At 38.2% G+C, this 254,549-nt stretch overlaps 1 protein-coding gene across 2 annotated transcripts; it reads right to left on the minus strand.

Moving 5' to 3' along the window:
- Nucleotides 1-92,717: 92,717 nt before the first annotated feature.
- Nucleotides 92,718-199,641, minus strand: SLC6A11 (solute carrier family 6 member 11). Of its 2 annotated transcripts, none has more exons than XM_052778498.1 (15): nt 199,560-199,641; nt 198,336-198,566; nt 194,219-194,353; nt 193,910-194,050; nt 192,360-192,450; nt 169,447-169,579; nt 147,370-147,504; nt 112,155-112,258; nt 106,083-106,207; nt 103,830-103,942; nt 102,349-102,486; nt 97,599-97,701; nt 96,617-96,717; nt 95,090-95,260; nt 92,718-93,279 (listed from the first exon to the last, which is right to left on the minus strand). In XM_052778498.1, the coding sequence occupies exons 2-15, from the start codon at nt 198,553-198,555 to the stop codon at nt 93,127-93,129; spliced, it is 1,863 nt and encodes a 620-aa protein (XP_052634458.1). In that variant the 5' UTR covers nt 198,556-198,566; nt 199,560-199,641; the 3' UTR covers nt 92,718-93,126. The 2 variants fall into 2 exon arrangements, with proteins under 2 accessions (XP_052634458.1, XP_052634457.1); XM_052778497.1 differs by lacking the exon at nt 199,560-199,641 and adding an exon at nt 199,027-199,336.
- Nucleotides 199,642-254,549: the final 54,908 nt, after the last annotated feature.

Below are 254,549 nucleotides of genomic sequence, written 5' to 3' on the forward strand. Positions count from 1 at the left end.
GCTGTTATTAACACTCTTACATTCATTTGATAATCCCCAAACTATGTTCCTACAATACCAAGGAAAATGCCTAAATATTTATTAATTACCACACTGCAGGCTGGCCAGCTTTCCTGGTCCTGTGAGCTATCCAGCACAGTCTTTACATGGACAGCAGCCAGAGGTTACATACCAGATATCTTGAGTCATATGGAAGGAGAATCCAGGAGGTTGTCACAGGTGAGGAGTGGCATTGCTGTCCAGCAGTCTCAGCTATCCACTGCCACATGACTCTGGCTGGGTCTCAGGCAATCTAGTTAATACCTTGTTAGCTGACTTCTCCAACAGCCAGATCAGCTAGCAGCCCTGCTGCAGATCCTGCAGAAGTCCCTGTGGCATGGAGGACACTGGGACTGCTCAATCTTGCTTGGCAGCTTGGCCACTTGGTTACATTGCATGTAATGTAATTTCACCTTAAAACTCTATACTTACTCCTCTTTATAAACCACTAACCAATTTCACACAGTAATGGGCATTTCTAATTCTTGCCAGAGAAGCATCATTGGGACACTAGCTGTAATACAAATAGGGTTTATTAGTGAGATATAAAACAAGCTAATATTGTTAAAAGAGATTTGTGATTTCAAGTGTCTATTCTCAACAAAAAGGATTGCTTTCTAGGAAATGCTGAGCAGCAGTGCTCTGAAACCCTATTTAGTCTCTCAAGTTGAGCGCCCAAAATTACTGTGTTCTTTTGAAAGATTTCCTATGTTGTTTTAGAAGAGCAAAAAAGGCTTGCAGTCTGTGTGACACATGGCTGTAGGGTATCCATTTATGTCTGTCTTAAAGAAGGACATTTGTTTGATGACTTTCAAAAGTTCAGACTCGAGGTAGTTATTAGGAATTGTTTGAAGAAGTCAGAGTGCAACTTATTGAAAGTTATTTATAGTAGGAAAATAGAAGTGTTTTCACCATACTGAAGAGATTGCCAATGTAAAGATCTTTTCTGGTTTGCTCCGATAAGAACATTTAAAATAAATGTCCTGTAGGTAAGAGATAAATTGAAACCTAAGCTGATAACATTAATTAGCTATTCATGTAAAGAAAAAGAACACATAACTTGAACATAAAATATGTTTGAGATTCCAAACTCTTTTCAAGTTTTGATGGGATGGCATAAAATTCTCATGAGATTGGTTTGTTTGAAGTCTGATAACTAAGATAAAAATGAACGATGTGATTCTGGTTTTGAAAGTCAAATAGTTTGGGATTGATCCTATCCCTCAGATATATAAACATGGTATATCTTATACTGCAATTGTACCCTTACCTGTGAGCAGGAATACACAAAAGTCTCGTAAACCCAAACTTGTAACTCCAAAAGATCTTGTAACTGCAGTTATTTCCGTGGAAGGATGAGTGAAGGGAATGAAGGCAGCACAGCTGTTCCTGCTAATGCCTTCTTGCTTCATGTGGCAGCATAGAACAGATTCAAAGTGAACATAAATTGTATTACATGTAATGTGTCTAGCTTCTGCTATCCAGCGACATTTGGAGTTCAGAATAATTTTGGATCTTTTTAAATCTTGTTTTGATGTTATCTTAATTTCTATTGACTTTCCTCCATTCTCCTGCTTGTTTCCATCTTTATCAGTAATAAAAGTAAGACTTGGCAAATGCATGTTCTCTCTGATAAGATTAAATAATGTTAAGCACCTGCTCCTCTTGGTTATTGTCTACAGGAGTTTATTGCCACTTTCTAAAAAGACTGTTCAGTGTGTTTCTGATGGATGATGTCTAATGCCAGCTGTCAAGAAGTTTAGTCCCATAACATAATAATGAGAACTAATATTCACCCTCCTCTAAAATTAAATAAATGAACCAGCCTTCCCTTTTCCTGAGGCTAACCTGGGAACCTAACTTTACTTTTGGTAGGAGGTAGGATCAGAAGAAGACTAAAGAAGTACTGTACTTCTCCTTTATGCTTTGGACAAGGATTTTTCACAGAGCACAAGTACTAACTAAATTTCCATTTTAGTGTTCATAAGACTTTAGTGTTCATTGACTTCAGAGGTGGCAGCATTAGACAAAGAATACCATTCAGAGTGCATTAGTGTCTATAGTATTCCTGCCCTGTTGGGAATGCATGTTCTGCACAGAGACACAATTCACAGTCCTGAGGTGGGTTTGCCACTTTTATGAACTGTAGCTAGCAGCTGTCTTAATTTTACTTCTGGGCTTAGACTTACTAAGACGTCATTTAAGATAACATACCAGCTTTTGTACAGAAGGGCACACTTTCCTACCTGCCAGCATTATTCTGTAGAAAATGCCTGTCAAGACATAGGTGATGGCAGTTTCTTAAACAGATGTAGTAGCAAGTCATCATCTCATTTGTAGGAGGTGTCAGTGAGGGAGCTCTTCAATTCTTAGTTTTTTTAACATTACTAACTGCGAGCTCTGGACCTGAAGGTGAGGAAGGTGAGAGACATAGGTGCCCTGGAAACCTTTGCAAATATCAGCAGTTACTGGGAGGCAGTCAATATTTCTGCTCATTGTTTAGGCTTTTTCTTGTGTACTAGACTATTTCAAGTGTCAGATAGGATTCATGATAGGAAAATCAAAGTACTATTTTCATTTATTTTCATATATAATTTTTTTTGTAGCAAATATCCTGAGTTCACCCCAGATTAAGGACTGAAACCCCAAGTTTCATTAAAGAAACTATTTGGTGAAAGAAATGACCCACTTTTCGCTAAGGCTGCTGAATGCCCCTCCCTAGAGAAAACTGTCCTGAGGCTGGGTCGATCCGAGACCTCTGTCTGTGATAAGGAATGGCAGTCCCCACTAAGTCAGTTGGTGAATTCACATTGTTCTGCTGCTTCCGTTACCACTAAGCAGTGCAGCTGCAATGTTGATACGCTGCTTTGTCTTCCTTTATTTTGCCATCATATAGATTGGCTGTCTTTAGTTAAGGAATTTGGAACTGGAGATATTTAGTTGTTAAAAAAATTTCTATTTCCCCTTCTCTGACCTCAGCAGCTGCACACACAGATGCACTTATACATGCATGTATGATGGAAAAACAAATGTGAGAAGGTGGTAGTCTTAAAAAAACATTGTCAAGGTTGATAGTATTTTTACTGGTTGTTGGAAGTTTGTGAATTCCTTTCCAGGTGTCTTGGCACTTGGAGGCATGATATAAATAAGCTGGCAGGTAAGAAATGTTTTAAACAAAATAAATGGCTGGAACAGCAGACTGCAAGAACAGTACCAGTAAAAAACAAGTAAGAAATGCTTATCTGAGGGCTGTAAGCAAAAGCACAGGAACATTAAAATACTTAGTATTACTGTAGTAAGAAAATATGTGGAGGAGGAGAAGCAAAATCACAAGACATAATAATAAAGAGCAATTATACAGTCCTGACAGGAACTGTCATTTGAGACAATAGCAATCATAAGCTTTACAGCTGAAGATGTTTTAATAATGTAAAGGTCATGTTGGTATTTGTGGTACATTGTATATCGCATTTGTAAAGATGTCTTGGCATGGAAGCTCTCCTGACCGTGGCACTTTGACAATATTCCTGAAGCAAAGAAGTGCCCAAGAGCATGTAAGTGCTTACCTGTTCAGGAGGATGGTATCCTTCTGATTACACTGAGTATTGGAAATGATGCTTCTTGTTCAGATGCTTCAGCATTGCATGGCTTCACTGGAGAGATCATTCCCTAGTTAGCGTCTCCTGGGAAAATGTAGAGCAATGCAATTAGATAACACAAACAGGCTAGAGAAATACAGTTTCTAAGGGCATCTTGCAGAAGTGGTGAAGACATTCTGAGTTAGGTTTGGTGAGATACATGAAATAATTTTCCACTAAAATAAATTCTAAATGCTGAAATCAAAATTGGAATTTTTCAAAGCTATCTTAGAAGGCCAGATAGCCATCTACTATTCAAATTAATGGAATTATTTAAAACAGATTATGTAGCTTTCTCTCTTGGAAGTTTTCACTAGAGTAGATCACACAGATAAGAAAGTTAGCAGTGTTTCACCCTTCTCTTTGAACATACAATCAAGTGTCTAATAGTCAGTCTGTCATTTCAAATCCATTACAAAATCCCACTTTAAATCTAAATAGTGAGCTGTTCCTCAATAATGTGGGCTGAATCCCTTTGAAAAAAGAGAATATCTATGCTGTATTTCAAGCAAGGCAAGTTTGGGAATATTTGTCTTTCAAAAGGACACATTCCCTAAGCACACTGTTTTCGAGCTGTCAGTCTAAATGACTTTGTTTCTTTCCAGTCTCAAGAGATCCATGCAAGCAGAATGTGGATTTTGTACACACCAGTGAGGTGTCAAGGCTCATCGTGGGTATTGAGGGTACTGAGTGTGAATCTATACAGGGCTTAGGCCAAGCTGTAAGGTACAGAATGAGTAACAGCAGGTAGTATAATACAGAACTAGTAAAAATCCCACCTGCATCACCATTGTTTTTGATTTTAAAAGAAAGAAAAGTTTAGTGAATAATTTCTCTCAAGGTTATTACTGACGAAAGGGTACCTTTCACTCTAGGTACTGTCCGGAGCCCTTTAATGTAAGACTTACAGTAAGAGGATTGGTTTTCTATACATTGCTAGGAATAGAAATGCAGTTCTAAGCTCTAGGGAATGTGATATTAGAAATCCTATTAGACATCCTATGGTTAAACATTAAACAGAAACCCCATGGTACCATTAAACAGACAGCTAATACAAAGTCACTATGAAAACTTCAGTGGTAAACCCATCTCCAAGCTCACTGGCAACTGAAACAATCAAGAACAAATTTGGGAGCTAAAACAATTTAAGCTTTGCACTCTGAAAGGAAAAGCAGGTGGAGTTCCTCACAGCATATCAGACACAGGGTGATGGATGTTCGCCAGAGAGAGAAGAAAAAGCTACTTTAATGTTATCCTTGTGAATCACTTCATATGATTGGTTACAGTCGGCGAAAGGAGAACCAAGGTCCTCTGCCAGTGGAAATGGATGCAGAAATTTGGCAGAATTTCACTTAGAGATGGAACTAATTTTCCCACAGAAAGGTTGGTTCTGAGTCTGTGTCCTTCTAACATAAATAACAGCATTTTCTTTAATCAGATAGACAAGATTTCTCCCCTCCTGCCCCCCTATTTTCCAACATCAAAGCAGCCAAACATACTCATAGAAGATACTGTTTTACTATGGAATGTTTTGGGACATAGACATGGTTTTAGTATCTACTATCATCAGGTGAACAATATCTAGTCTTAATTTTCTGCTGGCCTTTGTATGAGAGAAAACTCTGCTATTAGTAGATCGGTAATGCTTTTTCAACAGAACCAATAACCCTCTTCAGAGCTCATTTTCTTTTCCAAATCTAGCCTCTTGTTGTCAGTATTGTCCTGTGGTTCTTTAGGAAAATATACACTTATATTTTTATATGGAAAAAACTGATTATCTTGCGATTAGACTGCGAGCATTCACCGATAATAACTTGCTGCCTACATAAGGTTAACCTTAGAATTATTTGATGCTGTATGGAATGAACAGGAGGAGGTGACTGAACTAGAGTTATTGATCTGTTGATTTTGTCTCTGATGACTTCTTTGGAATATCTAAGACATCCTAACTGAGGGTCCATAGAGGGAAATAGACCAAAACTTATGACCAAAAACTTCAGGGAGAGTATAGGCTTGGCTGTGAGATCCCTTCTTTCAGCTGTCAAGGCTGTTTTGCGTTTAATATTTCCACACAATCTCTGGCTGTTTGGGTAAGTAACGTCCTGGCTCTGGCTCTCCTTCCACCTAGTGTTATTATGGAGAGTTGAGTGGGATAATAGCAAGAGGCAGTTGGATTATAGCTCTCCCTGCTCATCCAGACCAGCTGGCTTGGAAAGAAGATAATATAGGAAGGGATATGATGATTTATTCTGTGCAACAGGTATCTACTCTTAGCTGGGAGTCTCTTTTGCTACTTCTGGGCAGGTCTGCTTCTCACAACAGGCTCTAGCTACCAGGATGATTAAGTACAGCAGCTCCTTGGAATTTGGTTATAGGCAGTATTAAAATTTAACAGAATAGTTAGCTTTGATACAGTCCTGCAACGTTACATGTAGAAGACTCAATTTCACCAAAGAGGCTTGTCTCTGGCTAGGGTGGAGAGCAGCAGTGTGGAAGGGTTTGATGTCTGGGTATGAGAGGTGACTGCTGCTAGTGCAGGAGCAAAAAACAAAGTCAGGAAGAACAAACAAATCTTAACAGAGATCCCTGCTGTGTCTATCTAGAAGCCCAGGAAAAATGAATGTAGGCCTTTTTAAATTATAGAGGGCCCCAACAGGAACTGGGAAGTGCCCTATGTATTTGGGGTTTTTAACGTTTAGTCATAAAATCTTAAATACTAGAAGAACTGTCCAAAAAGGATGCCCTTCACCTTTAGGAGCAGGCAAATGACAGGTGAGGAAAGCCAATGTCTATTTGCACGTAGTACGTAGCCACATATCCCAATAAAATAGGCCTGTGCTAGAAGTACCCAGTCACTCATGCAGGATACTTCTAAGGAAAACTGAAAAGATCTCCCTGTGATATACTGCAGCACAATCATTCTCTGATCACAGCTGGTGACTCGATTGTGCTCAAAGATATGTGACTCTCTTAATTCAGCTATAGGTGGTTCCATTGTTGACAAATTAAAAATTGCCAGTTGACTCATATAATAGTATTTGTCTCAGCCATGTCCTGCAGCTGTGACTGCCATAGGATCTTAGGCTCTATGCAATGCCTCTGCTGTATCTGTTTTTATTCTTCTTTCTGATCCCTTTCCAGCCTGTTTAAGCTTTTCCCAAATGAAAGCTATCATCACATTTTACCAATGTTTATGTATTATTTTGGAACACTGATAATTTTTGCTAAATTGAATTGTTACATAGAATATGAAAGTCTGTGCCTGCTGAAAAAGATACTTTGACAAAACCAGCCCACTTTTCTTGAATGATATTTTGATGAAAGAAGTACTAACACTGTTGAAATGTCATTTTCTTACAGAAATATCCTATTATTACTATTTATTGTAGCAGAAGAGGCCTAAACATATGAATAAGGCAAGGCATGCTGGGAGACTTAATATCTTTTATTAGACCAGATGATGCATCTGGAAAGGAGTCAAAGACTCTTTCTGTTTCAGACCTGAAGCAGGAGCTGCATGCCCCAAAACCTGACTTGTTTACCAATAATAGCAGCTGGTATAATAAAATTTATTGCCGTTTCCTCCAAAGCTTGCCTAGATTTTTATTTCAGAGTTTGCAATGACTTGCTGCTTTGAATTTTTACTATTTTTTAGTTGAATTAGAAGAGAATAGGCATTTTTAAAAAGCTAAATTCAGAATATGATTTTCAAAATTTGAGGATTTTGTTCTATTTAGAAATATAGCTGAAGTTTTAAAGTCTCATCCTTCAGAGCAAAGAATCTAAGTCCTGCTCCTTTCACCTCATTACCTGATTTCTTAGTGGGAGAATCTCTAAGACTGTCTTTGATGTATCTTTACCGGAAACTAGGTCGACAATTAGCTCTGTTAAAAGAGCTGAGTCCAACAGCATGGAAATGGGATGACCCTCATTCTCCTGGAAGGAATGTTCTTACACAGGGTGATCAGAGTGGCACCAGATGAGCGCTAGGAAAAGCAAAGCGGACAGTTAGGCCATACAGTCTGTTTTCTCCAAAGGCACCAGGTAAGACCTTTGAACATAGTGACCCAAGTTCATCCATAATGTTGTTCCCCTATCAGTGCTGTTATACAAAGTCAGTCTGACCCTTTGATGGAAAGTATGAAGATGAAGGATAGTTGGAGAAGCTTTAAAAAAAAGAACACGTAGCAGGCCTGTTTGTTTAGTTCAGTAATGCTTTCTTAAACTTGTCACTTAATGAAAGAGTTTGCTGACATGTTGTTGTGTAATGGAGTTGTAATGCAGTAGAGGGATGCTGTGTTTGAAACAGCGAGCTGCTGCATGGTAATGAAAGGATGCTTTTGCCATGGTAGGGGACTGTTTATGTCATGGTGGGATGAGAAAGACCCTATTTGCTTAATGGTAGGGTGCTGCTTGTGCAGTGATACAACTGCTTTGGCAATGGAGGAGATCGCAGAGTGCCGGCAAGATTTGAGAAACCCCAACTGCCAAGTGACTTTGTTTTTCTTTTCATTCTTTTCACTGAGGCATGGAGAGAGACAGCCTAACCTTTTGTTCCAGTTGCATTTTTTACATTTTATGTTGTTTTGTATTATGTTTAACAAACTACTGACATCTGGAGTCACAGCAGTCCTTGGCCATGAAACACTGTTTCCATTACAACTTAGACCCCCCTCTTTGCCTTTTTATTTGCACAATAATACAACACCCTGTGTGCATCCCTCTGTGCAATAGCTTAGTCTCGTGAAACCACAATAACTTTATGTTCTACCCAGTCCTCCGGTCCTTTCATTTATTTTGCCATTTGCATAATGGATAGACAATGCCTAACTGTTATCAACTAGTTTTTGTCTTTTCAAGAACTTAATTTAGAAATTACTGCAATGTATATGACTAGATAGATGAAAACCCCAAGGAAGACATTTCTATTTTGCCTGTGTCGGCACAGTCGCATCCCATTCCGTAGGCTTGATCCAGCTAAATTTTGTAACCCTGTGTTGTACAGATTGGGAAACTGAGGCACTGAGGAATTAAAAAGACATGGCAAAGTCTACAGCAGAGTCCCTAAAGACATGGCAAAGTCTGCAGCAGAGTCCCTGTCTCTTCGTTCTTGTTCAGATTCTCATCCTTACAGCCAGGATCTGTAAGGCACATTTCTCCTTTCCCAGGGACATTGGGTCACATTTGAGTTCTGCTTTGATAGAAATAGCAGAATCAGCATATCCTTACGTGAGTTCCCCAGCAAATGTTATATCAACCTTTTCTTGTTATGTTTTTTATTATTTTTAAATAATATAAAATGCGAAGAATTTTTACCTACTGTTTTGAAATAACCTCTTCATTTTAGATCTATGTCTTAGGATTTTTAAATCTATGTCTTAGGATTTTTAAGTACCACAAAAATGAGGCTTAGGGAGTCAGAAACCTATGAATTCGCACAGGCTAAACTAATTAAGTCATTGCAAACCTAAAGACCAGGATCCTGGAAAGAAATTTGCTGAGGAGGAGTTGGACTTGTAGAAGTTTAAGCATCTTCATGGGGAGAGGCTGTGTTCTGGGCACAGCTGGGAAGGCAGGAGAAGGAACTGTCTGTCTGTCACCAGGCATAAGGCCCTGCTATGTAGCATATTCTATACAGTGTCAGCTCTACATTAACCTGTGCTGGCTGCCAAACTGTGAGGGAAGTGACAACAGCCAGTGGCTGCTACGATATGGGTACAGTGCAGGGATTACTGTGTGCACACACCAGAGAGTTCCTTACCCAGGAAGGCCAGATCCCCTGGGCGTACTTGTGCTCTGCTCTAACATGTAGCCCCATGCATATCTGTGGATCTGAGATCCAAAGATCCGGGAAAAGACTGCTTTTCATGCATGAAACTGAAGTCTTCCTTCATTTCCTTTTGAACCCTCACAGAGTCAAAATAGATGATTCAAAGAGGAGGAAGGAAAGTGAGTAAAGCAGTTCTGTTAAATGAGAAGGTGTGAAATTCTGATTCTTGGGGTTATGTTCTCCCCTCCCTGAAACAGTGTGATACAGAGGATTTGGCCATTAGTATGAAGAGACTGAATTAGTCCTACCCATTAATTCTTCTGGAAGCAATATGTCTCTGTACCTTTGACACTGGCATAGACTGATGCATGACATCTTCATCCCTTGCAGAAAGTGTTAGAGTCAGATTTTAATAATAAATCCAGCATTTGGACTTCCCTCAATTTTAACAGCAGGAGCTTTGTGGGACTGGTGAATACGCAAAGGCTTTACAACCCAAGGTAAACTACATCTATTCTAAATACAGGTCAGAAATACAGAGGTTAGACAATATAATTCTCCCAGATTGGAACTGGAGACAGAGTCAGCCAGAGTAAGCTAGGGCAGATGAGAGCTAAGATCAAATATACCTCAAAGTAATGCACTCAGCACGTAGCTCTCATATCCAGCTAGTAGCACTAAAGATACAGATCTCTTCAAAAGATAAACTACATATGTTCTCCCACAAATACAACTAATGAAATCTCACTGTTTCTTTTTCTGCTGCTTTTTTGCCCTACAGCTGCATTTTTTGAATAGTTCTGAGTTTGTTTTTTGCCACTTGCAGTATGTTCTCCCAATTAGAATCATAGAATAATTTAGGTTGGAAAAGACCCTTAAGATCATTGAGTCCAACTGTAAACCTAACACTGCCAAGTCCACCACTAAACCATGGCCCTAAGCACCACGTCTACACGTCTTTTCAATACCTCCAGGGATGGCAACTCAACCACTTCCCTGGGCAGCCTGTTCCAATGCTTGACAACCCTTTGGTGAAGAAATTTTTCCTAGTACCCAATCTAAACCTCCCCTGGTGCAACTTGAGGCCATTTCCTCTCATCCTATCTCCGGCCACCTGACAGAAGAGACCAGCACCCACCTCACTACAACCTCCTTCCAGGTAGTTGTAGAGAGCAATAAGGTCTCCCCTCAGCCTCCTTTTCTCCAGGCTAAACAACCGCTGTTCCCTCAGCAGCTCCTCACAGGACTTGTGCTCTAGACCCTTCACCAGCTTCATTGCCCTTCTCTGAACACGCTCCAGCACCTCAATGTCTGTCTTGTAGTGAGGGGCCCAAAACTGAACACAGGACTCGAGGTGCGGCCTCACCAGTGCCCAGTACAGGGGAACAATCACCTCCCTGCTCCTGCTGGCCACACTATTTCTGATACAGGCCAGGATGCCGTTTGCCTTCTTGGCCACCTGGGCACACTGCTGGCTCATATTCAGCCGGCTGTTGGCCAACACCCCCAGATCTTTCTCTGCCGGGCAGCTTTCCAGCCACTCTTCCCCAAGCCTGTAGCGCTGCATGGGGCTGTTGTGACCCAAGTGCAGGACCCAGCACTGAGCCTTGTTGAACCTCATACAATTGGCCTCAGCCCATCGATCCAGCCTGTCCAGATCCCTCTGGAGAGCCTCCCTACCCTCAAGCAGATCAACACTCCCACCCAACTTGGTGTCATCTGCAGACTTACTGAGGCTGCACTCGATCCCCTCGTCCAGATCATTGATAAAGATATTAAACAGAACTGGCCCCAATATGGTGCACTGGGGAACACCACTTGTGACCAGCCTCCAACTGTCTTTACCTCCATTCACCACAACTCTTTGGGCCTGGCCAGCCAGCCAGTTTTTTACCCAGCAAAGAGTACACCCATCCAAGCCATGAGCAGCCAGTTTCTTCAGGAGAATGCTGTGGGAAATAGTATCAAAGGCTTTACTAAAGCACATGCACTTCCAAAACCTCTCATAGCTTTCTAGAGGCAGCTTTGTTTTATGGTAAATTCATCCTCTCCTCTACTGCTATCAAATATTACTCCTGGTACTGATATTTACTCACTGTGAACAGGCACTAGCAACCATAAAAAACCAAAAAATATGCCAAAACATTTTCATGTGTTGTGTCAGGAAGCACAAGTGTTACCATGTGACTGCAACAGTGATGCTGGCAGTTTGACCATGGCTTATTTAAGAAGAAATTTTTTTTAGTCTAGCAGACCTGGAAATATTAAGAATCAGCTCATGAAATCTAAAATTGCATATGAGATTATCATAATAGTCCCCCTGGTCCTATAAATTTAATAGAATTTTTTGAACAATGACAAGAACATAATTCAATGCAGCAGGATTCTCACATTTGATTGGTGGAACAAAAGATGTAAAAAGACATACTGACTTCAGTGTCTAAGAAACTGTGTTCTTCCATGCCTATTCCATAGGAAAACTAAAAGAATGCTTATTTTATTTAACTAAATTTACAAAATAGGTAATAACTTTTGAGGTTTACCATATTTCATTTTTGTTAGTAGAGAAATTCCTATAAATAGAAACAATATCATGTTTCATTGCATTTCTTTTATATGGGCTCTTGGGCTTTTGCCATTCTTTTTCTATTTGGAAAAGTCACCATATTTTCCCTCCTTAATGAAATTCAGGTGAGCAAAGAGCAGTTCATTATTCTTTGGCACATAAATAGCTGCCCTTTTTTTCAAATATGCTAAAGTTTTATGTAGAGAATTTCATTCCCAAATTGGTAGTGACAGGAATCAAACCATAAATGCAGTTGAAAACACTTTTTGCCAATGGAGTGAGTATATTGTAGTCTCGGTCCATTTTTGTGCCTATTGGTTATGATCTGTTCAGATGTACAGATTTGCCAGACAGATGTACCCACTCTCACATCTAATCAGTTGTGTGTGCAGAAACAAACAAAAAACCCCTAACAAAACAAGAAAATCAAGGCTGGAGTAGTGGTTCTGACTTTACTAACTAAAAACAACAACTGCAAAGCAAAATTTTCCATGATCATGTCATTATAATTTGTAATTATTCTGAAATTGGATCTTAGAGCGATCATCTTTGGTTTGAGGTAGCAATCTTTTCTGGTTTTGTAGGCTGATGAGTTACAAGCATTTTTTTCTGAAATAATGACAGATGGTAAACAAATGAGGGATAAACTAACCTGCTAAATAATATGACATGAAATTTAGCATTTAAATTCCCATCTGGAATGCCTTTACACTCAAATAGTCTTCCGGGGTTTGGGTGTGGATTTACTCAAAGTGCTGCACATTTCTGAGTCTGTAATGTAATTTTGAGTCCCTGGCAATAGGCTGAGGCACACACATGACTGCTCAACTGATATCAAAACCTCAGGGACCACAGAAGGTAGCAATTACATACCCACACAGGGTGCTCATTGCTTGGGGGGTTTAGACATTATTATTGCAGAAATCTGAAAAGCACACTGCTTAACAGCCATTTCCTGAAAGCTATCAGCCCTGATATTGTTATCATATTCCGATTTCAGCACTCCCTGAAATTTCATGACTTACTATTCCCTTTTCCTTTACTGTAAGTGATTTAGATACACTTCAAAATAACATAAGTCCTGGTTACTTTTCTCATAAATCCATTATCCTCTATGCTAATCCAATCAACATGTATATTGACATATGTACTTTACTCCAAACGGCTTCATGGAAATCATAAATAAATAGTCAACACGTCAACTGAGTGATTCTGGAATATACCAATGGTAACATGAAAAAAAAAAAAAAAGTCCCACTTTTTAAGGGAAATGCAAAGTATTTATAAATACAGTGATTCTAGGTATTATCATCTGACAACCTCTTATTATCACTACTAATATCCAGGGCTTTGTTTCTGTAGATTTCAAACTTTTAAATACTGTTTTATATATCAAAATTATGTTTTTTATGTGCATTACTTTCCTTTTGGTAATGCAGTATGTTCAGACTTCTTCCTCCAATTTTTTGCATAACACCGGTAGCATTCCCTAAGCTATATGCTGGCATCAGGACTGACTATTTGGAAAAAAATCCCAATATACTGGATTTAACATGCACACATGCAGCAGGGACACTCACATGCACGGACTACATCTCACTAATGCCCAGCTTAGCCAGATGTTTCTATATTGAAATAACAAACAGTAAGCATATTGGACTAAAATCCATTTAGCATTATCCACTAGCAAAACTCCAAAATCCAGTAGCACTTAGCTTAAAAAAGTGTTTTAATACCTGATTTGTTTTAGTTAAGTTGGACTTGGCATTGTGTTTACGTTTCAGATTTACTGTGGGAGATATTTGCACAGTGTCCAAGGGGTTGCTTTTTATATTGTCATAATTTGTACAGAAAAGTAAAAATTATTAAATATCAGCTCAAACATGTCTGTTAGGAATATTGTATCTACATTAAATTATAAACCCACAAAGTTCTTCAGGGTCAATTCTTTTAGCTTTTGAAATCTAATTTAGTAATTGGCTTAATATCTAAGGTTTTACCATTAGTATCACATGATCAGTCAGCATTATATATAGAGATATAAAAATGATACTCTTAATGGCAAGGTTTTGACATAGCTGTACCTTCATTTAGGTATTTTGCATACATGTTTTCATCATACTTGGAAATTTTTGAAGGTCTGTGTGACTGCAACAGTTACCGATGAGAATATTTTCACTGCAGTCAGTGATTTGCCAAGGAAAGATAAGAGCACACATCTGAGAGCCTGAGACCAGACATCCTGTCTCATACATGATTGTCCCTAAAAAGAGACAACAGTTTACCTGCATCCCTTGCTTAATTCCAGGACTAGTGAAGGGTGTCAGACTTCCAGCTCCTGATTCTGATGTCTGTTTTTCACTAGTTTAAGGCTGTCTCAAATTATTCTGTTTATATTTTTTCTTATTTTGCCTTCCCCCACCCTGCCCCCAGCTCCTCTCCCCCAGATGCTGTTTCCCACACAGCAGCTGGTGAAGGACGCAGCTGTATTGTCTTTATGAGGACAGAGAATTCCCTACGGCCAAATCTTTCCCACATTGACTATTAAGGCAAAGTCTTATCTTTAGGCTTCCTATAATATGTCTCATTTGTAGTTAAATAAATGAATAGAATATACTCTTTCTGGCTGCAGAAGAATGTTTTCATAAAGAATAAATAAAATTGGGATAATAGAGACGGCATGCTTGGGTACTAATGGAAGACTCATTTCCGCTATGGAGCCCAAACAAGTGAGGAATACGGTTCCTACAGTGTGAGGAATCATGGCCATGTGTTGCATGTGGGATGAGTGGTCAGCAACCGCTCTCAGTTCTGCAGAGGTTCTGCCATTAGTAAACTGAGAGGCTTCGACAAACCAGTCAGTATGGTTGTGACCCAATTTTTAGAGCTGTGAAATGGAGATTTACTATTTGTTCACCTGCCTCACAGGGAAGTTAGAGGATTCTTCAGTTTCCAGGAGTGCTTTAAGATGTAAGGCGTGCGACAAAGTATTAATTCTTGTAAGTGGGAATTAATACAACAATCACTTTCTAGAGTCAGCTCCCCTAACAGTATCAAGTTACTATGCTGGTGCAAAACAACCTGCTAAACAGCCTGCCACGGTTATCTCTGGGACAAACCTCTGCTGTAATTTTTTTCTAGAGCTCCTATGAAGAATGACTCAGAGTCAGTTCATTGCTAGGTTCAACAGTGTGCTTCAAACCACTCTAACATACTGTATAATGCCTGCTGAGTTTTGAGAACCCTTGTTTATTCTCATGAGGGATAACTGTGATTTTTATATCCATTTCAAGAGCATAATTTGTGAATATCAAAGCAGTGCTAACTACTGTGATTTAGACTCTCCCCTAGTTAAATCTACTGACTTCAAGGAAAGTGTGTCAAGTTACAGCAGATGAGCTCTCTGCTCGGTTTAATCAGAAACTTTCTGAGAAATTGTTACTTAAAGGTGAACATCTCCATATGCAGAGAGACAGTAAAAAGCCTATTCACAACTTTACTTAGACACTGGATGTCCAGGCACTGAATTCTTCCCTCGTACCTAGGACCTGAATTGCTTGTCCGGCTCACTCTCCCTGTTCACAGGGGAAGACTTTTCCTCCTAAAAAATGAACCAAAGGGTGCAAGCAGGGCACTGACATTGACCTGTCACTTCGGTATTCGGCAAGTCCCCTCATCTATCTGCTTTGTTTCCTTTCCATTATTATAACAGGAGATGATGCGAAACTGTTAGTTAATCCACAGAGACTGTCTAGAGATTTGGAAGAATATTGCAGGAAGACAGGAAGAATATTGCAAACAGCTACTTAAAGCATATTGTGCTTAACTCCAAACAATGTTGATTAACTGTTGCTGTACTATGAACTGTAGATGTAATGCTAGCTATTTACATAATGCTATGTTCAGGTCTTTCAGTGGATTTCAGAAGGACCTAAATGTTAAATAAGACATATTTTTCTTTAAATCACAAATTTATCCAAGTCCACCATAGGAATAAAACTTATATGAATTTAAAATCGGAGACTTGATGGTTGGTTTCTTTATAGATGCAACTGAAGCTTCATTTACTGTGTACATGGTAAGACTGCAAGCCAATGTGACCTCCAAAGTATGAAAATGAAAATGGAAAGTTAACACTTTCACAGAATAGTAATGTTTCCACCCATTGAGTCTCAACAGGGTACAGTGCTTTTTCTACCCCTAAACAGCTGTGCCTGAAATGGGGTGGAGGACAAACGGAACAGGACAGGTTTGGCAGTTAGCTTAATAGGACCAAGATGCTAGCACCTAGCCTAGAGGCAAGAGTTGCCCAGCCAGCCAAGGGAAGTAGTGCTTCCTGTGAGACATGGTCACTTCAGGCCTTGCTTTCCTACCCCAGCTCTAATTACTCTCTAGGAACAGAGAAGGAAGTAGGAGTCCTCCTGTTTTTAAAGCTATCTATATTTTTTTGAACTTGCACTAGCAAGGCATTTCAAAGTCTAATTGTGGACTGTAACAAAAAGGTATTCTTTTTGGTAGCTTTAAAATCTCCTTTCTGCTATTTTCCTTGGTTGCCTCTTGCTTACATTATGGGAATGCTTATTTGTTGTCACAGTTGATCTCCACACCATCTGTGATTTTTTTGATATATCATACTTGTCTTTTGTCCTTTTTCAAAGACTTTCCAAGTCCTAATCTATGACTTGTTCTTGCATGGAAGCCAAGCCATATTTTTCACCATCATTGTCACCCTTCTTGTTAGTTGTCGTTGGCTATGTTAATAGCATGAGTTTCATCATGATTTCCATGGGCAAACTAACTTCATTTTTAAGTCACTTCTTAGCTCGAGCTAGAGATGTGCATATGGTGAGAATTAGATTAAGCCACAAAACCTAAGTAGACCTTGAACAATGAGAGCAAGAGTGTAAGAACTTGAAGAGCTGCTTGCTAACAGTGTCCCTCATGTTTCCATTAGATGCCAACCAAGATTAATCTAGCCTGAGTTTGAGTGAGCCAGAACATTGCATGAGGAAGCAGTCTCAAATGATGCATCGTTGGTACATTTGTGCTGCTGCTAGCAAAGAGCTCAGGGCAATCCCACCAGGTAATTCCACAGGCCATTCCACAATGATTATTGGACTGAAGTGTTTCTTTCTACAGTTTCAGTCTTGATAACAAACATGGCAACATATGTTATGGCGACAAAAATGACAAATGCTACATTAAAGACCTTTCATGTCCTCATATTTCTTTTTTAACAACATCTAGAAGCAATAACTTTAAAATAAGCCATATCAGTGTCTCAGCTCACTAACTGTTTAAGGACTGAAATGAATTAAGCCTGGAAATTAAAAAACTCAAGGCAGTAGGATCTATGAATTAACCACCTTGCAAGCAAAATGGGCCTGGGTCACCAGATCTTTCAGACCCCACGTCTCTGAAAACAAAGCCTCACCACTGTCCTTACAAGTGCTAGCTGCTCAGCTCCTGGTAATCCAGTCTTCAGCAAATCACTTCTTGGTGGAAGCTTTTATGTCTCTCCCTTACTCTCACCCTTGAGAAATCTGGTGAGTGTTTTAAACCCTAAAATCTGTCCAGAAAGCCTGCTTCCTTGCAGCCCAATGCTTCACTGAGTAGTAGCTTTGTGCATCTGCATTTCTGTTTATACCTTTGCCTTTTCTTGCTGACACAGAATAATTCCCTTAATCTGTATATATATCACCTTGTTACAGGGCAATTAGTAGAAGTGGATGTTAGTGTGCAGAATAAGATCAGAACCCAGGCAATGATTTCTGGAAAATGTTGCTCTTAGGAGATGTCAGAGATCTCAGCAATGAACTGCTGCATGATCTGCACTGGGCTTTTGCTGGATGCCTTGAGCAATAGTAGCACTATTTTCTGCTTTCCTGCTTTTGCTTTCAGTACTACAGCAGAATAAACCTTTTCCTGCCTTTTCTACATGGGGTGGAAATGATAAGCCAGGCAGTCTTCCCTAAAGCTCCACTGACTGCAAGAAGGTTTCAGTCCTGTTGCAACAGCATTTGATACATTAAAAAGATAATGTGGCCATTTCTTTAAAACAGCAGTAGTGTTCGAGGCACGCACAGAATGTAAAACGTTGAAGAGTAAATGATCATAATTAAAGGATTCTTTTTGAAGTTGTTTACAGATTTACAGCATAAGTATAGTTATGCAGATTAATTAAACTCAGGTTGCTTTGTGTCAGTGACTGCAAGAAACACGTGTTATCTGAAGTACATATGGTATCCACATGAAATCATACAGCACAAAATACTTTTGCTGTCCCTTGATAAGTTTCTTACCGAAGGCTTGAGACATGTTGGTCCATTTTCCTTTGTTTCATTCTCCTCATATATACAACTAAGACCTACAGCAGCACACTTTTTAAAAAGCATGTGCAGTGAAGATTTTAAAAAGCACTGAAATATGTAATAGTCTACAAGTGGCTAATTTACAATGACATCATGGCTCAAGAATGGAAAAGCTGTTAAAGCAGCTGAGTCTGTGCTCCTAAAGCACTTCTGACTACCTGTCTCATAGAGCACCACAAGAGCCACATAAATGCTCACATTGGCATAGGGGGAAGTGTGTCACTCACTGCCTGGCGTGAGCTGCAAAACCAGCTAAGACACAGATGAAAAAGGAAGAAAGTCTTCTATGAACAAGAGAGCACAGCAGAGAGCTGTCCTAAGGCTGCTCCACTGCAGCACAGACAGCTCATTCCTGCCCTGCTCCTTCCCTGCACCAGTACTCGCTGCTCAGGGGAGCCACGCAGCGTTGAGTTCTGTCACACTCAGAGCAGACGTATCCCCTTCATCCCCTATAATTTTATTCAGGCAGTTTCAGTCCCTTTTTGTGCAGTATTGTTCTCCCCTGCCTAGCTCACCTGGGGGGCACTATTAATAAAACACCTTACAAACTGAACCAGACTACAGGGAAACAAGCCAGGCTAGCCATGCTTTGCATTAAGTCTCTTGTAGCTGGGATCTGAGTTAAGGACTTAGGGAAGAAAGACTTCTGTAATTTTTTTTCCCAAGCAAAGTGCATTCTTCATCAGGGTTAAATATTTTTTCTCCTTTTTTCTTCCCTGCCCCCAAATTGGCTCATCCATCACTAGAATCAATATGAATGCAAAGATTTTGGTGGATTTGTTACCATGGAAACCACTTCTCCTCTCTGATATCCCTTACAGGCTTTCCAGACCTTTTCTTGCCTTTAAATTACCATTCTGTCCTACATTCTGAAGACACTGTATTTTAATTCCACGTTGTGAACTTCATTTGAAAACAAACTGCACAATCACAGCAAAACCAACAACCAAAAGATAAAACATTCCCTACTAGAAGACTGAAGTAGCTGTCTGAGTGAATACCAACTATGGTCCCAAAATGGCTGCTTAGGAAAGTAAGGCTAAAAGCTCACTCCCTTGGAGGGCTGTCAGTATGCAAGTTAAGACTTTTGTGAGATAGGCTTTATGTTTCTCTTTTTTCTCTGGAGCTGCTTTGTGGCCCAGAGAAAGGCTCATTTTGTGATTAAGGCAGTAAGGCATGAAATTAGGATCCAGACCAGTTAGAGTTACTCACATAAATAAAGTTTCCAGGATTTAATCTTCCAAGTCCCTTATGCTATTTCCAGTTGTCACAAGTTGCTAGTCAAGTCACTTAGCTTTTTGCTAGTTTGGCTGGGGTTAACCCACAACAAACATGAAGGTAATCCATACATAGCTACTTCTCAAATATACTGAGGATCGAGATACTGCAGAAGACACTAAGATCAGATAGAAAGCTTTATATAAATATAAACCTGTCATTACTTGTAGTGCATTCATAACCAGCTGTCATGTTCAAGTTCCAAGCTAACTGCACATTTCATTAGGAGATAATACAAAACTCTTACATTTTTGTGCCAGTTTAGAAGTTATATTGTAGGAAGTTTTCCTAGAAAGTCCAAGAAGTTTAGGGACATGAGGTTCCTATTTAAAGCAAATGCAATCTGTGCTCTTAACTTCATGGATATTTACAAAACCAGCTACTCAATAAGGAACCACCATCTAAAGCAATGTAATACAAGAGAGAAGGAAGAAATGGAATACAAAAAAAGTGCAGTTTATAGTAGTAAGGAGAGTTCAGGAGCTGGCAGGAAGATACAGTGTGACAGGAGCTGGGGAGGGAATTTGATTTTCAGTTTCCCTTTGCTTTGTTATCCCCCTCTCCCCCCCTGCTAGACAGTTGCTTTCACTCAGCATACTTTGCTATCGGTTGCTATTCATTTACATCACCAATGCTTTTAGTAAAAAGGATTTAGTGTCTTCCAAAATGGTACTATATAAAGGTGCTGTATAAAGCAGGTGCTGTATAAAGCATTATGAGTGTGAAGAGGTTTTATCTGCTTACAGAGTCTGCAAGTCATTTCTGAGCCACATACCTGCACTACTCAGCAAAGGAAGTCTGTTCTGGGTCAAACTATTTTTTATTTAGATCTCGGCAGGTCATTTTGTTTGCTTTTTAAGCACCCTTTGCAAATCTAACTAAAGCTTCTAATTGAAACCTTTTGAAAAGGAAAGGTCAAAATCAATCATTATGAATTTGCCAGAATTCAATTCCTCTAACCTGTGGAAGAAAAAATAATCTACCTGCCAAATTTTATACAAAATTTACAAGTAGCTTTAGAATGAACAAAACACTAACAAGCAGATCATCTATTTAAAACATCTTGCCTCTCAATAGTTCTTGTACTCTGCCAGATGTGGTAAGGTCACAGCTAGAGCAGAACTGCTCCTAGGGATGATGAGGAACTCAGGCAGAGGCAAGTATATCTATTCCAGACAACACCATCTGCCTAAAAGCTACATCTGTAACAGCTAGTTCAGTGGGCGGCTCAGTCAGTGATTGAATTCCCTCCACTGTTCTGCTAGGAGCTATCTCGAGTGCTGACCTGAACTTGGCCCCTTTCTCAACTGCCACATGACACCATCCCAGACTTACTTTGTACTTTAGTCTGTAAAGTTCTCTTCCTTGTCTAGAATGTTCATGATTACAAATTAAATGATGCTACTTGATTGGCAGCTGGCTAAGACCTGATGTGTTCTGCCCAGGGTTGTGGCTGAAAGACCCTGTTTGCATTCTTGTTAATAGGGTCCTAAGATAGTTGCAATTTCCCTGCAAATAAACTCCAACCTGTGGCCTGTAGGCGGCTTACTGGCAATGTGACTTTGGAGGATGCTTTAGCACTAGATCATTATCTTTTAAATAGTTGAAACCACAAGTCTAACTAGCTTGTTAATCCTCTGAATTAATACTTTGGGAGAAAGAAACAAGCTGCAATTAGCCAGTCAGCAAGCTGCAGACATCTCTTTTCTATGTATAAAAACATGAGTTAAAAACATCTAAAGTCAAGAATTCCTTTTTTTAAAAAAATTAAAGTAATGAGACATTAGCTTCAAATTCTGCCCTTTCTTTTGGAAGCATTACACTTTTCTTGTCCTCCTGTTGAGTATTTGTTGACTCTTGTTCAGTGCTTCTAAACTTATTTATTGGGTCAGTGGTATTTGGTGCTGAAAGAAAGTGACTTTGGTTCTTTCATTCTATAGTGCGTGCACTTCTCAGAAATTTATAGAGGATTTTTGCCGTATTTGCCTATTGATTGACCTGTGAAAGCATTGACCATCCTGAAGTACTGATAAGAAAATAAATAAATAAATAAAATCCTAGGAAGGAGCTGGGGCGGGGAGGGGGGGGAAGATAGCAGCAAATGCAAAAAGATAATTCTCCAAATAGAAGACAAAGTCTGTTCCAGTTATTTTTGTAAGGGGTTGATTGCAATTTGCATCCTGCTCAACCAGCATCTGCCATCAGCAGTGCTCAGTAGTCTTTTTTTTTTACTTTGTATTTTGCCTGTGAATATTGCTTGATGACATTTCCTTCCCAAATCCTTGCACAGTGATCATCTGCCCTTCTCCTTAAACCTGAACATACCTTGCTACAAGGTACAGGTGATTTGCAGTTTGTATTCCAACCATCATACAGTTACGGCCTCAGGTTGTCTTACCAGGGGTGTCATGTTGACCCCTCAGAGTGTGCTTGCATAGAATATTATTGGTAAATTGTATTCCCCAGGGAATACATTTAGAATGTGGGAGTACTGTGATGCAGAATAGCATCTTGTGTTATCCTCTGTACTGAAAGAAACACAACAGATGGGAATTAAGAGGGAAAAATGAATTCCTCCGAATCACACACTTTCCTTCTCCACATTGCATACCAAGTTTACAGAGACACATCTGGAGTTAGCAGAGAACAAAGCACTGCTGTAGAAAAACCTGCCAAAAATACCCTCAAATCCTTCATGATGAAGGAGACATTGTTACATGGAAACTGCAGTAAGTCACCCATACAAACAAACAAAAATACAGTTTGACTGCAAGTGATGTTTGCATTTTCCATTCACTGTTGATAAGCAGTATCAATCCCACAGTGACTTAAATTGCCAGGAAACTGACTTTTTGCAGGGCAAACAGGGACAGAAAAGCATCATCCTGCCAACAGATCTGCTGTTCCTGTGCAGTTTGCTTTTTGTTTTGTTAACTCCTCTTGTTTTCATAAAGTAATTAGATACAGATGTTGGTTTTGTTTATCCATTTACCTTTTAGTCTTGCTTAATGTATTTTGATGACCGACAAAGGGAAGTTCATATTTTATCAGCCATTAACCAAAGTGAACCTGTAATTTCTTTCCCCACAACCCCCAAAATGAGTCATAACGTACAGAGACCTCCTTTGTCCACCTTCACTTGCTCAAAGGCCAGAGAATTCTAGTTATTGAACAACACTGAGAACCTCCACAGATTTATCTTGAGAATCATATTACTGGAAATTTATACTGCCTTGAAGTTGCTGGCAAGAAAAGAAAACCGCACAGTTGGTTTAAGTCAGCAGGTGCTAGATCAGTGCCTGATCTGTAAAATAGAAGGGTATCGTCAAGCCACTTCAAACACTGGCTGCTATATTAGAGAAATGGAGTTGGATTTAGGCAAATACTGCTCACAAGTGGTTATCCAAAGAGCTTAGCTGTGGAGAGACTGCTGCACTCAATTAAAAGGCAATGAGCAAAAGTCCTGATAACCAGAACACAGTGCAGAACTCATTGCAATCATTTACAGTCATGTAATAACTTAACTGTTTGTATTTATTTTAAATGGCAGCTGAAAATGTGAACAAACCTGATATCCTACCCATTTAAATGAAGTCTGCTGGTGGGCAAACGTTGCTTTATTCAGAAGAAAGAGTGGGAGATAAAAATAGCAGGGGGGCAATATGCAGTATTAGAAAGAATGACTGGTGGTATAATAGCAGGGATTTTCCTAATGTAAGCAGCATATTATGTCAAAAGAAGATAGCAGAATTCTGTGTGCAAGCCTGCAGTTCAGCTAACTACAAGCATATGTAGTTGCAAGTTCAATTTCACTATGGCGAGTAAGCTACTAAGCTTCATGTAACTGGGTTTTGGAATGCTAAACAGTAAAGCCAAGAGTTTATGGACAGGAAGACTCAAAAGGACAGAACAAATTGCAGCTTGATGGGAAAGGACACAAAGGTGTACGTTTTCCATTAGCATTAATGGGACTCTCATGTCCAATTCTGCACACAGTGAACCAGTACAGTTGAAGAAAGAAATAGTATTGGTAATTAGGTTTTCCCAGTAGGAATAAAAAAACATAAAAATGCTCAAGTAAAACAAAAGCAAAAAAGGGCAAATAGAATGGTTTTAAACTTCCCTCATGACACAGAAGCAATGTTTAACCAAAGGGACATAAGAAAAAGGTACAGGATTCTTGGTTTAAATAAAGAAAATTCATTGTCCCAAACAGTCAGGTCTATGGAAAGTCTACTACACAAAACAACTCTAGAAGCTGTTCCAAGCAGTGTGCTAGAAGAATTTATTTTAAACTACATTTCAGTTCAATTATGTACCAAAAGTATATACCACTTGTCAACTCTTGTATCAACTCAGCTGCAAACAGGAATGGTAAAGAAATAATTGCAGAAGAACCGGCATTCTGCCCTGAGCAATGGCTTGTATCTGCTAGAACACAGCTATGGATGGCAACTGGAATAATCACTATTTAATGCAGCTAAACAGCTCTTCCTAGCTGTTCTGGTCACAGTTAAAGAAAGCACAGAAATGCCATGAGTAAGTCTTGCGGGTTTCTAATTCAAGCCCTAATTCAGACACAGTTGTGTATCAGAGGTAGAGACATGCTTGATTGGCATGTGGCATTTTTATGATCTCCTAGGAATCGTATGTGCATCTGATACCACTATTCACAGCATATCTGATGTTAGTCTGCTTTGCAGAGATGAAAGCCTGAACTTCAGTTTCAATGCATTCCTGAGGGGGCCTCTCCAAGCTAGCCTATGTACCCCTCCATGCTTCATTAGATTGTTCAGGCGCAAGTATTTAAGGAGTGAATAAGGGGTGAATGTGCCAGTTGGTGTTCCCTTTAGTGTCAGTCACTATTATATGTGACTTTAACTAGTGTTAGCAGCTTAATATGGTTTAGGTTAACGAGCCATTCAGTGAGATCCAGCTTTCCAGTTTGTTGGGTTGATGAATTAATCACCACTACTTAAAGCTCCTTGTTTGCATTGGAAGGCTGCCTGCTCCCAGTACAGGATCTGGAGTGCTGTCTACACTGTGTGTCATTGTGGCTTTAAACTGTATCCCACGAATAGGTAGATACATGTGAATTACTGATACTCACCAGCTCATGTCTATCAAACACAACAAAATAATTCTTGCTCATCAAACTAGCTTTCCTTGTAGAAGACTTCTGAAATTGCTTTGCAAGGCTTAGCAGCACAGTTTCAAATTCAGTATAGTACTCTTTCAGGTGGCTCTTTTCCTTTATTTCCCCTGCCCCTCTCTCCTTTATTAACTCCATCTCTTTCTCTTGTATAATTTCTTTTCCCAGTAGAAACAAACAAACCAACCAACCAACCCCCACCCTGAAATACTTCAAGTAGATCTAGTTTTGTTCTCCCTTTTTTTATATATTCTGAGAAACAGGATACTGGAAAACTGTCAGGTATGGCACAACCCAGAAATCCCACAAAGGTTAATATGTCTTGTACATTAAAGGGAGGGAAGGTAAAAAACCATCATAGGAGGTTAAACTTTTCAAAAAGTCTATTAAATTTGCACTAAGCTGAAAGGTGTGAGAAGTTTTCAAGCTGAACAGAGGAATCTGAGGAGTCAGTAGTAGACTTCCAACTGAAATTGAACTTCATCCTTCCCAAAAGGTTTCCTCTCTTCCTCCTTCAAACTCTCACTTTTTTCTACGTGTCAGTAACCTCCTTCACAGTAACCGATGATGATCTTCCAGACAACAAAATGAACTGAGGCTGTGCCAGTCAGCATACATGCACTCCATAGAGTTAAACTGAATGTTTTTGAGATATCAAGGACATCAGCAAACATCCTGCACATCCCTGTGCTGCAGAAAGGCTAGAGAGCTGCCTCCCCTCGAGCAGAGCTGCTGCCTTCCTTCACGCACAGGGATCTCATGCTCAAACACAGAGGAACAGTAAGCTCTAACTGCAGGCAGGTGAATACATCCACCACACTCTTCATTATCACTAAGAGAAACCTTTTCTTTCAGTAAGGCCATATGTTTAAATGTGATCAAACCAATTCAAATACTGAGGTTCCCTGTTTAGATCTGGCCTACAGCAAAGGCACACAGAGCATGGTCACCAGAGGCTTCTTCTCAGTGGTCTTGAGCTGGCCTGGACACACCAGAGGTAATTGCAGTGGCAACATTATTCAGAATAGTTGCTGGAGTTTCTAGCTTATCCTGTTGTGGAACGCATCAATATCTCTAAGAGATAGAACTGAAAAATAGCAGTTTATTCATGTTGCTTCCAATGACATATACATTAAGCTGAAACTACCTAGCCTTCACATAGTTTTACCCAAAAGATTTTTTGTTTGTCTTAGTAAAGCTTCTACTAGAAGGTTTTCCGTATAGGTCTTATCTGTCTCTTTGTGTTGTTATAGAGAGACAACACTCAACATTCAGAGCATCAGTGCACAGCAAGGCCCGGCAGCTCCCAAAGAGCTGGGAGCCCACAGGGGTAACGCAGCCAAGGGCAGGGGCCTCACCAGGTAGGGCCCAGCCCCACAGTACCCGAGCTAGACAAGCAGGACAGACCTGAGGATGGCAGCCAGTCAGCCAAGAAACCAGATAATCAAGTAAGTTCATGGTGATGAGACAGGTCTGAGATCAAGCTGGGAAGTGAGCTTAACGAGTAAAGATCAGCAGGTCCATTGGCTGGCATAGGCAAGGCTGTGACTGAGCTGGGAATTCATACTCCTACAAGCTACAGCTCCTATGCCTAAGATGATCTTAAATAGAATCATAGAATCATTTAGGTTGGAAAAGACCCTTAAGGTCATCGAGTTCAACCATTAACGTAACACTGCCAAGTCCACCACTAAACCATGTCCCTAAATGCCACGTCATGGGGCTTCTGGGCCTGTGGGCAGAGGATGTGGTGGAGGCTCTGGGTGAAGCTGGACAGGGCCATTAAATGTCTTGGCATAGGGAATAGTGTCTCTCTTCTTTCTCTGCATGGCTTAGGAAAAAAGTGCAGTAAATTATTACTTAAGTCAGATGAAAATTTAAATGCTATTTTACATTAATGTACAATAAAGTTCTAAAAAACCCCACCTTTCTAATTTGGAAACATTGTATTTGCTGGCTTGACAATTACTTAGAGATAGGTGAAAAATGGTATTTTCTGTGGGAGATAGGGGAGGATACAGGAAACAGTTCTAATGAAAGTTCCATCTGAGAATCAGCAAAAGAGAAAGGATATTTTAAAAATTTGTGTCTGAAACTGGTGCTTAAATCCTAATGTCTCTTAAGAACTGTAAACCATGAAAGGATAGAAGCTACTTTTTATTTTATAGTATATTGTTCAAGTTGCCACAAGATGAACTTTAATTGAACTGCTAGTGAGTCAGAAGTATTTTAAGTTTTAGAGATACTGTAATATATGCTGAACTTTGTATGGGGTCAGAGATAATAGAATGGATGCTGCCTGGGGCAAGGCTGTTTCTCATGGCATGAAACAACCATTCTTATGGTTCCTATTTTTGAGTACAATTTTCTCCTCTTCCACAAAAGGTTCTCATGAACAAATTCAGACTCTGAACAAACCCATGAAATTCAGAGTTACAGAGGGCAGGATTTTGGATTAAGTGACCTATGTTCTGTGAGAGCAGGCTGTACAGTAACTGGTAGCAGCCATGGCAATTGCATAGGCAGGTATCGTCAGTAAAAATACTAAAGGTATTAAGTTATTACTCTCATGCCTCTGTGACTCAATTGTGCTTTAGTGGGTTTTGTGGGGTTTTTTGTACGTTTGTTAGTTTCATACCATCTGGGAGTCATAAGAACCACATATGAAACAACTAACCCTAGGAGAAACAGTGTATCTGTCATGGAAGCTCAGTTTTTATTTCATCCAGACCAAAGGCATTTCTCATTCATATATGGAGCAAAGAGAATGCAAGATTCTACTTCTGAGACAAATGAGGGCATTGATATGACTAAATGGAGGAATCTCCATATGAAGAATCACCCATGATCCCTTTGTAGTCAGGGGAAAGCTAGTCTAAGTAGTCTAATAGAGTCTAGGAGCCAATTCGTGTCGTGCTGATTCATGTCTAAAATAGGTCCAGTGAAAACTTGCCGGGAAAAAGACCATTTATTCCTTGCAAAGAAAGCCTCATGACTATCTGATATAGAAACATTTATATTGTAAAATTGAGACATATCTTACTCAGTCTGGCTGGGAGAATTTATTAATGAGTTTCTTTCAGTAAATGAAAGAGGTCAATTGTGATTTGACCTAATAGCACAATTGGTGCCAAGTCAAGCTGTGCTGATGGTAGAGAACAGTATGGGCTGCTGAAGCAATAGTTAGACCAGTACCAAAAGAGATAAATCTTTTGCTGCTAAAAAGGGAAGTTGCATCAATTGCATGCGACGAATTTTCAGGTGAAAAAATATAAAATAAAAAAAAAAGGTAAGGGAGCATTTGTCTTACAGCAGTTCTTTCCTGAAATGGAAAAAGCCATGGCTCTATGGTCATAAGCAACTGCAAGACATGCTGCACCTAAACTCTGGAGATTTTTCTGCGGTGCTAAGATATGAGAAATTTTAGTTTTCTTAAATGTGCTATAGAACAAAAGCTCCTGGTCTATTACAATATTTACAAATCTATTTAATAAATATTTAAAAATATTTACACTGTGTAAGACAATACCATCCCTCAGAAATCAAAACTCATTCTGACTTTAACCTTACATAGTAACAAGTGGGGAAGAATGTTTTTAAAATTCTTCAGGACTAATGATGATCTACCTGGGCATTTCATGTTGTCCAGCCAAACAATAAGCCATTAGAGTAGAAAGTACATGTTTGTAGTGAAAGGGCAAATATATGTATCAATGTTACAGTTTTCTTCAGAAAATGCATTTTGAATGAGATTAACACACAGAAACACTTACTAGAAGCATATAAACCCTCAACTGCAATCTTTAAATTTTATTGTTGTTTATCAGAGATTTTATTCTCAAATATTTCCCTCCTATCCTCAGATCATTTGTTTAAGATTTCTGCAAGCAGAGTAATTGTAACTAAAAATGATGATTATGAGATAATACTCACTGCAGTGAACATATTTGATTCTAGAAAAACCCTATTGCTACTCATCTTAACTGGGAAAGGACAGTTTGCTCTGCTCTACTATCCAAAGAGGTGCTTGAACTTAATGTACAGCATCAAGACGTCATTAGGGTGATCAAGTTTACACAGTAGTAGCAATGTAAGGCCCAACCCCCTGTGGCATTAACTATAAACAAAATAATTGAAGACAGTTACAGGCAGAACTGAAGAAAGGGACATGAAGTTGAGGGAGATAATACATTTTGTTCAACAAACCTTCCCTACAGTTGGTAATATTTTTCCTTTGGCATTGCTAAGCCTCAGCACACTGAGAAGTCAATAAACAAAAATGATCCTCCCCCACAGACTCTCCAGCTGCCCACAGAAATCTTCACTCATTCTCAAAAGAAGACTCCACATACCACTCAAGGGATGCTATTGCATGTCAAAATGATGAATCTACAACAAATGTATGGGGAAGTATTCCAACTTGGGTGAGTGCTGTCAAACAGTAGGACAGATAAATCAGCTGCCAAATACAGAAAACATTTCTTGCTGGAGAGCAATCACACACCCTTTCAAGCAATGGAAGTGGCTTCTGAGAGATACCTGCATTGTTCTTTTCACACCATACCAGCAAATATTTCTGCCTGCTCTGTTCCTTGTATCTGCAAGTTCCACAAAATGTGGAATTTTTAAAGCTATATATGCACTTATGTTCATACACACACACGATCTGTGTTTTACACACGTGCCCAGATGCTGTTTCGTACATACATGCATGGGTCTAGCTGGGAGCTGTTCTTTCTGCCTCTATTGCTGTAGCTAGAAGGTCTAAATTAGCGGTGAGCCGGAATGGGCTATTACTGCTTCTGACAGCAATGATGAGACAGATCTTGAAAGCTCAAGGCACAACCACCACTCTTCTTTGATACACTGTATGTCAGTTAGTGCAAAAATCACTGTAAATTATGGGAGAAAAAGAAAGAATCCTCTTGCCTTTTATTTTCTCAGTATTACTTGTGTTCGACACACCAGTTCATGCCATGTAATGATGGGAAGATATGTTCCTTGCTTGTTTTTCTATCTTTTCTCTTTATTTACTAAGCCAAAACCTCAGGACATCATCCTAAGGGCACTTTCTGCATAAAGGCTATTCCCTTGGAATGCCCTACTGAAACACGTGTGCAAGTGAGGCTCTCTGTGTTACCCCGAGTTGCTGCCTGTCTCTGACCATATATGGTACTCTGCACTAATATGACCTATACATACTGGTGTGAGAATGTAAGCATTCAAACAGAGAAAAAACTGCTTTCCCTTTTTCTTTACTTAAAATATTTGAATAAGTCACCATAGTTTTGAAGTGGACATAAACCCCAAATCCTCACTCTATCTTGGACCCGCTTCTTTAAAGGATGCTATGTGAATAAATCCCTTTATCTACATGTAGGCATGGATGCAACCCCACTCTAACTGTAAGGATGTAGTGTCCTGGGCTATTTAACTCAATCCAAGGAGGGATGTTAGTCCATTTCTGCCCTTTAGCCTCTGTCTTCTACTTCCCTTCACGGTGTTGAAACCACCTAAAATCCCACAGCTTCTTTAACATACCAAAGGGAAGCCATAACACCACTGTAATCCCTGGTTGCCTTAGAGAAGGGAATGGACTTCAGCAGGAAGTGAAGTATCCGAAGTGTCCCTTGTCTAAGGCACAGCTTACCTGAGTGAACTAACAACTGCAATACAGGGGCTTTGAGCTACTCACATGAAGGGTGGTGTAGAAATTAGTTATTCTATTCACATCACAAATTAAATCAGAGGTTATTTTAGTTATTTAGAAAATAAACTGACAGAATATGATTGGAATGCAGTTTTGTTAAGTTTTGTTTAAAGGACTGAGAGCTTTTAATATTTTTCCCACGGCTGAGAGACAAACTTATTTATAAAGGAAAATTTTCCAGTCGGAAAACATGTGCATATATACATGCAGATGCACACATGCCTGCACACATTTATATGTATTTATACATACATATGCGTACACATTCATGGAAACATTTGCTAGAAGCATAAAAAATGGATTTGATTATGCAAAATTCTGAATATCCACTAAAATTATTGAGTGTCTGTAACTTCCGTTGCCTTCAAGAGGGGAATAAAGATATTCAGCAGCTGCATGTAGGATGCAGCCCGCTCCCACTACTGCATAAAGCTCTAAGAAATGCGCCAATATACAGATCTCTCAGTTTCCACTTAAAGCGGTGAGAAAATCAATTCTAGACCAAAAGGGCTAAAGGCAAAAGGATAAGATGAAATGTGACTGACAGAGAGACAGCATCCAGTAATGCTCAGTCAAGTGAAAAGGCAAAAGAACACAGGAATAGTAAAACCTATCCATTTGTGTTTTAATTGGGAGGGGACTTCACAGGCAGTTCTGGTGCTCTAGGCAGCCCCTGCTAGGCAAGGCCTATAAATGTTAACTCTGTTCTATTCTGAAGCAAAACATGCAAAACATATATAGCGCTCTTTATATCTAACACTATGCCATAGAAAAATTGGACTGTGATTTCCTGTGACGTTAAGATGAAATGAGGTTGTCAAATCAAGTCAAAATGAGACAGCAGGGAAATACTCTTCTGCTTTCTGGTGCTGAGGTAGTCTTTTAAGTCAATGTCCTGTGCCTTTGCTTCTCACTGCATTTTGTCCTGCATTGCCATTGTTTGTGGTCTTTAGTATTACAAATACAAACTACCGCTAAAAGTGTGAAAGGCAAGGCTTTTTCCCCTCAATCATCTACTTCCTGCTCTGAAAAGGAATTAAAGTGCCAAAAAGGAGCAGGAACCTAAGATACTGGCATTATAATCTCAATTGTATAGCTTGCCTGCCTTCTCCACAGCTTCAGTTTACCCATCCGTGAAACACATTGTCTGTGGCATCCCCTAAGGGGCTATAAGAGATTGGAGGATTTAATGCACACTAATGTATTTGGCTGAAATAACTCCATAATTATAAACTATTGTTACTGCAAGAATCAAAGTTGAAGCATTTGAAAGTCACATGAGATGGAATGGGAAATCCCATTTTTGTAGCTTTTTTCCTTCTCTAGACTTTCAGCAGTTAGAAGTGACTGAGGAAAAGGAGCAAGTGACAAAGACTTAATCAGTATTAGAAAATGTCAAGCTGAAGAAGAAAACAAATATTGACCCACCCTCCATGGTAGAAAATCTTGTCTTCTGGAGGCACTGTATCACAGAAATCCCACATGCCTTGACCCTGACCACTGACAGTTATAGTCAAAGTATTTTGGTTCTTCCTTTTTTTCCTGTTATTTTGGCTTTTTGATCACATTTGTTTGTAGTGATTTCAGAGGTAACAAGTAAGGAAGGCAACCTCTCATTCATGTCTGATAGCAATGAAATTGGCTCCTTAGTAAAGCATGCTCTTTTAAGGGATTGCCTGCTCTTTATGATTCCTGAGGCTTTGAGGCAGCTTGAGTCCCATGCAGATGAGAGTGCTGCAGGGAAGGCCAGAATAACGGAGGAAAGAATTAGTAAAGCTTAAGCATTACAGATGCAAGATGGAGAGAGCTGGAAGCAAAGCCAGAACAGCTTAGAAGGCAGGCAGCAGAAGAGAAAGCTTTGAATGTAAATCCTGTTAACTTTTACAGTAGAAGCAGTGGCCCTATACATGGGAGTTAGCAAAGGAAGTGCTTCCTAGGGGTTGATTTCTACAGAAATCTTCCTGTGTGTAGATTAATTTAATGTTCTGAGGATCACCTGATGAGGCCTTCACACCATGCATGTCTTTCAAACCATAATGTCTAATAGGCAGTCAGTGACTTAGGAATAGGAAACTGAAAAAAAAAAAAAAAAATTTAAAGTTTTGTACAGGGAATTTAATTTCTGTGTAACCATTCGCTTATAATCAGCCAAAGAGCACCAGTCTCCTTGAACGGGTTCCACAGTCTGACCTAGTAGGACAGTCTTGCAGGACATGCATCCTTTGCCCCAGATATGTGTGCATGGCAGCCATGGAAGGATGGGAGAATTTGGCAGTGCCAGGACAAACATTTGCTGTTTATTAATTGTCTGAAACATTAGGGCATTTAAGAAATCCAGTAAATATTTTTTAGATCAATAAGTAAGGACAAGTGAAGTTGAAATGTGGAAGGAAAGGAGTTATTTTAGGTGTAGCAAGATGCCCTTTGAAACCTTATAGTGGCATTTTTTTCCAGTAGGGTAATTGTTAGTGTCAGGCTCTGAGTCAGTCTCTGACCATTCCTGTGTCTTGAATCCTGCCCACCTAATTTTCTTCTGCCACCTCAGCTGGATTGGGTAGATGTTACTGTTTGTTCTGAACAGTTCTCATCTAAGATGTCTGTAGGAGCGGAGTTACGTAAATATAAGTTACTATTCTCCAAACGTTTGTCCTTACAGCAGTAAGAAGAAAGCCACTGTTGGGGTGCAGTTTAATGAGATGTTAATAGAGTAGCAGGTGAATGTAAGTATAAGTGCAGCGGGGGTTGTGCTGAGGAGTTCAGTTGACAGAAGAACTGTAAAAATGTGGAGCTCTCTGAACCAACCCAAAAGTTGAAATAAAAATTTTTGTTCAGTGATGAAGATGTCATTAAATAGCCATGTTTTCAAATATATGCTTGCTGTGGAGACTAGGGTCCTGCTCTCTGCTCTGCAGTGACAGGATTTCATAGTCACAAAGAAGAAGGATGGGGTGAACAAAGTCGTGATGCGGCTATGAAAGACGGACTGGAGTAGGAGAATAAATTAGAATATTATACCACTTTTTAAAGCAGCAGCCTGTCACTTCATTTAATGCAGAATGAACTGAAAAGCACAGCAATCTGAAAGAGTCAGAGAGTTACCTTGTAAAAAAATACAGGACTTGATTGACAAGCTTGCTTCTGTACAACTGCTGTACTGTTTGGACATCAAGCTTTGCAAGCTCCATCAATCCGTGAGCAAATTGGGTAACTGTGCATATACACAGTCATTTTGACACAGTTCACCTACCACTTCCATATCCCTACTCAGTCATAGTGGAAGTTGCAACAGGGAATAGCGACGGGGTGCAAAAAGCAGGACATAGTTTTATCTTTGAGAGCTGTTAGGCACGTACGGGGGACTTTGGTGATGGGGACATAAAGGCACCCTGGGACCAGTGCTGCTTTATCTGCTTCAGTCTGACAGTGTAGCACCGATATTCTCATAGCTTCCAAAGTTCTCAAAACAGCCTGGGCAAGGATCTGTGTTTTGTTTCCTTTTCAGAGGTAGAAAGCTGTTAACGAGTTAAGTGCTCTTCCGAGGCCAGAACCAGACCAGGTCTTTGGGTGTCCAGTCCCATACAGTCCCCTGGAGCTTTTTTAAGCTTTTTTTAAAGGAGATTATGACTGTAACCATGAAACATCATAGTTCTGCAAGAACTATAGAAAAGGATATTGGCCTGAAGAAATGAATGGATGTGGAGTAAGAAACCCAGGCTAGAAAATGAGGCAGTACTTGTACTAAAAAGGGAACTGCTCTAACCTCTTCTTCAAGGTGATAGCATTGCCTTTTGTCATGTGGTACAACTAGCTAGGATGCAGCTCAGGGTCTGGCTTTAATGACACCTGTACTGTCGAATCCTTTGACTGCAGTGAGGTCACAAGTGCCACAGTGTTCCTCCCTCCTACCCCAAGAGACACAGTGCTTGCCTTGTCATCTATTTCCAGGGGCCACCAAATACATTTCCAGAGAGGTCTCACCTGAAGAGAGCGACGTGGAGATGTCAGTGTTCAATTGTGCTTTCTGCAGAGCAAAGCTCAGTGACCTCACGGTGGAGAAGGTGACGGGCGCCATGAGGCGTGGAAGGGCAGAGAGGTTACCCTTCCTGGGTGGCTGACTCCTTTCTCTCCAGGGAGAATGTCTGTAGTGGTGGGTCCACATGGGGCAAACACAGCTGTAGTCTCAGCAAGGACAAATGTCTGAAAGAGAAAACAAACACAGAATAAAGCTGGATAAAAATGCAACTGACTCCACATGAAGCTAGTCACCCTCTGCAGCTGTTCTAGCTTGGAAGGCAACCAAATAAAAGGCTTTTAAGAGGTTTTACTTTTGGCATTTTCCTCCTCTAACGCTAACCTGCTTCTGAAAGGAGGCCCACACTTTCTGTCAATCACAAGGAAAAAGATAGGTCTATGAGTGTATGTGCAAACCAGGTATCTCATTTACATGCAAAATCAATATAATTGCAAATGCAAATTGAATCATTGCTGCTGAAGGTAGCTGAATTTAATCATATGTATGCATACATAAATATGTGTGATTTTGGCAAAATCTGTACAGTGCCCAGTCTGACCTTTTGAATATATCAAGAGACCCCTTGTCCTGACTATCCCTTCACTGTATGAACAGCAACCTGTGGCAGACCTATATACATATACACACCAATACACACCCTAAATATCCTTAAGTGCTTTGCTACCCAGAGTCAGACCAAAGATCCCTCTAATCCAGTGGATATTTAAGACAGATACCTAAAATCAGTTTGGTCTATCTTGAACTGAAGGTTGTATGAACCCAGTCTGTTCAATGGTCAGCAAGTTTTCTCTATGAATTTGGCTAGTCTCTTTGTGGATCCATAAGGAGTCCTGCCCAACTTGCTCAGCCTCCCACAGCAGCAAATACCACTGCAGAGTGATGCATTGTAGGAAATGGTTCTTTGGATTCTCTGAGCAGGGCTCTCGCTTTTTTGTCCCATTTGCCACTTTCCAGGCTTCTGACAGTTACTCGGCAACACCATGCAGTCTGTAAAGCTATCCTATCTATTTAAGCTGAATGTATTTTACTAATGACACTTCCATGAACTCTTCTCCAGTGTGAGATAATTCCTACAAGCCTTGTAAGAAAAGGCTTGAGTCTGGGAACCTCAGGAATTGCCTCTGTAGTGAACAGCAATGAACAACAGGGGTGCTTTAGCTTTTCTGTAATGGCTGCTTTTACACTTGACCATTAGCCATAGTAGGAATTAGTCACTAGTCACAACCAAGTAAGCAAGACTCATGCACCATCAAACAGAGAAAACAACTCTCATGCTCTCTACCAGTCAGTGGAATCAGTTTGGGAATAAGCTGTTTTCTCCCAAGCATCCACATGGACCTCTTTCTCAACTTCAGTACTAGGAAGTGTTCATTCTGTTTCTAAAATGGCTCTTCAAATACATCATTGTGCAAACTGTAGATATAGTCAGCCATAAAACTTCACAGCAACCCTGATTCCACAAGATAAATCTCCTGAAAGAGTAGAGTTCTTGTCAAAGGATCCAACCATAAACCAGAATAGTGCATAGTGGGGATGTCTTTAGACAGGTGTAAGAGACTGTCAGTTGTTTGTCTCAACATTGCTGGAACATTAAACCACCAAATGACACCACTGCCATAGCAACAGAGCAACAGTTGGGACTGCAAGACCAGAGGTTTCCCATCTTCTTAGGAAGATTCTTAGAAGAAGAATGAATATACAACAAGGCAACCCAATAAAAGAGCAGAAACAACCGACATCGGATGGAACATTCTCCCACCAGACTTGAAGACAAATTGGACTGTCGGGACGCCGCAGATCTGTGGTGGTAGCTATTGCAACTAACTCTTTCTTTCTTTTCTTTCTTTCTCTCTCTCTCTTCCCCTTGCATTTGCGAACCTGTTGTCAGGCAAATAAAGCTACTCGGTGCTTGACTCCGTTTTGAGTCTTAATTCTGTTCCCGAGAATACAAGCAAAACCTCATCCCAGTCTTTGACTGGCATGCGACAACAAGGTCACAGAAAAGATTGTTAGTTTATAGGTTTTAAACTACTTTGGGTTTTTTTGTTTTCTCTTTAAAATGGATTGTGCTCAGAAAATTTCTTAGGGTACAAGGAACAGCCCAGGGTTTTTCCTCTACCGCAGCACATTGTCTTCACAGTCAAGATGTTTTGCAGTGCTATTCCTCTTGCTCTCATTTCCCTAAGACTTCTTGATGTCACAGCCCAAAGTCAGAAGTGCCTGTCGTGGTAAAGTGACAAGCTGGTCTGTGCTGGAATTTGCGTGGGACCAGCATGCACATTACTGTGCTTTGCTGAGCTTCCTTGACCCAGTCCTTGCTGCCTGGCCATCCCAGGCAGCACCCACCTGCATGCAGATGCTGTGGCATACCTTGTCCATCTGGCACTGCTCCACCCAGAGAATCTTGGGCAAGGACGGGCCTTTAACATGTGTTGGCAAAGAGGGAAAGAAAGAGTAGAGAGAACATCCTTCACAAAGCACCAATTCCTCATGGGCTCATTATCATATTCCACCCACATAATACAGGCAGTTTTGCACGGTTTTATTACTACGTAGTAGAAAACCTTAGAGAGTCCATGTAACAACTTTCTTCTGGTGCTCATGGACCTATTGTTGTGTAAGAGTATGGCTCAGAGTAAGGCTGGACAGACTAGACACAAGAGAACTACTCATTCATTTTCAGAGTTGAGGCTGTGGGTCTTGACTGAGACACAGTTGCACACTGGGAAGTTAACAGGTGTAAGTACAGGCCCTGCAGGCAGCTCTGGCAGCACTGCCTTAGTTACATTCCCAGCAAATCCACTGGCGCTCTGGAGGATGCAGACACCAGGCTTCACTGGGCAGTTACCAGGATAATACCTAGTAGCATCCATTAGTTCTTTAAAATTCACACAGCCTCCATGGAGGAGAGCTAGGACTTCAGGCTCTTGCATTACCAGTTAAGCACTCCACTCAGTATTTAACACACAAAAATGAGAGAGAAAGAGTCTATTTACTACAAAAAAAGGAGAGAGAGTATTTTTGCTACCATCAAACATACTTATTAACAAATATATAAATTGAAAATCAAAATTTAATTTAGCTAGAGGAGCACAACTGCACATTTTCAATGCATAAGAAATACTAGTATAAATCAAACTTAAAACTGAACCCTGCTATTACTTGAAAATAACTGTCCAATATCTATTTGATCGGCAGTCAAGAAGCAGAGGAAAAGAAATGTGCTTCTCAGAAATAAGGACATTCCTAATTATTTTCTTGTAAAAAGTATAATTCATTGCTGTGCAAGTAACTTGTTGGATAAAACAAAGAAATGCAATAATTCAGAGCTCATTTATTTATTTATTTATGACTTACAAATAGTATTTTGCAAAAATTATGGTAGGCTTTCATTTTTCAGGTTACCTGCATAGTCTCCTGAGTTAAACACTTATTAGTATGAAAAACTGTCCAGAAAACATTAAACAATGCTTCTGAATACAAATAATTTCATGAATATGTAAATCATGCTTCAATGTGACACTTGGCTTGTCTGAGAAACACTGATAGACTAAAAAAAATTAAACTCCATCAAGGATGAGGACAATTTAATTTAATACTTTCCTAGTGTTGAAGACAAAACTGAATTTTAATGGCTGTATAATATGGTTAAATTCACAGTTAAAACAAAATATCCATAACTTGCCATAAACACGGTCAAGGGCAAATAGTTGGGGAAAAAAAAAAATCAAGATCAAGGCGAGGAGCAGATCTAAATGAGGTTGGCACATTCATTTGCAACAGTAAACAAATAAACAAGTTTTGTGTCCCACCATGGTCTTTGGCGCTGAAATATGCCCAGCAGTTGCTGAGGCCTCCAGAACATGCAGTGATTCTACATGAGACTGCCCAAGTCAGAGCTCTGCTCTCCCAAACTGCTTCTCCTGACCTAGTCAGAAACTCTTCTGCTGGTGCACCTACAGTGCCTGTTGAGAGGAGAGAGTCCAATGTGCTGTTCCTGCACACAGAGCCACAGGACATAAGCAGCTTGAATCTAAAAGTTGTGCAATTGCATTAACACAGTGCAGGGCTGGAGCTAATAAGAAGTCCAATGCTTGGCAAGTCTAATGAGTTTGGATCCATGCCATGCTAACAGCAGCAACTCAGATCCCAATTACATCAGAAAATGTTTGCATCTGCCTCAAAGGCCATTTAAACACACCTGTGTTGTCAAGCTCTGCTGTAGGTAGTTCAGGGAAGGCTTGTTCTTCTAACTGCTTTGCGTTCCTAAGTATATTCAATGCCAGAGCTTGTACAAGTTTGTAATCAGCACTCAGTCCACTCGTCCTGTCTTTTCCCGCATACCTCTGCCAATTACATTAAAGCAATTTGCAAAGTATAGGGTAGCAGTAAGGTTGTCATCACACATACACGATAATCAAATGCCACAGTCAGAGGAAGGAGAAAACTATCACACCACGTAAGGGGGCAACCAGTCATCTAGATTAGGAGTATCAGTTTCGTCTATTAGTTTGGAAATAATGAGAACAGATTTGTTTTCCTGAAGCTGGACATGGGCACTGCTTCAGACAGCTGAATGAATGTATTCTCCCAGGACAAACTATTAGGAACACAGAGGTAGTTAGTGGTTAGCCCAATGGATCATCGCCTGACTCTGAGGCAAACTGACTTCAGGAAAAAAAAAAAAAAGTTGAAACACACTTCTAATTATTTTTCAGAAATTAATGGACAAGAACCAAGTGTAGTGGTCAGATCTCCCTAAAGCTCAACTTCTCTCTCACTTATATCCACTTTATTGTCCGATATGCTCCCACAGAAAGCAATTTTCAAAGCTTTCACATCCATGGAATCACTTCGAAAGTATCAAAAATGACATTTTCCTAGTCAAGTCTTGTTGAACTTTGAGCCAGATTCTTAACTTGGTCTTGGTGGATCATTTCTGTGCTTAAAGGTATTTGTATCTTTCTCAATTTACTGCTAGCTGTGTAATTCTCTAATTCTCTTCATTTAATCTTGGGAGTCACTATAGAGACACAGTAAGATGCAGATATATTTGCAAGAATTGACAGGAAGGAAGGCCAGACAGGCAATGAAATGTTCTTCCTAGCTCCAAAAGACAGCTGAAACCTGCTCTGCATAGAACGTTCATACAGAAGGTATGGATTTAAACTAGATTATACTCATGCCTAAAATGAGTTAAAGCAAATTCAGGCTACTTTTACACCCAAATGAGAGTGTCCACAGAAGGTCCTAGCCTTATGTAGTCACTGTGGAGCTCAAATACAGGAGTAGGTACACTGAGCAACATTAAGCAACTAGGTTGAATTTCCTTATCTGTGGCTGCTGTGAAGTAAAACCCGCCACAATCACCACCAGCAAACAGCTTCATGTTCTCTCACTGAGGTTTTATATAGCTGCCTCTGCAAGTTCTGCATGGTTGTGAGAACTGGGGCCTAAATTACTTTATTTCCTATTTCTTGGCATTTTCTGTAGCTATTTGTCTCCAAACGCTGGCATCACATTACCGTCTTGATCTGGACTTGTACCAGTGCCAGTGCCTGCAAAAAGCATAGCACAAAAGAAACAGGCCCAATAAGGTACATACAGCTGGTGTTGGGTTATTACACTAGGCTGATACACAAGTTGCAAACAAACAGTCTCTCCAAAGATGTCCTGAAACATGATAGTGGCTGCTAATGGGAAAGGATGATAGACAATTTTCCTCATCATTAATTTTCCACATTGGTGTTTGGCAAATAGAAAGTGCAAATTCAATATACAAATCAAATCTTTGTGCTGAACATGTCGATTTAAGCTAGAGTAACACTTTCTGTGAATAAAATCGGAGTCCACTGCCTTTTTACACTCAATATTTTGAGTTTGAATTTCAGACCAAGTCAATGATCTTTTCCCTGGTCCTGTGTGAAGGTGGTTTGGTGCTAAACTGAACACAAACAGATATTTGTATTTCTCTATCACCCCTTTGGTTTGTTTGGTGTTACTACAAAGGCTTTTTGGTGTCTGTTACATTGAGTTAACTCATACAAAGGACAAACTTTAGATGCTCTAAGCAAAAGATACGAAAGGTAACAATGCTGGTTACCTTCTCTAAAATACAGGGGCTTGTACACTGATATTTTAGACAGAAATTCAACAGCAAACAGCTGGAACTTGGAACTGAGATTTATAGCAAGGGATTCTTATTCAAGCATAATCAAATAACTCCATGCAATCAGAACATATAAACTTACACCATGTTTGTTTAGATGGGAGTGAATCTGAATGTTTGGGTTGTGAAATAAAGTCAATGTAATATTTGGACCAGATGATTGCTAAAAAGAAATGTGCACAGCCTCCTGACACCTTCCACGAGGGACTGCTGTCTCAACTCTTGCTCTAGTACCTGAGGGAACTTGAGAGGGAATGAGTCCAACCGCAGACAGGTAATTTCCTGGACGTGGGCCACTGTGTAATTACTCAAAGCCATGCCAGATAAGCATATGCCAGTGTGTAATATACAGCAAGATGTCTGAGGTGAAATCCATATATACATGATGAGAGAGAACAGGAGTATATTTCCTCTCTGACCTCAGTATATCTGAATACTTTCCTCACAAAACACCATGAAGTCATTTAACAGTGTCACATCCAGTTATGCATCTTGTTCATTCTGTGAGATATCCAGTGGCATTTCTTTTCCTTTTTTGTCTTGTTTAAAATCTCAGCACAAACAGGACATTGAAAATTAATACAAAAGCAAACATTTTTATTCTCAGCAGGCCTCAGTCATATGGTAATTGTACTTTTAGAAAAAAAAATTACACAAGGGCCTTAAAAGCAAAATGAAATTGGAAATTTTTTCAGTTGATAAGCTAGAGTTTTCCTTTTGCATTTATTTAAATATAAGTGGAAGAAGACTTCATATACATTGTTCTAGGTCTAGGTGATCAGAAAGCTTACAGAGAGAAAACCTTATTGCTTTAAAATTACATTGCAAGTATATCTGATATTAGGGTTTTTTTTTAGTACACTTTCTATTACTTTAGTCAAGTCATTCTGAATCCTGCTTTTCACCCTGTAAATGTTGTGTCTTGAAAAGAAATTCCTCTCTAAATTATATGGGAGCAAAGAGCATTTTTTTTTTAAATTATTTTTTGTCAAGGGCCATATCAGCCTATAAAAATTTTGGCAGGCCATCTGTTAACCATATACCGTGGAGTTACTTATTAATAATATGAATAAGGTTATGTGAATATGAAATAAGTCTCTTCCATCCTATATAGTGACAAAGCCATCCTTATTTGTGGAAGTTACTGCTGAAGCAGCTGAGATGAGAAGTCAATCTTCATAGCTTGTGGCAATGTATAAATAATTAGTACAGCAAAAACTATTTATTTGGAGCTGTGAGCCAAAGGAACATGTGTTGATTTTTTTTTTTTTATTTTTTGTATGGTGAGAGCTGCAAAGTAAAGACACAATGCAGAATAGTTCAAGCAGTTATTGGAATGAAAAACATGATGATTACACTTGTGAGCAAACCTTTCCCTCAAAGCACCAAACTGTAGAGCAGTGCAGGTAGATGAACCAAAGGCAGAAAAAAAAAAAAATTCGGGAAGGACAATTGCTGAAGCATAGTGATAGCCAAAAGAAAGCTCCCTCTGTGCTGAACCTCATGTATTTCAGAACTAGTGAAACTCAGATTTTGCTCCGTTATCTACAGTAGACTGTCATTAGGCAAAACACATGCTAAATCCGCTATCTGGCAGAAGAAAACTAACCCTGCTGTTTGGAAAGACAGACTCCAAGCTTAGGAGAGCTCTTAAGAATTTGAACCAGCCAAGATGCTCATGCAGTAATACCATCTTTTTGACCTAGTATCAAAGACAAAATACATTTCAGGACCAAATTCCAGAAGAGTAGCTTCACCTATTGCCAGATCACATGCAGTTAGAACTATACCAAATTGATTGTCGAGGGATTTGAAGACTAGGGAAGTGTGGGCAACAAAAAGCTACTGCTGGAATGAACCAGGGGGCATTTTGATGCTCATCAAATGCATGCCAGACTTGACTGAAGGACTTTGCTCTGTGTATCTCTTAAGACCACACTTCCAAGTTTTGTCTAGCTTTTCCTTTATAAAATCATCTCTTTAAAATGGTTCAACTGGGCAAGCCTCTGATCTCATGATGGCAGTATAAGTCTAATGCTTTTTCCATTCACTTTGGAAGAGTACCTTGGATTTACAGCAGCGTAGCATCAAAGCAAGGGTACAGCACATGGTATTGCATGTGGTAATATTCTATAATAAACAAACCACTGCAGATATTTATGTAATCCAAAACCTATTCAAGATGTTTTGGTATCGCATTTCACAGTAAACTGGTAGGTAATTTAAAGAATGAAGACTGGCAACTCAAATCATACACTACAACTAAAAAATATCTCTACAAAAGGCACAAAATTTAAACAAATACTAGATGAGAAGTTTGTTTGAACTGAGGAACACCTTTCTCATTTGTCCATGCCTAAGTGTGCTAAGATAAAAAAAGCATGTTACTTACAAAGCATCTACCAGTGTGTTTACATAAATGACTTCATTCTACTGCTCCAGCAATTTATTTCTCACATGTAGTTCCTGTATAACTGTAACTATATAAGGATTATTGAAACATTGATGAGAGAGTGAGAGCTCTAAGGTTTTGGGTTTGTTTTCCTTATAATCATATTGCTGTTTGTTGAAGAATGAATCCTGGTTCAGATCAATCTAGGTGATGGAGAAAAAAAAAGAAAAAAAAAAGAGAGAATGTAATACAGAAATCACTTTGGAGGCATAACCTGAGCAAACAGTCCAAACCCCCTGAGACTGTATTTTTATTCCCTTGCAGTATTGCCATTATAGTGGAGAGTGTATATTTTGTGGATGTATATATACTCAAGGGAGGGCAGGGGAAGGACAGGATACATGCACTTTTTCCACTTTAAAACCTTGAAAAACTGCAAACAGGTTATCTGCACCAGCTGGATAATGCTTAGGAAAACCTTTGACTTTCTCAAGTCTAAAGCGTTAAAGAGACAGTCCATAAAGGTGGCCAAAGATGATAGCTTAGTAGCTTCCTATGGTTATTTTTAGAATGTAAGATTGAGAAATTTTACAGAAAAACTCCGTTGAGTTTAGTTTCATTTGCAGTCATGCTGGGTTGTTATCTAAGGAGAAACAATACCTCATATGTGTAGCTTAGCTCTTCTCCTAATAAAACTGAAAATTAGAGACCTGAAGGCCACCACAGCAGAAAGGTTTTAATTTCATTATTAGATACAAATCCAAGTGCATTAGTAATTTCTTTTGATATGGTTGTTTCAGAATTAAACAAGTGTAAAAAGAGAATGGCCTTGTAAAAGGTTTTAATTAAGAAGGCAAAACATGAAAGAGAAGAATAGAAAGCAAATTTTGCTGAGTTTTCTGAAAAGAAGGGGTAAGATGTACATAACCCTCAACAAAGAGATCAAAGTGAAAAGGATCCACTCTTGTGCTGCAGCTTAAGCTGAAGTTACAAAGTATAAAGCCCTGAAAGAGTATGGGTCACAGGACAATCACGAGAAACGGCATTTTAAGGGACTACCCTAGAGAGCCACTGAACACCTACAACCCCTTAAAGTCTCTGCAAAATTAGGATACACTGCTCACTATCATGATAATAAGAAAATGCTAAATTATCTTCAGAAGATGACATATCAAAAGCAGCAAAGAAAGGATTGTAAAATAGGTAATACTGGATCTGAATATGATACTGTGAAGCCCAGTGTCCGTACCCTTTCTGACTATTAACAGAAAATTTGCCTGCAAAATGCCTCTGGCTCCAGAAAAGTTGTCCTATTTTCTCCTTCCAGAACATAGGCTCAGTTTCTACATATATGTATATATATAAAAGAACTTATATTAACGTTTCAGGAAATTATAGTCTTGGAAAAATAAACAAAACCATTTTAAGAGGTACTTGGTGATTGTACTTCTGGTGCTTATCTTGGATTCAGGGAAATAAATGAAGAACTATTTTTCTTTCAGTTACCAACTATCTGCTCCATACTGCTCTGTATAGCTCCTCCACTCCAAAATACTGAAATACATTCCCTTTTTAATAAGCCTGAGTGTACCCACAGCTCCTTGCAAATCCATTAATGTCAGCTTTAGATGTTGAATTGCCAGTGGTACTGTACCTAGTCTTACTAACATCATGTAGACAATTAACCTCCAGGCTAGGAAAGGGCCTACATATTTTTTCCCCCACACAGGCTGTTTTGAGCATAATTTAACAGGACATACATTTAAACCTGCTGTATATTAACTCCTAAACACCGTACAATCAATTCTGTGAATTCTGCCCATCTTCTGGGGGATGACGTATCCCATTTAGAATACAAAGTGATATTCTTCATTTGCCATGGTTAAAAAGCTTTTGGAATGATGATTAATTAGTACATTGAATATACATCTGGGGATGATCAAGTGAGCTACAAAAATTGCATAAAGAATTTTCTCTGTGCCATTCTTCTCTCAGCTTTTCAAAAAAATCTCACACCAGTGAATTCAATGAGAGTTTAACCAGTGCCTTCATCGCTACTGATCAATAATTCCTTGGTGGAATGGAAGTGGTATGTCCCATTTTAGGTTACCGATATAAACAAAGGGAACTGACCTCGTTTGGTATCTGCTGGTATTTGCCCTGTCAAAGAACCACCTCTTTTAATGATACCTAGACTAGAACAGTTCAAACTCAAGGAATTGTTCAACTTCTGAAAGCTCTATATAAAAACCATGAGAGCGGCAATTGTATTTGTTTACTCACATCCAGTAACTGGTCACATGTTCAGAGAACTCTTTCAGACACAAAGTTTTGTCAGGATGGGGAAAAGTCCTCCTCCTTTTAGACTCAAAGGAGAAGCACATATGCATATAAACAAAACTGAAAAAAACAAAACATGATCCTCTGTCCTCTGCATAGACTGGAGTCAGAGACAACCTAGGCTCTAGAAACTGTTGTCAGAAATTAATTGCACAACTTAGCAGCCTTTTTGTTGTGGGGGGGTGGTCTCTTTCATTTTAGTTCAAAATGGTCTCTCTTTCGTCTGTACATGGAATATAAAGAAATTTTTGCATATTTGGATTTCCCCTGCCCCCATAATATAATTCTTAATTTCTAGTCAGCTTGCTGAAAATTATACAAAAAAAGACACCTATGCAAGTCAGACTTTTGTTTTGGAGGAAAGTAAGTTTTTCTTTTGACCTCTGACCTTTCCTGTAATTTCCATCCTAAAAAACTAGTCTTGTGTCTGTGGAATTAGAGCAGACTTGTGTAGCTTGAAATAAGAGTAAACCTGGACTCAGGAAACCTTTACTCTCTTCCTTGCATTTAATATTTTAGCCAGCTTAGACTGTCTGTACAATGAAGGGAGAGAGGATGCAATTGTATTTTATGCACTATAGGTTGATTTTTTTTTTTCCTATTTGCAAGTTATATTGCATGATATTTTTAGCTAGAACAGCACTTGAAACAAGAAATAATACTACTTTTGGCATTTACTTAATTTCCCTCCTACCCTAATGTATGGAGGAATTACAAGCTTGACATGTGACTGAGAGTGCAGCTTCCCTGTATTGATTCAGCACATCCAGAGATGACATAGATGACAACGAGGTGGCACTGTTGAGGACAAGAGCAATGTGTAGACCCATACACTTCTGTCTCTCTGCTTCACTGCACAAACTATCTTACAAAGTAAAACAACTTTTAAACAACTGAAATAACATTGACAAATAGAGTTTATGTGCTTGATTTCCTCCATGATATTTTGGAAGGTCTTACAAACTATTACCTTCTCAAATAAAATGCACATCACAGATATTGATGTTTAATATTTATGAGCACATGCAGTATATTCTTTTTACTAGTCTGGAAAACTTAGACTGTGATTCTGAGTTAGAAGATACTCAGATAAGCACTGTAAGCAGATGAGAAGTCAAATCAGTGGAATCCACACAGCGTATATTTAAAAAAAATTGAAATCACTAACACAGTGCTTATTTATCCACAGAAATTATTCCAATTTAATCTCTGTGTAGGAATAACAACAAAGAGGCTTCATTCCAGCTCTGAATATGGGCATCTAAGATTATTATGTTACTAGAGAATGGCATGTTAAGACAAAAAGCACTTTGGGATTGTTTATGTGGTGAAATGAACATAAGGTCCATTGTCCTTTCTTTCTGACTTTAACTCACACATTTGAATTATTTCTCTGATATTTTGCTGCACTCTTCAAAATCCTTTGAAAAGAAGAACATTGTTGGAATATGCCAGATAATAATAGAATCACAAGCAACAGCCAGTGAATGGGGTGCGGGTGGGCAGGAATAGAAAAATCCCATTGTCTAATTATTAAGTCTATTCACCAGACTTGGGAAGATGTCAGAATACTTAAAAAAACCCTTCATCCTAACAGCAGTGCTGTAATTAGGGAGCTGCTATAAGAATTGGAGAGAGAAGACGACAAAGTAAGAATCACAGATGTTAGTGGTAAAAAGGTCTATTTAGGCTACCAAATCCTTTTCCTCACTATTCCCCGACAGGACTTCACAACTGCCTAGATGGAAGCAGTAGCAGAATGGACAGAAGGAATTAGGAGAGAGACCTCAGAAAAGGAAATATTTCAGAGAGCTTAGATGGAGCTCAATGTGTTTTAAAGAGAAAGTAGGAGGCAGAGCATTGCATTAGCTTTCATGTAAGCAGGAATAGTTCCTCAGATAACAATGAAGTTTCTTCTGCCCTCCCATTGGCGTGAGATTTTCCCAGCAAAGACATAAACAATGATAACATTAAGCAAGAGCAATCAGTTTATCAGTGATCTCTTTGATTAATTCCCAAGCCTTACCAGGCTTCATGGCATATCATGAGTTTTGCATTTACGGTATAATTCTTAAAGCCCATCTACTGGAGCTAAGTGATTACATGGGAGTCGCAGCTTTCATTAAAGACTTTAAATGAATTTCTAACCATGATAATTGCAATTTAAAAAGTTTGAAAGCATGATATTTAAAAGTTGCACCCCCAAGTCAAATAGTATTTTTAAAATTATTAGAATCTAATTTCTGAGTCGTGCATGTTGGGGAGTGGCTAGTTCAGGATTTTGAAATTCAAATACTGATGCTCTTTGGCTGGATCACCCCATCTGAGATGTTTTTTTTTTTCCTGAGTCTAAATTTAATTAAATTATGGAACAGCAATTATTGAATGTATTTTCATTTTGAAAAGAGTTTCATGCTTATAAGTCTATTCGTGATACTTAAAAAAATTAAGTTAAATATAAATCAAAGAACCTTTTATAAGCGTATAGATTATTGTGATCTCTTACACAATATGTTACTGAGTGGCTGAATAGAATGCATTAGATTATTCTTTTCACTTCCACAATGTGTCTGCTACAGAAAGGAGTCTCCTGACACAAACACATATGACCGTTAGAGGACTTAACTGAAGACTGAATTCTGCCTCACAGGTCTGCCAGATTACTGGTGTAACCATGTGCAAGCTACTTATTCTTCAGCTTGAAAATGGAGACCACTTTGTCTCTTGATTACTGTTGAATCATTATATTACCTTTAATCATTATATTGTACATTCTCAGGGAAAAGTACTTTCTTCTGTTCATGTATATCAGCTAACAGAGCATTTAGCCCTTAGATATAGCTGCCATACAAATAATAGAGATATGCTTGTATGGGCATTTGTACACCTGTTATATTTTTTAATACAGAAACTGAATTCAGATTCACACATAATTTTGCCAGAAAGAAAAAAAGAAGCCGGGGGAAAGTAGATAGTGACTCAAGAGGACATTCCTTGAATATTAACCATGATTTTGAATAATGCTTTTACAGTCTTCCAAAATTTTGTTTGCTGTTCCTTAGAGCAAATATTTACAGAAATAATAGTAAGATCTGCTGGGAACAGCACAAAATATTCTCAGCATGATACTGCAAAAGCAGTAGGAACTTCCTCAAAGCATTTTTGTATGTACCTCCAGCTAAGGACAGATTGTTTACACTGCAAACAGCCTCATTTAGGATTTCAAAGAAAATTCATCATCACAAGGCAATGCAGAAGAAATACTCGCTTGAGCCTCCAATAAGCAGGCAAATGTCTCTATTTGTGTGCTTTTAGAAGAGCATCCTGTGCTGTATCGTTCAGAAGGGCAGCACCCAATGCATAACCCAGGGATGAAGCATTTATTATGGCAATCTGGGCTGTAGATTAGAGACATCTTGCGATGCACACAAAGAGAGGATACAGAATTTCCATGTTCCTGACATGCATGGAAACAAGCCCCATACAACAAAAAGCAGAAAAAGAAGTACTATGAGAAGAATGAAATGCCACCCACAAGAGCTGTGGTTCTGCAGGTCTGCTGATCATGGGAAATATTTCAGTGCAGTTTTGCTTGTGAACTATTGTATTTTGGGACTGCAGTGTTTGGGATTCTTGCTGTGGTCCCTTAGCCTGCTCCAGTGTTTGGGAGAAATCACCATTCACATTTCTGAACTGCAAGTAGGTCACATTTCAAATGCTGTGTGGCTTTCATGAGGTACAGGAAAGCTGGTTGGTAACACATGGGGACAGCTCTTCAAGTATAACAAAGTTAACACAAGGTCCAAGATCTAAGTGCAAAATAAGACTCTTAAGAAGTTTGAGGACACTTTTCCTTGGTGATACTATCAATCAACATTATTCCACTTTTAAAGCCAGAATGCAAAGACATAACACTTTTCAAATTTGGGGGCGTTTTTCAGTTTGCCTGTTTCCATTCCTACCTTACCTACCCGTTATTCCAGTTAAGAAATGGATCCTTTGTCGGCTTTTCATATGTGCCCTAAATGAGTTTGGTCCTCATGGTGTTTGAAGTAATTAGGCTGAAAGTATTGCATGCTTTTCTGTGAGCCTCTGAGGGTGAGAGCTGCTGAAACTATCTAGCACAGTACATTTGGCAGACCACATGGTCCACTGCTTTAAGGATGGTATTTTAGTGCAAAGGCTTCATACAGAAGGTGCAATTCTGCAAATATTAAATGTAAGCCCTTTGATATGACAACCAGCAAATGAGTGAACTCCTATGCATCTCCCTTAAAATGGCAAAGAATGTAGGGCCCATTGTGCGCTGATTATCATAATTTATCGAACTGAATTTTGTTAAGACAATGATTACTGTGAGGTTGACAGTTTCTAACTTCATTAGAAGTTGCAGCAGCTGCTATCATTATTCTGATTAGTTACCTTGAATTGCTTTGCAAAAGACAATTATCATTACAGCTTCTCTATCACAAGGAGGAAGTGGCTCCTCATGGCAGAACTGAATTAGAAAACAAACTAGAGCATGAAATAAGGGAAGAGAGTGAGTGTGTCAGATACTAGAGAGAAGCTGATCACACCTTCCTGGACTCAAGTATTTTAAATAGAGGCTATCACACTGAAAGGCAGGAAACAGTAGAACAAATGATGCAAATAACCATTAATAGATGCTAATGCTAATCAAGTGAAATGATCCTGTAGCTGGTAAGGATTTATTTCTGATAAATTACCCTGGCTTTTAACCCCCACCAAAAAAACCCCCAAACCTGTCAAGTGCCTGTGGAGCTGCAGTACCACAGGCTGGTTATATATCCATTCCCTGCATATTCTGCCCAGCTAGAAGTTTGGGTGTTGTCCGTATTTATTAGCTGATGCCTTTTCACTTGGGTCTTCATGAAGGAAACAGGAGGTGCATGGCAAGAAGGTATACACAATCTGTGACGCACAAAGCTGTATATGCCAGTAGCTCATCCGTTACTGTGTAGCATTTATTTCCTCCTTGCCTTGTCCTTCTTATGCCCCATACTCTCCACCAAATCTGCATGCCTGAACCCCCTTCTCTATTCATTTCTTCTTCCCACTCCCAGTATTTGAGACAAAAAGGAAAGGAGATGCCTGGTTTGGTGAGGTTAGTGTCTGTGCTGGAATAGAGAGAACAATGAGTTATTTCAGTGGGAAGTGAGACCCAGTGAGAAGCTGAGCCATCTAGAGTATCAAGACTCTTAATTCTTGGTGGCAAAGGCATGTTTTCTACTGATGATATTAAAAAGTCAGCAGTGCATATCTGGCCTTTGGCAAGAAAACTTCCCTGGACTGTAAGTTCCCGTAGGTGGAAACAAAACAGTATACCCAATTCTGTGCCTCTCATCTTTCACCTGGACTCTTCCTTGCTAGTAGTAGGACCAGGGCTTTGGTATGATTTCACAGTTCTTGGCCACCACAATGGCTGGTGACGGCTGTGGTTGTCACAATGTGAACTACATTGCATCTCTTTCCTGCCACAAGCTATGCAAGACCACAAGCAGCCATGAAGCAGGAGTGTAGAAGTAGCACAAAGCCATTTATTTAATCACTACTTTTCCATTTTGATGGACAAGAGATCTAGGCCTGGATGTAAATTTTGACTGAAGTAAAAAAAGAATATAAGAACAAAGATTCTGTGGGTGAGCATAAATAAAGATGGCATTGTGGTTTGGGCAGTCATTGTGGATTGTAATTTTACTGAACACACTTTTAAAAGTCTCCTGTCTTCTCCTTTTCCATACATTGGCAGAGGTTTATTAATGAAGTAGTAGGAGGTTATAGCAAATGAGGAGGCATAAGGCTATAACACTGGACAATTTTCTGAGCACTTGGAAAGAAAGAATTGGCTGTTATTTAGGTAAGAAGGTAGAGAACTCAGATGTGGCATGAATATATGAAGACACAGGCAAAAATGAAAAAAATCACCTCTTTTGGTGAAATTTAGTAGACTGACTACTAAGTTAACAAGTGTGATTGGGGACAAGAATAACAGGAGAAGCTTAGGAATTTTATTCTCTAGGCTAGATACTTGTGACACATATTCAGGTACCTCAAATGACCTACTGGAAAAATGGACCATTGCATCCGTGCAGAAAGACAACAGGATATAAGAAGAGGTAGCAGATAGAGTTAGAGATGTCATTGATTTAACAGTTACTTATTCCATGGTTAATTTAAAGTAAGAAGTATGCAAAATAGGAAATTTTTTGATGTGGGGCATGCCACCACACTGCGGTCATTCCAGATGAATTGCATACCAAAGACACCCATCCAGTCAAACAAAAAAACCCCAGAAAACTGCCACAGTATGTCATGAAATGCTGTAAACTACCAACATCACAAGCTGCTGCTTCACATCCAAGAGCAATAAGAGGGGAAAATAGAGCTCTAGTCTCTGTGTTTTGGTCAACAAGTGCTCTTTGTCTGATCTTCCATCCCCAGAAGGAGAGCGATAAGAATACAAACAACTCATGACTTGCCTTTTGCTGTTGTAAGCACCTGATGCAGAAGTGTTCAGCAAACACCATAAACCTGTTGGTGAAAAATTGCTCAAGTATCTCCCAGACCAGTATTAGCAACAAATGATATACATCCAGAAGTCAAGTCCCTTCTAGAATTTATCTTTTCTTTTATTATTTCTCTTATAATTTCTAAAACTTTAAATTTCTTGTTGAAATGGCCCAATTCCAGCACAATTGTCCTTCTTCAGCTACAATTCTAATCATTTGTATTCCAATAGTGGCTAACACTTTCTCATCAAAGTGCCTCTTTGATCTGCTTTCAGCCCCTCTGACCCCATGTCGACCAAGTTAGTTTTTGACATAGACATCATCTTTTCTTTGAGTAATATTGATCTTGTCTTCCACATTGCTTATGTTTTCTCCAGCCACTTCCTTTCACTCCAGTCATTCAATTTCAACTCAAAGGAGTCAATTTCTATCCAACAGTTTAATTCCTGTCTTGGCATCTAATTGATACCAAGCTGATGAAATTCTACAATTTGAAACTAGCCTGCAGCTTTCCAATATCACAAAAAACCTCCTGGTCTCAAAACTTCATGTTGTGCCTCTGATGTATTATTTGGGAATAGACCCATTTCATTATTTCCAGCAGGTTCCACAACGCAGTCATACTTGTCTCAACCTGTGTTTCTTTTTCTGTCTTGCATATACAATGTTGCTGCATCTCAGTTTAATAGACGTGATTTTGTATTGGGGTTCCAAGGCACCAAACACACAGTATGAAACAGTCCTTGTCCTCAGTGGCTCACAATTAAAATCAGATGAAGAGCAATCTTGGAAGGTAACACAGCAGAGCAATATCGGAGCTTGAAGCAGAAGATGACTAACCTAGGTAACTTGGGGGGGGGAGGGAGGGGGAGGCTGACCTCACTGATACTATCTACTGTTTCTCCTTACCTGTCTCTCTGTCCAGACTTATGCTTCTTCATTCCCCACTTTGCTCTAACCCTAGACTCTTCATGCTTCCTGGTGCTACCTCCTCCTCTCCCTCAGGCCCCTGATGTTGCCTTCTCACAGTTCCTATCCTGATACAAAGCTCATGCTGAGAAAGCTCAGTAGCTTTTTCTTCCCCTCCCTTACTCCGCCTTTAATAGTTGTGTGCCTTATTAATGAGTAATACCTCATCAGCTAAGAACTGTGATCACAGACAATTCTGCATCTCAATTTTCTGTGGATATTATGAATAAAAAAAAATGACATTAGAAATTGCTTTCAGGTTGCAAAGTCAAGCACTAAACAAAGAGGAAATGCTGGAATTAAACTTGCCTGCAAAACCTTAATTTGGCCCTTTTGTGCATAAGTATTATGATATAGACTTTAATTACATGAACACAGACTATTTTTTCCACATCTAAATGCATAGATGTGCAAATTCTCAAGCAGTTGACTTGATTACAAGTATGCATAATATAAAAGTTCAATAGTCTATTGATATTTAGTCAGATTGCAGAAATTCCACATGTTCATTGCAGCAGCTGACTGTATTAGGATACTATGCCAAGAGCTGAACAAATGAAATCAGATTACTGCAAATGACAAGGAACAAATAGCCAGGAAACAAAAAAATAGTAGAGCCACAGGAAAAAACAGCGTGGTGAACACTAGACAACTGAATTAGGTTCAGCTGAGACAAAGCAAGAATTCTAAAACAGCCCACAAATAATATTTAATCTTTCCTCTAGTCCCAGTAAAACAGACTAATCAGCACAGCAGCCACTTTGATTGGATAACTGCAAAGACTAAACCATAAAAATGGGGTCAAAGTATACGTTTGAAATACACACAAAGAATTGGAGGCGACATCTTGGCCTGTAGGTCTTCTTCCAGCTGAAGAAAAAAATAGAAAAAGGTTAATTTCAAGGTTAGAACTAACCTTGTTCTATTTTTTCCCCCCCAGAGCCCAAAGCAGAGCTCATGGCCAGCATGTCACCTCTAATATTCTTTGCTATCTCAGCTGTGAGTTTCATATTAACCTTTTCTCTTAAATTTTGCAGTCCGAATGCTAATGCAATGGATTTTGTTGCAGTGTGAAGAAGCTTGGCTTGGTCTTCTTTTAATCGCTGGTCAGCTAAGCATAGAGGCTGGTGAATGTTGATGGCAATGTTACCACTTTTTTGCACTTCAGAGAATAAAACAGGACAGAGCAGAACTGATCTAAGCTACCTCTGGATAGTAACAAGCAAAGCAGGGAAAGGCTTTATTATTCATGGATTTATTTTTTTTTTAATATCCGAGGGAAATACTTGGAGATACAGGAACATTTTCAGTTACTACCTGATAAGTGGATGGAGTTCTCTTTTGCTAGGTGCTACATATATTATGCTTAGTAATTAATGCAGAAGTCTGGCCCTCTCTGTTTGCTGGAGAAAAGTTAGAGACCAGACCTCAAGCTCTGGCCTGGTAAATTCCATACATTGCATATATTGTATAGATAATAGGATAAGATTGAATCTTCAATCCAATTTTAAACAAATCAGCTTTTCCTTTGATATATTCCTTTCCTCTTACTTCTTTTGTCACTCTAATTCATCAGTTTATTCTCTCCAGCTTGGCCTGTTCACCCTACTTCCAGAAGCAACCCCATTGCTAGGAGTCTTTTGGAAAAGTGCTCTGCGTGCCTGGCAAATGATTGTACACCCATTTCCCATGCATGTGCCTACCACCTTTGTATTTTCACCTAAGCTTTATTATTTCTGTGTGGGAAACTCTGAAGTGATAAGGCACACTGGTGTGTACAGCTTCTTTTGGAGGACAGGAGGTACTGGCTCAGCTGCTTACAGAGAAGAGAAAGGAGCTCTACTCTGCAGTTCTATAGTCTAAATGTAAGTATACAGTAGGTTCTGCCTGCACTTTAGCATAGGGCATAGGTGAAGGTGCAGAACAAAGAGATTTCACAATTTGGTAGGAACAAATCGGAAATACTACGTAGGTGTGAGAAGAAAAAATTGTCCATGTGGTGTATGAAGGTAGCTTAAGAATAAATTACATCCCATTAAACTCATCTGCCCCTAGTCATACATTGAGACAAATTCTATTTATTCGATTTTCACTGTTCATATCATGATAAAACCTTGACTGAAATCAACCAGTGAGAGACAATATCAGTTATCCTGCTGCTGCTCCAGAGTAGTTTCAAGCACCAGGAAAAAATTAAAATTATGTGTTGTAGCTGCATGGCTCATATGAGTTCAGTTCCTGGCCATGTGATTGCCACATCAAAATCTTTTCATAACCAGTCTTCATAAAACCTGGAGAGGAGATTACATCTCTGCATATGCCATTATACTATACTTGGCTATGCTGAAGAAATGGAAGAAGGTCTCTGGGCAGCCCAGCAGTGTGGATTTCAGCAGCTCCAGCTATCTCATGTTATCTTAATGCTGGCAATACATAAGTGCACACCTATTCCTGGTCACATCCCTTTCAATCAGCAGGGATGCTCAAAGAGCTACTTCCAACTTAAAAGCTACAAGTTGCTCTGACCAACATGTTTACTCATATGAAAATCTAGCAAGGTTTTTAGTATAGGCCTGTTGTGTTTTACTTAAGGTTTCTTCTATACTGATATCTTCAGTTATGTGAGGATACTTGGGAGTCTTTGTTTTCATTTCACACACAGAACCCCCCATATCCCACCTCATTCAAAATCTGATATCCAGAGTATAGTGTCCCATTTGAAAAACATAGTGTCACCAAACCTCTTTGACAAGAGTGTCACTAGCATTTGCCATGGCATTTTGCAGTACATCACACTGGCCTGCAGGATTGCTTGAGCCAACACCACTCATCTCTCATGATAGGATGCTATGCTGTGCTGTGTATAAAAATACAAAGTACAATGCAGCACGCATGCCTGAGCCAGACAGCTTGTTGTTTGAGTGTCTGCCTGCTTGACTCTTATTAAAGCATGGTGTGGGATACTCAGTCTTTATTTCAAATTACTGAACTAAGACTTTTGCTAATTTTACTGTTACATGAGAAATTCAAGGAGAATTTCATGTTGCAAATACTTCTCATGGCTTACAGTCTACAGTGTACAAATATAGTCCACAGAAAAAAACCCTACAGGGCAAAGCTGTCAAAAGCAGTGTCACTCCCCTGTTAGTAGCAGAGCCACATACGGGGAATGCCAAGGGCATAGCTGAGCCTCTGTGTGCTACTAGGGGATTTTATCTGGTGCAATTAAAGCCAGGAAGAAAAGTGATGAAGGCCAGGAAATGAACATTAAATCTTGCTACCTAACAATGTTCCTATCTTATAAAGAAATATTTCATGGCTGTCCTTATGAAGCTTTACAGCTATGCTCTATTTTGAAATGTGCTGTGTTGGGAAGAGCCGCATAAAATCAGCTAACAGTAATGCACTGACAAATGGATTCTTTCTTTATAGGTGACAAAGCAAAAGCAGAAATCACAGAAGTTTGGCTGTGTAAGAGGAATCAGGTCCATGACATGGACAAAGAGCTAGATCTGCTCCATTAGCAGTCCGACACTCCTGGGTTTCTATGGTTTGATCCACAATTTTATGGCCCTTGGAAGGATTCTTCTTTATTCTTTTTTTAAAGGAAATGCAATGAAGACTTTCTTAAGGTTACAGATGATGGAATGACTGCAGGCTTTTGTAACAAACTTAGACCTTCAATTCTAACATGTTTCTAGTAACGGAAAGTTCACTACAGCAAAAGATCTCCAGTATTCAGACAGATCTGCTTCAGTTAGGAGCAATCCTCTGTTCACATGTAAAGATCATTGCAGCAAATAGCATGGTGGCAATCTCATTAAAGACCCCTAGGAGCAAGCTGGCTACAAACCCATGTCACATCTTCTTGGCAAAGCAATTCCAAAGACTTACCAGCCCTAATTCCACAACACCATCCATAACGCAAAAAGAAAAATAGATGCTCCTTTGATCATGCTTTCCTTAAAAAGTAAAAAATTAAGTCGGAAATAGCTTCCAAGTTGTTTCTTAGGTCAGTGACCTGTATTATCCTGTTTCATTTGAGAGGAAACATCTGATATTATGACTGCCTCCTGTGATCATTTTCGATTCATGAATCACCAGGTAGGGAACAAAATGTTCATTGTTCCAGCAACAGAAGCCGCCAATGTGGAACGTACTGCATCTGCAGAGGAAGAGAGTGCACGAGTAGCTTAGGCCTATTCATTGAAGCAATGATTTTTCAATCTCATTTGCAAAACCCTTCATGTTTTCCAATAAAAGCCTGTCTATGTAGCAAACAGTGTTGAATTTAAAGATTGGGGTTAAAAGGATGAAGAGGAGAATATCTTAAGTATTGACATGTGCTGTTACTTGTCACCTGTGACTCAAATCTTCTAGCTTGTCCGTGGATCCAAGATTTCATCATGGGTACCCAAAGGCTGACATAGAATCTTTTCTATATATTGCAGCAGGAAACCTATTTTATTGCTGTTCCAAGACAACAGTTCATAGAGCTTTTCTAACTAGCTGAGGATGACATTTTTATGGGATTAACAGTTGCAATAAAATACACCCCCAGCTCTAAAACTCAGTTAAAAGTGTGCCATAAATGAGGTGTGACAAAAGAAAATATGAGATACTAAAAAGATGAAGGAAAAGGGCTGTTAATTAATGTAGCTTCAACTTCACCCTTCCATAATTCAATTAAATGCTGAGAGCAGTGTGTTACTCCTGTGTAAGTGGAAGGTAGGCTGCAGTCATTACATTGCCTACAGTATACGCTTCATAAGACTAGTACAAGTTGCTACAGTCCAGAGCTAAATCACAGTTTTGCTGTCACCTAGCAATGACTGTTCGGAATGATCTTCTCCATGAAGAACATATCTAGCTACAAGTATACAGCATCTACAGTTTCTATTTGTACATCAGTCTGTTGGTAAGAAGAGCATAGTGACTAAAAATTTTCCTCCATGGAAATAACTTTTGAAAATTTTATTTTTGAAAGCAGCGAAGTGGTCTTGTTTTCAATACTATTCAGATGAGGACACGTCAAGGGCTACACACCAACTCTTCTGTAAAATAATGCCATCTGAACATAGAGATAGTTATGTTACTTTTCAAGCCTTGTATTCAGCTGCAGTACATATTAGATCAGTCTCCTTACCCCTCTCCCACAAAACACCAACAAACATGTTCATTATTATTTTTTCTAAAGAAAGCAGAAACTCTGATTTCTATCCCAATCATATCACAGTACAAGTGCCTTAAAGCTAATGTGAAGGGTTGCCTAGCAACAGCACTAAGCCTGCTGGGATCATCCTGCTACTGATTTTTGCATTGATATTTTGGCTCCCAAGGATGCTCTGTAATAATGAAAGACACTATTAACCCTGTTTTCATACCTGAGAATTTAATTAATGCTTTTACTGGTGTGAAAGTCACTGCTTTCCAAAATGTCTAACTATTTTGTCAGCTCTCTTAGGGCATTTGGGAGCAACGCATAGCAGTGGGCTCATCAAAAGAACCACAGGTTTCAAACAAACAGCATCTGGAGACCTTAATGATCTTCTTAAATCTACACAAAAGTCACTATTTGCAATGGAATTATTGCTGGGTGTGACTTTTGAGTTCACAGAACAAGAACAATTACATGCAATCTCTGCTGGTGACTCTTGGAAAGTCTCTATCAACAGCCACTACACATAATAGTTGTGTTCTACTTTTACTAGTTAAACAGAAAACTGTTGAAGAAAGAATTATGACCAACTCACATTATCCAAAATTGAACAAACAAGAAGTTGAACTAATCGGATAGCAAACAATACACTTATTTGGAGGAGGAAGGACTACACATTAGTAAGCGTTTGAGGTTAAGGGGATTGGTCCAAGGACACCTAAATTCAGTGATAATGTTTTTTATCAATATTGCTCCACAGTAACAACAGTTTTACAATGAGTGTAGGGCCCAGGAATTGCATATTGACATACAAATGGATTTACCTTAATTCTAGACTGAAGGCAAGGACAGAAATAATTTGCGTCTTTAAGAAAGCAGAATATTATTCTTGTGCTAAGAAGTGGCCAATTCATGTTCCATCCTGCCCCAGCCCTAATGCAGTGCCATCTCAAAGATACTAATACCCTATTGAAAAGCCATCACTGAATTAAGCAGGGGACTTTATTCCTCTTTGGTTTTGATAGACTGAAAAGTCATAGTTGTTGAGACAATAAATATTTTTCTGCTATTTATATTAAAATGCAAAACATGGACAAAAATCCTGGGGCTCTCATCTCCTATGGCCAACACAATAAGAATCAATGAGACTCAGAGACAGATAAGTTACAGATCTGCAAATAACAAGCAAGATGTGAAGTAGATCCTAGCACTGTGTCTTAATTTGTGCTTGAGCAAAGTTTTAGGACATCCATACTTCTGCATCTTCTAGTGACTGTTCACATAAGAGGCAGTCTCATTTCAGAAGTCAGGAGGCTCCTTTTTTTTCAGAAGGTTAGAATCCGCTGATGCGCATCTCTCTCATCACATGGGAAATTTAAGCCCCTGTAACTGACAGCAGGTACTTAAATACATGCACAGACAGGGCCTGAGAGCTAGGCATAGTAACTGAGAAGAGTCACAATGATAAAATAAGTCTTGCTAGAGCTTCAGCACAATGGGCCAAAGGTAAAAGTTCAGTTTGCATTACTTTGTGCTACCCTGTCAAATGCAGTTCCTGGGTGGCTGCCATGCTCCCGACCCAAGACTAAGGCTAGGGATAGAAAATTGCCAACATGCCCCTCTACAAGCTGACGTCAGGTTGTATAATTTGAAGAGTATTACAAACCAAAAAGCCCCAAAGATCCAGTCCATATTGGCTTTGCAGTAGCAGTGATGTAAGTATCGTTTAATGGGAAGTGGAATGAGGCCATCCACAATTCCACATGGGAATCAATTAGTTCCCATGGAAAATGACTGGCCATCCATGACCTTAAACCTGAATTACAGACACTGAAGATGTGATCTCCACAGCTCTCCACACACAGATTTCAGGCTCCCTCTCCTCAAATTCCCCAAATCGTGGCAGGTTTTCCTTTCTGCCTTTGCACATGGCTGGTAGGCACACTGTTACGGAACCTTACACCTAGCTTCAGAGAAGGCACGCAATCTCCCAGGTTGCAACCTGCAGCCCAAAGAAATCAACTGGCACTGTTCCCTCTATTTTCATAACAGAAGAAGCTCTCTTTAACAAATCAATTCCAAACAGAACAAGCTGTTTGACAATTATCATTTTGAACAAATATTTCCAGCCACACGCAAAACACCGTGGCAAAAAAGCGCAAACTTTCAATAAACAGAAAATAGATGGTTGTTCTAAAATGACAGCTTTCATGCTGTTTATCCCAAAGGATCCTCAGAGCTTATGTAGTATGAAATAAATTTGCCACTGGTTAAAAATGTAAATTCTTTAAATACATAAAACCCTAATGAAAAGGCTTGTAACATTTCCCTTTTCCTGATTCCCACTTTTCTCTTTTTATCTTCCTAGAAGAAGATGTTGATTATAATTACAGTGGAGACTAAAATATATGCTTGATTTTGTGTTTAAAAAATTATTTGGAAAGTAAAATGAGCTCTTAGTGTATGCATGTGATTTGGCATGTGTATGTACTTCTACACATGCATGCATATATGAATTGTTTCATAGTTTTTAAAGAATTTTCTTTTAATGCACCGAGTACATTTCATATTTAAATGCACATAATTTGTAGAGAGCACACAGAAGAGAGAGTCTGCCCATGGAGATGAGAGAGAAAAGCTGCTTTGAGATTCCATCAGGTCTTTAATGCTTTCGAGATGCATAGTAATGCAAAACACAGGGACTGACTCTGCCTTCCTAGTGAAGCAATGAGGGCTGCAGGATCAGTGCCACAGCCTGTCACTGTCACTTTCTGCTCATGGTTAGCAGGAGCTTGTGAACATCACTGCAGGGTCAGCTGTTGTCAGGTCAGAGTATGCTACAACTAATGCTCAGTCTCCACTGCCCCAGAGGCACACAATGCAAACTCAGGTCTGAAGGAACACACTGTAGCGCAAAACTCAGACTTGCAGTGGGACCAAGTGTTTGCTAGTTAAGTGGCCTGATCTCAGATGCCTTCTTTTTTTAAACTAGGATTTCCAATGTAGCACACGGCTCATGGAAGTGAGAAACTAAAGTGAAACTAATAGAGAAACCAAGTTTGCCAGAGCAGGACCTGGGTGAAAAGGTGGCAGTTTGGACTCCTCACATGTCAGCCCTCTACTTCCAAACACAAACAAGACCAACTCCCTGCTTTTGTTCACAGAGTGTCTACTTCTACACAAAGTGAACACACAGTTGTGGATTTTCTGGGTACTGGATTAGATTTAAAAGCACCTGGTGCTCTCTCCCTTAACAATTATTCTTTTCTTTCCTTAGAAGTGTCATCAGTGCAGATCCTGTGAGCAGGCTGCCCAAGTCCTTTAACAGATAGCCACTACATACATGCAAATCAAGTGTGCAACAGACAAGCAGTGAGCCCAACAAGTCTCTCACGGATGGAATAGCAGATGCAATGTGCTGGACTTAGGACATACACACCACCAAGTTGTACATACACAAGTCCAGCAGAGCAAGAACATGGGCACGTGCAACGCGTTTAGGTGGAAATCTGGCACAAACAGGACACATCGACCTTGTTTACATATCAGACAGAAAATATGTGATCCTACCTGCTGTGGTAATCCTGATGTTATAGTGATATGATAGACTTCGCTAAGTATCCTAAGATTATGCCTGCATCTACCCCAACACATTATGACGATCTTTAGATGTGTGACTACTAGAACTCCACTGCATAGATCCTTGGATCAGACAGCAGATGATTCTGGCCCTAGGCCCATCACTCCTGTTCACTTGCTGTACAGCTGTGTGAACAGTAGCTCGCATTTCATTCTTTCTTGAGAAAACAGTAACATCCTTCTCACATACCAAGCTTCCCTTCTCACGCTTACTCAGGCCACATTCTCTTGGAATGCATCTCAGCAAAGTAACTAAAATGGCTTAGTCATTTTTTTATTTTCCTTTTCAGTTCACAGGGACTGAAATAATGGTGACTACAGTGCCGCTGCCTGGAGAAATGCTGTTTGACAGACCAGCACGGTGGGCATACTGTGTGACATGGGTGCCACGTGGCCTAAAGAATTTTGGATGTCAGGTTGTTTGGGATGAAGCACTCCAAGCAGGGTATGGACTGTGTCCAGACTACTGGAGTATTTTCTGGAAAGAACACTCCTATGGTCTGTGCCTAGGTCTCCTTTTGAATAGCAGCACTGAGTTCGTAGCGGGTGGAGTCCCAGGAGGAAACTACCAAGCACATAATACTGACAATCAGTTCTAGGGACCAGGGCTTGCCCTTACACTTGAAGCTCAGCTCAGACTGCTAATCTGGTCATATATAAGGATGGAAGAGTAGAAGGAAATATTTCTTTTGGGATCCTTTTCTAGTGGCAAAGTTGTAGGTACAGGCAATGACTAGTTAGCTCGTTTATACTGCAGAAGCTGTAGTCACACTGAACTCTCAGTGTCAATACATAGCTCGTCTATGTTCTTGTTCCCACCCTTTTTTGTAATTATTCCCAATTCATACAAGCAAAGGCTAATGATGAGAGAAAATTAGTTATTATCCTTTTCATTTCATAATTAATGCTTTCTACTATCCTCATCAGTAGGTGTCTATTGTAGAATTTCCAATACTTTGCTTTGCCCCAAGCAGAAAGATACTAAATTAGATAAATTACTGTTCTGCTCCAATATGGACAACCCTACAGTGATGCAGACAGCTGGTTTGAATGCACAACCAGTAGCTGAATGACATCAGAAATTTTCAACACATTTTGGATGACCATCTGTGCAGAAGGTAATATCATAAATGGTAGTCTTTGGAGTAAGGCAGCTGAACAAAGAGCCAGGCTCCAGAGATCCCTTTACTATGGAGGAGCTCAAGTTTTGCTTTGAAGTTAGCAACCTATATACTTCTCTGCCTCTTTATTTTTTAGTGAAATCGGCCTAACAAGAACATTGTTTTTTATATGTCTTGCAAACATTTTCTGTCTTTCCATCTTTTTCTGAAACATTACTAATTTTTGCAATCAAATGAACAAGCACCAGCATTACAAACAGTGGAAGACAAGTGCACCATGAGCTCCCGTTAGTTATGACAGAGGAGTATGAAAGGAACTCTAATATTCAAATGGGTTTTAATTCAAATTTGAACTGTGCTTTATCAACTTTAGATATTCTTCACCTTTTACAACTTCATGTGTGAACTTTGACTGACTTGGTTGTCTAAATTTGCTCTGAGCATGCAGTTCACACTGACTGAGACTATAAATCTAGCAACCAAACTAAAGCCTCAGTTGGCTGCTACCCAAGGAGCCTGCTAGGGAAAAACCAAAATGCTTGAAAATGCAAAACCACAGTCACTTTTCATTTCTAGATATGACTGCATTAATGAAAAGGAATTTGAAAAAGTGTAAAATAATTTGAACCAAACTAGACCATTTGTTGCCCAGTCCACATTTTTATGTACCCCTTGTGTATTAGTGTGTATTAGAACTGGACATGTTAGGAAGCTCACCCCCCCCCCCCCCCCAAAGTGATTTATTTAAATAAGAAGGAAAGGTTATTCAGTGGAACAGATATCCCCATTCTTGTACTAATACTATTGTGTGGATTGAAACTAGTGGTAAATTAACATCAAAGGATCTATTGCAAAGTTGATAGCAATTCTAGGGATGTGATTTCCAAAGAGTTTGTTTCAGGGTTGGCTTCTTTGGTGCCACAAAAGGATTCAAGAGTTAATACCTTTCTTCCATGTTGGTTTCCTTATGTCAAAACATGACACTGTAGCTTTTCACTCTGTGAGAAAATAGATTAAATTCTATAAATATAGCATCTTTAATAGGTTGGCTGTTCTCTCCTTGGCTACTTATTTTCAGGAACCTTGTAGGAATCTAATGTCTTAAGCCCTTCGTTCCTCTATCATATCTGCTTGAACTTTACTGAGTACAAAGTACTGAGGGCATGATGAGAAAATGAGTGTCAAAACCATGTAAGATGCATTTCCTTAGGAACCTAAGATGAAGATAAATAAGTTCTCAAACATTTTTAGTTAAACCCCTGGCTGGAGAACTTGGGAGGATACAACTTTGCAGGCTTGCCTCTGGGCTCAGCTGGGAGCAGTTGATGCAGAGTCTGTGAAGCTCTTTCTCCTCTTCCTACATGTCATTGTTTCTGTGCCAAAATAAAAGAACTAGAAGTCTATTTTTATAGTAGGTTGTTCTAGCTAAATACATCCATCATCTTCTGAAGATATTATATGTGGGTGAACCTTCTCTTTTCATTCCAAACCAGGCTGTATTTTGCAATACAATTTGCAATTCAGGCAGAGACCAGCCAACCTGACTCATATTCATCAGCATGCTACTGTCAGCTGCACACAAGATACTTAAGAGGTTTTAGATTGCCTGACTTGCCCCTCCAGTTTCTAGTGCGGATTCACCAAAAAGATGCAGAGGGAAATTTGCACCCTGCTGCTACTGCTTGGAAGTCTCTGCATGATAGATTTGTCCAAGTTATTTCTGTTGAAAGCATCTATAAATAGCTTGCCTAACGCCTCAAGCATGTTACAGAATTATTGAGAGTTTTGCCTGATTAGAAGAAATAAGAAGTGAAAGCTCTGAGAAAGAAGCTCAAGATTTTACATAATAATAAAGAACAGTAATTGAAGAGCTATGGATCAATTCATGTGCTTAAAATTAAGAACATACTCAAGTGTTTTGCTCAGCTGGAGATACTGTGAAATAATGTTGGTCCTTATTTTCCCAACACAAAAATGGCCACAAAATGTTTCATCTTGCACAACGTGCATGTTAGATCAGAACTTTTTGTTACTATCAAATAATTTATTCACTAGTGTTCTCACAAAAGACTTGTTTGTTCAGTGTGGTTGGATTCCCTTCCTTTCCTTTTCATACCCAAGATCTGGAAGGAATTTCTCAGTAGATGTCTAGAGAAAAGAGAAAAGGCAATTGTATGCTAGAGAATAGACTACAGCATCCTTGGAGCAAAAGATGCATCAAATTGTAGCTTACAGGTTGTGTATACTTCCATGCCTAATGTCTGAATGGGCATATCAGGGTTTTGAATAGCACTATAGGGACAGCTACTCCTGCTTAGCCATTAAACAAAAGATGCAACTAAACACCAGTCAGTACTGGTTTTTGAAGGGAAAGGGGATAACAATGGGGAGCATCCCTCTTGTCATAGGTAAATATATATCCTTTGTAACTAAGGCAAGCCAGAATGAATGACAGCTTTATTAGAAATTGTTTTCATGTTCAGGTCATGCATTAAGGAATGCTCTATGTTTCTTCCGGAATGTGGAAACAGAACAATCATCTTGCTCAAGTTAGTTATGTCCATCCTTCACAATGCTCTCTTATGGATTAATTTAAAAAGTATATTTTTCCATCTCTTCAATCTCAGGTAGCTAACAGCATGCTGTCTTTGGAGCAGTTCAGTTGTATACTTGCATGACTACAGCCCAAAGAAAATACTTCTCTCACACTGGTTTTAATGTACTTTACATTAGGCCTTGAGAATCAAAGCACATTCACCAGTGTGATTTACAGGCGAGGCAAGAAAGATACATCTGTAGCATCTTAGTCTACCACACATTCATTTCTAAATGTGGATCAATTTACTACAGTAGTATATGTTAGCTTTTCTTCTAGTCTAGCACAAAGCCCTTTATCTCACATACACACATCAAACCTGATGAGATGCTGGCTGAAGTGTTTCACTGAACTGGAATAAATAGCTGACTCTGCACCACAAAAAGTGTGTGTACTGTTCTGTGTACATGGTATTTATACTGAGTATTTATTTTCAAGGTACTTGCAATAGGACAACAGGTCTGCAGAGCTCAGTTCGGTTTTTCTTCTGGAGTTCTCAGTGGCTGATGATTTGGTGTACATAAACTTAGGGATGGACTCATGGCACATCTTTGAAAACCTCTTAGAGTTTCTTTTTACCCAGCACAGAGTTAAAGTTCCTCACATTCCTCTTTTTTCAGCTGTGTCTGATTCAATCATCTGAGTGGTGTTGTGGGATGAGATTTTAATCTGAGAGAAAAGGATTAGATGAATCTCACTCCTTTTCACAACCCCCCATAGTCTTTAATTCTCTTTTGCTGCAAAGTCAGTGCAACAGTAGAACCTTTTATCACCTTGGGAAGTGAGCTGCTGTTCTACCTGGGATCTAAATTATATTGGTTTTTGGTAAGGTGGCTACCTACTGGAATAGCTTCCAAAGTTACAGTTTTTGCATTTATATACCACAAACCCAAGAAATTTTGTCAATTGGAAAGTTTTCTGCTAAAACCCAGAGACTGTCGTTACCTTTTGTAAATGGGGACCCTCAGGAAGAGCTGACCTGGTGCCCACTAAAGTCAGTGAAAAATACCTGCGGCCTTCAGTGGATACTTGATAAGACTAGCAATTACAGAGGTGTCCTACAAAGATGGAGAGATACCAGCTGAATCACACTGATACATGAAGATGCCATACTATCATATGCTATGTACGATGGTAAGAGAAATATGGGCATTTTTTTTTCATATGGCCAAAGATGTTACAAATGATAGTTAATCTAAGCTAATCAAGGGCATCAAGCATCAATGACATCCAAAGAATGCGATTTCTAGATTTACTCATCATAGGAGAGTTCTGAAGAAGTGACCATTGTTTAATTATGGCCCAATACAAATTTTTCTGAATAAATTTAAACAGCTTAACTACCCATCAACATGGCGAGTAAGAACTCTCACACTTTGCATGACTCAGAGCCAGAGTTCAAAAGCTAAACTGCTAGCAAGCAAAGGGTCACATTCCCAGCCTTCATAGAGGTAGCGCTGCCAGCTCTGCCCGGCATCTAAGATTTGTCTACAGAGAACGTAGTGCACAGCCACCAGCCTCCCCTGCAGAAGAAGTGCTTCCCTCCCACACAAGGAAACACCATGTTTTACTGGGATGGTTGTTCAGGTTGAAACTAAGCAATGCATTATATCTTAAACACCACACTCAAAACACATTATATTGATGTATATATAAAACATCTTATTTTCAGAGCAATAGGTTTTGGCTTTCCTCGCTATTACACCCTCTAGAAAGGCTGTCCAAGGACACTGTACAGAAGTCAGCAGTTTCCTTCATCCAGCCGATCAAGCTGCTCCCAGTCACTTGAGAGCTGAACATCTGTTACTTAGCAACTGGGGAGGCAATTTGGGAGCATACACCACCCTTGCCACTCTCTTCTTGCAAACATGTCACAGACCCAGCTACTCTGTGCAAGTAATCCTTTCCACAAAGGCAGAAGGCTAATGTAAGAAGATTATACGTTTCCAGAAATAAAACTTTACTTCAACACTTCTCTAAACTATAGCTAGGGAATGTTTAGTATATAATTTTCTCCACAGCCACTGGATACTTAATGCAACAACTGATCAGTCAAAAGCTGTCTCCAGGTCAAAGACACAGCTTAGGTAAAACATATATGTACAAGTGAATTCATCCCTTGGTCAACAGTAGGCCTGCTTGCTTTTACAGTTTGGATAGACCACATGTCCGCATGAGGTTTTTGTTCTGAGAAACTGCCAATAATCTCAAAAGCCTCACGTTATTCATACACACACATTATGTAGGATCTGCATGTTAGATATTGATGGATTTAATTTAAGGATTGGCTCACTCTGCATCATTCTTTCCAGATACAACAGGTTGTTATGATCTTGTGTTAATTTCTATATTTACTTTTGGTGCTTTGTTGCTAGTTTCCTTCATCCTTAGTCTTACATATTTTGAATTGCATCTTTCTCAGTCCTCAAGTCCTTATTTCTAGCAATGATTTAGAGTTTCATTTGAAGATCCTACCAACAAAATCATGACTTTAACTGGTTTGGTTCTCTTGCAAAAAAGGCATGCCATATTTACTTTGCTTTGTGCAATTTTGATGTGTTTTCTTTGTGGGAAGAGGCACTGTAGATATTAAGTCATTCAGGTGGACTTTTTTGATCATCATATAAGCTATAACTTTTGTTTTATACTTTGTTTTAGTCTATTTTTCATGACAGTTGTTGTCACAAAAGCAAAATATGTTTATTTTGCTTGGCATTTTTAGATGGCATTTTTGAAGCTTTCCTAAGATTCACATAAGCAGAATGCTTATACACAGAAAGGAGAGGTTTAAACCTGTTGAACATGTTACCAGATTAAGCTTTTTAAAGTAACAACCTTTTTTTAAACAAATTGCTTTGTCATCAATAAGCAACACATTTCCTGGGAGTTCTGTGATTCCTCATACCAGCAATTGCTTCCTATGTGACTAACAGTTTGGCACATTCAGACATTTTGTTGACTTGATAGGCAGGACAATTCACAACCTTTCTTTTCCAAGTAGGACAGCCAGGTTTAAATACTCAATCTCTTCTTCCCCCTATATCATCATCTACTTGGATAGAAGGATATTTATGTTCACTTTCTGTGGAAGAAAAAAGTATATGAAATAAGCAGTGACAGTAAGGAGTAGGAAAAAACCCAAAGCATCTGCTCAACTATTTCATGAATATTAACAATACATTTAGCAACATATCTTAATTCTATGAAAAGCTAATACAAGCAGACAAGTCTACTTTGAAAATATGTATGTACAGCCTTGAGATATCAGGGCATTACAACAGTGCATTAAATCAGGAGAGCAGCCAGTTACACAGAAGAAACAACTACTACATGGGTTATCATCTTGTAAAGAGAAGAACTGGAGAAACATGCAGCCAACCCCAGTGTCTTACATGGTTTTGTTATTCTTCTGACTTTATTGTTATGAAGCTATTCTGACTAAAACTTAAGTTAGATAGGTAGGCTACTAAATCTAGTGCTCTTTTGCCTTGAAATGAGTAAGAATGCAAAATTATTTCCTGTTTAAGTAATGTGTGTAGGTGACCATATTTGCCACTGGCACCTGAAGACTGCTGCTACACACCTCCCATCATTTTTCCAGCATTCATGGTCACTGTGTCTGGTATTTGTACCTGCCTTCAACTGTTTCCCAGCTGCAACTGAGAAGTATGGTCCTAGGCTGTATTTCCTCCAAACAGACCAGGCCCAGATGCTTAGAGTACTTCCAATCACCAACAGAACAGTATATTTGCAATCCTACTTTTATGTGTGAATTTGAAATTTGTACTCTTTGTGTTTAGTGTGAGGGAAGAAGAGGTGTCTGTTGTCTACGCTAAGTTTAGGTATAGAAATTCATCTACCCCATTGCAGTGAGGTGCTTTTATGTTCTAAGTTTGCAGTCTAGGCTCAGTTATCTAACTCTATATTCAGGATAATGATTACATCTCCTTCCAGCTCTCTCCAGCAAAGACTTCTGCAGTTAAGGGAGCATGGTTTACTAAAATAACTTTATGTTGTTAAAAATTCATAGAAGGTCCAACACAAACTCCTAAATGCTTCTATGATACAGGTAGTTGTTCCTGTTGTGGTAGCTCAAGATTTAACCTATTGGTTGCAGTGGAGATGCATCAGTAAAACTATGCACTGTGCAGAAAGAAGCACAAGTATTAATAAAGAGGTTGCAAATATTCTTTAATGAAGGCTTGCTTTGTTACTTCAGTCTTCAGAATTGAATCACTTGAATTTTGGAAAAGGAATATTTCCAACTAAAAAGATAGTGGTAACAACTCTGGTAAAATGAAAGGAAATGCAGGATTAGAAAATTTTCTTAGTTTTTCCGCTGTCACCTTGAATCTTCTTGCATAAGTCCTTACAGCTTGTCTAGCATGTAAATTAATCGGGTGGATGATAGTTCACCATCAGTAATGCTTTGAGTCTTCTAAACACATTATTAACAGTTAATGATTTGCAATTATGGTTTCTGTAGCAATTAAATTATTGGCTTCTTTTCAAGTATTAAATTAGGATTTTTGCTTCTCTTCTCCATGCTGACACACATTTGGCATATTGGTAGGTAGCGTGAATACTGCAGTGGCAGCATTTATACATGCAGAATGGCTCCTGTAACAGAGCTGGGATGTATTGATGAAATTAGAGTATTTGTTGGTGGAAAGTGATCAGTGTTAGTTTTATGTAAGGCCTGCCACAAAGCAGGTCATTTAATCTGAAGTCAATTGCAATTTAAAATCTCAATTATTTAAAAAGAAAAAAAAAAATCAATACTTCAAACAGCAAAGAAATCTTGAGAGGGACTTTGAAGAGCTATAAATGCTCCTTCCTATAACTAGATTGTGAGATGTAGCCACAACCATATTACTTTACACTCTAAGATTTTTAGAGTAATCAACTGTTAAAATAGCTTAGCAAAGGAAGTAATACACACACTATCACTGGGGCCTTTAAATCAGCCTCACCATCTTCCTAAAGCATGCATTACAAGTTATTAGACTTACTGCAGCAATCATTGTATGAAATATCTGGTTTGTGGTAGGCAGAGGCCACATGATGATTACAGCTGTCTTTTTATGGGAAGCTACTGGAAGATTTACTATAAGAAGGGAAGAAACCCCTGAAGTATTACCAGTGAAAACTGCACATAACTGCTTACGCAACAAAGCAGTACTGACACTATCGCAGGTTGAGACACCCAAGGTTTCTGCAAACAACTAACTTAAGCACCAACATGAATGAGGAGATGTTAGAGAACTGATGGCACTGTGGTCAATATGCTGGCTCAGACCACGTGAAAAGCAAAATTACTTGGGGTCGTTAGACAAATGAGCTTTCATTGATTGAATATCTTTCTACCCAAGCAAAATTTGCATCTCACATTTCATCTCACAAAGGAGACTGGCTAAGCATCTTTTTATATCACTTCATTTTCAACAGTTTAGTGTGCTAAGACATGAAGACGTCTAAAGAGGTCAACATGAGCTTAAAAGCTTGTTTCTCAAGCAGTGTGAATAGCCTAAAGAAACTATTGCCTTCAGCAATAAAGTTTAAATTTACAGCTTGATATGGGCTTCAGACAGCAAGCAGAAGTAAATTAAGTATCTAAATTTTACCACAATGCGCAATCAAGTTTCTTTTGCAGGTTTTCACTGAAGAAGTTTTAGAAAAGGAGGAAAGGTGGCTACAATCTGTTTCCTTATATCAAGAGACGCAGCTCTAATCTGAAGTGTTACAATACAATACAAGCAATACAAAATGTTTTACGAAAAACCAATATTTGTGCTCTTGAAGAGCACAGTGTGCTATCTATGATTGCCAGCCTCTCACTGATAAGAGCTGCATGAAATCTTTCTCTAAACCCCAAAATAACTAGAAACTTGTAAAAAAAAAAAAAGGTCAGGCTAAATGCTTGCTCTCTGAACCGGTTTCAGGCATTCAAGGCCTAGACTTGCATGGTTTTCAGTGTAGACTTCAGGCTGCATAACCTCACATTTACTGTGCTGTGTTCCAGCCAAAACCTTCCACCTGTGTTTAGGCTTCTACTGATATTCAGAAAGATTTTTAAAGGACAGTGTATTTTTCCATAGGTGTACAAGGATATAAAAATAGGATATTTCAATTCCTAATGCCTATCATTTTCTGCTTTTAACTGGAAATGGGATAGCTAAACACAGCAGGGCTGTCTTATGTCAGATTTGAACCAACTCAGAAAAGTTCCAGTGAGCTCTTAAAGTGCTCATGACTTCTGGGCTCACTGACCCTGGGATACTCTGAGTGCACTCAGAAGTCACTCTGGATATAGAGCAGATCTCACCCAAATGGGAATCATCAGTATCAGACCCTGAAGCAGCAAGTATTAAGCTTTTTTTTTTTTTTTTTTAAGAAAAATAAAAGTGAGAAAACAAAGAAGAGCAGGAGATGCTTCAGTCCTGGCACCATTAAAGAAAAAAAGCAAGTATGGATAGGAAAGTACTACATTTCCACCCAGCACATATGCATACACACATGGCCTATCTGTTTATATGCACACTCACACATACCTATACATATGTATCCATACATATATATGGATGTGTATATATATGGATATCTCTTTGTGTGTATATATATATATACACACACACGTGTGTGTGTATATATATATATATATATATACACACACACATAAATAAAAATCTCCTTATGAACTACAGAAAGTGCAGCTCAGTCCCCCAACCTTTTCTACAGCACTGGTCCAAGCAGTGAAAGTCTACTAGCCATTTGCAAACCTAGCTCTTCATGGAAAAGTTTTGTTCTGTTTGTATAGCATCGTGGAACTACCAACCTGCCAGCTTCACCTCTGTGCCTGGGAATATCATGGAACAGATCCTCCTAGAAGCTTTGTTAAGGCACATGGAGGACAGGGAGGTGATTTGAGACAGCCAGCGTGGCTTCACCAAGGGCAAGTCTTGCCTGACCAACCTAGTGGCCTTCTAGGATGAAGTGACTACATCAGTAGACAAGGGAAGGGCTATGGATGTCATCTATCTGGACTTCTGTAAGGCCTTTGACACGGTCCTTCTCTCTAAATTGGAGGGAGATGGATGTGAGAGATGGACTATTCAGGGGATAGGTAATTGGCTGGTTGGTCACATCCAGAGGGTAGTGGTCAATGGCTCCATGTCCAGATGGAGATTAGCGACAAGTGGTGTCCCTCAGGGATCTGTATTGGGACCAGTGATGTTTAATATCTTCGTCAATGACATAGACAGTTGGATCAAGTGCACCCTCAGCAAGTTTGCAGATGACATCAAGCCAATTGGTGTGGTTGACACAACTGAGGGACAGGATGACATTCAGAGGGACCAGGACAAGCTCAAGAAGTGGGCCTATGTGAACCTTATGAGGTTCATGAGTACAAGGTCCTGCACCTGGGTGAGGGCAACCCCCAGTATCAATACAGACTGGGAGATGAAGGGATTGAGAGCAGCCCTGCTGAGAAGGACTTCGAGGTACTGGTGGATGAAGAGCTGGACATGAGCCAGCAATGTGTGCTCGCAGCCCAGAAAGCTAACTGTATCCTGCCCCTCTGCTCTGGCAAAACCCCACCTGGAGTACTGCATCCAGCTCTGGAGTCCTCAGCACAGGAAAGACATGGACCTGTTGGAGCAGGTCCAGAGGAGGGCCACAAAAATGATCAGGGGACTGGGACACCTCTCCTATGAGGAAAGGCTGAGAGAGTTGGGGTTGTTTAGCCTGGAGAACAGAAGTCTCCAGGAAGATGTTATTGGGGCCTTTCAATACTTACAGGGAGCTTATAAGAAAGATGGGAACAGACTTTTTAGTAGGGCCTGTTCTGACAGGACAAGGGGTAATGGTTTTAAACTAAAGGAGGGTAGATTCAGACTAGATATAAGGAAGAAATTTTTTTATGATGAGGGTGGTGAAACACTGGAACAGGTTGCCCAGAGAGGTGGTAGATGCCCCATCCCTGAAAACATTCAAGGTCAGGTTGGATGGGGCTTTGAGCAACCTGATCTAGTTGAAAATGTCCCTGCTGATTGCAGGGGGGTTGGAATTAGATGACCTTTAAAGGTCTCTTCCAACCCAAACCATTCTATGATCTTACGATTCATTGTGCACAATAGGCTCTTGGTCTGTGGATCTAACTGGACTTCTGACATTACAATGCAAATTTAATAATCATAAGAACCTCAGTCCACATGAGCAGAAGCTTAAATTTGCACAAGAAATGTATAACCTTTTAACTACGTCGGGCTGAGGGCAGAGTCTGTAGCTTCACCTGTATTCAGGAGAGCTCTAACTTGCAAACATTTCACAATCCACTGCAGATACAAAATTAAACTTAGCCCAGAAGCACTATCCCACCATTTTGCTTTAAAAACTCTGCTAGATTAAGCAGAAAGATTTTAATGAAATCTCTTAAGCAGATTTTCATGAAGTCACCAGAATCTTTTCATGGAAAGTCTTTCTAGACTACTCACCCCAGAAATTTCTTTTTAGGAGATTCATAACTCTCACATCCAGATGAATGAAAATATGTGTATGCATGAGGACAGGTATTGCTAGGAGAGTGAGCAAATCCATCACTTAAAGCGGAACGTAGCCTCATCTTGGTAGGAACCTTGGTTCCTTCCTGGCCTTGTTTGTAATCCCAGCTCAGGGGATGTTTATATATACTAGAAACCTGTTTAGTTGGAGCTCAGGTGGCTTTAAGCTACTTGCACAGGTCCAAGGCTCTGATATCATTACCAAGCTGATACAAGAAGCTAGATAAAACTCTTGGCTAGTACAATACACACCCCAGAACTCACAACTGAGCTACCTCCCTTGAGATAAGATCAATGACAATCCCCACTCAGTTGCATAAAGCCCTTTAAGGCCTTCTGGAGTGAATGTGAGCTGGAGAAGTCACAAAAAAACCCCCCTAACAACAAGCTACAACTTGTAAACTAGTGAATAGTGTTTTAAGAACAAGTCAGAGTGGACATTAGCATAGACCTGCTTTTCTGTTCTGTAGAACCAAGGTTTGTATTTACACTAGAAATGGAGCAATTTTCCAACCTAATGGATGGAGCAGATGATGAGACATGCATAGACTAGACCTGAGGAGACCAAACTTCAGACAAGCAGTCTCGCTCGTGTCTCTTGCATCATTAAGACTTCAACCAGAGCTATGTCCCACAACGAACAACCCATACCCTTTAAAATTTTGCATGTCAAGAATGACATAATAATGCAAGCAGTTGATGCCTTTCCTAAAAGGGCTGCTAGTAAGGACTTTCATTACTGCTTCAGGCAGGTAAGTTGGTAATGACATTCATGACCATTAGTTTGGGCCAGCTGTGATTTTTAAAACTTGCAGTTAAATGCACCAACAATCAGCCAATATAATCAAGCTTCCAATCAGGAAAGCCACCAAAATACCTTGAAATTGACAACTACCTGCTACAAATTAATTTTTATTTTATTTTTATTACTGTTTTAATCAAACTATGGTGAGGTGCAGTAAAAGAAAGATAGAACTGTTTTAATGCCCTAGGGAGGAAGTTGCCAAAGTGAGGCAAGGTATTAATACATTTATGACTAAATGAGGCCAACATTATTTAGTGAATAAAAGAGGACACCTCTGTGGTTTTGAGATGATCAAGGATCCACTGCAAAAAAAACCATGCACTGTGTCACTATTGCCTCACAAGAACTTGTATTTACCACCACCACTACCCCCAACTCCCCAGCAGTTAAGTGTTTGGAAGAGAATAGAACTCCGAAAAAAACATCACTCATATTTGACTCCTTTCAATGGAGTTTGCCACCAGCCTTTCATTGTTTCCAGGTTAAATAGTTGGATCTCTCCCCAGCTGGGGCAGAAGGTGATACCACATAAGTCACAAAGCACATTTCTGCTCTGATTCACAAGACTGCGACATGCAGATCTTGCTCTGTTCTCAGCATTCCTTTCTTATCCCATTCACTCACAAGCCTAAATTTGAAACAGAGCCTAACATATCCAGTCCTCCTAAATGGTGTAAATGGTGTTTTTGTAGAGGCTACCACATCAATCCAGATAGCTTCTTTAAGGGGCATCTCATGGCCATGAGCTGACAGAATCTTAATAATGAGAAATATATCTCGGTGGGAATATTTTCAGAACAGCATGCAAGCCCCATCTTCGACGGCAGCCATCACCCACACAATGGGGAGAGATACTAGTTGGGGGTTTTGCCTGGGGAGAGATGTCTGTGTCTTGCATTTTGTATTAATGAGGTTTTGGAAACCTGGAAATGTCTGAGGACTCTATCATTCATTTAAATGGTCAGAAAAAGAGGCACATGGGGAAAATGAAGGCCCCTTCCTGACACTTATTAAAAGGGTTGAGCTATTTATGTATCATCAGTGAAACATTCATTGATTTCACAGAGATGAGCTGGGTAATGGTATTCAGAGCTTTTCAGTTGTAGCCACTAAGTCAACTGCATGTCATTAATGACAAAAAAAAGAATTGTCCCATTGCACTTTGGCAGTATATGTGAAGCTAGCTTACATCACTAATGCAAATCTCACCATGACCTCGTTTTGTATCATCTCTTCAAAAAGAGCCCCAAACTACAATTTCTAGGATGGTCCCTCCAAGATTTCTACTGGTATCAAAATTCATGAGGAACAACAACCCAGATAAAGCTATACCAGGAACAGTTTGCTACATGCCAAAACCATCTATAGTAGGTCTCAAGTTAAAGGAGAAAAAGTTATGACTCGGTCAACTAATTATGTAATTAAAGTTTTGTACAGTGCCCTGACTTTTTGTTCTATTATATGACACGTGAAAATTATCTGGCTTGCTACAGCAAGTACCTGTTTTAGTAGCACTTGCTGGATTTTCTAGCTATCTGTATTCAGTATTAGATATATTTTAGGAGAAATTAGTAAGTCTAAATTTTAAGCAATGGCTGCAGCCTCTGTGCAAACATTTCAGGACTCTTTCATACCAAGAGTAAAAGGATGGTGGAAGATAGATACTTTGCCCCTGCTAAGGTGAAAGAGATAGAGAGAACTGGTCCAATCTGTGTGAAAGTGAGCATGGTCAGCATTTTACACAGGTTAGCCAGAATGTAATGGGTGGTAGAATCATCACAACTGTGTTCAAGGAATGATCAGCTGTACCTGGATAATTTAAAGACCTACTATCTAAGTTATTCTTACAATCTTTCAGCAATGGAGCTTCTCTACTGGTGTACTTTAGTGCTTCTCTACCCTCCCTAGCATCTGGAGGGGATGCTTATCTGTCTCTATGAAGAGCACCCACCCTCAAGTTATAGCTTTTGCTGACTTGTGACTCAAGTTCTCCATGCAGCAACTTATTGTTCTGTCCTCAGATGAGTCCCTTCTCTACTGCGCCATTTTATATACAAAGCTCATAATGGCAGCATTCTTGGTCCCCGAGCTAAATTATCCTTTGGCAGATTACTGACCTGCAACTTCTTGTCACTCTTTGAAATGTAAAGTTGAGGAGAGGGTTATATTCTATTGACTTAACTAGACTTGAACACTCACCTTCCATGCTTTTTGCCGAAATTCTCAAACATGTACAGGCATGGGACAGAAAAATAGAGTAGACATTTGCCTTGCTTCTAAGCCCAAAACAACCTATGTAACAAAGTAAGGTTCTAGAAAAGAAATCCTGAAAAATTCAAGATGATAGATTCAATGTTGATTTGTCATCTCTAATGGTTTACTGGAAAAAAAAAAAAAAACAAAACCAAACCTAGTTATCTTTTGCCTGATGTAACACTTGAGATGTCAATGACTTCTTCATGGGACAGCTAATATGGCAACCTCTATATTATTTTGCCCTCCTTTTGGTGAGGAATCCAGAGTTTAACAGGCTGTACACTGTTTTATAATGCAAGTGTAAAGATTTGTACTGCCAAAGTACTTTGAGCTTTGTTAGAGTGACATCCAGTGGCATACAAAGTTTTCTTGTTTGTGGCAGCATATAGCAGATAAATCTCTATTTGTGTACTACCAGCTTTAAAAATATTTCCTTTCATGATCATGAAAGTAACTGAGACATTAGAAGGAAATGCATCAACTGAAGTCTTCAGACTGGGTTGCCTGAAGTAGGATATGTAAATTGATTTTTAACATATCTATATAAATGACCTGCTAGTGTTGAGAAAAGCAAAACACTCCACTTTGTTATAGAACTTGTGGATGCCTAAAACTTCTGAAGAGCATGGATCAGGTACCCACTTCTGAAAATCCCAGGTTGCTGGTTTCAAAGACCACTTTAAGACAGTCATCTCACAAAATTCCTAAATGTATGCATTCATGAAATAACTAGATACTCTGCTGGCAATTGCAGAATTAAAACCTGAGAAAACATTATCTCTTCTGGCACAGCTTTTTTAATCCAGCTGTTCTGACATAAAAGACATTAGAACCTCAAAAATAGATCCCTGTACACATCTTTTCCCCAAGTCCTGCAAAAAGGAAGCAAAGAGGGCAAGTTGGGGGTGGACTTGAAGGAGGGTTCAATGTCACAGGAAAAAATGCTGGTGATTGCAGGCCAACCTAATATTTATCAGTAGAAGGCAGCGACCATATTTTAAGCACTAGAGAAAGCCCACCTAAATTAGTTCTTTACTGGTCAAAAAACCAACAGGGAGACACAAAACCAGTTCAAAGGCATCTTTGCCCTTCTCTACACAGAGCACACTAAAAATATGAAAGGCTCATATTTGAGGTAGAAGTCACATGCCAGAAAGAAGGCATTGGATCAGCTTGGACACGTTTTGCCATTCCAATAAGAATTATAACCTGTACTACTGCCTACTTGTTCTGCATGCTTATGTTTAAGATTTATTCATTGTTTTATTTAGCATATATGAACAGACATGCCCAGTCTCTCAACCAATTTCAACATTAGATCATAGTTTAAACATCCTTCTGTACAGCAGGATGGCAGAACCATGCTCTGTCCAGCAAATATTTTTTATTGAAACAAATTTTGCATTGATATGGAAAATACACTTCCGTCTGAGTCCAGACCCTCAGTGTAAACTGATGGTCCAAAGCAGAACATAAAAAGGACAGAAAGGGAGTATCTGGCTCAGTATGCAAGACTGGCAGAGGTGATCCCATGTTCATATTTTGTGTATTGCCAGCTTTTCTGATATTTGTAACTAACTTCTCCCATTGAGAAGGTATTAAATCGCAGAGGAAACTACATCCATCCTAGGCTTATGAAGGACATTTTCCTCCTAGCTTGGTCTCCAAATGCTCTGAAAACATTTTTGCCAGGCAGCTAAAGAAACCAAAGTGAGTCCTATACTTCGAGCAAGGAGCCAGTTTTAAGGTCATGATAGAAAATGAGATGAAACAAATCCAATTGCACCTTGGCAGCAGCTGGAAACTCAGTCTACCATAGCAGAGGACTGATACATCTGCTGAACTGTGTGGTGCTACTGTGAGTGAGGTCACTTAGGATCTAATTCTTAATGCAATTTCTTTTGTGGGGAGGAAAGGAAAAGTGTGCATGAGGCAAGCCCTAGGCCAAACAAGTGTACATCAGGCAGGAGGAAAGTTGCATGTTTTGAGCATCGACTTTTCAAAGAAAGCAGCCACTAGAGTAGAGAGACAGAGTTTGTATCAGAACAACTGGCAAGACAAAAGCCTGAAAAGTAACAGCAAAACAGGACAATGTATTTCTCTCTCTTCCTCCCTCCTCCCCCACACTGTTCTTGGCACAATGGGAGGAAGACTGTAGAAAAGGTATTGGGGGCTGATAGAACTATCATAGAATAATTTAGGTTGGAAAAGACCCTTAAGATCATTGAGTCCAACTGTAAACCTAACACTGCCAAGTCCACCACTAAACCATGGCCCTAAGCACCACATCTACACGTCTTTTCAATACCTCCAGGGATGGTGACTCAACCACTTCCCTGGGCAGCCTGTTCCAATGCTTGACAACCCTTTGGTGAAGAAATTTTTCCTAGTACCCAATCTAAACCTCCCCTGGTGCAACTTGAGGCCATTTCCTCTTGTCCTATCTCCAGACACCTGACAGAAGAGACCAGCACCCACCTCACTACAACCCCCTTTCAGGTAGTTGTAGAGAGCGATAAGGTCTCCCCTCAGCCTCCTTTTCTCCAGGCTAAACAACCGCTGTTCCCTCAGCAGCTCCTCACAGGACTTGTGCTCTAGACCCTTCACCAGCTTCGTTGCCCTTCTCTGGACACGCTCCAGCACCTCAATGTCTGTCTTGTAGTGAGGGGCCCAAAACTAAACACAGGACTCGGGGTGCGGCCTCACCAGTGCCGAGTACAGGGGGACGATCACCTCCCTGCTCCTGCTGGCCACACTGTTCCTGATACAGGCCAGGATGCGATTGGCCTTCTTGGCCACCTGGGCACACTGCTGGCTCATATTCAGCCGGCTGTCAACCAGCACCCCCAGGTCTTTCTCTGCCGGGCAGCTTTCCAGCCACTCTTCCCCAAGCCTGTAGCGCTGCATGGGGTTGTTGTGACCCAAGTGCAGGACCCAGCACTGAGCCTTGTTGAACCTCATACAATTGGCCTCAGCCCATCGATCCAGCCTGTCCAGATCCCTCTGGAGAGCCTCCCTACCCTCAAGCAGATCAACACTCCCACCCAACTTAGTGTCATCTGCAGACTTACTGAGGGTGAACTTGATCCCCTTGTCTGGATCATTGATAAAGATATTAAACAGAACTGGCCCCAATATGGAGGCCTGAGAACACCACTTGTGACCGGCCTCCAACTGTCTTTACCTCCATTCACCACAGCTCTTTGGTCCCGGCCACCCAGGCAGTTTTTCACCCAGCAAAGAGTAATGTCTCAGTGCTGACAGTTTCACAGAAGTTAAGTTCTAGATTGCAGGGTTTCTTTTCTCCTGGTAAACACAGCTAACAGAGGACAACTGGAAAGAGTGCTTTAAAAGACAAAAAGTTATGCTAATTAACATGCTACCAAGCTAATTGTTTCAATGAATAAGCTTGTTGCTGATAGCTGCTCAGTTGATTTGCTATTCCTGACCTGTTCACATCTCATTCTTCTTGACATGCATTTTATTCATAACATTTGACATCTAACATTACTCATGTGATCATGAGATCAGTTGCAAACAGACTCTAGGTGTAGACCAATACCTTCATTCTTACCAAAAAATCATAAATCCAATGCAAGACAAGCTTTTGTGCTAGAATGCTAATGGGCAGACCCCTACACTACCACTAACTTAGTAGAAAACACCCCAGCTTTCAGCACGTTCATAAGCTGCATCATGCCTTCAGCATGCAGGCCTAAAAAAATCTTTTTATATGAATTAAAAGAGGTCTTAGTATATCCTAGGTAAAGTACTACTACTGTGTATACCAGCATCACACAAGGAATCTGTAGCAGAAATAGAGACTTAATTTAGTTCTTGCTGTATTTCGCATTACATACACAAAAGTATAGACATATTAGAGCCTTTTCTCATATGATTACATGAACATAAACCTCTCCCCTTCTTTATATATGCTTGCATGGATACAACCAATCCAGTCCATTTACAAGCGACAGCAGAATTTATGTTCAGCCTCCATCAATCTGCAGTAATGCTGTGCTATGTAAGCAGAAAGAAACTATTCTGGTAAAACAGGTAGAGGATAACATCACTGATGCTTTACACACTCTCCTTTGTCTCCTGCCTTTCTTCTGCAAGTTTAATGGTGCTAGAGATTCAAACATACAACATAAACATAGCTTAACATACAATACAAAATTTGCTTTAGAAGACAAAATTGCTGAAGCAATTTTAAATGCTTTCAGAAGCAAATGTTGCTCAGACAGACAAGTCTAGTTTTGACACACACCCCAAAAATAGCCATGTCAGACTCAGAATTTACATCTACATAAAGAAGGTTAACAAACCAGGCAAATTGTAATGCACAGGAAACAAATGCCAAATATTGCTCTTAGCTTTTTCTTGTGAGTCAGTGGCTGCTGTGGGAATGGGGGTACTAAAATAAATAGTACCACATACGTAGTGCAGTTGGAACATTCAAAAATGCCATGAAGCTGTCAGTCTGCATGTCAGAATCAATGTGCAAGCTTGTCAGGAGAAAGGCAGGGTAAATTTGGAGCTTTAAATAGTCACCATCTTTTACAGTTGTTTATTAGCAGTAATGGAAGGAAGGCCTCCTTATGATTGCAAATCAGGCTCTTTATTCAGAACTTCACTGTAATTACCTTTTCATGTGAAATTTGTAAGGAATACATATTTATTTATGTCTGAAAAAGAAAAATCCTAGTCAGAGGTGATAAAACAATTCAGATTATTTGAAGATGCTCAGGGCTCCAGTCCAAGATTAAACTTGGAAGCATTAACAAGGTTTGGGGAAAGGGGGAGATGAGGAATTGAGAAAGCAGAACAGTTTTAACTGATATTGACAGAAACTCAACAATGCAGCTACTTTGAAGAATCGCAGAATCCCTAGGGCAAACCCCAAGGGTCCCAGCTTGGTTTTTAATCAGCTGTTTCAAAGAACTCTGATAATTTAGATCTGAAGGACCTTGACAGACCACCAAAGGTCCAGTTGCACAGCTGCTTTAATGAGAAACCTCCTGCTAACTTTTACGGTCTCTCAGTTGAAGCCTCCATGTGAATTGTTCCTTGCTTGACTTTTTTTAGCAGTGTCCTGCCCGATCTCAGGGGGCTTTTTTCCTTTTAGATAGCCACTTTTCAGATCTGTTCACAAAGAATACATAGAGATACTGAAGGCTTTGCTTTGTATGCATGCACACACAACTAAATGCATACCTGCACCTTGTTCCCATTTGCCTTTGCCTGCTGCTTATCAAGTACATATCATCTTATATCTGTATACAAAACTGTGTCTACAGGTACTAATTATACCTTCTTCTAATTTAATAGGAGGTCGGAGGTTTGCTTCAACTATCAATTCTCTGATTCCCAGACACTCAATGAAGCATCTAGGAACTGTAGTCATGGTTGAGAATTGGCTGATGGGGGGACATTTTAGCTGTGTAGACTGTATGTTCCGAGATGTTCTTCAGAAATATTTGACAGGATTCAGACAGAGCAAGAATAATGTGAGGACTAAAAAAAGTCAAATGTGAATTTTACTTTCAAGGTTCAAGTAACTAGACCTGAGCAACAGATCCATACATGTAATTTATGTGAAAGAATGACCTTGGAATGAAACTTGTTTTACTGGGTGAACTGGCCATTTCAGGGTTTTTTTTTGTGGGGGATTTTTTTTATGTTGTTGTTGGTTTTGTTTTGTTTTTAAATGAAACATGGTTCATCTCAGATCCATTGATCTGTAAGAGTTTTCTACAAGTCTTTCCAAAGGTCTGAAGCAACTCTTAGTTTATTACATTTAGGAATACAACAACTTGAAGAAAATCCAGATTAATTTCCCTTCCACCTTGGTTGATACAGCCTAAAATTCACTTTTTTTCAGCTACTAACAAAAAAAGCCATGGTCCTGCAATGTAAGTGACCTGCTGCAGATATCAACATCCGTGTATGGATACATGCAATCCTGAACTCAGAAATTGCTTTGGGGTAAAACTACATACATGTAGGATGCAATTAATTCCATCTATTTTATTTTCAGCAGAAGTATGAGAATTTTTGAGGACTACAAATAATTATGTTGTCTCTACACACAGTGTTTTTGACTATTTGACAGCAGAGGTTTTGGTGAAGTGGAAATAAAACATCTCTGCAGCAGCCAACACTGGTTAACCTTTCCAGCTGACACTTGCATTTTATGTATGCACAGACATACAAGCTAGCGATCTCTGGTAGCATTCTTTGAAAAGAGACCTTCAGTGAAGGGCAGTAAGGAGGTACTGAATAGCTTATCGCTCTCAGTGTAGCTGTGGAACCTACTTCCACAGCTTAGTGCAATGTGTGTCATACCACAAATATTTACAAACACCTCCTTATTGTGGCCTCGAGAAGATAAAGTTAATTATGAGAATTACTCATCAAAACTCAGATGAGGGTTAGTTGTGTTATGATCTAGACCATCTCTCAAACAGATACGAGCATAAACGCTTGAGAGTGATCACATTGGTAATATTTCCCCTTATGTTTTCAAAAAGCCACATCATTGCCTTTCACTGCCTATTTTCTGGTAAGTTGATTCCTTGCTTGTTATTTTTCTGTTCAATCCGAAGTATGACACCCTTATTTTCTTTGTCTTCTTTATTTCACATAGAAATTACAATTTGATATTTCACATAGAAATTACAAAGAAAATGGGATAAAAGACTTTTTTTCTTGAGAACACTGCAACAACTGTTTAAGATAATAATTTGGATATGGTAGTAATGCCTCTCAATCACTGAGGAAAAAATATTACTGTCCACATCTACCTTCTCTTTTCCACGGGGTATGTTGTAAGTCATCATTTTTCTTTATACCACACATTATTATTCCCCATTATTTTAAACATCTATACCATTGCAATCTCACTGACAACTCTAATACCACAATGGCAGTTTCAGCATGAACCTTTGGGGCTATTTAATAAAAAAGAAATTATCTTATAGCTTCTCTGTAAAGACTATAAATGCATTATTCTCATGACAGTGTCTAAAGAAACGTCTCTTGACTCCATGTCCCCGGGTTTGGTTGCTGAGCTATGGGGACAAACTGATTTTATGTTGGCATGTGCTGCCACCTAATGATACAGAAACCAAGTCTTTCGATGAAAAGAATTAGAACTGCATCAAAAAAAAGGCGCAACCGCAGAAGGGACTTGCAAATCTAAATACCTGAAATAGTGCATGCCAAGTACATGTAAAGAACTAGGAAAAGCTGATCATAGAATTGACCTCTACTTGCCTGCTGCGAACAGCAGGTATGCAGATGGTTTTTGTATATAAACCCATAGGTTCATCAGGTTTAGACCGACTCTAACCAAAAGGTGTCCCCACTGCACCACAGAAATGCTGTTAAAAGTTATCTTTTTGGAGCACCTAACAGCCGAGGAGGCTGCTGTTATCCCATACCTCAACTGTCCACCCCCACCAAGAAAGGAAACCTTTCCCAGGGAACTCCTCTTCATCCCTGCTTAATGCAGTGGAGACGCTGCAAACAGCATAAGCCATTTTCTCCGATTTCAGTTCTGAAATGGAAGTTTCAGCTGGGAGAAATCCAATTTTTAAGTCAGAGATCTCACTCATTATTTTCATCTTTAATAGGAAGAAATAGTCTCTCTGTTTCAGCTAATTGCATGTAAATTAAGAATGGTAACTGCTGCAAGAAAGCAGCATTCCAGTGTGCAAAGAGCAGTAGCTCCACTGAGTTCAAGTATACCTCTGACAGTTCCATTAGTTCATGAATTTACCACAGTAGCTTTTATTTAGTAACCAATCCAGAGATGCAGTACCAAATTTACTGCCCTCAGTGCTGTATCTTCACTCCATCCTACCTGCGTATTATTTCCCAACACAGAACAATACAGTTTCCAATACAGAACTGTCTATTATAGCATTTGATATTTCCATGCAAAGCTCCAAAACCGTACAAAAATACAGGCAAGCTCCTTCAGCTGAATAGATAAAAGCTTGTATTTACCCTACCTTGATATACCAGCTCAAAGGAAATCTAAGCCTATACAGGCTAGCGATGTACAATAGGACTACACCAGACTAGGTGTTACTGTTCCCAACAAGAACATACAAGGTTTTGAGAACATTTGATGAAAAATCCTTTAACTCTAAAGAATTTTAAACCATCTTACTTGCATGATCTAAATAATTAGGATTTTTTAACCAGCAACAGCACTGAAATATAGGGAGCAGGCTTACAATTTAAACTGTGCATGGGGGGGATAGATAACACAGGAGCTTGTGGAGGTTCAGTTTGGCAAGGGTGAGAATAATTGAGGAACAATGTGCCCATTCTGTTAGTCCAAAACCTGCAATAATTTTGCCAATTCAGATCATGGCACACAAAGGCCTCCCACGCAATCCAGAACTACATGAAAAAACTACAGACTAATTCCAGAAATTACAATGCTAGAAAACTAGTTGAGGCAAAACTCTGTCATCCACCCCACACTTCATAACCCCTACCTGTTGTGTGCTTGAAGAAGGTAGACAAGACCACAGTCACTACACTCAGGATATCAACTCCAACAGCCATCCACAGCAGCACTCCAATAATGCTTCTTCCCAAAGATAGCTTCTCCCTACCTTCTCTTATATCACTTTCCTTTCCTTTCCTTTCCCAGTCATGGTGACCATGTGCTGTCAATTACTTTTAATTAATCCAATCAGCTAATAGCCTCCAACACCACCACTTCCTCTTCCTTCTACTGCAGAAGCAGGGACTGAATTTTGTTGAAGAGGAAGCAGTGATGTATAGAAGGGGCAGGAGAAAAGTGGTACCTACAGAAGCAGTAGGCTCTAGAGCTTCAGAAGAAGTAGTCTGTGCCCCAAGAACCCAATGAGTTTTCTGTGAAGTCTGAGGCAAAAGCTTAGCAAAAAAAGCAGAGACTTTTAAACATAACCTGGGCTGGTTTTCTGGAAATAATATCCAAGAATAAGCGGTAAAATTTAAAAGCTGATTTAAATGTCACTTGTGATACATCATGCTTTCATCCCTGCAGAAAACACAAAGAGATTAGTTGTCCTGTGCTTGTCTTAATAGCCTATTTTTCTCTTGATTTCTGCTTACTGACCTGGTACTGCATTATTTGGCTTGTAATTTTTGCCTGTGTTTCAACACAGATAACAAAACTAATTTCACTGGAAAAGAAAAAAAAAAACAAACCAAACAAAACCAAGCAACCTGATAAAGCCTAAAATAATTTCTGGGTATGTTTCTGTTGAAGTTTATACATTTGTTCTTCCAAATTAATTTGGGAGCAAGCTAAGAGTAGGGCTTGATTAGAAAGAACCGCAGTGTTTTGGCATGCCTACTTAAACAGAGCTCGAAGCAAGGTGGTGCTTTGCAGCAGCTTCTGATCCACTACTCAAGCAGCTAAGCTTGCTCCTGCTGACAAGCCCAGTTGTGCTGATTCACAGATGGAAGGATGTAAACACAAAACCAACCCTGACATGTCACATACGAATAAACCACATAATACCTTTTCCATATGCGTAAGGCTTGTGAAGGCACAAGTCGTACAATTTCTCAACTGTGTTCCTTTACCATGCTTTGTGTTACCATAGAATCGTTTAGGTTGGAAAAGACCTTTAAGATCATCGAGTCCAACCATAATCCAACATCTTGATCCGTTCTACCTCTCACTTGTGCAGCTGGGTGCCAGGGCTTCCTGACAACAGTGCTGATCAGAGCACAGCTAAATTCTGTGTCACTGGCTGCAACCAAACTTAGAATTGGCCCTGGAGTTGTCTGCCTGAATAGCTGTAGTTTGCTCTTTTGAGCATGGCATGCCTTAATTGCAGACAGTTTTTAGCCCTTTGGGAAGAGGAGAGGAATTATTCATCTGTGTATAGTATGATAAATAAGTGGGTGTTTTCATTTAAATAAAAAGGGTGTGAGCCAGAGCTCTCAGTGTTTCTGATAAGATGTTTTACAATAACATTTAAGAAAAGCTGCTGTGCCTCTTATATAGTGCTGTAGTAAGTGCCAGGAATGGATAGTAGAGTTGGCTGACGGACTATATTAACAGCAAACTGATAGAAATAGAAAGCATACCCCGATATTTTGTCACTATTTATAGCAAGGAACTCTTGGCTATCTTTATGCTTCTCTTTTTGTTTAACTGGAATAACACAGTAGCAAGGACTCTCTCATCTTAAAAGCCATGGACCTAATCATGACGTAGAAGGACCCTCTCCATCAGCTGACAGTAACATCTTGTGTGAAACAGGGGCCTGGCTGAGGCTTCTAGCATGTGTTATAATAGCACTAGAAACAATTGCTGGTAAGACATTTCTTGGAACAAGCAAAGATTCTTGTTCCTTCCACTTATGACAATGTGTGATACTTGTGCTTCCGAGTTGTCAGTACCAGCAATATAGCTCAAGGCTATTCTGTTTGCAGGATGGACAAGCACAGGTGATGACCAAGGCAACTGAGGCGGCAGAAATGCAGAAAATTAGCTTGACAGCCCAAGAAGAGCCTTCTGCAATCAATGTGAGCACAGCCAGCCAACAAGGAGGTGGGTGTGACTGGAATTCAGGATGACTTGAGGGAGTCCCTGTCATGGCTGAGGTTGGTTGCAGCTCTCAGAGAGCAAAGGTTAAAAAAGATGAAGGACCTGAACTTTTAAAAATTAAAGTATGTAAGAAAAGGGGTGTGCAACTCTTCCCTCAAATTCTCACTTCAAATCAGCAACCAAATCTTGGTCCCTTTTGCTGTATTACTTTGTAATGAATAGTTTATATTTTAAGAGTAGCTTTAGAAAGAAGAGCTGGAAACTGTCTTGTACTGTTAGCACTCAGCCCTTAGTGCTCATAAAGATCTGGGGAGTCTGAGCAGTTGTGTATTACGCCTTCTCAAGCCTTTCAGCTTTCTGCAAACCTTTTTTAAGAGAATCCCAGCCAGTTTTCTCCTTTCTATGTCTGTCTATGCAATTTTTCACATTTTCTCCCAGCCAAATGTGCAAGTATATAATTCACTAGGGCATTTTTGATCTAGTCAGAAATTGGTGTTTTTAGTCTTCACTAGGCTTGCTGCTGCACTGTGGATGACCAAGTTCAGGTATTCCTCTGAATGGGGAGTCACCAACATCTGAGGCCAGATTTGTTCAGATTTACTCAATATTTAGTTGCAAGATGGGGCCCAAAACCTTGTAATGCTGCCTGGCTGGATCCTAGGTTTGCCATGGGCTGCTGCTGTAGGTGAAAGGACATCAACCCTGGGAAAAGGGTGCACGTCCTTCCTGCGGTATCTTTGCTGCTGGGTAGAGTACTTGGTATGGTCAGAGAGGAATTGAAAGGCTTTGTCAAAATCCATAGCACATTTTCCTTATTATAGCCATGCTTCATTAATCAAGGTGAAAAACAGCCTTTAAGAGCTTCATTTCCTCTGTGGCAGGCTACTATATAATAGGGTGCCTCAGGGTAGAATATCAGAATTTTTCATCAGTGTGTCATGTACTAAAGCAAGCATTTTTCCCTGTATATGAACCACCGACATAAGAAAGAATCATAGAATCATAGAATGGTTTGGGTTGGAAGGGACCTTAAGGATCACCTAGTTCCAGCCCCCCTGCCCTGGGCAGGGACACCTTCCACTAGACCAGGTTGCTCAAAGCCCCATCCAACCTGGCCCTGTACGCTGCCAGGGATGGGGCATCCACAACCTCCCTGGGCAACCTGTTCCAGTGCCTCACCACCCTCACGGTGAAGAGCTCCTTCCTTACATCTAATCTAAACCTACCCTTTTTCAGTTCAAAGCCACTACCCTTTGTCCTATCACTACATGCCCTTGTAAAAAGTCCCTCTCCAGCTTTCCTGTAGGCCCCGTTTAGGTACTGGCAGGCTGCTATAAGGTCTCCCCGGAGCCTTCTCTTCTCCAGGCTGAACAACCCCAAGTCTCTCAGCCTGTCTTCATAGGAGAGGTGCTCCAACCCTCTGATCAGCTTTGTGGCCCTCCTCTGGACTCACTCCAACAGGTCCATGGCCTTCTTAAGTTGAGGGCCCCAGAGGTGAACGCAGTACTCTGGGTGTATAGAAGAGTATAAAAGCATAAAATCATAGTACAAAAGATAGTCAAAGGGACAGAGCATTGGCCTGTGATGAGGCCATGGTTAGAAGGTTATTTTAATCCAGTGTAGTGTATATAGCAGCTGGAGGATGTAGTTCACCTTCCTGTGGTGTCTCCCTTCAGCACTAGCATTTGTACGGCCAGGCAGTAAGCTGGAGTTACTGAGAACTGACCATAGGCTTTTGTTGGGTGAAGTTTCAACCAGCCCGGTTCCCAAGGTGGCTCTCTACAGGGCTCTCCTAACACTGCCAGCAACACAAAGCAGGCCACAACAAAACACAGCCAGAAGTGGGGAGGGATGGGAGGAAAGTGGCAGCAGGTCTGCACTTTTCCATGAGCAACATGGATTTATATTAAACAACACTGACATTAAGTTGTGAGATCAGGAAACTTCCATTTGTTTCAGCCACAGATTTACTGGATGAGCTCAAACAAGTTGTTAAATCTTCTCTTGTTTCTAAGCTCCCCATTTAAAATCAAGGAGCATATGTCTGCCCTAACAGGGTAGTGGTGATTATTTAATTTGCTAGGTGAGGGTCATATAACATACATTGATATAAACTAAAATACACAGATTGGGTTTTGCCCATTTCCTTTAATTTTTGAAAACAAGTAAGTAGACGAAATCTTGTGCCCTTCAAAACCAAACAATCTTTGTGCAAAATGTAACATAAACCTTAGTGGTTGTTCATTTTTATTGTATTATTTTTAATAATACTGCAGATATTTCAGAAAAGGGCAATATTGTTTCTACTGCATAAAAAAAATCATCATGATATAGTTGTTTTTTGCATTTTCCCCTTCCTATTGTTTCAAAAAAGCCCCAAACAAAACACAAATACTATTAGGAAATTTACTCTACCACATCCCTCCCCACAAAAGAAAAATATTTTTTTAAAAATCAGTAAAGTGTTAAACAAGTCATATATTAAATGCACACATTTACAAGCACAGCACATTAGTAATACTGTATAATACTTTAGACCATGCCAAACCATATGTATGTGTATAAAGCTACAGGTGAAATGGTTCATAGCAGCAGAATAGGAAGCAAGTTCCATACAAAGTACATAGTTCCTGTGGAGATATTTGGATGAGTACAACAGTTCAAAGTACATTGACAAGCTAAAATGCACAAGCCAAGTTTTTCTGCTACAGCAGTGTGTGTTATGATTCAAAGGACAACCCTGACTTGTCTGGGATTTTTATTTTGTGCCTTATGAGTAGCCAGTTGAGTGGTGTGGGTTCCACCTCTTGGCACACTTTACTGTAAACGTTCACGAGGAGTCCTGATTGCTGAAGATACCTTCACTGAAATCAAGGCCAAGTGTAACCTAACAGTGCATCTACATTCGCACATCCTTCACTGATAAGAAAATGTGTTGACGTTTACTCTGGGAGAGAACATAATCCATCCCAAGGCCCGTATGTGGCTTTGGGGCCTTAGTCCTGCAACTCTGGTGAGTGGAGAGAAAGACCAGAATGGGACACTGGATTAAAAATACTTATGACTCATTAGGACTTCAAAAAATTTTAATTTCTAGGTTTTGGAGTGGGCATTTTTTCAATGTCAATATGTAGCTTTCAGTTGCTTCATTGTATATAACTCAATCTGTGGTTTCAGTTCTGGGAGCATTTCTCTTCCAGAAGTATCATTTTGCAATGGGACTGTGATTTTCTTTGGTAACCTCCAGTTCTGGATGGCAAGCTGAAGCCTCCCTTTGAGGGAGGCCAGCATTCACAAGACATTCACAACATGATGGTTCCGTACCTTTGTAAAGGCAGGCTCCTTCAAAATGTCCTTTCCTAAGCACCTAACGATGGAGACATGCAAAGGCAAGCAGGACTTAAAATATTTGAAGTAGAATTGTGGTAGAGAAGTTCCCTCTTAGACTTCCACCTTACCACAGAAAAAATACAAATAAGTAAAATTAAATAGGCCTATTAGATTTAATGATGTGACTTGAGACAAAGTGATTCTATGAAAATGCTTTTTAAAAAGGTAACCGTAAAATCTCAAAGAAATGCTGACTACATGTACAGTTCTATGTAATATTAAGATATACTTAGTAACTTCTAGTGAAATGTTTTCCTCTGTAGAAGGCTAGCAGCCACTGCTGTTTTTAAATAAATCCAGATGCTGGTATCTGAGCTTTGGTGATTTTGAATTGCAGAGAAGACAGCAGATTTTATGACATTTCTTCTGAGCTGTCTTAGGCTATTGCTTGTCTCTCCCCATCAAATACTGTGCAGTGTAGTACAGTATTCCTCCACAGGTTTCTCATAGAACCATTAAATAAAAAAAACAGGACGAGAAAAAAAAAAAAAGTTGTCCAGAATAAATAATAGTGTTTGGAATATTGGCAGGAAAAAAAAAAAACAGCCCAAGAGATAGTCTAGAGATTTTGATACCTGGACTACCATTTGCATACCTCACGGTAACAACCATCCATCAGTTGGATTCACAGACATAATCTGTTTTAAATCAGAGGGAGTCAGTTCATACAATTGATAGACTAAAAAGGCCCGATATCACAAACCCAATACTACTCCCTTTGTGAAACGGAGAAGTCACAACATCCCTGTCTTAATTCCTTCATCTGCACCGCATATAAATTACCTCCTGGAACTCTTGTAGAGATTAAGGACCAATTACTCTAGGCTTCCACCAAATAAGCTCCTGTTCTGACTTCAGTGCAGGCCTTGATACCATTCAGGGTGGAGGAATCAATGCCTAATCTGAGAGTATCTAGGAAGTACCTTGAAGATGAGAAAAGCTATATAGTGCTACACATTGTCATTACAGGATCCTTGATTTCTTTTGAGGGGAATGAGTAGATGTACAGACAGAATGGCAAACAGAGAGAGACAGACAGAGAGGCCAAGGTATGCAGAGCTCTAAACCTGCTCTTTTTTTTCCTCAGAACATCTCCGCATATATAAAGTAACCTTCATCTCCTGTTCTACAAGCATAGACAAACACATTTCACTTCAGGGGATGGGAAGTGTCAGCCAAAATGAAGTACTGGCCACCCAGACACTAAAGAAAATGAAAAAGTTTTAGAGGTCTCCTGAAGCAGTACACATCATCTCAGAGACCATTAACTTACAAGAGCAGCAAAATTCATAGTTCTTAAGAAATATTCTCCATCCAATCTCCAGAAAAACAGTGACTCAGAAGTGGGCCCATTCCACCACATTTTTAGACCTGTTGAAGCAAATGGAGGGCGGAGGGAAGGCGGTAAGAGCTGGTGAGGTCGGCTTCACAAAACTCACCCTGAAAGAAGAGCTTTGTTACGTGCAAAACTCAGCCTTGCAGCTGCCCTAGCCTAGGGAAAGGCTGAATCACACGCAGCCTGGTGCAAAAGCCACTGGCCTCGGCTGGAAAGGCTCCCTCTGATTTCAGCGGACTTTGGATACAGCCCACATTTAGACAGTAACATGCAACAGCCGTTACAAGTCATCCCCCCATCCCCTCACGATTTCTTCCAATATAAACAAAAGGACATTCTGGTCCCCTTTATATACATACATTAAAAGCTGAAATGGTCTGAAATGCTTACACATTAGAATGCATATATCTATACAACATTACACCTGCCAGAAATCAAAGTAGAAAAGTTTTACAGCACATTATACAGGTCCCTCTAACTTCTAAAAAAACATTTACTGAAATCACCATATTACAGGAAGTCATCACTAACATACCATATAATACTATTTCTTTTTCTTTTACATAATCATTACTTATATAGTAATTTAAAAAAAATCACTTTTAAACAAGTATACAATTTTCACTTTAAAATTAACTGGTTAATAAAATTTTGTGCAAAACAAGCCAGCCTCTATAATTAAGTGAATTTATTTATTTATTTATTTATACAAAAAAAATAAAACAAAAAAGATAGTTCTTTCAGAAATGTGTCTCCTTTTCTGTAATGGTTGAAATGGTGCCATCTCCTTTCAGTTTAGCATCGCAGTCATTTATTGCTGCAATGTAGGCTCCTCCTCCAAGTTTCCCTCTCATTTTCAGATCTGAGCTAGGTGTAATCAACTTCCTGAATTTCTAGAAAATCCAAGAGAATGGAAATCATTATCTTTTTCTTGGTCACAGGCACATGTTTCTTAAACAGATTGACAATAAAACCCTTTTCTCTTGCATGTCTGCTGCTCATTTCCCTGTTATAGGTAAATCCATAAAACTGCATGCTGCATAATTCTTTACAAATCATAGAGAGTGAAGGCGAAGACAAAGTCAAAGTGTATTTTCATGCTGATTTAGAGTAACATCCCCCTCCGTGAAGAAACTCAGCACAATGCTCTGGGTAAGGCCTGTTATATGGGTACATTTTGTTTCTCGTGGTACTATACACTGAAAAAAATAAACAAACAAGAGACTGCCGAAGTGTATTAAGCTACAATAAAAAGCAAAAGAAAAATATGTGTGTTCATCTAAGAACTTTCTCTTTTCTAGCAAAAACATCAGTAGCAACATTGCTGCTTACAGCTGGGGGAGCAGACATGTTGCAGGAATTTGGCTTCCTGAGAAGCTCCCAACTGTAATTGAAAAACCCTCTTGTCATTCATGGATGGAAAAGATAATGACCTGTCTGCAGTGCTTCAGACTATAAATAAAGTCTATTTACTTGTAGAGACAGGGTAAGGTTGATACATTAAGGAAATATTTAATGTTAAGGTTTGTGCAAAACTTCCCTTTTTGACATGCTAGGAAAACTATATTATGGACAATTCATTTTTTGTTTATATACCCACAATAAAGATTTCCTAGGTAGTCTCCAGGCTGTATTTAATCAGTGTAATGGAGTAATTTCAATATGGACTGCCATCAGCCAGCACAATAAATTGCATATTACCTTCTCCATTCAAGAAAGCAGTACCTATTACGCTGAGATATACTCAGATTTATTCAGATGTCATACCCTTTGGCTCTGAATGGAGGATAATCTTGGAAGTGTGGGTATACACTGTGAGACAGATCTTTCAAAATTGCTAGATAAGTTAATGAGCCCCAGGCACCCTAGGCACAGAAATTCCTACTGTCTTGTTCTTCACATTGGCATTATCCTAAAGAATATCAGAAAGACTGAGAAAGCATGAAAGCGACTGAATAAAGTCCCTTCCATGTATGTATTGAGATAGAAGGAGGCAATACTGGGATACCTACTTTTACTGACTAGTATCTAAGGAACTCCAGATGACAGAACTAGGCTTTTCTGGAATATGAGAAATCCCAAACAGCTGAATAAGATTTATATTCCTGTTTCTTCCATTATAGCCATCTTCATTGTCTTTCTTTGGAGAAAAGGTCATATATTTTATAATCTTTACCTGATACCAAATGTTAGTAAATTGCACCGAATATTTATTTTTGCCTGTATTTCTTACTCAGAGAACTGCAATCAGGAAAATTGTCCTGAAGACATATGTGAGTGTTTGCTACCCAGCCCCCGGAGGAAAATCCTGGCAGCACAAAGATTAGTTACCAAAACCATGGAAAGAAGGCAGCTGACCTGAATGAATGGCTATTACAAACCTTCTTGAGGGATTTAGCTGATGTTACAGACATTTTAAGCTACAAATTGAGCAGGAACAGAGCACCTTAAAGCTATAGTATTGGTTAGTTTACCACAGGCTGAAGTCAGTGAAGGCAAAAAAAAAAAAAAAATCAGAAGAAAACAGAGAAAATTCAGATCTCTGTTTCCACCAGTGACTGAGAGGGCTACCCCAAGCTGCCACTGGAACAGGTACGTGGCATTGCTTTTTTGATTAAACTGCGCTTAGTCTCATGCAGGTGAGGATTCACACTCCCTTCCCACTTCTTTTTTCAGTATCATTAATCTAAAAATATATTTTACCTCTATGAAAGTGCCTTCTGTCTTCCACAGCTTAATGCAGATCCACAAAGGGATACAGATCATGGAAGAGAGCGCCATCATCCACCCTATACCATAGCCCCAGTCAGGGTATATATACACATTGTTGTATTTCAAAGGCTTGTACTTCACCAGGAAAAAGATGAAGATACCCTGAAATAAGCAGAGGAACATATTAGTGGTATTTGAAAAACCACTGCCTATGTAACAGGAAAATGACTGACTGTTTAGGCAAGGCCAGTCTCCCTAAAGATGGAAAGTAGAGGTAAGCTTTTCAGTCAGATAGAAAAAAAAAACACCCAGCAATATCTTCTTTTATGTAGAGCTTAAATAACGTGTCTCAGTCGCTTCCACAGAAATGAACAACCTTTCAAGTTTAAATCCTATTTACCTCTCAATGACAATAAAACCTGCACTTTGATGGCAAACAGTACCTGGGCAGGAAAGATTAAGGTTTGCTACCGTGAACGAGCTATGATTAAGTAACACAAGCTGTGTTCTCTCCAACCTGTCATGATGAAAAAGGAAAGCCAAAATTTTCAAAGTTGCCTTAATCCACTGTCTGTATCTGCAGTTCTGCAGGCCAACTCTTTCATCTTCACAAAAGCTCAAATATATCTGTCTAAATTCAACAGGTGTCTAATCAAGCAGTTTGGACCATTTAAATTTATAAAATATAGAAAAGTTACTATGTACTTTTCTCCAAAGTGGTGAAAAGAGTTTACAAGAGCAAGTGATATTAAGTTCATCTCAGAGTTGGTGAAAATGAGTCAGAAATTTTCCCAAGTTTGCAAATGAACTGGCAGAGCTCAAGGGAACCTGGATCTCCAGGTACCCCAGCACCTGTGGTTTTGCAGTTGCTATCATTTACATATTGGACAACTGGAAGGTTTTAGTATGTAATCCTCAAGCACTTGTGGATCAAATTTATGGGCAATCTGGTTATGCTCCTTTTGTAATTTTGTCCCTGTTATGTAGCCACAGCAGACTGCCAGAGTTGGCACCAGTACTGCTAGCTTCTGGTAAGGCAAATTCCTTTCCCTTCTTCATGCATATGAGATGTGCTTTTGGCCTCTTCTACTACTTTTGCTAGAGGAAAAAATGTCCTGTCATCTTTGAAAAATGTCTACTCACCCAAAGAGAGGAAAGGAAATAGGAGGCTGGAGCAGCAAGGAAACCAGCACAAGTCTGCAGGAGCTTGAGTTATGCTGGGTAGACACAAGGTACACTAGCGATGCAGTGAAAAACGGCCTCCGTTGTGTTGGCAAATGCTTGTTTAGGAACCTGAGTTTATTTTTTTCCTATTATTGTATATACTAAGATTTCTCACAATTCACAGAATATTTAACAGCTTTTACAGATCCTTCAGAGTGTTTTTTAATTAAAACGTGCTACAAATCAATAGGCGGTTTTCTCAACCGTGAATTATTAGCAGCAGCAAAATTCTAAAAATATGCACAGAATACCCTCTTTATGTCTAAAATAAGTTATTTGGCCATGTGTACTTACTGCGCAAATACCTGGAGTTAAGACCATCCAGCACCATTTAATCAATGACAGTGGCTTGTACCCGATCATATCTTCAATGTTATCATAAAAGCGATTGCTGCCTGCCCCCAAAAAAACAAATGAAAAGCAGATGTAGAATGTACATGGAAGAGGTTGCATAAGTCAGTATTTAAAACAGTAAAGAGAAAAACATGGGTTCTGACAGAGCTGCAAAGACTGAAGCTGCTACCTCTTTCCCTGACACATACATCTCTGTCATCTGCTCCGTACTTGTGCAGAGATTGCTGCCTACATCTCTATCTGACCAATATGAACAGAGAGTAGGAGTGGGCAAGCTGTCAAACAGAAATGGCTTCTGGTCAGTAACAGTCTGAGAAAACCCAGTTAAAGAGTGTATATATATGCTACAAGCTCATGTGTGAGTGCCTACATAGCTGGGGACATGTGTGATCTGAAGTTCATATGTTGTTTTACAAAGCAAAATTGTCAGTCTTTTGTGTGCAAAAAATGCTCGAGGATGTAACCATGAACATATCCAGCACTGTGGTGGTTTTCTCTTGACTTTGCTGACAGACAGAAACAGCAGAGCTAGGGACACTACTATGTCCCTTCTGTGTTAATGAGGCATGAACTCAAACTTCCCTGGATTTATCTGGCAGTGTCAGAAGTGGAAGGGAACAGGCCCTGCACGGACGCTTTGTGAAAGAAGAAAGACTTATTGCCACCCCCACTTTCTGAGTCAGCTAAGGACTTCCTTGGTGAAGGAAGGTGGAGGTCAGTCCTGACAAGGACCAAAGTGGGGGGAAAAAAAAAAATCTATCTTTGTAATTTAGAGTGGAAAAATAAGGCATTCCTGACTTTTGGTAGGGCATGGGAATGTGGAGGGCCCCACTCCATAAGGGTACAAGGCTTTCACATTGCTTTTATACAAATAGAAAACTTTCATAAAAACTGAAAACCACAGCAATTTTCAGCAACTCACCGTAAACCCAGCCTATGCAGACACATTCAAATATGGCAACAAAAAGAAGGCACATGCCACTAGCTGCATAAGAGTCAAATAACTGAAAGACGTACATCCCACCCTAAAAGACAAAAACAGCAAAAGGAAAAAAAATATTGTGTTGGCACCAGTAGGAATATTTCATAGCAAATATGGCTTTAATTACACAGTCAATCTGTTGGTTCCCTGGCAATCTTCCTACTAAAGTTGGTTCCTTCTTGAACAAAGAATATTCATTTCTCAGTGATTTCTTATTATGAAAGATTTTTTTCTTCCACAGCACTTAAGGTTATTCCCTATGCCAGTTGAATACTGTGCATTTGCTTTAAGGTAGTAAACCCTGGAGTGGAGAGAACTACATTTGACTTGTTTCCAGAATGCTCTCCCACCTCCATACTTTTTTTCAACTTTATTTGTTATCACATCAAGCTGTAGACACCTACAGGTGCTTTTGATCTCCAGATCACTGCACAAGAAGATGCAGGGTCTTGTTTTGTGTCTGTGCTATTAATATGTAAAATAGTTAGTTAAAATGTGGGGAAAGGTGGCAAAATCTGTAGCTACTAGAATCACTCTCCAATGGCATAGGGACTGTAAAATGACTAAACTGACCTATAAAATTTGAATGTAGCTCACAGCCTTCATAGCCTTTAAGCCACAATACTGAAACAAGTCATTATTATTTGACCAAAAAAACAACAAAAAAAAGAAGAATCACCCGGACTCCAAGCAAGCTTTTTAAAAATGTTTTCCTATCAAGTTAAAAAATGTTCGCCAGAGGGCTTTAAAATAGCAACCTCTGGACATCCAGAAAGGAGAGCAACCAAAACCAAGCACTGTCCGATGTTAGCACAGCATCCATATACAACGTACACTATACTATCAACAGTCTGTAATTTTATACATTCAATGGTGCCACAGTGCCAAGCAGTATGAAAAAGGTAAATGTGCTTAAGACATCCTCACTTACTGGTTGACTATGACTCAACTATATAAATTGTCACATCTGTCATAGACATAATTCTTTTCTTCTTTTCCTGTATTTTTTCTCTTGCTTACAATAGTCAGAACTGTTCAGCGAACTGGCTGGCTTTCTAGAGCCTTTGCCTTGAGGCAAGATGAGAAGAAAACCTATGAAGTCCAATAAATAACATTATGGATAACCCAACTATTAAAATTACATGAATGATATTACAGCACTTTCTGTGCAAGATACTTTATCTTTTCTCACATATACGTTCAATATTGAAATAATAACAAGGAGATTCACAAAAGATCATTTCAATAGAAAGGAATCCTAAGACTTCCCTCTTTGCAGAAAGCTATGTGAAGGAAATAGGGGCTTGAGAGCATCTCTTCAGTTGAAATGTAATGCTATTTGGGTAGTACATATGATCCATTACATCTCTGACAATTTTCTGCAAATGGAAGAGAACCCTAAAAACATAAAGAAAACTAAATCAAAAACAATACCTAGGATTTCCCCCTTTTTTTCTCTGCATTAACTGACTGAAGGTAAGTTAAGATGGACTCTGTAAACTTGAAATCTTGTCTAAATCTTACAGAACATGAGAATGTTCTAAAGTTATTGTATATAAAACTGCATTGATGTCCAAGCAGGCATTTGGCAAAACTAGCACTGTATAGTTAGGAAATGACCATATATCTGAATGAGAAAGTTTTTCTATAAGGTAGAATATCTTTTATGAATAATCCAAAGCCTGAATAAAATCCAGGAACGTGTATTTAGAAATGCAAGAGAGGATAAGGACAGAGTTGGGATATATATTTACCATTGGAAGTCTCGCTCCTGCACAATGCTTTGATGCCTTACTGAAGTACCATGGAATGGAGCGTTCTCCACCAGTGCGTCATTTCTGCATTGGATCACAGCTACTTAGACTGCCTAGCTGATGATGTAAATAAGTCACACCTCTCAGTAATAACTTATGTCTCTCTAGCAATACTGAGAAAAAAGTGTTTCTCTGTCCTTTAAGGTTTCTGTTCAGCAAAAAGTTATAGTAAAAGCACTGTAGAATATCAGCGCTCCCAGACAAGAATGCAAATGTTGAAGTAAAATGTTTATAATTGAGATTTTTTTTTTCTCCTAATGCAGATACTTTTTTGATTATTAGCTACACTGTTTTAGTCAGCTCTGCCAGCTGACTGCTTCCCAAAATCTCACAATTGAACATCTTACTGCAAAGAGCTCACAGTGAAGCTCAGCAAATATCTGAGCAAATTGGAAACTTAGAGATCAACCAACTAAGACAATACAATGTAAGGGAAACAATTCCTCAAAACTCCTGCAAGAATATTCCTGTCATTTTGGAGAATTTACTTCCTCTTCACTCTTCATGCTTATATTTCTTTTAGCCTGTACATCTCGATAATGTATCTCTCAGTGCTCTGCTTAGCACTTGCACTGTGGAAGGAAATACTCCAAAATTTCCCCATTTTACATAGCAAAGACAATGATTAGACAAAGAATGATTACAGGCAAATTGGTCCCTATAAGGTTGCTCTGCTCCAATGCTCAAGTTGTAGGGACACACACCTGGAAGGAATTCTTAATCAACCAGTGTTAATTCCTCTGTTCTCACAGGGAGCTGTGTCACATAGTACCTTTCATAAACTAATGGACAATCTGAAGTCCAGTTTAAAGCCAGAACTATTGTTCTTGGACAAAATCCTAGAACCTCACTGTTCTGATGGATAGAAATCTCTTAATTTTCAGCCTAATTATTCATGGCCAGCTTATACACCCTGGAGTGGGGTGCCTAGTAGAAATGTTTACTACTATATGGATGACTTTACACCTTGTGCTGCTATAGTCTACCCCATCTTTAATACTCCAGACATCCAGTCCTTCCCTATCATTATGCCTTCCTCTGTGACCCAGGACCATCAGAGTTAATGAAGCCTGATTTGGACTTAAATCTTAGAGATGACTGTGAGCCGTTATCGTTCATGCACTCATTAGGCTACAGCTTTTTTGTGAAGTCTTTGTTTTTTAATAAAGACTGAACTCATGCTTTGTTCTTTTGAACAATAAGGACACTTGTAGGACTTCTCTATCTGGCTGCCAACTTTCATGAACATTGAACTTTCATGAAAGAGGATTTATCTTTGAAACTTCTGTTAAATTGACTGAAATCTGCCAATAGGTTAAAAGTTTAAAATGAAGGAAGAAATACATTGCCAGAGAGCTAGTCGGATATAGCCAGTCACTATATGTGACTCGTTTCCATAGCAAGTCAACTACAGATACTAGGTAAAATTCCTACCGAGCTCTGTCTGTGTAACTTTGCTAAGAATCTCATTTCAGCCACTGTCTCTTTTAACACCAACAGTCATCATCTCCTCTTTGTGCAGTTTCTTGTACCAGCCTTTTTCTTTTGAATAAAATTAATATTTTTTCTTGTGGTGAATTTTCAGTTCCTTCACTGAAGTGTATAAAACTTATGCTCAACTGCATTTACTTAATACAGAGTATCATATCTCTTATCAGAGAGGGGTAGCTGATTAGTCTGGCACAAACTGTCACTAAAAAAAGTAATAAAAGTTTCATTCTGTCCTAGTCTGCACTTTCCTCCCCATCTTTAGTTACTCTTTCCTTGAAAGTGTATCTAAAGCTAATATATTCTGATTAGTTGATTTATTCTATTTATTGTAAAAACTTGCATACTGGGGACAACAGACTAACATGCTTACAATTGCCTACCACCTTTTTTGAGTGATTTTGCTCATTTTCAGTAACAAAGCAATTTGAAAAGCACATAGTCTAAGGACTGTGGATCTCTGTAGAGGGAATGTAAGTGACCCCAGATGAGTTCATGAAGCCGTGGGAGGTTGCTTCGCTGGGAAACCCTGCCCGAGATTGCTGCACAACAGAGACACGGCGTGGCCCTTCACCGTTAATACAGCCAGGCTTCCTTGGACAAACATTCCTCAGACATTTAATTCTACAGCTCCTCAGACATGAAACTTTTTTCTTTGCCTCACTGCCTAGTACAGGGAGGCTCTAATGGCCCAGCAAGCAGAAGAACATGGGCAGAGGAGGGTGTGGATTCTGCCCCTCTTCTTCCTGTCTTGAGAGGGTAAAGTGAAGGAGAAGAAGATGCAACTCATTCTGTAAAGCAAGCACTAAACTCCTACCAAGTACCAAAGGATCCCAGAGTCCCTCCCCAACCTGGGTACCAAACACAGTAGTGCCAGACGTGTTGTATCATAAACTGATGGGATGGACTGACACCCTCAGAATTTTTGGCTTAGAACATCCCAAAGCAAACACCCTGGTTTGTTTGAAAAAATTTTTTTCTTTTTCTTTTTTTTTAATCAAAGGCATTTTAGTTTTCTATTTTCACTTTAATTCATCTTCTTTATTGATCTATTCATCCAAAATGTAGTTGTTTTCAGACTGATCTGCCCAGAGTAAGTAAGCAGAAACCATGATCAGTATATCTGGTTGGCTGGTGCAAAGCAGAAGGAATTTCCTTGACTACATAACTTTGATTAAGATATTTCCTAAGCTCCAGTGAGAAACTGAGGATACTTTTCACATTTGAAATGTTACACAGTAGTTGAGAACACTCTCTCAAGTATTTTGTAGTCATATTCCTGACAGTGAAATTTGTCTACAGCAAATGTTCTTGCATTTTATCTGTTACGATTATAAAAAGAAACCCATTTCCCTTTTTCTGCAGTAGTACAACAAAGCACATCTTACCTCAGTTAACATTACTAGGCCAATGAAGTACGACACAATGGAAAGGCCGAGAATCAACAGTTCTCTTCTGTAGCCCCTTCGGAAAATCTTTGGGTACATATCTACAACAGCTGTCACAAGGCTTTCAACACACACAAACTAGAACAAATGATAGGAAAGTACAAATGAAATATGTGTCTCATTTGCTGTTGGAATTTGTATTTGCTACCAAATGCTTCAAATATCCTTCTATGTTCTCATCATAGAGACCAAATGATCCCTGAAGACACTCTGTATAAGCAGAAGCTCAAACTGAGAGGAACATAATTTCAGAATTAGGAAGTCCAAAGCTATGGATTTCCAGTCCACCACCAAATTCAAATAGTTGAATCCACTAATATTATCTCAGAATGCATTTGCCCTGTAGCAGATAGATTACCTAAAAATGAAATCTTTCAAGTGTGGCTTGAATGGGACTTAAATAATGTACAAACCATTTATACGACTGCAGCGCTATGCACCTTCAAGCACTGCTAAATGAACTGCAGGTTTTTGGGAAAAGTTCTCTCCATTTTACAGAAGAGAGAAGTTCCACAAAGCTATTAAGTGCCCAAGCTAAGTACATCTAATGAAGGAGGGAAGGAACATTCTTACTGACTTTAAAAATCAGCAGAAAGCAAGAGGCCCGAGCTTCTGACTCAGGGCTCTGGAGCAAGGTTTCTAAAATAGGCACCAAAATTAATGCCCAACAGTAGACAATATAAAGCCTGCTTCACTAGAACAGTCAAGAGTAGAGTTCAGGAATTGGTCATTTTAGAAAGACTTTAAAAAAAATCTTTAGATCCGGAAAAAGAGCAGTTACTAAAATGTTAAGCTTAGTGATTGGAAATGTCATGCAAAATAAGCACTGAAAAGCTTTATTCTACAGTATAAAATCATGAACTTTCCAAACCAAATCATGCCAAGAGCTGAGCTGCATGCTAATAATGCCAGATACTTTACATTTTTCATCAAACAGCTTTCATAATTTTTATGGTCACATAGGAAGGACAACTTCTATGCTGTCACTTTGCTGCAGAATATGACTACACATTTCTTACTATGGTATCTTAAAGTATAAATACGCCATAGGAACTTACATTATCACTATCTGATATTTGGTTTCAAAATTCATTGCAAAATGCTTTAAAAATGGGAAAAGAAGACACACTGGTATTTTACTGAACTGTGAATTTTAATCACCCGTATTTAAGTTCAAACTGATTTCCATGTTAATAGTGAAAGCTGTAGTCAGGCTGGATCAGTGTTCACAGTAAACCATAAAGGAATCTCCAGCATCACATAACTAAGATTTAAAATAAGGAACTTGAATTAACGGTTTTAAGCAAGGAATTAAGTTAGGGTTCATTCTTTCATCAGGTTAGATTCTATTTACATCAAGGATGCTGGTATACGCATGCTAGGGAATCTGACAAAATATTTAAATAGTGTTTGTTTCATACCTGACTATCTAATCCAAGGAATATGAGCATCATGAAGAACAGAGTTGCCCACAGAGGAGAAAGAGGCATCATGGTAACAGCTTTAGGGTAAGCAATGAATGCAAGTCCTGGTCCTGAAAAGGAAGAAAAGAAAAGAAATAGTTTATACTTGTGTACTGGGTCTGGCTGAGGTGGAGTTAACTTTCTTCGTAACAGCCTGTACGGTGCTGGGTTTTGGATTTGTGGATAGAACAGCATTTCTAACACCAACATTGTGGCTACTGCTGAACAGTGCTTGCACAGCATCACTTATTAAACTGTCTTCATCTGGACCCACCATTTTTCTCTTTTTCTCTTCCTGTTCCCTTCCTCATCCCACTGGGGTGGGTGAGTGAGTGAACAGCGGTGTGGATGCTCAGCTGCTGGTGAGAGTCAACCCACCACAACTTGATTTTTCTTTTATGGCAGATAAGAGGAGCTAAATACAAGATTGAAAACCTTGACAAACTCTACATCTCTAATAGTCTAAATAATTGGTGATGAGACTAATCAATAATGAAGACTTGCTTGGCACATTGACTCTGCCTGCATCTTGTCCAAATGTTTGAAGCTCAAGACTTCTGTTAAGACATCACTGTAGTTTACGTTCTCCTTCTTCTTTGTGTGGATGTACAGCAAGACTCACATACCTGAATAAATATCTGGTCCTGTGATTGCCTTATATAAGTTATTAACATATTCTGGAGTCTTTTTTTTTTTTTCCTAAGGCAGCACTGTATCTGACATATTGTGCAAGAATGCAGTCAATGGCAAGAGCTGCATCTTGGACACCATACATGGTGCAACCCAAACGTCTACTGGTTTGTTCAAAACCTGCTATGCATTTTTGAGTGCTGCTGCTGGTACATAACATTAGTTGACTGGCTGCATGCTACAGAAATCTTTAAAATAGAACATTTTTGCAACAGCATTGGTAACTTCTCAGATCTACTAAAATACCATCTCACCTAGCTCATATTTTCCTGTTCTTATTCACCTGTGCCCATTTATCAGCTGCTGCAAACTCTCATGCTATAATAACTTTTATTGAAGTTAGCCAGTTTTTAAAGTAGGGATACAAAGGCAGTATCACAAGGCTGATAAAGGAGTACCTCTGTGCTCCTGCTGCAATAACTTTGGTGAAGACCTGTCACCACACTACTGCTGTTTCATTTGATGCAGTATTTACAAGCTTCTATAGTTTCCAGAGTTGCTGTAGTCTTTTTAAACCTTTTTCTATATAGTTTCTGTAATAGTATAAGCCAGTTGTCTTGGGGGCTTTAGGAAAAGAGAAATATTTTCTATGACAGTATCAGTGAAGCTTTACTTGCTTTGCAGTTTTCCTGCTAACCTTGACTAACTTCTTGAGAGTCATTTCTCCTTCTCAACAGTTCAGCATTATACTGCTTTTGTTTCTGGGCAGCTCTCCTGTTCTTTTTGTTCTATTGAGTTTTAAGTGATGCTTAAAGATGTTACATCCCCAAAGGTGTTAAAGAGCAATTAACTTCCATTGGATGCCTAACTCCAAGTGATGGTAATGAATGTTAGATGGTTAATTTCTCGTAGAGATGGGTCTTTGTGCCTTTCTGGACTCAAAACAAGAACTTTTATACTTAATGAAACAGAGTGTCTCAGTGTATGTCCCTGGGAGAAAAACTTACTGACGGCGTTAGCCTTCTGACTGTTAAAAATCTGTATTTGGATAGTATACATTAAGCAAGACTTCAAAGGACTTCCAAAGATTTCTCCTAAACAGCTGATTTCTCATTACTTTAATAGCTGTATCTTTTTTTCTTTTTCCCTTTTTTTTTTTTTTCAGAAGGAACACATGTTTGTGTGGATTTCGGTCTGTCTCGTTTAAAGAAAACTGAATGCTCCTTTCATGAGGACATAACACTCAAGGGACATAACTGAGCAATATATCTCTGATAAACAATCTTCTGGATACTCAGCTGGAGTAAGTTTGTGTTACAATAGTACCTTGACTTTATGAATTTGGTGCTGTGCACAGTAACAACAATATTTTTCACACATAAATGTATGACTATAAAAATAGTTAAGAACCCTTCTTCTAGCAGTTATACTAATGAGTCAGGTAACAGGTTTTTAAGAGGAATTTTGTAAAACCATCTGCAAAACAGTCAACTTACCCATAAGACACGGCACAGACTAAGTATTCTGACAGCAACCTCCGGGCATCTTTTGTTAACTCAGAAAACTGCTTTTGGAACTTACCTGATTCTGCAACTTCTGCAATGGGCACGCCTTGTTCATAAGCCATAAACCCAAGAACTGAAAAGATAGCAAAACCAGCAACAAAGCTTGTGCCACTGTTCAAGCAGCAGAGCATGATGCAGTCTCTGAAAATATAAATAAAAAACGCTGCAGTTGATCTCCAAAGCCTCGGTTTCTTTCATATACTGAGCCATAGGACTAAGAGAACCCCAAGCTGCAGGAATGGACGTTAAATTGCTCATTAAGAGTAAGCTCCCAACTGATATTATGCCCAAGAGAAATCAGTCAGGCATAAGCGTTTGCAGGAAGATACCATCATAATACACTTGCTTGTGTTTTAACTGGTTGAATTGCCAACCTGTTGCTACTCACTGTTTTTCAATAGAATCTTTAAAAAACATGTAAAAATACTGTAAGAATGGCATTAAGAACAGTTTTTCTACAGTAGTTGTAATAATGTATTCCAGAGGATATGAACTAATTTATAAACTATAATGGCAGTAATTTGTTTCCTCGAAAAAATCCTATGGTCAGATCTTAGCTAATTCTGTTCCAGTTACAGTATATTGGCAATATATATCCATACAAAATACAACTCCAGTTTGGTTTATAAACTTTTTTTAAGAAGCTGTGGTATTGGAAAGCACCATACATAATGTAAGAAGCGTGTATATGTCTAAAAAAGCACCTAACAAGTATGCAAAGACAGTGCAGGGACACTGATCTCTCAGACTGCTGTATCCTACAAACAGACAATTACAAGGCCAAGGTGAAGAAGTATTTTATTTCCCAGATTGGAAATGTCACTATAGTAAATCACTTTAAAAAAAGGGAAAATACTCTTGCAGAAAGGTGCGATCTTTCCCCAGAGCTCAGTGAAATATTATTGTTCATCCTGCTTTCAGACAGCACTTCAGGCTTGACAGATGGTGAGGTAGGAATGGTTTATCATGACAGTCAGTCTTTTAAGACTGTTTGCTATGAGAGACAGCTGTGTACTTGAGAAAGTAATAATCTAACCTAGATGCCTGAAAGTAAATTAGGATTCTAAAACACTGAAAGACAAGGCAAACCTGTAGCTCTGTCAAGCCTATACCTTAGTCTGCTTTATTCCCAACCTACTACCATTCTGAAGCAAATTTTTGTGCAAGCTATCTATGAGAAGAAATGACCCTGTAAAACCTAACAGGTTCTGAATCCACATCTTCAATGATTCCCATCTTTGTCACAGACTTGTAGTGACTTTTTGAGAATCAGAGACAATTCATGTTTTTGAGGTCCTGGCATAGATTCCAGCAAAACTTCCTTGGCAACCTCTCTGTCCTGTTGCTTGTTTCGTTTGGTATTTTTATCCTGTTAGCTTTGTCTCATCAGTTTATTAAGTTGAAAGTGAGGTGACCAGTTCCAGCATCTTATTCCTTCACTAATGAGCCCTGCACTGCATCCCACGTCTGTTCACAGCTCCTCCTGTTACTGACTTTGGCTCACCTTAGCATCAGGCACATACATTGTAAACGGCAGGAAGCGGGCATACGTTTCAATACTGCAAAGTGAGGGATCAGCTGAACTATGGCATTGGGCCGTGGGAGGCTTTGCCTCTCTCTCGTCACCTTATCTACAGTTAATTTTAACCATTATTTTGAGAATGTTTTTATGTTCTCATAATCATTTCATAGTAAAAAATTTCTATATGGCATATCATCTATAAATTGCCAACATTTATCTAGAAATGAAAAAAAATGAATACTCCCATTTGTAGATCAAGACTCAGACATGGAGAAGTCCAGTGATGTTCATATTTCTTTCATGCATGAACTCTATAATGCTGTTTGTTCACTAACAGGGGTAAATAGGTCCTTTAAAATACTTTCTGAAAATTCTGAAAATGGTCAGAATTCTAACCTGTTATTTGTTTGATTTTCATATGAAATTGCTTCCCGTAGTTATGCACAGCCAGGCTAGTTATACACTTTGGACGTTTTAAAGCAAAATAGCAATCTAAAAGAAAGCAACCAGGAGCATGGAGTTCTTTGTGCTTTGCAGAGAAATAAATCAAAGAAAAAGATCATCTTCCTAACCATTCTTCTCGGTGTATTTCAGCACTGAAGTAGCTCTGGAGAGATTCTCACCCCAGCCTCTCTCACCTAAGAAGCAGGTGAACTGGAGTTCAATGCTGAGAAATTAAAACTAAGTGTGATGAAACCCTGTCAATAAGAGATGTCAGAAAGATGTATTTTTTAATCCTTTGGGGGGGGGCAAGAGACAGTACTTCAGTGGGATGGATCTGACTGCTCACCAGTCATATGATGCCTCCATTTGGAACAGCCTGTTTTCTGCAGATAAGATTTATTATAGATATTTCCCAGGCTTCAAATGCAGTCCAAACAAGATTTTTTTTCTGGAGAACGGTGTGGCACAGGACATTTGAGAGCTGTTGGTTCCTAACCATGAGAAAAAGGCTTGAGGTGGAGACACATTGATCCCTGCGCACCTTCAGAGCCCCTGGCAGTTTCTGCTGCTTCCTCTTGCAGGAAGGTTCTAGGGCACGGCCCAAGTGGTTTAAGCTGGACCATCCTATATGACTAGATCATCTTTGAGAGAACAAGAGGAGCACGGCCATTTCTCCACTCACAGGGAAGACTCGCGAACCACAGTGCCATGGTACAAAATAATTACAGGGTAGGTATGCATTTCTCCAAGGAAATGGGAAAAAGTGAACCTAAGGGGATTTTCATAATCTCCAGTTAGTGAGGTACCTATTCTTTTCACATAACACAGCCACAGCTCCTTCATTTTCTTCCCTAGTTAGACAGTTACAGACTGAACACTCAATTCTCTGGGGACCTAGCAGTGTTTCCTGTCCTAATAAAAATATAACCTCTGATTTTAATTTCCATCCTTCCTTTTTTGCAGGAATTCTACTAACCCCTCAACTCCTTCTGGTTTTTTCCCTTAGATAGAAGTGTGTAACCGGTAGTTCAGTCTCTTTTTTATGCTACAGGAAGGAAAATTGAGAGGGGGATCTGGATCCATTGATTGTGAAACCAATGAATTTTAAAACACAAATGCCCAAGAACCATTGGAAAGAGAACATGAAGTTTATCTAATTTTACATCAATTTTTTATAAGCATCCTTGGTAGGAAGGCATCAGAGCCAAACTGATTTCAAATGAAAGGAAAACTTCAAATTTTTATGAAAACTTCACAATCTTCCAAATTAATGTCTTGCCAATCACCTGAATAATTCAAGATATGCATCCCTTAGACTCTCCCTGCCTGACAGCCAGGATACTGCTGAAAATTCATTCTGCCTTCCTTAAGGAGCTTCTCTGATTAGAGTGCAGAGTCCACAGAGCCTTTTGCATCCCTCCGGTTACTTCCTTGCCTTTATGGATCCCCTCAAAACCCATTCCCGTTCCTCTTTTCCTCTTAGACTACAAGCTTGATAAAGGACACATCTTCATTTCTTAAAAGGTTTGTCCATTTGTTGACAGTGTGTGAAATCATTCATTTATCTTCTGCACTACCATGGCAACATGGCAGCCTACCCCTGATTTGTACACGGGGCTCATACATAAAAATGGTCCTGCTGAGGTGCAGCCTCCAGTACAAAGGCATGGTGCCGTGACACCGAATGGCGTTTCCCCAGGTGGGGAAATGCACAGAGTCCAGCAGGGAGCTGGATCGGTTCTGCCAAGACAGAGCACACGAAGCAGGAACAAGAACGTTTTCCTCTTCTGTCTGCTGAGGTTGTCTGAAGTTAATTCATCCCTTAAAAGGTCTGAATGTATTAGGAATTTGTAGCTTGCTAAAAATTAGAGGAAACATCAGTACACCTTTCTTTTATTTATATGGTGAAAACATTGCCTGCTGATGGTGCTGCTATTACTTTCATCTTTTCATAAGAGTCATTGTTGACATAAACTGTTGTAAATCCAGGGAGGATCTGTATTAATGTATTACAATGAAAGATAAGTAAGGACAATAAAAATTCCTTTCCTATTCAAAGATGTGAAGTGACTTGCTTCCAGTTCATTTACAATGTTCATGAATTAGATCAGGTTGCTAATAAGAACAACCCATGTGCAGTTTAGGTTTTCCCATTTCCCACTAAAATACCTCATGTCCTTATTTTCCACTGCAACTCTCCCTTAGGAAAAAAAAAAATAATTAGCAAAACAGGGTGCAAAAAGGGTGGAAGTAGATGTTACAATCACACAGTACACTGCGGGTATTGTGAGAGGCAAATCCATGGCTTGATTTTAATTTTTTTAAGTGCTGGTTATAATACAAATTTAATTCTGCTTTCCACTGCATAGCTGCTTTGTATGTCTTGCTCTGTTAGCGACCCTGTTTAACTCAGCTGCCTTCTGCAGTTAACTTCTGTCCTACTCGTTTCCTCAGATTTCTTAAGAATCGTACTTTGGGACACAATAAAATCTGTCCTATTCAGGAAATGTGCGAAAACATTTTGTTAGAGGAATTGTGAAGCTTGTGTTCAGTAAAAAGTGTTCTGTTGCAGCATCTTGCTCAGGAGCTTTAAAAGAGAGCTCCTGATGTTTTTTACAAGCTGTGCTGCTAGGGTCAGAGGAAAAACAGGAAAATTACATAAGCTCTCTGATGACATATCAAACCTCCTGCTTTTTGTAATGAGTTACAAAACCATAGTAAAAAGATTACTGCAGTCCTTGAGGAAGTAACAGAATAGTTTCTAGATGGGATGCAACTGGAAAGAAATAAAAATAAAATTAAATAAGAGAGAAAAGAGGTAGCGCCTTTGTTAAAGCATCACTTAGGCTAATTGGGGAAAACTTTTGTTACCCACTGTTCTGTAAGGGCATTCATTACCCTCTGTTGGGGCATCTTTGTCGTTATTCTGAAAATAATGTCAGTCAGCACTGAAGATAGTAGGGGACTTACACTACTTTATACAGCAAAACATTTGGAATTTTGGCTGCCGTAGCCAAGCAAAAAGTACCTTCTGTTGCTGCTGAGTTACTTTGCATGTTTAGATAGCAAAGTACCCTAAACTGCTGCTAGATAGCTTTGCAGACATTCAGCTGGTGGATACATTCGTGTCCCTGTGGTTTCGAGTATTCCAATTCCCTCTCTGTCTGGAGGGTCCTACTGTTTGGTGTTTCTCTGACAGAAGAGAAAATTGTTGCTAAGACATTGAAAGAAGGTGGCAGTTTTCTAAAACTGTCTCCTGAACTCTCTAAGTAAAACTGTAATTTAGAATTTAAATACTTACACTTTGGGGGTTTTGGGGCTGGTCTGTTTGGGATTCTTTTGCTTTTGGACTGCATTATTTCCTTTATAGAAAAAATGAAATTTTAATTCTCTGTCTGGAGATCATCATGGAGTCAGTGCAATCAAACCGTCATTTACTGTCTCATGTTAAAGGCTGTTGAATTGTAGCAAAACTGATTCAATAACTACTGATACCAGAAGAAAAAAAAGTAGTGCTCATATTCCTGCCCATGCCAATAAAATGGAATGAGGATTTTGTGTGTCATATCCTTTTGACATTGATTCAAGAAAGATTAAAACTTACTGAAGCCATTAGCAATTTCCTTACCGATTTCTATAAAGATAAACAATGTAATGCTACCCATTTCTACTGTGCTAGGAGCCAGTAAACTATGGGGAAAAGTGACATTCAGAGCATAGACCAAACACAGGCAACTTTTAATAACTATTTTTGTAGGATTTTTTTTTTTTAAAGCAGATACACATCATACAATCAAATATTGCACACACATGCAATTATACATGTATAAAATTCAGTATATTATACGTGCAATCTGTATGCTTGTGTGTACTGAGTGGCTTGTGGCTGTGCAAGGGTCAGATATGATCAAAAGGGATGAAAACACCAAATTTGGAAAAGAGTTTCTCTGAAACAGCTATAAAAAACATTACAGATCTCTGTCCCATAAAAACATGTGCATGTGCTTATGATTACTCATGTAAGTAGCTAAAGGAAAAGGGAAAGACTTCTGAGTAAAGCTAAGTATGCGGACACTTCCATCACTGAGACTAAATATAAAAATAAAGTGTGGAATATATTACCTGTAGCAGTTATTATTATAGTTGTTGTAACTTCCCAGGGCTGTCAAGCACCCCAAGCAGATCGCGTAAGAGAAAAATATCTGTGTACCAGCGTCCACCCACACCTGAAGACAAAAAAACCTGAGTGGTTAAAAAAGGTCAAGAAGAAATCACCTTTATGCATATATTGACTGCAGATTTGCAGAGGCAACTGTACAGGGTAATAGTGTCTGGCAAACCTTTTATAAGTCACAACCTTCAAAAAAATATGCTGTGAGTTAAATTCCTCTCTCCTTCCCAGTGGTATTTTCCCCTCTCCTTCCCAGTTACTCCTTGTAACTCAGCTCGTCTTTACAGGTTCAACCTAATCTAAGTAGAAAGAGAAACAGAATTTCTGGAGAAGAACCTCATCAAATATAAATTCTTTAATGGTTTTATTAACACTATAAGATGCTAGTAGTTGCAACCTAAATAGAATCATCTGCATTTATCTCATTCTCACTTGATAATTATTTATGCAAATTTAAAAATCTAGTATGAAAAAATACTCTAAAGCCAAAATATGCCATTCATAGATAATATACAAATCAAGCTGGGGAAGGAGAAGAGACAACTTATCAAGGGAAGGGGTTTTTTTTAGCAATATTTAATGGCCCCAATTAGGCACCAGGACATGGTTTTTCTGGTCACTGTACAATTAACAAATAAAACTTCTGTAGAGCTTAGCAAGTAAGTAGCTTTATAATATCATTATGGTAACATTTATATCCTTTATATCCATTTAAAGTGATGGAAATACTAAATTCTAAATCAGAGAAAAGAAAAAAAAAAAAAGGAAGCATGAGTTGACACAGTAAGATTATTCTCCTCACAGCAATCTCAGAACATTAACATAACATGCAATTTTTTTGACTTTAAAGATACTCCAACAAAACAGTTCATTTCATTCTACTAGAGTCTGGGTGTGTTATTATTGGAGGTGAATAGACTCTTAACTCCTGATTTTGCCATGAGAGCAATGTGAAGAACCCGTGTCTACACAGCTGCACTGTCATTTCCAATCCAATAAATTCTGACTCCTGGTTTCCTGGGATAAATGAGCTCTGTAAGTTTTGTTTTTTTAAAGCAGAGCAACGAAAGTGCTTTTCAGAGAAGTAACAAAACCCTGACTGATAACCAGAGGCAATAACTGTGTAGCCATTAGCTACTCTAAGTTTGAGACAGGAAAGAGGTAATGCAGGTAGTGATTTCATGACTAATAATAGTAATAATCAAATACTCATAAATATATCAAGGGAGTGGATTTGTTTTACATGTGATCAAGTGAGACCTTAGTCTCTGGAGTTGTTGTGAGGGTTTCTGTTTACGAATAACATTAAGATCACATTTGATTTGCATCAGTAGCTTAAATGGTTTCATTGCTGTCATACTGAATAAGATACAGCTGATTACATCTCAAAGTTTCACCACTTGGTAAGGAAAAGACTTCACAGAGAAAGCCTTTTGACAGACAGGCTCTTTAACAAGATCAGAAGCTCCCAAAAAGCTGTAAGGAGCATAGGTCAACTGAAAATGCACTGTCTTCTTGAGCATAAGTAAAAGCTAAGAAACTGGATCAGCACATGTGGAATCTGCTGTTTCTTTCCATTTCAGTTTTTGCACCATGTATTGTTGCAGTGCATTGCATAGCACCTAGATGAGCAATAGCCTTTCCTGTTGGCATACACCAGCTCTGCAGAAGTCTGATTATTCCTTGGACAGCAAGTCCTAGTGGAAACGGGGGCAAAGAAGAACTGTACTCCAAAGTGAGAAACCCCAGAGCTGCTTGAGAAAAGGAGCAGAGGTCCTGTGTACATAGTTAGAAAAACAAATAAAATTCTGGCCATAAGTGATATTATTTCCTTCAAAGAAAGCAAGTCTCCTGTAAAGCCCATGGCATCTCGCAGTGCTTCAACATAATAAGTGGCAAATACTTTATGAGAAACATGTTCTGTAAGCAAATGTTCACATGTTCTATGAAAGCTGAATCAGATTGAAGAGCCCTTTGGTTTTGTTGCACTATATGACATCAATCTAGAAATTCCATCAGAAATTATGGCTAATGTTTAAACAGAAAGGAGGAAGTAATTTTATTTACTGAATGGAATAATTGAATCAGTGTAGCTTCTTTTGGGTTGTACACTCAGAGAACCAGTGACATCTAATTTGTGATGACCATTAATATTTCAGTTTCAGGTTTCTGAAATGGCAAAACCATCTACAACTCATCAAGGAAGTGGCAAATAGGGAAATTAATTTAGAAACCACATATAGATTCTTGATAGCTGGAAAACCATGAGAGATGGACTAACTCTGTTGTATTTTTGCCACAAGCCTAGACATGTCAACATTTTAAAGCCATGCGGTTGATATTACAGCTCAGTTCTTCATATTCTTGCCCCAACAGCTAGTGACCATTTGACATTTACCATCAGACTGCAGTACTCATTTGTGGTTGGAGAATTTGTTGAGGTACACAAATTGTTTATTAGTCTAAGTCACACCCAGTCTTAGTCATTCATAAACTGTACCTCATGGGAAGTTGTTCTCATTAAAACTTCTAGTGGGTACAGATGGGCTCTTGTAGATACCACTCACAAATCCAGGTGTCATCCATATGGCTTACAGCAACAAAAGCATTATAAATTATTTCTGAGAGTACTGAATTTGCAACATCTGGCTTAGACTAGAATTTGTAACATTTTCCAAGTACATGGAATGAACGTAGAACAATTCTGCAGAACAATGAAATTCTGAAGGACAGAGACAAAGAAAACACTGCCAATAAGCTGCAAACCAAGGGTTCTGGAGCCAGCAGCTGGTGAAAGACTGGGACAAAAGGACTACATTTTTTTCTGAAATGAGACAGGGCTTGATAGGTTTCTGACATGAGTAGATTCCAGAGGAAAAGACCTGTACAAGAGAACATCCTGTTCATGCTTTATAAACTTTGTACCTTGAAAATCCTTTGGTTAGTGATAATTAAGTCAATTCAGTAGTACGCATTCATAAATTTTGGGATTGAAAATGTTTTATAGTCTTTTATTAGCTTCTACTTTAAAAGATAGATCTAAGTGTTTCTTCTTACTTTTTTCATATCATAATTAAAATGTTTCCATGCCAAAACAAGATCAAAATTAAAGCACGAAACCTTTGTTTATTATACCCTACTATTTAAAAAATCCAAATACCAAAGGACAGAACCTTTATACCTACTATCCTTTATATCTACCATGCTTACATTTTTGCACCCATTACAGCCATTTTCTAGACAAGCTAGGTCCGGCGCTACATTAGCGACAGTATGTGCAAACAAGAAAAATGTGAATGCCAGCTCAGAATACCACAGCACAGATATTGCTCCGACTGCTGTACGGAAGGCAAAGTAAACAAGCCTCAACTCTATGGCACTGCCTGCTTTCTCCAAGTAGAAATGAGGCATGACAGTGAGAGATTGTGAGTCTCTCTCCACTTCCCATTTTCTGAGTGGGAAGGGGAACAGAGAGCTGTCTGTGCCCTGATCCCCATTTTGAGGCTTTCCCACACTTCATTTTACAGCTTTCCTGATTCACACCATTAGCTCACAAGCAGTGGTCTCAGCTGTGTCCTGCTGATAACTAACTTGTTGGTACAAACATAATTCCACAAAACAGAATAACCAAGAACATCTTTTACTAAAAATGGAAAGCACTGTTTTGCAAAGTCCAGCTCTCAAAAGCTGGCAATACCCAGATACTAAGTCTGCCTAGGTAAACTTAATTTGGCCTTCTTGTGTGTAGGTCTAGGACACAGTCTTCATTTACATGACTTTCTGCCCAGGCAGATGAATCAAGCTAGTCAAACAGAGGATCCTGCTGTCCGGAAGATCCCTTGCATCTTTTGTTGCCATGATTGTAGCACATGTAATGAATGAAGAAGGATAAAGAAGGAAGAAGAGGGATGTGCTGTAGCGAAGACAAGAGAATACTGCTCTGGAAAATTAGATTCTTTCAACGTCTCTGCTATAAAGTTTCTATGTGACGTTGTGTCCATAAATCACTTAAACCAACCCTTTCTCAAATGTTCATTAACTGCGTAATCCTCATTTAATGGATATCCGAAGCGAAGTACAAAATTACTGAGCATTCACTGTGGCAACTAAGGTGAATGAAAGCCATGTCTGGAACAATTAAAAAAAAACAAACAAAACACCCACAGTATAAAAAGCCAGGTCCACCAACTTCAAATTGAAAATCCCCAGAAGACTGACAGCCTCTCATTTTAGTCTCAGTATATATATCTCTCTACATCAGTAAGATGGGGTCATGCCATACACTGAAAACAAAATAACAGGTTTATGAAGCCCGTGGACAGTGCAGAAATAAGTCACTTTGAAAGGCTGAGCCATTTTTTGTGATGATCAAGGTCTGAACAATATGCAGTATATTTACAGGGCCAAGCAATGAGTGAAAAGGATAAAACAAAATATTGCATAACTGTCCTGAAATGAGCTTAGCCGATGCTGTACTTGAATAAAGCAGAGACCCTGGGGAAAACCTGTTACGTGTTGATGTTATTTCCATAATGCATGGAATAAAAATGAACATTGCTCACCTGAAGGGCTATCATTAGATTCCAGGTTTTTCTCTAACTTTGTACCTTCTCTTTACTTTCCATACTCTCTGTATTTATTTTTGATACACTACTGTGCAGCTATTATGGAATCCTCCTGTGACTGCAGGAAACATCTCCCAGGATAAACTGACTTTACCTGGCACTTGCACAAGCTTTTAGAGTCATGACAAACAGCTGAATGTAACTCAAAAGGTGTAAAATTGTTTCATGTCTGGGGAACACGGGAAAATTAAGTAGTTATTTTCAGTCTGATCCTCCTAAAAGATATGTAGTTTTAAAAAAATATATTATGTTGTCATCTGAAAAGCCTCATTTTACACCCCAGCTAGGAAGCTATTAATGAAATTTCACTATTCCATCTCGTTGTACATGTCTCTGCATATTAGTCTATAGGAAAAATTCAAGAGGCCTAAAGTGCACGTTGAGGACATTTTGAGCAGAAGTGTGTGTGTGTGTGTTAAAAATATGATACTCAGAAATTATGTTCGTGGCAGGTTATATGTTCAAATCCATAGCCAGGTATCTCACACCTCAGTGCCTGGGCCCTGGAAGAAGACAGGACCTGGTCAGCCTGCATTGCCTCTGCCTGGGAGGATCAAGTCTGTGGGCTGGGTAGACAAGCTCTTGGGATAAACACCAGTTTATGGTTTAATTTTTCAGTCGGTTTCTCAAATAATGGTAAAAATGGGAAAAGCAAACAAAACAGGATATGATTTTTTAGAAATGGCCCAGTGCAGCACTAAACCACCTCAACCACTTCCTATACTTACTCCTTGTTCAAATGTCTGTCTCTATGCTCAGTTATGTGTGCACCTGTACAACCTCACAAGCACCCTACAAACGGTAACAGCAGCCTTCTAGCTGTTGATTCACAGATCTACTGTGATTGGAAGGCGATTTTTTTTCTCTACTTTAAGTCAACAGATGAGAATAACCACTGTGTAACACTAGTGCTATTGTCACTGTGGCATTAAGTAGGAAAGACCATATGTGGGCCTGAAAGATACAATGGAATTTACACCAAAAAACCCCAGAAAAGCTCTAAAGAGGCAGTATCTAGATGATAAAGTATATGCCTAATTACACACCAAGAAAAGTTGCAGGAATGAATAAAGCTGCTATAGAGTAAGGCTCATGGCTTTATATCAAACAGGAAAACAGTATTGTCACTGTCATTACAACTGGCTCTGACCTAAGAGCTGTATCTGACCTGTCGCAGGAGAGATGTCATGATTTCCTCCCAATGGTACTGCTCTCTGAACTCACACAATCAATGAGGATGTTGAGGTAGTAGCTGTGGGTTCTTGATACTGGTCTGGACTTACACATAGGCTTTAGGTGCCTGTGTATTACAGTTTCAGAGATTTGTGCATGTAAAGAAACACACGTGTCACCCTTTCTCTTTTTGCAGTCTTCTAAATTATATTTCACAGATTTCTTAACGGTACCAAATCATTGTGATGCTTTGGTTCAGGTGACAATTTAGAGACTTTTCAATGTAATGGCTGATCTAAAAACTGCAACATCGGTGTTTCTCCGTACATAACTAGAACAACAATCAAGCACTATGAGGATTCTTCCATTAAACAAAACATATATATAGTTTACCTGTCATTCCATTACCTTTCCTGTACTCTACAGTTAACAGATCTGTTAGGAATGATAAACATGTAGGGGCTGCCAATATTTGTACCCACACGCTTCCCTGAGTATTTCTATCAAAATCAATGGAATTAATTTCACATTGGTGTCTGAGTACTGGCTGAAATATGCATCCCAGTGGTGTAGTTTCATAAATACGCACTTTTTTTTTTTTCATTCTTAACAGTGAGATTGAACACCCAGTTCAGCTGCAAAGCTCAAAGCATCCTTAACTACGGAGTGGTTAATGACAATTCCATAATGAAGCACTCTGAGAATATGGGAGATCTCATAGGCCAGTTAAATGCTGCGCTCACTCTTTAAAACATGATGTTCCAAACGTTGATAGTCATTTATTTCACGCTTTGTTATCAGAGAATGAGCAAGCACTTCAGAGTTTTCTTTTAATTTAAATTATTCATTACTTTTTGATGAATCTCAGCAGTGTTTACATTTTAAAAAGCAGTTTGCCTTTCGTTTCAAATAAGAATTTTAAAAATAAAGCCTTTGCTATCAGGATATAATGAATTAATTTTCAAGGTAAAGGCATAAAATAGTTGCAGATTTTTATAACAGTAAGAATGCCTGAATAAAACAACCTGTTGCCAAATAGACTTAAATAGGAACATTACTAGAGTTTAACTCCTACACATCATGACATTAACATTCATGTGCCAGTGTCTCTCACAATATGTGGGGAATGTGCTGAAAATGTCAAAAATTCATGTCAGTTATGGAACATCTCTTCCTGTACTAGACCGCAAGGTTTAGCATTTTCAAGTTGGCTTCTAAAGCACGTGCTTTGTGAATCTATGGTCACAAAGCATGGTTTACATCCAAGCCACCTGGGAGCCAGTTAAACTATCTGGATATTTCACATACTGTAAAAGGTAGCCAAATTCAATGAATGGAGGAGGCCACAACTAGAGGACTAAACCAAGATCAGAAAAAAATAAAACCAAAATCCATACACAGTGTAGAAAAAAGAAGTGGTGATGGACAGCAAACAAAGACTGAAAACCAGTTATGGAAATCACACAGGGTAGCCAGGATAAAGATCTTAGCTTCGTGTTTTGGGAAAAAGTACTGTACATTCTGTCATTATCATACAGGTTTAGACATGACAGGACTGTAAGAAACTATAAAAATGTTAGGTCTTAATCTTGAAGTAGCACCTGCACTTAAAGACTATCCCTGTCAGACATGAGGGAATCAACATGTTTAATTATGAGTACTAATAGAAACTTTCGGAGAATCAAACCATCTCAAAAGCATCTGCCAGCTATGGCCCTAATACAGGCTTCCTTCCTCTTCTCCTGCCACCGGAATTAGATAAGAGTGTTTAAGGGACTGCTGCCTTTGGTGATGCCAACTACATCTCCAAGCACTGCTACAACAGGTCAGAATAGGTCTAATAATTTCTGACATAAAACTGTAGAAAAACCCAAAATATATGCTGAGCAAAATACCATGAAAAAAATGCAGTTTCTACTGACTTTGGGAAAAAGCCAAAGTCCGTATTTCACCCTGTCCTTTCATCTCAGATAGTCTGGGTCCTTCTTTTCTATCAGTTTGTCTGACTGCTTTCAGTTACTAGCTAACATATTTGACTGAATAGGAACTGAAATTGAAACCCAAGCTGACCCTTCTGCTGTAACCCCACAGAAGAAGAGCAGGTGCTTGTGCTGTGAGCCTACACATACAATTCAGAGGACAATCAGATGGATGGACAGATGCCACTGAGATATTCTGATCTTTTTTCAAGGTCAGGCTGGAACCTTTCTTTCCTCTTGTGATTAGTAGGCCTTCATTTTACGTTGACACCAATAGATAGCTGTGATTGTACATATGAAGCAAACACGAATAACTCAGCTATGTTAAACTAAACAAACTACGTTCGTACATAACAGTATGTTTTTCCTGCAGACATACTTGCTAATGCACAAATCCTGCACATGCAGAAGCTCCTGACCATAACTGTTCTGGTGTAGCAAACAGAAGGTCTCCAGGGCTACTGGATTCTGCTACTCAAAATAATCTTTTGATATTAAGAACATAGAGAGCACATACTCTCTGCTGCGACAGGAAAGTACCACATAGCCTGAAGGCAACGAGCTTTCTTTACAAGACTATTTTTTCCAGTCTTAGAACCCACGCCTCCTAAGTAAATGACAACATTATCACTAAGATGAACTTCTGAAGTCACTAGGAAAGTAAGAATTATTTTACTAATTGAAGTGTGCTGACACAGCATAGGGTAATGCGCAGCTATAAAAATCATTCCCAGAAGAATATTTCTTAAATTGCTGTTTATTACGTTCCTCTGCTACAAGTTACATTTTTATGTATATATGAATGTGTCTTCTAAGAAAAATGATAAAATAGGTAGCAGTGGAGGACTGAGCATTTTACCTCTGATCTTATTCCAATTAAAGTAATTTTTTCGCAGCTTTCTCATTATGAAGAACATTCAACTGCATCACAAACTATTGTGTTTGTCGTGGTGAAGCATAGTTGACAATAGCAGGAGAGAGCACCAGGATGAGAAGTAGACTGCTGCATTAAGGCTGGATATATATACACTGGAAGGAAAGCAACAGGTATATGTGTGGCTTTTTTTTTTTTTTTTTTTGACACTTCCTATGTTCCTCATATGCTAACCAAGACAAAGAATGTTATACATTCAGATGACACTCCCCCAAAAGACAGAGATTAATTTTGGATATTTTCAGGTTCAATGCAGAATGCTTTGCCAAATGAATGGAGAAGAGGCTGAAGCACCTACATCTGCGCCGGAGGCCACACTAAGCAGGAAAGTACAGTGGTTATAGATTCCATTGCAAAAAGTGCAAGAGGTTATACTCTGGATAATTCACTGCCATCAACCAAAATCTCTGTTCAAAGGCATGAAAGAAAATTGACTATTTTTCATTTATTCACTGGTCACTCTCATAATCAACGGCATTTTTTTCTTCAGTAGCAGCTAACACAAAAATCAGCTGAATGCTTGTGCTATGCAACTGCGCAAAATACATAGTTCAAAGTACTCTTTTATTCTCCAACACTCAGAAGATGGAGACATTCGAAGTGAATCAATCCATTCCTTGCATGTATTCTGCTCTTTTTCTGACTAGCAGTACACTGGTAATGTATCTTATTCCTATGAATCCTGCAGACAAAATCAAACGGGGAAGGATAAACTTCATTATTTAAATTTTCCCACATAATCAACACAGTTACTGTAACTGCATAATTTTTCATGTTTGACTATAAAATAGCAAAACCCCCTGATTTTCTGATCTTGGTATATGTTTAGTTTTAAAAAATAATCTACAAATCTTTTCAACAGTTAATTAAAAAAAGACACATTTATTTCAAAATCAGACAAAAAAATATTTCACAAAATTAAACTAATTAATCCCAGGGGTCACAATGAAAAACTTTTTGCTGACAAGGAATATAAAGCCTCCTGCTTGCAAGTGAAATCTTGGAACAACCAGTGAGCAAAACAGACTGTTACAATGCAATTTTAAAGTAACTTTTCTCAGTAGAATATAACTTTAACTAAAGACACAGGTTAAAGCTTCTGAGAACTTACATGACGACCTTCACGATAAATCATTCTGAAAGGCACTGCCTCAACAAATATACTTTCAATATTAGTTCAACATACTTTTGATATACTTATATTCCATTAAATATACTCCTTTAAAAGAAAACTTTCAATGTCTAAAGTTATCCAATCTACATTTATTGAACCTATGCTAGAAGTATGATGCAGAAAAATAACGATATAAATCAGACTATTCACTGAAAATGTGCCTGTCCTCAGGCTACTTGAAAATGGCAACTGTTTGTTCAGACAGCCATCGATGTAAAACAGAGTTTAACATGATGTTTTACAAGTGAAGCACAACTCCTCTAGGCTTATCCAGATGGCAAGAATAGTACTAAAATATCCCTCAGTCATCTCCACGCGGCCTCAGTCAACTCCAAGGAATCATGGCTGAGGGCAAAGCTGGGGTCCCCGTGTTCAGAAAAGTAAAAAAACCTGCTGGATCCAAGCACGCTGCCACCAACTGTGTTACCTAAAGTAAATAAACTCTTTAGCGCCTGCCCCCTGTCCCCAAATGCCTTCTTGGGAAAAAAAAGAAAAAAAAATTATCTTGTTACTCTCTCAACTCAATGGGAAATGTCATTAACTGGGAAACTAAACCAAAACAAAATATGAACTGTGTATTGTGGAGAAGGAGCAAAAAAAATGTTGAGTTTTGGATACAGGACTTAGTTTGTTTCTGAAGTTTACTACCCAGGGGTTTTTAAACAACACAGCTTCTGAAAGCAGAGCCTTCATTAGAGCAGGAAAACACAACTTAAACGGCCAGGCAGAAAATGGCTGAATTAAGCTCTTTTTTCCTCTCTCTTTAATGGTAGTGATTCTCAAAAGATTAAAAGTAGGTTAGGCGAATAATAAAACAGCTATGTTTCTAGTGTCTACCTGACAACAGCTTTTGTAGAAGTGAATAATTACATGAAAATCACTTCCTTTCCACCTCTCTTTGGGATTTCTGTGGGTTGCTAGGCAGTCTCTCTCCTACCTTCTGCTAATGTTACTTACAGACGGGATGAATACAGTATATTCATTATGAGAATGGTGAGCTGAGGGGGAGAAGGACCTAAATACTTGAAGTTTTGTTTATTCATTGCTGCCTTTGGAGACCAACACTATAGCTCAAGATTACTTTACACATATTTAAATGCTAATTTTCCGAGGCATAATTGTTAGCCAAGTACCACCCTGTTAAAATGGAACAGGACTTTCCTCAATACAGGAGCCACACTAGTAGTATGTTTCTGTGTTGCCAGCCAATGTTGAAAGTCAGGTGCTGGAGCAAGGCATACTGAGGTTCCTTCTGAGACTTAGAGGAAGAATTCTTTCACTTACTCTGACTGCTTTTCATGACTGAAATAATGTTTGTTATGAGACTGGTTTACTTTCCTGAACTCCTTAACCCAAAACTTAGGAGATATCTTGATTGCCTTGGCATGATTCCAAAACTAGCAACCACAAAGTACTGTTGTACTTCCCTGTTTGTATAACCACGAGTGCACTCATATAGGTTAGGGAGTATGTTCATAAAAGAAGAAATAAACATTATCCAAAAATCCCTCTTCTCTGCAGAGTGCTAGCTGAGATAACTAGGGGCTTGAATGCTCATTTCAGATAGCAGGTATGCATGCATGTTTGTGGGAAGGACAGTGGGTTTTTAAAAAGTGTCTTTGATTTCCAGACTCTGATTTCAGTCTTCTGAGCCTACAATTCACTTTGATTATGGACTTGTCAGTTGACATCCTCAAAGTCACCTCACTCAGCATGGTACAACAGGAGATAGGAAAGAGACCAGAGGCTTTGGATTCACTTGCCAGCCAGCATATTCTGACAGCAGGATTCAAATACACAAACTAGCACCCCAATTAAGAGAAATCCCAACCTGGCAAGAACTAAGGTGCTAAACATATTGCATTTTGCACCAGTATTTTACTAGTTTCTTACCAATTGTCTCCTTAACTTGGCTAATGGCTGAGGACAGCTAGCTGTACACCCCATGTGCCCCACACATCTACACAACTTTGCTTCCAAATTTAACGTCAACACAGAAACAATAGAAGGTAACAACTCCCAGCTGTAAATCTGTTATTTCACTAAATTGCAGTACAGTGAACTGATTTATTAAAGGAGCAATCTCTGCCTCCTACTTCACCCACACTCTGAAAGGTACAAGGCTCAGATACATTTAATGCTGGGATGCTTGTTTGTCTACTTCCATTTCTAACCTCTATATTATCTCCATTTCTAATTGGCATCTCAGACCTCAAGAGGGCTCTGAATTCCAGGACATTGAATACTCCGGTGACTTGAGTTTTCCACAGTGGTAGACCTGAAAGCCTGTTGTTTCTGCATGGCATTGTCACCACAATGACACCCTGGAGACCTGGAGGCTCGGAAGAATGCCTGGGCCACTACTACTGGGTTGTCCCAGTGTCTTTACATCCCCAACTTGACTCAGAAACAGCAATGCCTAAGGGCAGTTTTGCCTGAAAGTGATGTAAAAGGAAACTATTATGGCCATGAAAGCACCCTTTCAGGTTACCATGTTCAGAGATTTAGTCTGTCACAAAGTTACATTACAAAGAGCAATTAGAGGTGTCTAAAATAGCATTATTAAGGCATAACCCTTTGGAGCTGCTCTCTCCAACCAATATTTCAATGGCTATTAGTTATCTTGTCCTGACCATCCAAGAAATATAAAGGTGTGAAAGAAATAATAGATAGCTATCTGATGTTCTTTGTTAAATAGCACCAACCTACCTTAAGCCTCGTTTGATTTCTTCTGTGCAAATATACAAAATCCCAGGAATAATTTTCATAGGACTTTTCCCATATTTAGAAAGAAAAAAAAAAAAAAAATCTAACAAAAGAACAAATATTTGGCCAGGCCTATCTTTATCTGAAAATGAATACTAACATTCCAACATTGCCCAAAGGAAAAATCCCATCTACAATGGTAGTTATGAGTCCAAGAATTTCTCTAAACTATCTTTATGATAAAACTTGCATGTTTTCATTTACAGCCAATAGTTACAACAGTTGCCCAGAATACACGTAAGGAGAGAGTTATCTCATAACATAGAATTTTCCTTTGAAATACATACCAGTTTTCCATGACGTTAGTTCTGGAACATAAGGTAAGGAGATGGCTGACAGTATAAGTTACACAGAATATTCAAGAGATATTACTTGTATAAAAACATTTATGTCCTTATGATGAACACAATTTCTGGGGAAAAAAAAAAAGTCACTGAGTAGCTGGAAAAGTTCTTTTGTGTCAGAGCAATAAGAAATGAAAATTGTCTTCAATTACTTAAATTTGGGAATCTGACAAGCTGGAAACCTTTTTAAAAAGGTATTGATAAGAGGCAAAAATATCATTAAATCCCAATACCTCTTGGGAGAGGCATCTGTTTTTTCACCAACTTATTTCTTGTAACTGCATACCAAATGCACATAGAGTTCAGATTAGCAGGATGGTCTGCATCATTCCTCTGTGATGAAGCCTGCTTGTATTGACAGTTCTTGGTTACTGAAATTTGTCCAGCATTCTGGAAGGGTAAAGTCATTGACTGCTAGAGCATCCTCATGTTCCAGTTGTGCTGTATAGCTCTCTTGTAGCATGCCTTAAAAGCATCAAAAGTTTTGCCTTCTCATACACTTGCCCTATACAAAGCTTCAAGCACTTGGAAATAAAGGAAGTTAATTTTTTTTCATTCTGTGCATGATATGAAAAAAGCACAAGAAAACAGCCATTGCCTGCCTTTCTTTTTTCGACAGAGAGTATATTTTCAGTGTCCTAGAGACACCAGACTTTACCAGGCGTTTTAGGGGGGCATGTTTGGGGATTGAGGCATGCTTAATGTCATTTCCTATAAATGATAAATAAAGATGCTCAATTTTTTTTTAAATAAATGCAGGAAGCGCAGTTAACTAATTTCTAAAATGAGGGTGTTGATTAGTGTTCCTCTTTGCTGACTAAGACACTATCGCCAAATGCTCTCGGAAGGAGATATTTGGCTGCTCCCACATACACTATAATGACTATGGACAGTCAGAGGAGTTTCAGAATACTTACACACAATTGAATTGAGGGATTGTTGAGAGAGGTCATCCTGACAAATTTCTGGAGTATTCTGAATCCAAACCGAGATTTTTTAAGGTCTTTTTTCTTCAGATATTCCATTTGCATAACATTTGCCAGAATGTAGGGCTCTGGGGTTGATTTGTTTTTTAGGTTTTCAGGGGCAGGGTGACACAGGAGTTTCAGCAAATGCAGTAGGGTTCCATATCCTCTCAGCAAGTTGATAATTTGAAGATGCCTAATTGCTATTACAGAGCTGCTTGACTGCAATATCACAGTGACAAAACAAATCCTTTTCTCTGATAGCTTTTTGTTTACTCCTGTTACTTTCTTAAGATTCTCATTCAGCATCTTTGAAGCCTGGGGAAGACTGGAGATATTAAACACAGTATTCAGCCCTGATTACAAATATTTTTAAAAAGGGTAAATGTTTTGGTCATGGATCATTATTCAAAGAATTCACTTCATTCAGAAATTAAGAAGAAACTATACTTAGATTATATAACATTAGGTTAAATGTTATTCAGTCTAACTTCTTTAAAAATAATAATTCTCAAGAGTTCTTTTTAAGCAATCTTCTTAAGAATACTTATCTTAGTAACTGCACTTTTAACCAAGTATCTAAAACGAACAGCATTTGAAACAGCAGAAAATACAGTTATAGAAGCATGAGAATTATTTGATCTTAAATTCTTTCTATTATTGAAAACAGCCTAAACCTTATACCAAACTAAGCTCTCCACAAGCGGATTTCCATTCATTTCTGCAGTTTAAACACTGTCCAAATACCCAATGATGAATGCTAAAATGGTATATAAACCCTGACTGAAGCAAAGTTTGACTGAGAAGTAAAATGTTGTGTATTGTATATGTGGTATTATTTAAACAGCTATTGCTGTAGAATGTTGATCCAAAGGTTTCAGATGTATCAATGAAGTAACTTAGTGCCACGTATTATTCATATCCAGTAATAACTAGAACACATACTAAATATTACTAAAAATAACTGACATAATCATATTGAACTACATATAAACCACTCTTAAAATAGAGGCTAGATTTCTTGAAAGAAGTATTTCCTCATCTTTGAATACTATACTAACCAACAAAAAGCCTTTTGGTTTGTGTAAAGCTGCAACTCAAAGACAGACTGTAAAATCACACCTTAGAAATTATTTTCAAATAATACTATTTTTCATCTAGGCAGAAGTGCAACTCTCATGGTACTGAGAACATGGCAGTAGCACACTTGTGATCTGTTCCATTTTCAATGTTTATACACTGGGCAGTTCCACAGCAAGGTCATGCAATATGGCTGCATAATAGTCAAGTCTGTACTAGTTTGTTAAACAGCCTCACAAACAAGTAAAATTTAAAAACCACTATGGCCATATGCAGGCTACAACTATTCCGTCTGTGCAGGGAGGATGCTATACTACAGGGCTGAATCCAGCTGTGCTGTGGAAGGAGAAGTTGTGCAGGCATACCTGAATTGGAACAAAAATTAAACGCTGCTACCAAGAGCAGGTAAAAAGGTGCGGTAGAGTCCCTTTCCCTGCTCAGTGAATCTGTGCCTAATATGATGCCAGAAAGATACTCCCAGAGTGGATTCAGTTTATGTTAGGAAAACAGAACTTTTGCCTGTAGAACAAACCGTTTGCACCATCAAAGGCAGCATCACATCAAAAGCACCATTTTCCCAGGAAAGCTATCACTATATTGGAAGTTTTTTCAGGATTCTTGTGTTAGTCAAGGGTCCTGCTCCTTCCAACTAGTAATTATAACATAGCTAGGATGTCAAAGTCTGTCTGCCATCTAGGTTAGAGTCTAATGAGGGTGCTTAAATTAAGAATGTACTCTCCTGAGTTCTCCTGTAGCCAAAGGAGAGGGACTGGCCCCTCCTCAAAAGCTACTCAATCATTAGGGGATAAATTACCCTCTGGATGAGCCTATTTTCTCTCTGTTGCTTCTATGGGCCATTAAAAGCACTACATTAAGGTTCTTCAGTAGGGTACCTAATATCAAATGGCATGAGCCCAGTGATTTTCAGTGGGACCTGTGGGAGCTGAAGATCCCAGACCTCTTCGAGCCCTGAAGGTTCTACTCAAGTTGGATATTTCACCTCTAACATCTTTTAATGTCTACTTCCCAATGTGAAAATTTCTCTGTTTAAGGAAAACTTACATTTAGCACTATACAGTGATAAAAAAAGAAAAAGGAAAGCAAACTCAAAACAGAAGAAAAAGAATGTGCTACCTTACTATTGAATGCTTTAAAATTTTACAGTTCATTTTAAACAAGTAAAGCTTCTGCAATGTTGGGGCACAAAATTTAGCTGAAATTTTCCCATTGATTTCCAGGGGCCAAGATTTTACCTTGCTAGTTTTTATAGAATTAGAATTTGTGAAAACAATAAATGCAACTAAAAGACTTGCTTGTTGGCTTTTTTTGCTTGCAGAAATATTTATCAAGCTAAAGTTTGAAATATTTGAAGAGTTAATATATATATTCCACTACTCTAACGTAGCATTTGGCAAATTATGGGCTTGAGGACACCATATGCAGAGTAAAATAATAATAATAATAAAAAAACCCCCCACATCCCTTACATTATAAAGACTTTAAAATTGAGCTGGGTTGGAATAATCAAATTTATGATATAAATTCTCATCTAAATAAAAAGTACCCCTCAGGAACATACTCAAATTTTCTAAGCAGTAAATAAAAGTTTCTCTCACAAAAGCTTATCTATGTTCATTATATCTTTGCTCACTTCAGAAATCCCATTCATGACACAAAAGATTTTCCTGCCTGCAAATATCTTGCAGAAGGAACCCTAACAGTGGCATTTAGGTATTAGGACAATTGTAGTAAATATGGTAAAATAAGCACATACAGAGATTCTACCCTTGTATACACTGTTGCAAAGACAGAGAAGTTCCCTGTTTAGGTCACTGCACTATCTGGTCAAGTCAGTCTGAAGACACTCTTGATTCACAGATCTGAGAGATCGAGACTTAGTATGTAATGCATACCCAAGGTCTTAATTCTGTCTTTGCATGTGCACACATAGATCTCATTAACTCCTGATAAAAAGAACTGTCTTTGACTGGAGAGTTTGTGTCAAGGGATATATGAAAGTGATTTGGCTCTATGTACCAAAACTATAATTTTTTTCCCAGGTTGCATTCTGCAATGAGATCTAACTCCTCTTTCTTCCTTAGAGTGGGGTGGGCAGAGATTGACAGGCACTGTCAATACAGGGAAAGAGCAGACAGTGTGGAAAGCTCTCTTAAAATGTGCTTTTCATTTTTACATATTTTTTTCTTGTTTATTTGTTCTTGCATTTTCTGCAGTAGCAGCACCAGCATTAAAGGCTGCTTGGGGCCATCAATGCACTAAACATTCGATTCACACTTTCTCTGATTAGATCAGATTACATTACTGCCTTCCTCCAACTGTTTTGGGGAAGATGGCATTGAGTCTCAGTAATCTTTTTTATGGCTGTAGTTTCTACTCCTACAACCTCTTTTTTCAGTGACTGCAGTCAGCAGGTGATTGTAAGAAAATGATCTGTCTCTATCAACTCTTCGTGGAAAGCAGAGAGTAGCAGTCATAAGAGCTTAGCTTCCTAACCCACAGCATTGCCTTTCTCCAGCCACTGCCAAAAGCATAAAAGCCCAAAGGCAAATTAAGCAAAAGTCTGCAGTGTTGACTTGCCCAGAGGTGAAGAATATATTTCGCCTTCTCAACTACACTGGCATAGTGCCACGGGTGGGCACCTCAACATTGGATCGTGGCCCAGCTGCTGGAATTGTGCCACTGGAAGCTGCATTTCAAAAATTAAGAAACCAATCAAGTTTCTATAGCACTACTGGTGCAGAATTCATCTCTCTCTATTTCCAGAGCCTGTTCCCTCTGCTCCTTCTGTTCCTTCTATACTTGGCACTGGAAACATGACATAAACTACTGGTAAAGCTTAGAAACTACAGAAAAGATAAAACCCAACCAGGAGAGATTATTGCTCCCAAATTTTTTGGAGGTGGTCAGCGACTATGTGGTTGAAGGTGATGTAAGCCTATTTTGATTTTCAAAAGCATTTTGGAAAAATCTGTCATAAAAAGCTCTTCAGGAAACTAAGAATCTGCAGTTTAAGTAAGTCGTTGCTGGACAAGTAACTGATGAGAAGATAGGAAACACCAGATAAGGGTAAAGGAATAATTTTTACAGTGGAGGGAGGCTACCAATGGAATACTACAATGACCTGTGCCTCTGCTGTCCAGTTTCTTCACCAGTCACTGAGAAAAAAGGAGTTACACAAAGGTAGTCAGACTAGTAAAGATGACAGTTAAAAAAGAAGTGACATTAAGTTACACAGACTAGCAAGAATGACAGCTAATTGTGATGATGGGTCTTATGAGCTGGCATGACTGGAAAATAAATTTTTTTTAAAAATGGCAGATAAAATTCAATTACATTTAAAGTAATATATACAAGAAAAAGCAACTCTGATTTGACCTATGAAATAATGGGCTCCTAGCTGATATTTTTGATTTGGAAGCATTATCTTGTAGTTATGTTAGTTCCAACAGTGCTCAGCAGTGTTCCAGAAAGCAAATTAAGCGGTAGGCATTATTAAGGAATAAATACAAGGAATACTAAGGAAGAGAACAGCATTATACCACTGACTAAATCCATCATTTGTCCACATCTTGAATACTCTATGCAGTTCTCACTACGGTCTCCTCACATAAAAAAGTTACAATAGAATTTGAAAGGGCTGAGAAAAAGATGAAACACATAACCAAAAATAGCTTTGTATTTTGTGGTATGAACAACCCCATGCATCCATACAGGCTAGGGGACAACCTTCCGGAAGGCCCTAGGGGACAAGCTGACCGTGAGTCAACAGTGTGCCCTTGGGGCAAAGACGACCAACAGTGTCCTGGGCTAAGCATAAGGAAGAGCGTTACCAGCACAGTAAGGGAGGTGGGTGATCCTTTTTCTTTGCCAAGCACTGTTGAGACATGTCTAGATTGCTGTGTTCAGTCCTGGGGTCCCAGTTCATGAGAGACATAGACTTACAGGAGTAAGTCCAGTGAAGGACTACAAATATGATTAAGAGACTATTCCATCTAACATGCGAGGAGAGGTTGAGAGAGCTGGGGACTGTCAGGCTAGAGAAGGCTTGGGGGATTTTAACAATGTATATAAATACCAGATGGGAGGGAGTAAAGAAGAAGGAACCAGTGTCTTCTCGGTGGTGCCTGATGGAAATACAAGAGGCAATGGGCACAAACGGAAACACAGGAAATTCCATTGAAACTTTTATTGTGAGAGTGGTCAAACACTGGAACAGGTTGCCACAGAGAGCTTGTGGAGTCACCATCCTTGAAGATACTCAGAACCCAACTGGACATGGTCTTTGGTGGACTTGGCAGTGTTAGGTTATGGTTGGACTCCATCTTAAAGGTCTTTTCCAACCTAAATAATTCTATGATTCTATGGTCCTGAACAACCTGTTCCAGTTGAACCTGCTTGGGAAGGGCGGTTGGACTAGAAGATCTCCAAACGCCCCTGCCAGCCTCAACTATTCTGTGATTCTGTATGAGAACACACTGACTGGGCTAGGACTTCTTCAACTGAGGTGGGATGTCAGAGCAATTTAACAAGTCATGAATGAGAAGAAAAGAAACAAGTAGGGTTACGTTGTTCACTGTTACTTCCAGTGCAAGAACTTTTGAATCATCACATGAAGTTTCTAGGAATCCAGTTCAAAAGGAATGAAAGGAGGTAGCTCTTCCTCGTATAATTAGCAGACCTGTGGAACTTGTTGCCAAGAGATGCTGGGGATACTAAAAGCCTTCACGGGCTTTAGGGGAGATCAGAAAACTACATGGAAGGGAAATCCGTTGAGGATTTCTGAACATAAAAAGCCACACAGGCCTGAGGAAATCACCTGAACTGAAAATACTTGGCTGTCCAAAGAGTTCAAGGGACAAATATCATATATTCCCCTAGGAATCCTCTGAGGTCCACTGCTGGAGACAGCATACTGGGCTACATGATCTTCATTCTAGGTAGGTTTTTATGTAAAGCATCATCTTATATACTTTCAAGCAAATAACATTTTCTTTGGTGCTTGGTTTAATGCTCCCTGTTCTGCAGAAGAAATTATTATGTTGACTGTCCATTCCACTAACTAACATCATCTAGTTGTTTTCTCACATTCATTTCTCTAATTCTCTTAATCTCTCACCTGATAATGCCAGTACCCAAATAAGGACTACTATGTTTCCATGCCTATACAACTTCTGGTACAAATGAAAATGATGAATAATTGCTATCAAAGGATTAAAGATATCAGTTAAATTATGAATCTGTAGCAGTCGGCCACTAATGTGTTACCTTCTATTCAAATAAACATGTACTGACTAGCTGGCATATACTTCATCTTATTTTATAGTAGGGACACAGGAGGCTGCACCTGCAGGGAAGACACCCCAGGACAGAGAACTTGCCAGTAGAAGCTGGACAGAAATTCTCCAGCAGAAACAAGCTGGAACCACAGGTTATATGTGGACTCTTGTGTTTAACAGTTCACAATTGACCTGTCTGTAATTAATTGAATGAATTTATACTTTCAGCCTCCCACATCCTCTAGCAGTGAGTTCCACCATTTAGTTATTCATTGTGTGAAATAGCACATTCTTTTATATTTTTCTAAGCCCACTACATCTCCATTTTTATAGACTTTTGCCAAATCCAAGGCTGGGTTCCAGTAGGACCTCCTGAGTTACTGGCTGACTGCCACACAAACAGGGAATGGTGCCTTGGCTGCAGAACCAGGAAGGCTGTGCTCCAGCTTCACGTCTGACAGTGTGCAAAAGCTTTTTTTTTTTTTTTTTTTTTTTTTGCTTTTTCACAAAAATCCCAGCAGTGACTGTTGGCTATATACTGCCCTATAGAGCTACCATTGCTGTTTAATGAGCAGATCTGTCTTCTGAGGAGCATCACAAATACAATACGGTTCTCTGAAAGCTACTCTAACTACTTAATTGTCTACAATACTACCAAAACTGTGGTCAAGCTTCCAGCTAATATCCACTGAGTACGTCTACTGTAGTTTATTTATTTCAAAAAATATTTATTGCCTAAATACCAAAAGGAAAAGTGAAAAATGTTTTTAAAATTTAACAGGAATGTGTCTAGAAAATCCCTTAACTAAAAACAGTATTTAATAAACCAACTAAAGGTGCCAAGTGACAACTTATTACCTATCATTCTGTTACACAAATAAATGTTTAATTGAAGACAGCATTGATTTCACGCTGCCCACATAATAATCTCAATATTGCCCTTCACAAGCATAATAAAACCTGAATGCTTAAGCAGAATAAATAACAAAGACACAATTAAAAGTTAATTATCTTTTAAAAATAGTAATCTCAAAACATAGAGAACTGAAATCTTGTGTAACATACTCCTTCAAATATTGGTACTGACAATATAGGTCAACAATCCAAAGTGACAGACAAGAAAGTATATAATTTTATTATAATTTAATCACATTTTAGTCACTTGGCCTTCAACAAAGCTACGGATGTGGATAATCCCATCCTAACTCAGCAAAAATTGCCCCAGAAAACTAAGAAAAGCCATATAGTTAATCTAGAGCATTAACCACTTTCCTAAAACATCTTAAATCCTCTTTTCATTTGAGAACTGTCATTTTCTGTTTAATATGACTTAAGACAATAGAATGGAAAGTATTTAAATAACTTTAGCTACTTATGTACAACGGTTACATATTTGGATATAAATACATAACAAAAGTATGGCTATATTCAATCAGTGCAAAGGTAGCCCACTATCCTCTCTTAAATATTGCCAAAACCAGATGCTCGGGGAAAGACTATGGCAAACATTCACCAAACCAATAAATTCCAATTTTATTCTAGTTAGTTAAACTGTGTGAAAATGTTATATAACATTACACGTTCAAATGACTTGAGTACAATGCAAAGGAAATGCTCTCCAAAGGTGGCTTTCTCTTTCCGTTGTCCGCACAGGAAGCCTGGGAGTCCCACCACCTCCCTTACCCCTGCCACGTACCTTCTGGCTGTGGGTCACGGGTAACCAACAGGCTTTAAACTGTATCGCTCTGCCCCAGGAGTTCTCTGAGAAACTCTCAGGACCAGAGCATCTTGGCCCTTGCCTTTGGTACAGCTTTGGTGTTTGGTGTCCTACTTCTGCCATTTTGTGCAATCATGTTCAAACTACAAACAAATTTTTTTTTTTTCAGTTGTTTCAATGTAGAAGACAAGTAACAAGAATGAGTCAAGGGTACACAGAACTGTCTACCTGAGAGCCCAAGGAAGCACATAGAAATGAAAAGCCAATAAAAGTCTTTAAGCAACAATTGAGGCTGAATGGATACACCCCCATTCTGTAGAGCAAACCCAAATGAGTTAAAACAAAAGGCTCCATATTACTTACTTTTCTCAGTCAAAACAGAACAGCAATTCTAAGAAGCAAAAGTAAGAAACCATTAAGGTTACCTCACCTTCAGAATACCAATTCAGTGGCAGCACTGCCCAGTAGTAACTTGTTTCAGAATATTGAGCATTACAGTTACCTCCTCAGTGAATGTATGTGTCGTGGTTTAACCCCAGCCAGCAACTAAACACCACGCAGCCGCTCACTCACTCCCCCCCACCCAGTGGGATGGGGGAGAAAATCGGGAAAAGAAGCAAAACCCGTGGGTTGAGATAAGAACGGTTTAATAGAACAGAAAGGAAGAAACTAATAATGATAATGATAACACCAATAAAATGACAACAGTAATAATGAAAAGATTGGAATGTACAAATGATGCGCAGTGCAATTGCTCACCACCCGCCGACCGACACCCAGCCAGTCCCCCGAGCGGCGAATCCCTGCCCCCACTTCCCAGTTCCTATACTGGATGGGAGGTCACATGGTATGGAATACACTGTTGGCCAGTTTGGGTCAGCTGCCCTGGCTGTGTCCTGTGCCAACTTCTTCTGCCCCTCCAGCTTTCTCGCTGGCTGGGCATGAGAAGCTGAAAAATCCTTGACTTTAGTCTAAACACTACTGAGCAACAACTGAAAACATCAGTGTTATCAACATTCTTTGCATACTGAACTCAAAACATAGCACTGTACCAGCTACTAGGAAGACAGTTAACTCTATCCCAGCTGAAACCAGGACAGTATGCTACAAAACCATATATATTTATTCACTGCAGTCTCAGAGATTCCGTAGTCACAAACAGAAACTCTACTTCTTTGTCTGTAGCGTCTTCCTCCTTGAATTTCATCAATGATTAAGTACTGAGCAAGTGATAGTCATTAACTTAGATGTTTTATAGAATCATAGAATAACTAACTTAAAGCTTTAAATTCATCTCTCCCCATACTCTTAACTTGCATGCAAGTCAGAAGCCTGCAAGTCTAAATGTAACAGCCCACTAGAAGTGGGAAGCCCTGTAGCATCTGCAATAAACAGCAAGCACTGCTATCAAGGGTGTGCAACCAAGACTCCCAGGAAGGAATTTGGTCTGGTACATAAGGGTAGGTAGACAAGCCACTGACTTGTTCTCTGAACTTGGACAAATCTGATTCTGTGAATGAGCACGGCCATACCTCTGCAACTGGCAGGGCACCATTGCACTGATGCAAAGATGATAACTTGGTACGTACTATCTGACTATGTGTCTCAGAGTTAACTACTGGTGAATGGTAGCTGGGATTTGCTTACAACAAGACCAAGAACCTGGCACCTACCCAGGGTTATGTGCCAAGAATCTGTGAGATTCCTCTAGCAAGCTTAGAGCAACAACTTATCCAATCAATATCCAATCAATCCACCTGACAGTTTAAAGAAGCTCACAACACTAAGGAGCTGCTAGCAACATCCAGCCCTGTAAGGGGCTCAACAGATATAAAAATCAGAATGAGTTCCCTAGATAATTTTCATAAATAAATGCAAGGGCGGAATGGAGAAAGGCAAAGTAATAAAGCAAATTTGTTTTAGACCTTCAGGTATAAGCTTGCCATCTCTTCCCTGTGATGGGTTTGTCCTGGAGAAGTTAATTCGAGAAAAACACATTGTACTGCTGATATCCTAGGCTTATTTTAAAAGCTTATCTGAAATGTTCAAAGAGCTGATGTGCTGGTAGCTATTTTTCCCCATACCCAGCCAGGAGCATGGAGTGATGTATAAGACATTCCAGCCCACAAGCACCTTTGATGCTGTGTCTGTCCCTCAGAATCACTTCTTGCATGTTCCCCCTCGACATGAAGGATGATTAGCTTCTGTCTGATCCATCCTATTGTACTGAGTACTGTAGATTGGAGGTAAAGATGACAAAAAGGGACCATGGTTTTTTTATTTCTTCCCCTTTCCCACTTGCTGCCAACTCATTTAGTCTTGCATTCTTCAACTCTATATTTTGGTAATATGCACCCAGTTCTTACTTCTACTTGCACCTGAATGACTATGCAGCTAAAGTAAAAATTTAAGCCAGTGTATAAAAAAAAAAACCAAAACAACAAACCACCTCTCTTGGACCTAAAGAGAGCACAATATTAATATTTTACTATTTGGAGTTGTGTTTGACAGACTGGGTTCTTTAACAACTGACTTATTCGTTGACTATGCTTACTACTATTTTGTGACCTAAACTACTTAAAAATCTGCAGGTAAATGGAGTTATATAAATACAAACCCACAGTTATCAGTGATATACCAGTACTGAAAATCATTGCCTGGTCAGTCTCAAAATATCCAGGAGAGTAAATTAGCCCCTGCGTTATTTAGCCTCTGCCTCATTCGCACAAGCTGAGGTACCTGTCTCTGCTCTGGCTGTAAGACTGTGGTCATTCCAAGCGCTCTACAGAATTAGTGCAAAAAGGAATTTCTAAGACTGCTGCAAATGGTGGGTGACCGAACTAAACTTCCAAGACCCCTTTCCCTCTCCACTGATGTCAGAATCTTGCTTACACATGCCAGTTATATATGTAATGTTAAATATGATGACTCTGGGCCACCTTATCTACTTTGTTGTGAAGATCAAGATACAGAACAGATCATTTTAGTTTGTAATCCCTAATCATGTGCCACATTTTCTGCCTTCCTCCATAAGATAGTAACTCACTGAAGGCTATTGCCCCGACTATACTTTTTTCAGTGCTTTAACTGCTGCAATCATTTTCCACCTATGTTCTGCTCACCTTCATGGATGGGTAAACAAGTTCATTTAGACCTCCAGGCTGGGAAAGTACCAGCTCTCACTATACTTTTTTGTGAACATCCCTCAAAGTCACCATGTTGTTTTATTATTTTACACAGAGGGATTTAGAGTATTTTAAAAGCATGAGTTGTTTTTAGAGTGACAGGAACTGTATACCCAACTGGCAAATTTTAGTAAACAAGCCACTCAACGTTCACTAAAATTCTGCTGTGAGCCTAGTCCTTTCTAAAGAGAGCTGGGCAATGAAAAACCTTTCATTTATGCCACAGAGTTGGCAGAAACAAAGTAAAACCAAGTTCAAGATAAAAAAAAGCACTAGAATAAAAAAGATGCCATTTAGGAATTGTATTCAGGACCTGCACTTTTGACACTAAGGGGGCTACTGAAAGTATTGGCATTGATCAAATGTTTAATTTTGCAGAAGAATGAAGATTCAGTTCAATTTACATTATTTGTAAATTTGCATCAAACAGTAAAAGCATTGGTCAAAACCTGAAAGGTTATTTTGAGAAGTCAAATGTTATTTCTCTATTTTTAAATGAAGCATTTGACTTTTAATTCTTAAACAAGATTTTGGTTCCAAATGTAATAGTAAAAATAAAAAAGGAAACCACCTCTTTAAAATAAAAACACTTGTTAAAGCTCTGGTCTTTGTGAAATGTATTGTGTTTGTTTTGCTAAAATATCAATATGTGAACGCAGAACTTGCGTGCAAAATCACCAGGAACCAGATTCTGCCTCCCACTCTTTACAAATTCAGCTGCACTTTCTTGATTCAAATGTTCTCTGAAAAGTTCACATGGGTTGACAATAAACGAATGAAAGATCAGTGAACCCGTATCCCAAACTGCATCAACATCTGATGATTTCCTGCCAAGTTTGTAACAAATTTACTCAATGGATTTTATTGCCTCTCTCTTTGTGACAGTCAGATGCTTTCATTCCTTACCCTTATTATTTACAGTCCTAAATTGAAGTAGTAGCGTTTGGTTGGCACTGGTGTGACAAAACACATGTTATTGCCTCTGTTCTCTGATGGCATAAAAAGATATTCTTGTGGCCAGGATTCTGATGCAAATGGTCACAGAATGCTCCGTTTATTTGAGCCTCAGTGTTTGAAGTAGCTGTCTATAAACATCCATATAGGAAAATATGTTAGCATATGGAAATCTAAGACTGTGAACATAGTTAAGGAAGGACCTTTGCAGGAATTCCTGTATTACAAAATTTTCTGGAATTTAACATTAACACAGGAATAAATTTATTTCTTAAAAGACTCCTATTTCAGAGAAAAGAATATGAACTGTATTCACAAGTCATGTAATGCATCACAGCAGAATGTGAAGTTAAGAAAACATGTTGACTTTCCCATCCTGTCATTTATCTTCATGGACAATTTTGATGATATAACTTTAGTGTGTATATATGTGTGTGCGCATATAAACATTTTATAAAGCATAAGGAAGAAACAATTATGCAATGCTACGTAAAATAGTCAACAATCAATCCAGCTTCAATGGCCTAAACAAAAACTATACTAATGCAGTGGAGATACTTTATCTGTAAGGTAGGAATAGTCAACAACGTAGCACAGATGTTCAGAGTAGAGAGCATAAGAAAGTCATAGCTGCCAATGCACACATCTCATTTCCAATTTGCTCTCCTGGATCTGGATCCTCGCTGTGAGCTGCCTGGCAGCTGGTGACAGTTCATGATAGGAGAGGCAGCTTGTTTTCCCACATACATTAGGGCAGTGTGCCAGCAACTGTCATCAGTCACCTCCCACCTTCTCCTCCCAGCTTCCCTCTCCTTGCTTTCTATCACTTTTTTCTCCCTTTTCCACACTGGCCTTGCAAATAAATCACATACATATGCACAAGTGTCATATAAACTATGTGCTAGCAGATACAAAAGCACGGTAGGAAGAGGGAAGAGCAGCAGTAAGGCACATATAGTTGTAAGATGCCTACATAGCCCACAGCTCAATGCAGTCCCCAACTTTCTTATACCACCCTGGAGGAAGGCACCTTTTCTGTTCCTTTCCACCTCCTTCTCATTTTGTATTTCTATTAGTTCAGAGAACACCTTCAGGGGAGAACTTCAGTACCAATCTCTTCTAGGCTACTTCTGAGGAAAAAAAGTGTGAACCCAACTCCATTTACTGTAAAACCCTTAGGTAGAGACCTTGCCAGGGCTGACAGTCAACGCCTCCAGCACGGTATCTCTCCAATGGTAGTTTGTGGGGTGTACACAATTCGTTTTAGCCATTGCTACTTCTGCAGATATTTGCCCAGCCTTCTTTTTGTTGGATCATTTTGAGAATTCAACTGTTTTTCCAGTTCTAGGTTGGAAATAAAAAGAGTCTCAGAAATGTCTGGAGTATTAGAAAGCAATTTTTCTGTACAGGTCTTCAAAGAATAATCTTTAGGGGCACTCAATTTTTTAAACAGTAAATAACAGTTTTTCTGCAAGCTGCATATCATTCCACTAGTGTAATAATCTTCTCTTTTTCTTTTTTTCTCTCATTCCTCCGGAATAACAACATTAACAAGAATTCTGTTAGCAATTCCTAAAATAACTATACATTTCCAGTTCCTCTACTTATATGGCATCCTACACCCCCTTGTGACTGTCCCAGAAATAGTATAGAATATTTATTTGCTTCACTTACTGACTCTCCTCACTGTGCAGCACAAGGTCCCTTGTTATTATTCGCTCATTAATATCCATATATCACTTAGTATTTTTTGTACCAATTTTTAATTTCATCTGAAACAAATAAATTTTTAACAACAGCTTTTCTCTTGCTAGGAGACTTGACTTCTAGAGCAGCTGACAGGCTGGAGTCATTGATACTATTCGCAATTCCCTAAATGTTCCTGAGAATGTTAATTAATTTATGCACAAAATGGCTTTTCAAGTTTATCTAGTACTTCTTTTCAGGTGCCATCATTGTAAACAGTGAAAAATCTCTCCCTGTTATGCCAATGCACAGAGCTAATGTGTGGATCCTGTCTCCCTCCAGTGGCATATCGCACTAGCCATGAAGTCTAATATTAAAGTGCAGTTAGAGCTTCCCTGAAACTCAGGTGATGTTTCTCCATTGCCAAGGTTGCTAAGGGATTGCAGGGATAGCTGGAAGAGATTTCATGTGCCCTAGAAGCCCCAGGGAAATTACAAAATGACCCCATTCTTTCAGCAAGTCTCTCCTAACTGCCAAAACCTGATGTTGCCTGCTCAGTTTGCTGTTGCTTGTGTAGCAATAGCAAGAAACACAAGGGAAAATCATGGGGAGGAGGAGGCAAACTATTTGTTGAGGGCTTGAAATAACTCTCCAAAGCAATAACTGGACTTCTGAAACCACGTCTGCTACGTAAAAATTAATAGTCACAATATTATGCTGTTGAAATAAAACAGAGTTGTATGTTGACGCACAAAAAGGTATGTCACATTCACTCACATATACCAACAGTTTAGCAATGATGTGTTCAATTTGGATTGTGTCTTTCCCACAGCATATTTAAATACACCTAAAATCTTTGCACAATGTAATGACTTGTGTGGTGAACAAATACTAAGCTGTTCCATGCATTGCAGAAATAGAAGACCCTGAATGTCTTCAGCCCGTGCCTTTTGAAATGTATGTGCCAATCACTGTAGTACAGATTCACTGCGAGAGAGCAGTATGTATGTTGTTCCTTTGAGCAGGGGAAATGAAATGTGCTCCCAAGCTTGCCTTCAGTCTTTCTTTGGGGAAAGCAGGAATAGTATCCATCCCAGGAGTGATTTATGGTTTTACTGAACACCTCTGCCCTTTCAGCAAGAACACTGCATTACAGCAATTTGGTCTTCCTATTCTTTAAAACCACATAAGTAATTTGTAATGCAAAGCCCATAGTACATACTAAAATTAAATAGTTCCTCATTGTGGAGATTATAAACTACATTGTAGGGCAAAATGTTTCTAAACACCGTACCAGCCTATATCCTGTACTTAGCTTACAATTTAAAATCTCAGTAATTTGTAATGATGGTGTGAACAGCAGACTTTGAGAAGAATTAATTATTTTTCAAGTTTAAATTTTAAAAGTTTGGGTAGGGGATTACTACTTAACAGCAACATGAGACCCTCACAATCAGCAGCAATATTTTTCTGCTTTCATAGAAAGAACGGTTTGAAATTTAGTTTCTATATCAAATGAACAGACTGTTTTTTAAAGATACATGCGTAAAGTGGGAGTTGTAGTTATACAGATAGTAAAGTCAGCTAAGAATTTTTATACCTATGGCTCTTGTATGAATTTCTGGCATTTCACTTTCACTCTTTTTTAAATTTACTGCAACTCACGTGCATGTGCATCACAACTGCCTAGTTCAGAAAGTGAATACCTGATGAAGCAAACAATAAAGAGAATGGGAAGAAATTAGTCGGAAAAAGAAGAGTAAATTCCATAGCTGTTAACAGAACTGCATGAGTGTGATGGGAACTGGGTATCTTCCTCCTCTCATCACTACTATTTTTTCCCAGTTAATTGTAGGGGTTTTTTTAAAAATGGCTGCATGCTTATAACAGTCAAAAATGCAGTAAATTGCTGAAGGTATTACTAGATTTAGTGGTATTAAAAGTCTGGGAAGATTTAGGACACGTGACCTGCCTCTGAACCCTTTCTCCAAGAACTATGCTTAAAAATTAGGCTTACCATCCAGGACTGAATGCACCCTATGAAGTAAGTTTCTCATTAGACTGCGAGTTTCTCACTCATCACATTCTAAACAAATAAAAGCATAAAAAAATTCTCCAGCAATTAGATATCATTTCATTGCCAACATATGAAAATTCCTAGGCTCCAATTTTAAGGATGAGTATGCTCAGATAGATACAGTACAGGTCTAAAATCCACTACTCAGGAATCCATACAGTTCCCTTGATTTTCTGAGCATGAAACCTCCCAAAAATGAAATCACAATTTCTTCTACAATGTTTTTTTGGAAAGAAAACAGAGCCCTAACAATTATGTTTAATTGCAACAGTTTCCTACACTTTCAAAGCCAGGAGAGAATTTTTATTTTCTCCACCTTTTGAAAACATAGGTTTCATTTGGCCTCAAGGTGGCGATACAATTGTGATAGTTGCTTGCTTCCAGGCTGCATGTACTAAAATTGAATCAGTCTGGGTTATTTCTTCTACTGCTAAGAAAAGAGTTCTTTGTACAGAATCAGAGTGGCATTACTGCTTCAGTTCTCATTGCTAAAACAACTCTGCGTTATTAAACATTGGAAATAAAAAGTTAAGGGAAGGTAAATTCTCACATACTTTTCCAGTTTGGATTTTCAGAACAGGATTTAAGAAAATATTATCTTTACACCTATACAGTATTCCCAAATGTCTCACACATATGCATGTTATAATTAGCCTAATTGGATAGCAATTGCTTACAGCTTTGGTGAGTACCATCTTTTTTTAAAAGTATAATTTTATGCATATGCTCAAACATACTAAGATGATGTTAAAGGATGAGTGAATAACTAGCAAAATAAACTCATGCTAACCTGAAAATTAAGGATTATGTAATGAAAACTACAATTTTCAGGAAAAAAAAATTGAACGTTCATTTATTCTAAGTGATTTTCTACCACAAAAATTGTTTTCCCTAAAATAGATATCAGATGTACTAAAAAGTTCTTTTTCTCTATAAACACACAGAACATGAAAATTTAGCCTAAGTGCCACACAGGAAAATGCAGGAAGAAAGAAATTTTTGAGACAGAGGGCAATGTAAGGAAAAGAGTCATGTTTGTACTATAAGACTTATCTATGGTAAGGGTTTTTGCAGGTTAAATTAACGCTCGTTGCTGTGCATTCATGTTTTGGTACTTATAAGCAAGAAGGGCAAGAAGGAAGATCCAGTGAGCTACAAGCCAGCCAACAAAATTTCAGTGCCAGGGAAATTTTTGGAAAAACTTCTGGAAGCCATTTTCAAATTGGGTGAAGTACCCATTGCAAGAGCACCCATAGAAAACACCTGGAAGCTCTACACAGTCATGGTTACCTAATAGCTGAACTCTCATAGCTGAGCTACTAAAGGTGAGCTGTAGCAATGTTTCTGCCATCAGAAGTTTTATTGCAATTTTAACACTTTCCCACTGCAAATAGAAGATCAGAGAAATTTAAAATCAATCATAGCTATGATGGCTCAGATTTTCCTGTACCTTATATGTAAATTGCCCTGTCATTCATTTACCATGCTTAATATTCACATGAAAGTATATCAGAGAGAAAGTACAACCTGTATTATTTCCACACAGAAAAGTATTCTCATGTGCAATTCAATCGCAAAACCCAGATTAAATTTGTTCAAGATTTTGGTAAGCACCAACTGTTCGGAGGAGAGTACAATTCTGACTATGTTGACATGTTCACCCCTACAGATGCTATAATGAATATCTTCATTAAAACAATTTTTTTTTTTTTAATAAAAAAACAGTAACAGCCAGTTATTAGCATACAAGCACACAATAAACAAGGCTGCTTTATTTTTATTTTAAGAATCCTCATTTTAAGAATCCACTGCTACAGCAGGGTTTAAATTTACATGTGTGTGTTTTCCACATTATTATTTGATACATCAAACTGGTACATCTGCTAGTCCTAAACTGATTTAACCTCTTCCATGCACAACTGTTTGGAAAATCCCATTATGAAGAAGCAAATGTTTTCCCCCAAAAGGAACAGTGAGTACATACCACACACAATTACATATTAAGTAACTTAAATCTGTCGAGAGACAAAGAACCATATTCTGAGTCAGACTTGCACACAAAAAACCATAACAATCCTATTAACTTTGTAAAATACTTCTTTTGTGTGTGTTGTAACTCAGGAAAGACCCCATACTTAAGCTATAAACAGCACCTGTATCTTCCAGATTGAGGTAGAGGAACATATTTCAAGTCAATTTGAGCATGAAGTCTATAGAGACCTTACTGTTGATGAAACAAAGCATTTCTGAAGCTTAAATATAGTATTCCACTACTATAATGAAAAGCAATCAGTATGAGCTCTACAGATACACAGGACAAAAGATGGCATTTTCAGACCAAGAGGATTCGGTCTGCTGAAAAGATAGAATATAAAAATGAAATAGAGAACACAGCACTTGAAAGCTAAGAGGAACTGAAAAGACAGATGAATAGCTGCTTAGAAAGCTATAATGAACCATGGAATGCAAATTACACAAAGACAAAAGATTTGAGAACTTCAAACTAAAGTGAGCCTTGAAGAGAAACTTAATTTATTTAATCCACAGTAAACATAGTTGGCACTGTGGTTCAAATACCGCTCTCCTAATACAGACACAGTAGTCTCCCTGGAACATTGTTTAAACAGACCTCCAAATAAAGAGGAAAACAACTCTTGCTAGTACACATGCATTATGCTTTGATATTGCGGAGTAAATCCAAATAAACAAGAGTAAAGATGAAAACTGGAAGCACAAATATCACTTGTCCTATACTTGCTTCTTAGCAAAAATCTCTAGAACAAATTGAGAAGAGGCTTATGGAATGGGGGGGGGGGGGGGGGGGGGGGTTGATGCAAAAAATTCATGGGTTTGAACATTATTAAGTTCTACATTTTCATAAAATGGAAAATGTCTATATATCTATCTTTTTACCAATTAAAAATTGTAATAAAGCTGAACTAAATCCACTTTTTTTTTAATAAAATGAGTTGTGCCAAATTCTATTTTTAAGACTGAGAAGCTAAACTTCCTTTATTTCTTGAAAGTTGACCACAGATCCTGCCCATAACTCAGAAATCTTTCTTCAAAAATTGATTTGATTAGTCTCAACAAAATATTTCTATTTCAATGAAATAGCATTTTTTCAACACAAAAATAATACTCTAAAACCATTTCATCATGCATACTACCATTAAATTAACTGTATTGGTGTTCACACTCTCTATTATGGTCCATTCTACTTCAGCTTCTTTCCTACAAAAAGGTGCTTAAAATACTAAGGCTGAAATACAGCAATGTGTCAGTTAAAGTCTCCTTGAAATGGAGAAGGAAGTTGGCTTGTTAAAGCAATCCATTAAGCCTTCCCAAAAGAGATTCTAGTATCAGCTGAGCCATATGTGTGGGACAAACAGATACACGCACACGTGTCTTAAGTGCTTTGTACTTCAGAGACTGCTTAGACTAATACTACGTGCTTTGGAAATTGTCATGGCAACAATGTATTTCTTTACAAATGGAACCAATATAGTAAATAGGCATATAAAACCCCCTTGTAGCCTGACAATAATGTTGCTTAAGCTTGCATGCCCTCCCTCAAGGACAAACAGAAGCAAGGGTGTCAGCGGCTTGTGAAAAATCCACACACAGGGCAAAATCCTGTTAACGGTCCTCTCACACACCGCTGGACAAGTGAAAGAATCAACATTTAAGCAGCAGGACTACCTCCTATTCACACTAGATCAATAAACTTTGCAGGTGGAGGAATCATCATGGTGTAGTACAAGAAAAGAGTATGCAGTGAACACTTTTTATTAAGGCAGAGGGTAAACTTCAGTTTTCAGAACCATACAGCGGGGTGAAGCACTCGTTAAAACTGGACAAAATAAACCAGTGCCATCGCTGTTCTCAGATAAGCATATGACAGTCAAATTTCTTGTCTCTGCTAAAATGAGTTAAGACGCATGGGGTTCACTTGAAATCGGACTGGCTTGCTGTATTTACTACAGTCTGAGTCTATTATATGTTGCAAACAAATAACTTGGAGTGTGTCAGAGAACCCTGTTGTTTTTCTCTGTTACTGTGCTAATTTCTCAGGTGAACTGAGGCTACCTGTAAGCGAGCTAGCCGTTGGAAATCCATAGCACATCACTGACATTCTAACACCACTTCCACAACTCTTCTTTCACTTCCCATCTATGCCAACATAGAACAATGGAAACATTGTCGAGTCCAAAATCGGCAACATGATTAAGTTTTCACCTAAAATTTTCAATATTTTAAATTAATCTTTTTCTTCTAGCTTGTTTTTTTATGTAGAAATGTTACTTTTTTAAAGTTAACTTTATATGAGCCATTCATTTCAGACACTTCAAGGAAATAACCTGAAGGGTTCCCTCTATTGTCTTTTGCAACAAAATACACATTTTCCACAAGCAGAGGTTAAAAAAAAAGTTATGCTGACACATTTTCAGTAAGCGGATTAAAAAAAATTAATTTTGACAAATATCCCCAAACTTCCTTTCTATCTCCATCTCAGGATCCATTTAATATTGTAATAGCCCTAGGAGTAACACCATATAATGCCTTTTACATTGCCAAACCAGATAAGTAAAATGCTGTCTGCAACCTGTCAGGTTTTGTAGAGCTTGTGTCATCTTCCCTCCTCGATATCAGACAAATGATATATAATAACTGTTTTATTGTAGTCATCTGTCACTGAAAAAAAAATCAACTTAATCCAGTATTTCCATGTTCAACTCTACTCTGGAAACAACAAAAAAGACAGAGTTCCTAGTTTGAGTACTTCATTCCTCCTTGATTGCATATAGAGATTTCTGCTTCAAAGACCACAATCGTCAGAATGATTAATTTCTCTACTAATCTTGACTGAGATTTAAAATGAGCAGAGAACTGTAAAATGGATAAGTCTCAGTTAAATTTGTTCCTGTTGAATCAATGGCAATGCTCTTGCCCCTCTGTGGCAGAAGCAACAACTGCAACTCAACACTTCTGAAAATTCTGATTTATCAGCCAAGGTACTTTTCTACTCAAAGAATAATCTATTCCAACACATGTAAGCATTGATGGCTTTAACACCCTTATCCACAATTCAAAATCTCTAACAATGAACAACTATCCAGCAATCACCTATACTCAAACTTTAAAATCAAGAAACCCTTACATTTTTTCCCAGTCAGAGAGGAAAATAAATAGGTGGACCATGATCCTACCTGTGGGTCAGATAGTCGAGAAAGGTCAGGGTACAAGTAGAATTTTATCCCCTCGGAAGCACCTGGTAACGTTACTCCACGAATCAGAAGAATCATCAACATGATATAGGGGAATGTGGCTGTTACGTATACAACCTAGCAAGAAGAAGCAAACATTAGAAAAGTATTTTCTTCCAACTGCAATAAAAACACCTCATTTTCACATCCATTTTGCTATTAGATAAAAAAAACAAATCCTTTTCTGGAGGAAAAGAGCTTTTGATGCCTTTGTCCGTGCAGGTGAATTTTGTCCTCCAACCATATTCTCTTCTAAACTATTTACATCTTGTAGGAAAGGTCAACACTTTTTTTTGTGGAGAGATTGGAAAGCTCTCTGTAAGTAGATTATTTACTCTCTCTTTGTGACTGGTGACTAGACACTATACTATAGTGTACTTGTACACTGTACCACATACTATTGCAAACACAGATACAGGGAAATTGACTTATAATAGCAAGTAATTAATTGCATTATATTATATGTATTATATAACAACATATACCATGAATTCTCAGTCACCTAGTAATTACTTAACTGTCGTCTCATAAGACTGCTTTGCCTGCATGTCTGTGTTTGAGGAATAAACATTTCATCAAGCCAAAAGGTTAAATGCTATGTATATCTCCTTGCAATTTGCTATAGTACCCTTATCATGAAAAGCACCTTCAGGCAAAATTTCTGAAGTGCTCAAGCCCAGCAATTTCTGCTTTCACAATATATGGCCTCATTTTTTTTCAGAAATTGGTTTGCTTTCAGCATGGGGAGCAGTTCAGCTGTTCTGGAAACCTGCAAGAAGTCATGTTTTCTAAAGGAAAAATTGAGCAGAATTGATCCCATTTTACAATCACAAACCTGACAGCAATATATAGCTGCTCATACTTGGAGATGGATTAAATGATAAATTCCATGTCACTATAAGTATTTCCTTTAAATAATAACATAACTTAACTCTCCATAATTCTCTATAGCCATGTATGTATAAATATATACACACACACACACATATATCTGCCTAGGCAGAGTAGGTATAAAATATCGTAATATGAGATGATACTCTTATTCATCTGCCTTGCACAAGCCGAAATTACTTAACAAGCTGCAAGAATGGGGAAAATCATTTGGCAAAAAATACAACCTGTATAGCCCTCAAAAATATGCATTTTAAATTTCAAAGTTCATTATCTGTCTTATGCCTACATAAAAGAAAGAGATACATCAGATAATGCACCCATGAAAGGATTCTCAAACACATTTTCATGACTAATGTACTGAAATTTGATTTTCAGACCATGATGAGTATTTAACCCTAAAAACGTAATCATCTCATGTGTGCCTCAGCTGGTACACTCAGAAATCAGGAACTCAAAATCACATTGCAGATCTCCAAACACATCCAGCTGCCCAAGACATATTTAGACACTTCACTCTCACTCACCTTAACAGGAGGTAAGCATCGATATATCTTTCAGGTGTCTTATCCCTTTTGCAAATACAAACCATGCTTTTCCCAGGAAATTGAGACAACCATTATGTTCCTATAAGTCTCAGAAGCTGGAATTGATGAATTCATACGTCAATCAAATGCAAAATGGAAAGCTTTATCCCAGTCCTTACATTTATTATAATTGACTATTAGTGGAAATGCAAACTGATATGACTGGCTGAGTTCAAATAAATCTCGTCTCAAAGAGACTGCTCTCCACATTTAAGTTTCAAATAAAAATGGATCATCAGTTAATTAGAAGTAAAAATGAAACACACAGAATGGACATGGTCCTGCTCTGAGTCATACTGGGTGAAAAGATGGAGTAGCCAGCAACTGGTTTTCATGTTTCTGTATTTCATTCTTTGCCAGCTATTTTTCTCTACTTCTTTTAAATCAGTAGTTGCTTTTAATAGAGGATAGTCAGCAGACACATGCATTTGGTGACATGGAAGGTGTTGCACCTGAATATCTGTTATAACATTAAAGAATAACATTTCATTGCATCATGCTTCATTAACTGTGCTGGTTTGCAGCCTGTTACCTTGCGCACCCTGCCACTGCCTTGAAACATTTTACATCAGTAAACAGATGGCAATTTTGTAGGGGCAGATTTGTTCCCAGGTTCCTTTGGGTGTATTTCCTCACTCGGCTCCATCAAGGAAGAGCTGCAACCACCAATCTCTATGCCAAGACAGGTCAGGTAAAGGTACTCTTGTATAGTAGTCTGTAATCCTGCAGCAGCCATCCAGGCTTGTAGAGTTATACTTCACAGTTTTCTGTTTGCTTTTCCAAATGCCTTCCACAGCACATCCACACCTATTAACATTATTACAAGTACTAGAACCACAACCTCTAGCATATTTTTTTTATCATGAGGATAGTTGTGCCTCAGCTTTAGAGGAATGAGGACTCTCCTTCCTTTCTGGTTACCATGCAGAAAGAGGACATAAATAGAGCGCAATTGGCTCAATATTTCTGGCAAGAAATACTAATGCAGATATCCAGAACAACAACGAAAGAGATACCAAGGAACCATGTGTGGGAAAGATATACCCTTCCTGAGCCCATTGACACTGTTGACAGTTTATTGGTGTTAGTGCTCAAACAGCCAAATGAGGCTGTTAAAACTGCAAGCTTCTCTTGTACTGCAACAGGTAATGCGTATTGTGTTCAGAAAGGGGAGAGAAGGCCACCACTTGTAGGTGGTGTTCGAGTCTCACAGTATGTTGAGCCACTTAATTCCATTGCATCCAGTGCATTAGTTGCTCATTTTATCACGCTTCTCAAGAGCTCATGAGGTGAGGGAGGATAGGGCATTTTAGAAATCAAATGCCATTATTAGTATCATCATCACATCTGTAGGCATTAAAAGTTTCCTGAATTGTTTTCTTTTCTTTCAACACATCAAACCTCTCTGAATATAAATGTGAATACAACTGTTTCTAATTACACTGCATCCTGTTTTAATTGACTTTAATTGCTTGGTATGTTAATTTGCATTCCAATGCTGAAAATGCTTTTTTTAAACACTTGTCAGAGCAGTGCCAGTGTTTAAGCAGTTGGAAACAAAATAAAAATTTCTGGCATGCTAGTTTTTGCACCAAGTTCTCCTATTACAATATAATTGAAAGACAAATTTACAAAGATATTTAGACATACAAGTATGTGGAAAGGCACCTACTGGGACATCTAACAGCTCTTAAGCATACTTAGGTGCTTAACTGAAAGTACATTAGGACCAAAGATCCTGAGAATAGATATTTCATTGACTGCCATAAGCTTTAAATACCAAAGTATTGGAAGTAAGTTAAGTACCAAGTACTGGAACTTCAAATACCAAAACCATAAGAGACTTAGATGTCTGTATCACTCAAGGTTAGTTATAAAGATATCTAAGTATCTACGCAATGATTTCATGAGTAAGGCACCACAAAGATCTTGAGAACTGAACTAGCTGCCAGTTTGCATCTTTTCATACCTAAGTATCTTTAAAGTGCAAATATGGTGCATGGGTTCAAATTTGGCTACTGGGACTGTTGAACTTGTCCTAAATGAAAAGGTGCTTTTCTGAACATTCTGGCCAGATCATGCTGCGAAGGTTCAAGTGGACGTGACTTGGCTTGAGAGAAAATCTAGAAGAAATACATTACAAATCTGTTGAGAATAAGGAAGAAGCCCTGCACGCAATGAATTGAGCCACACCCCCACAGAAATCTAAAAGCTTAAAAGTAGATTGCTCTGGCTACAGCTACTACAGAACACACCAGCCTGATGTTCACACACTACCTCACAGCAGCTTCTTAACAGGGCGAGTCATGAATAGGAAGTAGTGAACTTTAATCCTTTGCTTGGTTCTTGCTGTGAACATAACTGAACCAGAATTCAGTGGACAAAATGTAACTTTCTGAGGCTAGGAAGTTGAGGGAATTCTTTCCTGCAAGCTGCGATGCTTGAGCTTGTTTGCACTATAATGGACCAATTGCATTTTATAAATGGAATAAAAGTGTTTAAAATTTCACTTGATGCTTCAGAAAATTACTGGCTTGCTAATCCCCTTCCCCTAAAGTTCTCTCTTGCTCTATTAGGCTATAAACGCAAGTAGAGTCAATGCAAGAATTGTCAGCACTTTGCCCAAACCCAGTATTAGAAGAGTTATATGGAAAATAAGACCTGACGCCATTCCCTGCTCATCTTTATCTTTCATTCAGTGTTTTCAGTATATCGGCTAATCATTTAGCCTATTTATTTAGTTGACAGCGTAACCACAGAGAACTAGATCGACACCACCAACTTCCTTTTTTAAGAGGAGACTGCTGAGCAATCTTCAGATCTCGGTGACATACGAGGTTTGTCTACACAGGACAAAAAAAGAAAATTATGCCCACGCTCCAGTACACTCCTGTGTGAAGAAACAGCTTGGGAACCAAAATTTCACTACCTGAGTGATGTGACAGGGCAAAGAGTAATTTTTATCCTGCTTTACAATGTTGATGCAGAAGGGCATATTAGTACAACTATAGAAATATAATTATCTTACCACTGTCTGGCTGCTCTGGTGTCTGTAGACACACTCAGGTATTACCAATTTGGGCATGATTTCCTTCAAAATTTTAGAAAGAGTTCTACATGCCACAGTTAACACACACATCTCGGCTCCACTAATATTTTTCCAGTTTCAACCAAATTCTAACTTCCTAGATGTTAACAGCAGATGATAACACCATAAAGGATTTTTTCAGCCACCATAGCATACTGTGAAATTTTCCATATAACTTTGTTTGAAAAAGAGTCTTTTGCTGATGTGACACTATAGCAACTACGGACATACAAATGACAACTGAAGAGAGATTTTCAGCATTAATTGGATTTACAAGAAAAATGGTATAAAACGGTATAAAGGAATGACAGCTGATTCACAAGTTTTTAAAAAGTATGTCAAAAGGGGGGGGGGGGGAATGTCTAGATCTGCCTACTTTTTGAAATTGAAATTTCACATGCAGAAAAAGAAACTCAACCAAAAAACCCAACAGAATACCAGATAAGTGGATTTGTATGATGTAAGATTGTGATGGGGGCGGATAGAATCAGCAAAATGGCTGATTTTTCTATTTTCTCTCTGTGTTTTATAGATTTATTCAGCATCAACTTCTGTTTGTGTTGTTTATCCACAGAGGGAAATTTGCTCCAGAATAATCTTATGAACCATCCTTAACCAGACTGCTTACACACTGCAGAAATTCTTCTAAGCTACTAATGATTCATGTGTGAGTGCAGACAGTTTCACTTGGAGCAGAAAATTCAAAAACCAACAGGTAAGAAAATTTAAAGATATTTGAGAGTTGAGAAATAAGTATCAAAGAGGAAAAATTCACGGGAATGCAAGATGAGCTAGAAAATAGGGGCCAGAAGGGGACATCTAATGAAGATATGCAAGAACCTTGTTAAATGCACAGTGGTCACAGGAAACAGAAGATCCTACATCACACAATAACAGCAGAAAGGAATAAACACTTCTAATACCACATCACACTGAGGTCATTGGCTGGGACACAGAAAAATCTCTATCTAGCAGAGCTGTGCAAGTCCTTATTTTTATCCATGTGGTGATAAAGGCAATAAGTAAATAAAAGTCTGAGTCAAGGTGAAACAGTTTCCTTTACAATGAAATGAAAACTCAACTCCAAAATTCATCTTGAGTCAATACAAAAAAAATTACATTCTATTCCATTTTGTTTTGGCATTCTTTTTAGTGAATGCGTAGAGGGAGATCTCTCTTGACTGAAAAATGCTTTAACAAGCCAAAGTCATTATTTATAAGCTTCATTTCAGTATTTAAAAATGGATGAAAAATGTGGCTTTTTCCTATTTTTTTTTCAGCAAGAATTATTCTTTACATTGGGTATGACATTATGAACTTTTCAGCACTTCCCAAATTCCATTTCAACAACATAATCTGTGTTCAGAAGACTGCCTACCTGTAGACAAAAGTTCCAAAAGGAGGGGAGGAAAAATATGGTGGAAGTTTTGACTCAGTGCTGAGGACCGTAGTGCTCTAATAACCTCTACCAGGCCAATCCAGGAATACAGCTAAAATTGGAAAGCAATGAAAAAGTACCGAAGACAGGCCTGATTTTTTTAATCAAAAAAATATACTGCCTAGATCAAATACAAAGCTAGATTTCTGTGTATTTGGGTAAAAATTCCCTAATTTAACAGATACTGCTGCCCCAAAAGATTCATTTGTTAGACTACCAAGAGAAACTAAGGAGAAATCGTCATAAATATGGCCCGAGAGATTTCAAGACAAGTATCTTGGAGCATAGCTATATCTACACTGCAGAACTGGTGCACTTCACACCGCACCCACAGCAACACCTCAGTGCCTTGATTATCCCTACTTCTCAACTCGGTGTTTGAACACAATGAGAGGGTGAAAAACTCCCCACATTTCCTTCAGAAATAAACCTTGCTATGTGAGTAGAAGGGAGTTTCAGTGATTCTGCAGAGACTGCCCAATCTATAGAACCAGAAAACACAGACTAAGTAGTGCTTTTTGGAACAGAATTTCCCCTCTGTGCAGACATAATAGTTAAGCCCAATCATGGGGACTGGAACACACAAAAGTGCCTATATAACATGTAGAAGCAGTTAATTTTATTACATTATTTAAATCAGTTATGTAAGTGCCTGCATTTAAGCACTAAATAATGGTAAATGCAGATAACCAGATTCTTGAACTGACCTTATGCATGCACAGCTTAATAATGACCTAATCAGTTACAAAGAAAGTGCCAACAGCTTCTAAAAAAGTGGGACTGATCATAATAGATGGGCTGGATCCTGAAAGAATGTCTTTAAATCACAGTTCCACATATTTCAAGAATCCATTCCAGTCTGAATAGGCCTTGGTCAAATTCATAGTGAAGTTTGATTCAGGTCAAGAGAAGAGACTTACTTTATCTAGATTAAGGCTCATGGGAAACTATTTGTATGGTTACCCTAAGTTTACACAGTCTACAAATTAATGCATAAGTCTATAGTACGTTTTGGAGACCCTGCTCTGAAGTGTACAAAAAGATTCACTAGTGAATCCACACAATGCTAACCTTGCTGGCCTGAACAGGGACACAGACTGAACTAAGAAACTGTGAGACTGTTAGTCATGTTGTTTCATCAATGCTACTGCATATTTTACTGTCATTATGTGCCAAAGGAGGAGAGCAGGAAGACTTACTTCCTAGATAAATACCTATAGTAAATACAACTCAGAGAAATCTCAGGAACTCAGTGTGATGACTTGCATCCTCCCAGTGTTGCTGTTCTTCGATCTCCAAAATTATATTGTCCAAACTCAATATTCATCCTATACTTACCAACTGCCTGAGTGTCCTCAGAGGAGTTACGTTGATAAAAAAAGTAAAGGATGCAACAATTCTAAACACTAAAATGCCTAAGAGTGTGCTATCCATTTGTTAGAAAGTGTGCTTGTCATGTTGTTAATATATTGTTAATACACTGCCAATGCAAAAATTCCAACAGTTGTAAAAACAGCATGCCCAAAATAATTCTGTGAAGCAAGGGGAGGTCTGTAGTGTAATTTCCAAAAGCAGAAAGTTGCAGAAAACCTTCAGCAAAATGAGTACTACAATTTGGCAAGCAGATACAGCTCTACCAGTGTAAATACAAAAGAAGCAATCAGATGATAAAACCAGGGTATATTGTCACTAGTACCTATAGGGTGCGGTGGGGGTTTGTTTTGTTTAGGGGTGCTTGCTTTGTTTTGTGTTTTTTTTACCCTGAAGAGGCTATTCATTTAAATTCATTATTTTATCTCTACCATAAATGGGCCAGCCTTGAACTAGAATGGCAAATGAAATAATGGTATAACTATGGATATCTAGAGAATAATGTTAATTTATAGTTTTGGTTAACATTCAAGTGCCCAAAGAGGAAGACCTGCCCTGTGGTTGTGGGCAGGGAGAGGAGGACTGGTAGGGAGGAAGAAAACTTCAGCATCTTGGCTAAGCTCATTACTGCAAGCAAAAGTGTTTATGTAGAGCTCCCATCAAGTAGGGAATTTGCAGAGCCACAAATATCTCGAAATCAAAGACTGCTATTTAATCAAGTAAAAGTCAACTTTAAAAATCAATCAGGAAGAATTTTAAATATAAATTAGGACTAATTAATCAACTGAGCGTGTTTTTTTTTATTTTGAAAAGGTCTTTAAAAAGTTCAAGTTTTTATAAATCAAAGCTGTTCCTTTTCAGAACCTTCCAGGATTTTCAGACTTCTGAATGCCATCTAGTTTGCCTTTATACCCAACAGGCCAGATACCAATATTAGTTACATATATGAACAGAAACTGCATTTTGCTTGGAAAACATTTAATATGGGATGACTGTTCCTGATATAGGACAATCCCATTTCTATGAAAATAATTTACAGTGGATCAGAATTATCCCATACTAGTACCTGAATTTCCAGTTTTGTTACTGAGTTTACACAGGCAGAAATGGGGGATTGATAAGGCACTAAATGAATTTGATTTCTTAGCTACTCTAGACATGCCTTCCAGCTCTCACTGAAGGCACCAGTCATTAGGTTCTGACATATACTAAAAAAATTTAACCTGTAAAGCAGATAAAGATGCAAGGGACAGGAGATGATTTTCTTGTCACACAAAAATTGCAATTCTGCACTGGAATGCAATCAACATTTTTGGCCAACTCATTCCTCTGATCCAGAGGACAGCAAAGGTTTGTTTGACCTCTGAGTGCTTGCTGGAGAACATGAAACTGGGTTTTCCAGATGAGTGTTGGCCTCATGTAATCACTAGCTGCTCTGAAGAATGACTAGTTTCAGTGAATCAACATTTTCCAGTGAAATAGAGCTTTACCAGAACATTCCTTATCATCTCCAGCTTAGATTGCTTGCTTGCCCTGCTTGATTTTCCTCACTTGTCTTTAAATAAACCTCAAACAAACAAAAAACTACCACACGTGCCCCCATTTCCAAATGAACACCAACACTAAGGAAAAAAAAAGGCGACTGTATGCAGTCTGGAAAGTGGACACAATACCGTCTACCAAAAGGATTAGTAGGTGAGATTTCCTAGCTAGAACTCCTTCTTCAGGTAGCCACAAAAGGTAAAAGGTGCCAGTCAGCAAAGATCAATATAGCAATCAGTGTATACTATCTGCACAAAGGCTTTGACTGGGAAGGAGGTAAGAAGAGAAGCAGGTACTGTAGCCAGCATATGAAAAGTCATCAAATAAATGCATGACTACATTAAAAAATTTAAATAATTGCAAATATTAAAACCATGAAACATCAATACTATAGGAATTAGGAATTTCCCTAGAACTTTGCACCAAAACTAATCACGTGAGCCTCTTTTTGATTATGTAGTCTATCAGTCTTGCAGCCACTCAAGCAGATATGTTAGTCGCCATCTCTAAATGATTTATCAGTCAATTCTGCACAGCTTTCTGAGAGTACCACAGCATTATTTAATCTTGTGTGTTAAATGCTGGGAAAAAAATGATTTGTAAACAAACAGGCAAAAAAGACATCCCTATAGCACACTCGTACCTCTTCTTTCTTTTGATAATTTTTGTAATCATGAAACTGTCTTGTGTATTGGACTAGATGACCTTTAAAGGTCACTTCCAACCAAACCCGTTCTGCTTCTGTTGGGAGGTTCAGGACATTTATAGGATAATAAACAGCTTACTGTTTATTATTGAAAAAGGTGTGTGTTTGTCTACCCACAGGATGATAGACAAATTTCTATCATCCACTGAGGAATATAGGCCCTTATCACCATGGTGACAGCTGAGAGATGTATTCACCATAAAGCATTTGCAATACTACTTGTGTATTAAGTATAATAATTATTAAACAGAAATATAATAAATAGCCTTACCACCTAAACTAACAAGTATCCTTGTCATCCAGACCCTAATTCTCCACATTTCCATTCCCTATGGCTACTACATCTATTATAATGCAGTTAGTCACATTGTTGTTTTATTTAAAGGCTTATTGCACTGTAACTTCCCTACTAAACAGCCTCCTCTACATCTAGCCCCTAAATCACCTCAAGACTGCCTTGTAGGACACTGATCTGACAGTGTGCTGCAATTTAATTGTGGTTTTGAGCTGAGTTTCAGTCTGAGAAGAGGAGACACGATGCATTGAAAAAATGAGAGGAATCACACACTATAGACATTGAGCTGGAAGACAGTGTGACTTAAGATTATGTTACTGCCACAGATTTATTTTTCTATCTTAGGCAAATACTTTGATCTCTCTGCTCTCCCTTCATCCCTTCAGTTCAACAGAGATCTCTGGCTGTCTGTTATGTGGATGCAAAGGCAAGCTCTTTGGGGAATGGAAGCATCTCACTGTGTTCATCTAAGACTTGGTACACTGAGATTCTAACCTCAGTAAGGCACTCAAGGAACAAGTGACATACAAACTAAACCACAAAAATGCTTACTGACCTGAACTATGGTTAGTTATCTCAGATGGCAGTGAACAGATTTTATACCCACAGGAAATAATTCAAAGAAGTTTTTATTACAGTTAATTCTTTGTGTCAGACTGTTATAGCAGTGCCTTACGATTTCTACATATGACACAATCAAGCTTATACAGGATATTTTGAGTTTTTTTCTTTTCTTTTTTAACCACACAAATTTTTCAATTGCCCAGCAGCAGAAGTGAATAGCAGGTGCGTGGCAGCCAACTCACTTCTTGGGGATGTGTTTTAGTTACCAACATAGCACCAGCAGCTGACTGAAGCTGCCTTTGTTGCTCATGTAGCAATTTATTTCATTAAGCTTTCCCATTCTTGAGACTGAGTTTGGATTCAGTCCATGTTAGTTGACACCAGGGTGGTATACAGAATTAAACTTTGCAAATCTCACAAGAACAGCCTTGTAAACAAAACTTCTACTACAAAGACATCTTTACATTGTAGACAAAGCCAAAAATCTGGCCTATACTGACTGCAGAAACTAAAGAGACTGCCTTCCCACTAGCAGGAACTTGATATAATACTAACCTTTGCATGCAGTGCCACGGGAATGGATACCTATAAACTGCTTTGTAAATTGCAAAGAATGAGCCAATCTTGAAGCTATATAAGATTAGCACTAGCTGAGAACTACCTGTGTGAGAATAGGGGATTATATCTATTCAACTTCAGCTGGAGAAGTATGAAATTGAAGCATCACTAAGAGAGTCAGTGCTATAAATGGATACCAACTCTCATGTTTCTGTATTCGAGTTGAGGGACCAAGGAGATAACTTGTATGCTCTTGCTGAAGAAAAGGTGCAAGTAATATTCCAAATACATAAACTAAGATCCAACAAAAGCAACATCTATAGTGATTTCTGTACACATACATACAAAGAGACTAGGACATGGGAAACCACACAAATGTTTTTGTAAAACATAGCTTCATAAAACCTCAACAGTTATAAATCACAGATATAAGCAGTGTGTCATGGACCTGAAGAAATAACATTTTAGCCCTGACACATGTGCATCAACAACAATCACAGTAAACAGAACAACTTATATTTTGGCTCCTTTTTGATGTGCTTCTGTATGGCATTGTTCACTGATTTGGAGGGGGGGGCAGATAAGACAATTGGTAAGGAAATGCAGGTTCTGTGAAAGGAGAAATGAAATATGAAGAGGTCATATAGGAACAAATGACTGAAACTACTGCATTTCTAAAGTCTTGTTTTATTGGGTCAGTGTATTTATTTTCGATAATGGGCTAAAAGTGTCTGGTAACCTTACTGGAAAAAATAAACCTGTATGTGTTACTTTTAGCCAATCAACATATTTCTCCTATAGAGATGCCTCAGTGTTAATCTGTGCCTTTTGGCTTCACCTTTAATTTTTCAGCAAATTTCACTGCATTACTGCTGCAAATATCACAGCTGGCCTTCCACCCTCTGCCTTCCCCCTCCCCTTTTCATACACTACGTTGACAAATCAGGTGATTTCTCTGCCCAAAACCTCTCACATCTGCATGTGCCCTGAGCTGTCCTTCAGTGCACTGAAACACACTTTTGACTTGCTTGGGCTGTGGACCAGGGCTTCGATCCAGTCTAAGTAAGTATTCATATAAAAGTAGATCTCTGGTGTTAAGGAGTAGGTGGGAAGGAATGAAATCATGAAGATACGATTCTGATTTAAGTTTACTATTTGATACTTTCCCCAGCTGTCAAACAGAAGTTTGGGAAAACCACTGAGAGAGGCAAAAAAATCTCCTTTTTTAACAAATCTGAGGTGTCCTTAAATGCTCAGTGCACAGGAGAGTGAAAAAAAAATCGCAGTAGCTGTTTTAAAACCTCACACAGAGGAGGCGGATAGCAGGAACTCTGCATGCATCTCATGAATGTTCTACTTTCCCCCTTTGAATACAGAGATCAGTCTTGGACGGAGTGTTAAAGCCTTGCCATGAAGGGCTATTCTTTGCTATTACTTTAGGCTAAAACAAAAGACACTTCAGGAGATACAATCATTGCTGCCTAGTTCCTTTTCCTGGGCTTCTACAATGGGCCCCAGTTCTTTTTCTTTTTTTTCTCTTCCACACATCTTTCTCTTATTTTTTTTCTTCTGTCCTTTTACTCTTTCTTTCTGCCTCATTGAATCCATTAAGGCCTTTATATGGCCTGCTATTGAGAAATAAATTTTCTTTGGGACTAGTGACTGAGTCTTAACTGCTGGCAAGCAAGGCTTAACTCCTGATGGGAGGGCAGAGAAAATGATGGGTAAAAGGTATGAAAAGTCCATCTCTGAATTTGGGGTCTTTGAGCGTGCCAGATACCTTGCAGTGTCTTGCTGGTAATCAGCTCAAGGAAAAGGAACATCCTAATCCTAGCAGTTTTTCCACCTGTTTCACACATTCGTCTTGAAACACTGACTTATCTTTCTGCTCATATTTTCAACCAGATCCATATAATCAATCTTTTCAATTATTTTCCTTGGTTTAGGTCCGCATGCCAGTCCTTTTTGCACAATTGTAAATTAGAAGGCACTCTGACATCAACAGAGATGCGCTGCTATGAAAGAGATGTAAAATTGGGTCCTCTCTCAATTAATACAGAATTATCCACAGCCAGAAATAAAAGCACTATTCAGGTCTGCCAATAGTGTGATAATCTATTTCAAAGACACTAAAGCTAGATTAAAACAGAGCACACTGCAGTTTACCCCAGAACCAGAACAGACCTGCGTGCAAGCTGAAAAACCTAACACTCCAGGGTGATAAACTAGGTTTTATACATGTGCACAACGCAAGGGAAGCATGTTTGCTACAGAGGGGCCAAGCAGAGGCTGTCTGAGGACAGAGAAAGAAAATCAACCCATGGCCCTATCTAGCATAGGAAAAGAAGTCTGCATACAAACAGGCCAGCTTAAGCAGGTATGTGCAGGCTGGCATAGAAACTGCTGGCCCTCCCTGCCTTTCCTGTGGTGGGAAGGTCTGTGGGGTCATTCTTTTGCCATAGGGATACATTCTAACAGTGACGGCCTTGGGAGATGATTTGCAAAATCTAAGGCTTGGAATGAAGGGGAAAAGCCTTCAAATCTTGAAGTTCTGAGTAGCTGCTACATAAAATTGAAAACATCTCAACTATCTGAGAACTGTATAAATCATTCACAAAATATAAGGAAATACGAGCTGGGGGTGAAAAAAAAAAACCATGAAAAATAATTTACTGTTAGTGTGCCCTCTATTGTCTCTAGCCTGGATAATGAAGTTCTCTGCGGGGTGAACAGTAAAACATCCATAAATCAGCACCCAGCACTGCAAATGCAGGTGAAGGATGGAGCATGACTATAAAAAGAGAGGTAAGGGGGGAATGTGTAGAGTTCAGTAGTGAGAGATGACACTACACTCAGCCAGCCAGAGCCTGAGAGCTTACATTTTGCATTTTAAACTGTTCACACAAATTCTGGGGTTTCCTTCAAGAGAGAAATGAAAAATAAAATGTAATAATAGTTAAGTACAGTTGCAGGCTTATTTTTTTTTTCTAGTAATGCATAGCAAGGAGTTTGATTTGTTGGAATAAACTCTTAACAGCTCAGGTGTCTATTCTGTATTGAACTACTCAGGCCTATCAGAAATGCAACCTGGCACAGAAAGTCTTCAGAAATACTATAGAGTGAAAAAAACAGGGCTCTACACCTTTAGTTAAACCTTGCTAAAATGGAGATGCTAATTAAATATATTTTAGTACATTTCATTGGCCATCTTATTTATTCATTATGAATGGTCTTACAGTTTTCACTGATTGTTTCCTGCCCATCACATTCGCAGAATAACAATAATGTCAAAACTACTTACCAAGCCATTTTTCTGTTATTGTTAATAGGTCTATGCCAAGATGCCCCAGTCAAACAGGCTGTACCTTACTGTTTTCTCTTATCTCTGGTCTTTTAGCACATAGAATTAATACAGACTTCCATAAAATCTCTTGACAATTTACACTTAAATGGCCCTTCACTGCATTCAGCTCAGCAAATCAGACTGATCAGTGGAACTAATTAAGAAGTAAGGAACAGTGCAGCATTGGGAAGGACAACAGCCATGCAGTTACAAAACGAATTTCACGAAGTCCAGCTCAAGATCTTCATATTGATCACAGCTATAAAATACACTTAGCATCCTTTACAAGACTCTTGTCTAAATTCTACATGTAAAGCTTAAATAAAACACTCAAACCAGGAAAAATCTGGGAGTCCGTATGGAATCTAACCAAGTTTGTCAAACATAACATTTAGAATGAGACAGGCTCCCATCAGAACCATTAAGCAGAAAAGAACTATGGAGAACATCACAGGTAAAGACACTATGCACATAGAAAAAAGAAAAAATTCAATACAATAATCATAAAATAACAAATTATGCCATCACCTACACATATTCAACCCAATATCCTGCTTATCTGTGGTAGGTAAAACAGTACTGCTTCTCCTTTAAGAAAAGGAAGTTCTCTGCTTTGCTAAGGTGTTTATAACTTTTCCAGTGATGTCATCATATGTCAAGTGAAATACTGCAATGAATAATGAAAGTGACAACTAAAAAAAAAAAAAAAAAAAAAAATCGAGTGCCTCATACTTTTACATTTATATACAATAACTACATCACCAAGCAAGCTTGCAAGGTCATTTCTAATAGTTTACAATGATGAACTACAAATTATTTTCTTAACCAAACAGTATTTTTTGAGATGCAATGGATAATATGAAGCTATCCAATGATAAATTAGGAGAAAAGTCATAAATGTTTCACGAGGAGATACTGTGTAATCATTAATCTATTATTTTAGCTTTTGACTTGCAGGACTATTTAATCAAGCATCTTAGACAACTCATGTTTATGTAGAGGGAGTAGCTGTATCAGTGCTTTTTCTTATGTAGCACTTAAACAGACGTGAGCACAGCAATACTTTTCAGCAATGCTTTCTGTGCTATGGTTAAGAGAGTACCTACAGGGTGAAAAGAAGCAGCAAGTGATAAACAGAATCATATTAATGTCTTCTAGCATGTTTTCAAGTCAAAGCTTGATGAGACAGTGTGCAAGACATTTTCAAAGTTGATTATAATCTGAAAAACCAAACAAATTTGTTTTAGAGCAACATCCACAGCTTTTTACAGGGGACACAGCCTCTTAGCTCTGGGTCTACTCCTCTAGATTGTTTTCTAGACACTTGATACAGGTGAAGGAGTTGATGCTTTCTGCATGTTCTTGTGTCAAGTCAGGACAACACTCCTGACCTTACCTTTCAGCATCATCCTCTATTTTATTAGCCTCTCCTTTTGTTGTACTTTTAAAGTATATCAAGTGGAGACACAGCATAAACTTAACACACTCTAAGATGAGGTATGATGTTGAACTTCAGGGAACTCAACACGAAGAGTAGGAAAGGATCAAAAGATTCAGAAGTCAGAATCAGACAGAATAATATTTAGTGATTACTGAAGCCTATCTCTATGATACGGAAACTAGTTCCAGACAAATGTGAAGAACGGACTCTTTATGAGCCCTCTTCCAGATGATCCTGAAACAATGTGAAAAGGATTTCTCATCACATATTGGCCAGGGGCTAACGAAGAAGTACAAAACAGCGTGGAAGAACTATTTGGCTTTGGCTCTAGCAAAAGAATAGAAGTATAGTCTTTATGATACTAATGAGAACTCATTCAAAAAGACCCAAAAGATATATGAGTCTTGGTCTTAGTGGTCATACAAGCAGTGTGATATTCTAATACCAAATAACAGAAAATCTTGAAGGTACACAACAATATTCTTTTAATACTTCATATCAGAAAATGCTGACTTTGTGCCAAGTCATATAATGACGAAGCCTGACCTACAGTTTTACAACAGACGTTAATTTTTTTGTTTGTTTACTAAATGTTTCGCAGACCAAAAGCAATTTCCCTCCAGCTAGCCAGATTTTTTTCAAATTAGTGTTACCCAGAAAAATTATATCAGAAATAATTACACTTATCAGTGTTACACAAATTTCTTTATGGAAAGGTGTCGGAGAGCAAATTGGAACGCACTGTAAATCTGAACGCAGTTTACTATTTTGTAAGGAACATAAGCTTTTTCTGTTGTATGCTTTTTGTAACAAAACCATTATTTAATGATGTATTCTATTGCCATAGAATACATAGCAAAGCAAAGAAAATGATTTGGGGTACAAATTCATATGGCAATATTATATGTTACGAATGTTCTGTAAGATGGAAGCTGTCTTTTTGGCAATGTTTATCTATAATATCTAGGTCCAACTCTTTCCAATAAGACTAGGGCAGTTTATGGCATTTATTACACAACAAATACTCACTGCCTAAACCAGCCTTTGGATCCAAATCTTAGTCATTATTCTATTAGCTTCCTTTTTACAAGGAGTTTTGCTTTTCTCTTTGTGGCTTGCTTTCAAACATAAGATACCACAATTAAAAATGCAAAGCTGGTGGTATGGTAAAATGTTCTAATACCCATACTTGAAAAATGATAGCAAGACTGCGGGTTGCTTTTAAACACTTTTGATTCAACCCTTCCTCATCTACAGAGTGGGCAGAAGTAGTGCTCTTTTATACAGCACAAAGAACAGAAGCAGCACATCATGCAATGGTATTATAAAGACATGAGCAAGTTTGGTCAGTTGTCCATGGCTGCATGACATACTGTATGCTGATTAGCTGCCAATCCCATTCATGAACAGGCCAGTGATGCTGACTAGGAAAGAAAGACTCCAGAAAAAAAACCATCCAGCTCTTAACTTAGCTTATTAATACAGAAGTATTTTCAAGTCATTTTGCGTGCATGAATAATTGCAGGCACTCAAACCCATGCTACGTAGTAACACAGATGATACAAAAATGTGTTTTAATCAGGAGTGGATGACAGAAATATAACAAGCTAAGCAAAAACCCGTGTAATTCAGTAACAAAATTAAATACTAAAATGAACCTACACGTAGGAAAAAAGTATTTAAAAAGTGTCTCGTACCATGAGGACAATTAAGCGTTGGAATAGGTTGCCCCAAGACATGTGAAATCTCTGTCCTTGAAGGTTTTTAAGATGCAGCCAGTCAAAGCACTAAGAAAATCGTTCCGAGTTCAGTGTTGATCCTTTTTTGACCAAGAGGCTGGACAGAAGACTTCCCAAGATCCCTTCCAACCTGTACAATTTTGTGATTCTATAAATCCACATACCTGACAGGGTTCCAAACTAGCAGTATCACCACCAGACAGGGATGTATTGATGCATTTAAAAAGTAAGCAAGATGCTTGAACAGTAAAGGAATGGACTGATGAATAAGACAGAGACTACCATAATGCCTGTATATAACTCTATAAGTCTACCAGCCTCCTGACTTCAAAAGGAATTGTGCAGAAGTTGCTACAAGTGAGGAGTCACTATGAGCTCAGAGGATTGATCACTGTCTGAAAAAACTCATATACTCTCATTAAAAAAAAAAAAAAAATATATATATATATATATATATTAGGATTACTTCCTTCAGCAAGCAATTTAGGAAAAATAGATCAGGAACTTCTGGTCCCCCTTTCTCAAAGTTTAAAGCACAAGGACATTTAGTTGAATTAATAAATAGATAGTCAAGATCCGAAAAAGAACTGGTTCCTTGGTACCTGAAGATTTCATGAAAGTTATATGAAGATCAAAAATTAGCAAGACTTAGCAACTATGTAGGTATATACATTATAGAAATACCCAGAATTGTCATAATTAGCCATCAAAAATACCTTGGAAAAATAAGATACTAAACCAAGCCCTAATGATCAGAGTCTAGAATGATACTTTAAATGTTTAGAAAATTAACTTTCTTCAGCCTTCTACATAGTTCTTCCCTCACCTTTGGAAGCATTTGATGCTAGCTACTGAAAATACTTCTGCATAAGACAGATATCATGTATTATCAAGCTCAGCAAGTTGCAGTATACACAATTCATCATGATAACATCACATTGCTATATTTTTCTCATTTGGATTTTGAGTTTCTCATTCAAAGACCCGGCATTTAGTATATATGCAACATTTTAAATGTGAAAGCTAGCATGCAAATAACTTCAGATCTAAGATTGAATAATTAATGGAAAGAACCTCACAAAAGACACAAATACATCTCTGCTGAAAGCTGCCAGAACCACCCAAAATTATTTTGATATTACATATCTGTTGGAAGTGCAAACTAACAAGTTTTGTGAGAAAGTCATGACTTTCAAGAACAATAATGGAAACGTTTGAAACATCTCGTTAACAGTGTCACAAGCACTTCATTTGGAGTTAAACTTTATGTTAGATTTAATATATTTAATATCTTAAAATATTAAATATTCATAATCTGAGTAGATGAGTTCTGTACTAGTGCTAGTTGGAGAATGATGGTTTTATTTTATGACAGCTTTTAAGGCTTGGATTTTTTTTCACTATGCCTTAGGATGCAGAGTAAAAAGAGGAAAAGAGTAAACCAACCTCTTGAATATTTTACAGAGCACAGCTGTATAAAGATGTTAAGTCTCCCTCTCCCCTTCTCCATTTTGTCTCTTTTTGTTTCCCTTGTCCTCTTTCCAACTACTCTGTCCTACGGACACTTTCCTTTGAAAATGTTTCCAAAGGTGATGAAACTTTAAGAAGTTTTGTGCTTTGAATAAATGTGTTATTTCATTGAAATTACTCAATCCAGTTAAAGTATTTAGCAAATTGAACAGGCCAGCCTAAAAACACTTTTAATATTATGATAAAAATCTAGAAGTCAATTTTAAATGTTTCCTGGAAATGAGCATATAATAAATTCAATCTAGTGTGAAGGACTATGTTTGGATGAGCTTAAATATGAACTTTTGAAATGCCAATACATCAGAAATTGAAACTGCAGCCCAGAAGACTGCTCTGTCACCTATATTTCAGCGCATTTCATTCCTTTGTAGCACCCACAACACCTGACTGCTATGTCTTGGTTTAGCTGGTCTGGGAAGGCAGCGAGATGGCACAGATTTCCAGTGACTTTGGCTGTAATACGTGGCAAGTGTAAGAATATTAAAATTGTTAAACACATCTAAAAAGTGAACTTATGTCCAGGGGAAAAAAAAAAAAACCAAACACATCACTGGAAAACAATTGCAATGTCACACATTCATCTAGTAGAAAGCTTCCCTTACTAATTACAGGAACAGAACTGGAAAAAGAAATGATCAATATTGGCTATGAAAGAACCTTACTGCATGTTTCTTGAGAAGCAATGGATCCTATGCATAGGCAGACTGCTGAATACCACAGGAATTCCTAAGGAACACAGGAATCTACCAGTCTGCTTCCTCATGATTTTGGAAACAGAACTGCTGCTTGTGGTAAACCAATCTAAATAGCGTGAATATATGATGAGTTTACTTCTTACAGGACCTTGATCTAATTTTTTTAAGCTTGAGACCTATAAAAGCTGAATACTGGGTATTAATTCCATTTTGTTTGCACTTCTGTTGCAAGACTGATAGTTATTTCTGCTTAGTTGAAAAGCTTATTATCCCATTTCAAGTGGGCAAGACATGTCTCTTTCTCAGGCTGTTTCACCTAACCTCATCAGAAAGGTGGTTATCCAAACGACACTGAAATAAAATCAAATAAAATTTATTCCACCTACCAGTGATCTGAGGTTTTAGCTAAGCTATCAAGGAAAAGGAAAAAAAAAAAAAAAAAAAAAGTCAAACAGGTCAGTTTCACTTTACTTCCAAAATGCAAGATCTATTTCTGGGGAAATGGTATAAGCTGAAGGAATCTCGTGTGATATGTATATGAATAACAATAAAAATCTGAATGTAAACCACAGAAATGCAGAGGTGTAAAATATATCCTTTCCAAAATCACTAGAGCCTCTCCCTATCAGCGAATGTTTTCTCCAATGCTATTTTTCTTAAGTACAGCGCAGTTTTGCACAACCTTGCATGCATGCACGCATGTGCATTCACAGTACATGCTTTTTTCTCCACCCTTGGGTCAGATTATGCTATGGTAGACTAGATCTCCATCTTCAGACATTCTTTCAGATGGAAAAAAAAATTAGTTTTGCTCAGTCTCATTTCTTCACTGCCAGCTGTAGCTCCTCAGACAAGTCTAAACCACTTTTGTACCTCCCTGGAGTGCACGCTTCAAAGACATATGGACATCTATCTTGTCATTCTCTTATATCACCTTTGCTTCTCTATATTTTTCTCTTCAGGTTTTTTTCCCCCTCTTTCCTCTAAACTATTCATGCTTATATATATATCCCCAGACAGTCTTTCTCAGCATTTTTCCTGCAGTGACTTGATAAAAGTAGGGCTGCATAAATCTGTGCATCCAAATACTTAGATGAAAAATGCAGTACCAGATTGACTGACACAGTTGGCAAATACAGACAGAATTCAACAAATAGTTTCAGCCAAAATTTTGATAGGAAGAAGGATGTGTGTGGTTGAGAAAGCTGAAAAATTTCACTCTGACATTTTCTAAATTAAAAAAAAAAAAACCAAACCAAACCAAAACCAAACCCCCAAAACCAAACCACTCAACATTTCATTTATAAACGTAGGCTACTAAACCAGAAACAAAGAAAAAAATCCAACCACACTTCCAAGCTAAGTAATAAACAATTGAAAATTAAATGCATAAAATGTTTCAATCCAATTTTTTTCCTTGTATTCTTTGGTTCCAACATGAGAAAGCAGTGCTTTTTTTAGACACATACCCCCCCTCCAGAACTATGGCTCTTTTCCTCTCTCTGTTTAGTAGATTAATCATATATTCTACTCTGAACTACATCTGCTACTACTCCAGGGGCAACCTCTCCATCATCCCATGACTTACTTAGGCTGTGAAGTAGTCTCTCCCTGTTGGGTGTCCAGTATGGAATGGCATTCCCTCAAAAAGTTACAAGAGTACTAGATATTTCTCTTTTTTTCCCTAATATGTCCATCTTTATCTCTGAAGTTTTTTTTCATTATTTCTGCTTTTGGTGTTCCATTTGCTTTTGTTTGCATTTGCATTTGTTGTAGGTTGCTTATACTTCTAAATTCTCTCTGCTTATGTGTGTAATTTACTTCTGTCGCTGAGAGTTTCAACTTCTATCAGTTTGGAACAAAATTCAACTTTTGGATACCTCGTGCACAGAAATCAACACAACCCAGTATTTATTTCAGGGTTCAAGAACTGGCCAGTAATGTAGTCTGCTAAATTAACCAAAACCAAACCAAACCAAACAAAACAGCCTCATCTAACAGAATTAGGGAAAAAGCAAATCATGAAAACCAAGAGGAGCAAAACAGTGGAAAGTATGACTGATTCTTAATTACCTAGTATTACAATTTATATAGCCCCAAGTACAGTTACTTATCGCAATGCAAGATGCATGTGAAATTCTACCATTCTGATTCAAATAAATATAAATGACAACACAGGTTTGGAGCACAAGAGAGTCATAATACAGCTGATACGCAGAATTTTAACCCCACCTTTCCAGTAGACTTTGTTCCTTTCCAAATGCAAAAATAGCAGATAGTCCAAGCAGCAAGGAGGCACAGTGCAAGTTCCCAGCGAAGATTCCCAATATGTTCAATTCCATCAGATATAGCTAGCACCCTTCGTCTTCCACGAAAAAAAAAAAAGATAATAATAATAATGAAGCAAAACAGCATTACATATAAAACACGGCTAAAACCAAATCAACTTCAACCAAGGAGACTCCTAGTTACTGAGTATTGAAAATGCACAATGCTAAGATAGAAGAGACAGAAGAAAAAAAATAGAATATTCTCAGTGGATTTTACATCTGGTTAAAAATAAACAAATATTTAATTTTTCCAGGTCAGTGACAAAATAGAAGAGATTTAAAAGTAGCTTTTGTATAAAATAAAATTCAAAGAAAAAAACCACAATTTTTTTAAATTAATAACTGACATATATAAGCCCAAATAAAACACAATAATAATTTTTCTAGATTTTTTTTAGATTAAAAAAAAATTACTGTTTTTTTAGAAAAAATTCTAACCTTTATTTTTACCCTGTAACATTTATTTTCATAAATTTCCTTTTGTAATTGGAACTACAATTTTAAAACATTTATTTTCAAAACTGTCAAGCATCATGACATTCTCCAGATGCATTTTATTTGGGAAATGTTAACATTAAAATGTTAATATTTAAAAAAAAATAAACTTTTTCTGTGAAAAGTGGTCAGCAAAAATATGTATTGCATTTACTATTTGAAAATAGTGTATTTGAAATACTAAGACTCAGTTCTAAAAACGTAAGTACTCATATATTTTAGGAACATCCCTCACAGCTCATAGTCCAGGCCTGAAGTATTTACGAACTTAGTAAACAAGATAGAGTGAAGAGTTTGGGGGTTTGGTTTTTTTGGTTGGTGGGTTTTTTGTTTTTTTTTTTTCCCCCAAAGAATTTGGGAACAGAAAAATCAAGTGAATTGCTAGTATTCACACAGGAAACCTGTAGAACCAGGCTTCAATGCTAGTTTCCAGAAATCTGGGCTAGCATTTTATTCACGAGAACAATTTTTTTAATATAAGAATGATGCTCTTATCTGGGAGATGCACTGTCCTTTTATGCCCTTTTATTTTTACTTTAAATAAACACTCAGATTAAACAAAATGTGAATTATTTACCAGCCCGTAAATAAAACACGGGTACTCCTGGCTGTATGGATGAAGAGGTTAAAAGCAAGAGCAAAAATTTATTCCTATAGTTCTCAATGATTTCATGAATTCTCTTCAGATTTTTCAATTTCTATTAAGCCTGAAAGAAGCCCTATAGATAATTAAAAGACTTTTTTTCAGGAATCTCAATTTTCCAGAACAATAAAAGTATGACTTAACTGGTATGTGAGGTCAGAAGTTGATATGGATTTAAATTCCATACATTCAGAGTTTTGGAAACACTTTATAATTTTTAAACAACTTAAAGCAAGCAATTGGTCATTTACTAATTATATACACAGAATAATTCATTTCAGTTATTCATGCCTTTTATCGGCTTAATCAAATCTCTATAGGGACTGGTCACAGCTCATTCCATGTGTGTTTCCATAAATATATTTGCACACCTGTATGCACACATATACACATTCATGTAAAAGTTTAGAACATTCAACCTTACATAAACTATCCCAAGAAAAGTTTTCCCTGAAATCTGTTATTACGTTATCTGTACAGCCTCAGAGACCCTAGACTTACACTACCCTCCCACACAGAGACATTGTGAATGAAAACAAGTGAACTCAATTTCACATGTACTCTGAAACAGTTAAAACCCTATAATAACAAACACTGTATTATATGTATAATTAATGTGCATATATTTATACAGATAATGTAATTAATTACAATAAAATATATTTAGGTTAAGAGGAGTATTAAGTTAAAAAAGTCCAACCTGCAATTACCCATATGAAATAATTCTTCTTTTTGCATTTGACTCAGTCATCGGCTGAGGCAATCAATTCAGAGAGTATAAAGTACAATCACGTAATTCAAGGCCATGCCTAAAATAACTAAATGTTGGGGCTACCTGGGGAGGAATCTGATCTGGTTCTCTCTGCTTTCATCAGCAGTAGGTTGAGGATGAAGGGAAGTTCCTTCACCTGCCTCTAATGATGGAGTAGGAAGACGGAGACAGTCAACAGCTGGTGATAGGGTAGAAAAATGAAAAGTTCTATCACCAAGTCATTCAGATGGCCATGTTGCAGAACCTATTCAGTCTTTCACATATTTCAAGAGCTGCAGTTGGTGTTCCTGCTGCAGCCCTGGGGTGCAGCCATTTACAATGTATGCGCTAGAAGTTCACTGCTTAGCTAAGGCAGGACAAGATTTAACAGGTTAAAGAAAAAAACAAAACAAAACCAAACCTGAAGCCTGATGTTTGTTGTCTTATTTTCCAATGAATATACAGGTAAAATATCTTTCCACTTTAAAAAAAATAAAAAAAAAAGGGGGGGGGGGAGATTACACAAAATTTTTGCAATAGAAAGTGTTATGCGCTTAAATGTAAAATTACTGCCACATCATCCAAATTTCCTCCTCATCCAGTAACCAGCTTTATTCTGCAAAGCTTCTGCCATCATCTAGTTAGGAAGAGAAGTGATCTAGCATAGAACACCCTCAGCTAGCTAAGACCTGCAAAGAACCTAAAGAACTGTCATCAAAACATGTTCAAAAATGAAGAGAGGTAGCTTTTAATGAAGGATATATTTTAATCGGGAAGAGGAAGCACATATTTCATATCTACAGTCTAGAACGGAAAATAACATCACTGAGCCATAATTATACAAGAAAGGCTGATGAAATAGATACTTAAAATACACGTTCTTCTAAGCAATATGACAGGTGATATCATGTGGAATTTGACTTAGGATGACATCCACCCTCTTTACAAATTCTCATTCAAAAAGCAAAAGAAATCCTTGAATTCTTAGCTCACCTTGAATATTAGTGTGTTACTTGCAAGAGAACCACGACAAAAAGTGGTATAATATGATTAAACAGGGTCTAGGCAATAAAAGGCCAATGAGTGTGTACTGACAACTATGGATATGGCTATCCATAATGTCTATGGATAACCATGTTGAAAGGTACATTAAGGGTGGATAGCCCACCACAGAAACCTGATGACAAAGCAAAGAACAGGTATTCACAAAGTGACCTATTTTGATTGCAGGTACTAAAAGGTTTCTTTTTAACCAAAAACATTTTATAAATGGACTAAATAGCCTTAAACTATGAATTATTGTCATGGAAAAGAACTAGCCAATAAATGTCTTAATGGTCCTCATTTGGGCACCAGTGTTTCTGTGAAGAGCCTACCAGACCAACGATCTTAACCCACCAGTAACATTTCTGCCCTGCCAGGATTAAGGAGGAACAGCTTTGACAAATGCAGCTTGGTAATATCAAGAAAACATTGTTGTAGAGTAAACAACTTTGACCTTCTGCAACCCAAAAAGAAAAGAAAGCAGCATGTTATCAGCCTGTTGGCACATAGCCTAATATACGGTCAGCACATCTACACAGTATATATCAGCAATATGGAAATCACATAGTTTTGTTGTGAGTCTAAACATATCCAACCTTTCTGCAATGACACATAAGTGTACATTACCTATAATTTCCAGTTTACAGTTGCAATTGATTTTTTATTTTATTTTTGAGAAGTATATCGTATACTTATATAAAGATGCAGGTTGGAAAGAGATTGGTCTGAGTTCAGTTTGAACTTCACAATCAGATTGAGAAAAACTCATAAGCAGGGGCAGCCTGAAGAATTTTAATTGTTGTTTGCTTAGAAAGGTTCTAAATTTTAGTTAAGTGGCATACTACATTTTAAAATTAATAGTATTTTTTTTTAAGATGCAAAAAAACCCCTAAACCAAGAGAACATACAATCAAAAAAAAAAAAGACCAAAACAAAATGTTTGTTTGGGCCACAATAATTGTGAAATGGAAACTTTTTTCATTTAGCTTTATTTTTACTGAAAAAATAATGAGCAAATTGCCTTATGTTTCAGTCAAACCAATTTTTTTTCTGGCTATTTAGGCGATATGTACATATGCACCTAAACATAAGCAGCATTTCTTTTCCAAAATAGGGAAGTGTGAACACATGTAAGATGGCTGCAGTAACGCAAATCAATGCTATGGAGAAATCTGTAAGCTTATTCAGCTACCGGATGCCATACAGCCATGCTAACACAGCACTCTACCTGGGCTAAGTATTACAAGTAGTTACTTGCCTGTAACACATATACCATGGATATAGCTGTGCTGCTGTGGTACATGAGCTAGCCAGTTCAGGCAGCCTGGAACCTCTGCACCAGACTGTCGTATCATGTAGGTATGAACTTCATGACAAAACCTCCTACAGGACAAACCCCCAGCAACAGGAATGGCTCCTGGAGGATTGGTAAATTTATTTAAGAGAGGGTGGCAACTTTCCCACTTGAAGATTTGTGCACATCTATGTGGATGATGAACTGCATCACACCAGTCACTACTTCCCGTGAATGCCACCTGCCCAGTCTCATGGTACCTCTCAATACTAATTTCCTGCCAACAGTTATGTATAGGGTTACAATCACTCCTCAACTTCCAGACCCATAAATGTGTCAACTGAGATATCAATCTTTATTCAGCTGTCTTGTAGTGTGGTTGCTGAACTGCATGCTGTGGGAAAAAGACACGGACAGCTTTCAATAATAATTCCACAGTGCTGCCACCGCATTGCAAAATAGTGAGTATGATGGAAGTCTATGACTGATACATTGGCATACTCAGGGCTCAGACAGAGCTTCCAGAATTACTTTAGACTCACACCATAATCCACGTCCAGCTGTCAAAGTAATCCATTTCAGCAGGCAGTCACTTGAATTACTATGCTGTTCTTCCTAACTGCATAACAACTTCTTAATAAATAAACATTATTACACTTTCTCTCTCTCACAGTTAGAGTGTTTCACACACCAAAAGACAACTTTGTCATAAGAACACAATTCTCAGTGAAGATTTGAGATGAGGATTTTTAAAAGCAACCAGTTTCTGGAAGCTGTCTGCAGAAAGTCAATGCTCAGTCTTTTCTGAATGCTCTGTGACAAGTCTCAAATAGCAGAGACACCTACCTTACCCATCCAAAAAATCTTGGCCTGATTCTTTTGTAAAGAGCGTCATAGAAAGTAAACGGCAAATTAATGGCCTTGACACAGTTATCCCTGCTGCTTCCATTTAAAAAAGACACATGATGCCAATCAGCTTGAACTGTTAGCACCATAATGAGTATTTAAATATACTGTACCAATGGCTCCTATATACTGAAGTGCTGTAAATTGTTTTGTATTTTCTTTATTGAAGCAGAACAAAGGTTTAGTGTTTCCCTTAGAAAGTAGGCAGCAACAAGCCCAGAACATATAATTAAACTATAACATACAAGGTATGCAAAGAATAGATGCAAGGAAGAGAAAGTCTTGCTCAGAGGCTCAGTGATTTCCTCAGCAGGCACAACGCCGCTCTCCCTAACGCCAGGGCCTTAGCTCTCTTGCTCAAACCATCTGAAGCAGCAGCAGCAGATGCTGATTTTGAAAGGAGGTGGCATTCAGAACATGAAATTCTTCTCACAAAGCCTCAATTCAGTCTGACTGTAGACACCCTCATATCTGCTCTTATTCTTTTATCATTCAATTTAAAACAAAAAGGGGGAGCGTTTTAAAAATACATGATTCTCCCCTGCATCCAAGAAGTGAGGTTGATGTATTCAGGGGTCAGAAGATGACAGAGTTGATCACAGCTTCTTGCTCCTCAGCAGTTCAGCTTCTATCTAAAAGCTGCCATGGCCTTGCATAAATTGCACAGACAATGAAAAAAGAGATAATGTACCTTTCACTATGTCTTCCTCTTCTTCTCTTACCACTGCAATTCCCCTACACTACCTTGTTCTCCTCACCTCATAATGCAGGGAAAGATAAAGAAAGAACAAGATCAGGAAAATCACCATTCAAAGCAATACTCCCTGTTTTGAAATAACAAGTATTTGAAAAAGAAGTTCTATAGTGAGTCCTATAGTTCAGCTGGTTTGGTTCATACTTGTGTGGAAAAAACAAACAAACAAACAACCTTTTTCCTTACGTATATCAAGACTTATTAAAGCTAAGGATCTTTAAATAAAATCCCCCAAAATTAAATGAGGAAAAATATCTTAACAGATGTTTCATCGGAATGTCTTGAAACTTTATCACTAGAATTCACTACTGCCACTAGTCTAAGGCCTGAATATATTTTCAAAAAAATGTTGCAAACTTATCTACCTTGCAGGGCATTTAGGGGAAAAGATACTGGGTTCAGAAAGGTTATCTAATGTTTTCTTAATAAATTAAAGTTTCCATAAATCATCATACATTTAAAGAAATAAAAAAAGGTCAACCACAATCCTGATAGAAAAAAGCCCAAGAACCTAGAGGACCACTGCAGCTTCCAGTACAACAAACTGGAGGTAGCTGTAAGTACCCATTTGAACTACTACAGAATGTAAGATCCCTGGTTAGTACAAGCCATTTTAAGCAGAGTAACTTTGAGCATACTGAGTTTGCTGACAACAACTTAAGACTATGTGAAACTTTGCTGTAAAAAAAGATTTGTCTTGCAGAGACACCTGAAGATACAAATCATTAACTGTTTTTTGGATCTCATAGAAAATAGAAATTGATGAGAGTTTGAAAAGATTTGTTGTAGGTATTGAGTTTGGGTTTTTGTTGTTGGTGGTGGTTTGGGGGTTTTTGTTTTGTTGTTTAAAAATATGCAGCAGTTCAGTTTCTTGAACTGACCAATAGCCTGGGAAAGAAGCCAGGGGGAGTAGTGGCATTTGAGCATCTTGAACAGAATATTGAGGGAAATAAGCTCCATTGGTATCAGGGTTAATTTGGAATGCAAAGGTTAACTCAAACCAGAGTATGGTTTTTCATTCAGTAGTAGCAAACTATTAATTCTACACAGAATATTTTGCTTGTAAATAGAAAATTGAATTTAAACCAGAGTGGATTTGTAATGTCTCACAGCCAGACACACTACGTTCGAAGGTTTCACTACCTCTAATCACACATATATAGCTTGACTAAATGTTATCGAAGATTTTTACTTTTCTTCCTATACATAACACAGACGAAAAGTTATAAAAGTATGCAAGAATCTAATGAATAAAAGATAAATTTAAGTGAAATAATAGGACATATATCTGAAGGGTGGCATTCTTTATGTTGCCTGTTAGCTGTCAGAAATGCTGATGTTTGGTCACAGGGGTCACAACTAGACTGAACAAAATCATGACATTATTACTACAGTGTAGATTTATTCTGGTTACAGCTTATAGTACCAAATATTGTAAGCCTATTTTAAGCTTACAGTTTAACTTGAATCAAAATATAAGTGTGGATAAAAACAAATAAACATGGACACAGTTGGGAATAGATAACAGAGCCATGGAAAAATTTCAGCATACTTTAAGTACACATAAAATAATATACTTAGCAAGAAACTAGACAGCATACAATGACCTTTTGGTACCTACATTCCAGGAACATACTGTTGCTAATAGTTACCTCTGTTCTTTCAATTAACATCATTGCACATATATGCCCTAGCAAAATTCAGAAAGGTAAAATCCCATGAGGAAATTAAGGTAAAATCCCATGAGGAAATTATTTCAAAAAGTATTATATGCTTACTGAAAATGTTTTTAATTTGTTTGAGAATGTACTAAAACACCTTTCAATTTAGTAGTTCAGTACATCAGACAGGAAGAAGGGCCCCTCCATTGTTGGAATTACTGTAGAGGGGCTTAGTAGCAGATAACTGCTACTTCTGACTACCGATAGCTGGAAAGTATGGAAAGTAACCTTTTCCATCCAAATTTGAAAACTAGCATTTTGAAAGTCTACAACACTACACTATTGGCTGGGAGAACACTGCATTTTCCTGGGAAAGAGTGTCTTTAATGAAGTGTTCCAATGTGCGGAGCTGTACCAGGCTCTTGAATAGAAAGAGGATTAACTGCTGCCAACACATTGTTGAAAGGAATGTATGGGGGTACTTACTGCATTATTTTGTGATTTGGAAAGCTGAAGAACAGATTCAATCTATTTGAGGAAGGTCCCTTCATGTTCCCTCTTTGATTTGGAGCAGTTTCCAAGACATTTTTCTTAAAAAAAAAACGAAACAAAAACCAATAACAAAAACCACCCAAACAGAGGAGGCAGCCTCTTGAGGTCACTTCTCCATCTGTATCTGTTCAGCCAGGAACATAGGTGGCAATGCTCCTTTTTACTCGGGGCCAGACTCTGTCCTCAGAGCATTCTGTGGGGGATGAAAGGAAAACAAAATGAAGCCACTAAGCAGCAGTAGCGCTACTGTACAGTGGCCTTTCTTATTATGTGTTTTGGTATGCTCCTTTCATCCCTGCAGATTTTTCAGACCCAGTCCATATTTACCTTTTGAACCTTGTTACCAAGCTCCTTGTACAAAAAGCATAACATATTTGAGAGCCAGTGCTGCACAGATTTCCCATCAGTTTAGTAGAAAAGTATCAGTATCTTTCAGACATCCTCTATTCCTGTGTTAAAGTGAGTTTAAGTTTCTATCCAAAGACATGTTTTCTAAACTCTCGTCTTTCTTCCTCTCATTGCACTTTATGCAGTTAATATTCTTTAATTTTTATGAAAACTTATTGGTTTGAGTATTTCATACCCAAATGTATTCAAGTATCGTGTGCAAGCATACAGTTTCTGACATGTGGAAACTCGAGCAGATATTAACTGAATTCTGAAAATGGTGGGATTCACATTCCATGTACCAGAATCCTCTGCGGATGCTTGAACTGCTAGGCCAGAGAGCTACCAGCATCCAAGGTTCTGGTAAACATCTGCATGAAGACAACCATACTGTGGATTGTTGCACTGTTAGATGCCTACTCAACTAGTTAGCAGTCATAAAATCAGTCTCATTTGTATGACCATAATGACTGCAGTACTTCCAGACACACTGGAATGCTGAGATGTTTGCCAGGGACACATAAAAAAGTAAAAAGTGACATTCTTTTGTCACAGAGATCAGAGGCAGCTGCTTATCTACTGTATTTGTGCACATTATTTATTAATGAGAATGTGGCCAACCATACAGCTATAGGAATGGCTTGGAAACAGCTATTTTGAGTTGTTGCACCACCAGCAGCATTTGTTCTCTCTTGTCGGAATCAGTGCAGCTTTCCCACTATCTGATAGAGAATCTTAAAAATCGAATGCTGAGGCTCACTTGACCCTGCACCCTTCCTAGGTAGCAGTGCTGTGGGTTCTCACTCAAGTCAGTGCTTCCTCAACACTTATGATTGCAAGCAGCTTTAAAGGATCTCTCAGGTAGTGAAATTGCTCCTTTCATTCTATTAAAACACTAAGCTCTGCTGAACAGCACACAGAAGCTTTCCTGTACTGAAATACCTTTCAGGGAGTTGCGACATTTCCCTGTGGCTGTCTAATCTGCGCTAATTGTTGCCTAATTTGGAAGAGAGGCTGATCATGCATCCAGACTGCATAACTCAAAGGTGGAAAAATAACAGCTTAAGAGGAACAAAAACTTTTGAAATAATGCTTATTTTAACAATAATACATAAACATACAAGCAGTGATATTTCAGAGAAGGCTCTATTGCTCGAGTCAGTAGTGTCCAGTTTACTGACTACACACACTAAAACTCTCAAAGTGAGGAATAACGGCTAAGAGAATGTGAGTTCACCAAAATTACATGCTTCCCACCTTTCTTTGAATACAGAGTAGTTTCCTCTCAGAGAAAGTAAAAAAACCCCAGTGTTAAACAGAGTATACAAGATCCTAAAGATTTGAGGTCGTATTCTCCACTGCCTTACATACATACTCAATGATAATGGTACTCATATGATAAACTTACAAAATCTATGCTGAATGCTAAATGATATAAAACTCTATGAAACCAAAAGCCTAACAGTTTACTTTGTAAACTTCTCAGGACTTTTTAACATATATATATTATATATAGGAGAAGGTAGAAAGAAAAATTATCTTTCAATAAAATGAACATAAAGAGAGTCTTCTTTTTATTTCCCTAGTCAATTTATTACTGTATTTATTATTCATACTGTTTTCCAAGGTTTCTCTTGTCTGGCATGGTTCGTTATCTCTTGACACAAGAAAACGTACAGAATGGTACAATATTGTTGTAGGTACTAGCGATATCAAAGCTGTGAAATGTTTTTCAGTTTTAAAATATCAAACATCCTGTTCTATACTTTACAGGCCTATATATTAAAAAGTAGCTGCCAAATAAAGTAAAGGGGACTTTCTGAGCTTCACTGAATGAGCAATAATCAACAGAATGAAGAAAAATTCTTGTTAGAAGAGAACCTACCTGATGCAGGATTTTGACAAAAATGTATGGGAGACCTCTCCCTTTTACAGGAAGGGATCATACATTTTAACAGAGATAACCCTTATAATTGTAAGCCCCAGAGTATAATATATACGACATAGTACTCCTATACTACATGTAATACACACTGCATTACCTAAATGAACATCAAAATTTAGCAACACATATGACTCAGGCTGCATATTAAATTGGTTCTGGTCTTACTTGATTCCATATCAAACAATCTCAAACCTTAGTAGGAGTGAAGGAGACAAGCATTCAGAAGATGAACTGCATGACTGGCTAGTGTATGAACCCCCCTTTGGCTTTCTAACCTGCAGGGCTCTGGTTACATGATGATGACATGGGAAAGAATGACATATTGATAATGTTAATATCATATAGTAGGCATATATCTTCAAGGAAGAGAATGCCTTAAAAAGAAAATATTATTTTCAGACTATCTTTTTTCCCCTCTAAATTCTAACATTTAGGAAACTAAAAATGGACTGGTTGTGTCGGGTGTCTTCCAGTGCAGCAGTATGGCAATCACTGAAACACCTCCAGAACAAGCATGGATACAGCTATAAAGTTGAACAAAGGTAATCTTCCAGTGAATTTGTAGCATATTTAGTCACTAAAAGTATATGTTCTTTGAAATGAACAGAGAGAGTGTGGGTGCAGAACTCTCACTGGAAGTCAACATGAGCTGGCACTTTCACTTTTCTGAAAGTTATGTATCCAGAACTGACAAAGGGTACAAGATCTGTGTACAGTACAAACCTCTCTTTCTAAGGTTTCATGTAATGTCTAAAATATGAGATACAATATATCCACAGGTTTCTAAAAGTGCTACAAATAATCCTTGCCAGATGTTGCTGGATACCCACTTGTAGTCTCCAACCATCAGTGCTCAATGATAGAAAGATGTATTTCATCTTTTAGAAGATAATCTACAGATTACAGATTAAAGAATCTGTAATAAAATTCTCTCAAACTGTAAGAATTCTCTTCTGGAAATCCACTTAATTCCATACTTGGCTTTTTTTATTTAAAGCAGCAGAGAGACAATTCCCAGTGGTCATATTATCAAGAATCCCTCCGCTACAGAATTATGGACAGCTCTAAAATATTTACCTCTTACAGCATATTTTCTGTGACCTACACATATCAGAATGAATTATTCCTTATTGAGCCACATTTGCTGCTGTTCAGCCTAGTTCTTTCTTCTTAAAGTCCTGATAGGGTCCACTCATCACCCATTTTTACACTTCTTACCAAATTGAAAGGTAAGATTAAACTCTCCTCAGCAGACTCTTCTCTAAAATTTCTAGTACTGCTTGCAAATAATGACATGTACATCTTGTGTCAAACCCCACCTTATTAAAGTCAGTACTTAAGTTACCTGAATGTAACATGACGCTACTTAGCAGCTACTGTGTATATACATATATTGCTTGTTTTCATTTTTATTATATATATGTGTGTCTTTGTGTGTATCTACAGCAAGAGACAGACAGTGATGGATAAACACAGAACACCCCACTTCTCCGCTAGCCATTCCTAACCTATTTTCCTTCAGCCTCTTTCACTGAATCACATGGCAACTTCTTAACCAAGTCTGAGAGTTTTCTTGGTACTCTCTCAATACATCCAATGACTCCTTCAGAATTTTTGCAGTTTTCCCCCTACTCTGCTCTGGAGAAGTCATGCAGTGACAAAAAACTCCTCTTTATTCACCTTCTGAGTGACATAAATTAGTTCAGCACACAGTAGCAGCTGTGAACTGAAAGCACCTAGAAGAAATGTAAGTCAACCTGATGGCTCTCAAAATTTGTGTTGAGCCTTTTAGACAGTCTCTAGACTTGTACTTGGTTGTTCACTCCTCTTAATTAAACGTTCATAGAAGGAGAACTACAGACCACAAAAAATTGAGAACTGTTGCATGATTTTGTAAAATAGTCCTTGCTAGTGAGCTCTTGCCTACACAGTAATGTAACAAATCAGTGATGGTAAGCTTTTATGTCTTCCACACAGGACAGGCCAATATAAAACCATTACCTGGCTGGCAAAAAAAAAACCCCAAAACCTCTGTCAACATAGTTTTCATACTCACTGGCCTTGTACTAAACCCTGGTTACAAAAAAAATCTATGAAGTGAAACTGCAAAGGAGCAGGGGCACAAGGCAGTAAAGACTAGCTGATAGGTCAAAAGAGAAAAAAGAAAACTGCAAATGTACAGGAGCTATTTTGGGAGGTCCCAAGTCCTTTGTCCACATTTACAGCTACTGGGTCTTCATAAAATATCACTTTCCTGTAGCACTTGCAACTTACAGTATTATTTGTAATTAAATAAATTCAGATAAATTCTACTGGCTCAATTTTTTACTTGTAAACTAAAACCAATAGTCAGCAGAGTCAAAATCATTAAAAAATAGCTGTTGAAGGGACTTCGGGAAGATATCAGTCATTTTCCATTCCACAGAGGACAACTATGCCTACATCATTGTTTCAAGGCCTGCACTGATTGATGTTCTGCAACCTTTATAGGAATTTCATAGCAATATTTAATGAGTCTTCCTCAGGAAGTCCTCCTGACACTGCAAATCAATTTCCCTGCCGCCATATAAGAATATAGTGGAAAACAGTGAAAAAAAATTACCAAAAAAAGGTTTGCTTTTCCCCCCCTCCCCGGTCTGTGTTCACTGTATTTTTTTTCACAGCAAGAGCATCTCTCCTTTGAGCACTTATTTTGACTAAAAAAAACCAAGCAACCACCCTTTCTGTTAATGCCCTGAATCTACAAAGCCATACTTGTGAAATACTCTTAAGAAGTGTCTAATTTTTTTTTTCTTGTGGTGATACTTTTTCAATAGCTAAAAATATATACAGACTTTCTTAATTGCACAGAACTATTTGCTTTATGCAGTACCCATGCTGAGATAGCCAAAAAGTAGGTGAACGCAACTGCTGTTTAACGTGGTTTTCAGAGCTACTTGGGCATCTCTAAAAATCCCTTGCACCAAGGTCCTTAAGATTCTCAGTTTCAAGACAGTAAGCAAATCTAATGGACACATTCTTGGACAGTTGAAAATGACAAAAGCCGCATGCATAGTTACAGAATTCCAGAGGTATTGAAAAATATGTCTTGGAAGAGTTACATGCTATTTGTTTGCACATCTAGTCTTGCAAACCCAATTCCCATGGTAAACTGGTAGAGAAAATACTTACTGGGGTGGGCAACCTTATAAAACATGAATGTAACTTTCCAGCTTGTCCTGTGCAAGATAACTCTCTTCTTTAGGGGAGCTACTGAAGTGGACTAATTAGTTTCAGACAGCAATTGCTGCCAACTGTATCTTACTTTTAGTTTTCTAGAAGATTTAAGTTTGCTTAGGTACAAGTGTCAGAGGATATACAGAATAACTATTAAAGAAGGGGATGAGCTCACTTTTGTATTTGCACAAAACCAGACATAACTGAAAGGAGGTCTTTCAGAAGAAGTCTTCTCTTATACAAGTAACAAAAAAATACATGAGAAACCAATTAAAACCCCAGCAAAGCCAGAAGAAACATGCCTGGTTATTTTGCCATGTTCTGCAATGGACTGATTTGGTTAAGCTTGTCATGGCACAACTAAGGTTTTGCTACTTTAGACCTTTCACTTTTTTTTTTTTTTTATTTCCCTGCAAGCAAACTGTGCTTGTCTCAGATATTTCTTTCCCTACAATATCAGAAAGTGCATGTATAGAAGATATACATGTCTTTAAACACACACTGCTGCATTAACAACAATAATGAAAATGCCCTTATTGTTACCAATTATTTAAAAAAAATAATTTAGCATTCCTTCAGCAAAACTGGGTATGTGACCCAGCAGCTTCTAAAGGTCACAGTTTTTTAAGCATGTTGCTCAGCTCCCTGTGCATGTTTTCCAACTATTAGTAGGTAATAATATTATTGCTAGAACTTTTACAATTGTGTAATTAAGGAATATTTTAAATAGCTCATGTATGACCTTTGCTACAAAAATGTAATTTCTATTTTTGCCAACACTGCAGACCAGAACTTTCCCATATTTTATCGTAGGAACTAACTGAATGCTACAAATTCCCAAAAGACATTCTAAGTAGTAGATAGTGGAAATAAATGTTTTATGAACTATATCTGAAATAATGGTATCATTCTAAAGAACTAGGAAAAAGACAAAATTTGTTCATGGTACCTTCACAATCAAAGAAATGTTTATTATTACCTTAAGTGCCTACAGCTACTGGAGAGGAGTTAGTTACATTTTAAATTTACTTTTCCAAAACATAACAGTGCATCTCCTAACACCAAATTTTTATTATTTAGAACTTCCCATTATAAAATCCTGTTTTCAGATGCAAGTATATTTATTCAGACTCCTACTGTTTAAACAAAGGTTCTTACGATAATTAGCTTCAAAAACATTAATGGCAATTTTTGGCTGCATCCAAAACACAGGCACAGGAAAAAATATTTATTGCAATAACCTGACAGCCTTATTATTGAAGAAAAAGAGAGAAAAGCACATATTGCCAACAGAATTCATCTGGATACAGATAAAATCTTCCTAGGTTCCTCCATCAAAATGCTCTAATGCTGCATACTTACTAACTTTGCACAATTTGCAGAACATCAGGAATAAAAAAAAAAAACCACCTGGAGGACTAGTAGTTAGGCAGACTTGAAGATAAGTTGGAATGAGGCTGTCTGGAGAAGAAGGCCAGTCTTTCTCACACTAGCAGATAGGCATGGGGAGAGGAAGAGAAGCAATGAGCAGAAGAAAGAGCGGTCTATGATTAGCTGGCCAATGAATTTAGGGAGCAGATGAAAAATGTTTAGGGAGTTGAGACTGGAGACCAGTGAACAATCATCCTGAGACTAGATGCAAGTTCAGGGAGTGGACAACTGGCTGGATAAAATGACTGGGACTAGGTGGCTGGAGGTGGGAAGCAGTAATATACTTGATTTAGAGACAAGACAGAAGACAATTTGAACTGCCCAAGAAAAGAGACTAGGATGAATTACAATACAAAGAAAAGACAGCAGTGGGAGGTATATGTGTGAATGCCAGGATTGGATGTAATCCTAGGGAAGGATACTAAACTAGATAGCTGTGGTGGGGATGCCAGGCAGGCACTAGCATGGACCGGGGAGAAACAAACCAACTGAGGAATCAAGATAAGAACTGAGATAGCTCATCAATGTCCCAGAAGCACGCTAACATTTAGGTTCCCTCTGAATAGACCTTTCAAACTGTTCAGAACTAAAGATTAGAAACATGGGGAATGAAGAGCTGATTTGCATACACAGAGGGAAGAGGCTAGATAAGGGAACAAACAATCAGAAAGCTCACCCATCATGCTGGAAACCCATATTCATAGCTCTCCTCTAACCTAAAGCCTATAAAGTTTTCTACCAAGAGAACCCTCTAGCTATCAAGCTTTCTGCTATTCTGCAGTAGGTAGATTCAGAAAAAGCTTTCACTCTCTCCTTATACATAGTTAGTACAGTGTATAAACAATTAAATATTTATTGGCATAAAGACTGGAACTGGTTGGTCTAACTATTAACCTATAAAGTATCAGAACAGTCTCCCTCAATCCTTCTTGTCCTCAAGTATCCCCTTCAATCTAAATCCCCTAAATAACTACTGAGACAGTAAGAGAATGATCCTGTAAACTTCTGGCCAAAGCAACCACCTGAGAAGCAAGATGTTAGCATCCCAGTCTATACTCCATGATTATTTAACTCTTATACAAAGTAGAGCAAGTTCAAGAGAAGACAGTGAAATTCCCACCCCATACAGAACACATTCAAGAAAGTGGAACATATGTATTCAACTTCTTGCAAGCAAAATACAAGGAACAGAGCCTTCTAAATACCGAGTCATTAGAGCAAAGACAACAAAATTACTGCTTTTTTTTTTTTTTTTTTAAACTAATTCCCGTAAATTTTCATGCAACTGCACAAAATAAAACGTTTTGTTTGGAATGAAATAGCAATTACTTGTTTCAAACAAATGTTACCATGTCTTCAATTAAGTAACTTTTTTTAATCTTTATTTTTGGACAAAGCTGACTTGCGTACATTTTCTTGTTCCCTAATTGAAATAAAATTCGCGCAACCCTAATGCTAAATAGCATGAAAAAATGTCTTGAGTCTCTCATACTTAGCACTTTCACTCTCTCTGTAGCTCAGATCCCCTTCTGTAAAATGGGAATAATGTGGCCTTATTGAGATTTTGTGAGGATAAATGAATGTGTAAATAATCAAGCAAACTATGATTGCAAAGCCATTGACATCATAAACACCCTACGAAGCCTTGATTAAATTAATAACTTTGTCAGCAGAGCAGGAACCTAATAATAATGAGAATATAAGACAAGAAAATTAACAAAGAGAAGAACAACAAAATATTGAATACCTGCACAGTGTTTGCTCCCTATCAATCCTCTAGCAAGAACAAAGCAGATCTATTGAAAAAATATTAGGCAGTTCTTCAACTAAAGTTGATCATATTCATAAAAGATGTGAACTTAAAATTGCACAGCCTTACTTCCAGTATTTCCCAATATCCACATACTTGACTTTGCAACTTTTATGGCCATTTTTTCTCCACAGTAAAAATGTTATGTACAATATTCAAGATAAAAATCAAAAAACATGGAAGTTCATCTGCCTGGTTTAGGGTAACATTTATCCCTCAATATTAAGAAATTGGCTTAGAATTTTGATACATATCCCATTTACTTCTTTCAGCTGAAGGCAGGCAAAGTCAGTGGTTTTGAGGCAAAACCAGATGAAGAGTTCACGTGACTCCAAACAAAAAGCAGTTTTCACACAGCCTCTTATGAACTGAACAGAAATGAGCAAGTCTGGCACAACTCAACGTTCTACAAGACATGCACAAAGGACCTAGTTCTGAGAGGTGCTGAAGGTCTCTGGGTACAGAGCACTGCAGGATCAGGCTCAACGTGCTAATGACTTTTCATACGGTAGTGGGGATTAACCACAATGTGACTCCTGCAGTCATTTGCAGCCTGAATGAAACAGGAAAAACTCTTTTTGACTTTGCAAGGAAAGGGTTTGCTCCTTTTCCTTTTTGCTGAGAACAGCCCCTTTTCTTTTCCCTAGACAAAAAAATGTTTTTTCTCACTAGGCTTTACTTGGAAATGCTAAGGATGTATCACCCACTCCAGAGAATGACAGGCCAACAACTAGACCTTCTTTAACAGAGGTCTAAGTTGTTATACAGCCAATAAAAAACTATTGAGGTGGAATCAACCACAAAACCATGGGTCCTCTGTCTGTCCAGCTCCCTTCCCAGGCACTAGAAACCTCAGATTCCTGACCATGGTGACAGACTGGAGTAGCAGCCAAAAGAGCACACAGACATGGTTGCTGTCCCCTATACCTGCCAGACAATTTCCTCTCCCACACAGAACAATGGAGCAGAGCATCTTCTCCTCTCTATTCTGTTTCCAAGGCTGTAAGTATAGTCTCATCCATGGCCACAACTATTTCATGGGACTGCTTCAACATTTCCAAAGTTATCAACACCCCTATTATTACTGCAACTATCACTATTAACTGTTTAAAGTTTGGACACTAAAAATTCCATGTGCCGTACCTTGAAATTATGATTATTATTTTTTCTTAGAAAACCCCTAATCAAGCTATACAATTAGAATGAGAGAAACGCCATAAACGGTAGTTAACTGGACAGTCTCTGAATGCTGGGCACGAGTATGAAATGAAAAGTGAAGTTTCAGACTCTTGCCTATCCTTCTTTGGAAAAAAGCATCAGGGAGTTTGAAGAATAAAGAGTGAATTTTGATTGATTTGGGTGCTTACCTTAGAAGGTAACTCAAATGAAGTCTTAAAACATTAACATGGGTAGATATTTCTAAGCAGGAAAACAAGTAAAGAGGGTCTAAACTCCCAGACTTTGCCTACTGCTCCTCCAGAAGGATCAGACCATTTTCACTACAGATAAGTAGTCATCAATTACAGGCTCACAAAAATATTTTAAGTTTTGAGGTCCTTGCATGTACAATGAGATTCTTCTGAGCGTACCAAAAAGAAAATAGCATCTAGAACCTACTGCACTACTTATCTCTAAAGTCTTTGCTGCTGTTTTTTTTTTTTTAAACACACAAACAATTCATCCAAGACAATAAACAGGCCTTCACCCTCTGTGTGACAGGGCCATCAAATCTGGTAGAGAATGTTGAATTATCAGAGGAAATGAGTCTATACCGTCTAAGGTAGCAAGGAAACAGTATCCTCTGTACAGACCTGAGGAAGGGTAACTACTAGTCTACATGCCAGGAAAGCTTCATAGTACTGCAAAGTATCCTCTCAGTCATCACTGCAGTTGGGTGAGTTGTTTGACTTCAGCAATATCTTTAGCAGTAGCCAAGGCCACAGAAGCAGTAAAAGCTAGAAATATTTCTGCAGAGAGGCTGAAGTCTTTATTTGCAATCCTCAAACCAACTGAAGATTTGGATTTGCTTCCAGTTACAAATAAATAACGGCTGAGCCTTCTAGCCTAGATGATGGAAGAGACCTGGTAGTACTGGTTAAATGGGGGAGAAAAAGGAAAAGAAAAAAAAGGAAAAGAAAAAAGGAAAAAAAGAAAAAAGGAGAGAAAAAAGGGAAAAAAAGCAAAAAAGGGAAAAAAAGCAAAAAAGGGAAAAAAAGCAAAAAAGGGAAAAAAAGCAAAAAAGGGAAAAAAAGCAAAAAAGGGAAAAAAAGCAAAAAAGGGAAAAAAGCAAAAAAGGGAAAAAAGCAAAAAAGGGAAAAAAGCAAAAAAGGGAAAAAAGCAAAAAAGGGAAAAAAAGCAAAAAAGGAAAAAAAAGCAAAAAAGGAAAAAAAAGCAAAAAAGGAAAAAAAAGCAAAAAAGGAAAAAAAGCAAAAGAAAAAAAAGCAAAAGGAAAAAAAAGCAAAAGAAAAAAAAAGCAAAACACTCCTTTTCAAAGCCAGAAGTAAAGACATCCTTTTGGGCCTGGTGTATTCATTTACGTGCACGCACTCACACACAAAACCAAATCCAACTTGTGCCCCTGCTACTAACCTCTGCTGGCATTTACATAATGCCAGTCTAGTCTGCTGTGTGACACATAGCAACCTGTATATCCCTCAGCATTATTAACTCTTAGACTGAGCGCGCTGGGCTTGAAAGAAACGCATAGCACTGCTAAAACATGCATTTGTGTAAATACTGACTCTTCCCCAAGCTTTTTTCTGTTGTTTTGTTGTTGGGTTTTTTTAATTAAAAAAATCCGAAGATACTATGAATAGTCTAGAATGTGGTAATGTGATATGATTATCAAAGGAAAGATGTAACATCAGCCTGACAGTTTACAAACACAGTATTCAGTCCTACATGTAAATAAGATCACATACAGTAAGCAAATAGGATCACTATTCACAGTAATTGCCACACTAATTCACAAATTCTCAAGAGTAGATGGTAAGAGACAAAAAAACCCCAAAACAAAACAAAAAAAAACCCCAAAACCCCAAAAACCACAAAACCCAAACTTTTTTTCCCCAGCTGACCCTTTACACAATAAATTGGCTTTATGTGGCCACGACTTAAGAGGAATTTCAGTTGCAGACTTGACATTGCATAGAGCAAAGTATAAAGGTTTTGAATGCTGTGGTTGTTCAGAAGAAACCTAGACCCTCCCCCTTCCCTTCACAGGCATCAACTTAATTAATTGTAAGGAACCTGGTCGTTATGCAAATGAATTCAGTCCTGTGATTGGTTATTGCAGCAACGAAGATTCTCACACACTGTCCACATGAGTTCTGAAAATAGCAATGAGCATCTGTTCTGTGCAGTCTACCCCATCAACTTTCCTTTTACTATTTGTTTCAAAAAGAGTCTTTCAATAAATGTATGGTTCCTGACACCAGAATTTGTAAAGAAGTAAAGCAACATCATGGGAACAAGACTTCTGGCTAAGTGAAATAACATTTCTGGTAACACTTATCTACAGACTATAAGATGACTTGCTGGACAAATTAACTAGTCTAGTAATATATTTACTTTGTATTAACTACTCTGTGATCTGCGCTGCACATCTATACACAAAGACCTCTACTGTGCATTTATGCCTGATATATTTAAGACATATAACTTAATTATAATCTTCTGTTCATTCCTGATATTTATTTTAACGCAAAATCAGTCCTGATATTTAATAAAGCTCTTTCTTCCACTTCTAAACTAGTTTGTCGTGTCTATTTTAACTTTTGAGGCCATGCAATGTCATACCTACTTAAATTTTAACAAGGCAAATACCTTCCTCAGCAGGAAGAAAGTACATTCATTTTCCAGGGGTGAAAAACCATGCAACTTCAGTTTTGCTTGGACAGAGAAAGTAGGTAAGTTTAATATCTTCAGCTATTTTGGCCAGTAAACTGTTAGTATTACAAAAAGTTTGTCCACAACACAACAAAGAAAGAAGTTTCAAATAAATAACAAATTATTTTGTTTACCTTCTCCTTTGGTTTTTGTGATTTTAGAGTGTTTTGGAATATGTATTTTCAACTTTGTATACACAAGACTGTAAAACAATTTAGAGAAAAGGCTACATCTGATTATCCCTTCTAGTTTCATAATTCATTCCTAAATCAGCCAAAATCAGGTTGGCAAATATGTCCAAAATTTGAACGATTTAAAACCCACTGTAACTTGAATCCAAGTTTAACTATAGAATCTTGTTTAGCTTCATTTTTAGAGAATTCTGAGAAGGGGACATGCTTAAAACGTATCTGTATGTGCATCAAAATAAAACTGACATGGGAATTTAGGCAATCCAAAGATGAGCACTAACAAAAAAAAACCCCAAAACAACAACAAAAAAAACCCCCACCACAACAAAACCCTAGAAACATGAGGATATAAAACTTAGTCTGTGCCCTTTGTATAATTCAACTAAATGTTGCCTACTTCTCTGGATAACTGGAGTTACTACCAGTTGCTGAGTTTTGAATATTGCTGAATAAGCAAATACATACAGAGGGTAAATAAGGTTAGTACTGGAGAAAATACTTTGTTCATTGACTCTAACCACATGAAATCTAAGTTGTAGTTATCACAAAGAACTGTAAGGTATTTTTGTTAAAATTATTAAGTCATAGCAATAGGAGATGCCACCTAAGAAACTTGTTTATTCTGAAACATTAGCTGGGAAGTGGGTAGAGTAGGTATATTTTGATTTAACATGTTAGGTGTTCAGGTTATTGAAAATTTTAACAGAAAATCAAATGACAATTTTCATCAGAGAGTGTATGCATTTTCATGCCTTGTTCAGATTTAACTTGGTTCTGGGGTTTTTAATTTTTAAATAAAACAGGATTATTTAATGAAGCAACAACTACCACCCATGAAGGCTCAAGTAACTGAAGGCTAAAGTAACTGAAGTAGCAAGACAAAGGGGTTCAGAGGCAAAGACAGTAGCATGTGCTAACATTCAAGAAAATTATGTCAATGTAGAGTTGTCCCTTCAAGGATAGTCTTAATTCATGGTCCTTTCAAAGTGTAGCTATTGCTGTCCTGAACATGAAACAGAGCTCTGAACATACAGCCTCAGAATAAGGCTCTATCTTAAAAGTAAAATTAATGAGATTAGAATGGGCCCTCAAGAAATTTTAGTAACCCAAAATTTTGTAACACATTTTGAATCGTGAGATGACTCAATATTAAAAGTAACATTCTATTTCTATGACTGTTTTAACACACACTGCACCCTGCAAGGAACAAATATGTGACTACACATGCACTAATTAAATATTTATATTAAGAAAAAATATGTGTCATCACAAAAGTGGGCCATAAATTGTAGAGATATAATTCTCTTCTATTACTCTAACTAGAAACCAGAATCAAGGAGACACAAAAGAGTTAAACTCTCCCATTATAATAACTGAATAACCAACACTTATATAGTCCTTTAAAAAATAATGAGATACAGAAGCCAAAGTATTAGTTAGCTCAAACAGGGATGAAGATGCAACTCTCAAACTCTTAAGAGAGGAAACATCCTGGAAAAAAAACCCAAGAAATATTTAAAATAATCCTCTTTCTTTCAACCTCTGCCTCCTCATTAGTATGGGTTTGAGGCTCTTTCCTCCAGCAGCAGGAGCCAAGCTCCCAAGCAAGTGGCACACTTTGTTCTATGTACTTTCAGGATATGGAATTCCTTTCCTTGCATCCTCTAAAAAAAGAGTTAAATCTCTCATCCTGACTCTTTGCCTGTATGAGAAAATTTCCAGCTGAACTCACATCACCACATCACTAAGTGCTATAGGGTTACAAGGTATCTAAATCAGGTGTAAATGATCAAAATATAGGAAGATAATGAATAGTCTGATCAAACATAAAGTTTATGTGCACTTACTCCCAGAATTCCATCACTGGAGAAGTGGCATTTTGTAAAGAGACTTGACTGCAGTTGCTAATATTAAGTTTTTGAAATTCCACGCAGTTTTCTATAAAAGAACAAAAAAGAGTTTGCTATATTGACATGTAAATACATTTCCTCCTGTGCATCTTCTAGTTTATGCATCTTGTAAAGCCACCATGCTAGAATACATTTTCTCTATGTCATTAAATGATTTCTAGGTACACTAAAATGCCACAGCTGTTACTTCTGCAACACTATTTTGACCACCAGATCATAGGCCTATCCCAGAAAAATATCCATGCAGTATGATACACTCTCCTGTAACACTTTCCAAAGGCACAGTTGCAATGGCAAGGGCCAATAAAACATCTGAGGCAGAAGAAAGACACTGAGAAACCGAGGCAATTGATTGGGAATTACAACGTACTCCTACTCCAACTGCTAATTCAATGGCCAATGGTAACAATTGGCTTATGAAACACTGCCAGCAACAAGTTTCCACCTTGCCTTAATATGGCAAGTGAAAAGTTACTCTGGCTTATTATTATTCTCTCTAATACAGAGAAAGGAGATCAAAGCAGCTCAGCATTGTTGAGTTGACACTTAGTATTTGAACAGTGATCAACATTGGGTAAGCTCCTTTGCAGGGCTGCCGAAATTGATACTGAAGCCTTCCACATCTATTGGGCCCAAGACTAGTTACCTAACATAACCTAAACTGCAAGATTTCAAATAGCTTTAGGTGTACTCAAAGAACACAATAATGACCGACTTAATAAAACCCATGAAAGACAGTACAATTGGTACATGATTTGAAATCGGACAGTAATATAAGCAATAAATGCAAAAACTTCAGGAACATGGAAATAAGGGCATTGGTATGTATTCCCATAGATATTTGTGATCTTCAAATGCAGTAAGTAGAGCATTAGAGCTAAAAATATCAGAGAGGACAGATGCAGAGCGCTATACTGCAAACCCTTACAAATACACACCTGATCTTTCATGTAAGAGGCTACTTTGCATGCAGTAAGGATTATATATGTGACTACATTTTCAGAAGTAGCTTGATGAACATTATCCCTCAACTTCTGACATTAAAAAGAGCAAATCCAAAGTTCCACATTTAGTATTTTCCTCTCTATTTAAACTTCTCCTGATTTCATTAGAGTGAAAGGGCATGATTGTAACCTGTCATCAGGTCATCAGCTCTTCAGAAGAATTCACTTACTGTATTCAGGGAGAATAGGTATGATTGCAAATGAGAGTCTTGGGATTTAGCCAGAATATCTTACAGAATTAACAAAATCTAAAGTCGTCTTCTGCTGACATTATATTCTGCAGGAACAAATGCTTATACAATGACCTAAACCAAGAAGGTATGAATAAGTCTTCATTCCAGGATTCTTTATCATGCTGTAGTCTGATGTGATTGGCCCATTTCCACAGACTTTTCTACCGGAATAGTTTGTTCCTGACATTTTAATATATTAATCAATTACTTGGAAGTATTTGTATAGCAATAATCTCTACTGAGGTCATACCTGTATTCCATTCATGCCCACAGGTAGCCCAAGGAAGCTCTGTAGTAAAGCAGTTAAACAAATAGAAGATAGCCCATGCTAAAATGATGATGTAATATACATTTAGATGTGCCTCTATAACTTGGGTAGCATATCCAATGCCTAGAGAAAAAACAGTGAGACACAATAGAACACTTTTACTTTTCAGGTAATTATAAACAAATGTTTACTACTTTAAGTATATCTTAACTTCCATTTTGATACAATTTGTTTTATTTTACTTCAAATTTAATGCATTCTTTTGCAGTAGAACACGGAACTGTTTGTTACCTTCAAATAGAGGGCAAACTTTCCTCCAGCATGTAATGCCTCCTTCACTAGTAAACTGTCCCAAGGCCGTCTCCAAGAAAAATACTGGTATTCCACAGCAAATAAAAAAAACCACATATGGGATGAGGAAAGCACCTACAAGCAAACATTGAAGGGATATTGGTTATAATGAATACAGTTCCTTGACAGCAGAGTGAGAAATTAATTTTCTTAATAAAGGAAGGATCACCTATTAGCCACCTCTCAGGCATCCTGCTGATAGTGCAGGAAGTGTTTACTCCTGGCCCCAAATATCAAAAGTTAACCTGTAAGCCATTGCCACGAACTAAAAAAGACGAGACCAAAGTTCCTCAGTATAGACTAAATTCTGCTCATGTGTCTCAAACACAAAAAAGACCACAGTCTTGCTCAGCCACACAGTTCTGCTCTGATCATCACCAAGTCAGTCTACATTACCTTCTCTTCCTTGCTTTTCTCAGGAAAGCAGGGATGAAGAAGTATTATGGAAATTAAACCTAAGAAGTCCTTTGTATGTTATTTGGGTAAGCCTGATGATAAGGATCATGAAAAGAGAATGATGAAATAGACTTTAGAACTATTTACAAAAACAGGAAAGCAGGGCTTGGCCTTATCAGCTAGAAATATCAATGTGAAGTTGTAGGAAAATAACAAAGCGTCAACATTTTTGTTAGATGCTGACAGTAAATTCTAGCATAGGTAATGAATAATACAATTCAATGCTGAAGCATTGTATACAACAACAAAAAAATCTTCTCTTATCAATTAACACATAGCAGAAGTATTGTATTATTTGACGATTGTGTTATTAGGTATGGCACCTAAAGAACATGGCTGTAAAGTATGCTGAAGCAACGAAATGGGAGAAGATACATATGTTAGGCATAACGTCATTTGCTAATAATGTAGATTTTAGGTATTCCATTTAGAACTGAACCTAAATAATAAGGAATAAAATACAGCCTTTTGACTACGTAGAGAAACCGTTAACATATAAGGCATAAAGAATTGTTTTCCTCATTCCCTCAGTACTCAGACTTTCTGATGAGGTGGAAGGAAAGCAAGGAACTATATTGGTTTAGACTGAAACAAGTAAAGAAGGAAATAAATACTGAGAAGAAAGCATAAAATAACTGATTCTGCCATTTTTACTTAGATCAAGGAAGTTTTACTGGTTTAACCAGGCAGACTAGCGCAGCAAAACACTGCATAGAATAATTTATCTGAAGTTGTAGGAAAATTACAAAGCATTAACTAATTAAGTTATGAAAATAAAGGTTAGTACAACATACATAATGTGTTGTATCCAGGCCTCAACCTGCTTGCTCCCAAACAAATAATCCCACAATACTAATCAGCTTCATTTAAAGCTCACATTAAATGATGTAAGCATCCCACCATTTACTCCATTTCATATCAACACAGGATATGCTAAACACACAAAAGTTTTGGTGGATGCAGTTTTTCCTAAGAAGATGTGTTTTACAGTGCTGTCCATCATTGCATACATAGATCAGTTCTTTAGAGCACTAGCAATAGCAGCATTTCCTTTCTTCAGTGGGAGTCCTGAAGATCAATTTGATCATTAATGAACAGCACCTTAATAGCTACCTCTGTAATACCGAATCTCTGTCAGAATATTAACTATGAACAAAATGTTTCTGAATATACCTTCAGGAAGATATCTACAACTACAAGGCAAATAGGGTATCCCATTCATGATCTTAAAAACAAAACAAAACACACCAATAACCAAATACCACAACATACCCACAACCTGCAATAACTGTTATGCTTTAGTAGCCTTGATAGGAAAGTTGAGACAACTAAATACACCTGCTTTGATTTGCAGTTTCTTTCTTCAGCATATCAAGAGAGATTTCTTCCTGAGTAGTGTCTTCCTTCAACCAGGCAATTTGCCTATAGTTGAATCTCAGCTGCATCTCAAGCAATACACATGGATCTCACAAAGAATGGAATCCCTGCATCTACAACATGGTTTCTCTGTATGATTTACTGTGCAAATGGTTTGAAAAAAATCCTTATAGGCCAGGTAAACTGCTGGCCAGTATCAAGTCTGGCTTGGCCCACTCATATGCACAATCATAGCAAGTTTAACATGGCAACTTATTGAAATTGAAAGCATTAGCTTTGACTCTATTTTTCCAACACTGTTCTACAACAGTATACATCATGAAAATTTGAGGACATCAGGTTTCCCAGCTTGCAAACAGAGCATATTCCAAGAAATATCTAATTCTAAACGTGCAAAGAAATTAATTTTCCTAAAAAACCCACTAAATATCCATGAGAACAAATTGAAATTAAAGAAGCTTATGTGTATACTACCTGTTATAACTTGGAGTAAATACCAGAGAGACATCAGACCTCAGAAGTTCCATACTACTGCTTCTAGATTTGTTCCGTATCTAGCAAGTTATTTCATAACTAACTTATACATCTTACCATTGTCTTCACTTACCACACACTAAGTAGTTTTCAGTATTTACATCTGATGCATCAAACAAGTCCAACTCTCGCCTAATTCCAGCAGGGCATTCCAGAGAGTTACAAAAACACAGGTCATAGACCAAGTCCTCATTGAATAAAATTGAAGTCAATGGCAAATTTCCCATGGTGCCGGGACACAATCAATTAAACCACACACATTAATTCTATTCTTAAGGAATAGGGTGGTGATTAAGCACGATATATAAGTAATTACTTTTTCACCACGTCACCCAAAAACATGAATAGAAGTTTTTCTACCCAATGTTATAGCCTTAAAAATGATACCATCACATTTTGACAAGCTAGCATATACATACAAATGGGCATATAAATGTTACTGTATGAACAAGGAAATCTTCATTATATACTGAAAAAATATTTCTCTTTGCCAAAATTTCGCTGGGAAAACTTTGACAATCAACAAGAAACTGTTCTGCATATCATATCCAGCACATTAATATTTCTGTACTAATAGCACTAGTTGGTAACATTGTTCTGAAGACAGGTGAATTCTTGTTATCTTAGTTTTGCTGAAGTACAGGTATATAAAGAAAGAGGCTGCAAACTATAAACACAGATTCCACAGCAGTACTAGTTTTATAGAAACAGCACACAAAATCATCCCTGAGTTCAGACAACTGTGCCTAGTTTTGGAGGGACAAGGGAAAGAAGTTTAGCACAGCATTGTTAGCAAACCCATTAAAGAACAGATCTTTGCATATCAGCCACTGAACATATTATTTTTCTCCCAGCCTATATGCTCACAATAACACTGATTCAGGCCTTAAGTGGGAAGAATGTTGAATCCAGTCCACAGAATTCTAAACTAAATTTTTAATTTACTTTTCTTTCCTCATTGCTTTGCAAGTCACAGCTGACGTGCTTATTCTTAACTGTCACATATCTTACATAGTTTATACTTAACTATAACCAATACATGCCACATGTTATACTTTTGTAGAAGTTAAGTCTGTCTCAAATAACATTCTTATTCTAAATTTTATAGGGTTTGCTCTCTCCTTTGAGTAACAGGGTGCTTTTACACCTTCCACTGCTCTACTGTAGTGATTTGGGAAGTAATGAGGGAAAGAAGTACAGTTGAGTTAAAGAAATTTTCATATGACACAAGAAAAAAAAGTAATCTTTGTAGCATTATCAAAACCAATATTCATCCTCTCCAAAGTATACTGTTGTGAAAAATAAACCGCTACATTCTTTTCTCATCAGATGAACTTATTTAAGTATGCTTGGGTCTGTATTCACACGCAGAAGAAAACACACAGTGTACTACTATAACAGAATACTAGCTTCTTCCGCATTAAAAATCTTACAGAAAAAGATATGTCAATTTACTGATACAAAAGAAACTTGTGAAAGTAAGCCATGCAATATTTGGGGAGTAGAAGGAAAGAGAAATACAGCGATTTTTTCTTAGTTGTCAGATGCTTCATACTTCCCTATCTGCACATGCACTGAAACCCTGAATACCTCTCTCTTACTAGTGCAAGAAATACTGTAAAGCATTCTTAACTGTTTATTTCCCACATGTTTATGGTGAGCTGTAAATCAACATATGATGCCATCTTACCTCCTCCATTCTTGTAGCAAAGATATGGGAATCTCCATACATTTCCCAACCCAATAATCTCCCCTGCCACAGAAAGCACAAATTCAACCTTATTGTTCCAGTGACCTCTTTCATGAACTTTCTTATCATTGCTGTGGACGAGGTTGGTACTTGAGGCTTCTGGGTCCAAAGCATCTTCTGGCTTGCCATTAATTATAGGAATAGTCTTTTCAGCTGTCATGACTGTTCAGCCTACGGGAGAACAAAAGAAGAACATACGGATGTTTTAAGTAATAACCTTCACCGACTAAAGAATTCCCTTAGCACATCATTGGCTTCTTATTACCTACATAAATTTGCAAGTGAAAGTGAAGGAGGCAACTCTGTAAGACTGGAAAAGTTGGAAAAAAGGAAAAAAGGGAAAGGGGGGGTAGGGGAGAGGAGAGAAGCTTATGTACAAGGGAGGAGAAGATTTCCAAGTTGAGACAGACAACTTAGTAGTATGATGTTGATTTAAGGCACAGGTAGCGAAGCTTTTCAAAAATCCCTCCCCAAGCAAGGATCCCAGCTTGACTAACCTACCAGAGGACAGAGATCTCCTGCACCTTCCAGGCACGCAATATCGAGAACAGAAAAAGAAAGGGCTATGGAGAAGGGGGCCTGAACGGTTCTGGCCTGCCTGGAGGAGTAAGGGAGCCCCCAGACTACTCACCCAGGGCTCTGCCTGTGCCTGCGCGGCTGGGAGAGGGACGGGGTCTCTACCTCAGTGCTCGGCTCCGAGCGGAGCTCCGCGGGCTGCCGCTCTTCGCTCTGTTGCACGGGAGGCACGGGGCAGGGCAGCCGCCGGCGCCCGGCGGCAGAGGCGGCCGGGGCGAGGCGGGGATAACGCGGCCGGCGTTAGGATAACGAGGAGCCGGAAAGCCTCGTCCTGTTCTGCGGCTGCTGCCCGGCCGGCCGGCGGGGATACGATGCTCCCCGCGCTCTGGAGCCGGAATTTGCAAATGCTCAGCCTTCCCCGGCGCGATGGTATAACACCCGCCTCCCCCCTCCGCCCACCTCAGGCTGTCCCGCCAGCTCCCCCCCCCTCCTCCTCCTCCTCCTCCTCCTCCACACAGCATCACCACCCGAGCATCCCCAGCCCCTCGCTCCCCCGCCCGGCGCAAAGCCACCATGGCCGAGCACCGGGCGGTCCCCAGCCCTGCTCCGTGCAGCCCCTCGTCCCTCCGCGGCGAGGGGGAAGGCGACCTGCATGCGGCTCGCCGAGGGCCCGCGGTGCCGGCGGCGGCTCGCTGCGCACCTGCCGCCCGGCCGCCTTGCTGCAGTACCCGCCGCCGCGGCGGCCAGAGCCCGGCCCCGCCACCGCCCTGGCCGCCGGCTCCCCCCGCGGCTTGGCTCGATGGGGGCTTTCGTTCAAGTTCAGGCCTGGCAAGTTAAAAAAAAAAAAAAAAAAAAGAAAAAAAAAAAGGGACGCGCCGAAAACGGAAGACATTAACTTCAGCTGGAAAGGGCGGGGGGGGGGGAAGGAGATAAAAAAGGATTTAAAAAAAAAAATGTGGGGGGAACATTTGAAAAGTGTGGAAACAATGTGGGCGCTTTCAAGTTACACTGGGAAAATGCAGAAACGGCCCACATGGGCATTTCTAACCGGGGTTTTGCTTAAAATTCAAGCTAAATAAGTGTAAAATAGAAGCAAGAATGGGAAAAAATAATACAAACTCTTGTTTCAGCTTGAATGAGGTATTTCAAGTAGAGAACTTTTTTCCATTTCATGCGCCCCCCACCCCCTTTTTTTGGTAGGTCAGTTATTCCCACCCCATGTTGGCTCAACCCAAACTAAATACCTCTTCCAGTATTTATCTCTGCAGCTTCTCCTCAGCAAATGGCAGGGCCCCACACAAGTTTTAGCTTCAAATATTCCCTCGGATCCAAACTCTCAGTTGCAGCTACAATCACCAACATTTTCCTCTGCAACTACAGGAGATGCGCTTTGGAATGCCGTCTCTTAAATCCAGGATTACATTTAAGCGTGCTGGAGGATGCTGTGAGACAGCATACTCTTCCATGTGAATTCTCTCCCTCTTGCCCTCCAGCTCCATGGACTTTTCATCACACTGCCAGGAAAACTGTTAGCCAGTGCTTACTGAAGACAATGGAAAGATGCCCATGGATAGATTTTATATTAACTTTAGCTGACTTTGGAAGCTAGAGCCTGATAGTACCCTGCTTACACATGTAGCCTCAGTGTGTTTACACATTGAAGTTCCTACTGCAGTTAAAGTTCTTAGAATTCTGCTTTTAAATTATGCATGCCACAAGAGTGGGTGTTGGGGCCTCACCCTACATTCTCTGTCAACTATATATCATATAAACATTTGCACCTAACAGGTGCGGCATGAGGCCCTTTTCTTATTGATACCAACATATATAGCACTAGTCAAACCTATACTGTGAAATGAAAAACTGCCTGTAGTAAAATGATGATAAAACTGCAGAATTCTGATTTTTTTTTTTTTTTTTAAAGTTCCTTCACACAGACATCCTCCACAGATATCATTACCAGAGCTGGGTTTGGTTTTGGGTGGTCTTTCTGTGGTTTGTTTTGGTTTTAATGCAGCTGGTATTCATTAACTAAGGATGGAATAGATCCATTTTTCCCAACCTGGCTTTGTACAAACCACACTCAACTTTGAGGGGGTTTTGTTGTTTTATTTTTTTCCCCCTTCTTCATCTAGTTTTCAGTAGGGATCAAAACAGGCATTGTTTTTCTGTATTCCAGCCAGGCTAAGCAAGCTCAACAGGATACACTTGAACATCAAAGCTGAAACTGAATTCTCATTTCATTCCTGAGAGAAATTCTAAAAATGGAGGGAAGCTAAGGGACAGTAAACATCTGACTGATAATTCAATACATGGGAGAGATCAGTCTTCTTCAAATAGACTAATGATACCAAATTGAAGGGGCCTGCTCCAAAGAACAGTCTATAGGATGACTAGCAGATGCAAAAGGTGTTTAATCACTGCTGATTTGTTCAGTATTTGAAATTATTAATTCCTGGTGACAAGTATTTTATCCACTACTGTGTTCTTGCACTGATTCCCATTCAGTCTCCTACCAATTGAAGGGTTTATGGAAGTAATTGCTAGCTGCTAGTCTTTCTGAATACTTTACTGAAATGCAGCACAGTGTTTGCAACAGATAACATCCCAATTTTTAAAACAGGTTGATAACCCTGTTTTTTTAATCTGGTGGAACCCCCTCTATTGCAATGAAAAATTCTCTGGATTACAGACTATATCTCAATTCATGCACTAACCCAGTGTCTCTCATGCTCCTCATCATGAATTCATGCCTGCTTCTGTCAGTCTGTTGGGAGATCTGCACGTGACATGCAGAGTTCAACTCCGTGACTGGGATGAGAGCAAATCTTGCAACATGGCTGTACTGTAAGACGAGACTGATAGTTACCAATATCAGAAGGCTGTTACTAGTAAACCAATATCTACTACTAAAACATTAGTTAATTAACCAAAACATTAGTACATATTCTGTAGAAGGGCTAGCAGCACAACACATCAAGTAATCTAGTTATGTCCAAGGAGATTTCTTCTGCATTGTCTATTCCATTCCTGATAATGTGGCATCAGTTCTGCAGAAGCATTTAGAATTGTTGCCTCCAACGCACTTACCAGAAATAACTTTCCTGGCCATTCCTCTCAAGTCCCACATTAAAATGATGTGACCTAAAGAAGCAATTCAAGTTCTGCCTTATTCAGGTTTATCTCCACACTCCCAAGGCAACCATTAAAATTCTGCATAGAAAGTAGACATGGGTGGGAGTGGAAACCAGATGTTTCTGCTAGCCAAAGAAAGGTGCCATGAAGTACTAAATGTTCTAAGACTACATTTAATTAGATTTATAAACTAAAATTAATAAAGATGTGGAATTGATATATAAAGTAACTTGAGAAAAAAAAACTTCTAAGAAAAAGCCATATCCCCACGGGACTCTGCCAGGATGCTGAAATAAATGGCCCAGATGCACCGAGGAATACGCACTGTACCCAAGCTTCTTTGCTTACTGCCAGAACTCATATTCAGCCTATTTTTCCATTTATTTGTTCTGGAACTTCTACCTGGTCCATACTTTCAAGACAGAAATACACAGAGTTGTTAAGATGTACCAACACATGCGGAAGATTAACTCTCTTGCTTTTTTTCTCCTTAGTGCCCAACCCCTACACAATTCAGAAGGCTCGGAAAGAAAACTGCATGATACAGTTGCACATTTTGCTTCTTATGCTTTGGATGTAAAACTTTTCTTGGAAATCAGGATGCTTTGCTTATCCCGCACTTTGGATCCTCAGTAGGATGCCTCGTTTTCTGTGGTACTACTGTTGGACAAGAGTGAACTCTCTGCTACACTGTATAATATTTTGTCCCACATATGTGCCTCTAGATTTTTGCATTTTTCCTAAATAAAACAAACAAACAAAAAGCAATAAATAGCTTTCCAAAAGAGAATTCTCATTAGAATTAACGTCCTAATAGAGAGATCAATGCAACGTTCATGCAAGTGTTTAATGTAAGCAAAAGTCATGTTACACAGCTTTAGAAATTAAAACGCTTGGCTCCATTTCTTCTCCTTATTAAACCACTGTAACTGTTGGTTTCTGTGTTGTTTCAACAATATAGAGCCCTGTGTCAATATAATTGAAGGGAGGAGGGAACAACAATCCTCTCCAGATTTAAAAGCTTTAGTTTAGATTTCATATAAGCAAAATCCACACAAACCTTATGTAAAGATTTCACAAAGTTAGACTCTTCATGGGTAAATAGCTACACAAAAGTGAAGAAATACAATAAGAATTTCATTAGTGATAGTGATCTGACACAATATTTTGGATCAAAAGCCTAAGATCACGAAGCCATTCGTGAACAAGTAAGACACCCTTTAGCTATGCTATTACAGACTAGACTTAAGTCAAAAAGCATAGGCTGTCTGATTTGTGCCTAATCAGTTTTCTACCATGGGAAAAAAAGATTTATTTGTTGCAGATAACTTTAAGCAACAACTGATTGTTGGGCTTCTATTTAGAAAGGCTTAACAGCTATCAGTGTAGATCTCAAATTTATTGCCCATGCATCACAATGGTTGAGATGCCTAATCTAGAGTTCAAGAGAGCTGTGAAAACCACTTTTTTCATCTAATGATGTTGCCCTTTGGAGGCCTTCTCTTGTCCCTTGCTGTCAGTCTAAGATCCATATTTTCTTTCTGTTACACACATTTTATCTTCCAGACCATCTTATCTCCTAAACAGGAGTGGATGATATATTCCACAATATGGGTTTTCTGCTAGACTTGTGCTAACATGTCTTCATCTTTGGATCACCTCTAAGGCATCTTGCTGTGAAAGGGTTAACTTCAGTTCCCCTACAAGGTTCCTCAGTGCCTTTTGTCAGCCAGACTTTTCTGACAGCTATTCCGTGACTGCCTGTATTTTAATAAATGAGAAAGGTGATCCGATGTCTCATGAAAAAGGTGGTACACATCATGGATTCCTCATGGTGCCACACACAAGTAAGCACCATTCCCACTTTGTTTTATGGAGACACCCCTCTGCTAATGTGGCCAGCTAGTAGTATCTTGAGCTTTCTAAACATGAGTTTTACAGACAGACAGCACTTGGAGGGAACCACCAACAGTGAGGCTTATACACAACTTTCAAGAGCTAGCAGTCATCCATCCAAATTGAACAGAGACCCTTTCCATGTTGTGTCAGTCAAAGTCTTATCTGCTAACTTAGCTAACAAAAGCACATTTTGACTTTTGCTAGCACTTAGAGCAGCAAGAAAACAAATAAGCAAGAAGTTATTTTTATGAAAAAAACATCCTTATGCCTCTGACTGTAAACCTTAAGGCACTGTACTTCTGAATAAGACATGAGCTATATTTCTACATATTGACAGAAAATAACCACCCTCCAGTAGTGTAGCAATTGTATGCAGCCAAAGGTGTCCAACAATACAGAAATAAAGAGTAAAATTCACTGGTTTTTTTGTGAAAAGAAGAAAATACCTATCCATATAAGTGAGAGCACTAAAAGAAAAGATACCTATGGAATGATGTTTTAATGTGACTTACAAGTGAGACCAAATAAAAGAAACACCAAATAGAGACCTCCAAAGAATTAGATACATAACACTGCAACTGCCTTTACCACTAGCAGTTACTAGTCAATCATTCTTCCAGATCAGAAACTGAACTTGCAGTCTTCATGCAGCTATGCATATTGTCAGTATGCCGAACTCATACTTACTGAGAGGTGTTACAACCTGGAAAAGGACTGAGCTCTGAGGAACATTGGTGCTCAGAACCTCTGGACATATTTTCAACTACATTAAAATTTCAGAATTTGTATTATTAAAAGGTACTCAGTGAATAAGAAAATAAAGGCAGAATTTAATTCGGATTATAGATGCTCTCTACAGGCATCTGATGTCCTTTATCTTACCCCAGATATTATTTCTTGCTGTAGAAGAAAGTAGGATAAGGAGTTTCTTTGTGCACTGTACACTCCAGGTTAATGTGGGAAGACTGTTAAGATTAAAAAAGTTAAATTCTTTGAACTCTACACCTCAGGTGGGAAAGAGGGAACCTGATAGGAACAAGCATCTCCCCCAACCCCTAGGTAGTGGTCTCATTGCAATTCTTTTGCACGAACAGCCCATCGAGTCAGGCTTTGTGTTAATCCATGAATTTCACACAACTTAACTTGGCTTTAAGGCTTTAGATTTGAGTCTATAGAACAGTAATTCAAAAAAACATTTTCCAGATTATAAATGAAGCTAATCATCAATAGTTAAATAAACATGGAAATGTAAATATCTTGCAATTAAATCCCTTCATATATATTTTTTTAAATGTACATGACAAGGAACAGAAACATTTCTTGACAAAAATGAATTTCTCCTGTTCTGATTCAACAGTTTAGTATGTTCATCTATATAAGTTCCCTACAGTTCATCTATATAAGTTCCCTAAGATAGAGTTCATTTTCTTCATAGTAGCTGGTATGGAGCTATGTTTTGGATTTGTGGCCAAAACAGTGTTGATAACACACTGATATTTCAGCTATTACTGAACAGTGCTTACACAGCATCAAGGTCTTTTTTATTTCTCACGTTGCCGTGCCAGCGAGTAGGCTGAGGGGGCACATGAAGTTAGGAGGGGATGCAACTGGGACAGCTGACCCCAACTGACCAAAGGGATGGTCCAGGCCATATGATATCATGCTCAGCAATAAAAGCTGGCGGAAAGAGGGAGGAAGGGAGGACAACGATTTGAGTTAGGGCATTTTTCTTCCTAAGTAACAGTCATGCACGATGAAGCCCTGCTTTCCTGGAAATGGCTAAACATTTACCTACTGATGGTAAATAGTGAATGAACTCCTTATTTTGCTTTGCTTGCATATGCAGCTTTGCTTTACCTATTAAAGTCTCTTTATCTCAACCCATGAGTTTTTCTCACTTTTACCCTTCCGATTCTCTAACCCATCTCCCTGGGGGAGAAAGTGAGCAGCTGTGTGGTGCTTAGTTGCCTACTGGGGTTAAACCAATGCCTGCCCAGAAGCAAAAGACCAGTGTTTAATCTTGAACGTACAGTGCAGCATCCAATTGTCCCTCACAAACATGGTAACCTATGCAATACTCATGTTGAGTGAAGGGTGGCAGCAACACTGCACACAGTCTGCCAAATGTAGTTTTAAAATACATCAGAATGAACAACTGCAAGTTACCATGAGAAATGCAGTCATAAGACGTGAATGAGGGAGTGATTTGGTTGAGTTTCAGATCTGGAACAGGAGAAAAGTTCCAAAAGACAGGTCAACCCATAAGGAAGATGATTTACTTTTCTCCATGATACAAAATAATGAGAAATACATATGACAAGTTACCCCGAAAATTCTGTTCAACTTAATCACATGTTTTATTTTTGGTATTTTATATCTTTGAAAATGGAGTGCAACATCAATATATTGCTTCAAAAATCAAAAAAATAGGTCTCTCATTTTCAGAAAGTTTCCTTTATTGAATTATTTTTGGCTGAAGCTGCACGTTAGTAAAACAAAATATTTGCCTGAAAAATTTTGATCAGCTCTTATCAAACACACCCTATCATATTCAGTATTTGTTTACTTTTTAGCACTGTAAGCATTTAAGCACTGGAATGTCTAGCATTTTAGAGAAAGTAGCAGGTGTTCTCTAAAGCAGACCTAGTATATTCATACAGACACTATGCTACTGCAACTGCTCTATCACATAAATTACATATAACAACTTGGACTAACTCAGCAAACAATCCTTTCTTGAGCTGTCTGCTCGCACATTGCTAATTAACAATTAATTGCCTTCAACAAGATTCCTGCAGAGTAGACGATGTGATACTGCAGATGTTTCAGCCAAGTTGCATTTCTGTGCACTGTTGAAAAGTACCTAAAGATTTTTTTACTGCTTTGCTTTCTGTCATTGTATTTTTAATCAGAAATATATTCCTTCTGTTGTTTTTTTTTTTTTTAAAAAGATGTTGCAGTACTTGAGTACTGAAGAAACTCCTCTTACCAAAATACTTTCTTTAGAGCTGTGAAAAATCAGCTGTTAATTGACATCAAGCCAACACCTGTAGATTTATATTCTGTGATTGGAATTTAGCTGGTAGACCAGAAAAAAACAGTATTGTAAAACCCTGCCCCACTATGCCCAGCAATAACAACATCTCAGTGTTTTAAGAGACAAAATATAGAATACTCTCAAATTTTGATATCCACTTACTAAAAAGTACAGCTATGTGCCAGTCCTGGTGCATGAACTTTTCTTTCACAGCTAAAAGAGGGAGTAGCTGTTAATGTAGACTTATCCACTGGAAAGGCAAATGGAGAGGATACAAGAATACCAGATTATACATAATCTTATATCTGCTGGACAATTATTTTCCCCAATGACTTGTTAAAAGTGAGCAAAGCAAATCAATGACAGAAGAATCTTACAGCAAAAAGACATAGATCACATTTACACATGCAAAGCTCTGTGTCTAGAGGAATGAAGAACAGCGGGTTCTTACTGGCACAGATTTCAGAAGCCTGATAATAGGTATGGTAAGAGGGCAAGAGAAGACGTATGAATTGCTGCTGCACTCTCAGAAATGGATGGCATCTATTTGGATGTTACGATTCAGGCACAGAAGACAAAATGGGCAGATCTTCATGAGGGGGAAAAAGCTTTCCTGGAACTTTTAAGATAGTCATGAGACTGTTATTTTAACATGATGTTTAAAGCAGAGGTGTGAAGAGTATTATTTAGATGATTCAGAATATTTCTAATAATTCCTACTCCATCTCATCCTCTATTCCTATCCTACCTACAGGAAAGCTGAAACTGATCCTATAGTGTTTGACTACAGTGAAAAGAGAAGCTTAAAATACACATCTCAAATTCTTTTCCAAATGTCTGGCACTGGGTAGAATCATACTACCAGGAACACCGAGCATAATCCATAGAAAATCAAATGCATGAGAGAAGAAGAAATTTTGTAGAAGGTAATTTTATTCATAACTTCTGCCAACAGGTTATGTTTGACTTCCTCAACATCCTAGTGTTTATAGGACAAGTTATAGAAAACACATCATGCAAAGAGGAGACATTTCATACTCTGAAACATGTAGTTCTTCTGGCTTCAGAACAGGATGAAGAATGAGAAGTTTGGCGCATTTCTCTTTGCAGTTTGTAATAAGAAAGGTGGTAGTAGAACTGCTCATTGGAAGGAAATAATTAGTTGGTATTCTGTGCTCCCACCGTTATGCTTTAGTTTAGGCACAATGTCTGGTGATGTAATACTCAAAGTAGTATCCTATTTCTTAAACTCCTTCTCTAAATTGATTGTCACTGAAAATATGGAGCCAAATGGACCTTTATTCATTATCTTCCATGGCAGTTATTACACACTGAAAGCATGACAGTACCTATCATTATTAGCGAGTGCCCGAGCTACAAATATAATCCTGATTTAACAAAAGGGTTTGAATCCTCACTGAAGCTATATGCATGCTTTACTCAACATCTTTTGAGAAATAGTTGTTAGCATGGTGTCGTGGTTTAACCCCAGCCATAGCAACTAAACACCACGCAGCCGCTCACTCACTCCCCCCCCACCCAGTGGGATCGGGGAGAAAATCGGGAAAAGAAGCAAAACCCGTGGGTTGAGATAAGAACGGTTTAATAGAACAGAAAAGAAGAAACTAATAATGATAATGATAACACTAATAAAATGACAACAGCAATAATGAAAGGATTGGAATGTACAAATGATGCGCAGTGCAATTGCTCACCACCCGCTGACCGACACCCAGCCAGTCCCCGAGCGGTGATTCCCCGCCCCCACTTCCCCGTTCCCATACTGGATGGGACGTCCCATGGTATGGAATACACCGTTGGTCAGTTTGGGTCAGGTGCCCTGGCTGTGTCCTGTGCCAACTTCTTGTGCCCCTCCAGCTTTCTCGCTGGCTGGGCATGAGAAGCTGAAAAATCCTTGACATTAGTCTAAACACTACTGAGCAACAACTGAAGACATCAGTGTTATCAACATTCTTCACATACTGAACTCAAAACATAGCACTGTACCAGCTACTAGGAAGACAGTTAACTCTATCCCAGCTGAAACCAGGACACATGACATTGTCTAGTAGGTGATACTGTGATGAACACGCTCAAAACTATGTTGAACAGATCATTGCAGGAAATGTTTTGTGTTGTTGAAATGGAGAATAATGGATCATTGATTTCTGGAGTGAAGGAGCAATGTGAATGTTAGAATGAAATAAAGTATTATTCTGGTTTATTAAATCCAGGAAATCTTTGAGAATCAGAAAGTCAGGGAATGAGTGGACCTTTTAAATACTTAATATATAAAAGGTTAAAAGTTTGGAATTTCACCTGACAGAAAGAACTAATGTCTTGCTAGTTTGCAATTCATCCTGGACTATAATGTAATTCTATTAGTTTCAGTAAAACTATGCCCTGAATTAATTTGTTCCAATATCTGTAAGAATAAAAAACGATTTTTCTTTTTCTGTAGGAAAAATTCCTTATGCTGAGGAATGCTAGCTATCAATTCAAAATACAATTTTTTAAAAGTTTAACTTTTTCTGAATATTGTTCTAGTCGTCATTTCCTGATGACTAGAAGTGTTAGTTAACTAAAACAGGAAGAATACTAATAAAACTGTCACCAGCAGCTTAAGGCCTCCTTACTAGATGCCACATTCTCTACTTGTCCCACTGAAAAAGGAAGTCTTTGCTGATGGAGTCAAGGCAAATAGACTAATATATCCTAAAGTGTAAGAACATGAATGACAGAGTGACATATTCACAAATAACAGGTCTTCATTAGCCCTGGTATTCACAAGCGTACAATTTTTGAGAGTATCATTCTGTGTTTTGCAGTCAGCTTCTCCACCTGTTACTGAGATTAAATATAATTTAACAGTAGAAAATCGCATAGTAAGGAGGAAAATAATTTGATCTGCAGAGGTATCCATAATCACAACCTTTCAACTTTTTACTGGCTACAGAATATGCTGCAGGTAAATACTATGAAATTTTCAACCAGTGTGTCATTTGCAAACCTTTCAGCAGATTCAACGTCTATTGCCTGAAATTAATTTCTTAATAGATACTTTGCAGATATAGGGCCTAAAGATAAAGATTTCAGGAGCTAGATTTCCAAGGTGGTCTTTTCTCTTCTGCTGAAGAGGGCCAGAATAAGGCAGTTGATCAGCTGCTTGCAGTTTGAAAGGGTTTTGTGCATCTGAAACATTGAATGTTGGGATGATTAAAGTAGCTGAGGCTAAGGAGATACGGCTCTATATCTCATGGCTCTGTATCTATAAGTGCATTTACCTTTCCAGAAAGTGTGATAGTTTCCTCAATTCTTTACTCACATTACATTCATAATAGAAAGACATATTATACATGCATAATAGAAAGAAACGTTTAAAATCAGGAAAGGGTTTCTTCTGAGGTTTGTTTCTAAAACAAGCAGTAAGGGTTTAGAGCAGTTAGCTATTAATGTAACTAATTTCAGGTCCTTGTTAGCAATGGTAAGTATTACATTTCAGATGCTTGTGCCAAATGGATTTTCAATTGTAAGTTTATTTCTATTTTAAGTCTGTTTAAGCTTATTAAGAGTTTACCAGTTCAGTACTGGGTTTAACAAGAGCCTTGAACAAGGAACAGAGCATAGTGTCCCTCTTCTACAGCTGAGCTAGTCAACCCTTTGAGACACAGAGTAATGGTTCCACCCGCTTACAATAAAGAGAAAACTTCTAAGTGCGATACATGTTTTTATACAGGCAGAGATAGAGTTTCCAAAGCAGCTGCTTTCTACTGTACTGTTTGCATATTAAGCTCAAAGTAATAATAATGTATGTTCATTTGCTGTATGGCCAATAAATCTGCAACACAGACTGCACCTATTAAATATGAATTTTGTGAACTGTAACACAAATCAGAGTATATCAAACTTTATATATACTGAAAAGCACACTGGGTTTTTTGCACTGACCTTTATTGCAGGACTATGATTGTGTCACAGCATATTAACCAGTGGAAGTGGAGTGATATCCTCCAGCAAGACATCAATTTAATTTTGTGTTGATTGCTATGTGAGAGTGTTCATACTGTATAGTCTCGTGTACACATAATTTTTTAAACACAGGGCTCTACATGATTTCTTGAATTATTTGTTTCAGTGCTACTTTGCTAACAACATCTTGAAGTTCTAAGTTCCCTTTTATGTCTGCAAATCAGAATCCTGGCCAGAAACAGAAAACAACCCATCTATGAGTCCATTTGATTAAAACAAAATTTGGCTGCTGCCTAATGGCTTGCTCAGGAAGCGTTTGGGTTGCATTAAAATGAAGAGGCCAAAGAAAGTTCCTGAGCTGCATTTAAAATCTGATGTTAAAGGTCAAAATACCATAGTGAATGGCACCTAATCGGTATAATTGCAGAACAGAAGCTTTCAGAAACTCCTTTTACCACCTTCAAAATTTACCACTCTATTTCTAACTGAAGCAGATATAAATTACAGTTTCACATTAACACACAACTAGTCATTCAAGAAAACTTATTTGAAGAAATGGTAGTAGCTAAATGCAATACACTTAACACACTCTTAAGTTCTGTGGTTCATATTATTTTTCCATAGATAGTTTACTCTTAATGAGAACTACTGTTTTACAAGACATTATTCTAACATAAATGTTATTACCAGCTCTTGTCAGGTAGGCTGAAATATCTGAAAATCTATCCAAATCTACTAATTTCCACTATACAAACTTTTTCGTATTCTAATTCTTGACTGAAAGTTATTTCTCACTCTGCTTTTACAACTATGAAGGAATTAAAATAATTAATAGCAACAGCGCTAAAATCTCCATTCTCAAATTTTGCAAAAAATAAAAGGTATTAAAACCTCCTGTGTTCCAAGTTCTAATTTAGATCTTTTAGAATTAGGTACATCTTACATCTATGTTTGTATTAAATCCAAGAAAAGGGCCGCATTATAGTGTATTCTGCTTACATTTAGTTTCTTCACATCCTCCTCTTACATTTTAAGTCTCCAAGATATTTTTAAAATGCCTTTTCCCAAATGATTGCTCATCAATTGTTCCTCACTCTATCATATCCACCCCTTCAAACCCTATATAGCAGAGCCTTACTCAAATGGAAAGGACTTCCATGCAATTGTAGTAGAGGGAGAATATAATGCTCATTGTTTTATTTAAGGACTGGGGTGGCTGAGGGTGGCGTAGGTTTAAAAGCAGCTCCTGACAAAATTCCCTTTCAATAACAATAATAGTCTTTCCTTTCTCATTGATGCATCTCTAACATATGGAAAAACTAGCGCCTGCAAACTCCATCCCATTCTAAATACAACACTGAAAACTAAATAGCAATAGTAGGACATAACGGCCATTTAAAAATAATCCCCAAACTATAGTGTACTGCAGTCCCTATTGACATAAGAAGTCAAGCAATATGTTTGCCAAGATTTTCTACAACAATACATCAAAAAAACTTGCACAACTAAATCTCACATGACAAATTGAGGCCCATCTTTCTTCCACTTTGAATATTTTATTCATTTTTCTCTGGGTTTTGGGGTTTTTTAAATAATATCTTCTAAGATTTTTCAGTTTGTTGTCTTGAACAAAATAGTTGGAATATTATGAAATTATTCACAGATATATTAATATTTTTAAAGCTCATTTTAATCAAAGTCAAAGATTTCCTAAAGTATCAGGACATTTAGATATTCAGAAGCTTTAAAAGACTAAATTTCACAAGTTGCATATAACCACCTCTGGAAAAAACCCAGGTCCTTTCAAGAGGTAACTATGAGTACACAAACCCACCGCTCATGTGTTGGCCTAATGATTCAGCCAGTCAGCTATCAACCTAAATATGATAGCCAGTGCAGAGCGCATTCATTCACTCCACCTTCAGAAAACACAGCCAGACTAATTTTCCCAAATTATAAAAATTATTGATGAATTTCACAGAAAATGTATTAGAGTGTGATCAGACTAAATCAGCAGATAAAAATATTATTTTAAAAGTGGCTAACAGAGTATAATGTGACATAGTATAATACTAATAGGTAAATGTGTTGGGTTGGGTTTTTTTGTTTGTTTGGGTTTGGGTTTCGGGTTTTGAGGGGTGTTTTGGTTTTTTTGGTTTTTGAACAGGCATGGTCATATAAACTGCTACCATAATTAGCAGCAATGGTAAGTAACGATCACTAGGTCAGCTTTCTCAGGCTGGATTGCTCTATCAGCATTTTAGCTTCATTTCAGTTTATGCTTGATAATGCCTCTCAGAGAACAATTTTTAATATTTGTTTGCAAGGCATAATTACCTGAATGTGATCAGATACATCTTTTCTATGAATCGATTTAAATATGTCTCAGCCATAATTATTTCTGTATTATTTAACATCATCTTACACCATTATTTTTATTTATTTTTTAACATATTTAACATTATTTAATGTATTATTTAACATTAAAATAATTTTACTTCTAAATATAATCCTTAATTTTTTTCTGCAGTTTTAGCTCTAACATTATACTTATATTAATGAAGTTAATTGTTCAAGTTAACTTCAAGATTAAGGACAAAAACCTGTTACTTTGTATATTACTTTTCATATTGGCATGAAGGCAATATCTTTCCTGTTAAGTGGTTTGCATATCTTAGACTATTAAGATTAGGAAATATCTGAAATCTTCTCAAAACCTTGTACTTTTCATTAGAAGAGCAATACTTCTCTGTCAGATGGATATTCAAGTTCCTACTGCAAACAGGCCAAAGCCAAATCCTGGAGAAATTAAATGAAAGCTTCGTTTTAAATATTGCATTTAGTTCCTTCACTAGAGATTAGCTCAAAATATATTCACAAATGCAAAAAAAAAAAAAAACCTCTACACTTTGTGGGCATGGGAAAGGATGTTAGTATACAAAGTCTACATCTAGACATGATTAATTCTGTAGTTCATGGCTTAAAATGGGCCTCCCATTTACACTGTCTTTTTTTATTAGTATTGACTGACTTACTACAACATATTCCAGATCAGGTTGTGTATTTGCACCACTTTAAATGTAATATGTAACTACTTTTATATGGAGTATTTCTACAGTTTTCTACACTATTCCACACTATTTCTACAGGTGCTTTCTAAAGAATGTAAACATGCTATAAATAGGAAGTCCATTTCTCATCAACAAAATTTTGCTATGTTTATTTATGTTGTTAGCTTGGGAGCATTGTGCCTAATTGCTGTAAGGACTGATTCATAGAACTGAACAAAATCTTGGCAGTTAAAAAAGAAACCAAGTCAAACTTGCCCATTTTCATTACCAGCTATGAACTCTGACCAGATGTGCTGTGATCTAATAAAACTTCCAAGGGAATCTGTGCAGACAGTAAATTCTGTGTCAAAAACAGGCACATCTCAGGGGCTGAAGCTGACTTGTCACATCAGTGTTTGGATACTATCAGATATCAAAATTAAACTAATTTTAAAATCTCACCTAGTTAGAAAACAAATGTAGAAACAGAATTCTTACTTCATCAAGGACAAACAGTGTGCAACAGTAAGTAGATTAGTGAAAGAGGTAGTAGCAAGGATGCTCAGGAGAGAGAACTTCCCCACCCACAAGTGTTCTTTACCTGGGTGAACCTGAAGTGCCTCAACATTACTTCCCCATTACCTTTTTTGAAGAGTCTGGTTAAATCTCCCCATGAGTCTAGAAACAGCTTAGAAAATTTATTCTATGACTGTTCTCTCAAAGGGCTGAGATCTACAATTTATAGCTAAATCTTTGTTACGTTATTTATTTTTAAAAAGAAAAGCCTCCTCTTGTCAAATTGTCATGAGTTGACAGAATGGAAAGGTACACTTGTTTTTAAGTGTGTAGTTTGCAGCAGTTAGTTAAAGTTAACAGCTGTAAAAACAGTTCATATCACTCCTGTTTCCTTGAAAACTGCTTACTGCGATACTAACATATCACGGAATGCCGGTAATGTAGCAGAAGCTACTTGCTACATGCTATTTAACACCACTCCAGCGATAGACCTTCTAAACAGTAGCCCTCCTCCATCCCCCTTCCACACTTGAGTGGTCACTCTATTATCTAGAAAATGGGTTTCTCAGCAGGAGGTGTATGACAACAAAATGGGCCCTTGGCTCAGCAACCCAATGTTGTCAGAGCTGAATATCTGGCTGGAACAGGACTTGATATTCCTTAAAATAAGTTCATTAACTGTTTGACCTTTTCTACTTCCTAGGAAGATAAAAGTATCAATGCAAACCAAAAACAACACTGGACCACCTAGGATGCCGCTACATCCGTTTATAAACAGAAATGCATGTAAAAGTAGAAACCAGCTTCCTCTTGCACGCTGACCAGAAAGTACATTGCATGCAATGAAACCAACTAAAAGTCATTAACATTCTCAAACACTTTTCTGGTAGGTACACTGCTACGGAAATACACTTTGTCTGCCGAGTTACGGTACAGACAGTCCTTTTGCCCAAATATCCCCACCTCCTGCTGAATTCCCAAGCTGACAAGTTGCTTCTATGTTTATCGCTTTTACAAGTAACAAAGTTACTGGAAAACAATACTAATTCTGCTTGTGCTCCAATACTGCACATTTTGTTGCTGCTGTTAGTCTTGCTAACAGTCTAAACTGAGCAACTGCATATCCATGGATTCCATTAACTAGAATGCAATAATGTCAGACTTCCTGGTGCTTTATGTTCATAACAACATACTTCAACACATTTTCAGATCCAACTGATATGACTGATATACGAAGAAGAAAAGGTATAAGAAATTACTTTCACCCGGACTGCTTTCTTGAATTACTTTCCATAGGCTTTTCATGAAGACCATCACGAATCTGTCGAGTACTTCAGAAAGCAAATTACTCTGTGGCCTCGTTCTGTATAAATCCCATATTTCCTTTGCATATTCACTATCATTGTTCCCCAAGATACCACTAACTGCAGCCTCAGGCCTCCAGCTAGAACACATGCCTATCTTCAAACATTTAAGAAATCTAAATGACAACATCTATTAACAACTGAAAAAACAAAAGTCTCTTGTTATATGATGATTACCTGCAGACGTGACCTATTCTGAATGCCCACAAACAATTATTCCTATGTAGCCTCTGGAATCACCCCGCTAAAACAAACAGAAAATGAGTTTTTACTGGTAGAAAACTGTGCCATTCTATTCTCATTTCAAGTTGACAAAGTGATTATTTGCTTCATCCTGTACCAGATGTGAATGATTAAACATTTACACAACACCAGAAAGACTTCAGAATAACTTCTGCTGGCATAACCAAAAACTAATCAAATTTTTGAATATGTGTCAGTTCAAATGACGAAGGGATCCTTGAGTTAAAGTTAGTTTGCATACAAATATTAAAGTTGTAATACACACTGACTTTTCAGACTACTGTAGCCTAAAGTCTTTGATCTACCTATGGCAAGTTTGTGTTGTACAAATACTATTGAGAAAAAGAGAAACATTTTTTTAAAAATCTGTATTATTATTGATTTCAAATGCAATTATACAGAGCTAACCTCAGACTGGAAGTTAGGAATTCAGATCTGGACTTCATATTGCAAAACAACTTTGAGAAGAGGTCATCTGGATAAAGTTTTAATCTCCTAAAGTGCTTTCATCTCCAATGCAAGGGGAGTTCTGCAGAACATCAACTGTTGGGTAACAGTTACAATACCAATACAATAACAGGGAGAGAACGTGCCTGTGTGTAAGAAAAAGTTAGAGAGATCCTAACTCTGCTCCCAAGCTGTGTATATAAAAATGCAAAAAATGATTTTAAACTATCATGAAAAGAAGAATACACAGTGATTTGGCAGCACTGTCAAAGCTGCATTCTTGGTGGCATCCCTGATGCTATAGGTTTCATTACAAGGAAAGTGGTCAGAACAGGTAATCAAAGCAGTCCTCCTGGGTTAATAGCTTGCAGATTTAAATCCTGCCCAGCTGGCAGGAAAGCCCTCACCCAGTAACTTGCTCACTCCTCTCCCAGTAGAATGGGGGAGGAAACTGGAAAGGCAAAAGCAAGAAAAAAAAAAAATGTTCATAAATATCTTCTGATGGAAGGCTGGAGATTTATACTCTACTAATTTTCCCTGTTTTACTTTCAGTTGAAGCATCTTATTTTCATTTGGTTTGGCAAACAAAGTTCAAAATTGTTACACAAGAAATATGTTAACTCTTGTAATACTGGCTAAGTCAAGTGACTACTTTTATTGCTACTTTTGTGAACCCCCACATCAACCTTTCTAACCTCTTTCTGACCAACAGGTTACCCAACATACTATGAAGCAGACACATGGGAAGCAAAATGTCAAAAAATGGACAGGCTATAGGCAAGAAAACAGCATAGACTAAAAGACATGTAAGAATAAATGCTAGGAATGAAAAGCTGGCTAAAATCATTACAAAGTGGAGCAATCATACTGTCAGGATCTATGGCACAGACAGGGAAAAATTCAGTCTATAAGCATGAGACATTAATGCCAGAAGGGTTTTCTAAAGGACTAAACCAGTGAGACCAGTGTTATAAAGAGTCTGCAGCAGAACAAGGATGTCAACTAGCAGGTGGAATCCTCGTGGAAGCCTCGTGTCCTATTCTACAAATCAACAGGAATTGTCTCCAAGATGATCAACAGCTAGACATTCTGTGCGAAGGCCTGATGAAAACAAAGTAACACTCACAGAAACCTCAGGAACACCTACACACAACAGACTGTGTAAGTAGCCAGCGCTTTTGGAGACTCATAAGGAGTTCTGAAATGCACCTTGAAAAGGGACATTCCTGCTCTTGCTGTAGTGGGTTTGCATATACAGCAAAGACCAACAGTAACTATCAATTAAAGAAAACATAATTGTTGAAAATTAGTATATGACCTAGTCATTTAGTCTGATGCTTCAGAAACTGTTAGCTTCTTCCTGCCAAAATATGAAGGAGGAAAGAATTTTGTTTCCTGTAACCTTCTGGAACATGTACAATGCTAATCCTGCCAATGCTGAGCAGGACTCTACAGATATTTTCTTTCTAAATCCACATATTTGCTGTGATACTCTCAGCCTATTGTATATTTGAGTAGCTTGATGAGGTTTACAAGTAATTATTCCCTGGCCCAAACTGTATCAAGCTCAATTCTCCATAGGACAATAAGGGACTATTTTTGTACAAAAAAACCCCAAACAAACAAACAAAACCAACAATAACAAAAAAACCCCACCAAAACATTTGATCTATTTGTAATTTCATTCCATGGCTACATTTATGTACTTACATCACTGTTAAGATTATTTATGATTAAGCTGAGTTCTGTTTTGATTTGTTTACTTATTTTGGTAATAGTCTCCGAGTTACCGAAACTTATTTTTACACAGCACAATAACTTGAGATACACAGCAGTCCTTAAGAATACACCCAGATTTTTTTTAATATATATGTAACATATGTTTATATATGTAAAAAAAAGCTGAAAACAGAGCAATATGTGGATAAAGTATGCTTAAAGAATAAATAGAATTGGCCTTTTTTTTTTTTTTGCTTTGCTAAACAAGATTGAATGTAACAATTGTTCAGTGAGGATTCACTAGGTATTGTGGCTACTAGGACAAACTGCTTAGAAAAATTTAGCTGAGGTATGTTAAGCTAGTTGAGTTGTATAGCATGGATGAAAGCTTGTATACCTTCCTGAAAGATAGTGATCCTTGGCTATCTTACAATAGAATACAGACTAGGTCTGCAACACATCTGTTAAGCTGCAGGAGAGATTTTTAATAATTCATCTGTAATTTCACATCACTACAGAAATATTTCTAAATTCTGTTGCTGGCAACAAAGAAAAATGTTATAACCAGCATCATAATGTTCTTTGCAAGTTATAATTTTCCTTGCAGCCAATAAACAGTGGCTGCAATAAGTAGTAGGTCATTGGAAGACAGAGTGACCTATTCAGAGTTTTTTAAAGCACTATTTAGGCAATGATCAGAGCAAGTTAGGAAAGTATAACTTGGTAAGGACAATACCCAATCACAGATAAACATTTTGGGGAGAAAGGAGAAGGTATATGAGATCATGTTCACCTTCAGTCAAATAGTATGTCCACTGAATCTGGTGGTACTGCTAAGTTTTAACAAGGGAAATCAGACTACCATTGATTGCTTTGGAAATCCATGATACTCCATTGTAGTAACATCAGAAAATCTGTGGGTAGAGATGCAATAAACTGAACTAAGAAAGAATAGCCACCACAAAAATACAGAGGCGAATCAGAAGGTATTATAAACCAAAGCCTGGTTAAATATTTGCACAACGGAGGGAACTGGCACCCTCATTTCATACTGTCTCTTTTGAACATGTATATGTTGCTTTAAAATATTCAGCACATTATGATTTCACCTGCAGCTTCTGCTGTGAATCCCAAATAACCCTGACCTCAACCTGGGCTTGAGTGAGCAGCTTTCTTGTTCCATATTTTAAGTGCCTCTTAAAAAAAAAAAAAAATTATCTTCCTGACTAAAAAGAGCCTCTTCCCTATCTGTGTAGGTTTTTTTGAAAGTGCTGGTGCTCCTTTTAAGTGTCCACTGTTATGATAACATTACAAAGTCTTCAAATTGGGTGGTGCAGGCTTATTTTGCACACTGTGAACTGAGAAAAGAATGCACCATCTGCTGAGTAATATCCAGACTTACACAGACCAAGAATTTATTTATATGCAATGTTTTGCAAATTTCATTAACAGAATTTTGCTTAATTATTTTGTAAGTCTGTAGTCCTTTTCATGGAGAGTTCTCCTTGTGCCCAAGCAAGAGCAGAATTTGCTTGCGGGGACTAATCTATAGTAAAAGTAGTTATGCAGACTAACTTTTGCAGTCACATAAATGTTAGTATTTCTTTTCCAATATTCTTCCACATACATATTGGAAAAGTAGACATGCTACTATATAGACGTATGCATATTTCAACATGGTTCAGTCATAACTTTGATTCTGAGCACCAGTAGCCCAAACCACACAGAGATTCCCCAGAAGTAAACCCAAGGGGTAAAGAACATTGTGGAACTAGAAAGCAAGACTGAGTTTAAATGTAAACCATGAAAAGAAATGCTACATTTCATAGAAATCTTCTCAGGAAAGGCAAAGCAATATGCAGTCATTTGAAAAACTATTTATTTTAAGTATATGCATGGACAGGAGAAGATTCACAACTAATAAAAGAAGTTACCCACATGATGGAAATAAAGACACCTGGTAGCCTTATGGGGAAAATACACATATCTAGCACAAAAGAAACATCTTGCAATATTCTTTGTGAAATAATCTGACCTTTGAATGTGGAAGACAGTCACAGCCTTTAAAAAAAAAAAAAAAAAAAAAAGAATCTTAGCTAAATCAGGAACACCAAGACAGGAAAAGACAAAAGTTCGTGAGACAGTACATTCAGTAAGACAATGGAATTATTGCTTAGCCTTGGTATGCATGACCAGACTACAGAAATATTCAATCCCAGTGTTTTAAAAGCAGCATCAAGCCTTGCTACTTCTCCATAATTAGAGAATGTGTATGTGGAAACTTGTATTATCACAGTTAATATACATATCCAAAAACATTGTCTGGAACAAACAAACAAAAAAAGGAATGATTAGGCACAATTACAGTCATCCATTCTATGCTCCAAAATAAAGCTTATTAGCATTTTTCATAACTTCTAGACTTTTGTTCCCAGGCTGGTCAACAGTTTGTTTTATAGAGATGAGATACAGGAAGTAATCTATATTACTTGCACTCATGTAATGAAAAATTGAGCCACAGACTTCCTAAATACCTGTTACAAAGGTAAATACCTTGAAGGAAATGGTCTGAAGTTAAAGTTATTCTTAGTCGAGAAGTTAGAACTATATTAATCTTTATAAATTTTTCTTCCCAACATTCTTTATCTAAAACGAGGAAATGGAGTAGCATTATAGGGAGCCATTACATCATGTTATTATGTTTTAGAGTTCGGTCTTGGGGAAAAAAAAATGCTAGCTACCTGATGTGTAGTAATTTTTAGAAGCCGAACATGTCATCAGAAAAGTCTGTTCTGCATTCCCAGAGCCAAGACGATATGTCACACTCAGATTGCATGCATTTCTGAAGCCTATGGGCAGGGATCCACTAGTGACGGTGCATATCAGCACTGAAACTGAGCAGGAGGGCAATAGAGCAAATTATAAAATTACTTCTGGCAGCCAGAAAACATACTGGAGTAAAGAAAATGTTGAAATGACTTTCTTTGTATTTATTCCTATACTTTTTACCAAGAAAAGTAGAATGAGAATATGCTACTAGTAGCTAGATCACTGGGATAAAAGCAAAGAAGCTTTATGTGGCTTATTACAGGAACAGAAGCTTAAACACAGTTTGTCCTCTTAGCAAGAAGAGAAGCAATCATCTAGAGGATAGGCAGCTAGCACCATTGAAAAGGCATTAAATTAAAAGAAAATTAACTGTAACTACTGGAGGACCTTGCATTCACATTACAAGACAGGCACTCAAAATGCTGCAATTTCAATCTTGGTTCCACAAGGAGTAGAACGGCTTCAAGTGGAACAGTAACACATTTGTGTGCTACCACCAAGACATCATTTATAGCCTCAGGCTAAATATTTGCACCTCAAAAACCCCTCCAACACACTGACTTGCTAATGTAATTACACCCATAATTTTCCTCTGGGACCTTTGGAAAGTTACCTTCTTCCCTCACGCTCAAGATTTTTGCTTTGCTCCTGTTATGAGCAAACCCTTTCTCTTCTGTTAGAACTTCCCAGACTGAAAGGGTTTCCTTCACAGCCCCAGCACTCCAGCTATAAGGTACATAGTTGTTTTTGGAGAGAAATCATCTCACTCTTCTAGCAGGAGTTCAGCCTGACCTAGAGAGCAGAAGATGAGGCTATATGAACATGCATCCAGTGCAACTGTCTTCGAACGGCAAACTGGAAACAAACATTAATGTTATATCCTTTGTTGCAAGATAAAAATAAGAAACATAAGTCTCAGTATAAAATATCATTATTTAACAATAATAACACTAATGAATGTGAAGAGAAATTGTTCAACTGTTGGTTTTACCCACAATACTAGCAGTCTTAGATAAGATGCTCTGGAATTGCTTATTTCGGAAAATAATCCTGGTATAACTGTTAGGGCGAATATACGGAGAAATGATTCACAACAAACGTTATATTAATTGCTATAACCCTGTAAGAAGGATTAGGATAGAAGTAGAGGGACAGTGCCATTCCAGATCAAAGCCAATAATTCTGTTTTCAAGCCTTGAAATTAAAGTATCTTCAGTATCAATGTTCTAGTGAATGAAGCACAAGATGGAAGAAGTTCTTTACTGTGAGGGTAGTGAGGCAATGGAACAGGTTGCCCCATCCCTGGAAGCATTCAAGGTCAGGTTGGATGGGACTTTGAGCAACCTGGTCTAGTGGAAGGTGTCCCTGCTCATGGCAGGGAGGTTGGAACTAGAGTATCTTTAAGGTCCCTTCCAACCCAAACCATTGTATGATTCTATGGGAGTGTCTCCTACTGTCTCCTCCACTCCATAAAATCACACTAAAACTTTTTGGCCACATACAATGAGTAAGAATAAAAGTTTTGTTATCATGGTGAACTTCAGTTTGGACAATACACTCTGAATTGTTCAGTCAAGGAGTACTAAAAAAATCCAGTGTATTTTCTATTTATGAACAGTACAATAGAGATTTTCCAACTCCAAAAGTATCAACTCTGACACGGGTCGAAGCTAAATTGTGCTGATAAATATAACAATATGTCAATATATCACAGTGTTAGTGTGATTATGGACTGATAAAGAGGAGCTGATCTCAGAAAAAGAAGTAATACTATCAGAGAATACAAATGACTAGGACTTGGTATGATTTGACAAAGAGATAAAAATTTCAAACACTATCTACGTGATTCTTTTAAACAGCCAATTGCATAAGTGAAGTAAATGGAATCAAACCAGCACAGAATGAAAAGCTAATTAGAAAAATGTGAGCAATGATAGGAATTAAGTGCATTTCACTGCATTTCTGGAGTCTAAGTTGTGAAAAAAGCTGCCGTTGGGAAAAACCACACACATGCACACAGAGAAATACATTCTGTAACAACTGAAACTCAGGATGCTATCACAGTTGCTAGATCAAGAATTTTAAAGTCAGCATGTTCAGTAAACTTAACCCAGGAATCTTAAAAGAACTAACAAAAGCCAAACTTTTAATGCAGATTTTCAATAACTCCAAAAGACAGGAAAGGTTCGGATGACTCGGAAAAAAAAATCTGTGCTAATGTTTTTTGAAGAATACATGGAAAGCAACTGTAGACAAGGTAGCCAGCAATCATTCCCAGTCAGAATAACCAAAGAGCTCCTACCAGAACCCAATGTAAAAGAACTACGGAATGCAAAACCAATAAAATTGTGCTTATGGAAAACAGAGACTGCAAAACAAACATGTTATCTTTGATGCTCTTATGAGTTTGGGCAACAGTGGCAATATCTTTAATGCAGTGTATTAGTAAGGCAAAACTCTGCAGACTTAATACTGGGTCATACTTAAGAACCTCCCTTTATTCTTTTTAGTCTTCCCCTCCCACCTCATGTTCATATTTTTATGTCCTATTACTTTACTTCTTTAATGTGAAACAATATCTACGTCATTCCTGACTGTCTTGGTTTCAGCTGGGATAGAGTTAACTGTCTTCCTAGTAGCTGGTACAGTGCTATGTTTTGAGTTCAGTATGCGAAGAATGTTGATAACACCGATGTTTTCAGTTGTTGCTCAGTAGTGTTTAGACTAAAGTCAAGGATTTTTGAGCTTCTCATGCCCAGCCAGCGAGAAAGCTGGAGGGGCACAAGAAGTTGGCACAGGACACAGCCAGGGCACCTGACCCAAACTGGCCAACGGGGTATTCCATACCATGGGACGTCCCATCCAGTATAGGAACGGGGAAGTGGGGGCGGGGAATCGCTGCTCAGGGGACTGGCTGGGTGTCGGTCGGCGGGTGGTGAGCAATTGCACTGCGCATCATTTGTACATTCCAATCCTTTCATTATTACTGTTGTCATTTTATTGGTGTTATCATTATCATTATTAGTTTCTTCTTTTCTGTTCTATTAAACCGTTCTTATCTCAACCCATGGGTTTTGCTTCTTTTCCCGATTTTCTCCCCCATCCCACTGGGTGGGGGGGAGTGAGTGAGCAGCTGCGTGGTGTTTAGTTGCTGGCTGGGGTTAAACCACGACACTGACCAAAGCAGACCCTTCAGATCACAGTATGTCTACCCCAAACCATGCTTCTGCTTCCTCGTAAAATCCACACTCAAATCCTGCATTAGTGCTTCTAGTCCCTAACTTAGTTCCTCAGCTCCTGCCATTGCTACACTAATATTTCAGCATTTCTGATTTAACATATACAGACTGGATTTTCTTAGGTTGATCTGACCACTGTTATCACCATTATCACTTTCTCCTGCTGTCTGCCAGTAATACAAATATCCTCAGTGTTCTAATTTCACTTTTTGTCATGTCTTTGTCCAGGTTATACAAGCCTTTCCAAATGTCGTCTTTCCATTTCTTTGCTGCTAGTTTATAGCATATGACTAATTAATGGAACCTATTAATTTCTGTCTCTGATTGAGACCATTTTAAGTGTAATTAATGTCTACAGCTTATAAATTAGCAGGTTTGTTGTTTTGATACAAGCAGCCAGGATCTCCCATCCCCTCATCTCAGTGACTCACACCTGTCTTTGAGCCACTTACACACACACAAGCATGTGGCTCTGTGTATTACATTCTAGACTTTGCTTTTCCATTTGTTCTCAAGAAATTTACAAAAGCATACTATTTTAGCTTGTTACCTCAAAGTTAAATTTGTTTGTATTTAGTAAATTGGTTTAAAACTATTGAGAAAATGATTGACAGGCAGACTTGTATCTAACATGATGGTACCCACCTGCTCTCCTTTGGAAACCAGGCTGAAAAACTACCAAGATCACAACGCCTGTCAACAGCAGTTGCCAAGTCACTGCTCTTCTTTCATTGCAACTATCTGTAGTATGCTGTTTGCTTGCTGCAGAATGCTCTTAGGATATGCAGGTAGAAACCGAAACTTTAAAGGAATTCATTCTGGAAGTCACTGCATGCTCCCCAAAGGAAGCAGAGTAAAAGGAAACAAAGCATATACAGGGAAAAACACTACCTCTGTGTTACCATCACACAAGCACAGCCAGCCAGTTAGCTGGAGGACTACAAAGGAGCTTGTCTCCAGACTGCAAGGTCAGAGATTATGAGGATTGTTGGACTGCATGGTGGCCCTCTGTTCCCCTGATTTTAGCATTGGAGCCCCCTTGAAATAGATGAAATATTTGCAGTGTTGGAAGCAAAGCAGAATAAGTAAAGAGTTAATGAGGTAGTAAAACTAGGAATGTAAATTGCAGACCCATTTATTGAAGCCAACCTACAGATAAGCACAGTGTTACCCCATTCAGACAGCATACCAAAGAATAACAGACAAGATGAGCAAAGATCAGCAAAAACAATTTTCTGACTGCCCTCCAAATTAGGGTAGTTCACTTTGTGTGCTGACACAAATAATTCCTCTGCTCACCTCTGGCTCTAGGTCAGCTGCTCACACACAGCACAGTCGCCAGTGTGTTAAAAAACCTTAAAATGAACAATCATACCACTACACTTCCAAATACCAATGGCTTCTGTTAAATGTCTGTGAAGTTTAGATCCCAATTAATGACCTATTTATTATGCAGCCTTACTGGACAGCATCATCTCCCATTTTATACCTCAGAAATTAAGGCCAAATCACTTATCAGAGGTACTGTGCATTATTAACTAATCAGTCTCTCAAATTCTAAAAATGTTATGAAGAACAAAAGATCTCTCTCACTTACAAAAAGATAGGCAGTCCTTGGCAGTCCTCGGCAGTCCTCGCTATCATTTATGGCAGCAGCAACATTCCAGTGACCATGCTGAGAAAACCGTGCACTGAATTTAGCAAGGAGTTCAAGTATTTTTTAAAACTACTATAAAAATAGAAGGATTTATTAGCCTCACTTATACACACAGCAAAACCTCAGTGGGTCTTCCTAGAAAAGGCTGATTTTACCTGAACTTCAGCAGAATAAAATGCCCAGAATTGCCCCTCCATCCTTTGTTTGACATTTGCAGCAGGGTATCAGCCTAGGAGATTCAACATTTCCAGTTTCAGTGCTTGAGAGTGATGACCCATTGTTTATCTAGTCAGACTAGGATCTTTGTTTGGTTTTGATGAATTGCATAATAACTGTAATCAAAAGTTGAGGATGTTTCATAGAGAAGAAAACACAGGCAAAAGCTTTTGTGTAGCAGTAAGTACTGGTAATTAAGTATCACCCATTCTTCCCTTTATTTGGCAAAGCTGCACACAGAATATCAATTTAAATTCCCAAAGTAACCACCATGGGATCCAGTCCTCCTCATTTGACCAAGTTGACCTAATTTGACTCATCTCTTAGCACAGTTCTACCGCTATAACCTCAACAGTGCAATCAAAACTATACTGCAAACAGGAGACAAGCATATACACTCACAGAAGAACGTGTACTGAATCCAAACACACACAAGGCATTCGCTTGTCTTTTTTTCAGCTGAATGAGGGAAGAAGCTTGCTTACACAACTCTTAAAAGTTATATTTGCTGGTCAGGATAAACTTGCCTGAGGAGCTGCTTGCCAAATGTAAAACTGAGCAGTTTTGGAAGTCTTGCTTTCACCATTTTCCTTCATGCACTAGCAGGCCCTTTCCCCGTGACACCCCTCAGGTGAACTACTCTGAGGTAAAATACCCTCTCAGTCCTACCATAAGGAGAGCTCACCACAGTGCCCACTGTAAACCACCTGGCTCAGCTGTAATGAACTAACTACAAAATCAACAGCGCTCACATTTGCTACATTCTGAGGTGCAAAAGGTGCAGGTCCTGCCCCGGCCCAGCAGCAGCTGCCGCCCTCTGGAGAGGGGCCTGGCGCCTCCAGGAGGGCGGGAGACACCACAGGGAGCTGCCTCGGCAGGACACCAAGGGCTGTACGCGGTGCTGCTGGGAAAGACACGGGAGAGAAAGGGAGAAAACACAAATTCTCAGGAAAACATTGTTCGGGTATGTGTTGTGTAAAATAACAGAGGGAAAAAATCGGGTTATACTGAAAGTGTACCGGGGAAAACACTCACCTCACGTCTGCGGGTACGTGAGGGAAGACCACTCCTGTCACTTCCTGGCTGCAAAGTTTCCCCAGTGCCAAATCCAGAGGTAATTTCCTGACAGTAGGCTTAGGAAGCAGAACATTTCCTTGTGCCTGATACGCAGTTACAAGTATATATCTTCGTGGTAAAACTTCCTGTTGGCTCCTTCAGGTTTTTGGGGTTTTTTTTTTGGTGGCTGGCTTTCTGCAAACGCACTCCCCTCCCAGGAATGGCTGGGTAGAGTCTTCTTCCTATAGTGGTCTGAGGCTGGGAAAGGAGAAACAGCAGGCAACAATTTCGGTTTTTATCTTCTCATTGCTTTGGCTTTTAAGGACGTGTTGTGCACTAAGGATAATAAGCAGTTGGCCGTGTGCTCCCATTCAATGGTTTCCTCTGGTGCTCTATTATCAGGACTTTGATTGCAATTACACCAATTAACCTAAGGAATGGGGGGAAAGAGGATGAATGTTTTGTGGTTTTGGTTTTAATTCTCCTGAAGCCATGATGTACAAACTCTGGTAGTCTTTAATAGTTGAGGTTTTCTTCTATATTCTTGGGATTTTAACAAGTTTGCAGCACAGCAGTTTCAAGCGAGCTTGCTGTATGATAGACAAACAGTGGATCGTGGGTGAAACATGCCCTTTAAAAAGGCTTCTGAATGCAACCTCTTTTGCTAGAGTCTTCATTAAATATAACCTGTATAGCCTGTGCTCTGGCCATATCAAGGCATTCCTGCAGTGCACTCTTTTCCTTTATCTAAATGATGTCTCAAAAAAGCATGTGAGGGGGAGAAGGTTTCCCAAATCCTTTCTGGCAGTAGTACTTGTTCCCAACTGGTTTTCCATGTCGCTTCTGAGCTGTTCGTTAGGGAACAGAGTGTGAGCAGCCCTGTTGCAGACAAGCAGCAAGTCCAGTGCATACAGAAAGCATTGGGCTTACTGCACAGGGTGGAGGACTGGTGATCTGTGGAGGAACAGTGGACTATAGCTGATTCCTGATGTTGCTATTTGGTTTACCAGCCAAAAAAGGTAAAAGTCTAAATTAGGAATAGCTATTGAACTTTTTACAAACAAAAAAAATTTGACCGCTGCTGAAGTTGTCAGTTTGTAGCATAGCTGTACAGTTAGCATGGAAAGCATATTTAACAGAAATCAGTCTGTCTGATAGCAAAGCAGGTAATTTTTTTTTTTTTTTTTTGGTGCCAAGAGGAACACTTCTGTACCAGACCAGCAATGCAGGCTCCCTCTGGTGGCTAATTTCCATAATTGACAGGGTTTTTTCCCCCCAAAAAGATTCAGTGTAGTCCAATTAATTGATCAGAGTTAGCCTGATGAGGTAGAACCTATGTTTGAGAGCACGTAAGTTTTCTGTAAAGCACTGATCAATAAATGCTTTTACTATGAATAACTTTAAAGACTTGAGGGTTGTACAGGCTTTATGTTGTGCATGCAAACTGTGAAAACATACAGAAACGTTCACATTTTAAATTAAAGCCTTTTAAAATAAGTCTATTAACTATGAAATAATGTAATTTTATGTTAATGTTAAAAAAAAGTTAAAATGTTAAAAAAAGTGCTGAATTTTAATTCCATCCCTGCTGTAGTTGGAAAATGACCGTCCTTGTAATTACTTCAAAGTAGCTGTTTACTTATGGAGATATAGGAATAAAATGAGGCTTAGAATATAAGATTAAAAGATTTTTAAAACAAACAAACAAAACCCATAAATACTTGCAAAAGCTGATCTTGGACATGCAGCCATGTTGAGTACATGTCTTGTAGCTCAGAAGATCTCCAAATTAAAAAAAAACACCAACAAACCAACACCCCTACCCCCCCCCCCAAAAAAAAACCAAACACAAAAAAACCCAAAGCAAAAGCCCAGATGATTGTATAACTAACATGATTACACAGCTTCCAGCAGTTGTGCTAGGCTATTCAGCCTTAATCCCATGTGGACATACACAAGACCTACCAGATTTTGACTTGAGCAGTAAAAATTTCATAAAAGGCTAAATATAACCTCCTAGTTAGGAAATGCTATTTGTATTAGAACCTTCTAGCAGGTCAGAAGCAAGCATTTAGTTGAAATAGGTAACTTGAGTACATCCAGTACATTTTACTTCAGACTGCAGTTAACACTGGTGAAGTCTAATTTAGTCTGACAGCTCCTGGTGCCTACACCAACAGAAGTAAGGCTTGACAAGGAAATGGTTTTTGTTATTGTCATCTAAATGTTACGTTATTGATATAAATCTTATCAGAACTGCAAAAGCAAAGAGGACTTTGATAGTACCCCATTTTGGCTGCAAATATTTTGCTACAGCAGAACAAATTCTGGTTTTGCATACATTTCAACTTTTTTTTTTACTTCAAGTTTTCATCTCACCAAATGCTATATTAAAGAACTTGTCCCTGAGTCTTTGTAGGGAATGTTTCCTAGTTCTGAGGTAACTCTTTGTGAAGCTTAAGCCCTTATTCAGTCTAATATTTCATAGCATTACAAACTGTTAAAAGTTATTTCAGGATTGTTTCTCTGCTTCTTGTCGCCCTCCCTTAAAATGTGTTGGAATTGTCAGTATATTATTAAAGCAAGTTGTGCCTTTAAGAAATGTTCTTCTGTCAGTTTGTTTTATATTTTAGGCCAATCTCTCTAGAATCCTTACCTAACCTTTATGGTACTGGAGGAAAGAGGCGGGGGGGGGGGGGGGGAATGGTTGCTAGGATACTTGCAAAAAGGCAAATTAGCTGCACTAGAAATAAAACAAAAGGATTAAAAATCTCTAACCTTTTGAGTTAAACATCCAGTTTCAACAACTGCCAAAATTTCGTGGTTTGTCTCTTTGAGACAAAGAAATGCAAAGTATTAATAGAACCCCAATTTTACAGGCATATGGGATTTTAAAGCGTTGCCCTAGTGAACCAAGTTTAAGATATGCCAAACTGTATAGTAAGTTTCTCTTGCTGTTTTCAGAAGATTTGATCATTATTTATAAGTCTCTTGATATTTTTATTTTTCTATCCATGTTTGGATGTGGAGCTTCGGTGTTCTAGGTCTTCCATAAAACACTGAGCTCCCAGCTGAACAAAGCTGAGTCCCTGAAACCAAGTAGAATCTAAAGCTTGAGTGGAAGACTTACTTTTTGACAGTGCTGTTTAATTCTCATTTTACATCATTTTAGTTCTACTGAGCTTTTCTCTATTTATAGCTCTGGCAGCAAAAATTCAAGAAGAAAAATAATGCTGAAGATCTAGATGCTTTTCCTTCACTAAAATATACACCATCTTGATTCAAACTCTGACAAGAAATCAATGCTTGAATATTTTTCTGCATCTTTAGTGTAGTAAAATTCCTGCTTATTTCTTTTTACGTATTCAAATCCATTGCAACAGAAAGCTCTCTGTAATTGTCACTACTATGTATTAACTCTGAGGTAGAGCAAGTACTTATAGAAAGCTATTAGAATTATGTAAACACGTCATTGTTAGGACTCCGTATTCCACTGAGGCATGCAGTTACTGCTCAGGTTAATGCAAAGAATGAAGCTATCAGTACTCTGTATAGTGATCTACCACCATCTGGCCCCTACAAAATTTGCATGCAATCATGCTTTGTAGACTAGCAAGTACATCTGCATTAATGGCCCTTTTTTCTTTCCTTTTTACCCTGAATAATGCCTGAAGCATAGCCCTTGCCTTTACTATGTATGTGGGACATCTTCTGGAACACAAGACGGCTTGGGCATTTTCTGTGTTTAGGTCCAAAGAGATGACTACATAATATTTACTCCAAAGATGTTAATGGTCAGCTAGAGGAAACAGAAGACAGAGTAGTGTTAAACTTCAGCAAGTCAGTATTTTTCATGAAAATGTAGCAGGAACAGCTCCTTGCTGTTAAGTCACAGATGGGAGAAATTGCTGGCCTCAGTGCATGATTAAAGAGAGATAAATGCATGCCAGCTGTCTACACTGCAGATGCTATATAATAAAATGCACCTCTGTTTCTTCATGTTGTCAAAAATTGTCAGATTTTACTTTTCCTGAATAGCTAGGGATAACTTTAAAAACTTTAAAGGAAGAAGAATACTGCCAGTTTCATAACCAATTCCCATGACTCTTCCATTCTGATGTCTGATGCCAGTAAGAATTTGTTCTGCACCCCTTCTGATGCCACATGAATCACAGATGAAAGAATAGGAATTCCTTACTTACAGAAGGAATTTGAGATTATTATACTGTTCTGGCTTGACTATTTCCTTTCTCCACCTGAGTCAATACACTATAGTTCACAGAAGAAAGATGTATACCAGGAGCCTTCCCTGATGTAACAATTTTCTTATTTAGCTCTTTGACTCTTTTTCAGCCATATATTTTTCTTCCTCTTCTGTTTACCCTTATGTAAGTTGCAAAAATAAGCTTGCAGGTTTGGTTATTTTAATTTTTTTAAAATTAAAAAAAAAAAGCAAGCATAATCATTGCCTGCATAAATGGAACCGGGCTATTCACAATCTGAGATGGCAGATTAGTAAGAATCCAAATGCAGCTGCATAAAGACAGCAAACAGCAAATTGGAATGGAAACACATTTGGATAATCACAAACATGCCAAATCAGGAAATGTAAATCTGTGTAAAAAAAAAAAAAAAAAAAAAAGGTAATACTGTTGTCTTTCTGCAGTACCTGCTGAATTAAAAATGCAGAGGCTATAATACTACTAAGCTCAAGATTTACAAAGGAAAGTAGGTTGTATGAATTAAGAAGTACTGTGGTCTAATAGGTAGGTCATTTTATAATAATTCCAGAAAACCAGTGTCAGGGCACTACAAGGGCTACTTCCTAAGGGATGGGAAGCAAAAATATGTCCCACATGGAAAAGCCTCACCAGCCAGGGCCCTGTCCCACAGTACCCAAGTAAGGCAAGCAGACAGACTGAAAGATGGTAGTCAGGTTCAGCCAGAAGCCCAGATCTTCAGACAAGTCCATGGTGATGATGTCTGTTCAGGGTCAGGCCAGGAACACAAGTTCCCAAGTCAGGGTCAGAATCAGATCTAATGGTGGTAAGCAGGGTTGTACATAAGCAATAATTACCAGGTACATCCATAGTGAATTAGGCAGGTCCTTGGTCAAGCTGAGAAGTCAGTCTGCAGGTCAGGGTTTAGATCTGCAGCATCTATGGCTAGGCACAACAGAGCTGGAGACAAACACTCCTACAGCATAGCTCAGGGTGAGACTAAGAGCCAGGCCTGAGCTTAAATGGAGCTCCTGGGCCCATGGCCAGGGGGTGTGAACAGAAGCCTCTGGGGAGACTGGTTAGGGCAGTTAAGGCATACTTGAGCACTTAAACTGAAGAGCTCTGGGTCATTCAATACTATTAAATTCATATTATCTTAGAAGTAAGCATGAATTCTGAAGAAAAATAAACATACTTGGGAACTAGGGATACTACAGCCTTGATCATCCACATGCTAGTGAAATACTGGGACTAAAACTTGGCTGACAGTACAATTTCAGTATAGCAGATGTTGTGGACATGACCCTATTTTAACAATGTAGAATTGCAGATAACAGAGGTTAAAATAAATGAAATCTATATGGGTTTACACACTCCCAGATGAATGACATTTTCATCAGAACTGAATCAGATATTCGAATTCTGCCACCATCTAAACTTGCATTTCAGAACTAGCAAAAGCTTTCCAGAATTAGTGAAATTACTGTATTCTTTAGTCTGCTTGAACTTGTGGTTAATGCATGCAGCTTTATTAAAAAAAAAAGAAGTTAAAATAAATGCTTAAGATATTTAACAAATAATACACTGTACCTCAGGAACTCAACAATCTTAGGAAAAATATTAAGGTTATTTAGAAACCATTATGTATAAAGCAAAATTTAATTAAACTTTCTATTCTGAAATCTATGAAGTGCCTTTTTCTTAAAGAGGTTATATATATATAGTAATCTGTGAAAGATGCTGGTTCCTGAAATACTTTGTTTAATTTTTTCTGTAGGGATCCTCATTTCATTTAGTATGCATTTTAGAAGGCATTAAATAGAATACATATTCTTTACAGGGCAAGTAGACTTTTGATATGCCAGACATCTTTTTTATTTTTTGTAATATTAACAATTCAAGTCATCCTAGTACTTGATTAAGCCTCTATGAATTTCAAATTATTTGTTAGGTAACTGGAGTGGTTCTTCTTCAGAGTATTTATTTCTGTCTTAGAATCACAAGATCCAAAGGACTGGTGTCTCTCTTGTTCAGTCAAAAAGGTTGAAAGATAGCAAATGAACTTGAATTAATTTAGCCTTATCTAAACATGTGGGTCCTCTCCTGGGGAAAAGAGAAAACCTGAAAATATAGTAGGCATGGCCATAGATAGACTTTTAGTAATAATTTGTGTTTGGTAGAAATAATTTCAAAATCAGACATGTCTTGGGGAAAAAAATGCATTTATAGTGTGAACCTATTCTCCAGAATTGAACTCCTAATGCTACAGTGTTATGATACAATATCGTTACAGTGAAATCCAACATAGCTGTGTTGTTCTGTATACAAATGTGAAATAAGATTTGGTAGGATCTAGCAGTTTGCAGACAGATAGTGGGTTTCAGTATAAATGAGCAAATGATAAACCTGCTAGGAAACACCACTTGAAAACCTGGATTTTTTCTCTTGAAACTTCTCCAGTTTTTAATCACACTATAAATCTTCTCCAAGCAGTGTTATTAGTGAATGTATTGAACCATAAGTGACGTAGATTACGGTCAGGCTGAATATGTATATTCAGAGGTATAATCATTCCCATTGATTATTTGCTCTGGTATTCTTGATTTCCATGTTTAACCATTGTCTTAATACAGATTTAGGTTTAACAGAAAATCAAGAATTAAAGTAATTTACAACTAAATAGTTTGTTAGAAGTTCATTGCTTTCTGTTACCTAAAAATGGTGTGCAATGCAGATATTAAGACTCCCTTAACTTGCAAACAATAGTCTAAGAATTTTAAGTACAGCCTCATGAGAAAGCTTTGACATGTTAATATAAGTGCATACTCCCACAAGAAAGTCATAGGAGTTTTCAGGTTGTTGAAATTCTGGTGGTTCGCATTTAAGTATAACAAAGTAATACCTGGGTTTCTCTGAGTAGTGGATACTTCTGTAACCAGAAAACAGCGTGTGCAGAAACTATGCATTAAACCACTTAAAAATATGGTGCAGTGATACCACCACTGTACACTATCATCAAGTGCATTTCTGCTGTAATCAGAATATGATGCAAAGGAATTGTTTTGGTAATATTGTTGAAGGTTTCAGTGATTATTGGCAGAAATTTTTTAAGAGATGCTAATAAAACATTTTCTAGAGATCTGGTAATGTGCTGACACAGTCTAGAGTCACAGTGAAAAGGGGGAACGCTTGCTGTGATTTTAGAATTTATATCATAATTTTAAAAAATATCTCATATAAATTCTCTGAAAGAGTCAACTATGGTATTCCTACTAAGATGATACTTTCCCATTCCTCAGAACACAGCTAAGCTACTAAACATATAATATCTGTAGAAACAGGGAAAAAAATAATATTAATCTGGCCTCACAGTGTTTCGTGTTTCCAGCAGGAATTAGTTTCATTTTCACCCTATTTAGAAGCTGGCATTAGAACTTTACAAAGAAGGACTGAAAAAGGACTGTAACACTGAAGTGTTTTCAGGGGTTTCTTCTTAAGGGACCAAAACTTTTGGGTTTTTTTTCTTGTATGGCCAAATAGGAGTTTTCTCTATGTTTTTATCTAAAACAGGAGGACTGTAGTATGCAAATGCATTCAAGCTATCACTTCACTTGCTGCTCTAGCTGTATTGCATATTCTGTCCACTTTGAAGAAAAAATAAATCTGCACATTGAGAACTCTGTTCAACCATTTTGTTGGTATGCTTGTAACTGCCAACACCTGCCAAAACTTGGTTCCCCTGTGCTCCTCATCCCTCTCTGGAATTCCCCTGTGAGGTTCATCATAGGGCATGTTTCCATGCTAAAGTACTCCTTGCTAAAATATCATGTTTATGTGTTGTTTCTTATCTCACTGCAAGCATGCAAGAGCACCAGAATAAAAAGATTAATACCTTAACATCTCTCTTGTTTAAGAGATGGAACTACACAAGCAAAATATAAAATAAATTTTTCAGAGGTACAGTTAAGAGGCAGAGTGTGTAAGAATTGAAATTCACATTGAGCTCATTCCAGAGACTGTTAAAAACATCCTTCTTCCTTTAACAACATATTTAACTTGTTCCTCCCCTCTGTATTTGAAGAAGATTTTGTATAATGCAGTGTTACTAGAAACTTTCCACCTATCTGAATTAAGAACCACCAAAAGTGTCTGGAATAGAGTTTCTGAGTGAAACTGAAAGAACTAAGTAGCTGAATAATAACTTCAAAAAAAGAGGATATGGCCAGTTGCTTTGGGAAAAAAAGTCCATTCAGTTGCCAGAGGACTTGGAGATGTTAAGACCACCCAGAAGGCAGGTAGCCTGCCAAATCAAAATTGAAAGTACATCATGCATAAAGGGCTGCAATTTGCTTTGAGAACTCTCAGGATTACTGTGATTTTACTTTTTTGCTTCAGTATTTAGAGCCTTAGAGGAGACCCTGCAGCTGAAATTTTGTATTTTGTCATTACTTAATCCCACATGTATGAAAAAGTAATAAATAATAATTATAGCAGAAGCAGAGATGAGGTGAGAAGTACTTCGACTGTGAAACTCAGACACTGAGAGTTTGCAGTTATGGTAATATCAAGGAGGCTGAGTTTTCCTGCTCCAGTGTGCACTTACTCTACACAGCATTCAGCTGAAACAGAAGCAGGTGGAAGAAAAGGTAATAATAAGAACAGAAACAGTGTTGTATCAGAACAGGTTTATTACGGCATCACTAGTGACATTCAGTAAAAGTTTTGAGAGCTGCCAGACGAAGTCTACCCAGAGTTGAGAGTTGTGCTCGGGGTTTTTGCACTTGCAATCCCTAAATTCCAGCTATGTCATTACTCAGTCTCTAATTCCCCTGAACTGGACACTAATTCAAGCAAAGCAAAGCAAATTATTAATATTATCCAGTCTTTAGAGACATCTGCTCTGAAACTGCCTGTATTAGTTGTATGTGTCAATAAATGGGGGAATAGCACTATCAGAAATGTTGCAAGATAAATAGTGGTGGCAGTAGTGGTAGTTCTGTTTGGGATTGTCTTCAGAGTTCCCGTTCTGTTAAAATAAATTTTTAAATTAAGGAATATAAGAACATAGTTCACACTTGCTCTTTAAGATGGGATAATCTGATAAAATGTACTCTTATGTTTATAAATGAGCATTCATTTTAAAAATGTTTAATACCTTACAGGTATAACTAAGGCAGCAGCTTCCATTGGTGTACTGTGCTAGTAAAAACAGGGTTACCAGAGGCTGGCTTTTCAGAGAGTTGTTGATTATGCAGCAGCACCTGCTTAGTAGCTCAAACCTGCCAAATGCCAGTGACAATTTATGTCATGTGCTTGAATCTTAATTATTTCAATTTGTATTGGAATAAGAACAGTAACTAGTGATGAGAATACCACTAGAAATGCAATTGTTATTGATTTGTAGGGTGCCAGTAATAAAACTCAGATTTAGAAATTATTTTATAATAATTAAAAATGTAACTGCATGTTAACTTGGAGCACAATAAGGTCATGGCAACAAAATACATTACCCTGATGAATGACTGTAGCCTTCACCATCTGCACGGTACCTCAGTCAATCATATTAGGAGCAACCCCAGGCATGCACCAGGACAAAATTATAATTCTTTCCAAATATATATCTGGAAGTTTTCCAAGAATGAAAACATTCCTCCCCCAGATTTGTTATTTGAATGCTGTATTTACATTGTGAAATGTTAAAAGAATAGATTTTTTGGCCAGAGTATGATAATCTATTCTGACAACCTAAGTGGGTAGCACAGCTATATATTTTTCCCCGGTATTTACTGCATCAAAGTGAATAACTGACGGCTGAGTTATAGACCAGCTGTAGGAAAAAAAAATTCTATTCCAGTTAAAACATGCAAGTGTAAGAGAGGTAGAACTTCATGAATTTGTCACAGACTGGGTGATAAGTCACTAGCAAGTTTCTCCTTTATTTGAGTGTGATTTTTTGCAACCCCAAATTTAGTTTTTCATTAATACAGTTTTTTATGCAGTAGTAGGTTCCAGTATAATATTTCTGAATGCAGAGGAAGACTGACCACCCTACAAAGACAAAGGAAGAGGGAAAGGTTATGTCTCTATGTGAAGTAGATGGGAGATAACTTTTAAAAATATTAAAAAACATGTTTTGTGGGGGAATAATATTTGTCCAAGTACATACACAAATGTCCTTCCATTTTTTTCAGAGTTTTTGATGACCTGACCTGTCAAGACTATTTTTCACTAGTCCTGCTCCCAAATTCTTACCTTTAGTCTGAACAGAAAGTAAAATAATAATTCAGTAAAATATAGAAATACTTTCCCATTCATCAGGCATTTTTTGTAAGACATATAGAAGCATAAGTTTGAAGAGAAGATGAGCAAAAGAGATGTATAGCTCAAGTGGAGCAGAGAATATATTCATAAACTGAGGTAGATGGAAGAAGCAGATCTATACCATTTCTGGAGGTGATCATAAGTTTGATCCCTACATTTCATGCAGTGGTGCTTTGCAGGATTTAGAGGTGAACAAGCAGCACAATAATTGAAAAAGCGATTGTCCAATCTGTTTTCTATGGAGTGGAGAAGCAGAGGTGTTAAAGAGAGGGTTCCCACATTTACTACACCATAAAAGAACCTGTGGTTTTTGTTTGGGCATAATTAATACTTCCAGAAAAGACAATTTCGTCATGAAAGAAATGTGTACTATCTCCTTCTGCACATTAAGTTTTTAGCTGGATAATACAAATATTTGGGGGATATATCTCTATATATTTGCCAGCCACAAGTTTGATCACAGTGACATCAATTCTGTCTCTTGTGTCTGGTTTTTCACTCTCTTGACTAGAAAGGCTTGATATTTGCCACTGACAGAAATGCTCCTGCTCCCCCATAAAACTCCTTTCTGAATCATTCAAATTTAGAAATTTTTGAATCATGTCCATACTTCATGAAATTAGTCAAGCCACGTGTAAACTATTTATGATTCCTACCCTTTTGGGGTTTTAGTGGTTTGTCAGTAATAAGTAACAGAAAAAGACATTCTAGATGTTTGCCAGAATTGTTCCTACAATAGTGAGACTGAACCTGAGATAAGTTCTAATCCTGGAAAGTTATTCTGACTTAGGTAATGTTGACTACAGTCCAGTACTAACCAGTGGCAGATGTGGCTGGCACTGGCAAAACTGAGTACAGTAAAGCCTATAGCCAAGGAAAAGCAGTCCAATTTGCCACCATTTAGTCATACCACTATGTTGCCTTTACAGAATGCTTTTTCTCACTGTATTTCAAGATGATTTGCAAGGAAACTTACTGCTTTCATTAACTTTGAAAAGGCAGTAAAGCTTAGATATGTATTGTGCTCTGATATATGGATAACTTCCTCAAGAAGATATGATAGCAAACCCTCACCCCCGAAACCCCCTAAAAACTTCATAAGCAACAATTACTGCCTGCTTTGTATTAAAGATACTGTCCAAGCTAGAAAACCACATCAGAAATATAGAAAGGTTGTCTTCATAGCATCAGTAGGTTGGAGTAACTTAACAAAAGAAAAACATCTGTTGCAAAAATGGAAATCGACTTGCACAAAACATACTTTATTTTAAGATATGTTATATTAATGCAGGTACTACTTCCATTGTTATTTGGTGCAAAACTAAGTACTTTGGATAAGACCAAGTAAAGAAAATGTCCCTTAGCTTTAACAGATGAATATTTTTCTTGACTGCTTGATTAAAAAAGCCCAAAAGACTAAGCTATTATTTGAAAGCTGAAAACGTTTGATTCTTCAATTGGATAAATTATCTTAAACTGAGGCAAGACTTAAATTAACTGCAGATTACAATAAAACTCATTGACAGAAGGCTATGACCGTTCCATTAACCAAACTGTCGTGTTGTTTATTTTAGACAATCTGTTTAATTTTCCTTTGCTTTCATTTTGATGTATTGAAGATCACAACCCTCCAATATGTGTAATTTAAGTTTTCGTTGCTGATGACAAGTTTAAATTGAAAATAGTTTTGTAAAATTACGGGTGTCAGTACAGATAGAACAGAACAATGTAATTATCTACAGAGCAAATCATTAAAGCTAGATAAGAAATGAAACTGAAAATCAGCTGCAAAAGCAGACTTGCCTTTTGAGCTTTGCAGACACACAAATGGCTTCATATTTAGAGCTGAGCTGTTAGCATCACAAATTGTTACTTCATTATTAACATTGTTGTTATCAGTCCTTATGTATTTTGTGACCCTTGAGTATAGCAATGGAGCTACGCGAGTTTGGGAAACTTGGAGCAACAGTAAGACTGTCACTTTTCTTTTTGACTAATTGATACGGGGCTATACACCCATTCATTTGGGCCCTTTGGACAATCAGTTTTATATGACCAGTGCATAAATTCACAGAATAAGGCTGTTACAAATTGCATGCAGCAAATCCATAAATATGGTAGGGAAGTGTCTCAAGCAATCATGGGTGGAAATCTTTTGAAAGCAATTGCAATTTCTATTTAAAGTTATGGGATTGTATAACTAGAGCAGTAATATTTTTTTTTTTTTTTTTACTTATGGAAATGAACAGACAGAAAACAAACCAAATAAAAAAACATTAGCTCCTCATTGGAAAAAGAAAAAAATTAAAAATAACTGGTTTTGACCCTACATAGTGCATGTCAATAAAATATTTTGTAACAGTGGGAAATATGGAAGTTAAGGGAATTGTGGTCTCCCTTCACAGTGTTTATAGAATTTGCCAAGGATAGTTGCAAATCTCTCTACCAGAGAGGAATTATATTTACGTATTACATGTACATACACCCTAATCTGCAGGCTAAAGTGCATTCTGAAAGGCTAGGGAGAAAAAAAAAAAGATGCTAGAAGTCATTCATTAACATTACTGTACTTTGTACAAACAAACATAGACTGCGTTTGGGGCCAGAAAACAGGCAGATTTCATCTCCCAGCTGAAAGTCCTACCACAAAGGCTGGAAGGGCCTTCTGCATTTGCTTGTGGCCAAGACAGTCTTAAGTATTTTACACAATGTGAGACCACTCCAGCAGAAAGAATTTCAGAGGTTTCTCCTCTCAACATCCACAGCCTGTTTCATAACCAGAAAAGGTATGAATTACAGAATCTGTAACAGGAGGCTGTGGTGGAAAGTCAGTATCTACATTTGCAATGAATATACTTATTCCTCTCTCACTCATTATGTCTAGGATACTATTTTCTTTTTCTTGTTTTTTCTTTCTTTTTTTGTGGTGGAGGGAGTGCAACCTCCTTTTTAAGCTAGGAAAAAATTAGGAAATTTAAGTCTGGAAAGAGTATTAGAATAAGTATTTTTTTCTTACAAACTTTACCATTGCCCTCAAAATGCTTCTTCTAGCTCCATTTTTACTTTTGAGATATTTTTGGCCATGTTTTCGGTTATGCTGGTCAGTATAGGATATGCAAAGAGTTATGATGGTTCTTGACCTTTCTAGTATGCATTTAGTTGTTGCCAGGCTCTGCAGTATAGCAGCTGTCTTTAGTTTCCTGTACTTTCAATCAAAAAATGGCAGCATTTATTTTGGTTGAGACATAGCTTATTGAGACACAGCTTCTTCTATTCAATATATGTCATGTCTGCTTATAGAATAGAAAGAACTACAGGGGATAGTAAAAGACAACATTTGTGATGAACTTTGCGTGGGTTGGTAGGTGTGCCAGATCTAAAACAACTTTCTTCCATTCATTTCATTTTGATGTCTCCTTGGCCCAGCAATGAGCAAGATGATTGTTACAGAATCATAGAATCATTTAGGTTAGAAAAGACCTTTAAGATCATGAAGTCCAGCTGCCAAGTCGACCACTAAACCATGTCACTAAGCACCACATCTACACATCTTTTAAATACCTCCAGGGATGGTGACTCAACCACTTCCCTGGGCAGCCTGTTCCAATGCTTAACAACCTTTTCAGTGAAGAAATTTTTTCTAAACCTCCCCTGGTGCAACTTGAGGCCATTTCCTCTTGTCCTAACACTAGTTACTTGACAGAAGAGACCAGCACCCACCTCACTACAACCTCCTTCCAGGTAGTTGTAGAGAGCGATAAGGTCTCCCCTCAGCCTCCTCTTCTCCAGACTAAACAGCCCCAGTTCCCTCAGCAGCTCCTCACAGGACTTGTGCTCTAGACCCTTCACCAGCTTCGTTGCCCTTCTCTGAACACGCTCCAGCACCTCAATGTCTTTCCTGTAGTGAGGGGCCCAAAACTGAACACAGGACTCAAGGTGCAGCCTCACCAGTGCCGAGTACAGGGGAACAATCCCTTCCCTGCTCCTGCTGGCCACATTTTTTCTGATACAGGCCAGGATGCCGTTGGCCTTCTTGGCCACCTGGGCACACTGCTGGCTCATATGCAGCCAGCTCTCGACCAACACCCCGAGGTCCTTTTCCATCGGGCAGCTTTCCAGCCACTCTTCCCCAAGCCTGTAGCACTGCATGGGGTTGTTGTGACCCAAGTGCAGGACCCAGCACTGAGCCTTGTTGAACCTCATACAATTGGCCTCAGCCCATCAATCCAGACATCCCTCTGTGGAGCCTTTCTACCCTCAAGCAGACCAACACTCCTGCCCAAATTGGTATCGTCTGCAGACTTATTGCGGGTGCACTCAATCCCCTCGTCTGGATCATTGATAAAGATATTAAACAGAACTGGCCCCAATACGGTGCCCTGGAGAACACCACTTGTGACCGGCCACAAACTGGCTTTGCCTCCATTCACCACAACTATTTGGGCCTGGTCATCCACCTTTTTACCCAGCAAAGAGTACACCCATCCAAGCCATGAGCAGCCACTTTCTCCATGAGAATACTATGGGAAATGGTGTCAAAGGCTTTACTAAAGTCAAGGTAGACAACAGCCACAGCCTTTCCCTCGTCCACTGAGCAGGTCACCTTGTCATAGAAGGAGATCAGGTTAGTCAAGCAGGACCTGCCTTTCATAAACCCATGCTGACTGGGCCTGATTGCCTGGTTGTTCTACTGTTGGTTGTCCTATTGTTGGAGCAATATGTCTCGTGAAGTTGGGAATACAATGTCAGACAAAAAAAGGAAATGCTACTTCTGTTAGCAGTTCATGGTGCTCCCCAGTTTACACTATAAACTTACTGTGCTGTAAAGAATAGCAATGGCTGTAGCTTGTACTACAAAATGGGGACCCCCATGAAGCAAGGACATAGACATCTGATGAATTGTCACTACACTGAGCCTTGTAACCTTCTTGTAACTCCCTCCTTTGTAGTAATTATGCAATACTAAACTTTCCAGTTTTTCTCTTTCTCAGCACGTTCAATAGCCTTTGAATATGAAAGCCCTCGTGGTTAGGTTACTGGGGATAGGAAGAAAGGCACAAAGAGTTTTCCCTGATTACTTCTGACATCTAGTTTATCTATAAATCTATGCATTTTGCATGCAGTTGGAGACCATATACTTTTAAGCTCTAAGGAAGAGCTAAACAACAAAAAGTTCAAGAAAAGGGGTAATTATTTTTCAAGTAAAACAAAACCTTTTCAAGAATTCCTGCTTAGTTTCCTTATTTTGATCCAAGCATACGGTATGGCAATGTTAAGAGTTATGAAAGACTGTAGTCCAGTAACACGACCAGTCATGAACCAGGGACAAAAGAATTCTAACCTCAATCCTATGAGGGTTTTTTTAAATATATATATATATGTGTATATAAAACTCTGTGTGTGTGTGTGTGTGTATATATATATAAAACATTTTTATATATATATATATAGGGTCCCAATTTTGGTTATTTCTAAAAGGACTGTCAGAGACATCTACCTCAGTTTAGTAATGAAAAACAAGTGTGATTCAAGTGAGCTCCAACAGAGGTCTTATTCTTTAGGGAAATCAGATTGGGTATGGACTTGAATAAATTCAGTTTTAAACTCCATCAGCCTGTGGGAGTCTGTGAATGGCTCATCATGTATTCAAGGCACACTGTTAGGTACAAATGCCAACCAACAGAGCTGCAGTACAGACATCAGATTCTTTTCCCATCCCCAAAGCAGTGATTTCCTTTCTAAAAAATACTAAAAAAATCCTGCAAAGACCAAGTACTTTATTTTGTGAATTTTTCCTCATCTAATGGTTGAGGTTTCTTCTTCTTTCAATTAAAGTACTGTCAGAATACCGAGGCTATAAACAAGCAAAAAGAAACAGCTCATAAACAGAATTGAAATGATGGAGAAAAATTCTAGTTTATCTGTTTTGACAGATAATAGCTTGCTGCTGTGATCAGTCACTTGGCTAATTTTTCCCTTGTAACTGGTTGAAATTAATTTTGCTGAGATTTCTTTTGAAAGTCTACATGCAGGGAGGGTGAACTTTCCCACAGGAAAAAGTGCATGTTGTTTTGTTCCATGTTAATCAAGATTTTAGCACTAGCAGTACACAACACTGCCAATCACCTGTACTGTGCTTTTACATATGAGGCAAATTAAGCAGCTCTCAGTGCTGCAGTTGACAGCAGGAAATCTGGGGTAGATTTCAGAACAAAAGAAGAAAAATTAGCCTGATTTATGTATGCATTGAGCATGCTCCACTAGCGCTGTGCACCATGTGATTCCTTGTTTCTAAGGAAACAACTATGATGCCGAGCACATAGTCTCCTATCATGAACTGCAGGATTTTTTTTGTCCTCAGAGAATTTTTTTAAGACATAAATCTGAAATAATTTGGTGCACTTGATTGGCATTGCTTTATATTTATGAATATATAATTCTTAACATATGATGAGCAGAAGGGATTATAAATCTGTGCTGAAATTAACTACAATAAATATATAGCACAGTAAAATTAATTTAATCATATTTGGGATGGAATTGCCCCAGTTTACAAGGGAACAAAAAAGTTATACATGCTGTCCCTAGATGGTGCTTTTACTTTGATTCTTTGCATTCTTTGAAGGGATAATTTGCAATATGACTGATATATCATTGTAAAAAACATCAGAGTGACTATTCAAATTATTCTGCTTTCATCAGCAGCTGTTTCCAGCAAACATATCTAGATTATCTAGATATTGCACCTATGGTAGCAGTGTGGTAATGTTGAAAAGATGGGAACAAACTTGATGGAAAGGATGGCACACTTGAAGGAAATGGTGTTTTTATCTATCAGTTTGTGTGGATTGCTAAAATAAAGAAGAAAGGATTTACAGATTTACGGTACCTACAGAAAACATTTCAGTACAATGATAAAGGTATTCTTGAAGGATACCCAATTTTGGGGGTATCCTTCCCCATTTGCTAGTAAGCTAACCACTAACTAAGCAGTTGTAAAGTGTTCAGGACTAGAGTGTAACTCAAAGGGCAGCTTTTATAATTTTAAAACTTGTTTGAATATGATTGATTGTAGAGCTGCAGTAATTAAGTTGGGTAAGTTGCCTATTGAGTTATCCTAAGCTATAGACTGTGGTTTTTCATAAATTTGTTTCCAGCACACTTGCTTTTTTCTTTGTGTGAGCATTACTAGTACAATAAATTACATTATTAAATTGTCCACAGAGTATCAAATTAAATTGTAATTAATGTGAATAAATCCACTGAAACAGAAATAAATAGAAAGTGCAAATAAACCTTAATAAGTCTATAAATCTGAAAAGAAACAAATATAGATAATTTATAATTTCTACTGTTAGAAGCATTTGTAGGAGGGCTCTGATATCCAGGCACTTATTCTTTTTAACAGAGGATGTGTTTACACCCTGGAAACAAATATTCAGGAGATCACCAAAGCACAAAGACAGAAGTAGAAAGTAACCAAACAACCAGGAATTTTTCTGTGCAAAGGTACGCAGAAACTAGGACACTTTTGCCATACCTTCCTTCTCAATGTAACTGTTTTGGCTTAAAGAAGTTTCTGCCTGAACAAAGTTTTTGTTCAGCAAGTATAGCCTGTGGTTCTGACAGCTGTTTGTATGGCCCTGGAGGTAAAGATACTCTTGATAGTCAGCATCATCTGACAGAAAATCTGGCCAGAGCACTAAAGATAGGAAGCAGTACGTTGATGTTACCGGGAGATGTGGTCAGCAAGTACCACTATAAGATGTAATAGCTACCATAACTTATGAGAGAAATGGAGTTAAACTAACATATTTGGATCTAGATGTAGCCTTGACTGCTCTGTAAGATTAACCCTGAAGGAAAAGTGTACTATATTTTTCCTAATTCAGCCATAAGAGAAGTGTTAATGAGTGAGCAGACAGCCACATCTCATTGGATAGCTAGCACTCAGAATTAAATGCAGAAATAAATTGTTGGTACAGATTGGAAATCTTCTTATCTTTGACTCATCTCAAACTGGCAACTGAATGAACAGTAAACTGGGCAATCACCTCACTTGCAAAAACAGTCTAGCATCTCCATGTGAAGGGACAGATAAAATCCAGCCATTTCATTTCTGCTCAGCTTGAGCTTCATTGAAGCCATCCGGGGTTTGCCAAACTCTACAATACTTGGACAGGATAAGGGAGGTGACCATAGTGAAAAGGTGGGTTAGGCCTTTGTATGTAACGTAGTATAAAGAAGACTTACTTCTATTTTAGCTGTAAAATCAGGAATGTCTCCTAAAGGAGTCTCACAAGCATAAAATTACCATGACTAGTACATTTCTAATAACCCGTTTCAACATACTGACAAGAACTGATATGAACTGATGAACCAGGCTGATGACATGCATTTACTGCTACAAAGGTAGTACCATATCTACCTGAAGATGGTTTTGCTCTGTGCTTAACATCTATACCAAAAAATACCTGTTTAGATTCCCAGGAGATGTGTTTTTCCCTAGTTTCACCAGAAGGGCTTTTTACTGACTTTGAATTTGCTTTTCTTTTGCCCCTTTCCTTTTGACTTTAGGAGAATACTTCCTGGTAATGTCTTTTATCGCAGCAGGGATTTTAATAGGCTAAGCTGGTTATGTTTTCACACTTAATGAAAAGGAACATAATTTCTTCTGGCATGTTAAAGATCAAGCAAGACATTGCATAGCTTGTAAGCATATTTAGTTTGTATTTTTCAATACTTGTAGCCTTTAACCTTACAGTCTTTCTTTTTTTTTTTTTTATTACTCTAAGTAAGATGAATATGTGCACAAGAGACTATTAAATAAGTTAATATCTGTCAAGCCTTAGAGTGTATTTCCATTTTTATAAGTGGCATTGTTATTGTATATCACATTTGACTGCAAATGCTTCCTGGCTTATCACCAATTTGAAAGCTGATCTTGTAGTTGATATTAACTGGCCCCTATTAACTAGCAGTCAGGAGAGAAGAGAATTATGTCTGTGCTTTAGGAAGGGACATATAAGTCACAGGACTTAAGCATGTAATTTACTTTAAACACACACTTCATTTGTCATTCTGAGTAAAGATGTTTGCTTGAATCAGGATCCAAGTAGGCCATCTAGATAAATATCATTCTGCTCTGAGAAAAGAATCCCTCAACAAGTTCATTGTCTATTTTAAAGCCTGTGTGATGAAGATTATAAAGTCTTTTCCAGATAAAGCCTTGCTTTATTATGTTCTGTTCATAAGCAGAGAAGCACGCACAAAATGAGAATATCTCTGTGAAGGTTTAAAAACAAAAATGTTAGTCTAGTCTTGTTCATCTGGTTTTACTGGAGGTTGAAAGTGAGAATGAGCCTTAGCAGTAGACACCCCAAAACTCAATTTAGAGGCAAAATTCTTGAAAAACTTCACATGAAGGGAAAAAACCCTGAAACTTAGCAGTAATTTTTCCAGGTGAAACTGTCAACAGACTGTTTCATCACACTACATAATAGAAAGAAAATAAGCAGGTGGAATTTCCGTTGTTTTTCCAGGAATTAAGGACATTTTAAGACCAAACCCAAGGCCAGATTCTTTGTGTTGAGCTGCGTGCTCTCTTCATTGGTTAATCCATTAGAAAGGGTAGGATTGATGGTCTTTTGCTATGAATTCTTTCCTATTTCTTGCAATTTAAAATAGAATAAAAAGAGATCAACATTGCTAATTACATATATATATTAAACTTTTTTTAATTTAATTGAAAGAGGAAAATGGTTTTATGCAGTGGCATGGAAATCAGAAAACTCTTCAAAGTTTGAAAGTCTTTTACAGCTTTTCTTCTCCTTACAAACTCAAAAATAGATACTTGCAGGCTGATAACTCCACACAAAACCTTGGGGTTTTTAGAATAAAGTGTTTCTGCTCAGAACTGATTTTGTGGGAAAATTTAAACATTGCTTTACATGTCTGTGTACAGTGTAATATTTAAAAACTATTTTATTTTCTTTAGAAAATCTTGGGCATGGATGTAACACGATAAAGACTGAACTTCCTTCTGATATCCAACTAACTGTACTTAAACTCAGCAAGAACAAAACACTATCCTGATTATCTGTAATCAGATGAACCTTATTAAGCAACAAGCAAAGAACTGCTGCAAGAATAAACATTCTAAAACATAATATCTGCACTTAGGGGCTCTGATCGGTTTTATTAAATGCCGAATAGCTCCGTTTTGGAAGACAATAGAATTACTCCAGATTTACGATATCAGCAACAGCAAATTATTCTCATTTTAGTTTTGCAAAAACCCTCTGTCAAAAAGATTATCCTGTTAAGTGTTATCTTGAATGGGGCCTAGATATCTAGACTACGCAATTTTGAAAATTATACTGAACCTGGATCAATTTTAAAACAGAGAGAGCATGGACAAACTGGCAGGAAAACAGTGCTCCAAAGCAATCTTCCCTTTAAAAGTCTACAACTTTTGGACATTGATCTTGCTAGAAAGCTGCTAATCCATTTTTGTGTGTATGTGTTTAATGCTTTTTTCTTAAACATAAATAAATCTATTTAAAAAAGAATTAAGAATCATCACTCATCTTTGGTAATTCTTACATCATTTTCCTGTTTGGAAACATTCCAGACTTTTTTTTAACATATTTTCTGTTCTGCTTCTGCCTTTCAAAAAAGCTGAATAAGCCAAACCCCAAATATTCCAGATTTTCTGCTTTATTTCCTCTTGTGCTTTGTCTGTGATGAGGTTCCCTAGAATTGGTGATGAATTACCAGAAAGCCCCAGGAGAGAGTGAAGTGGGGGCTTTGATTACTTCCCAATCCCATGCAAACCAAATATACTGCAAGACAGGAACTGCTTAGCTCCCCGTAAGCACTAGTCCTGCTGTATGGTATTCTAGATAAGAATAGAAATGTTCACATTGCCTTGTTTTCATTAAATACTGAAAGAAATACAGAGTATCTTATTCTTTATATTGTAGCTATTCTGTTTTCTTATGTGTGTATATGTTCTTTTAAGGTATGTTTTAATCATAGTAGATAATTTTCAGGTTTTCCTTCCATTATTTACAATTGTTGTTCTAAGACTTCTTAGAAAGAAGCTTCATTTTTTAAATAAAAGTAAATAAAGAGAGGAGGAGGATAACATTTTACTGTTCATACAAAAAGATTTCATTTTAGCAGTTCCAGCTATTTAGGGAAAGTAATTTTGAGATTCTTCCTTTTTTCAGAATTTTCTCCCAAAAGTGAGGTTTTCTTATTCGTTTTTACTAAATGACCCTTCTTGGTGTGTATATTAATTACAGATTAGGGCTGCTCAGTCTGCTTGTCTGGACAGGCTGCAAAAGAACCAAACCAAATCAATCTGAAGACAGTAGGCTCAGCATTCCAGCAATTTAGGAAAGGCCAGCAGATAATGAGGGAGTCAGTACGACAGCTAACAACCTCCATGCTTCTTGTTTGGAGACGGAAATATGGGAAAATAAAAATAAATAGACATTTATTGTATATAATTAAATTTGTCAAAAAAGATTGACAAAGTCTTAGAGTGACAGCTATTACCAAAGCTAGTTCATTTATTTAACCAAAGCACATCCTGAAATCCTTCTTTGTAAGCAGTAGCACTCTTACAAAATACTGTGACTCTAGGTCTGATTTATGCAAGATACTGATCTCATGTTATTTGAAACTCAAATTCTGGTAACAAACGATACTAATTCCCTGCATATCCTTCTAGTGACATCTTAAATCTTAATCTTGTGGGGGATTTCTGAGCTGCTGAATGGTCTTCAGGACATGCGTGCCTCTAAGTATTAGAAATATATGCTCTCCAGTTTCCCTCCATGCTTCACATTTTATGAGTATTAATTAGTCTTTTAGGTGAACTCAATAGCCCGTTCATTGCTGTATGTAGGCCATTAACTTTCAGAGACTGGCCAATCCATAATGATTTCAGTCTTGTGTAACTGCAATTTATTTATTTATTTATTTATAATCAATAGATTGGAAGAATGTAAGGATATACCATGAAGGAAGGTTCTGCAGTCAGGAGGCAAAAGCAGTGAGGACACAATTTCTGGGAAAAAGCCAGTCCCTGCAGAGATCCCTGCACCTCTCTCAGCCTGCTTTTCAGACTTTGCACACACTGTTCCTAGCAATCTCAGTGTGGTTAGGACTTACCAAAGGACTTTTAAGGAGTCATTTTCAACAGCAGCCCAGCCCAGTCCCTGAAAAAAACGGGTCTGGTGTGCAGTTCAGGGAGCACCCAGGAGCTGAATAGAGCGGAATGGAGGCAAGGAGGGGCTGTGGGTTCTGATGTGAGCCATGGTGAAAAGGGAGGCTGCTCAGACAAGAGTGGAGAATGGAAATGGAGCAGGCACTTCAGAGATAACAAGTAGACAACAAGCAGCTGGTGGGATTGACAGCAAGTAGAGGAAGAAGCTTTTCATGGTCATTTGCAGCTTTTCTAGTTTTCCAAGTATGTTTTTCAGAGTTGAATTCCATGTGAACAGAATTCACGAATATCTTGTGGTGTATGCATCAGTAGCGCAGCTAAAGGTCATTCACTGGTCCTTTGCCCTTGCAAACTCAATATACACACGACTTTCTTTCACCAAAAATATCCCATCTGAGGGAACAAAAAAACCAGTACCTCAAGAAACCAAGCCAAAACAAAAATCCCAAACCCACTAAACAAAACAAACAAATAAATAAGAAAAAAACCCCCAGCCTACAAAATCCTTACATTCCTCTTTCATCCGCTACCACAGGCTAGTCCCCAGGGAAGAAGATATAGCACAAAGTAAATCTGAATTTTGCAGCAGGCTTTTGATCAATTAATTTTGGAACCTCTGGGATTTGCTAAAAATTATCATTTCATTTGGAGCACAGTTCAGCAGCCCTGTAGCTGACTATTTTGCTGCCTCTTGGCTTTCTCATCTCTTGCACTTTGTTAGGAGCAATTATAACAGAACTGGTAGTGTAAACATTGTAACATGATTGTTTATTAATGAAGACAGTAGTTTTATTGCTGAAAGGAGGAAAAAAAGTTCTATTTAAATTCTAGCTATCAACACTATCAATCTTTTTCAAAGGGAAAGCAGCCCACAGTATCAAGATAAAGGTGACTTCATATCTCCATGGCATCATTTGTAACTAACATTTGTAAAAATGAATAAACAGGTTAACAGAGCTTTCTCTAACTTCACCCAAATTGATTGAACCAATTTCACTGTTTTATTTCCTTGAACATATAGCCAACAATTAAGGAACATTTAGCAAAATCCAGAATTTTTAAGACTACTAGGAAATACTTTGAGAAAGCAAGTTGCACATACATCCATCATTACCCATAGTTTGGAACTCCTGAGTCAGATTTAATCTTAACTAATTTATTTTAATTAAGCACTATTTATTGAAAGATAGAACTTGTCCAAAATATAAGCTGAAGCTTAGTGAACTCTTTTTATAAATATTATTCAGTTCTAAATTGTCACTTCACTTTGTATCCTGGTAGCAAGTAATAGCTTTGGATGGGGCCCTGCAGTGCAAAATACCAAGAGTTTAACATCAAGAATTGTTCTTCAGGAGATTCATGTCACTCTGAAAGAAGTTACCAATTGGAGCTTCTGTTAACCAGTACAATCACTATATTAGACTTGAAATACATTGGCCTGTGTGATCATACATAGTGGGGAAACAGGATCCAGATAAATCTCAGTTCTAGAATTCCCCCATTACTAACAACATTCTGGGTCTTTTACTGTGGTTGGCTGGAGTCCTTAAGCATTGAAGTTTGCTCCTGTCTGTCTCCCTGCCAGACTATGGTGATAGTTTTAATCTTCTCATTAATTTAGCAGATGCAACAGGTCACAAATGAAACGTGGTCAAAAACACCATCTTAAATATACCTGGTGATTAATTGTTTGTTGTTATCAGCTATTGCTATCAAGTGCACCTTAGGTGTTATCTATTATGTACCAGTTCCCTTAACTATGAGTTTCTATTACTTTTTCTAAGTAGTATCCCTTGTTAGTATTTTTAATAATTAATCAGCTGTGAAGAGTGAGGATAGGCTTTGAATCTCAATTCACTCCTATATCCAGATGTCCATAACCTTCTGTGTGCAGCTGGATTTTAATGCCGCCATAGTTTTGGAGGAAGCTTTTCTGGTATATTTGGATTTAGATGTTTTCTTGGGGGTTGGAACTAGATGATCTTTAAGGTCCCTTCCAACCCGAACCATTCTATGATCTCAAACATGCTTTGTAACTTTGCTTTATGTTTTAAAAAAATTATATTTTAAAAATGATCACTCTTTCAAGACTCCTGTATTATATGGGTCTAAATCTAGACATTACAAACTTCATTTGAAGTGAAAGCCATATGGGGCAAATGTAAGCCAAGGTATGTAAATCAATTTCTATTCCAAATGCTATCAGAAATCATGGATAAGGAAGTCAAATATGAGGTTCTGCTTTGGGACCTCTTTCGAAGCATCACTGGAGTAACTTAGCAGAATAAACCTATGTACTTGTGCTTTTTCTGAAACATATGTATGCCTTCAGAATCTAAATTATATTTCAAAGATTTGGACAAATACGCTTTTGACATGTAATCACTAGAAATCCAAAACGTTAGAGTTAGGACTTTCTCTTTAAATAAGAAAAGTATAGAGACCAAGATCTCAAGCAGAAAGGATCTACCAAAATGCACTTTACTGACGATAACTAGCATAAAGCATTGCAGATGGCTCTTGTCCAAAATTTCAGGAACACCTGAAGATGGCTAGATTCTGGCTACAGATGTGTCATACAGGATGAATAAAATTCCTCTGAGAAACTTGTTAATTTATTTAGAAGTAGTAACACTTCTCCAGACTATTTCCAGTACAACTTCTCAAAGCTAGTGATTAGGCAGAATGCCTTTTATTAGACTTTTTGATGGTCTAGGGTGACACTATGTGGCTAATCTGAGCACTAAAATATCAATTGCAAGTTACCTCTTGGAATAAGTCCGAATGAAACTGATCTAACCTCTTAATTCTAATGCTAAACAGGCAAGGGTAGAGTGTATCAGGTTTTATGAATATGTCATATGAAGCAGTGAGCACATCTGAACTTGTTCTTAACTGTAACCTTCACAGAGAATAACTTGACATAAATTTATGCAACAATGAAAGACAAGATCACACTGAAAGTATACATACTCTGCCTTAAAAGTGATAGAAGAGTTAGCCTGTGGTCTAACTCTGGTCTCTTTTAGAAAGAGAAAAAATATTTATAGAATTTCTTTGATACTGTCCTCTATCTGTCATCAACTGTTTTTTCCTAAGGCTATTAGGAAACAAACAGCAGGCAATATTCCTAGTCCAACATCTTGATCTCTTTCCTGTTAGCTTGAAGTTCATTTTTTTTTCTTTGTCCCTGCCGTCCCCACCGCCACTTGGAATGAGTGCTTCTGTCCCATCTATTCACATGGATATGTACACTCACAATCTAATTCTGCAAATAATACAGACCACTGTATTTGCATGGATACTTGTCAAATTTCCTGTTTCAGCTTGTATATCTTGAATGAAATGTAGCACATAATTTCACAGATTTTAACAAATCTTCACCAGTTCTACCCCTTAAAAATTTGAAGTCATCAGCTTGTGAACTTATTCCATGTCCAAGGAAAACTCCCTTTATATGAATCAACACTGAATGCAGAGTGGCAGCCACAAGCTTTTAATACTCTAAATATATCAGTTCCAATTTAAAGCTTTTCAACATGCACCAGCATATCATCTGGGAGAAACAGTCTGAGTGTGACATACTGTGCAGCACCCTCCAAGTGAGTGTCGCAACCTGACAGATAACTATCACTTTAAATTGCCTTCAGGCCTTGTCTTGCCATGAAAGCAACTCTCTTTTGACCTTCAGATGCAACTCCATTTTCAGGTATCCACTTTTAAAATTTAGGGTAGAAAACAGTTTGAGCCTGGTACAATGTCTAGGTATCATCTATTGCAGCAATGAGTAAGGACTTTCATAATTAGTTCAAGCAGCTTTGTATCATCTCGACATAATTAGATCCTGGTCTTCCTTCCCACCCCCCTTCTCTTGACTTAAACTGTGAGTGAGGCAATTTTAATAGTGTTTATACTTCTTTGATGCAATTCCTCCAAAGGCTTGCCCAGCCCTCTGCCAATTCACTGTAGTGTTTCCCTTAGAACTAACATTAAGTCTGTTTTGGATTCAGAGACTGTCCTAAACCAGATTGTATCCTCAGCTGCTGTACTTGTCCCATATTTAAACCCACAGCAGGAACAAATCTAATAATTCTTCTGGGAACAGACCTTCCTTGTTGTCCCTTTGTAGCTTTTTTGTATCTCAACATTTACCACATCCACTGATGCAGGTTGTGACCATGATTCCCTGTCTCATTATTTTCAGCTTGACAGAGAGACTCAGCAGCCTTAAGTCTATGCCTCCTTCAGAGCCACGAAAATTTTGCTGGTTAAGGATCACCTGAGATGTTGACTCTCAAACCAGATTTCAGTCACTTCCTTAGCTATCACTGCTGCTACTAGAATTTCTATCCCTAGATAATATTTTTATGGCAGAGCAGTTCCTTTCCGAACAATTTGTTTATCCAAAGAGAATTTCTACAGTTAGTTTGCTTGACATCTTTCCTTGCATTTATTTCATAGTTACATAGTAAGAACCAACCTG

The sequence above is a fragment of the Harpia harpyja genome, chromosome Z (assembly GCF_026419915.1).
Source record: "Harpia harpyja isolate bHarHar1 chromosome Z, bHarHar1 primary haplotype, whole genome shotgun sequence".
Classification (NCBI taxonomy): domain Eukaryota; kingdom Metazoa; phylum Chordata; class Aves; order Accipitriformes; family Accipitridae; genus Harpia; species Harpia harpyja.

Excerpts from the sequence above, each read along its gene's own strand:
- SLC6A11 (XM_052778498.1), bottom strand. The coding sequence starts at position 198,555 with ATGACAGCTGAAAAGACTATTCCTATAATTAATGGCAAGCCAGAAGAT. Across the intron at positions 169,580-192,359 it reads CCAGTGATGGAATTCTGGGA|ACGAAGGGTGCTAGCTATAT; the intron begins GTAAGTGCACAT and ends TTTTCGTGGAAG. Across the intron at positions 147,505-169,446 it reads GAACAAAGTCTACTGGAAAG|GTTGTATACGTAACAGCCAC; the intron begins GTGGGGTTAAAA and ends TCTTCTTGCTAG.